This window comes from Tursiops truncatus, chromosome 6, assembly GCF_011762595.2.
Source record: "Tursiops truncatus isolate mTurTru1 chromosome 6, mTurTru1.mat.Y, whole genome shotgun sequence".
Classification (NCBI taxonomy): Eukaryota; Metazoa; Chordata; class Mammalia; order Artiodactyla; family Delphinidae; genus Tursiops; species Tursiops truncatus.
In genome coordinates, this window is record NC_047039.1 from 51,153,703 (window position 1) to 51,385,215 (window position 231,513).

Genomic DNA, 231,513 nt, shown 5'->3' on the forward strand with positions numbered 1-231,513 from the left:
GTGAGATAATAAATATTTAAGCTGCCACATTTTGGGGTAACCTGTTACACAGCAATAGATAACTAATGGAGTGAGGTGAATACAGCCATGTATTAAGAGGTTAAATCGGGGCTTCCCTGGTGGCGCAGTGGTTGAGAGTCCGCCTGCCGATGCAGGGGACATGGGATCGTGACCCGGTCCGGGAAGATCCCACATGCCGCGGAGCGGCTGGGCCCGTGAGCCATGGCCGCTGCGCGTCCGGAGCCTGTGCTCCGCAACGGGAGAGGCCACAGCAGTGAGAGGCCCGCGAACCGCAAAAAAAAAAAAAAAAAATAGGTTAAATCTATACAAGGGACCTTGCCAGAGAGGCAAGAAGTAGGGAAATAATTAAGGAAACATTTGCAATAATCCAGTTAAGAGGCAATGGAGGGTCTATGAAAAGAGACAAGGATGGGCTCATCCAGCCCTGGAGAAACAACCTGAGTTTGTACATTAATGATGATATCCTATAATAGCAATTTTAGTACATTAATGATGTTATCGACAACAGCAATTTTAGTCATCTGACTCTGGTTGATTAGAGTTCAGTTGGCACAGAATTGAGGTCAGAGGGGACAAGAAAGGGAATAAAGTTTTGGATAGAGAGATTAATCACAAACTCAGTAAGGGAACTTGGTTTTAGGGGGACTTGGTTTCGATAATAAAAATGCATGAAGATTCATCTACTTGAACAGCAATATTTCTAAAAATGACTGATTCTGAGAGTATTAAATGCTATTGCACCCACTGAAATCACCTTTCAACTGTGACCTTGGTCAGGCTCCTCGTATTGAATGGTGACTTCCTTCTCCTAGTCATCTTCTTTTGACTCTCTGTTGATCCTATCTTGTTGAATAGCATTTCCAATTGTGGGACACCATTTGGGGAACATTCTTGCCTTGAGGTGCTGACATCTTGTTTGGGAAAAATCTGGATAATGAAGATTATGTCCTGTTTTGTCTGTTCTTTCCTTTGCTTTTACCGCTGTGAAATACACACACACAGACACATACACATATAAAGGATTCTTTTGGTTAAGCGTTGTTTGTGTTTCAAAGCACTGATGAGTTTTATCTAAAAATAGAAATGATGCCTCTAAATTTACAAATACTCTTTTGCAATCCAACCGTCATCTTGACTAAGCATAAATCTCTACTGATCAATTACCAAAGCTACACTGCTGTGGCCATATTCTAAACCAACTGATTTTTCAATTGGGCTGGGCTCAGTCATTTACATTTGACCCATGATTAGCAGGGAGCATACCTAAATTTAAGTGGCAATTATAGCGTGCTGGATCTTTCTTAGTTTCGGGTTCTGTGGGGCAGGCATTCCCAAAAGGTTCAAAGAAAGGCCCTGCAAGAGCAACTGTGGAACAGCTTCGGCTACAGCCACGTCTTCTTCGGTACTTCTACTGAGAGGGGTAGGGCCAAATGCCCAATTCTCATTCACCCCTTAGGCACCGAGAGGCTTTAGGAAAATAAGAACTAGCCAGCTCTTTCCACAACACAGTTGAGGACACCTTGAAGATACCAAAAGGAGAAAATCTTTTGCTTTGTGCTGTTCCTGGATTCTCTGCTTCAACAGATTACATGTTCATGTGGAGGATTGCTTTCCTGAAGCCAGGGGACCATGTGGGAGTTTCTCTCTGCCAAAGAAAGGAGTAGCAGAAGGACGGAAAGGGAATGTGTGACGGGAAAGACAGCTGAAGTACCCTTAGTCGTAAAGGCAGTTGGTAGAATAATAACAACAATTTAGTGAGAAGTAAGATTTATAACCTTTCAGAGGCCTGATATGAATTATAAGGAATTTTAACAACCGAGGTGGAAAACCTGAATTGAGTGTCCTCTTCAATTCTAAGCAATGATCCTTTTCAAAGCTGAATGACTGTTAATAGATATATATTTGCATAATGAATTTTTAAAAATAATCATTGTTTTTTTTTGGCTGCGTTGGGTCTTTGGTGCTGCGCGCGGGTTTTCTCTAGCTGCGGTAAGCAGGGGCTACTCTTCGTTGCGGTGCACGGGCTTCTCATTGTGGTGGCTTCTCTTGTTGCGGAGCACAGGCTCTAGGGGCGCAGGCTTCAGTAGTTGTGGCACGAGGGCTCAGTAGTTGTGGCTCATGGGCCCTAGAGCACAGGCTCAGTAGTTGTGGCGCACAAGCTTAGTTGCTCCGAGGCATGTGGGATCTTCCCGGACCAGGGACTGAACCCGTGTCCCCTGCACTGGCAGGCGGATTCTTAACCACTGAGCCACTAGGGAAATCCTGCATAATGGTTTTTTTTTAATTCTCTAAATTGTCTCCAACTAATTGTTTTAAGATACCTCTATTGTTTGCTGTTCTCCCACCATCCCCACCTCTGTTCCACTGATAAGTACAAATTAGGCAATTAGCTTTTTCCAAGAACAATGCCAAATTTATTGGAAGGTATTTAAAATCTTGGATTAACAAAGAGAGTGAGAGGGTCTACTGGTAGAAAATAATAGAATCAGAGAAAAGAAGTATCAGAAAACATTTTAGTCCCTTTTGATGATAGGGACTGTGGACATGGAGAGATGTGGAAGAAGCTGTCATTTTTTGGAGGGAGGCTTGAACCAGGACATTGTCTGACTCCCATGATGTGAGGCTGGTATCATCCTAAGATTCTGCAACCAAGCATACTTTTTAAAAATCTGTTGAAGTTCACCTATTACCTCTATGAGACACATTCACTGATGTAAGAGGAAAAGATCCTGGAAATGGTATAAAATGATTGAAGGTTAGAAGCTGTGGGACCAGGTAATGAAATACTCTCTGATATTAGATTTTGCCCTTATCTCAGAAGGAAAGCATCTTTCCACTGTAAAGTTTCTTTCTTTCCATACTCCTTGGAAGCAAGTCACTAAGCACAGTTCATACTCATGGGGGTGTGGAGTGGGGAAGGAGTGGGAATTAAGTTTCATCTTCTGGAGCAGGGAGTAGTTACATATTGATAAGTTATTTGAAATCCTATAAGGGAGATTTGTCTCTTCTCCTTCACTTATTTAATTATTCAATCTTTTATTTATATCAGTGTGGACTCATGGATATTTATTTTATGTTTTGGACTATCATCCATCACTATGTATTAATCACGTGCTTCAGATGCTTTGACATTGGGGTCGTGCTGAGCCTGGAGGGACTGCCCCTCCCAGGGATAGCCAATTTCTAGAGATAGTAAAGGATTCTCCTTTGAGTGTGCCTTTCAAATGCAAACCAATCTACCCAGAATGGGCACCCCGCCCCGCCCCCCCACCTCCTCTATCAGGTTCTCACTCTCAAGGTTACTATTCCTCTGCCCTAATTAGCCAGGTCCAGGTACCAGCCAACTACAGGCAGGCCCTATGCCCCAGAACCACTGAAATTATTTAAATCAGCCAATCCTAAACCTGCTTACCTTGCCTCACCTGTTTCTTCCTGCAGAAACTACAATAAGGGCTCTTGCCCACATTTCCCTCTTGCTCCCTCTGCCTCCTGATCAATCCTGGTGCTTCCTCCTGTGGCCCCCTGCTGTGTGGCATGCCCCCTCTTAGGAACCGTGAGTAACAAACCATCTTTACACCGGCAGTCATCTCTTGATCTGCTAGCCTTCACCATAGATGAATAATAATAAAACCTACATTTTAAAGCTACTTATTTATTTTATTGCTCACATTGTTCCAGCTTTGGTTATTGAGAGCTATTTCAGATCGGCTCCTGTGTCCCTTTCACATCCACCCTGTCCTCTTGTTTTTTGAGCACTTCCTTACTTTCCGGGGCAACAAGATGCTCCTGACTCATATACTCCCTGCCCAATGCCTAGAATCAGCCATTTCTCCAAGACACCATGGTTCTTTTTATTGGAGAATGGTATCACCATTGATTTTTGTAAATAAAGTTTTATTTACATGAACACAGTCATGTTTATTCAATTTCTCATTGTTTATGACTGGTTTTGCATTACAACAGCAGAGTTTAGTAGTTACAAGAGACTGAATGGCCTGAAAATCCTGAAATATTTGCTATCTGGCCCTTTACGGATGTTAACTAGACTGTGTGATCATTTCACAATACATACAAATATTGAATCATTATGTTGTACATCTGAAACTAACATAATGTTACATGTCAATTATACCTCAATAAAAAAATATGTAATTATAGTAAAAAAATGTTTGCTGACTCCTTTTTTAGATGAAGGTGACGTGCTTCTTTCTTTCTCTTTAAAATTTATTTTATTGAAGTATAGTTGTTTTACAAGGTTGTGTTAATTTCTGCTGTACAGCTAAGTGATTCAGTTATACATATGTATATTCTTTTCTCGTATTCTTTTCTATTATAGTTTATCACAGGATTTTTTTTTTTTTTTTTTTTTTTGCTGTACGCGGGCCTCTCACTGTTGTGGCCTCTCCCGTTGCAGAGCACAGGCTCCGGACCCACAGGCTCAGCGGCCATGGCTCACGGGCCCAGCTGCTCCGCGGCATGTGGGATCTTCCCGGACCAGGGCACGAACCCGTGTCCCCGCATCGGCAGGTGGACTCTCAACCACTGCGCCACCAGGGAAGCCCTATCACAGGATATTGAATATAGTTCTCTGTGCTATACAGTAGGGCCTTGTTGTTTATCCAATCTATATATAATAGTTTGCATCTGCTAATCCCAAACTCCCAATCCATCCCTCCCCTACCCCCTTGGCAACCACAAGTCTGTTCTCTATGTTGCTTATTTCTATAAGAATAGAGAGAGGTCTTATAGAAGTCCAAAAACTGAAGTGTTCATGAGATCTGACACCAGGAATCAACAGTACATTTTCTTCCACGGCTTTCTGGCTTCCATTGTGCATTTCCCCTCCATTCCTTTCCTCTCTATCAGGTAGTTCTTACTGGCCCCTTATGTAGGCTGCTAAGTTGCGGTGCGGAGAAACTCCCCTTCTAGCTAGGTTAGAAGGGAGCAGCTGGTAAAGAGGAATTTAATTAGAGTTGGCACCACCTTCTAGGATGGTAAAGAGAGCCACGTACACCTCTGGTCATGTAAGCTAGGCCCAGGGAGAAAAAGAAAAAAAGCAATTCCTTCCAACACAATTATGCTTTTGCAACTTGTCGAATTAATGCCATTTTCACACACATTTTCCTTGTATATGATTAGACACTGTAGCTGAGAAAAAAACTACTCACCTTGGAGAGTGTTCCCTGCTTTTTAGGAACATTTCTAAAGATGTCAAGCACATCAAACACTAGGGATTATCCTCGTGCTTCCAGAGTCAGCAGTGACTAAGCAAAGCAGAGCCTCTCAGGTGCTCAAGTTTGCAACTCCCTGCAAAAGACAGAGAGGAGGACTGTCCTCTTCCTCCAAGGAGGGCAGGGGTTTACTGAGCGAGTGGGCAGGCATGGGGGCACCTTGCTGGAGGCTTCAAAGAGAGGCTACATAGGTGGAGAGGGGTTGAAGAGAGGGAACATTTATATTAGACTCCCTGCTTTTGAAGACCTAGTCTGGAAGGCATTTGCTGGTGTCTAGCAGAATAAAAAATAAAGTCCAACACCATTACAAGCCTAATCCTGGGTGATGAACATCTGTAGCTCATTCATAATACAGTGTGTATCTGGTCAGGGGAGACTGAGCAGCAAAGCTTCTCGGGAAGGAGCAGTAAGTGCTCTCTGATGGCTTAGTCGTGCTCCAGCAATGAGAGGGCAGGAGACACGTCTACAGCATGGGGGCAGAGTCTCGCAGCACCAGAGACAGTCAGACTGCCTTCTCCCTTAAGGCAGAAAAGAAGAGATCTGTACTGCTTTGCCCCACATGCTTCATATTCGCGTGCTGCATAAGGACACCTGATAAGGCTGCCAGATTTAGCAAACGAAAAGTACGGGACATCCACTTACATTTGAATTTCAGATATACATAATGAATGAATAACTTTTTAGTATAAGTATATCCCCATGCACTATCTGGGATATACTTTTACGAAAAAACGTTTTGTTGTTTTTGTTGATCTGAAATTCAAATTCAACTACTCTTTATTTTATCTGGCAACCCTATGCCTGGGTCTACTTCATAACCTTTCAGATCAGCTCATGGAGCTGCCAGAAACTTCTCTCTAGATCTTTTGAGGGAGAGAGCAAAAGCTAGAGGCAGAAAGAGGACAGGACTGGCCCAGTTTTTCCTGTTTTGGAAAAGCCCTGCGTACCAGGCCGTGCTAGGCCATTGGTCAGCATTCAAATGGCCCTGTCCTGTGTCCACTTCCAGTCTAACCAGTGTGGCCATGGTCATGGCTGTTGGGAGGTGTGGCGGCCCATACAGAGTTTGTTTACATAGGTAGAAGGCAGTTAGGCATGTCATTATGTCCAGGGCATTTATGTCTGCCAGCAGGTTCCTTCACTCCAGCCCCCCTCTTCCCCCACTTCTCTACCTCACGCCAGAAGAGGCTCCTTTTCTAGAACCCGTAACCTGAACTCAGTGCTGGCCCCTCTCCTCCCTTAGTTTGAAGACTCTCACATATGACTCCGATGTTTTTTGACCTGCTTAACTGCCTCCTGACACTCACTCACTCTTGCCCCCATCAGGTTGACCTTCTAGCCTGCTTCTTTTCCTGCACTATTTTCCTCTGTTCATCCAGATCATTTAAGGCTCAACTAAAATCACTCAGTTCTGTGAAGGCTTTCCCACTCCAATCTGTACTGTTCTGTCCAAACTTTATACCTTGTCCTGGATCACCTCAGAAGTTTAATTGGCCTGTTTGTTTCCTTTCTTTTAAATTGAAAATCAAAATCATAGAACTAAAAACTTTTTAAGCACTCATAATGCCAACAATCCCAACCTAAAATGACTTTTTAAAAATTTTGTAATATGCATATATCATTTATATGGCTGCCTGCTGTCCCATATTTATATCTTTCAGCTTTTGTGATCTGAGAGTTAAGACTCCTTGTCACGCAGTTCCAAATAGCAACAACCCAAGAGGATGATTAATCCACCTTAGAGCACATGCCCACCACATAGTATCCCATTCCTTTCAACCAGTGGCTGTGGCTAGAGAAATGACCTGTTACGTTTGGCTAGATCTAGATCACCCTGTGGCCACGGGATTAGGTACTATGATTGACAGAGTTCGCAAGTAGATGGGAGAACAGTACTCCAAAGGAAGGAACGTAATCATGGGTAGACAGAAATAAGAGCTGTCTACAAAAACCAAGATTCTTCTAAGTTTTGGTAGAATGACCCAATCCCCTCAAATCTGGTCATCCTTTGGTGAATTGAAAACAAAAATTTTGCAACTCTTACATTGAGGACTGAACTCTCAGGCAATGGTATGGGTCAGAGGACACTCTAATTTGAGAGACACTGATTTTACTTAATTATACCTTCTTTCCTTTGAGTGTCTGAATAAATTTTATAATAATCAGATGGTATGGAATGTCTAAGGAGGATTATTGTTCTCCTTCTTTAAAAGAGGAGGGCATTGAGTCTTGAAAGAAAGGAAAAAATTTAAAAGGCCTGTCTAACGACATACACTGGCCCATTGCCTGAGGTAAGTCAGAACTTTTCCGCCTTGTACCTTATACCCTCCATGAGGGAGGCTCCTAAAGTTAAAAATATCAGTGGATTTTTTTAAAACTGGAAGATGACTTTAGGGTATGCATTTTTATTTGTTTCCTCCCCCGCCAAAAGTGTTTTAAATGAAAATCCTTCACCTCCTTTCAGGAATAAGGCAGAAGGAATGTTGTTTAAATTGAACAATTACACCCACATCATAAAAGTTCTGCTTCCAAATCTATCTGGTAGGTTTTCCTGTTGACAACATTTTGGTTTCACACAAGCCAAAAATTTCCTCTAACGTCTGTGTTTTTAAAGGTGCCTGGTCTCACATTATGTAATTGCTGTGAACAGTTAGCTATTAGAATATTACTACCCACATAAGAGGGAGGTGAAGCAAAACATTCTTCCCTTATTTTCTTTTGCCAGCCAGTTGCTGACTCATAGAGCAGTTTTTAAAAACTGTGTTGTCTTCTGAGCCCTGTGTCTAACTTTGGTATTTGCTTGCAATGTATTTTTTGAAAATCTGTTTACATTGTTGAATAGATAACATTTTCACTTTGTTCAAAACTAGAAAACGTTCAGTGAAAAGTCTCACTCTCACCTCTTCCACTGCCTTTTCAGTTCTTACTGCCCCATACGCAATGGTAACCAATTTTATCAGATGTATATAACTTGTACAGCTTTTTAATATAAATGTGAACAAGTATGAATATATATATATATATATATATATATATATATATTCTCATTTTACCCCGCTTAAAACAAAGGGCAGTATTGTTCTAAACATTGCTTTTTTACTTAGCATTGTATCTTTTTTCTTTTAACATCTTTATTGGAGTATTATTGCTTTACAATGGTGTGTTAGTTTCTGCTGTATAACAAAGTGAATCAGCTATACATATACATATATCCCCATATCTCCTCCCTCTTGCAACTCCCTCTCCCACCCTTCCTATCCCACCCCTCTAGGTGGTCATAAAGCACTGAGCTGATCTCCCTGTGCTATGTGGCTGCTTCCCACCAGCTATCTATTTTACATTGGGTAGTATATATAAGTCCATGCCAATCTCTCACTTCATCTCAGCTTACCCTTCCCCCTCCCCGGGTCCTCAAATCCATTCTCTACATCTGCATCTTTATTCCTGTCCTGCCCCTAGGTTCTTCAGAATTAGCATTGTATCTTAAAGATCTTTCATATTGGTAAATAGAGAACTTTCTCAGTCTTTTTAAAGTTGCATAGTCTTCCATTAAATGGATACGCCATATTTATTTAATCAGTGCTCATTAATTTACACGTTTTTTTTTCAGTCTCTTACAAAAAATGCTGCAATGATTAATCTTATACATAAGTCATTTGTTACATGTACAAATACATCTGTAGGACAAATCTCAGAAATAAGATTGCAAGGTTGAATAGTTAACGAATTGTCATTCTTGCAGTTTTCCTAAAGCAGTCCTACCATTCTTCCCTTCATGAATTCATCCTTATTCTCCAAAACTCATTTTAAACTTTAGCTACTCTGCAAAGACTTTCTGATCCCCTTTCTAAAGATTGTCATTTGCTTCCACATCAGTGCTCTCACTGCCTCATATTTGTACTCTCATTATAGCACTTAGATTTTGTACTGAGATTATCTATTGGTATGGCAGTTACTTTCACTGGTCTATGACGTTCAAAAGCAGGGATGCTGCCTGTACATTTTTGTAACTCTAGGACCATGGACAGTGCCTAGTGTGCAGTAGATGTTCAATACAGATGGATGGATGCATATATTGATGAATAAATAAATATGACCAAAGAAATTACTATTACTGGAAAAAGTTCCAAAAATTATCCTGTAGAGAACCTAGGACAAATATCAATGTTAAATACAAGTGTGCATGATTATGCATTAAGATTTGGCTTGGCTAGGTGAGTTGACTGAAAGAGAGGTTCTGAACCAGGAGCAGGATACATTGAGCTCAGATAAGTAGTCAACAATTGAGATCTGGGGCTTCCCTGGTGGCGCAGTGGTTGAGAATCCGCCTGCTGATGCAGGGGACATGGGTTCGTGCCCCGGTCCGGGAAGATCCCACATGCTGCGGAGCGGCTGGGCCCATGAGCCATGGCTGCTGAGCCTGCGCGTCCGGAGCCTGTGCTCCGCGACGGGAGAGGCCACAATAGTGAGAGGCCCACGTACCGCCAAAAAAAAAAAAAAAAACCAACAATTGAGATCTGTACTGGGTAATGTTCCTATGGATGCAAGAACCAGAAACAGATCTTCTACCACTTAAGCAAAAATTAGATTTATTGTGGAAGTTTACAATAGAAGGCAGAGCTATTGTAAACAGCCAAGCCTCAGGAAGGGTTGGTAACAGGGTCAGTCCTTTAGAAACAAGAAGAGCTTGTGGGTTTCTCTCCTGAACATTGCCAGAGATGACTCAGCTCTCATCACTTTCTGTCTCTGTTTAAGTTCTCAAAGTTCCCAGGAAAGTACCGGAGGGGTCAGGAGTCTCTTCCCTTGGATCATTCAGGCATAACTAAAGGACAGAATGGGTAACATAGGCATAGCCTTTTGGGAAACCATTATGTGTCAGGCCGCCATTGTAATTCTTGACTACAGAGGAACCAAGATGACGAGGTGTGGGTTTCTTATCAGGTGTGTATGTCAGAATGACAAGGAAGCCAGGGAAACCTAGAAACCAGGTCAGTGGGGTAAGGAATAGGATAGGAGAGCAAACAGAAGCCTAGACATCAAGACTAGGGCAATAGGTCAGAAGGGGACTGACAGGCAGCCAAATGTGGAGTTGGAGTCATCTGAGCACATCTGGCCCCAGGTCAGGATTGGCTCTGGGAACTAGAAGAGGCCAAGCCTGCCCTTGGGAAATGAGTTGGGGAGCCAGTAGGAAGGATGTGCAGGCTGGGCCTGGCATGGACCATTCCTTGACGCAGAATTTGGAGCAGAGCTCTTCATTCATACGTACTTCCCTTCACTCATTGGCCAGCTGGCAGTGTGAAGGACTGGCCCAGCATGCCTCAATCCCAACAAAGTGTACCAATAACAATGCTCATGTAGGTCATTGTCTCTCGGTTACTGGTGTTTATTGGTTTTTTTCTAGTTGTTGCTATTTGGCCTTGAATCCAACTTATATGCTGGTGTGACTGAGAAAAGGGAGGACATTAGTGTTCATTTTGTGTCTACTATGTTCTAGACATAGCGATAGAGATCTCATATGCATTATTACATTTTAAAAGTATCCTCAAAATAGCTCTTTGAGGGAAGGATTAGGCCCCTTTTTATAGATAAATTAACTGAGGCAAGGAATGTGTCTTTGTCTGTTCAGGCTGCTATAATGAAGTACCACAGACTGGGCAGCTTATAAACCACAAATATTTATTTTTTACAGTTCTAGAGGCTTGGAAGTCCAAGATCATGGCCCTGGCAACTTTGGTGTCTGGTAAGGGCCCACTTCGTAGATAGCTATTTTTTGTTGTAATTTCACATGGCAGAAGGGCTATGAGGCTCTGAGGCTTTGAGGCTCAGGCTATGAGGCTCTGAGGCTTTCTCTCTGAGGCTTCTCTTAAAAGAGCACTAATCCCACTCCTAAGGGCTCTGTTTTCAAGACCTAGTCACCTCCCAGAGGCCCTGTCACCTCATACAATCACCTGGGAGGTTACGTTTCAACATATGAATACTGGGGGAACACAAACATTCAGACCAGAGCAGAAGGTCTAATAACTTGAACAAAGTTCTCTCAGACCCCAATGCTCATATTTCCTTCTTCACAGCACTCTCTAGACTCTTTAGGGCCTCCTCACATGCACACTGGGACCTGTTTCCTTGATAGTGACTGTATGACAGCCACACTGCCACAGGCAATGGAACGTACTTGGAATCAGGAAACCTCAACTCTGGGCTCAGCTGTGTTACCAATTAGGTGGTGGCTTAGTTTTCTCATCTGTAAAGTGAGCGGGTTGAACTAGCCGACATCAAGGCCCTTTTACTGCTCTAAAAATGCCGTGCCTCTGGTTTCATAGCCTTTGAGGCAATTAAAGATCACTTCTGCTTTAGAGAACTTTAATTTGGTCTGTAGCTATATGCCATGCTGGTGCCACGTTTTGTTAGCCTCTGCAAAGATATGTTGTATTCTTGACATTTTTCTTTATTCCTTTGCTAATTGTTTCCATGTGATTCAGGGAAGCAGACTTGTACACCACAGCAGTGTGCTCTGGCATTCCCAAGGAGTCTTTGAACTTACCTATATAGTTTCTCAGGGATAAGGTACATTGCCATTTTCACTTTCAGGATTGGCCCATAAAAGTTATTTTAAAACTTTCTCCCCCATTTTTAGTGGTGAAAATTGTTTTTCAAATGTAATTCTTATTTAGAACTCCAAACTGTAAAGCAAATGTAACTGAATGTGAAAAAAAAAGTTATTACATCAACAGCTGAGAAAAAAAAATCCTGCTGGGGGAAAAGTGGTTTTTGGATTGGAAAAGACTTCTATGTAAAGAAAGTGAGACAAACTTTTGAGCACTAGAAGTGAACGGAAATTTGGAGGTGGAAGGATTGTACAAAAGAGTAGAGAAAGGGCCCGGCCGTACAGTGGTAGGCTGGAACTCAAGGCCCCTGAAACTGATGGAAGGATCTTTTCTAGGAGTGGGGTGTGTCTAATATTCAATTTTTAATTCTTAGGTTTCTGTGATGGAAATCTGAGTGTAAGTGCCTGACATTAAGCTTTTGATTGCCGAGGCATCCATTTCGAAGATTTCCATCTTGAATAAACATACTGCCAGCATTGTGCTTTATAAGGTTGATAGATAGTCAAATCATAGAAAGTAGTAGAACATAGCAGTTAAGAGCACAGGTCTGATTTCTTAGTGTAGACACATCCTGGCTATATGAAACCAGGCTACTTATCTGTATTTTCATTGTCTCCCCTACAAAACGGAGTTTACAGGCTAGTTTTATTGCTTTATACAGCTGCACTTTCATTTTTGACCTAAACTGAATCACCCCACTTTGTCATTGATTTTTTTTTCTCCAGACTTGGATCTTAATGATTTTTAGTTTATCCCAAATACATGAAACTCTTCATAAAATAAAAGGGATAATTATAGATAAAACAACAACTAATAAACAAACTTCTGAAAGCAAGTCTATTGTAGAAATTTTAAACTACATCTAGTAATAGTATCTAATTGAACATAGAGTTTCCCATGAAGGTAATTTTTAGTGGGATGGTATAACTTTATCATTATCTCAAGTACTATAAAATAGGAGAAATCACACACACCTTCCACTTGTGGGCATGTGGATCTGCACAGGTGAGACCCCAGTGTGACACCCACAGAAAGATGGCCGAAGATGAGTCCCCTGGTAATTAGCATGGGCACAGTAGGAATAGGCCACAAAAGATTAGGGTTGACCAAGTTTAGAGATGTGGTTCTTATTTTCCCTAATAACTAAATCCTTACAGATACCCAACATTCCCAGAGGCTGGGTGTCTTTGTCCTTTTGTCACCCACCCCCACCCACCCTGTCTACTATCTATTTAGCTCTACCTGTGATGTTTCTTACTTCTTTTGGAATTTGCCAATAGGCTGCCTCTTCCCAGCTTAGATGCCCCGGACCATCTTCCTATTTGGATATTAGCCAGCAGCACTCAAGTCCTGTCTCTTGTTTCTATAATAACCAATCGCCAGATTCAGGTTTCCCTAAATTAACTGACCCCTAGCTTTGTTCCTAAGTTCATACCCAGACTTCATTGGTTTGGCTCAGTCAGATAGCATCCAGGATCCAGTTAAAACACAAAGAACCTATATTCTAGAGCCTGTAGGTAGAGCAAATTAAACAAAACGTGAATAGAAGGAAAGAACTAATAAAAGAGAAGTGAGAAAGGTAAGTCACAGAAGTAGTATATTAAATTATTAAAACAAACAGTGGATTATTTGAAAATATTAATGGAATTGAGGAGGAATGATAAAGAAAAAAACAGGAGAGGCAAAATTATAACTATCAAGAACAAAAGAGTCTCTTTAGACAGTGGTGCTGGGAAAGTTGGACAGCTGCATGTAAATTAATGAAGCTAGAACACGCTCTCACAGCATACACAAAAATAAACTCAAAATGGCTTAAAGACTTAAATGTAAGACATGACACCATAAAACTCCTAGAACAGAACATTGGCAAAACATTCTCTGACATAAATCATACCAATGTTTTCTTAGTGACCTAAAAAAAACCATCTACCAAGGCAATAGAAATAAAAGCAAAAATAAACAAATGGGACCTAATCAAACTTACAAGCTTTTACACAGCAAAGGAAACAATCAACAAAATGAAAAGACAACCTACACCCTGGGAGAAAATATTTGCAAATGATGTGACTGACAAGGGCTTAATTTCCGAAATGTACAACAGCTCATACAACTCAATAACAAAAAAACAAACAACCCAATCAAAAAATGGGCAGAAGACCTAAACAGACATTTCTCCAAAGAAGACATACAGATGGCCACTGGGCCCATGAAAAGATGTTCAACGTCACTAATTATTAGAGAAATGCAAATCAAAACTACAATGTGGTACACCTCACACTGGTCAGAATGGCCATCATTAAAAGTCTACAAATAATAAAGGCTGGAGAGGGTGTGGAGAAAAGGGAACCCTTCTACACTATTGGTGGGAATGTAAATTGGTGCAGCCACTATGGAGAACAGTATGGAGGTTCCTGAAAAAACTAAAAATAGAGTTGCCATATGATCCAGAAATTCCATTCTTGGGCATATATCTGGACAAAACTGTAATTAAAAAAGACAGAGTCAAGGGCTTCCCTGGTGGCGCAGTGGTTGAGAGTCCGCCTGCTGATGCAGGGGACACAGGTTCGTGCCCCGGTCCGGGAAGATCCCACATGCCGCGGAGTGGCTGGGCCCGTGAGCCATGGCCGCTGAGCCTGCGCTCCGCAATGGGAGAGGCCACAACAGTGAGAGGCCCGCATACCGCAAAAAAACAAAACAAAACAAAACAAACAATAGTTAAAAAATGGGCGGAAGACCTAAATAGACATTTCACCAAGGAAGACATACAGATGGCCAAGAGGCACATGAAAAGATGCTCAACATCATTAATTATTAGAGAAATGCAAATCAAAACTATAATGAGGTATCACCTCACACCAGGCAGAATGGCTAATATCAAAAAAGCTAGAAACAATAAATGCTGTAAAGGGTATAGTGAAAAGGGAACCCTCCTACACTGTTGGTGGGAATGTAAATTGATACAACCACTATGGAAAACAGTATGGAGGTTCCTCAAAAAACTAAAAATAGAACTACCATTTGACCGAGCAATCCCACTACTGGGCATATACCCTGAGAAAACCATAATTCAAAAAGAGACATGTACCACAGTGTTCACTGCAGCACTATTTACAATAGCCAGGACATGGAACCAACCTGAACGTCCATCGACAGATGCATGGATAAAGAAGATGTGGTACATATATACAATGGAGTATTACTCAGCCAGAAAAAGAAATGAAATTGAGTTATTTGTAGTGAGGTGGATGGACCTAGAGACTGTCATACAGAGTGAAGTAAGTCAGAAAGAGAAAAACAAATACTGTACGCTAACACATATATATGGAATCTAAAAAAAAAATAAACAGTACTGATGAACCTAGTTCAGGGCAGGAATAAAGAGGTAGACATATAGAATGGACTTGATGACATGGGGTGGGAGGCCGAAGTTGGGGTGAAGTGAAAGTAGCATCGACATATATACACTACCAAATGTAAAATAGTTGGCTGGTGGGAAGCAGTAGCATAGCACTGGTAGATCGGCTCGGTGCTTTGCGATGACCTAGCGGGGTGGGATAGGGAGGATGGGAGGGAGGCTCAAGAGGGAGGGGATATGGGGACATGTGTATGCGTATGGCTGATTTGCTTTGTTGTGCAACAGAAACTAACATGGTATTGTGAAGCAATTACACTCCAATAAAGATGTATTAAAAAAAAAGATACATGCACCCTTATGTTCATAGTAGCACTATTTACAATAGCCAAGACATGGAAACAACCTAAATGTCCATCGACAGAAGAATGGATAAAAATGTGGTATATATATACAATGGACTATTACTCAGCCATAAAAAGAATGAAATAATGCCATTTGCAGCAACATGAATGGACATACAGATTATCATACTAAGTGAAGTAAGTCAGAAAGAGAAAGACAAATGCCATATGACATCACTTACATGTGGAATCTAAAATATGACACAAATGAACTTATCTACAAGACAGAAATAGACTCACAGACATAGAGAACAGATTTGTGGTTGCCAAGGGGGAGGAGGGGTGGGGGAGGGATGGATTGGGAGTTTGGGATTAGCAGATGCAAACTATTGTATATAGAATGGAGAAACAACAAGGTCCTACTGCATAGCACAGGGAAATATATTCAATATCCTGTAATAAACCATAATGGAAAAGAATAGGAAAAAGATATGAATATATATAATATATTCTCTGAATCACTTTGCTGACACCAGAAACTAACACATTATAAATCAACTATATTTCAATTTTAAAAAAAGAATAAAAAATGAGGGCTATCACTATAAATCCTATAAAAAGAAGGATAATTAAGGAATATTATGATCAGCTTTATGTCAATGAATTTGACAAATTAGATAAAACATACAAATTCTTGGAAACACCTAACTTACCAAAACCAATACAAAGAAATAAAATACCTGTATAACCCTATAACTGCTAAATAAATTGTATTTGCAATTTAAAAAACCTTCTCAAGAAGAAAACTCAGGCCCAGATGATTTTACTTGTGATTCTATCAAAAATTTTAAAAAGAAATAATATCAATCATACACAAACTCAGGAAAAGGGAAGATACAACACTTCCAGATTGTTTTATGAGGCCAAAAAAACCTGACATGATTATCACAAGAAACAGAAACCACAGAGTAGTATCTCTCATGAACAGAGACACAAAAACCTTAACTAAATATTAGGAAATTGAATCAAGAAATATATATATGAGGATAATACATCATGACCATGCAGAATTTATCTACGAATGAAAGTTTGATTGGCTTAACATTCAAAAATCAATCAGTATAATTCATTGCATTAACAGAATAAAGGTAAAAAATGTTATAGCATCTCAATAGATACAGAAAAAGCATTCCACAAAACTCAACATCCATGTATGAAAAATTTCAGCAGACTACAAAAAGAAGGGAATTTCCTTAATCTGATAAAGATCACCTACAAAAAATTACAGCTAACTTTATACTTAATGATGAAAGACAATGCTTTCCCCCTAAGGCTGTGAACAAGGCAAGGATGCTGTTATGGACTGAATGTTTGTCTCCCCTCAAAATCATATGTTGAAACCTTACCCTCCAATGTGATGGTATTAGGAGGTGAGGCCTTTGGAAGGTAATTAGGATCGATGAGGTCATGAGGGTCGAGTCCCCATGAATGGGATTAGTGTCCTTATAAGAGTCATGAGAGAGCTTGCTTCCTCTTTCTTTCTGCCATGTGAGGACACAAAATGTCAGTCATCTGCCACACAAAAGTGGGCTTTCACCAGAACCCAACCATGCTGGCACCATGATCTTGGACTTCTAGCCTCCAAAACAGTGAGCAATAAGCTTCTGTTGTCGATAAGCCATCCAGCTTATGGTATTTTGGTATAGCAGCTCAAACTGACTAAGCCAGATGTCTACTCCTACCACTTTCATTTGATACTATATTGGAGGTCCAAGCTAGTTTAATAAAGCAAGAAAAAGGAATAAAAAATATAAAGAGTGGAACAGAAAAAGTAAAAATGTCACAAACAACATGACAGTCTACATAGGAATTGCTACAGAAACTGTGAAAAATCTACTAGAAATAATAAATGAGTTAGCAAGATTGTAGGACACAAGATGAATAATAAAAAATAAACTGTTTCTGTATTACAGCACAGAACAGTTGGAAGTTAAAATCAAAAATCAGTATGATTTAAAATGTCATTAAAATCTGAAACACTCAGGGATGAATTTAATGAAATAACTGTACACTGAAAACTACAAAACAATACTGAGAGAAATTTAAGAACACCTATTTAGGAGATGTATACATGTTCAGGGATTGGTAGACTCAATATTATTAAAATGTTAATCCCACCCCCTCAAATTATCTGTGGATTGAATGAAATCCTAATCAAAACCCCCCCAGTTTTTTTTTGTAGACAATAATCAGTTGATTCTCCAATTTATAGAGAAATGCAAAGGACCTAGAATAGCCAAAGTAAACCTGAAAAAGCAGGAAAAAATTGGAGGACTTGTACTTCCTGATTTAAAGGCTTACAATTCACATGCCATGTAATATTTATAAAATGGTAGCAATTGAATAGAATATCAAGTTCAGAAATAGACCCACACATATATGGCCACTGATTTTTAACAAAGGTGCCAAGGTTCAATGCAGGAAGGCATAGTCTTAAGGGTGTTGGATCAACATGAAAATATATATGTATGAAAAAAAAAACCTAGAACTTTACCTCACATCCTTTATAAGAATTATCTTGAAATTCATCATAGATATAAACATAAGAGCCCAAACTGTAACGTTTATACATGAAAATAAAGGAGAAAATCTTTGTGGTGTTGGGTTAGGCAACGGTTTCTTAGGTAGGGAACAAAAGCATAACCATAAAAGAAAAATTAATAAACTTGACTTCATCAAAATGAAAAATTTTGCTCTTCCAAAGACACTATTAAGAAAATTAATGGCAAGCCATGTAGGGAACATATTTGCAAAATTCATATCTTATTAAAAACATGTATCTAAAATATATACTTTACAATAATAAGCAATGCAGTTAAAAATGGGCAAAAGAGTGGAATTGACATTTCACTGAAGAATATTTTAAAAACTGGCAAATAAGCACATGAAAAGATGCTGAACATCATTATTCACTAGAGAAATGTAAATTAAAACCACAATAAGACAACACTACAAACCACTGGAATGATAAAATTCAATAAATGACAATTTTTGGCAAGGATATGAAGCAACTGCTACTCCGAAAAACAGTTGGACTTTAAAAAAAAAAAGTTAAAATACACTTACCATACATCCCAGCAATCTTGCTAAATATTTTCCCAAGAGATATGAAAACATTTGTCCACTCAAAACTTCTACTCAGATGTTCATAGCAGCTTTATTCACAATAGCAAAAACTGGAAATAATCCGAATGTCCAGCAACTGTGGAATGGATAAACATATCGTAATGTTACAAAATAATCACGAAAACCAATTCGATTCTATACAATGAAATATTACTCATCAATAAGATGGAATAGACTGCTGATATACACCAACACAGAGATAAATCTCAAAGGATTATGCTGAGTAAAAGAATTTCTATTTCTAAAATCACTGTGACAGAAAATTGACTGGTTTTTGCCTGGGCCTGAGAGTTGCGGGAGGGGAATGACTGCAAACTGGCATGGGTCACTTTTTGGGGCTATGGAATGTTCTGTATCTTGTTTGGGGTCATGATTATAGGACTGTCTACATTTGTCAAAACTGATCAAACTCCACTTAAAATGTGTGAATTTTATTGCATATAAGTTACATCTCAGTAAAACTCAATTTTAGGAAAAAAACATTGTCTTTACAGAAAGGAGTAATTTTATTTACTTATTAAATCAAGTAAAGCCCTTATAGCTTTTCTTAAAAGTATAGCAATTGAATAGAATATCAAGTTCAGAAGCTTCAATTTGTGTTTAATAATACTGAGAGTGGGGCTTCCCTGGTGGCGCAGTGATTGAGAGTCCGCCTGCTGATGCAGGGGACACGGGTTCGTGCCCCGGTCCGGGAAGATCCCACATGCCGCCGAGCGGCTGGGCCCGTGAGCCATGGCCGCTGAGCCTGCGCATCCGGAGCCTGTGCTCCGCAACGGGAGAGGCCACAACAGTGAGAGGCCCGCGTACCACACAGACACAAAAAAATAATAATAGTGAGAGTGAAACTCTATAAGACTTACTAGAAAAAAAGAGACAAAGCGGCTGCTTAGAGAGAATTACCTGGGAATTGATTCACTAGGTTTGACCACATCTCACAATAGATCTGTGTTCCCTGAATTTTCAATAGAGGGTTCCTTATTAACACCTGGCAGTCAAGGTAAGCCTGCCTTGCTCATGCTCAGCACACCTTGCTTAAATTCAGGTATCCGAAGAGGGTTGCCAGGTATCTTCACTCCACACTCAGAATAGACTGAAGGGAACATACTTGTAAATGCAAACACAGGCTGTGTTCTGTCCTGGGCAGGCTCTGGAGGGTTCCCGCAGGGCTGAACATAGGCCCACATTCAGCTCCTCTAAATGTCTGATCTGGAAAGAAGACAGCTTGTGATGAAAACCAATCTCTTGGCAAAAGCTACAAATTACCATTTCAGAATTTTCTAGCACGAAATAACTATACCATATGTTGTTCATACCCCTTGGGAGATGCCCTTTAAATTATGTCTTAATGCATGAAAGAACCTTTACTCAAGGGAGAACAAGAAAGGCAGTTCCTTTAAAGGACTCTGAATAAAAGAGCCAATGAGCTAAAAAGCAGGAGTCAGCAATTATGGAGGAAAAGGACACAGGATTTGGTTTCTTTAACCAGCTTGACACAAAGCAATCCCCAGCAGAAATCTCAGAGCTCAGAGCTAAGCTCAGTTGTTTGCAAAGTCTAAGCTAAATATACTGATACCAACTTCAAGGATGAGGTGGAGTGGCAGCAAAAAGCAAAACAAAGGATGATAATACCTGTTTTGCTGTTCTTAGAGGCAACTTGGTACAGAAAGATGGTTTTGTGGCTTAAGTCACTTCACCACTCTGGGTTGGCCTCTCTCCCCCATTTTCTTTAAGGTTAATAATATCTGTCTTGATGAGCAATTGTGAGGTTTAAAGAGAACGCATGCAGGGCACCTTAGCACAACGTCTGGCTCCAAGCAGTTCAGTGAGTACTAAATATTATAGGTAACAGGATGTTAAATGTCACATGTTGCAGATTAAATTGTAAATATGCTATGTGAAGGATGTATGCATTTTCTGTGGCTCTCCACATGGGGAAGTGGTAACATTGCAGGATTAAATTCCCAGATGGTTAGGAAAGAGTAAGCAACTCATCACAATAGAGATGCACTTGCCTTTATCAGGGGACGCGGAGAGATCCCCAGTGGCGGGGGTGTCTTGGTTATTTTGTGTATCCTCCTAGATCCATTATTCTCCCCAGGAGGCTAACCCCAGAGAACTCTATTACTTGAGTTCCCTTGCTGGCTAGCTACCAGGTGGGTTTGGCCAATGCAAAGCACTGGCAGGAAATCACTGAGCAAGAGGAGGGAGTTCTAGGCATTTCTTCCCGCTGCCTCCTTGCATAGGTATTGTGTCTTTGGCAATGTTTGCATCCTTCCAGGACAACACTACAGAGAGGCGTCTCCTCTTTTGCAATCTCAGCCTTCACTGGGCTCTGGTGCTACTGTTCCCTTCCCTTGCCCTCTCCTACCAGGAGTGGTAATGGCTTTCACTGTTACAAATCTGTATGTGACATCATCCCTTCTGTGTTCCATTAATCCTGTGCTCACCTCTGTAAGCAGGCCCTTCATTAGAGTCTCTTTGTTTGAACCATCTGGGGCAAATGTTATTGTCTGCTAGATCAGGGGTCTCCCCGAAACTCATAAATGCACTCTCTAGAGAAAGATAAAGCTCTGATTATCAGGCAGTTTCAAAGAGTGCCAACTAGTTAACTGTAACAGTGCAAGTAATAATTTTCCTGGAAATACAAGAAACACAGGTAGTAAAAGAGAGGCGAAGCAGTAAAAGCCCAAAGTGAGAGAAGGAAATGAGTTGATAACATCTGGCAATAAGCCAGAGCTGGGCAATGGGAGGAGAGGCCCCAGCTGAACATGAAGTTCAAAGTTTGACTATTACATGAGACTTGAAATACTGAACATTGACCAGGGGATCTTGAATTACCTGACAATAATTAGAAAAGCCATAGGATCTGCTTCCATTTTTATGCAGGGGAAGAGGAAGAACAAGCCCCAGTGAGTATATTTCAAAGGAGAGTGGGAGATAAATTTGTTTATTCTTATACACTAAGGGCATGCTAGTCAATATAATGCTTACATAATGACAGCTCTAGAAAGACTCGTTTACACAGCGCAGGTCACGGAGTTGGGGCCCAAGCTGGATTTTGCTTGCCTATCTACTTAGCTCTAGACCTGCTGCTAAATCATCAACTTTATACTGGCACGGCAACCTGTTCACTTCCTTATTTTATGAGCAGAGGACATCTCCTTCCTATTCCTTTGCCCTGGTATAATCTTTTACAAATGCCACACTGACATGCAGATGTATAATATTTACATACTTACACGGCACCATATAACAAATCACCATGGCTTGATTAGTTTAACTATTAATCTCTACTCTCTGGTTAGATGGAAAGAGAAGATGAGTGTTGTTCCTGTTTAGATTGCACGCAGAAATCCGTGGTGGACTTGCAGGAGGGCGGTGGATCACAGAAGCACGACCTAGGAAAGGACCGTCATCACCGAATCCAACTTTATATCATGGCCATATTTTGTGCTACTTTCCAAGGGATGATACTTAGCGTTTTAGCATCTGAAATGCAATTGTTAGGGCATCCTAAAGTGTTTGGGCCTGGGGGCCTGACTCCCTTTGACCCAACACACATATATAAACCTAAAATGCCTATTTGTTAATTAACTACTAGGTCTACGCTGATCACGACCAAAGAGTTATGTTGCTGATCAACATGTTCTTGTCTTATTTGCAAAATCTATGTGGGAAGCCAGAATCCAATAAGAAGATTACTCAGGGAGCACAGAATTAGCACAAAGGAAAACAACTGGATGACTTTAATGGCTAATGTCATCAAGGAATGATAAATGGCAGGAATCTAGCTGTTAGACTGTCTTGGCCCAAGGGTGGGGACAGCAGCGTGCACCCTGGCCCCATGCTAGATGCATCAAGTCCGCGTCTGTGTCTCTGACTCTCGTTCATGCTGGTTGCGTTCATTTACCAACCCAACCACAACCAGATAGACACTCTTTCTTTAGGTGTGTTAACAAAGATACTTCAAGTTATGGTTACCTTGGCTGGCCTAGAAATCTTGGCATCCTTCTCTTTACCATAAGATTGCCAACCTCTGATACAATTCTTTCTTTGCTTATGATATAATCCAGCTCACAGAGGGCATTTTTTTCCCCCTTTATCTCCAACTTCTAATCAAATCCTCATTTTGGACCATGTCTACCACCTACGGCTACCAGATGGGAATGCATGATCTCTAGAACTAGTTTTCACGGAGTGCTATGCTTCTTAATTTCAGACTTCCAAGCAGAGGGCCAGATGGTTATCTGTCTGTAGATGTTTCTCTAAATAGTTTCTGCCCTCGGGACCTCATATCAAAGGTTATTGCTTTTTTAAAAAATTTATTTATTTAATTAATTAATTTTTGGCTGCGTTGGTTCTTCTTTGCTGCACGGGCTCAGTAGTTGTGGCACGCAGGCTCAGTAGTTGTGGCTCACGTGCTCTAGGCCTGCGGGCTTCAGTAGTTGTGGTGCACGGGCTTAGTTGCTCCACAGCATGTGGGATCTTCCCAGACCAGGGCTCGAAACCGGGTCCCCTGCATTGGCAGGAGGATTCTTAACCACTGCGCCACCAGGGAAGCCCTAGGTTATTGCTTTTTAATGGGCACATCTTGGACCTGACGAGCTATCATCTCTAAAACTGAAAACTCTAAAAGTCCATGCTCTGACCACAAACTCCCATCCTTCCAGCTCTCACTCCAGCTCTAACCCCTAACCCTCAATCTCAGTGGAACTTTGAAATACCTTAATCTCTTTATCTACCCACTCCTGGCCATATTTCCCTCACCTAATCCACAGCCTGATGGATTAACACGTAACCGCTCTCTCACTAGGAGGCTCAAGACTCACATCCTAGTGCTCCTCCATACTTGCCCTGCACTTCCATGAGCCAGACCTTGGCCTTCTTTGCTTCCATACAAAGGCAGCAGTTTTGCTGAAGGAAGAATAATCATTAAGCAGACTGGAACCACTTCAGGTTCATAATCTTCAATTTTAACTGTACTCACCTTTTTTTTTTTTTTTTTTCTTTCTTGGCCCGGAGGCTTGTGGGATCTTAGTTCTTCCACCAGGGATTGAACCTGGGCCCCGGCAGTGAAAGCGCCAAACCCTAACCACTGGACTGGCAGGGAATTCCCTGTACTCATGTTTCAATAATTTCTTTACCTGATAACAACAAGCTCCTCTCTTATTTAGCAGTCAGAGAATTTCACCATTCCCCTCCAGGCTTCTAACTCACCCCCCAGCTCTGCCTCCCTCAGTTGCTCCTGCTTATTTATTTCATAGATAAAATAGGGGCCGTCCCACAGACATTTACTTACTACCTGCGCTTCCCCACATCAGCATTTATACACAGACACGTGCATCCTTACTTCTTTTCTCTCACTCACAGGAGCAGCTGTTTCTCCCTACAGCATTTTCAGGCTAATCCTTCCACCTGGGCTCTGATTAGGTTGTGGCTTTTAAAAAATCATGTTTTCTTTCTGACCTTTCTCTGCTAGCTCCTTCTTCTCAGCCTAAAAATGTGATCAAATCTCTTTTATCTTAAAAAAAATAAAACCAAAGTTCTTCATTAATTCTACATTTTCCTCTACACATGAGCCCCTCTATCCTTCCATTCACAATGAAGCTCCTTACAGGTCTACACTCTTATCTCTACGTTTTCATCTCCCATTCATTCTCCAGTTTACTACCATCTGTCTCCTGCCCGCAGTATTCCATTGAAACTGTTCTGGAAAATGTTATCAGTGGCCTTTTTGGAGAAGTCAATGAACTCTTATTTGATCTCCATACATACTGTTGCTGTTGAAAGTTGGTCGCACTTTCATTAGAGGGCTTTTCTAATTACTTCGGCTGCCCAACTTAGAACCCTCCTCTGCTGAATGATTTCTTCACTCCATGAACCTTGGGGGAGGCAGATACTACATCTCACGATGGATGCTAAAAATAGAGTCACTGCCAGCTTCCTTGATAGAGGGCACAGCTCGTGAGGTAGGCCTGGCTATTCTGATGCATCTGCTCCAGACACTTATTCCAGCTAGTGATGCAAAGAACAGAGACAGTAGAGTTCTCACTGATCATGGAGAACATGCCTGCAGTATTCAGTGTCTTTTCATTCAGGCACTGCAAGTAGTCTCGTCTGCAGAGACTGGTGGTGGCCTCACCCAACCAATTCTGTGGTGTGATTTGTGGATGTGATTCTGACTGCGTAGCCTCTGGGCCTTCCAGGGGATTTAATGTGCTACCCAATAGCCTTAGATCTTTTCCCCCTTATGTTTAAGTCAACCAGAGTTGGTTTCTGCTCTTTGCAGCTAAGAGCTCTGACCACCGCAATTTCATTTTTGAACTGAATACCACCTTTGATTGAAGAATTCTCCACTCCCACTTCCTTCTTCCTCCAATTGGCGACCAGTCTAATGTATTAACTATATCTTTGAACTTGAATGTGTTCTCATATAATGTGTAATGTTTTGTGTGCATGTTTTTTAGTTCACATAAATGGTATTTTGCTAGGAGCTTTTTCTCTTTTGTACCTTTAAAAAAAACTCAGCACCAAGTTTTAAAAATCTGTTTTGTATATCTAGTGTGTTGTATTTAACTGATGCATGGAGCTGTTTCCACACTAGGTCTCTGGCTTAAAACTTCCTTCTAACACATAAATGTTGCAATGAACCCCTTTGTACATGTGGCCCCACGCTCACCTGTGGGTGAATGGCTCTGGTATGGTTTACGAGGTTTATGGGACATACGGAATACACTGATTAAATGTAAGTACTGTCATATCGCCTCCTAGAATGGTCACAGGAGTCATCTACTACAGGGGAAGAAACAGTTTTCCTTGGCTCTCTTAGGGTCCCTGGCTGGGTCTGAGAAGTAAACAGACAAAGACAGATGAACGGGAGAGGAGCATACACATCTTATTGAATTTTCATATGTACGTGGGAAACGTCACAAGAAAATGAAGACCCGAAGAAGTGACTAGAGCAGGATACTTTTATACCTTTCAGACAAAGAAACAAAAAAATTGTGAAGAATTGACAAGATAAAGGGTTTGGGGATGGGCGTAGTACACGTTGAAGCAGTAACTGGGAAGATAAGGATTAGTTTAACAAGAATTGTTTGTACAGATTTCTTGGCCCCCGATTTCCAGTCTGGTGATAAGAATTTCTTCCTGGTGCAGGGAGGGTACCTCTCACATGGGAGTCTTATGCCTTGTTTCAGGAAAGAAGGGCAAGGGAGAATGGGGGTCAGAGTGACGTTTTTGCTTTTGCTGTTTTCTCAGATTCCTTCACCTGAAGAGATTCAATATGCCAAGGTGCCATATTTTGGGGTACTGTATCCTGAACCCCTTCACTACCAACTGTATTCCCATTCCTCACATCCTTACCAAAACTTAGTATCTATCATTCTAATTCTTAATGACCAGTTGTATGTCATAATTTTTTAAATAGCTGCCACAGAAAACTCATACAAACCGCCTGATGAGTTGTTTTTTACATTAAGTATACATCCGTGAAGCCACCTTCTCCAACATAGAGGTTGGAGGTATGTGCCTTGAAGAGGTGCAGTGGAAGCAACGCAAGTGGCCTGAGGCAGATTCCCTGACAGCAGAGGCCCTGACAGCAGACATCTTTGAAAGGAGCCAGAACAGAACATGAAGGTAGTTAACAGATGCCACCAGGGTTCCTGAAAATACCTGGGAGACTTTGCAAGGAGATGGGTGACACTGAGAACGTGACTGCCATTTGATCAACTCTGGGTTGGATGGGCTGGGAAATACATAACTACTTTCTGCCCCCTCCCCTCCTTGACTACGGAGCCTAAAAACTATATCTTACACGTGGCTTTATTTCTAGCTCCTGGAACATTTCTTGGCCTAGGGTAAGTACTCATTAAATGTCTGCTGAATGAAGAGCTACAGTCTCTTGACTCATTCTTTTCTATTTGCAAAATGGAGAGTTTTTTCCTATACTGAAATGACATTTATTTTGCCTTTTACCTCGAAGTCCCAGCTAGCACTTAATCCTAAACTTCATTTCACTGCCAGCCTTGGCTTAAAAATGTTCAGCACTGGGGCATCTCAGTTTCAATACAGCCTCCACAGCTTGGTCTCAGTCTTGTACCTCGTGATCACAGCACTTCGTAATGTGCACCTGCAGTATCCAGGCTTTAGGATGGGACCTTGAGTCACAAGCCCCTGGGCTTGGTGAATGGTTCCTACAGTGCCTCTCCCTGGATGACACCTCCTCTAGCCCTAATCAGCCCTGGGATGCCTACTTACCCTTTGAGACCCAGGTCACCTCTACGAGGTCAAGTTCTTCATCCCCTCGGGCACAATTAGTCACCTCCTTTTTGATTTACACAGCACTTTATTCTCACTCTAATAGACCTTACCGTGAGATCTAATTTCTCTCTGAACATGTTTCTTCTGCAGTTAAGAACGGCCATCTCATCGATGGGTTTATCTGAGTCCTCACTGATTAGCACAGTGCCTAGCACACAGTAGGTGCTTGTTTTCATCAGGGTTTTCCAGAGAAATAGAACCAATTACATAGATAGATAGAGGTGGATAGATAGATAGTAGATAGATAGATACATAGATACACAAATACATAGATACATAGATACACAGATACACAGAAACATAGATACACAGATACACAGATACATAGATACACAGATAACACAGATGCATAGACACATAAATACACAGATACACAGATTTATTTTAAAGAATTGGCTTACATGATTGTGGGGGCTGGCAAGTCTGAAATTTATAGAATGGGAATTCAGCTAACAGTTGGTGTTGCAGTCTTGAGTCTGAAATCCATAGGGCAGGCCTGCAGGCTAGAAACTCAAGCCAAGTTTCTCTGTAGCAGTCTTGAGGCCGAATTGCTTCTTCTCAGCAGCTGATTAGATGAGCTTTCATGCAGATAATCTACTTAAAGTCAACTGATTATAAATGTTAATCATATCCACAAATACCTTCACAGCAACATCTAGATTAGCCTTTGACCAAAGAATTGTCACCATAACCTCGCCAAGTTAGCACATAAAGTTAACCATCCCAGTGTTCAATACACATTTATTGCAAAAATTAAACAGATGTCTAATAAGTCTTCCGGAAGTCAAGAGAAGAGAGCAATGGGCTTTGGCACAGATTTCCAAACTTACAATGCTCTCAAGTGATAAAATAATCGTATTTGTTCGTTGAGCAGGTAGCCATCAGAACCCCGCAAAAGACAGGGAGAGAGGGAGAGAGAATACATACATCTGCTGTGAATCAGACCAATCTATGTATGTGGACACAGGCAATACATCCATCCACTTACTTTAATTCTACATGGTGGCAATAGGGCTTTAATAAACTTTGATCAAAATTATTTACTTTACCATTAATTGCTGTGGCACCAAAGAAAACACTCTCAGAGGCAAACAAGAATGCTTTAAAGTGGTTCTTTGTACAGACTGAAAATGATGAATTCAAGAGTGTCATCTCCAGGGTTTGTTTCTCTTTTTAACATCTTTATTGGAGTATAATTGCTTTACGATAGTGTGTTAGCTTCTGCTTTATGACAAAGTGAATCAACTATACATATGCATATATCCCCATATCCCCTCCCTCTAGCGTCTCCCTCCCACCCTCCCTATCCCACCTCTCTAGGTGGTCACAAAGCACCGAGCTGATCTCCCTGTGCTATACGGCTGCTTCCCACTAGCTATCTATTTTACACTTGGTAGTATATATAAATCCATGGCACCCTCTCACTTCCTCCCAGCTTACCCTTCCCCCTCCCTGTGCATCTCCAGGTTTTGACTAAGTTGTGAAACCAACAGGGTGCTGGAAGGAGTGGAACTGAGGGCCAGTGGTTAGGGGTCCTGCCTGAACAGAGCCTCCCTTCATAAAATGGTGTTTCCCAGGCTGGATTCTTTCCTTTAAGTAGCTCAGGAGGCAAGAGTGGAAAGATTCAGGGCTTTTACAGAAAAAAAAAGTTTCTGCATCTATAAAATGGGCATAATAATAATGACAAACATTAGGCTGAGCCATATGAAATTACTAATGTCCAACCACTTCTGGATGCCAGAAATGGAAATTTCATGTGACTCAGCCAAAGAGATAAGCTATTAAGTGAGGAGTAGAGGTCCATTATAGGTGATCAGTAACTACCGAACCTCATCTTTGTCATGAGGCTTGGGCTGGAGGCTGAGGCAGGCCCTGGTCTAGAGAAGCCAAAGTTAACTCAGCCCCCGAGGTGGGCAGGCAGCATGAGGAAGCCCAGCGCTGGGCTCCAGTGGGTGGGGCTGAGTCTTTAACAAGACCTTGGGGTCTTTCCTCCAAAATATCCTGGTTCCGTACACTGAGTAAAAAGAATCTCAGTGTTGAAAAGACTAAGAGAACATGGAAAAATGAATGGGGAACTTGTGGATAAAAGTCCTTATTTGTACAGTAGCCCTCCCCGACATGAAGTTGTGGAAGCAGAAGCAACAGTAACTGATTTTCCTACTGTTACACCCCTATGTGCACACGTAGGTGGAGAACTGAAAGGGACTGAAGTTCTCGAAAGTCACACGGAGGAAGAAAAAACAAAAACAAAAGGGTGGAGAAACATTGAAACTATTATCAGCTCCTCAACTCGTCACACTGAAATCAAATGATCACTAATTAGATAAATGCATGAGAACATATTTAATTCTTGTGATGCCTCTGTTGGTGTTACCATTCCTGCTCTATAGAGAAGGAAACCAAGGGGAGAAGAGATTAGACAATTTTTAAAAAATGATTCCAATTAAGTCAAGTGCTATTTCCCACTAGTTGTTAAGAATGCCATTTAGTACACAGACAGCTGGCTCTTGGTACATGTCTCCTCTCGATTTCAAAAATTCTCTTGTAATAAAAAAATGATCGCCTGGGCAGTCTCACAAAAACACATTCTGTTTCATGTTGTCACACACTCAGCTTCCCCAGGATACTGTGTAAGTACTCCTTTTCAGATTGACTTTCTTATGCAATTGCCAATTGTTTCTTCTGGTCCTAGAATATTTATTTTTAATTGTATGATTTCGATTATTTAGGTTATGTTCACATTCTCTAAAAAATCCTATTGAACAAGGATGCAAAATGGGGGAAAACTCTTCTGCACTACAGAGGGTAGAGTCTAATAGTCATGTTAATAGGGTTCATGAATGCACGCTGCTTGGCCCATCAATTTTTCCATCCAGGAAGGCAAAAATAGAAATGCCTAACAGTTTGAATTTTTTTTTTAAAGGTAAGTCTGGGGACTGCCCTGGTGGCACAGTGGTTAAGAATCTGCCTGCCAATGCAGGGAACACGGGTTTGAGCCCTGGTCTGGGCAGATCCCACATGCCGCGGAGCAACTAAGCCCGTGTGCCACAACTACTGAGCCTGCGCTCTAGAGCCCACGAGCCACAACTACTGATCCCGCATGCCACAACTACTGAAGCCCGCAGGCCTGGAGCCCATGCTCCGCAACAAGAGAAGCCACCACAATGAGAAGACCGCGCACCGCAATGAAGAGTAGACCCTGCTCGCAGCAACTAGAGAAAGCCCTTGTGCAGCAACAAAGACCCAACGCAGCCAAAATAAATAAATAAAATAAACTTATTAAAAAATATATATGTATATATAAGTCTGAAAGGTAAAGAGCATCTTTTTCTACATATAGCATCCATGCTGTCTCATTATGGAAACTTCGAAAATTACGGGAAAATATAAAGAAGAAATAACAATTCAAAATTCTTCCTCCGTGAAAGTGCCACTGTGAACCTTGTAGTGTGTGCTTCCCCTCAGTCTGGCAAAGAGGTTTTTTCAGCTGAAAAGAATCCTGCTGCAGAATAATCAGTGAGGTGATTGTTCAAAATTCAAGGGAGAGGGCTTCCCTGGTGGTGCAGTGGTTGAGAGTCCGCCTGCCGATGCAGGGGACACGGGTTTGTGCCCCGGTCCGGGAGGATCCCACATGCCGCGGAGCGGCTGGGCCTGTGAGCCATGGCCACTGAGGCTGCGCGTCCGGAGCCTGTGCTCCGCAACGGGAGGGGCTGCAACGGTGAGAGGCCCGCGTACGGCAAAAAAAAAAAAAAAAAAAAAAAATTCAAGGGAGAAAGGTGAACTGGTTGGGTAATCATTTAATGCTTCTACCTTTGCTCTGATATAATCATTTCTTAGTAACAGAGGACAGTGTAAACTTTGAGATTGCTGCAAAATGCTTTCAGGCTCTCACAGATACAATCTTTTCACTAGAGCGGCTACATTAATGAGCAATACCAGTCCGATGTCAACTTCATTAGATCTTTTCACAATTAGGCATACTCCTGAATATTATAGTAGAGCTCTGGAATTTGGAATTTAAGGGCTTTTGGGGGAGATCATTTTGATTTAAGTGCAACTGATTTCCATGAATGCTTCTACTGGTGCAAACATTTTGGGAAAGGAACAAGTGAATACACGATAACCTGATTTTGAAGTAACTGAAGAGAGGGACTTTAATATTGGAGGATGGTGTGTTGTGTGCTTCTAGCCGAGCTCTCTGCAAGGGTTAAGCTGGAAGTTGGAGGAGCTGATTTGTTGAGAAATTTTAGGGTCTTGGGACCCTGGTCCTTCAAGGGCTGGTGGCACATGATGGCACAGAGCCAGGGCAGATGCCAGCCTTCTTGGGCACTGGGTTTAGATGTGGGACATAGCACATTTGGGGCTGGCTCTGGAGATCTCCCAAAGATACCATTAGCAGTGGCCCTGGCGGAGATATTCCAAGTGGCATAAAAGGCAGGGGCTGTCCAAGGAAGAAGACAAGGAGAGGAAGCCAGCATATTGCCCAGAAAATTTGAGAGGAGGTGGAGGGAGGATATTGCAAGGAAGGTTAGAGAGCCTGGCTGAGTAAAAAGTGCAAAATTAGTAACCAGGTACTTTCCTTAGGAATTGCATTTGGCTGCCAACACAGAGAACCGACACAGCAGAAGCCTATACAAGGCGGGCTGGAGTGGCTCCAGAGTGTCGCCCGTGTCCTGGGTTGATTCTAACTTTCTGCTCCACACCCTTCACAAGGGGCACAAGGTCTTTCGTGGTTTCAAGACAGGAAATGCAGCGCCTCCTACCACATCCACTTTGAGGCAGAAAGATGGAGGAACGGATAGTACTGGTTTACTAGTGCTACCATAAAAAAGTACCATAGTCTGGGTGGCTTAGACAACAGAAATTTATCGTATCACAGTTCTGAAGGCTAGAAGCCAGAGATCAAGGTGTTGGCAAGGTTAGCTTCTCCTGAGGCCTGTCTCCTTGGCCTGTAGATGGCCCCCTCCTCTTGTCCTTACACGGTCTTCCCTCTGTGCGCCTCTTTGTCTGTGTCCTGATCTCTTCTCACAAAGACACCAGTCATATTGGATTAGGACCCACTTTATAGCTTAATTCCCATTTTAACTTAATTCCCTCTTTAAGGGCCCTATGTCCAAATACAATCACATTCTAGGGATTAGGACTTTCACATATGATTTTGGAAAGGAGCACAATTCAGCCCGTAACAAGGGGTGGAAAGGCAAAAGGGTGGGTCTCAGCTGGCAGCCCTCCTTTAATGGGTTTTTCATGAAGCCGCTACCCAAAACCTGTCACTCTCACCTCTCAGGTCGTTCTTCATGAAAAGGTGGGAAATGTAGTTTTTTATGACTTGACAGATGGCTGCTTCACTTACTAAACTTGGGTTTGCGTTGGTAAAGAAGAGGAAATGGATATTTGAATGCTCTGGCCAGACCAGGGTAGTGAAGCTAATTATTCTGACTCAGTGACTCGTACGGCTCTGTAACACATGGCTGTGTCTGTGAAGAATGTACATCTTTGGACTATGGATATCTAGTCACCAGGATTGTATATTGGGGCCAGTGTGGTATGGCATGGAGTTGGTGGCTGGCCATCCACAAGAGAGCTCTGCATCCCCCGTGGGGCAAAACGTGTGGCTGCCTTTGTAAGGGCGCTAAGGCTTAGGGTGCAAAGTAGGGCAGCAAAGGTAAAGCGGGAGAGAGAAAAGAGAAAGGAAGTGTGGGAGCAGGGAATGAGGACGAGGACAGGAGGAAAGGATAAACCGTGAAAACAAATGCCGGGACGAGGAATAAGCAGGACCCCTTTCCAGACACTGCAGTTCCCACCCCCAGGGACACGGTGGGAGGGGAGGGGCAGTGAGCTGGGGTGGGGGGATGTCCTGGGACCAAGTTCCCTGGCAGGATGTATGAATCACCCAGGCGAGCAGTCACTCAAAATCAAACCGGAAAGGAAACAGAAGCGAACAGAAGAGAATGAAGGCGAGAAAAGAGAGGAGAGAGGGGGGGAGTGAGGGAAGAGGGAGAGAGAGGGGGAGAGAGAGAAAGAGGTCCTGAACAAGCACTGAGGCAATGTGTTGGGGGCCAGGTCAGCTGGGAGCAGTCCTAAAAACCTGGCAGACTGGCTGGGGAAAGCTCCAGTTCTCTGTTATTTCTTTGGACAAGAGGGAATTCTCGTACTTGGTACTAACCTCTGCTCATCTACGAGCTTCCTGAGTTCTGAGTCACTGATTTCCCACGCTACTAAAGGGTGAAATGATACTAAGATGAATATTACAAACATTGGGCTAATTCTGCTCATTTCCTTCAAGGCTACTGCCCGTGATCCCTGTGCCTTGGTCCTTGTGCTTGCATTAGTCATTGAGGTTTTTACTGGAAAGTATTATTTGATTTCTAATGCAAATGCGGCAGTGCTCCTTCCCTCAGCTGAGGCAGGCAGAGCTCCCCAGAGTGGGAAGGGATGGTGTTACCGTGGTGATGAGATGACTGGCTGAGCACAAGGCTAAGCACCCTGCTGTAGAAGGGCAGGAAGAAGTCATTCCTTACTCTCTCCCCGTGAGTCATAGCTGATTTACATAACCCCTTCGTTTTTCATTAAAAGCTGATATCTACTGGGAAAGAAAGTCAGAACAATGGTCAAGGTGGGAAAGGGTTGCCTCTTCAACCAACACCATCTTAGTTTTCTGGTTTAAGCTTCTAATTAACATATTGGTGGGAATTCCCTGGCAGTCCAGTGGTTAGGACTCCGCGCTTCCACCGTAGGTAGCAGGTAACCAGGTACAATCTCTGGTCGGGGAACTAATCCCGCAAGCAACGTGACACGGCCAAAAAAAAAAAGATATTGCTTTCTGCTGAGGGCATGTATAAAGTGATTAAATTTTAAAATGTCAGCCAAAATTTGAAGGATGGGATAAACTGGCTAGTAAACTGGGTTATCAGCTATGTCACACTGAACAGCATACTCTACCTTTTAAACTTGTGTGAGAATACATGTATTTCCTCCTAAGGTTGATACTTGGAAGTAGAAAACACTCTTTTCGACGTTTGCTTACAAAGTCCTGAGGATAGTACTGACATTTTCTTTATACCCCCAGTACTTGTGGCAAATAGTATACGTGTAAGCATTGAATAAATGAATGCTTTTAATAAATCACTCACATGAACACTCATACCTTGCTGGTGGGAATACAAAAGGGTACAGCCACTTTGGAAAACAGTTCGGCAATTTGGCTAGGTAATAAGGCCCAATTATTTGGTCAAACACCAGTCTAGATGTTGCCATGAAGATATTTTTTAGATGTGATTAATATGTATAATTAGTAGACTTTGAGTAGAGGCAGTTACCCTCCATAAAGTGGGTGGGCCTCATCTGATCAGTTGAACGCCTTAGAAGCAAAGGATGGGGTTTCCTGAAGAAAAAGTAATTCTGCCTCAAGATTGCAACAACTGCCTCAAGATGCATTGGACACGTGTTCGAGCCCTGGCCCGGGAAGATCCCACATGCCGCGGAGCAACAAAGCCCGTGCACCACAACTACTGAGCCTGAGCTCTAGAGCCCGCAAGCCACAACTACTGAGCCCACGTGCCACAACTAGTGAAGCCTGCACACCTAGAGCCCGTGCTCTGCAACAAGAGAAGCCACAACAATGAGAAGCCTGCGCACTGCAACTTAGAGTAGCCCCCGCTCACCGCAACTAGAGAAAGCCCACGCAAAGCAATGAAGACCCAACGCAGCCATAAATAAATAAATTTATTTATTTAAAAAAAAAAGATTGCAACACAGAAATCCTCCCTGAGTCTCCTGTTTGCCAGTGCCTGCCCTGCAGATTTTGGACTCAGGATTGCAACATCAACTCTTATCCCTCTCTCTCTCAAAAAGTATCAGTAGGTATAGATGTAGATAGAATTTCCTATTGGTTCTGTTTCTCTGGAGAACCTAATACATCATACAATTCATCAATCCTAGGCCTAGGTATTTACCTATAAGAAATGAAAAAATATGGTAAAATAAAGACCTGTATGTGAATGTTTCTATCTGCTTCATTCATAATTGCCAAGAATGGAAACACAACCCAAATATCCTCCAACTGGTGAATGAAGAAACAAACTGTGTTTCATCCATGCAATGCAATATTACTTGGCAACAGAAAGGAAAAGACTATTGCTACACACAACAACTTGGATAAATCTCAAAGGCATCATGCTGAACAACAGAAGTAAATTTCAAAAGTCTGCATGACTCTATTTTTTTTTCTTTTTGGCATGAGTGTATTTAAATGAAATTCTGGAAAAGGCAAAACTATATGAATAGAAAACAGATCAGTGGTCGCCAGGGCCTGGAGTTGGGGGTGGGATTGCCAACAAAGAAGAATGAGGGAATTTGTTGGGGTGATGGAACTGTTCTACATCTTTTTTGTTGTTGTTGTTCTACATCTTGATTGTGGTTACATGACCATATGTACTTGTCAAAACATAAATCTATACACTAAGAAGGGTAATTTTACTGTACACAAATTATACCTTATTGAATCTGACATAAAAAAAAAAACCCTGTCCTTTTATGGTCATTCTTGTAATCTCTTATTCTGTGGGAAGACATGGTAAAAAAATTAATTCTAAAAAATCATTGCATTTTTCAGGGAGACAGAAGTATTGATACTTGATTGGTAGGTTATATTTAAGCTAACTGAAGTTATGTTTAGTAAACAGAGATTTGCTTTTCTTTTTTTTTTTTTTCCGGTACATGGGCCTCTCACTGCTGTGGCCTCTCCCATTGCGGAGCACAGGCTCCAGACGCACAGGCTCAGTGGCCATGGCTCACGGGCCCAGCCGCTCCGCGGCATGTGGGATCTTCCCGGACCGGGGCACGAACCCGTGTCCCCTGCATCGGCAGGTGGACTCTCAACCACTGCACCACCAGGGAAGCCCCAGAGATTTGCTTTTTAGATAGCTATATCCTTTGACCTAGTGATTTCCTACTTAGTATATTCTGAGAAGACAATTAGACAAGAGTATGGGACATTCATGCAGTTTTGTTTATAGCAGTGAAAAATGAGGAATAACCTAAATGATCATCAATAAAAGATTGGTGACATAAGTAATGCTGTACCCATTAAAAAGCTATAGGTCTATATTTATTAACACTGAAAGAGGTATGATATAATAAGTGAAAAAACAGGTCACAAAGAAGAATATATGCTATGATTTCATTTTTTAAAAAATGCATGTGAATGTATATTTATTTTGTGAGTGTATTTAGAAAAAAGTTTGGAAGCTTACAACAGACTATGAACAGTATTAAATTAGTTACTCATGGTAGGATTACAGAGCCAACACTTTCCATATTGTTTGCATTTAAACAATTAAAATACTTTATAATTAGAAAAACAAATCTATTTCTACTTTGTAAAAGAAACAAAACTTGTCTACTGTTCCCCACACATCACCAAATCATTAAAAACATGAAAATAATTACATAGGCATCATGTTAATGCAAAAACAAAAGCAGTTTTATTTATGTAAACATAGCTAATCCAGGCAGTTTAGCCTTTATAAATATGAAATATATAAGACTGAAGGAAAAAATTGGAGAGGGGTACAAGTTTTCAGGGCATGCAACAAAGATATGTAAAAATAGCACAGCGGCTCAGTGACCTCAGAAAAATGCTAGCAAAAATATACCCTCTGGGGCTTCCCTGGTGGCACAGTGGTTGAGGGTCCGCCTGCCGATGCAGGGGACACGGGTTCGTGCCCCGGTCCAGGAAGATCCCACATGCTGTGGAGCAGCTGGGCCCGTGGGCTATGGCCGCTGAGCCTGCACGTCCGGAGCCTGTGCTCCGCGGCGGGAGAGGCCACACCAGTGAGAGGCCCGCGTACCACAAAAAACAAAAACAAAAACAAAATTCCCTCTGGAAGTAAATACTGCAAATAGCAAGGCCAGGAAAACTTTCCGTAATGAGTAATAACAAGAGAACTGTCATGACACCAATACCAAGATCCTAAAATATAAAAAGTGGGAAAGAGCAGCAAAACTAACCAGAGAAGATTCAGTTGAAAATAGTGGTGAAGAAAATCACCAAACATTGTGCTATGAGTTTTCAAAAATCATAAAACATTGCTTCTCTAAAGGAAGACACAAAAGCGATATATTGTTTATGGATACACAGATACAGTAAAAGAATAAGAACCTGCATGAGAAGTATAAACATCAAATTCATGATAATAGTTACATTTTTAGTGGGAGTGCACAGGGGGCCTTAACAGTATCTGTAATGTTTCATTTTTAATATCTGAAGCAAATATGACATAAGGGAAAGATCTGATAAATCTTTGAGTTGGATCCACAGATATCTCCTACATTATTCCCTATAATTTTTTCTGTATGTTTGGTAACCTCATTATAGGTAACTACATTTTTAAAACTTTGTAAAATGTCTTCCTTTGAATCTACTGTCCGCCAACACGATCATTCCTCCTCCTTTCCCAGGTTGGGAGCCTCCCAAGCATAAAATACTGCTTGAACAACAGCTATTCCCACTGATTAACGTGTCATCAGTTGAAGTCTTTTTGTCAAAAGGGTACGCCTTACCTTTGATTGTACTAAATCACATTCTTGAATCTATAAAGCATTCAATTTAGACCTTTTTTTTGCCTGATGCAGGCCTCTAGGGCCACTTTGTTTAAAACAATACTGAGAAAAACAAACATTACATTGACTGCCTTGGTTTTGCAAAAATGACAGATGGTTAAAATGACTTAAATGGTGGCACCACTGACCGATTTTTTTTCCCTCCTAAGTTAACAACTCTTCTGTTCTGTGAATGAGCTGTATCAACGCTGGCTGCCCTTGGATAGTTAAAAAGGAAAAGCCAAGTCCAGCTTCAATCCAGAAAAATTAAATCAGAATCTCGGAGATAGGGTCAATTTGGGCTTTCTTTAAAATCCTATATCAAACTCCTCCCTCTTCCTCTTCCTCCTCTTTCTTCTCATGAAGTTTAATAAATATAAGTTAATAATGCATCTAAAGCTTTTATGTAGCCCTCCTACCCCTACAGAAGTAACCACTATCCTGATTTTCTCTTTTAACTTAGGAGATTTTTATAGGCCTTTTGACTTACAAGTCTGACTTACGAGTCTTGTTCTACTCTTTGCCACCCTCTGAGCACACCTATTAAAGTTCCCAACTAAACAGCAGTTACTGGGCTTCCCTGGTGGTGCAGTGGTTGAGAATCTGCCTGCCAATGCAGGGGACACGGGTTCAAGCCCTGGCCTGGGAAGATCCCACATGCCGCGGAGCAACTAGTCCCGTGAGCCACAACTACTGAGCCTGCACATCTGGAGCCTGTGCTCTGCAACAAGAGAGGCCGCGATAGTGAGAGGCCCACGCGGCGCGAAGATGAAGAGTGGCCCCTGCTTGCCGCAACTAGAGAAAGCCCTCGCACAGAAACGAAGACCCAACATAGTCAAAAATAAATAAATAAATAAGTGGCATTAGTTGTTATTAAAAAAAAAAAAGAGCAGTTACTGTACTTCCTATTCTGAGCAATTCTGAACAATGTCCACCGACAAATGATCATTACAATCAGGAACTGTTGCTTCTACTAAAATTTGCTTACAAACTGATCTGCTATATGCAAATTTATCCCACGATAGACTTGTTATTTTATCCTTCATAGCTATTTTTGTTCCATAATGTTATTTAGTAGGAATAAAATTGAATGAAGGGCTTCCCTGGTGGCGCAGTGGTTGAGAGTCCGCCTGCCAATGCAGGAGACACGGGTTCATGCCCTGGTCTGGGAAGATCCCACATGCCACGGAGCGGCTGGGCCCGTGAGCCATGGCCGCTGAGCCTGCGCGTCCGGAGCCTGTGCTCCGCAACGGGAGAGGCCACAGCAGTGAGAGGCCCGCATATCGCAAAAAAAAAAAAAAAAAAAAATTGAATGAAGGTATTTTGAAAGTAAAGACTCTTGAAAGTTGTTGACATAGTTGGGAGTTTCTCAACTCAGGGTATATCTCTAAAGAAATAAGCTTCCTATGTGTTTTATGGAAACCAAGGAGGTGTAGTCACAGTGGGAATGTGACATATCCTGGGTGCTTAGGGTTGTTCTACTTCCTATGGTGAATGGACATGCATAACTGATACGAATAATTGAGTTCCACAAGTTACTGATATTTGAATTAAATAATATGGAACTCCATGCAAAATTAACTGCACGTGAGACACTTGACACTTTAAAGAAGATAATTAAGATGAAAAGTAAATATCTGTAACCAACATAAGTGACTGAAAGAAAACAGGGAACTTCTTTTTAAAAGGATGGTGGGAAAGATGTCTATGATATTGTAGCAAGCTCTTTTCTAGAGGTTTAATGTGTTCAAATAGATGATTAATTATGAGAGTGAAAGGGGTCAGAGTATATGCCACCTGTAATATGCCACTTTGGCATATTTATTTTGAGCTGAAGAGAGTTGAGAATCATCAGATGCAGAAAGAAGTCTTCTCAGAGCTTCCCTGTCTGACTGAAAACAGAAACTTCTGAGAAATGAGTACAGCCAGAAATCCCCTCTCCTGGGGGACTTTTCTGGCCTTGAAGAAGATGGAAAGTGAGAACCAAGATGGACCTGCACAAACAAACATTATTAAAATAATACAAAAAAACCCCCACCCCACATAGTTTGGGAATTCCCTGGCGGTCCAGTGGTTAGGACTTGGTGCTTTCACTGCCAGGGTCCTGAGCTCCATACCTGGTTGGGGAACTAAGATCCTAAAGACCATACCATGTGGCCAAAAAATAATAATAATAATACTTATCTTCCATTAGTTTCCCCATATATTTATCTTCCCACTCTTTACTACTCCTAGAAGCTAAAAACCCTTTTCCTTTGTCTTATCACTTCTCCACAAATTTATTGTCCTTTGTTAAAATGATATATAAGCCTCTGAGTCTGATTGCCTCTTTGGGGTTTTCATTTTATTTCTGTAAGCCCCCCACCATATGCATACATAATAACCTTTTTTTTCTTCTTGTTAATCTGTCTTTTGTCAGCCTAATTTGTAGGGCCCCATTCACTGAACATAAGAGGGTATAGGAAAAAGTTTTTTCCTCCCCTACAAACATGAAGACTAAAGAATTATCTTTTAAAATGAACCACAAGAGTTAAATTTAGCTAAAGAAATTTTTGTTCTGGGAAAAAAAAAAACTTGAGTGGAAAAATATTCGGTGAAGGTTTTGACCATTCAGCTAAGTGATGAACAGAAGAGCCAAGAATATCCTTCTCTTCTATTAAAGAAAACTGGGAAAAGGTTGTTTTTATTATTTTTTTAAACAGTAGGCAGTAGGCTTAGTTTTCTGCCATGACCTGGAAAAAACATATTGAAGTCTGTGGCAGAACACTGCTCCAAACCACCAAGTTGTCAAAATCATAGGCAGAATCATTTGCAGCAACATGGATACAACTAGAGATTATCACACTAAGTGAAGTAAAGTCAGAATGAGAAAGACAAATACCATATGACATCACTTATATGTGGAATCTAAAATATGGCACAGGGCTTCCCTGGTGGCGCAGTGGTTGAGAATCCACCTGCCAATGCACGGGACACGGGTTCGAGCCCTGGTCTGGGAAGATCCCACATGCTGCGGAGCAACTAAGTCCATGCACCACAACTACTAAGCCTGTGCTCTAGAGCCGGTGAACCACAACTACTGAGCCCGTGTGCTGCAACTACTGAAGCCTGCGCACCTAGAGCCCATGCTCTGCAGCAAGAGAAGCCACAGCAATAAGAAGCCCGCGCACCAAAACAAAGAGTAGCCCCCGTTCTCCACAACTAGAGAAAGCCCGTGCTCAGCAACAAAGACCCAACACAGCCAAAAAAGTAAATAAAACAAAGAAATTTAATAATAATAATAATAAATATATGGCACAAATGAACCTATCTACAAAACAGAAACCGAATCACAGACACAGAACAGACTTGTGGTTGCCAGGGGGGAGGGTGGGAGGGAGAGGGATGGACTGGGAGTCTGGGGTTAGTAGATGCAAACTATTACCTTCAGAATGGATAAACAGGTATAGCCCAGGGAACTATATCCAATCTCCTGGGATAAACCATAATGGAAAAGAATAAAAAAAGAATGTATATACATATATAACTGAGTCACTCTGCTGTACAGCAGAAATTAGCACAACATTGTAAATCAACTATACTTCAATAAAAAGCAGAGAATAAAAAAATCATAGGCAGAATCTATGTTGAAAAGCTTCTATGACAATCAAGAATACATCCTGTAAGCAAAAGTAATCAGTCAGAACATCTTAATGGTTCGACCCAATGGTTTTATGAGTAAAAGCCAGTAGTGAGGGAAAAAAAAGCCCCACAGTGGCATCCAGGCTCATAGCCTGGCTTTTCTGAAATTGTTTTGGACCCTCCCAAGCTTTTCTAAAATCAGCTGTGAGTGACTTCTGGCTTTTTCCAAAATGAATAATCCTTAGCAAATAAAATAAAAGACAAAATTTGAAGGGGGTTATTTTGATGAGGAATTATTAAAATTATACGTGGAGTAGTGATAAGGTTATGAGAAGTGGTGTACTGCCTCCTAAAACAAACAGGGGGCCTAACATTCACTGGACATTTTTTGAGTATCCCCTGTATGGAGCAAATTGCAAAGATCTGGAAGAGATGAACACTCATTTGGATGTCTCTTAACCACCAGTATGTAGCAAAACTGGTTGGTCTTGGGACCCATAGCCACCCTGACGTGTAAGCCAAGACTACATTCCTAACACATGTTTCAGGCACACAACCATTGCTGGATCTTTATCCCCAGTGTTTCTTGACAACCATTTCTTGTCTATGCTAGTGAGCAATACTTCTCTATCCCCATCTCATCAGTTTGTCTCTCCATGGACCACGATTCCAGGTCATATACACAGGTTCACCAGAGCAATGCTTGTCAATGTACATGTTTTAAAAGGCATTTTGAAAAACACATTAAAATGTGAATCTTTATGAAATAAAGAAGAATTCACACACATATTTAACTTCTTACAAAGATGCCAGTCACAGTGTTGCTTAAAAATAGGAAAAACTGGGTACAAATGACATGTCTAATATCTGGGGATTGTTAAATAAATATGGTAAATCAAAACAAAGGAATACAATGCAGCTGTTTAAAATGATGTTATAGAAGGAAACATCTTGATGTGGGAAAGCTGTTCATGAGTTATAATATTGTGAAATGAAACCAGATGATAAAAATGCATACTTCCTATGAACCTCATTTTATAAATACATATGAATATCTTTCGTTGGAAGAAGGTCTGGAATGATAAATTCCAATGGACTTTAAACTTTGCTCTGAAGAACTCTAAGGTGCCAAGAGGTGCTTCAGGGCTCAACTTGGGGGCTGTTTGAGGGCCAACCCCTTGGGCTTTCAGGCCACCACCCTCTATTTTTTAATCTGTTTTACATACTGATCTCCTACATAAGATTCATTTGAAGAAAAGGTTTTGGAAATTTTAAAAATGTGCTAATCACTAGTATATACTGTGCGATTAAGTAGTAGTTATAAAGCATCACTAGGTGTTTTTCTCTATTTTTTATTTAAACCCTCAAGTCCCAATTGACCTATTAGTAGGAAGTCCAGTTACCTCAGGGGTAACTTTCTTATCTTCTCTTTCCTTATATGCATTTTCAGATTTTTTTTTATAATGCAGAGCATTGCTTTTGTAATAAGAAAAAAGGTTATTTTAATTTTTAAAAAGCTAATGACATAAAGCTGACTGCTGATTTAATATCTTCAAATGTCACTGTCAAGTGGATTAAAGGCATAAGCATAATTGAAATGCTCTATTAAAAATAAAACATACAATCATATCTTGATTTCTCAAACTCTTGATAGATTTAAGATTTTCCCTTTGAGTTTAGGCCTGCTCTTGGAATTACCATCCACTTTCTTACTTGAACCACTCTCTTAATTTCCACCAACACCAAGTTCTATTGGACAGCGCTGGCTTGTCATCCAAATACCACAATGCCATGCAAAAGCCGTAATGCTTTTCCTTCCAGCCTGACCTTCTGTTAGTCCTTCATGCTCCCTCTAGGCTGAAGTCACACTAATAGTACCACTTATATATCTAAACCCAACAGCTGTTCATATGTCACTGCATTTGCACATGCTGTTCCGTCAGTGGAGCAGGGCCTGGTGAGTTCCTTTCCACTGAATAGGGCCCTTTCCATTGAACAGGGCCTGATGAATTCCTCCTACCCAGTCCTTTGTGATCTAACACACTTGACAACTCTCCTTGTCTTTCCTGATTCTCCCAGGCATAGACAGTTGCTTTGTTCTATTTCTTCCAAAAACTCTGTTTACATTAGTGCGCTTTCCACATCCTCTCTTCTCTGGTAGACTGAATTCACGAGGGCAGGAACCACATCGTACCCATCTTCATATTGCTAGCAGCGAACCCACCTCCTGCCGCATAAGTTCTTGATCGAGGTTTATTGATAAGTACTGTCTTATGATAGCTTTTTTTTAAAAAAATAAATTTATTTTTGGCTGCATTGGGTCTTCGTTGCTGCACAAGGGCTTTCTCTAGTTGCTGCGAGTGGGGGTTACTCTTCATTGCGGTGCGCGGGCCTCTCATTGCGGTGGCTTCTCTTGGTGTGGAGCACGGGGTCTAGGTGCACTGGCTTCAGTAGTTGTGGCTCGTGGGCTCTAGAGCACAGGCTCAGTCGTTGTGGCACACGGGCTTAGTTGCTCCGCGGCATGTGGGATATTCCCAGACCAGGGCTTGAACCCACGTCCCCTGCACTGGCAGGAGGATTCTTAACCACTGCCACCAAGGAAGTCCTTATAATAGCTTTTCAAGTGTATGTATATCTTGTGCAAGACTAAGCTCCATCTCATGTGACAACCAAGATGCTCTCTTGGGAAGGGATGCAAGACTATGACTGAGTGGGGAAGAGAATTGTGACTGTGGGCACAAGGGGGCAGCTGTGTATTTACTGATCCTGGTCTAGATTGGATTTTTTTCAGTTTCCCTCTGTGGTTACTGAACAATGCTAATACACGTGGCTTTAGTCCAAATGATATCACATGCAGAGAGACAGATTTCTCACCCTAAATAGTAATTTGACTGGCTAAAATGAATTTCTCATTCATGTGCATAGGTAAGTCAGTTACTTGACACCCTGGCTACCCGTTAGAGTCATCCAAAGAACTTAAGCATTTTTAAAGTCTGGGCCTCACTTCAGACCAAATAAATCAGAATCTCTGGAGCAGAGCCAGGCATCAACATTTTTAAAGGGCTTCCCAGGCGATTTTCATGTCCAGAGTGGCAAAGCACTGAGTTACATCGTTTGCATCTTGTCATAATCAGATGTGGGTTTTTCTTAGTCAATTGTGTCTGGAACATGATGGTGGAACATGTCAAGTCGCTGTTATTACCAGTGAAGTGTAGCTGTTTCACCAGCTGTGTTTACTGCATGACTAGTGAAAGTCAGAGAAAATGACAAAGGTCAGCATGGGTTTATTTGGTATCTTTGGTGAAAGAGGAGTTAAGATCAAATTTTAGGAGACTTCCAATCTACCAAATTGACTGTTGATAATACCTACATGTCTCTGCTACATGTTCACCACTTCCACTGACTCTGGGTGGAAGCACAAGCAGTAGAGATGAGGTCTCCGTGCTCAAGGGAGAAAGGGAAGGGGAGGGGAGGAATGGTGACAAAGAGTTATGTGTGTGTTCTAGGCACTTTTTATAGCTCATCGCATGTAAGCCTCATGACAACCTGGCACATTAGATGTGACTATCATCACTTTACACATAAGAAAACTGATTCTCTTAGTTTCTTCCACAAAATGGAAATATTAATGGTTTTTACCTCTTTTTTTTTTGACAGTTCAGATAACGCTTATTTTTTTTTTCCATACTGTAAGTCCATAAGCTTTATTTTATTTTTTAAAACATCTTTATTGGAGTATAATTGCTTTACAATGGTGTGTTAGTTTCTGCTGTATAACAAAGTGAATCAGCTATACATATACGTATATCCCCATATCCCCTCCCTCTTGCGTCTCCCTCCCATTTACCTCGTTTCTTTTTTTTTTTTTTTTAGATGTTGGGGGTAGGAGTTTATTGATTTATTTATTATTTTTGGCTGTGTTGGGTCTTCGTTTCTGTGTGAGGGCTTTCTCCAGTTGTGGTGAGCGGGAGCCACTCTTCATCGTGGTGCGTGGGCCTCTCACTATCACGGCCTCTCTTGTCACGGAGCACAGGCTCCAGATGCGCAGGCTCAGTAGTTGTGGCTCACAGGCCTAGTTGCTCTGCGGCATGTGGGATCTTCCCAGACCAGGGCTCGAACCCGTGTCCCCTGCATTAGCAGGCAGATTCTCAGCCACTGCGCCACCAGGGAAGCCTTACCTCCTTTCTTGAAGAGTGAATGAATTAATGCATATTAAGCTCTCAGCATCACTGGAACATATAAGCTCTCAATGAATGTTGGAAATTATTGTCATTGCCCAAGATCTCAAAACTGGCAAGAGAGGGGATTAAAAGCCAGGCCCATCTGATTCCAGAACCATGAACTTTCCTCTCTACCTTGCAGCACTGGTGGGGATTTAAAATTAACGCCATGATACTGCAATATAAAGTTGCAATAGGTGCAAAACACAATGAAATGTCAAAGGCAGGTATAGGAAAGAGCGTGAGATCTGCACATCTGTACTCAGCGAAGGAAGGCAGTGAGTGTGAGGCACGAGACTGAGAAATAAAAAATCTGGAGGTTTGGGTGGTGGCCGCTGCTGGGCTTCAGCTTCCAGTTGTAGAGGGCAAGGTGGCAGAGACCCTGGCACCCTGTGCCCCACCGCTGATGCCCAGATGGAGGCTGTCAAGTGGGTGGTGGTGGGAGACGGAGTTGTAAGTAAAACTTGCCTACTGATGTGGGATGCCACCAATGCATTTCCTGGAGAACAGATCCCCACCGTCTTTGACAGCTATTCTTCCCATGTTATGGCAGATGGAAACCTGCTGAATCTGGGCTATGGATGCAGCTGGACAAGAAGATGATGACAGATCACATCCCTATCCTCTCCACAAGCTGACGTACTCTTGATTTGCTTTTCTCTTGTGAGTCCTGCATCTTGTGAAAATGTCCATGCGAAGTGGTATCCTGAAGTGGGACACCGTTGTCTCAACACGCCCCTCGTCCTAATGGGAGCTAAACTTGACCTTAGGGATGATAAAGACATGACTGAAACTGAAGGAAAGGCTGACTGCCGTCAGGTCTCCTCAATGTGCAGCCATGGTTGAAGAAATCTGTGCTGTGCAACACCAAGAACGCTGGGCTCCGACACAGCGAGGTTGCTACAGGGTGTTTGATGAAGCTCTTCCAGGGGTTCTCTCCCATCTCCCGTCAAGAGGAAGAGAGAACGCCTGCTGCTGAAAATGTCTGAGCACCTCCTTGCCCCATGCCCCTGAGAACTTTTGTACACTTTGCTGAAAAACGTTGGCACCTTTGCACTGAACGCCAACTTTTTGTTACAGATTAGGTTCCCCATAAAACCATTCTGAAACAAGCAGGAACTTTAAAGTTTTGTTTAAGGTCTAAGAGTTAAAACTTGCATGTTCTATTAAAATTTACCCCTAAAATGGAAAAAAAATCTGGATTCAAGCCCTACCTTCACCATGTACTAGCTAACTGACATTAGGCTAATTACATCTGTAGTGGCCTCAATTTCTTCACTTGCATAAAATAAGAATAATAATAGTACTTATTTTGTGATATCTTTTTTTACAAAAAATAAATGTGATCATCTATGTAAAAGACTTATGCTAATTAAATAGTTTGGTTTTAGTTAGGCAGAGGAAAGACTTTGAAGCTAGGACAGAAGAAACATGGGTCTGCCATGACCCAGCTCATTTTCTTTGGGCAAATTCCCTGACATCCTTACTTTCAGTTCACCCCTTGTTAACTAAGGTTGGTAAGCAGGTAGCAGTGTGGTAGGCATTCAGTAAATGTTAGCGCCATCTTTCTCCTTCCAATCTCTTATAAAATGAGATAATTGGAATGGGTTACTGCTTTACAGCCTGGCTAATTATCAGAATAATCTTCAGAGCTTAAAAAAAGAAGAAAAAAACTAATCAGTCAGAACGTGTGTGTTCAGAGCCATGGACTAGATGATCTATGAGATTCATTCATGGTCTGATGATTGGTTATTTTTAACCTCATGAGGAAAATATGATTTGTGTTTGATTTTAAACTATTTGTTTATTCTTCTTTTTCTACAAATTATTTGAGTCCATGTATAATATTACATAACAATAAAAGGGACAACATCTGAGGATCAGGGAACCTTGCAGGGTTATTGTGAGGATGAAACGTGATAGTGCAGGCAGGCATTTAACACATGACTGGTCGAGGTTGAGAATCAGTAATGGCAGCTATTGTTAAATGGGTGTATAGATCAATTATCACTCTCCCTAAACATCACTTTGAAAGATGGGTTTGGAAAACAGTGGGTGACTGATGGATATTGTGTTCTCTAGAACACAGATATTCTGTAATATTAAGGGCGATTAAAGGAAGTGTAGAAGAGTGGGGGGGATAGGACTTTCCAGAAGAAGGGGACCATTTGGGCAGAGTTCCCAGGTTCTGACTTGGTGTGTTTGGGTGATTGATGAGACAACCTGAGAGGTGGGGTGGGGTGCTGGGAAATAAGGTCAGATTACAGAGGTCTTGAAGGCTGAGTAGAGAAATGTATATCTGGTGGAACTACTGAAGCTTAGTTTGCTGAGTTTACAGCTATGGCCACCTCTCACAACGCATAAGACTATCTTGTATTTCCAAAGCAATTTTAAGGACATATGCCCGGGAGAAGGCACTAGGAGGCAAGCCCGTCTTTGTTTTCTTCTGGGGGAAAGAAAGTAAAAAGAAAATGTTCAGGACACTGTTCCCCTCAGACACAGTTTGTACCTCTAAAGGGCATGATGCAGATGGTCAGTCACACTTTCCTTCTGTGAATTCCTATTGGTGATGTGACCTAAGAATGCCACCTGCTGTATCATAAACAAAGAATGTTGCAGCCATCAAGCCACCACATTACAGCCACCCTGACAGTGAGTCCTGAGGGAACTCAGGATGGAAACAAAGAATGCCTACCATCTAGCAGTCAATGACTGCAGCCACCCCCAATGGTGCACACTGAGGAGACTAAGGATGAGAAAACACAGGATACTGCCCCCCAACCCCCTGCCAATAGCTGAGCTGCATATCAAAGGAATAATTTCAATAGGCCCAGACTTTGCATCTTCCCATACATAGAAATGTGCTAATTTCGTTAACTTGAGATGTCTGGTTTTCTTTTATTAACAATAATCTTTTGATGTTCCCAATACCTGGTCTTTTGTTGCTAAAACTCCTATATATCCTGGCTCCCTGAGCCCTCTGCCTCTTTGGAGTGGTCTCTCAGAGTTATATGAGATGCCGTCTCCTGCGCTTGAAGTCCTAAAAATGTTTGCCGAATAAAACATAACTCTCAACTTTTAGGTTGTGTATTTTTTTTCAGTTTTCAGTCGATGGTGACAAGCCCTGTGTTCTACCACCAAGTCACCCCAGAATGACAGAAGCCCATGGTCCTCTAATGGATGCCTGATCCAGGTGCCTGCCATGGGGCAAAAAATATCTGAGTAATTGTAGCTCATTTAAAGGTAGCTATTGGGAAGAATTTCACTGCTCCACCTGGGCACCCAGTATGACTTGTGACAAACTTCCATTATGGCCTGATTGTCCTTATCTTTAAAATAAAATCATTTATGTCACAATTTGTACTGATCCAACTCCAGGTATTTTCAAGTGGTTTATAGTCTGTGTCCACATCCCAAGCACATTTTTAGGGGAGGGGCCACTGGGCTTTCCTCCTTCCCCCTTTTGCCTCTTGGATTCTCATTAGTGTTCAAGAGCCTTGAGGCTGAAACTGAGCAGGACCCTGTAGGGCCTTCCCAGGGACAGACCACCCCCCCCACCACACCCCCTATCCCCCACCTCTTGTTTGTAGAAAAGCTTTAGACTTCTAGGCCTTCCCCAAGTTCCAAAGAGCAATTTTAATCAGAGAAGTGAGAAAATGCAGAAACAGAGGAAAACAGTCAAAATAATAATAGGTTATTATTATTATCAAAACAAGACAAAATAATAATAGGTTAGCTATAAAACAAAGTCAAGGACCTTTAGTTCCTCCTCAAGGGCTACAGATAATATCCTGAGCCATATCCTTGAGCTGTTTTGCAGAAACTAAAACCCTCACCAGGTGGAAGAAGTTAACTGCATGCTGACCACAAGCATGTAGACCCCAGACCGGATGATGATGTTAATTCTCAAAATCCACCCTATTACCTCATCATCAACCAATCACAAGAATGTCTACAAGCTGATCAGGCACCATACAACCCTCACCCCTAATGTTGCCTTTAAAAACCCTTCTGTGAACTGTAAACAAGATGAAAAGACAACCCTCAGAATGGGAGAAAATATTTGCAAATGAACCAACGGACAAAGGATTAATCTCCAAAATATATAAACAGCTCATGCAGCTCAATATTAAAAAAACAAACAACCCAATCCAAAAATGGGAAGAAGACCTAAATAGACATTTCTCCAACGAAGACATATAGATGGCCAAGAGGCACATGAAAAGCTGCTCAACATCACTAATTATTAGAGAAATGCAAATCAAAACTATAATGAGGTATCACCTCACACCAGTTAGAATGGGCATCACCAGAAAATCTACAAACAATAAATGCTGGAGAGGATGTGGAGAAAAGGAACCCTCTTGCACTGTTGGTGGGAATGTAAATGGATACAGCCACTATGGAAAACAGTATGGAGGTTCCTTAAAAAACTAGAAATAGAATTACCATATGACCCAGCAATCCCACTACTGGGCATATACCCAAAGAAAACCATAATTCAAAAAGACACATACTGGGCTTCCCTGGTGGCGCAGTGGTTGAGAGTCCGCCTGCCGATGCAGGGGACACGGGTTCGTGCCCTGGTCTGCGAAGATCCCACATGCCGCGGAGCAGCTGGGCCCGTGAGCCATGGCCACTGAGCCTGTGCGTCCGGAGCCTGTGCTCTGCAACGGGAGGGGCCACAACAGTGAGAGGCCCGTGTACCGAAAAAAAAAAAAAAAAAGACACATACACCCCAATGTTCATTGCAGCACTATTTACAATAGCCAGGTCATGGAAGCAACCTAAATGCCCATCGACAGACTAATGGATAAAGAAGATGTGGTATATATATACAATGGAGTATTACTCAGCCATAAAAAGGAAGGAAATTAGGTCATTTATAGAGATGTGGGTGGGCCTAGAGACTGTCATACAGAGTGAAGTAAGTCAGAAAGAGAAAAACAAATATTGTATATTAAAACATATATGTGGAATCTAGAAAAATGGTACAGATGAACCGGCTTGCAAGGCAGAAATAGAGACACAGATGTAGAGAACAAACGTATGGACACCAAGGGGGGAAAGGGGGAGGCGGGGTGGTGGTGGGATGAATTGGGAGACTGGGATTGACATATATACACTAATATGTATAAAACAGATAACTAATAAGAACCTGCTGTATAAAAATAAATAAATTAAATTAAATTAAAAATAAAATAAAATAAATAAATAAAAATAAAAACCCTTCCGTGAAAGCCATCAGGGAGTTCATGTCTTTTCAGCACAAACTCCCCATTCTCCTTGCTTGGCCCCTCGTTGGGTGCCTTGTAATAAATGCAGTACCCTTCTTTACCACAACCCATTGTCAGTAGATTGGCTTTACTATGCATTGGGTGAGAGGACCCAAGTTTGGTTCAGTAACAAGGTCAGGGACTGAGCTTCACTCTCTTTTCACCTGCCACCGCATCTGCCACCATGCTGGCCCAGACCGTGCGCATGAGACCGATAGCTGCTTCCACTGGGATTTTCACAGGGGTCTCCAGCTTACTCAGCACAGAAAATACATATTGCCTTGTCATTTATATGAGCAAGAAGCACTTTTAGAGAGGATGACTAAATTTCAGTTAGCAGCCAAACTTCTACTCCTGCACAGTGATGGTTGTTATTTTTCTTTTTCTCAGATCAATGCTTTTTTCCACTACCATTCCAAACTCCACTCACAGAGCTGTGTGGAAATTTTAGAACAGCAAAATGAATGGTGAGTGTATAAATGCTTGTGGGTGGTATGTGCACGTGTATGACATTCTATGTTTCCTGGCTAAAAGTTTACGAATGTGTTGGTATTTTGTGAGTGTGTTGGTCAGAGGGACGATCAAAAGAGTAGGTGTAACTACTCTTCCAGTCATACCTTCTTCCTTCCAAACCTCAGAGGTATAAATCGGACTGGCACTAAACATTATAAATAATGTTCACGGATTTTTTTTCTTCTAAAGCCAGGTCGATTTGCTTCTTACATTTTCAGGGATGGTTCCTCCTGACAAACAAACACAATGTGTCCGTTATGTTACTCTTGGTCAGTTGTTGTCATTTCTAGTACAGGCTGCCTCTACTTTCGTACATCACATGTTCTTGGAAATGTGTTTCTAAGTTGAGTACCTGAAAGCAAAGTGTCAGACTCACTTGCTATAAAGAGCGTTCTATTCCCAGAGGCTCAAAACATGTCACGTTTATGCAGGGGCACCTTGCCCTGGGGTGAGGGGAGGGACGGCAGAAGGTGGAAGGGAGACACTGGGCTCTGTCAGGTGATTCTAGATGGACTCCCCAGAGCACGGCGGGGTAGGGGTGGGGAGAGTAAGCGCCAGGGTTCCAGATGTCAGGGTGTGCAGGTCCCTTCAGGTAAGGGAGGGACAGGAATGTTAGAGCAAGTTTGTGTGCCTGACACACAGTGAGGCCAAACAAACCGTAAAGTCAGAGTTTGGCGCAGAGAAAGGTTTATTGCAGGGCCATGCAAGGACGCGGGTGGCTCCTGCCCTAAAAAGCCCCGAGCTCTCCGAAGGTTTTGGCAAAGCATTTTTAAAAGCCAGGTGAGGGAGGGGGGTCGCCAGGTAAGTGATCAGCTCATGCCCAGTTCTCTGATTGGCTGATGGTGAGGTAACAAGGTGGTGTCACAGGGGTTAACATTATTAGTCCTTAAGCTCCAGGAGGCCTGGGGTGATGTGCTCACGGTCATCAAGTAGTTAACATCTTCCACTTGGTGGGGGTTTTTCACATCAGTAAAACAACTCAGGAAATGTGCATCAAATACTGTTATCCAGGTACTTCAGAGAGGAGCTAAAGCAGAGGATGTGCCGGAAGGCCCCACAGGGTCCTGTTCGGTTACGGGAACGTGATCATGATAAGACCCGAAGAAGGGGTGCCTATGCTGACCTGAATGATCACAAGTGAAGGCAATTTTCCCTGATATCTTCCCTAAGACTGACGCTCCACAGTGAAAGTAGCTTATAGATGATGGTCAGTTATCACTGGCCAGCTGAAGTAGGAAGACTAAATCCAGAGAGATGCTTTTCTAGGATGAATGTACTAAGTCAAAAACACTCGAAGGCTGCTGTCTTGGTCCCTTCAGGCTGCTATAACAAAATACCTCAGACAGGTGGATTATAAACAACAGAAATTTGTTTCTCACATATCTGGAGGCTGGAAGTCTGAGATCAGGATGCCATCAGGGATACGTTCCTGGGTTGCAGATTTCTCACATGGTAGAAGGAGCATGGGAGCTCTGTGGGATCCCTTTTATAAGAGCGCTAGTCCCAGTCATGAGGGCTCCACCCTCGTGACCAAACACCTCCCGAAGACCCTACCTCCTAACACCTTCACATTGGGCACCAGGATTTTGAGATGACACATTCAGACCACAATGCTTAGAGTGGAGTTCCTTCACATAACTGAACATCAGTCTTGCTATATGTAACCCATGGTCAGTTACAGGTGTGCTCTGCTTGAAGCTTTCCAAGTTAGTCAGATACTGAATTTAACAAATTGAATCATGTTTAAAACAAAGTTTCCTTGTTATTTTCAGGAAACTTTTAGTGAGTGCTTGTATTATAATAATTTTTATGCTTTACCTTTCCGGTAATTTTAATTTTTTAAAATATTGAGTCCAGTAGCCAACTCTAAGATGGCTCCTAGTGACCTTTGCCTTCTGGTATTCACATCTTATATTGTCTCCCCTCGCACTGAATTAGGGCTGGCCCTGTGTGACTTCTGAGGCTGGGTAATAAAAGGCATTGTAGCTTTTGCCTTACTCTCCTGGACCACTTGCTCAGCAGAAAGCCAGCCATCATGCCACGAGGACACTCAAGCAGCCCTGTGGAGAGGAACCGATGCTCCTGAACAACAGTCAGTACCGACTTGCCAGTCACATGAGTGAGTCCCAGTCAGGTCTTCTGGGAACTGCTCCAGCTCTCATCTGACTACAACCACCTGGGAGACTGAACCAGAACTGCTGAGGGAGATACTTCTGAATTCCTGACTCATAGAAATTGTGAGAGAAAATAAATAATTATTATTGTTTTAAGCCATGAAGTTTGGGGATGATTTGTTAATTAGCAATAAGTAATGAACATATTAAGTTTCTCAAAGTAGGGGATACCTGTATTATTTAGTCACACCATGAGAAGTTTCTTATTATTTTTGTGATTTGTTTAACCTAAGAAGTTTAACCTTCTTAGACATGTGGGTTTATAGTTTTCTCCAAATTTGTAAAAATTTTGGCCATTTCTTCAAGTATTTTCTCTATTTCCCCTCTCCTTTCTCTCCTCCTGTGACTCCAATTACACATATATTAGGGTGCTTGACATTGTCCTACCGCTCACTATTGCTGTATTTACTATTTTTTTTTTTCTTTTTGTTGTGTATCATCTTTTTTTTTTTTTTTTTGCGGTACACAGGCCTCTCACTGCTGTGGCCTCTCCCGTTGCGGAGTACAGGCTCCGGACGCGCAAGCCCAGTGGCCATGGCTCACGGGCCCAGCCGCTCCGCGGCATGTGGGATCCTCCCAGACCGGGGCACGAACCCATGTCCCCTGCATCGGCAGGCAGACTCTCAACCACTGCGCCACCAGGGAAGCCCTGTTGTGTATCATCTTTAATGCTGTGTCTTAAAGTTCACTAATATTGCCTTCTGCAGTATCTAATCTGCTGTTACGATCATCTAGAGTAGTTTTCATCTGAAACATTACATTTTTCATCTTTAGAATCTCATTCAGGTGTTTTGTTACGTCTTCTATGTGTCTATTTAACATGCTTGATCTTTCCTCTACCGTCTTAGATATATGGAATATCATAATAACTGTTTTAATGTTCTTGTCTATGAATTCTGTCATATCTATCATTTCTGGATCTGTTTCTAGTGATTGATTTTTATTTTCCTCTGCATTATGGGTTATTTTTTTCCTACTTCTTTGCATGCCTGGTAATTTTCCACAGTAACATGACAGACAATTTTCCCTTCTAGTTTTATTGAGATATAATTGACATACGGTACTGTGTAAGTTTAAGGTGTACAGCATCATGATTTGACTTACACCACAAGCATTTCGTATTTAATCTGTTGAATGCTGTATATATTAGTATTCCTATAAATATTGTTGAGTTTTGTTCTGGGACACAGTTAAGCTACTTGGAAACACTGGTATACTTCTGGGTCTTGCTTTTAAGCTTTGTTAAGCAGGACCAGAGCAGCATTTGATCAAGGGCTAATTCTGCCCCACAACTGAGCCAATTCCCTTCTAAGTACTCTACTTGATGTCCTATGAATTATGAGATATGCTACTCTGTCTAGTGGAACATGAACAATTACTGGCACTGTATGATCTCCCAGGATTGCTCCTTCTAATCACTAATATAGTGATGATTAGTTAGCTGCGGACTCAAGCAGGTGCTTCTGCAGATTTCCAGAATTCTCTCTCTCTGCAACTCTCTTCTCTCCAACCCTCTGCTCTGTGAACTTAAACTACTTTGGCCTCCCTGTGCTTTCATATGTCTCCTCAATTCAGGGAGGCTATTGGGCTTCCTCCAGTTTCCCTCACCCTAAGCTGCAGCCTGGAAACGCTTTCCGGATAGTAAGATTGGCCAATTATAGGGCTTATTTGGTTTGTTTCCTATCTTTCAGGGACCACTGTCTTGCACTGCCTGATGTACAATGTCTGAAAACCATTGTTTTCACACATAATTGTTATACACACTATTTTTCAGTCATTTCAGACAAATGGATAAATCTAAGCCTCTTACTCTATCTTGTTGAGAAGCAGAAATCATTTTCTTACTATTTTTGAGGCTGGACTATATAATAGAACTGCTCCATTTGAGCTGCAATGTGTATATGTTTTTATGTTTGTTGATGAAAGTGTGTGATAAGGAGGAGGGATGGGAAAGGTCATAGAAATCAAGGTCATCTATTTCTTTAAAAAAATAATTTTCCAATGCATTTTTAAAAAGTAGTAAAAAAGATATGAAAATAATACAAACTTAAGTAAATAATATAAATACAACACAGATAATAATGTGGAAGTTAAGTCTCTTGACTGACTCACAACTCTATCATTCAATCCCACCTTAATCCTCAGAAAAGACTGCAGTTAACAGTTTTTTGGTGTATTCTTACAAAAGTGTTTCTGAGTGGGAATGTAGTGCTATGCTTTCATGACATATAATCAAGCATAGTATAGTATTTTTGACACAAATAATCATTAGAGGTATAATTTAAATTCTTTATATTCTATCAATTCTTTAAGAACTGATATATTTAAAATAAAATTTTTACTTTTATCTTTTGAAATCTGTTTGGATTACATATTTTGAGGAAAGCTGAATAAAGCTACAGCATTTTCCATTAAATTTCCACTGCTCTATTCATTAATACGTTAATGAGTTAAAGTCTTTACAGTAATGTATTAAAATAGTAATACATGTTCATGTGCTCATTTGAAAAAGATCAGAGAAATATAAAAAAGAAAAACTATTTTGAATCCTACCACTCAGAGATGATTTGGCCACTATAGCTGTTTGATAATTTTTTATCAATTAAATTAGCAGAAGACACACTCATCCCTTATTAATTACATGACATAGCACATAAGGATTATTTTGGCTATATGTGATATGTACCTAATAAGCATCTCTCTCTCTCTCTCTCTCTCGCCCTCCCTCATTCTCTTAAATGAATGTTCTCCTGATAACATGTGATGTTCAGTAAACGTACGCTGATAAAGTAATTAAAGTAGGTCAGTTGATTTCATTTATTAATTCAAACTACATTTGTTGAGTTAAATAGTTATAGTCCCCGCTTTCATGAAGCTTTTACAGTCTCAGGAGGGACTAATATTAATCAAATAATTATACAAATAAATATATACTCACAAACTGAGATAAATGCTATAAAGGAAAAGAAGGCTATAAAAGAGTATAACAGGGACCTGACCAAGCTAGAGGAGCCAGGAAGGTTTTCCTTGAAAAGTGATTTGTCAGTTGAAAAGTCATCCTGACAAAAAGTCATCCTGACAAAGGATGAAGGAAGGAGTATATGGGCATAACATATGTAAAGGCCCCAAGGTGAGTGGCAGTTGAATCTGGGGGAAATAGAGAAGGCTCATATGCTGAGGCACAGAGAGTTAGATGTAGTATGTCTGAGTTAGAGAGGGGCTTCCCTGGTGGCTCAGTGGTTAAGAATCCACCTGCCAATGCAGGAGACACGGGTCCGAGCCCTGGTCCAGGAAGATCCCACATGCCGCAGAGCAACTAAGCCTGTGCACCACAACTACTGAGCCTGCTCTCTAGAGCCTGTGAGCCACATCTACTGGGCCTGCACGCTGCAACTACTGCAGCCCATGTGCCTAGAGCCCATGCTCCGCAACAAGAGAAGCCACCGCAGTGACAAGCCCGCACGCTGCAACTAAAGAAAAGCCCATGCGCCGCAACGAAGACCCAATGCAGCCAAAAATAAATTAAAAAAAAAAAAAAAAAGAGTTAGAGAAAGACCACATCACAATGGGCCTTGTAGGCTACGTTAAGGATGTGTCTTTAGCCTACGGGTGGCGGGAAGCCAATGACGGATTTTAAAAAGAGAAGCGCCAATATTAGATTTTTGGTATGAAAATATCCTTGACTGCTGTGTAGAAAATAGTTGGAAGGAAGCAAAATTAATATAGGGTGGGACTGCCCTGGTGGTCCAGTGGGTAAGACTCCGTGCTCCCAATGCAGGGGGCCTGGGTTCGATCCCTGGTCAGTGAACTAGATCCTGCATGCATGCTGCAACTAAGAGTTCGCATGCCGCAACTAAGACCCGGTGCGGCCAAAATGAATAAATAAATAATAATAAAATCTTAAAAAAAATTAATGTAGGGAGACCCATTAGGAGGCTGTTGAAGTGTAACAAGTGAGAGAATAGGGGCTTTGACTAGAAGGGCAGTGGTAGAAATGGAGGTAAAAATCATGATAATGAGACGATGTGTAGGCGAGGGAAGTGTTAAGGATGACACCTAAGTTTCTGGATTTCAAAAGTGTGTGGACCAAAAATGTATAAGAGAAATTATACACCATGACCAAGTGGAATTGATTCCAGGCTTGCAAAGCTGGTTCAACGTTCAAAATCAGTCAATATAATCTATCATATCAACAAGCTAAAGAGGAAAAATCATATGATCATATGAATTGATGCAGGAAAAGCATTTAATATAATTGAAAATCAATTCATGATGAAAAGTCTCAGCAAGTTAGGAATGAAGGGAAATTACCTCAACTTGATAAAGGGCATCTATAAACAGCCCACAACTAAGATCATATTTCCTGATGAAAGACTGAATGCTTTCCCTCTAGGATCAGGCACAAAGCAAGACGTCAGCTCTCACCTCTCTTGTTCAACATAGTACTGGAAGTTCTAACCACAGCAATAAGAAGAAAAGTAAATAAAAGAGATATAGTTTAGAAAAACAGAAATCTGTCTTTAATTACAGATGACATGATAGTCTATGCAGAAAATTCCAAGGGTTCTACAAGAAAACCTCCTAGAACTAATAAGTGAGTTCAGCAAAGTCACAGGATCAATATACAAGTAAGTAACATTTCTATATACTAACAATGAACATGCAGCAACTGAAATTTAAAAATGCAAAATCATTTACTGTTGCCCCAAAGAAAATGAAATAATGAAGTATACACTTAAAACATGTACAAGATCTATATGCTGAAAATTACAAAGTACTGATTTAAAAAATCAAAGACATAAATAAATGGAGACACGTACTGTACTATGGATTGGAAGAGTCAACATGGTAAAGATGTCAATTCTCCCCAAATTGATCTGTAGTTTTATTGCAAATCCTATCAAAATCCTAGCAAGCTTTTTTGAGATAGAGATGAAGTTATTCCAAAATTTTGGCATGGGTCCTCAAATAGCTAAAACACTCTTGACAATGAAGAATAAAATAGGAGGAATCACTCTACCTGATATTAAGGCTGACTGTATATCTGTAGTAATTAAGACAATGTGGGGAATTCCCTGGCGGTCCAGTGGTTAGGACTTGGCCTTCTCACTGCCAGAGCCACGGGTTCCATCCCTGGTCGGGGAACTAAAATCCCATAAGCCACCCAGTGTGGCCAAAAAAAAAAAAAAAAAAGACAATGTGGTATTGGTAGAGGGTTAGACACACAGATCAATGGAACAAAACAGAGATCCCAGAAGCAGACCCACACAAAGATGCCCAACTGATTTTTGACAAAGGTGCAAAAGCAATTCAATGGAGGAAGGATAGACTTTTCAAAAACGGGTTTGCAGTTATGGGACACCTATAGTCAAAAAATGAAACTCCATCTGAACAAAATTCAATCTAACACCAAAATTAACTCAAAATGAGTCATGAACTTACATGTAAAATGTAAAACTGTGAAACTCTTTGGAAAAAAGATAGAAAACAAATTCTTTAGGATCTAGGCAGAGTTTTCTTAGATGATCTATGAAATGAAAAATTAATCCATTTGAACTCAACAAAATTAAAAATTTTGTTCTGTGAAAGCCCATGAGAAGAGAGTGAAAAGACAAGCTACAGAATGGGAAAAATTATTTGCAAACCACATATCCAACAAAGGAAAAATATCTAGAATACCCTCAGAACCCAAGAGTAAAGACACAACCCAATTAGAAAATGGGCAAAGGCATGAACAGACGTTTCGCCAAATAGGATACATAGGGGGCAAACAGGCCCATGAAAAGATGCTCAACCTCGGTATCCACCATGGGAACGCAAATAAAAACTACAATGAGTTATGACTAAACACCTTTCAGAATGGCTAAAATAAAAAATGACGATAACCTCATCCACTGGAGAAGGTGTGGAGAGACTGAATACTCATTGCTAACGGAAATGTAAAATTGCCATTTCTTATAAAATTAAACATCCAATTCCCATACAACCCAGAGATTGCACTCTTGGGCATTTAACCCAGAGAAATGATAACTTACGTTCACACAAAACCCTGTACATGAATGGTCATAACACCTTTATCTGTAATAGCCAAAGCTGGAAACAACCTAGAAGTCCTTCAACAGACGACCGGTTAAACACACTGTGGTACAGGTCTTTCCTGGAATACTATTTAGCAACAAAAAAATAATCGATTGACACATGTAAGAACTTGGATGAATCATGAGGAAATCACGTGTAGTGGAAAAAGTTAATCCTCCAAAATTACATACTGTATAATCCCACCTATGGAACGTTTTGAAATGACAAAATTTTAAAAGTGGAGGACAGATTAGCAGTTGTCAGGGGTTAGGGATGAGGGTTGAGGGTGATGTGAGATGGCAGGGAGGCGGGTATAGTTACAAAAGGATGATACGAGGTATCTCTGAAATGCTAACACTCCTCAATTTCTTGACTGTGGTTGGTGGTGGATCCACAAACCTACACGTGATAAAATCGTATAGGACAAAATACACACACACATACAAATGAGTACAAATAAAACTAGGAAAATCTGAATAGGTTGGTAAATCGTATCAATGTTAATATCCTGGATGCCATTTTATACGAGTTTTTTTTTTTGGCCGCACTGCACGGCTTGCAGGATTTCAGTTCCCCAGCAAGGGACTGAACCTGGGCCACGGTAGTGAAAGCCCGGAATCCTAACCATTAGGCCACCAGGGAACTCCCCGTATGAGTTTTACAAAATGTTACCATTGAAGGAAACTGGGTAAAGTGTATACAGGATCTCTCTTAAGAAAAAAAAAGAGGGACAGTGGGGACATTACTGAAAAGAGCCGTAGCCTAAGACGATTGGTATCAGGATAAACTCCAAATTCCATAATCAGCATTTTGTACTTTATGCTATGGCCCCAACTTATATTTTCAGGCTGTCATCCATGACACACTTAAGCAACCCAAGCATTGCAGGCCCTCTGAGCTCCTTGCCATTTCCCCAAATGCTTAGCGCATTCCATATGGGAGAGTGTATGGCTCAGGGCATCGGTCCCCCAATCTAGCTGTGTGTCAGTCTTTCCTTTGCCTCACCCAGTACAGGGTGGGGATTGGGATATTTGCTTGAAGCAAGTAGTCACCCATGAGCTTGAAGTTCTCACCCTTAGTTTAGTAGCTTACCAAAGAATTTTCCAAACAAAGAATGTTCTCTCCTATTCTGGTGCTAGTGATTAAGATAAAAAAGTCATCTTTTTTGTCTTCTTTTCTAGCAGTTCTTTTGCCTGGCATTTCTTGCCCCAGCTCTGCCCCTCCCTCTGCTACCACTCTTAAAGCTACCTCCTTAGTAAAAAAAAAAAATTCTTGTCCGTTCGGCCAGAGAAAAGTGCTTCCTTCTTTGAAATTCCAAAGGCCTTTCGTCAGTAGTTTACACTTGTGCTATATTTTTGGTTATTCATACACCAGTTTAATGTTTCCACTAGACTATGAATGACTTGGGGGCAGAGTCCATTCATCCTGTAGTCCCTCATACTGGGTGCTGTGGAGACAGACATCGGTAAAACAATTCTAAGGCCTTGAGGCTCTTACAACCCAGTGGGGGAGATGGTTTTATCAATAAATCCCTCTATCTTTCACAAGGTGCAGAGGAGCCAGAGATCAGTGCCCCATTTCAATGTTTTCTGAAGCCCCGTCACAGTAAGAGGCAGAGTAAATCGGCAATAGTTGATTCTCTCTACATATTACTTTGTGCTGACTGCTTCACTCAAGCTGCTGAAGCCAGAAACTCTTGGGAAACAGGAAGGGATCACTTGGGAAAAGAGATGTGGAGGGTAAAATGGCTGATGGGGGAGTTTCACCCCATCTTGGAAGATAGCAAGTCTCCAAGGCTTTGATACACGAGGCAAAGAAACAAAACAACATATAAACATGCTTATTCACGTGTGTCTATACACACACGTATGCACGTACACACACACACCACCCAACAACAGGAAAGAAAACCATTTATACTGTTACACCTTTTTCCTTTTAGATTTCACATTTGATAACATGAATAATGTAAATGTAATCTAAAGTCACAAAGCTCTGACTAATTTTATAAGCCTACTACACATGGGCCTGGTGGGTAATGGGAGTGGTATGTAGCTGAAAGCTTACTATTTTGAACCTTACAATGCACTCAGAGGAAAGATGGTCCTTTCATGGTAAGGCAAATATGGTAGGTTTTTATCTTATCGTTGGGACTTCTTCATAAAGTTCCTTATCTGGTCACATATTCTGTGAACCTGTTATTTTTACCTATCCTGTGTTCATTCACCCTGCTTTTGGCAGCAGTACCTTGATGTTTCCCAGGGAACCTCTACTCCCCTGTTGCAGTCCATGTGTCTCCCCAGAACCAGCACACAACTTGGAGCAGCTAATCAGAATACTGTATTCCTCTGGTCACCGTAACTGGTTCTGTGGGTGGGTATGTGACTCAGTTTGGTCCACTTAGCGTGAATGCCAGGACCTTTGCCAGAACCACTGGGAGAAAATAACTCTTTGAGCTGAAGTTGCTGTGAGAGAAAATAGGGTGATCCTGGAAGTACTGGCAGCCATTTTTTTCAATAAAAGAGACTTTGCCAGAAAACATTGTTGTCTCTCTCTCACACACACACACACACACACACACACACACACACACATATACACACAAACAAAAAACAGAGCTGAATCATGGAACGAGCAATACTAAGTCCTTGATATCTAGCCTAAGCCTCTGTATTCAGCATGCCCAGTGCTCACTCTAGTCTTGGACTTTTAATTTATGTAGGTTAATAAATTTCGTATTTTGCTTAATAAATTTCCGATTTTACTTAAGCCAGCCTCATTTGTGCGTGTTTTTTTTAAAAAAGTCACTTTCAAGTAAACGTATACAGAGATAATAACTTTGAAAAATAAACTAAAACTACAGACATTTTTTTGTCTCTACTTAACTAGAACTTTTGGTGTTTGCTGGTCCATCTATTTTAGGAGATCTTACATGTGTTAGGGCAAATCACTAGGTTTGAGCAGTGAGAAATGAGATGTCCTGTATTAGTCAGGATAGAGCAGCTAGGCTCTGCTGTGATAATAACTTCAAAAATGCCCTAAGTCTGAGTTGCTCACACTATGTGTCCATTGCAACATTCTGTGGGGCTCTGCTCTGTGGTCACTTAGATGGACACGGGCTGATGGAGCCTCCACCACCTTGTAGAAGCACCATCTGGAACATACGGCTTCCTTGGTCATCAAATGGGAGAAGAAAGCACATCAAAATCTCATACCTAGGGGCTTCCCTGGTGGCACAGTAGTTAAGAATCTGCCTGCCAATGCAGGGGACACGGGTTCAATCGCTGGTCTGCGAAGATCCCACATGCCGCGGAGCAACTAAGCCCATGCGCCACAACTACTGAGCCTGCGCTCTAGAGCCCGCGAGCCACAACTACTGAGCCCATGTGCCACAACTACTGAAGCCCACGTGCCTAGAGCCTGTGCTCCTCAACAAGAGAAGCCACTGCAATGAGAAGTCCATGCACCGCAACGAAGAATAGCTCCCGCTGGATGCAACTAGAGAAAGCCCGTGCACGGCAACAAAGACCCAACACGGCCATAAATAAATAAATAAATAAAAAATAATTTTAAAAATCTCATACCTAATCTTCTATATTTAGAGTCCATCTGTTAGAACTAGTCACATGGCCCCATTATTTGGAAAGTGACTAGGAAGCAGTCTTCCATGTACCTCAAAGGAGAAGAAGCCAGGATATAGTGTGTTCTAATAATGTCTAACACATGACCAAGTTTATATTTTTAGATCATGTAACTCTGATAAGAATTATAATAATAACAGGTAAAATGTATTAAGCATTTCTATATACTAGACATTTCATATACATCATGGTATGTACTCCTTACAGCATCTTTATGACTTATAACTGCCTCCATTTCCTATATGAGGAAATTGAGGTTTAGTTTAATTAAGTCACTTGCTGGCAGTCACAAATCAAGGGAGCTGAGGTTCTGCTGGAACCCATGTTAGAACCTGGCCGCTTACACTGTGCCCTAGTGCCTCCCTGATGTGAAGGATCCATTGATGAGCCAAGGGATTGGACTCAGTGAGATCAGCTGAAAATTCAATTAAGAAATGATGAGATGCTGCTACTCAGAACCTGGGTGGATGGAGAGAAGAGGCATTACCATGGTGAAATGATAAGACTTGATGATAGATTAACTGTGGGAATGTGGGGCAGCAACGAGTCAACAGTGACTGAGTTTTCAAGCAGTTTGACTGGGAGGGGTTCCACATGCTATGAGAAATGTGGGTGGGGATGTCAGGCTGGCAGGCAAAACACAGATTTGCAGCTGAGGTGGAGATGCTGATTTGGGAATCCCACACTTAGATGATGGTTTACCTGGGTGGTGAATAAGATCATCCAGGGTGAAAACGGCATGGAATGAGAAAAGGGTCAAGACAGCTTGTGGGGTGGGGTCAGGGGAAGTAAAGGGTCCTAGAGTTTCCAAGGAGGAAAGAGAATGAAGAGTAAGGAATAATAAGGAGCAAAGTGCATCTATCATTGAGTCTCAGACCTCTGTCTCCATGACAACAAGGACTTCACCAATAACAAATACCCTTTTATGAGACAGTGTTCATCTCTGTTGGTTAGAGCATGTCCTAACTAGGATTTTTCCATTAGACATAATTTTTTCCCCTAACCTGGGTATTAATAAGCTCTGGTGTTCAGTTTTAATCTCTTGGATTTTAAGAATGGGTATTCAACTGAAAGGATTTGAAACCAGTGAATCTAAAACATAAGAGAAAAAGAATGTGACATCTTTAACATCACAGGTAAGACAAAGGTGGGAGATCAATACTACAAAGCTACAGTAATCAAGACAGTATGGTACTAGCACAAAAACAGAATATAAATCAATGGAACAGGATAGAAAGTCCAGAGATAAATTCACACATCTACTGTCAACTAGTCTATGACAAAGGAGGCAAGAATATACAATGGAGAAAAGACAGCCTCTTCAATAAGTGGTGCTGGGAAAACTGGACAGCTACATGTAAAAGAATGAAATTAGAACACTCCCTAACACCATATACAAAAATAAATTCAAAATGGATTAAAGACCTCAATGTAAGGCTGGATACTATAAAACTCTTAGAGGAAGCCATAGAGAGAACACTCTTTGACATAAACCACAGCAAGATCTTTTTTGATCCACCTCCTAGAGTAATGAAAATAAAAACAAAAATAAACAAATGGGACCTAATTAAACTTAAAAGCTTTTGCACAGCAAAGGATACCATTAACAAAAAGACAACCCACAGGATGGGAGAAAATATTTGCAAACAAGGCAACTGACAAGGGATTAATCTCCAAAATATACAAACATCTCATGCACCTCAAAATCCAAAAAACAAATAACCCAATCAAAAAATGTGCAGAAGATCTAAATAAACATTACTCCAAAGAATACATACAGATGGCTTAATTTTGTACCCCCAAATGCTCTTTTGCTTAAAGAGGGCTCCCCAGTCTTTACAAGTTTCAGGTCCACCAGACATGGATCTGCTGTGTATGTGCCGTTTTTATTACCAGTCATTAGTGAGTAAATTGTCCCAATCCAAGACCCTTATCTTAGCCATCTTTACATCTACAGATCCAGCATGCTGCCTTACTCATACTAAACTACAATAAATGTTTGCTGAATGAATAAATGTGGAGGAGCAAATTATGAATTAAGAAAAACCCAGAGTTTGGGAGAGGCAGTATGGTCGTGGGTCCTAAGATGCATGACAGGATGTTCATGATCACATGAACAGCTCTGTGATGGGGAAGAGTGATCAGAAGAGCAAAAATTTCTGGGGTTTTCAATTTTGTCTGGGGAAGCTAGACTTGGTAGATATGGCAGTTTTCATTTTTTAAAAAATGTCTAGGGCTTCCCTGGTGGCGCAGTGGTTGAGAGTCCGCCTGCCGATGCAGGGGACACGGGTTCGTGCCCCGGTCCGGGAAGATCCCTCATGTCGCGCAGCGGCTGGGCCCGTGAGCCATGGCCGCTGAGCCTGCGCGTCTGGAGCCCGTGCTCCGCAACGGGAGAGGCCACGACAGTGAGAGGCCCGCGTACCACAAAAAAAAAAAAAAAAAAAGAAAAAGATTCATATGACCCTCCCTCTGCTGGCTGCAAAATGCACTAAAAATTCATAGAAAGGAGGCTACAGTAGAGCGTCTCTCTGGTATAAAGTTTTATATTCTTCCATTCAAGATCAGGTGAGAGATACTTGCTGTAATAATTTTATGTGATAAGAGCCTTGCTCAAGTTTTCTGTTTAAGGAAGCAGGACAAAGGTCAGGTGTTTTTAGTTCTATTTTATACTACAGGAATCTGAAAGCTGGGGTCTATCCATTTTATGGGGTACAAAAAGCAGATAAAATTTCACTAAAACCTGTTTTCTGCTTTTATAAAATCCTCCAGTTTTAGTTTATATAACTGATCATCACGATTCTTGTCTTCTAATTTTGTTTTGTTTTTATGTAGAATTTTTAAATGACCAGGAAGCTAAAGTGAGAACCACTGGGAAACATTAAGTTTGACTCCACTGTAGGTTGAACTCATTTCAGGTCTAGGTATTACCTGAGTTAGAAACAAAACTTTGTCGAAGACAACAGAATAAAAGAAGAGTAGAAAAAAATTAGCCTAAATATATATTCTTCATTGCTTCATCAACTTTTCACTGTTCATAGTTAATTAACTAATAAATAAGTGTCTCTAAGTGAATCCTTGCTGGCTCTGGAGTGAAAAGCAGCCCGTCGATTTAGAGTCTGGATATTCAAAAAGTGCATGATAATGTTATTTTTATTTTATTTTAGGTGAAGAAAAAGGGAATGAAGAAAATCATAGAGGGTGGAAGTTTAGGAAAGTAGGAGGAGAAAAGATCAATCCTCTCCTCTTCTCTGCCCTGAGAAAAACAAGATTTCTAGAGCCTAAATGGAGAAAACACTATTATTACCAAATTCTGAGAGTGGTGTGGTCTTATTCCAGATCTTTCTGGATCTAATATATGGTGGCACTGAGGCACCATGGCTCAGTAGAGAGAGTGCAGTGGCCAAGGACTCTGGCACTATGCTTCATTTCCTGTCTCATCACTAGCTGAGTGATTTGGAGCATATTACCTCTTAAATTTGTTAGCATTCACCTCTAAACAACAGAAAATCCTAAACTAACAGTGGTTTAAACAAGATAGAGATTTATTTATTTATTTTTAACATAAAGGAAATTCAGACATAGGCAGTAGAGAGCTGATATGGTGGCTACATGGTCATCAAGGACCTAGTTTCTCTCTATTTTGCTAGATCAACATTCTGATTGTGTATCCTCATAGTACAAGAGAGTCACTTGAATTCCAGCCATTACATCTACATCCCAGCAAATTGAAAGAATAAAAAGGCAAAGGTGAAGGCCAACTAATCTTTTAAGTAAGTTTCAAGGAGTAGCCATACAATGCTTATGTTTACATGTCATTGGCTCTTTTTTAAGGTTGTCACAGTTGGAAAAAAAAGAGTCTGAGAAATGTAAATCTCTGTTTTGGTTACTTGTGTCCAGCTAAAAATTGGATTTTCTATTGCTGAGGAAGAAGAGAAGAATGGATATAGGGGTGGTAACCTCATCCTCTACCATACACTTTTAAGCTTCAGTTTCCTTTTCTGTATAGTGAGAATCAAAACAGTAACCACCATGTAAGGTTTTATATAGAGAATGGATAAACAACAAGGTCCTACTGTATAGCACAGAGAACTATATTCGATATCATATGATAAACCATATGGAAAAAAAATTAAAGAATGTATATATATATATATGTATAACTGAATCACTTCGCTGTACAGCAATTAACACAACATTGTGAATCACTATACTTCCATAAAAAAATACTGAAAACAGTATCTACCAGATAAGATAAATCAGATAATATAAGTAAAGTGCCTGGTACATTGTGCATGCTCAACACATGTTATTATTTAATCTGTTGTAATTCTGCTCTTTGTTAAAGCTGTCAAATTGAGACCAAATTGTTATCTAGGAGGATAATTCCATATATGTATGTATATATGTATCAGTCAGGATTCTTAGCGCAGGCAACAGAAACCATTTCTTGCTTCTTTTCTTTTTCATTTTTTGGCCACGCTGCGTGGCATGCAGGATCTTAGTTCCCCGACCAGGGATCGAACCCACGCACCTTAGAGTGAGCACGGAGTCTTAACCACTGGACCACCAGGGAAGTACCCCAACAGAAACCATTTTTTGCTAACTGAGGCAGAAAAGGAATTAATTAAAAGGATATCTTGCTTGTTTTCCAGAGGGCTCATAGAACCAACTTAGAGACGTCACAACCAGAAATAATGTCCATTATCATGCCACAATGTGGGTCCCACTGTACAGACTCCGCAGTTCATGTTGCCAGTGCTAGTGACACTACTGGACACCGACCACCTTCACTAGGACTGTTCCTCTAGCTGCTTTTGGAAATGGCTTGTAGCAGTTTCCACTGTCACTACCCACATTGATATGGATTCTGCAGGATACCTGCTGGTTCACGTACAAGCCTTGAATTCAGCACCTGAGTTGGGCTCCTGTGATCGGTGGACCCTAGGTCATAACTTGCATTCTAGCTACAAAGGAGGCTGTGGAAGAAAGTCTGGCATTTTCAGCTTTTCAAGAGGGAGGTAAACTTTGCCTTAGGTGGGAGTTCTCTCACCACAGAGTTTTAGATGCTGGGTGGCTAAAAACAATGACAGATCATTTCTAAACAGCAGAACTTCTTTACAGAACTGAGAATAAATTTTTGTGTGTGCTCTGTAGTTTGTCATTCAGAGAAGTGGGTGGTGGTGAGAAAAGGACATTTATTAAGCACTTAGCTAGCTGTTTAGTATTTTGTTATGAATGAGAAATCATCCCTGTCTTCTAGAGCTCAGAGTCTAGCAGCTGAGGCAAAACTTACATAGGCGATTTAAAAAATTCTTTTGTATTATAGTTTCAAATGGTAAAAAATAGCTATATAGTCTATCTTCATTATTTGTGGATTCAGTATTTTGAATTCACCAACTAGCTAAAATTTATTTGTAACCCTCAAGTCAATACTTGTGGCACTTTCAAGGTCTTTCCTATGCTCCCTTGAACCAGCATTACTATTGTGCTGGTTCACTTACTAATGAATTAAATAGATTTTTAGTGTGTGCTCATGATATGTATTAGAGTCATGTTTTAGCTTTTTGACATTCTAAAATTATAATTTATAGAACTTTAACATTTTATGTTCTAAATTATAATGTACAAAGCAGTGGAAAATGAGTCATCCAATGCTCACGTTCCCAACTGAGGTTAAATGAGGCAATACTCTGCTTTCTCATTTCACTGTCATGCTGAAAACCAATGTCCTTTTTGTAGTCTATTTAGTGCCATTTTTTTTTTTTTTTTGCATTTTTGTGCTTCTTGTTGTTTGTTGGTAAATCTGTTGCTTAAACTGGCCCTGAAGCACAGTGCTCATGTGTCTAAGTGTATAGATAAGCTTTGCTCAGGCTAAGTTATAGTGCTGTTGTCTGTGAATTCAATGTTAGTGAGTCAACAATATATATTATATAAATGTCTTTAAACAGAAACACACATAAAACAAGGGTACGTACACTGATCAGCTGACAAAAATGTTGTGACCAGAAGCTTGCAGGAAACTAACCCTGTATTTCCCCTATTAGCAAGGGCTCAGTATTTGCTAATTCAGTATTTGCGGCAACTTTATACAACATTATTACCATTAACAATGAGAATAAACTGCATTATTTTCCCCCTAATTTTTTTTTTTTTTTTTTTCGCGGTACGCGGGCCTCTCACTGCTGTGGCCTCTCCCATTGCGGAGCACAGGCTCCGGACGCGCAGGCTCAGAGGCCATAGCTCACGGGCCCAGCCGCTCCGCGGCACGTGGGATCCTCCCGGACCAGAGCACGAACCCTGCCGCCTGCATCGGCAGGCGGACTCTCAACCGCTGCGCCACCAGGTAAGCCCTTCCCCCTAATTTTAAAAGTGATGCAAGTCCACTGTAAAGTAATGTAAACAGTAAAGGAATGTATTTAGAAGAAAGTGAAAAACACTCTACCCATCTCTCAGAGAAAAACGTTGTTGAATCCAGGTCTGTTTTTCCTGATGCGCAGCAAGCCAAACGCTGAGATGCCGACGTTTGCCGCCGAGAAAGGGTTTATTCTCCAGGCAACCAGGCGACGAGATAGGAGCACAATTCTCAGATCCATCTCTCCTAAGGCAAGGGGCTCGGGATATTTTTAGGATAGAGAAGCAGGGCTCTCTGAGGCGTGGGGAGCCTGCGGTAAAGTGATTGGAAATAAAAAGTTCCGGTAATTGTCGTTCTGCGCAGGCGTAGCAGCTACAGGCTTCCTCACTGGACCCGTGATCAGAAAATGGTGGGTTCGCACTTTCTGAGGGTGACGTTTTTGGCACTCAGATGTCAAAAGGTCACTGGTATACACCTAGTTGGAGGGTCGGTGGTCCTAAGCATTCTTAACTGGCTTGAGCTTGAACTGGACACAGCTGACTCGAAATTCCTAAAAAAAAAAAAACTCAGGCAAACACCTTATAGTCTAGGCTACATGCTGCTTGGCGGACATGAAAGTTTTTGTAGCAACAGTTAAAGCAAGCGTGATCAGTGAAGGCAGGTTCCAGATTTAATGGGTCTAACTGATGATTACCCTTGGTTTCAAAACCACTAACGTTAACTATCTTGGTAAAAATTACTTCAAATATTTCCTTCTTTTTCATATACATGTACACATTCATATAAATGGAATGATATGATCGTGGTTCTAAAATTTCTTCATTCAACATTTGAATTATCATTTTAGAATTTTCGGAAAGCTAAAAACATGACTCTAATACAAACATACTGTGAGCACATGTTTAAAAAGTATTTAATTCATTAATAATGAAACCAGTAGGATCCTAACATTGGTTCAAAGGAGCATAGGAGAAACATATGTATCTATAGTCATTGAAAGAAAGAATATAAAATGAGGTTGATAAGTGGATGCAAAACTGGTTAATGTAATTCAGGGCAATAAAACTTTGGGGAAAACTTTTCTGCTGGACAGAAATTGTTTGCAGTTATCAGTCATTTACAAGCAGATGTCTAACTGGGACCAGCCATTAGTAAATTGGGTCAAAGAAAAATTACAGAGAGCCTTGTGCTCTTTAGGCAGGATTATGAAACATTGCTCTAGTAAGTAAAATATTAAATAAGAAAAATTATAACGCATTAAATATCGACCCTAAGCTCCCTAAATTTCCTAAAATATAATCAAAACACTGTTAAACTGTTGGGTAGGATAAAAAATGCTCCGTGTCACCAAACAACTCGTATGGTTATAAACAATATTTGTTTTGCAGGCGGTCGTGTCTCTGTATCAGCACCATCTTTGAGGCAGAAACCTGGTGCTGACACTCAGTACACTTTTCAAAACCATTTAGGTGAGATTCTAATATTCTACCAATTGTTTTTGGACTATAACATAAGAGTTTTCCTGAAGAGTATTTCGGGAATGTTAATATAATTTTTTCTTATGTAAATGTTGGCTGAAAAACGTCTTGAGAAGTATATATTCTAGGACCTTTGGGTATTTAAAACGAAGAGGCAGTCTACGAGAAAAACGGCAGAGACATTTTTTGCAGCATATCTCTTTAGTGTATCCTGAAAGTTCTTCTGTCCACTCCTGTGTTCGCCAACAGACAGTTTCTCTCCCTGGAGGCAAACAGTATTATCTGTTTGAAGACCCAAAGGCCTAAAAATAAAACAAAGTGTGCCAAGGACCCTCACCTTCACCCTTACAGGCAAGGTAGGCACTAGGCCATCTGTTGTAGCACATGCAAAGAGAGTGAGTTCCCGAACCTGCTTTGTGACCTTGGATTATTATCCACTTCAAGGTGATGCGAGAGAACGCTAAGAATTCTTGAGAGGTCATTGGAATAAAAAGAGTCAAGCTGATTCTAGGAGAGAGAACGGTGGTGTCCTCTGCAAGTTCTCCTTCTACTCCACTCTGGGGGGAAGAGGAGAGTGGGGTGGGGGCTGTTCCTTCCCTTCTATTCAAGCAAAGGAGCTTTCAGTAAAACCACTCAGAAAACTTGATAGGCATCCACCAGAGCTTTAGGGCAGAGGGATTGGTGTCTGCCTATGCTGGGGGAGGTGTATGTAAAGCCTGGCTGGGGACTTAGCCGGAAAGAAGGGCTTCCTTAGAGGCAAGCTGCACGTCCTCTGATGTCCGGGACAAGTGTGTGTTTCTTGTACACCATTAGATGAGATGCTCACAGATAGAGCTGACTGTACGTTATCTTTCACAGGATCTTCAGACATTCTCCGGGAACACATGGTGGGAGTGAAGGGTCCCCCCCTTGCCAGAGAAGCATTTTTCTCTGGGAAGCACTGGGGACGAGGGAGGCTAAAATCCATACCTGCAGAAATCTCCAAACAACCCTCAAAAGTCCTTTGTGACAGGAGGAATCAACGTTTGTCATCTGTCCCACGAAGAGGGCACCAGTAGCAGTCAAGTGAGAGCTCTTGTGCCCTTTATCTCTGTCATTCCAGCCTTGGAGAGTCACCACATTTAAAATATTTATTTATTTTTATTTTGACTTGAAACGTATTTGACATAAAACACTGTGTAAATTTAAGGTGTACAACAGGTTAATTTGATATATTTATATATTGCAATATGATTGCCATTGTAGCAATTGATAATTAGCACCTTTATCATGTTACATAATTGTCACTCCTTTTTAGTGGTTGGAATAATTCATTAGTTCTAGTCTCTTAGCAAGTCTGATGATTATAATATAGTATGACTGTCAGTATTCATTATACTGTGCATTAGATCTCTGGGACCTACTACTCATTACAGGTATGTACCCTCCAACATCTCTGTCCTATGAGGATCCCAAAATTGTAGCTAGTGATGGAGCTAAGGAGGAAGAGTGAGAAAGAGGAAAGAAAGAGTCTGTCTTCTCTTTTCCCTCTACAGAAGCTTGAAATGGGGTGGGGGAATTTTTAATTGAATGATGTTTGGGTTTTTATGATTTTTAGGCTGGGCTAGACTCTAGAATATCCCCGAGTGATGTCAAAAACTATGGTACCTACCTAAGATTCTACCCAGGATCAGAAAATAGCATGACCAGAAGGGACAGTGGGAAAGAGAATTAAATTGCTTCCTGGTCATATCTTCTTATTTCCTGCTTGTTTGATATATCAGTCAGGGCTATGCATCAACACACCCCACTCTGCTGGCCGGTGCCACATTCAGCAGGCAGGAGACGCGGACACTGGATGAAGCCTACTGCTCTTTCTTTCTCTATTTGAGGGGCAGGCATCCAAATTCTTGGTTTCCCACCAGGAAATAGGTCTGGGACTGGTATTGGAGGGGACTCAGAATAGAAGAGAACAAAGCTCTAGAACCTGAAGAAAGTGAGAAGAACAAGAGAGGCCGGTTAGTTGAAACCAGTGTCAGTAAGGGAAGCTTCAATTTCTGAAGTTCCTTCTTGTTGGCATTGGTACCTCTGCCTGTCCTGGTTGGACACCAGGACACATTTATGGGTCCTTTCTACCTGTCTCTGGATCCATTAGGCAGCCGGCAGCTGGCATCCGGCATCTGGTGTCTGGGAGGCAACGCAGTGCAGCAGAAAGAGCTCTCTACCCATTCCTATAGTACTCGTTGCAGTGCAAATTGGCACAGTCTTTCTGGAGGGCAAATTAGCCAGATCTGGCAAAATCCTTGCAGTGTTAGGAATAGATTCAACTTCAAATAACTCAAGACCCAAAATAACTGTGATTTTTAACAAGATGGAAGTTTATTTCTCTCTCATGTAAAATTCCAAGTGTATGTGATCCAGAGTTGGTACTTGCCGGATCTCCAAGAAGCATTCAGGTTTCTTCCAGCTCAATCATGAACCAAGATGAGAGAATCCATGTTCTAGACAGCAGGATGGAGTGTATCCAATGAAGGATGTGTCCAATGAAGACAAAGGGCAAAGGTCGCAGAATACCTGTGTCTAAGGAAGGGTCCTGGGAGCTGCCACATAAGAGTTTTGCTCAAACCTCATTGAGGAGACCTCAATCCCATGGCACACCCAGCTGCAAGGGACACTGGAAAAGGCAGTCGATTCCAGATGAGGAAGTATCTGGCTAAAAATTTTGGAAGAAGTGTGAAAGGATATTGGAGAACAATGAATACTGCTTTGTGCCTTGTTTATTTCACTTAATAATATATGTCGGAGATGATTCAATATCAGCCCTTAAAGGGGTTCCTCATTTTTATGTATTTTATTTTTTAAGGCTGAAGAATACTCCATTATTTGGAAGTATCACAAGATATTTAGCCAATTCTCTGCTGATGGATAGATAGATGTCAAGCTTATATTATTACAGGTATTGCCACAGTGAGTAACCTTGTGCGTTAGCAGTTTTACATGTATGTGAGTATATCTATAGGATAAATTTCCAGCTGTGGGGTTTTAAACTCTGGATCGTCATTGCCAAACTTTTCAAGGAAGACGTGCTAATTTTCCTATTCCCACCTACAATGCTTGCAAGGAGATTACTTAAATAGCTACGAAGCAGCTACAAAGATAACTTTGGAATCAAATACACCGGAGTTTGAGCTGGATTCTTTTAGATCCTCTGAACAGTATTGACTGATTATTTTTTAAATCAGTGAATTTGGATAAACACAAACAATAAACACTCTTTCCCCTAGTGTGAGTGGCTGCTGAGATTTCAGCTCAGTTCTTTTAACCTTATCTGGGCTGCTTGGAGTTGGCCTCACAGGTGTATGGGTCAGGGGTCAGCCAGAGATTTGGACAGGAGTTTATAGTCCCAGGAGTTAAACCCTATCCCCACTTCCCTTTCCTGGATATCTCCTCTCAATGTCCAGCTGCTGTGTTTGCCCTGAACTCTGTCCTCAGGTTCTTTGAACCAATTAAATCACAGAGGCTCTCCTCAGGCTAATGCCATAAAAAACAAGTAAGCCACAGAGTAAGTTCTTTCTCGAGTATGAGACCCCAGCAGCCTTCAGAATCTACCTTTTCTGGGTCTCTCTTCAGTGCCCTCAGGTAGATTTTTTGTGGTTGAAGGTTTTTACCTGCAGGAGGTACTTCTCTGGACTTGTGCCGGCATTCTTCACAGTTTGACATTTATGATTTTTATAGATCCCTTCTGCATGAAATGCAGATTTTGAGTTCACCGAGTGTCTATGTCTCCAAAGGCTTTGGAATTGTCTGATAATGACAAAATAAACAGCCGGCAGTGTCAGGGGTGGGTTGTGGGGTGTGGGTGAGTGGTAGGTGGGCTCACCAGTTTCTCGGGTATGTTTGTTGTACTGAGGCAGATTTGGGGGTATTTAAGGCTTTCCTAGCCTCTCCAAAAAACAGCCTCCAGGCCACAGTTATATCCTTTATAAAGGATATAAACAGAAAAGGGCCTTAACATGTGGTTGATCCCCACTCAGTAATGACTGTGGGCAGGTCCTCTAACATCTCAGAGCCTCAGTTTTCTCATCTGTTGAGATGTAGGCCCTGCCCACCTCACGGTGAAGGTGCTTAGGAGGCAATAAAACAGTTCAGATGTGCAGAAATAATACTATGCTGCCTCTGAGCCCAGACTTAACTGCTGAGCGGTGTCAGAGGCTCTCAAACTGCACCTGAGGCCCATCACCCTGCAGCCTAGTTTTCAAAGTTTATATATGTTTCTAGAAATCAATGGGAAATTCCAAGTCAGCTAGAAACATCAAAAAGCCATGAAAGTATATAGATAGTATAAAGTATAGAGAATAGTGTAAATTATTTCCCCTTAAAAATCTTTTTTCCTCCCCAGCATATTAGCTAGTATGGCATTTTTGGGGAAATTACTTGAGATACCTGGTAACTTGGGAACATGTGAAATCACCTCCATGGCTGCTTCCAGTCACCACATTCCACTCTCTGTCGTAACTGTGAGTCAAGGAGAGCTTCCTTCACTCCAACTAAACCCCAGGGTTGTAGTCTTGTGGATATGGAAAGTCATGTACTTTTATCCCTCATTCTATATTTGACACCCACAAAAGAAGCTGAAAGAATTGAAGCGGATTGTTCAAAGATCGCAAATCAGGGTCTCAAGGAGCTAAGAGATGAGGCTTAATTACTGATGGCCCAGTATCTGCGTGGGAATCAGGCTCACTTGGAGCAGTGAGGACCCACCTCTTTTTCACGTCGGTCAATTGAACAAAAGGAAAAATTGATGAAAATGAAATGAATGTTGTTTTATCGAATCACATGAAAATAAAGCTATATTTTCACCACTTAGATTGTTTTCCTCATTGTTGGAAGAATATCAAGGAGAAAAGGGTCACAGCGTTTCGTTTAGATGGAATGTTAATGTTAGTCTTTGTGTGCTAAGTAGCAGCACAAAAGCACTTTTCTAGTTTTTCATCTTGATCCCTTAGAGGGTGGGCTATATCTGCCAGGTAGGCTGCTTGTGCCCGGGGAGCTCAAGTTGCTCACCACGGTTTAGAGCAGCGATTCTTAAGGCCTGGTTCTTGAATTAGCAGTAGCAGCTGCAGCAACAAGTGGACCCCACCCCAGACCTGTCTAATCAGAAACGCTGGGGATTGGAGCCAGCAATCTGTGTTTCAACAAGCCCTCTGAGTGATTCTGTTGCATGCTCAACTTTGAGAGCCATTGCTTTAGAGACACGTAGAGCTACATTGCAGTGCTGAGTCAAAACTGATTTTAGAATATAGATGTTACTATGTGTAGGTCTTAGGGAGGAGGTTTGTATCTGACTCTTCTCGGTGAGTGTAGGAATTGCCTAATATAAATCCAAAGTGCTCAGTCAGAAGTGTTGTAAGTACTAGGCCTATAAGTGGCTATGAGAATAGAATTGCCAAAGATGGCCAAAGATAATTATTGGTTTACTAAAACTGTGCATGAAATACAATTTTCTTATCATAAAAAAGATGCTAGTATTATTCAGAATGTGAAGAATATTTGGATTGTAGGACAATAATGGATTCTAGCAATGTAAGGGGAAACATGCCAGAAAAGAAGGCACAACAGAACCCCGAGAAAGAGGAGTTGAAGGAGGTGTCTTCATGAAAGAAGGTGTGCATGGGGTGCAAAACTACTCTAAGTAGGCTACTCCAATCCAACACTGGGTTAGAAGTTCCAAATGCTTCAGCTGAAATCAGTGGGAAGGCATATGGGAACCCAGAACATCTAATAACACTTTGAATTAGATACTTACACATATACATTTAAGATTGTTTGCATCTAACAGAAAACTCAGTATAATGGTGACTTAAACAAGATAGTAATAGAAATTAATATAATTAATAGTAATTGAGAATAATAGAAATTTGGAGGCTGCTGGTCAAGTACTTGTGTGGTAGCTCCAAAGTCATCAGGAATCTGGACTCTTTCTGTCTTTTTGTCCCACTATTCTAGTTTATGGCTTCCATTCTCAAGGTATTACTTCATGGTCCAAAAGGGCAGCAGGAGCTCCAGCCATCATGTCTGTTCCAGGTTGTTGGAAGGATGAGAGGTAGAAGGGTAAAAGTGCCACATGCCTTTGTTCAGTCCTTTCCCTTTAAATAGCCTTCCTGGAAGTCAAATATAATATATTTCACTGACTGGAATTCAGTTACATTGGCTATTCCTAGTTGTAAAGGAGTTCTTGAAAATGCCATCTTTTAGCTGGACACCATGCTGCCTTATATAAAATCAGGTTCTCTTACCAATAGAACAAGGGGAGAACAAATAGCAGGTGGCAAAGAGCGCCTCTGCCACAGATTCCTTATTTATTCTTGTTTTTAAGTCCTCAACGCTGCACTCTGAGGTTTCATATTGCCGCAGTTAGTCTCTGTTCCGCTTTTCTCTTCTGTGGGTCTCTCCTCATCTGAAAAAAATGAGATTAATCTAATTTAAAGAGATAGAGTGAAAATAAATAGGAAGGTGATTGGAAAGATTATAGGTATATGTGTATGTGAAAAAGTGAACAACTGATAAACAGGGCAAAATGAGTGTTTACCCAGCTCCAAATGCCTAGAGCTGGAATATTCTTAAAGGAGAATTTCAGCCTCCACTAAATGATGAGGTTTTTTCCCCTAGCATTTAAGCCTCTCTCAGGGACCTGAATTAATCTCCTTTAGGTCACTGAGGGACCTCTAAGTACTTAGCTCTTGTATAATTTTGAAAACAATGAGTAGGCATTAAAGATAGTCATCATGCCTGCCACATCACCCTATGAAAAACATTATTTACTTTTCAGATTTCAAGTAATTTGCATTCTTTAATCTCCCTCATTATTACTGGTTCTCTCTGTTTTTTAAAAAATCATCATGCTAAAGCATTGGCATTTCAAGGTCTAAACAAAATGCTCTGTGTACTATGAACTTTATATACTTTCATTCATTCACTCAATAACCACTTATGACATATCCCTTTAGTGTTGGGCACTGGGGTTTTGCTGTATACACAAAACACAAGGTTCCTTCCCTCATGGAGCTTACACTACAGTGTATGTGAGGTTGTTGTTGAGGGAGATAGACCATAAGCAAGTAAACAGATAAATGAACAAGATATTTTCAGATAGTGATAAATGCTAAGAGGTAGTAGGAAGACACGATAGTAGGTGATGGAGAGGGAGGGGTAATTTAGAAGGGGAAGTTCCCATGTTGAGCTAAGATATGAATGTGAGACAAAGCCATTGACAAATACATGACTTACAATGATACAAGCACCTGAAAATTTTAATTTCTAAGTGCAAAATCATTCTCTCTCCTATGACACAAATGATAAAGAGGCAATTTTTATTTGAATCAAGTATCAACAAAAAAACCCTTACATCTGCTAAGGGTAACAGGTTTAAGAATACTAACGGTTAGATTGTCTGCAATATTAGATTTAATCTGAAACCTAAACAGCTACCAGTAGATGTATCTTCAAAATGAAACAAATTCAGACACTGCTGTTGCTGAACCCCTATGCTAGGTTTTTTTGGGAAATGGAATACTTGACTAATCTCATTTGACTGATAGAGTACGTCATTATCAGCAAACTGGCAAGGGGAATTCTGTTACAAAAATGAATTCATTCTAATTATTATTTGAAAAAATCTGTTTTATATTTGTGATTCATAATCTTGAGGAATCACACATGTGCAGGAAGGGGAAGTTGGCATCTGCCATGAGCACAGCAAATTTGATTGGATGTTCCAGTGGCTAGAGCACACTTATTCATTCAGTGTTCATAATTGGCTCCCTCAGAAACAGGAATGGTACTTATCTAGTGGGGTGAATTTAAAGTATACAGGGCGGCACCTCCTAGAAAAATGGAAATAAAAACAAAAATAAACAAATGGGACCTAATGAACCTTAAAAGCTTTTGCACAGCAAAGGAAGCCATAAACAAGACGAAAAGACAACCCGCAGGATGGGAGAAAATATTTGCAGATGAAGCAACTGACAAAGGATTAATCTCCAAAATTTACAGGCCCCTCATGCAGCTCAATATCAAAAAAACAAAAAACCCAATCCAAAAATGGGCAGAAGACCTAAACAGACATTTCTCCAAAGAAGATATAGAGATTGCCAACAAACACATGAAAGGATGCTCAACATTACTAATCATTAGAGAAATGCAAATCAAAACTGCAATGGGGTATCACCTCACACCAGTCAGAATGGCCATCATCAAAAAATCTACAAACAATAAATGCTAGAGAGGGTGTGGAGAAAAGGGAACCCTCTTGCACTGTTGGTGGGAATGTAAGTTGATACAGCTACTATGGAGAACAGTATGGAGGTTCCTTAAAAAACTAAAAATAGAGCTACCATACGACCCAGCAATCCCACTACTGGGCATATACCCAGAGAAAACCATAATTCAAAAAGAGTCATGTACCAGAATGTTCATTGCAGCTCTATTTACAATAGCCAGGTTATGGAAGCAACCTAAACGCCCATCGATAGACGAATGGATAAAGAAGATGTGGTACATATATACAATGGAATATTACTCAGCCATAAAAAGAAACGAAATTGAGTTATTTGTAGTGAGGTGGATGGACCTAGAGACTGTCATACAGAGTGAAGTAGGTCAGAAAGAGAAAAACAAATACCATATGCTAACACATATACATGGAATCTAAAAAAACAAAAAAATGTCTGAAGAACTTAGGGGCAGGACAGGAATAAAGATGCAGATGTAGAGGATGAACTTGAGGATACGGGCAGGGGGAAGGGTAAGCTGGGATGAAGTGAGAGAATGGCATGGACATATATACACTACCAAATGTAAAATAGATAGCTAGTGGGAAGCAGCCGCATAGCACAGGGAGTTCAGCTGGGTGCTTTGTGACCACCTAGAAGGGTGGGATAAGGTGGGTGGGAAGGAGATGCAAGAGGGAGGAGATATGGGGGTATATGTATAGCTGATTCACTTTGTTTTAAAGCAGAAACTAATACACTATTGTAAAGCAATTATACTCCAATAAAGATGTTAAAAAAAAAAGTACACAGGGCAGGACTTCCCTGGTGGCACAGTGGTTAAGAACCCGCCTGCGAATGCAGGGGACTAGGGTTCGAGCCCTGGTCTGGGAAGATCCTACATGCCATGGAGCAACTAAGGCTGTGAGCCACAACAACTGAGCCCGCGCACCACAGCTACTGAAGCCTGCGTGCCTAGAGCCTGTGCTCCGCAGCAAGAGAAGCCACCGCAATGAGAAGCCTGTGCACTGCAACGGAGAGTAGCCCTTGCTCACCGCAACTAGAGAAAGACTGTGTGCAGCAATGAAGACCCAATGCAGCCCAAAATAAATAAGGTTAATCGTTATTAAAGTATACGGGGCTTCAGATTTGATCTCTCATTTAAAAAAAATTACCAGCTTTTATCTATAAGAATGATTTCTGGGGGCTTCCCTCGTAGCACAGTGGTTGAGAGTCCGCCTGCCGATGCAGGGGACACGGGTTCGTGCCCCGGTCCGGGAAGATCCCACATGCCGCGGAGCGGCTGGGCCCGTGAGCCATGGCCGCTGGGCCTGCGCATCCGGAGGCTGTGCTCCACAACGGGAGAAGCCACAGGAGTGAGAGGCCCGCATACCGCAAAAAAAAAAAAAAAGAATGATTTCTGAAAAATTAAACTTGATTCTCACTATAACATAGTCATGCCACTAATTAGTGCCAAGTTCTTTTGTACCTCTTCAAAATTTGAGGAGTTGAAATTTGAAAGACAATAATAAAGCATACAAGAGAGGAAGAAGCCACCACAGGATGGTTTAATGTCAAATAATGTGATATTAATTTAGGAGCCAACTAAATTTTAGATCTTCAAAAAACAGAATCATGCATGAGCAATACAGAGTGGAATCTGGATCCAGACAGGAAATCCAGCCTCAGAAAGCTAAGCATAAACAGGAGGTTGGGGGAGGAATGGAAACTTTCAGGTGTATTGGAATTAAATGACCCCTAGGTCCTTTCTAGCTCCACATATCTGATTCTAAAAGTGCTGAAAAAATGTGTTAACCTGTTTTTAAAAGTGGCATTATTGAAATATAAGGTACATGACCATAAAACTCACCCATTATAATTATACACTTCAAGGATTTGTAGTAAATCATAGAGTTGTGCAATCGTCACCATAATCTAATCCATTTTTTTCCATGTTGTTTGTGGGGTAGAAGCCATTTTATTTTTCTAGTATAAAGGTACATAGTGACGCATTAAAATTGTAGAGCAAGTTTCAAGGATGCTAAGGTGACTCACTGAAAGTATGTGTAATAGACATGTGCAGGCAGCTGATCTACTGAAACAAATAGGGAGAAAGAAAGGGAAGGTGGTGGCTGGAGGCAGTGCAGAACAATGGTTACCACCACGCCTTAAGGTCAGATTGCTGAAGTTCAGATTCTGGCATCCCTACTTCCTTAATAGCTGTCTGACCTCAAACAAGTTACTTAAACTCTCTGACCCTCATTTCACTCATCTGTAAGTTAACAGCACCTACTTCATGGGGTTATGAAGGGTAAAGGAGATAATTTATGCAAGGGGCCCAGCATAATCCTGGCACATAATAAGTACTCAATAAATGTTAGCAATTTTTTTAATTGTCACTGGATGACCATTAAATAGCCCTTCATGAGCCAGACACAAAAGATCATGTGCTCTGTGATACAATTTATATGAAATTCTAGAAAAGGCAAAATGAGAGTGACAGGGCTTCCCTGGTGGCGCAGTGGTTGAGAGTCCGCCTGTTGATGCAGGGAACATGGGTTCGTGCCCCGGTCCGGTCCGGGAAGATCCCACATGCCCCGGAGCGGCTGGGCACAACAGTGAGAGGCCCGTGTACCGCAAAAAAAAAAAAAAAAAAAATGAGAGTGACAGAAAGCAGATCAGGCAGATCAGTGGTTGCCAGAGGCCAGGGAGTGGGGGAAGGAAATTGACAGCAAAAAGGCACAGGGAACTTTTTGGGTGTGTTTTCATGATTGGAATGGTGTTTTGTAAACATCTGTTATCAAATTACAACCTTAAACTTGGTGAATTTTATCGTATGTAAAATAAAGCTGACCACCCCCCCCCACCAAATACCCTTATAATTTTTCAGTTGGATAGTTCAGTTACCATACATGTTATACGCAGGAATCAATTTCTAAACGAAGCCAACAAATATTTGTTGAGCATCTACCACGTGTAAGGCACTGTTCTAGGTGCTGGGGATACAGTTTTGAAGAAGACAAACAGCATCCGTACCGTCATGGATCTTATAGTTCAAGCACGAATTATGCACATATGTTTGGGGTTACAAAATGGGTCATCGTGACAGGATATTGGGAGGAGGGGTAGAGGAGCTCTAAGTTGTATAAATATATGTCCTGTGGTTTTTCTGTTATTTTTCAACCATACACAGAAGCAAACACAGCATTCCTGTATCTGAAGATGATGTCCCTGACTTAGTGTCTGGACAGGTGGAATGACAGAGACCTTTGGGTGACTTGTGACCTTGACTCAAGGCTGCTCTCTGGCCTCACCATCTGCGAGATGCAGTGCGCACCTGGCGAGGGAAGGGGACTGGCACTGGCCCAGAGACCAGGTGGACGGTTCAAAGGGGCATCAGGGTTAGGTGGGTTTGACCTTGGTTGGCCTCGTTAACCCAGCGCTCTCTTGGCTCCAGGCCTCCCCACAGAGTACTGGTAGCTGGTACTCTCAGGTGCCTTTCCAGAGAGTGGGCCAGACCAGCGAACTTCGCCAGTGACTCCGCCCACGAGGTGACTCCGCCCACGAGGTGACTCCGCCCACGCAATGACCCCTCCCATGTGGATCCTAAGTGGATGCCGTCTGGAGGCGGAAAAGCGTTGGGGAATCTGATTGGCTGCTCTAGTCAGAGCCGCGTAGAGGGCGGGGCGAGGCCTGCAGGGGGCGGAGCTTGTGTAGAGGCCCGCCACCCGGCGCCGGCTCGGGGAATGGATGCTCTTCTGGTGTGCGGGCGCCGGGGGCGGGGAAAGCACACGCCCAACGGCGCGCTGGCCCCGCCCGGGACCCGGCGGGAGCGCGGAGGCACCTTCTTCCTCCTTTGCTGGCGCTGGGCTGAGCCCGGAGCCGAGAAACTGAGTTGGCTCTGAGCTCCCTGTTTGGTTTCTGGGCGGCGGCAGCCGGAGGAGGAACATGGCGCTCGTAGGCAACGGAGCAGAGTTGGAAGCGGACGAGGTACTGGCTGGTGGGGAGTGTGGGAACTGCCCCTGGAGCCCGGGAGGAATGAGCGAGCTCGGCAGGGTTGAGCGAATCCGGCAGGGACGGTCAAGGTGCCGCCCCCTTGGTTCCCTGTCTGGGACCTGCAGCCTCTCGCCCGGGGGAAGGGACAGGGATTGCGGCTGGGGACACGAGGCCTTGGGAGGTCTGTCCTCGCTGGAGCGAGGAGTGTCTCTGCGGCTCTCGGAGCGGAGGCGCTGCTGAAGTTGCGGGCGCCGGCATCGTGGGCTCTTGCGGATCGGAGGACACCACGTCCGGCCAGCGGGTGGATGGGTGCGAACGCGCGGGAGCGCAGGACCCGCAGTACAGAGCAGTACTGAGCCTCACCAGGGACGCCTAGGCTTTATGAGGTCTGACTCTGAAGTCCCGACATTGGCCCTTTAGAGTTTGTAGAATCGTCTCTTGACCTGGGAATTTCACCTTCTCTGGAAGTTTCCAGTGGCAGAACAGAAAGGCTTGCAATCGATGAGAGGAGGGGGACAGCCGGAGGAAAAAGGAGCCCTCGGGGTGTCTGCACCCGCGGGCAGTGCAGGGCTGCCCAGGGGCTGGAAGGCTAGGGACCTGGAGCAGCAGCCCAGGAATTGGTGCTTTCCCCTCCGTGTACGGGGCCCGGGCCTTTTCCCAGCAGGTTCCCAGTGTGGGTGGTGGACGGAGGGAAGGCGCTTGGAGAGCCGACTCCGGCCTCTAGTGGTCTCGACTGTCTTTAAATAATTAGCCACTTCCTTCTGTGGCTGGCGCGCCCGGGTCTGAGCACCCTCGGGCCGGCGAGCAGGACCTGTTGATTTATCGACTGTTCCTTTGAGCAGTCGGCAGCTCCGGAGAGACGCGCTCTCCGGCGCTTGAAGTTGAGGCCAGCGGCGGCGGCCGCAGGAGCAGCACCCACAGCGACTGCTGCTGCCATTTTACCTGACTTGAATTTTACAAGTCGCTGCCTGAGGAGGCTTAGTTTCAAATGATGCAATAGTGGAAGGTCTGGAGTTGGCGGGTTAAGCTTCCTGTCCATCTCTTTCAGTGTCGGGAAACTCTTCTGACAACGAATACTGTGTTTGAAATGTAGCACTTAAAATAAAACAAAAACCGAGCTTCAGCTCCTTTACACGACTGGCCGACAGGAGGGCAAGCCTGACTGTCCAGAAGCTTCCTTACAACATGTGCCTTCCAAGGAGGGTATCAGGACCACAGATCAATGAACTAGAGCTTGCATAGCTGCATCTATTGTTGAAACTTTAAAATTACACATAAAGGCAAATGATGAAATAGCATATTTGTTGCCGTTTTCATCTGTGACAGCCTTTCTTTATTTACAGCTTTAGGCTGTCTTTTTGGTATGACCTGGAGCCGGCTTTTTTCATTCCTCCTGTCTTAGATCTTTTCTGTAACCAACATCATAACACTCATAGTGCTTTGACTATACATTCACTTTATCCCTTAAAGGTTTTTATCGCTCCCTGCTGTATATTAAATTATGTATCCATGTTCTTGGCATGCAAGGCTCTCTACAGTGTAGTCTCAATCTGATGTCCCAGCCTTGTCCCCAGCCACTTTTCTATTTATAACCATTTAGTTTAATGTGTTATGCCTGGATTAGAAATAAGGAAACAAGACTGGGAGTAGGGAATTCCCTGGCAGTCCAGTGGTTAGAACTCTGCCCTTCCACTTCAGGGGGCATGCGTTCGATCCCTGGTTGGGGAACTAAGATCCCACGTGCTGCATGGCACAGCCAAAAAAAAGGGACTGCGAGTAGCTAGTAAATGTGGAGTGAAATTTTTGAATCCCTGGGCTTCTTGTTGAAAAAGATTTGCTACACTTAGGGTGATATAATTGTCTAGACCAGGGCATTGTTGGGAGAGAACACTTGGACAGTAGGTGTAAACTGGGACTGTCTTGGGCATATTGAGACATGGCTACCCTAGCTGTGCCCACAGCCTGCAAGGTGAACCTAATGCCACGCGTTTGCTAGGGAGGAGGGCTCTGGCTCTGTGGGGGAAATTAGGTTTTAGAGCAGCAGAGAGCCTGGCACACAGATACTTGGTAATACGTATTTATTGAATGAATAAATTCAATGAATTTATTGAATGAATGAAGACTGTGCTTAATAACGTCTCAGTTTTTGCCATATCTTTCATTTGTGTTTTAAAATTCAGTAACTGTTAGGCTCCCATTACATGTTAGGTACTCTACTGGTCCTAGGAAATGAGCGAAGTACAATCAGAATTTTTTTGTTCATGCCAAATCCACTTTTGTTCCTCATGGTGCACCATTTCCATTGGAATAAATTTTGCAAACATTTATTGAACATTTGCTTCGTGCTTAAACTTAGTAGGTGTCTTAGAAACGGAAGGCAGTTTTGGCTCTCTACGGTTCTCAGTCTGGGTAAGGAGATATGGCACGTGAACAAGAACTCTAGAAAAGAGATCAAGGCAGGGTAAGCAAGTAAGAAGTGATGCATTGTCAACCGGGTACCCTTGACTTATTTGTGGAAAGTCCTTCACTTTCAGTGGGCTGAAGCACTCTACCACAAGCACACAAGACCCTGCTCTTCAACTTTCTGGATGTGTGAAACTAAAAGAGCTGGGAAGTTTTTCAAACAATATAAATTTGATAGTCTTTGAGGCCACTATTTGATACGCTAGGAGAGTAAAAAGGGACAAATTGGTGTAGTTGGAAAAGTGGTAGGTTAGGAATTAGGTGAACTGGGCTCTCAGCTCAGTCACTAATTTGCCCAATAGCCATTCATTCATTAAGTGTGCAAACATCTGACTGTGTTATGTGCCAAGCCTGGTCCTAGCTTGGAGATACAACAGTGACCCAGGCTGACAAGGTCTCTGTCTATAACAATATAGTGACCTTGATTGAGCCAGTCTCTCTACCTCTTAGGGCTCTTTTAAGTTTCCTCATCTGAAGATGGAGGGGCTCTATGAGCCCCGAGTGTTCTTCCAGCTCCAAAAGTCTACACTTTTAGAGGTGGGGGGCTCCTTTGTTTGGGAGAAAGGCTAATAGTATGGGAATCCCTTTTCTTTAAAAGTACCCAAGGAGATGATGGAGGTAGAGGGGCTCTTATTATCGTTGTGGGATGGGGTGTTTTCTTAGGTAAACTGGTGTTTTTTGTTTTTTTCTCTAGGTGCTAGGAGGATAAACGTGGGAACACAGAGGTTAGGGCTTGCAGCCTCAGGGGTGGCAAAAATTGGTTCTGGAGGGAGGCAGAAACTTCTCAGATGTTCCAGTGGTTTGTGGCCCTTCAAAGCTTGGTGGGCAAAATCTTACTTCTTAACGTTTAAATTTCTCTCATTGGTTTTTCTTGGGTATTACACAAGCAACATTGACATTGAGTTCATGGAAGATATACAGAATGTATGCAGGGTCATTACTACAAACCTATGGCAACTAGATGGCTATGACTGGAGAACTTTCTGTCCATCAATAGCTTGATCCTGAAGCCATATCTCTGTTGGTGACTTCCTTATCCATTAGGGCTGCCTTTGGCTGCCTTGTGGCTGTTAAGTGCTTATGTTTGGCCCACACTACTTTGTGTGTGACTTGGGATTTGAAAATTAAATAAAAGTACTTTATATTTTATTCTTTAATCCTATTAGAATTATTCAACCCACTAATAACTATGCCAAGTATTGAAAAGAGAAACTATTGATGATATCTGAATGAATATGTAGCAGCTGGATAAGTTAAAAATTATTTTCTCATATAAAACAAGAGTTAAGTTCATGAAAAATAACTTTTAAGAAGATTTTGTTTTCAATTGTTTTACCTTTCTGGAAAAATAGCAGTTTTGAAAGTTTGAAAAATTTGGTTACATTGCTATTATTATGTAGAAATTGGCAATTTTTATGTATAATTTGATACATCACATTTTTACATTAAAATTACATTAAAAGTTACTCAGCAAATACAAAGTTTAATGTTAATAGCTTTAAAATTTAAAACATGACTTAACATTTTTATTGCCATTCTGAACCCATTATTATATAAGAAGAATAAACTTTATACTTGCTCTTTTATGTATAAAGTACAGGTATATCTCTGTGCTATTAACATTTCATGGGGGATGTGGTTAGGAAAAAAAATGTCTAAAAAGGCTCCTGGGGCAGGAGGACAATATTGAAAAAAAGTTGAGAAACACTGGATTACGGAAAGAAATGGTTTATGTGACAAATGCTTTCATGGCCTGAATTTTTGGCCCAGGACTTTTTGGATCTAATTCTGATTTAGAAATTTTCCCCACTGGCGCTTTAGATGAAGTTTAGATAAAACTGATTGCTACAGTTTTCTTCGTATCAGATTCATTCTTTCATTCCATCAGTGTTCATTGAGCACCTCCCCAGGTGCAGCAGTCTTCAGGTGCTGGAAGTCCATACTGAGATAAGATGGCTTGATTGCTCTTGAGGAACACACGCTCTAGCAAAAGACACAGTTACACAAGTAACGAGTGCTGTCTTTGGGTCAGGGTAGATTTTAGGTAGGAGGGTCATATAATTTATCATCCACAGCAGGGCCCTGGGGAAGTCAGTGTGCTGCTTTCAGTAATTACTCCAGGACAACAGGTGCAAACAGAAATGGTTGGTTGCCCTCGTTTAGCGGCTGGCAAAGACTTTAAAGAAGAGGTGGTATTTGAACTGGGTCTTTAAAAAAATTTTTTTAATTAAAATATAGTTGATTTACAATGTTGTGTTAGTTTCAGGTGTATAGCAAAGTGATTCAGATGTATGTGTGTATATATATATATATATATATTTTTTTCTTTTTTAGATTCTTTTCCATTTTAGGTTATTGCAAGATTTTGAGTATAGATCCCAGTGCTATACAGGAGGCCCTTGTTGGTCATCTATTTTATATATAGTAGTATGTATATAAAGGAAACAATCCCATTTACCATCGCATGAAAAAGAATAAAATACCTAGGAATAAACCTACCTAAGACGGCAAAAGACCTGTACTCTGAAAGCTATAAGATGCTGATGAAAGAAATCCAAGATTACACAAACAGATAGAAATGCATACTGTGTTCTTGGATTGGAAGAATCAATATTATTAAAATGACCATACTACCCAAGGCCATCTACAGATTCCATGCAATCTCTATCAAGTTACCAATGGCATGTTTCACAGAACTAGAGCAAAAACTTTTAAAATTCGTATGGAAACACAAAAGAGCCCGAATTGGCAAAGCAATTTTGAGGAAGAAGAATGGAGCTGGAAGAATCCGGCTCCCTGAACTGGATCTTGAAGGGTGTGCTAGGTGGAGCAAGTGCAATAAGGCAGAGGCGTGGGTGGAAGTTGAGATGGGGCGGGGATGAGAGCACGCCCTGCGGTCAGCAGGGTGCTCAGCATATGGGGAGGAGTGCCTTGGAGGGCTGCGATGTCCTAAAAAATGGGGACCCAGAGGGCTTTTTAACTAGGCAAGAGTGATACAATTATTTATTTTAGGAAGCTAAGTCTGGTGAAGTTGGTGCAGCCAGACTGGGGGTGGTGGCAGGAAAGGCAAGAGGCTGTTGCGACAGTTCAGAATGGGAGGTGGTGAGGACTGGAGTGGAGCAGAGGTCTTGGGGTTGGAGAGAGGAGGCCAGAAAGGAGGGACTTCTCAGGGAGGACTCGGAGGAGGAATTGGCCTGGTGGCCTGTTCCCTAGTTGGAGGGGCAGTGGAATGGGCGGAAGGGAAGAGCCGGTAAGAGATGATTCTTGGCTGGCTGGCGGTGCTGTTACCTAAGAAGACAACTGGGTAGGATTCAGCCTTCCGGTGGGTGTGGAGGGTGGGGAAGGACCTCATGCAGAATTGACTCACCTGCTTGGCTCACTGTGACTTTCCTTACTGAGGGAGCACGGCCATTTGCTTATGAGTGGATGAATCTGGGCAAGGTTAGGAAAGGATGTTTGTAAATTGGTCCTGCAGGTGAGCGAGAGGAAAAAAATAGCATCAGCTTACCGTCGTCAGCCTGGATGCCAGCTCAGGTTAACAAACAGGCAATTTTCCTGAAATGTTCAATTTTTTTTTTTTTTTTTGCGGTACGCGGGCCTCTTACTGTTGTGGCCTCTCCCGTTGTGGAGCACAGGCTCCGGACGCGCAGGCTCAGCGGCCATGGCTCATGGCCCAGCCGCCCCGCGGCATGTGGGATCTTCCCGGACTGGGGCACGAACCCGTGTCCGCTGCATCGGCAGGCGGACTCTCAACCACTGCGCCACCATGTGCGCCACACGGTGGACATGCCACTGTGTCCCCTGAATGTTCAGTTTTGAATCATTTGAAAGACCATCTGTTCTGGGAATGCTACTTTCTCAGTGAAACTTGCCCTCATTTTCTGCTCACGTCCCCTTTGCCCCACACCTCCTACCTCCCCCTCAAGTCCAGAGGTGCAGGCGTGCTTCTTAGACAGGAATCAGTTCTTCCTTGGGTTAGCTGTTTGCTTTCCTTCCTATCTTAGCTCCCTGCGCACGGGTGCTGTTACTAATTATGCACCGTGTGAACTGGATACTGTGACTTCTGAGAGGCTAGTGGTTTCCGTCTGGCTGTCTGTTGACAGTCCCCCGGCCCCCAGTCTCAGGTGCCCCGGTGGCCAGCTCAGGCAGGTCTCCTGAAGTTACTGTGTGCTCACTTCCCAGGAGAGGAGTGCCCGGGGATTCGCCTGGGCGCTGAGAGGCTTCCTGGGGAGAGCTTCCCTTTGTCAAACCTCCCCTCGGTCACTGTGTCAGAACGTTCCTCTTCCATCCCTGTGCTTCGTGGGAGTCGGTCACATCCCCAGACTCTGGCCAGTCGGCCGTACTGGCTAGGTCACCACACCTCTCTAAAGGGACTCTTGACGTGTTGACTTCCTGGCAGTTCATAATGCCATTATGCATCTTGAGCTCTTTACTGAAAGACTGGGTGTGTAGTAAGAGCTTTTTTGGCTGAGATCTGTGGACCTGTATTTTAAAATATTTTAGTGAAATGATGCACTATGTATATTTGTTGGGTCTGATTGTAACTAGTGAAGGAGAAGATTATTCAGTCTAAGTTCATGTATCGGGTTTTATGCCAGGTGCTCCTGCCCTAAGTGATGGTCTAGTGGGAGGTGGGGGTGTAAACAAATAGATGCAGTTATCTGTGCTGAGAACTACACAGGAGGGATGCCGAGGTGCTTTGGCAGCACGGAGGAGGGCATCTCACCTGGAGTGGGAAGAGGGAATGGGTAATCAGGGATGGTTTCCTCAAGGAGGCCATTTCTTAGACATTCTGGGTCTTGCGGGATGAGTAGGGGTTAGCCATGTAGAAGAGAGCTGGGGACAAAGGGGACTCTTGCAGTGCGTCCCGGGGAGAGGGAACAGCAGGCATAGGGTTCGGAGGTGAGGAAGAGCTTGTGGTGCTCTGGGTGGCAGGAAATGAGGCTCAAGGGCAGGAAGGGCTCTTCTAAGTTTTTCATGCTGAATCGTGGATATCATGATGTGCAATGGTGTGCATTTAAGGGTTTCAGCTGAGCAGAGGTGTGGTGAGATCCGAGCTGTAGGTTGGTCCCTCTGGCAGTGCATGGAGGCCGATTGATTGGAGGAAGACAGGATCGGAGGTGGGGAGGGAGGTTGTTTTCTGGTGTTTTTGTTTTGTTGAATGACTGTTACAGCCCCCTGAAGGCCCACTCTGTGCAGCGCTAGCTAGGTACTGGGATAACATGATGGGAAAGACATGGCTTTGATCCCTCTGGAGCAGCCAAGCAGGAATATGGACACACAAAACCACTCTCACCTGGAATGGAGGGGCGAGTTCGGCGAGCTTGTAAGCAGGCCTGGGGCTTCAAGAAGGAGGAGGAAGAGAGGGCTTTCCTGGGGTTGTCACTCATCCTGAAGGTGCTGGTGAGGCGTGCCTCCCTGCCCCTCCGCCCCCAAGTCAGATCAGCTAACTTGGTTTCCAGACCAAGTCTTTACTGCCCAGCTGTGTGACTTAACCCCTTTGGGCCTTGGTTTCCTCTTATGTAACCTGAAGGAATTGACCTTGATGATCTGTTTCTGAAGTTCTCGGCTTTGACGTTTGTGATCTAGAAGGTGACATGGGATCTGGACTTTGAGGGGTGGAGTTTTAGCAGGCAGCCATGGAGAGCAGATCACGGCTTCATTCCTTCAGGCAGAGGGACCAGTGGGGAAACATGCCCGGGCATGGGTGAAGCTTGGTGGAGGCTGAAGTGCAGACTGTGCGAGGGCTCTGTGGTCGAGGCTGGAAGACAGTGCTGTGTGTGTTCCAGCAGATTTTGGTAGGTCTTGAACGCTCAGCTAAGCAGTTTGGCTTTTTTGTTTTCGTTTGTTTTTTCAATTTTCTTCCTTGACATATGTATCCTCCCACATTTGGGAAATGTGTTTCTTTTTTTTGTTTGTTTTTTGATAAAGGAAGCAATGATGATCCCATTTCTTTTCCTTTCCCAGCCCCATTTCCAAAGTACTTAGTTTTAAACTGATGACTGTAACCTGCAATGCACTAGTTAAGGAGGCAGACAAGTCAGGCACGACTGAGTACTTCCATAGGTTGTGTTTTGTCACATAGACTCTTACCCTCAGCTAAGTTCTCAGACGCAGAAGCCCTGGACCCACGACTCTGGTGCCGTCAGCAGGACCAGTCAGGGGTTCTCTGAGGGTGTCCCTCTGTCCTCCTTTTCTCTTGCCCTGCTTCTTTAGGCTGCTTTGCCCCAGAGTTCTGGGCTTCCTGGTCTATTTTCCATGCATGAATCACAGTCCTTCCACTCAGAGCTAAAGGCAACAAACCTCAGAGTCTCACCTCGTTTTTTCAGACAAAATGGGGTAGGATCTTTTTGAGAGGAGGCGGGCAACACAGATGACAGAGTGGGAGAGTCCGGAAGAGAGGGGAATGAGGCCTGGCTCCAGGACCCTCTGCCGGAAGCACTCAGATGTCATCACCTGTGCAAAATCATCACCCGAGTGCTTGTTGTTCGAGAATAGCTACCCCTGGCTTGGATTCCGGTCTAGGCTTCTCGTCTCATTTGCTGTGTGACCTGGAGCTCGTTATTTAACTTGTCTGATGCTTTTCATTTATAAAACAGGAATAATGACAACTACCCCATAAGGTTGGCAAACAGGATGAAATACGAGTCTGTTTTACAAAGCACCTGGCACATAGAAGTACCCTTAACGTGCTAGTTTTCTCTTCCCTTCAGCTTTACCTTAAGGTATTGCTGCCACGGTTTATTATTTATGGGTTTGATGGAGAATCTGTTTCAGTGTGTCCGAATGTAGTTTCACCTTATCTTTGCAGCCTATAGGGAAGAAACTAATGCAGAAGTTCACAGCCTAGACACAGGCAGTGACTGGCTGAAGGCCATCCAGCTCACTTAGGCATGGAATGAGGGTTAGAAGCCAAGTGCTGTAACTCTACATTCATGGCCCTTTCCACTAGGTCAGGGAGTGGCAGACTGTGCTGCAAGAACAATGTAGCCTCCCTCCTGCCTGTTCTTGTAAATAACATTTTATTGGAATACAGACATGCCCGTTTGTTTAGGTGTTCCCTGTTGCTGTTTACACTCAATGTCAGAGGTAGTGGTTAGGACACACCGTATGGCCCACGTGGCCTAAATATTTATAGGGTCTTTGTGGAAACATTTTGCTGACCCCTGTACTAGGTGATTTCTAGGGCTATACGTGAGTTTGTTTATAAAGCGTCGTAAGCTTTATGAATTAAATTTGCTTGTTTCCTTAATACTCCTATTATAGGCATCAAAAACTCGGAAAACATAGAAATCTATTTGACACACCCCATGAAGTGCTATGGCAGAAGTTCTGGAGTCAGACGGGTTTGAATCCCTGCTCCTCCGTGTACAGACTTAGATAAGTTAATCTCTCTAAGCTTCAGTTTCTTCATCAGTCAAATGGGGATAATGTTGTAGAACCTGCTTCAGAGAGTTATTTATTTATTTACTTACTTTTGGCTGCGTTGGGTCTTCGTTGCTGCATGCGGGCTTTCTCTAGTCGTGGAGAGCCGTGGCTACTTTTCGTTGCGGTGCATGGGCTTCTCATTGCCGCAGCTTCTCCTGTTGCGGAGCATGGGCTCTAGGCGTGTGGGCTTCAGTAGTTGTGGCACGTGGGCTCAGTAGTTGTGGCTCGCGGGCTCTAGAGCGCAGGCTCGGTAGTTGTGGCGCACGGACTTAGTTGCTCCGCGGCATGAGGGATCCTCCTGGGCCGGGGCTCAAACCGGTGTCCCCTGCATTGGCAGGCGGATTCTTAACCACTGCACCACCAGGAGAGTCCTCAGAGGGTTATTGAGAGGATTGACACCCTATAAAGTGCTTAGCATATGGGGTGCAAATGTTGGCCCTTAGTACTATTATTATTAAGGCTGCATGATGCGGATACTTGACATTGATTTCCCAATCCAATAAGGAACTGACCTTGCATAAACGTCGGCCCATGCAGAGTCCTGCAAGACTCCTCTTCCACTTGGATTCCTTTAGGTTGATGCAGATACCTCTAAGGCTAATCTCAGGACTCCAGCTAGGTCAATTCTGCAAGTTTATAATCCTCACACCTCTCCCTCCCTGAGCGGAGAGGGGAAACCACTTACAGCAAAAGAGAGTATAAACATGGGCTCAAAGGGCCATCTGTTTCAGCAGAACAGTGTTTATAATAGTCAGCAAGGGACTTGGCCATATCCGTAATATTTTGAAACTGACATTTGCCCCCTGACACCTAAGTGGTACGTGTGGTAACCTCTAGTTTCTCCAAATGTGTGGTTGTGCAGGATGGTCCCCTCTTTAACATTGGTGAATGTCATAACATTCTTACGACATTTCCATAAGATCGTAAAGCACCTAGATGTTAATAGGAGACTGTAGGAAGTATGTTTGTGTTCGGCTACTTAGTCTAAGAGGTTAAAAGGTAAAGGAGGTGACAGTGTGTGTGCACTCCTGGGCCCTGGAGGGAGCTCTAGGGTTCTTTCTCTGCCTCAAAATCATGTGCCATGCCAGACTGCTGTGTTTAAAGTTCAAGTCCATCCTCACCTTGCTGCTTAAAATCTGTCCACAGTGTTTCTTTTGCTTTTGAGGTATTATGCAAACACTTGAGCATGGTGTATGAGGCCTTACTTGGGACCTATCTTGGTGGTCTCACAAGGTGCATAGGTAACCTGGTTAGGGGAGTGGGTGGCTTGTTAAGATGCATGTTCCTAGGTCCTCCCACAAGCCATTCTTCTTCAGTGGGTCTGGGGTGGTTCCTAGGAGTTTGCCCTCCTAACAGGACCTTTAATATCAGCTGTGGTGAAGTGCTTGTAGCTCCCCTTACGGGCGCCATCTCCCAAAGGGGCAGCCTTTCTCACTTCTCAGCTTTTTCATACACTGTTTCCTCACTTGGATGATTCCTCTTCATCCTTGAAGACCTCCCTCAGGTACCGTTTCTCCTCCAGCCTTTCCAGATATTCCCTTATTTTCTCCCCTCCAGGTACTCAATGACCATTTAGCATTCCCGCTGCTTCCAAGGAGAAATATTCCTCTTTCACCATACAGGCTATGACACCCAGCAGGGATAGGATGTAGGTGCCTTGGTGTTCCAAAAGGAAAGGGTGGGACTTTTCCCCCCCAGAAAGCAGCAAAGGAACTCCCTTCAGTGCTTTCTAACAACGTGATATTTTTAGCCTTTCAACCAGAAAGGAGAATTTACCTCCATAATCTATTAGCTTTATCTCAGTATTCTTAAAAAAAAAGCTTTATTGAGGTGTAATTTACATGCCATTCATTCACTCCTTTTACGTGTACAATTCAATGATCTTTAGTAAATTTACATTGTGCAGCTATCACCACAATCCAATTTAAGAACATTTCCATGACCCCATAACGATTTCCTTTATCTGCTGCTCTCACCTCAATATACTTTTCACCTTTAACTTGATTGAAAAATTAAAAATCATTAGGATAAAATAGAATTTCCCAGGCAGAAGTAAAAATGAGCAGCCATTATATATGATGAGGACAAAGCAGACATGTTAGGCATCAAAAAGCAAGACTGTAGAGCAGAGTGCATTTGGGTCAGCGCTGACTTGGCTCTTAACACTGTGACGTCATCAGAAGACAGGCTCGAGGGCTGAGTGAATTACCCTTGTCGAGATGAATAATTTGTCCCATTTGCAATAAAGCAGAAGATGTGTAGTATATACAGATGATGGTTTTTCCTGATTTTCTGGTTCATTCCCCAAGGCAGATGCTACTTATCCAACATGGTTAGCTTGCTGCCAAAGCACAAACAAGCAATTGCATTTCTGAGCCATTAACAGTTGATTGAAAGGGACTGTCACCCTAGCACAAGTCTCAAATGGGGCAAAGAGTCAAAAAATTTCTGCCTCGGGCTTCCCTGGTGGCGGAGTGGTTGAGAGTCCGCCTGCTGGTGCAGGGGACACGGGTTCGTGCCCCGGTCCGGGAAGATCCCACATGCCGCGGAGTGGCTGGGCCCGTGAGCCATGGCCGCTGAGCCTGCGCGTCCGGAGCCTGTGCTCCGCAACGGGAGAGGCCACAACAGTGAGAGGCCCGCGTACCGCAAAAAAAAAAAATTTCTGCCTCTTTTCAGGCATCCCATCTGAATTTCAGATTTGTCATATCTGTTCCTAGGAAGGCATGTGGGAGAGAGAAAAGAATGTGGATGGGCTTACAGGTTAGTGGACGTGGATTGGGTTCTGTCACTTGCAGAGGCACTGTGACCTTGGGCAAGTTACTTAATCTCTCTGAGCTTCAGTCTCCTCATAAGTCAGTGGGGGATTCTAATGGCCACCTCAGAGAGTTGCTACTAGCAGCCTTGGCAACTCATCCAGAGCCATTCATTTGAATAGCAATGATGTATACATTTTGCTTTTTATCAGTACATAAGAATGGCTAGAATTTTCCAGAGCAGGAAAGAATCCTAGTAAGATTGTTATCAAATATTACAACTAGCCATATTGAACATCTTGGTATTCAATATGCATTTGCTGGTATTCATTTTAAGATCTAGTTTTCAGAGAGAAGGGTTTTTTTTGTTTTCATTTTAAAATACAAACAATGGTAAATGCCCTTGCAGACACTGGCCCAAGCTAGGTAACCAAGGGCAAGACACTGGGAGCCATAGCTTCCTCCCTCCTACAGTGGGATGAAGTGAAATAACGCATGTAATCTAGCTGGACTAAATAGGGAGCATTCAGAAAATGAGGATGAGTATAATTTATTCATACACTTAATGCTTTTAGAAGCCTGAGGTGTTCACATTTCTAACAGTTTTCTATTTAGTAATATTAGCATACGTGCATAGGTGGTATTTCTCCCAACTTTTCAAAATGGAAAACATTGAGATTCGTGGACTTTTTCATCAGACGTCAAGCAAATTTACTCCGATTTCATAAATGGTAGTGATGACTTTATAAGGTGTTAGGTTCCACGAGTCCAACTGTAATGCTAATTATATTGGAAATTTAAAAAGTAAAGCTACTAGCTTAGAAAGAATCTTTTTTTTTTTTTTTTTAATCTTCTAAAGGCTTACCTGCTTTTACCTCCCTTTATAGTTTATGGTGGAGGAGGTTACATTTTAACCTAGATAAGAGTTCCCCTTTTTGATGTACACAGTCAGAACTTTAAGTCTGCATGCCTCAGGGAGCAGGTTTCACTTGAAAATAGATTAGGTTCAACGTGGTGGGGGGGGGGTGGACACAACATGTGACATGCTAAAATGAACTCCTGTCTCTTTGTTAAAGACCAAAAAGCATTCCATTTCAATTGTGGCAATTTGGTGACAATCACCCCTTCCATAATTATTTTAGGAGGAAACACAAGACTTTGGGGAAACAATTTAAAGCAGCATTACTCAACCAAAAAAGCCCTCCCCGTGCCTCATCCTTGATCTTCCCTGGCTGTTCCCCTCAATTTACGCTTCTTTTGCCTCCCACATCTCTGTCATCAGCTAGTCCTGTCGGATCTACCTCCAAAACATGGCTCCTTACTGCATACTGGCCACTGCTCTCCATCACTGCTATGTCCCCAGGCCACACCACTGTCTTCTCCCCCCTGCGTCTCTGGAAGAGCATCCTCACTGGTCTCCCTGCTTCCTCTCTGGCTCTGCAACCCACTCTCACTCTGCAGCCCAAGGGCACTTTTACAAATAGTAATCACATTGCGCCCCTGCTTCAAACTGTTTATTTAGGATGAAATCCACACTTCTTTTCTTTGGCTTTCCTCTTCCAGCTCATCTCCTGCCCCTCTCCCCGTCGTTCCTCTGCTGTAGCCACCCTGGCTTCCGTTAGGTTTCTTGAACATGCCCAGTTCTTTTCCACCATCGTGCTCCTGCGTGAGTGTTTCCCCAGCCTGGCGGACTGCACCAGTTCTTCATGTGACCAGCTCCTTCTCGGCTTTCCATCCTCACTTTAAAGATCAGGTTCCAAGTGCAGTTTTCCTTGGGTTTCATCTTCAGAGCAGCCTTTCTCTTTCCTCTATTACGCATCCTGTCTATTTCCTCATAGATATAATCACCGTCTGTATTATCTTGTTTGCTTATTTTCTTCTCTGTCATCTGTCTCCATCAGGTTTCAGCACAGGAAGCAGAAACTGGTGTCGGTAGTTTACATAAGAAAGAGTTTAAGAAGGGAATCCCCAGATGTTTACAAAGGGGACGGAGGGGATGTAGGTGTGGTTCTAGGCTGGGCCTCTGTGAAAGACCCTCAGTGCTGTCCAGAACCGACTCACTAGGGCAGGTGCTGGTATTCTGTGGCTGATGGTTCTAGAGCTAAGAGTTCCCAGCGCTTTGCAGTAGCTGTGGTTCAGGGATCAGGAAGCCAGAATGGAGACACGTCTGCTGCCACTGTCTTATATATGCTAGAAGGTGGAGAAAGGATGCTGAGCCCAGCTGTTGAGACCACGTAAGTTCCCTCACCCTTGCTTGATGGCAGAAAAAGTCAGAAAGGGGCAGGAAAATGACCTCAGCCTTTTGGATCTTGTACGGGTATATCTTAATGGGTGTAACCTAATTCTCACCCAGAATCAGCTTACTTCCTCTACAGCCACAAATCTATCAGGCTCTCAGGAGCTCCTGTCTCTGTAAATTGTACTGCAGTTCCTCAAATTTCTCTTGTGATTGATCAAAACTCCATTGATTGTTCTGACTTGTTCTGTTGTCTCCAGATGTTTCTCAGCTTCCTTTTTTTTTGCGGTATGCGGGCCTCTCACTGTTGTGGCCTCTTCCGTTGCGGAGCACAGGCTCCGGATGCGCAGGCTTAGCGGCCATGGCTCACGGGCCCAGCCTCGCCACGGCATGTGGGATCTTCCCGGACTGGGGCATGAACCCGTGTCCCCTGCATCGGCAGGCGGACTCTCAACCACTGCGCCACCAGGGAAGACCCTCTCAGCTTCTTAATTTTGGCAGTTCTTTATTTTCAGGTTGGCTGCACACTCTTGCCAGTTTTCACTGTAGGTAGCGCTTTCTCTTACTTAAAAAGAAACAATTAAAGAGACTGAGTTTTAGAGGTCTGCACCATTATTCTGATACAAACGCCGACGAGCCTTTAGATTCTCCCAGTATTTATTAGATCAGCTAAGAATTGGTAAGGAAACTCAGCTTCAGATGGCAGCAAATCAAGCAGACCCTTAATGTTCTCTTTCTTAACAAAGTCCATTTTGTAATGTATATCGGTGTGTCAAGTGTGTAGGTCAGTGGCTACATACCTCAGTTTTCATTAGGGGACTCGGAAAAATAATTGAGTCTTATTGCAAAAGTTTAGATGTGCCTAACCTTATAAGATTCCTTGGCAAAACAGAATTCTCATAATAAGCAAGTTCTAGGTATTAGAATTTGCTCCGAGGGGGTAAAGAGTGAGAGATGTAAAAGTTGCCTAGACCAAATTTGGGACAATCTGAGCACCGAAATAAGTAAGGACAGTAATGTATTATAGACCACTGAAAATAGGTCTCCTTGAGTCCATATGGATGATGACCAACTAGATAGACACATGGAGGAGACGGGAGGGATTTACTTTCAGCAGAATGCCAAAGACCAACTGGTAGAAGTGGAGGGAGTGCTAGAGGTGGGAAAGCAGTGTTCAGCTCTCCTAGTAAAGATGGAGTCAGGTAGCCATCATCACAGGTGATATAGACAAGTTTGGGGGAGGAGCGTGATATTGATCTGCTCTTACCCTATCTCACCACAGATTCCTTATGACTTGCAAGACAAAAATGGTAACTATGCAGTGGAGAAATCAGACACCACTTTGACCAGGTGACCAAAATTAATATCACCAGTGGGGGCAGACAGCATCTGTGCCTCCAGATAGAAGTGACCTGACAAGGACACAGGGTCCCTTCTGTACTAGTCTAACCTGAATCTGATCACAGAGAAACTTTAAATAAGGAAGGTTCTATTAAAAAAAAAAAGAAGAAGAAGAAGAGGGCTGTACTCTCCAAAAATGTCAGTGTCATAAAAGACAAAGGCTGTGAAAATGTCCCAGATTAGAGGAGGCAAAGGAGATGGAACAGATAAATGCAATAGTTGACCTAAGACTAGCTCCTGTATTGAAGGGAAAAATGCTACAAAGGAACATTGTTGGATCAATTGACAAAATTGGAAAATGGACGGGAGTTTAAAGTAGTTAAATTTACTGATGTGGATAACTGTACTGTGGTTATGTAAGAGAATATCTATATTTTTAAAAAATACAAACTGGAGTATTTAGAGGTATAGGGCCGCAATATATGTAATTTACTCTCAAATGGTTTAGAAAAAATTTTTTATCTAGATAGAGAGGAAGGGAAATGGAGTTGAAGAGGGAGAGGGAAGAACAGATTATAAGGCAAATGGGGCAAAATGTTAACACTAGATGAATCTGAATAAATGGCATACAAGCTTTCTTTGTACCATTCTATAAATTTGAAGTTATTTCTAAATAAAAAGTTTTAGGGACTTCCCTGGTGGTCCAGCGGTTAATTAAGACTCTGTGCTCCCAATGCAGGGGGCCCAGGTTCGATCCCTGGTCAGGGAACTAGATCCCACAAGCCACAACTAAAGATCCCGCATGCTGCAGGGAAGGTCCTGCATACCGCAACTAAGACGTGGTGCAGCCAAATAAATAAATTTTTTTTTGTGGTACGCGGGCCTCTCGCTATTGTGGCCTCTCCTGTTGTGGAGCACAGGCTCCGGACGCGCAGGCTCAGCGGCCATGGCTCACGGGCCCAGCCGCTCTGCGGTCTTCCTGGACCGGGGCACGAACCCGTGTTCCCTGCATCGGCAGGCGAACTCTCAACCACTGCGCCACCAGGGAAGCCCAATAAATATTTTTTTAAAAAGTTAAAAAAAAATTTTTTTGGGGGGTGTTCCTTGGTGGTTTAGCAGTTAGGATTTGATACCCATGGCCCAAGTTCAGTCCCTGGTCGGGGTACTGAGATCCTGCAAGCCACGTGGTGTGACCAAAAACAAAAAAAATAAACAGTTTTCTAGAAACAGAAAGTGCTTTTCACTTATACTGGGCACAAAAGGATCTGGGTTATGAAGCAATTTAGCTGAAATGTCATCTGACCTTATTGTGCTTGAATTTTTCTCTAGGTATTTTGGATCTACTTATTGCAAAATAAATAACTTTTTTTATATTGTTCAAATTGTTCATTCTTTTTTACATTACTCAAGCAATACATCAAAGCATTCCTGTTGTAAAAGATTTAAGTCATTCAGAAGCCACAACATGATCTTTCACTTTACCATTCCTTCCCTGCCCATGCTTAGCAGAAATCAGCATTGAGTTTTGACTAATGTAAATGGGATCTTATACCATACACCTTTCCCAGGAACAGGCTTTCCATTTAATATATCTGGGAGGTATTTCTACTGTTTGCTTTACTTTTTATCTAATGACGGAAGAGAGTTAGATAGTATAATTGTACCATAATTTATTTAACTAGTTCCCTGTTGAAGAGCATTTAGGTCGTTTCAATACAGTGTGTACCATAATAGATGGACCCTTGTGCATGTGTATATTTTAATAGTATAGAGTCCTGGAAGTAATATTGCTGTGTATGCATTAAAATTTTTAAATAAATACAGCTAGGGCTTCCCTGGTGGTGCAGTGTTTGAGAGTCCGCCTGCCGATGCAGGGGACACGGGTTCGTGCCCTGGTCCGGGAAGATCCCACATGCTGTGAGAGGCTGGGCCCGTGAGCCATGGCCGCTGAGCCTGCGCGTCCGGAGCTTGTGCTCTGCAATGGGAGAGGCCGCAACAGTGAGAGGCCCGCAAAAAAAAAAAAAAAAAAAAAAAAAAAATACAGCTAGACTGACTTCTAAATAGATTGTAGCAACAGTATACGTTCTATTTTCCAACATCTCTGCCAACTGTGGATATTATTAATTTAAAAAATGTTTGCCAGTCTTATGGACAAAGTAATACTACTTTTTAGGTGCACATTTCCAAGTTTATTGGCTATTGGTTTTCTTTTCCGGTGCACAGTTTCTTCATACCCTTTATCTATGATTCTTTTGGTTGTTTATCTCTTTCTTATTGATCTGTAAGAGTTCTTTATATATTATGGATAATAATTTTTTTGCTTGTTTATGGTACCTTAAATATTTTCTCCTAGCCATTTTCTTGTCTTGGAAGTTTTAAATTTTTATGTAGCCAAACCTTTTACTCTTTTCTTTATGGCTTCTCGGTTTTGTGTCTTATTTAGAAAGATTGTCCCTGTTTTCAAGATTTTGAAAAATATTCTGCATACATTCACCTTTTGTTTTTTATTTATCTCTTTAATGCACCTAGAAATTTGAATATGGGTTTATTTTCACTTTGGTCCCAATAGATAACTAATTTATTCAGCATCATTTATTAAATAATTCATTATTCTTTCTCCAATTTAAATTTTAACAGAATCATAAAATAAATTCCTATGTGTACAGGAGTCCATGTCTGCATCGTTTTTTTTTTTAAATTTTATTTATTTATTTTTTTGGCTGCATTGGGTCTTCATTGCTGCCCGTGGGCTTTCTCTAGTTGTAGCGAGCAGGGGCTACTCTTCGTTGTGGTGCGTGGGCTTCTCATTGTGGTGGCTTCTCTTGTTATGGAGCGTGGGCTTCAGTAGTTGCAGCATGTGGGCTCAGTAGTTGTGGCACGTGGGCCCTAGAGCACACTGGCTTCAGTAGTTGTGGCAGGTGGACTCAGTAGTTGCAGTGTGTGGGCTCTAGGGCACATGGGCTTCAGTAGTTGTGGCTTGCAGGCTCTAGAGCGCAGGCTCAGTAGTTGTGGTGCACGGGCTTAGTTGCTCTGTGGCATGTGGGATCTTCCTGGACCAGGGATTGAACCCATGTCCCCTGCATTGGCAGGTGGATTCTTAACCACTGCGCCACGAGGGAAGCCCCCCTTCTGCTATTTTGGAATAAGTTTCTATATTTAATTGCTTCTTGTTAGAAGCAAACTGTCAGCATTTCACATATGAAGGGATTGATTTAGTCATTTTGTCTTACAGTATAAAGTTTATTTCTCTACATAATACAAATGTGTAGGTATGCATTTAGCTTCTTGCTGAAATTTTCTTGATGTTGAGGGGGGAGTGCTGGTGGGAGAGAAGGAGAATTTAGTCTTGACAGAAATGAATATATCAGAGTTTTAGCCTTTTGTCTCTTAGACTCCGCCAAAAGAACAGATTAGAGTTCTCAGCATCTCTGCTTTGCTAGCACCTATAGTTCTCATGAGAGTATGTACCCTGGGAGGGAAAGTACTGTCTGAGTGGTCCAGTATTTGGACATAAAACTTTCTCCTGCAGTAATAACAATGAAATTAATCATTTAATGAGAGCTGACATTATCAAATACTTACTATGGACCAGACACCTACATACAGCTCACTTAATTCTTTCAATCCCACAAATTTGGTATTATTGTTATTCCCATTTTACAGTGTTGAATATGAATCTTAGAGAAGCTAAGTAACTTGCCCAAAGCCACACACAGTTAAGAAGTGATGGAGCTGTTGGTGGGACTCTAAACCCATGTTACTAGCATTATTTATTTCCCCCTTGAATTTGAAGCTTGAAGGCTGTGAGTTTTTTGGGTAAATAATTCCTACTATTTTCTAGATTTTTCACATCTGTTTCTTACTCTATTCTCAAAATATCTAATGGGGTAGGGAAGGAAATTCGATGGTTTATCCATTTATGCAAAGGTGGGCAAACTTTTTCTGTAAAAGACCAGATAGTAAATATTTTGAGCTTTGTAGACCATATCGTCTCACTTGCAACTACTCAGCTCTGTGGGTGTAACAGGAAATATATAAATAGACAATATGTAAATGATTGAGAATGGCAGTGTTCCAATAAAACTTTATTTACAAAAACAGGCAGCAGTTTGGATTTGGCTCATGAGTTACAGTTGGCTGACCTCTGTGGTGGTGGACTGATCGGATCTCTTTGGGGACACCTGGACATGTCAGCCGGGGGTGGGGCAGAATCAGAATTCCTAGTGCAAAGTGTTGTGCCCTGCCCACTCCCCAAGCTTCTCCAGGCTGCATCACTTAGTACCACTCACTAGTGCCTTTAGGAGAGTCAAGTCCCAACAATAATAGTGATAGTGAGTGTTTTGTCCTGGGTGCTTTGTACTGTGTGCTTTGCACATGTGTCATTTAATCAGTGAATAACCCAGTGAGATGGGAAACTGAGGTACAAGAAAGGAGAAGGCTTGCCCAAGGTCATAGGGTAGTAGGTGGTGAAATGGATTTGAACCCAGGGAGGTTGATTCTGAGCATGTGAGCTCAAGTCTTACCTTATCTCTCCCACATTATGGGCTTTATCAGCTTGAGGTTGCCTTTGAAGCCTTATTCTTCAGGAACTGCCTCTTCCCAGCACTCATATTAAGAGATAAGATTCTCTTTTTAAGACATTTACTTTGGAACCGAGCTACAAGTAAGGGAATGCTAATTCTGCCATTTTTCTGTTATAGTTGGAAAGTTTGAGGGTGAAATAAGATGATGCAAGAGGTTTCTTTTTGCTTGTCCTTAGGCTGCACTGAAGACTATCAGCTGTAGAACTACTTTAATGATAACAAAAGAAATTATTTGTTAGTGTTGTGTCAACACGGAGCCGGGTGCATTAAATACGTTATCTCAGTTAAACCTGAAAACAGTGCTGTAAATTAAGTGGCATTATTCCGATTTCACAGATGAAAAAACTGAGGCTCATCTATGAGATGTTGATAAGTTAATTAAATCTCCACGAGTCTTAGTTTCCTTATTTGGATATAATAATAGCCCTATGTCGTAGGGTCATTATGAAGATTAAATGAGTTAAGGCACTTTAAGAATTTAGAGCAGTGTTTGGCACTGAATGGTATTACCTTTTATTATTGTTTTTATTATTATTATCAGAATATAGTAGTAGTAGTAGTAATAGTAGAGGTGAAATTTTTTTTTTTATGATTGTTTGTGAATTGGAAATAAGCATCTAAGTGTCTAACATAGTGCCTGGGTGTTAATAAATGGAATTTATGGTTATTTGTTCATAGGAAGAAGCATAAGCTCTGTTCATTTTAATTTAAAAATACCTCTACTCATGATGGTTTCAAAATTAAGCAGTTTAAAATGTTAAAACTCAGTCTCTTGGTTCTCTTTGTTGCTGTTTGTTTTGTGTAAAATTATTCTCCTGCAAAAATAGTATGCCCTCGATATTCCTCTGTTTACTATAGATTAGGTAGGGCTGGTACTAGAGGACAGGAGTGTGTGACATATTAAGTGATTGCCAAGGTTCATTTTACAGTCATAAAAATAGTAACTGAGGACTATGTACAGGCAAGTAAAGTAATTTGCTCATCTATGTTAAACAAATTCAATAATACACCATTGTAAAAAGACTTGTTTTGCATATATACTCTTTATTACACACCATACATTGCTGTACACATTTTGTGTTTGTACATGCCCATTCCTCTCTGAGGTTATATACAAAACCATGTGAACTCTATAATAATGGCAATTGAAAGTATTTGTTCAATGTCAATTTTGACTCTGCGTGATTTTCCTTTTAAGTACTGGCCTTAGAACTGAACCCCTACTTTAAGCTGCAACTCAACTCCATATTTATAATGAGGTGCAGAAAGGAAAATATTTCCCCCTTCATAAAGTTAACTGTTTCATTTTTTAAAAACATGCTTCTCTATATGTTAGCAGAAACTAAAGTCATGCTGTCCAGTTCATTTGTTATTTGTGAGGGTGACATCTGGTGGTTCTTTTTAATTCTCACGTTTTCTCTGTGCTTGGCTAGAAGTTGTTAGAAATTCCAAAGAATCATTGTGTGAACTGCTTTGCCTGGTACTTAACATACTAGCTGGCTATTAAGGATTGAGTTAGTACAACTGATAGGGCTTTGAAAGCCCAGCACTGCATTTAGATGCAGTCCCTCTGGATGTCAGCCTTCCCTGAAGGACTTTATTTTAGCATGTGTGATGGACCAACAGCCACCTTATTGGGGAGGATTTAATTCAGAGAATTTAGGGTTTTGAGTAAGGGATGGCATTTATACCAACCTCTTTGCTTTACTCATGAGGCGGCTAGAGCCCCAAGAGTTTGAATATATTAACCAAGGTCACACTGTGTTGGCCAAAGTCACTGTTCCCCAGTGAGCTGAGGTCCTGGGCTCTGTGCCCATAAGTTATGTTTATTGTGCTGAGTAACCCACTGAGTTGGAAGAGTCCGGGCATTAAAGGATAGGAGACAAAGGCATTTTAAGATGGGAGAAGTAAAGGCGGTTAACATTTTTGAGTATTTATTGCAATAAATATTCCCACATTCAGCCTTTTTTCTCTCTTCCAAAAGAGGGTGCAGAATCTTTAGTGGGAAGGAGTTATTGAGGAAGTACAGTGAGGGATCCCAGCTCTGTCTCTGTGAGTTTACTGATTCATCCCATATCTGAGAAGTTAGTATCCTCAGGAATTGTATTTTGTATTTATTGAGCCTGTTTTGTGTTGGATCTTTATATGCTATTAACTCACTAGCATCCTTCCAACAATCTGGGGAGGCGGTTGGAATCCCCATTGTTAAGAGTTTGCAAAGTGCAAAAGTACTGTGCTGGGTTACAAAGTGGATTCAAAAGGAGGGTCACGGCCCTTGATTTCAGCCATGGCGTTAAGATAGGCTCTTGAAAGTCAGTGGAGGAGGATTCAGAAGGCTAGGCCTTCCCGGGGTTGGGGTAGAGCTGAGATTCAGATCCAGACAGGTTTAACTTCCTGGCCTATATTTATGTTTTCCACTGTCCTATGTTGGAAATGCACTTAAGCGAATTTTTGAATAAAACCGAACTCAATAACACGTAATAGTGGCTTAGTAAAAATATGCTCAGTTTATTTCTGTGTTCAATGTAATCCTTCCTAATGAAGTGACTACTACTGTATGTATATCTCCTATTTTCACTATCAGACCTGCGATTTTTGGTAAATATGAAGCTTTGAAAAAAAAGACAGGACTTATGCGGTAATACTGGAGTACTTCCCTGGCATGAGAGAAACTAGAGAACTATGTTAATACTGTACTTGGAGAATGTGTGAAATCATTTTCAATCTCAAGTGACGAATGTTTAAAATAAAAATTTCTCAGGCACACATTTTTTTCTTCTGGCAAGTGATTTTTACTATTTGTATTATCTGAAATTTAAAAACTATTTTTGAATAATGTTGGAAAACTTCCAGTTTTTTTGTAAGCATATCCAAAAAATTAGATTTTATAAACCTTCTGGGCAGATTTGGAAGATGAACTCTGTGTCATGTTCTTTTTTTTTTTGTCTGCTACTTTTGAGAATTCTGTTCATGACTTTGGAAAGGTCACATTTTGTTCACTGCAAGGGCCAGGTGGGGACGAGGGGTGTGAGGGGTCTCTAGTGTATGGGCCCTCGTCGCTTTCCTTCTCTTTCATTAAGAGCTCTGTGGGTCAGTTAAGTTTTGATGTTAATCCTTCAAGGGGAGGTATAAGTGGTGTTTGCACCCTTTAGATGCAGTAATGGGGATACTGAAGCTGAGGTTTACATTTGGCTCCAGAGAGCCTCAAGGCACTGCTGTTCCCTCCTATAATACGAACTTCTAAAAAATGCAGGCTGTAAAATGCAACTAGGAAGTTTAAAGGCCATGGATGGAAGATGTGAGCAGATGAAAAATTCTCCCTGACACATGAGCTCAGGGTGCATATATTAAAAAGTGCTTTGCCCCAATTTTGCTCTAAGGGTCACTTCATGGATATATAATAAAGGTGTATTTTAAATTAATTAATCCTGATTTAGAAAAATCACTTTATTCAAGTTATAGTAGGGAATGATGTCACTTAAGTTTATGCATTTCCCATATGATTCCTTTAACTAGCAATGTGCTTTTTCCTTTTATGTGTGAAAAGATTTACATCCAATATTTGAGGAGGACTCCTGGTGTGTCACTAAGATAATGGTAAAGTGTAACAACTGGTGTCAGTCTTGTTTTCCATTTTGGATGTATTGATTGACTAGGGGAGAATACCATGCAGAGAAGTGTTTGCAGTTCTTAGGGCCACAATACCCATGGCTCTTAATCCCTGCCCTAGTCCTGCAGGAGGCTGGGGCACCCTCTTCATGTCTCATCTCCCTGGGAATAGTCCAGATGTGCCCCAGAGCCAGGCGTGGAATCTGTGACTTCTCAGAGTTCTCAGCAGCTCTGGGCTTCTTTGAGTCCATGGTACCAAACACACAGCTTCCTTAGTCATAGAATGGAATGTTGCGTAAAAGCCGACAGAGCCCCATCAGACTTTGTCATCCCTCCCTAAAGAACAACAGTTAAATGAGAACATGGGGGCTTCAGCTCTCAGACCCATTGAAGTCATCCATATGAGAGAGGGAAAAATAGAGGAAGAGGCAGAGGAGGAAGATGATGATGAGGAGAATAAGGAGGTAAGGGGAGAAAGGTAGAAGCCGTAGAGAAGTGATGCGACTTTTTGGATTTGCAGTATCTCGTTTTAATTTTTATCACGTTCCTTCCTACTCCCCCTTCCTTCTTGGAGTAATATTTGCCACATAAATATTCCTTTTCACTCCACAAAGTGAATTAAAATTCAGATGGGGAGGCCTGAAAAGTTTGTAAATCTATTTGGTCTCTTTGGAAATTAGTACAGAGTATTTAAATTATTGCTGTTAATTGCATATTTGTTGTCTTTATTTGCCTTTCCCCCTTAGGGATAAAAATAATGTAAACATCTTCATCATTAGTATCTCCATTATTTAAGATTCTTAAAGAAATAAACATTTATTAAGAACCTGCTGTCACTTAAAGGCACTTGCATGCATTTTTGCTACTCAGAATGATACAAAGTTAACAAATTAAGATCAACATTGTTTAGAAAAGCCTTAGCAGTTGATGCAGCACCCCTCTTCCCTTTCCTCACTTCTGTGTCTGTTTCTGTGTGTGCAGAATCCTCCATCCCTCTGGGGGCAGGGGGTAGGTTTCAGGCTCCCCACCCAGCAGGGAGCAAGCCCTGGAATGCTAGCTGGCATCTGGAAGGTGTCCCCCTCCGCCCCACCCAGGAATCTCTCACCTAACAGGGTTAGCCCACTTGCTGAATTGCAAAATGAAACTGTCACAGTAAGGACCTCCCATCTCAAGACAAGGGTTCTCAGTCCGCCAGTCAGCCAGCAATCATCTGCTAAGAGTCTTTGAAGTGCCGAGTACTGTGTTAGGTTATAAAGTGGATTCAAAAGGAGTCAGATGGCCCTTGACTGCAGCCAGGAGTCAAGATAGGCTCTTGAGAAAGTCAGGTACCATCTGAGGCAAGGTATGCTTGGGAGCCAGGTGTGGCACAAATAAATATTTATTACATTTATGCCCAAGGGTAGTAGCTCCTCAAGGTTGGCCTCGGCATGGGAGTTGGTGGGGGGGGGGCAGTGCAGCAGCTTCGAGGACAGAACTAAACACTGAGGCTTTCCCATGAACACATCTTCTTTGTCAGCAGCGTGAGCTTTCCTGTGTTACTGTCCTTAAACCGGAAGGACTCTGGATGCCTCTCTGACTATATGTGTGGTAAGCCTATCCAGTACTGGGAGGTTTAAGGGAAACCAGCTGTGGTGAAGCTTTGGGAAGTTGATGGTGAGTTGGAGAAGCAAACAGACCAGAGGTAGAAAAATCTTGTTATGCTCTGTGAGGAATGTATGTGGGGATATCTAAAGTTGGGTGGGAGACTGTTGACTAGCAGTCCCCTGTAGATCAGGTACCCAACCTAGTGGTGCTGATAGGAATCCACAGAGGAAATTTTCTCCCCAAAGCAGCAGCAGGAAAGGGATAGAATTTGAGCTGAGGGTTGGGACTTAGAGAGACAGGTGTATGGTGTGGGAGGTATGAACAGTCCCTTTGACTTCTGGCAATCCATGCCTCGGGTGGAACCCATAGCAGTTTTCCCAAGGAGCTGGGAAACTGTATCTGCAGGTACCCAGGGAGAGAGTGTGTTGTCAGTATTAATGTCAAAGTATAATTTCCAAACTCTGGTCTGAAGGGCTGCTGTGAGGCCTCTGCACATGGTACCCTCTGAGCAAGTGACACTAGACAAAGCAAAAAGGAGAAAGAAAAAGGTGACCTAATTTTAAGAAAACCTATGTGAGGAGTATTGACTTCATTGGCTATGAATTTTTAAAGAGTTTTTGTTTTATTTTATTTTGTTTTCTGTGCCTCGTGGAGATTTGGGGACTAGATTAAGCTCTAACTACTACAGCATTTAAATGCCATGCATAGCTCCTCTGGGATCAAAATGCACCTGAAATGTGGGAAGACGTTGAGCCATGGGTTCTCACTGCAGATGATGAAATTCACCTGAGACCACATAGCCAGAGAAGGCCGAATGGAGCTCTGAATCTAGGCAGTCTTGACCTCAGAGCCCTCTGGCCTAAAGCTGTATGGCTGACAGGGTCTTGGTGCTCTGGCCAGGTGTCAGGCCTGAGCCTCTGAGGTGGAAGAGCCGAGTTCGGGACATTGGACCACCAGAGACCTCCTGACCTCACCTAATATCAATCGGCGAGAGCTCTCTCAGAGATCTCTGTCTCAACACTAAGACCCAGCTCCACGCAACGGCCAGCAAGCTCCAGTGCTGGACGCTCCATGGCAAACAACTTGCAAGGCAGAAACACAGCCCCACCCATAAGCAGAGAGGCTGCCTAAAATCATACTAACTTCACAGACACCCCAAAACACACCACTGTCGCCCTGCCCACCAGAAAGACAAGATCCAGCCCCACCCACCAGAACAGGCACCAGTCCCCTCCATCAGGAAGCCTACAGAAGCCACTGAACAAACCTTACCCACTGGGGGCAGACACCAAAAACAGTGGGAACTACGAACATGCAGCCTGCGAAAAGGAGACCCCAAACACAGTAAGTTAAGCAAAATGAGAAGACAGAGAAACACACAGCAGATGAAGGAGCAAGGTAAAAAGCCACCAGACCAAACAAATGAAGAGGAAATAGGCAGTCTACCTGAAAAATAATTCAGAGTAATGCTAGTAAAGATGATCCAAAATCTTGGAAATAGATTGGAGAAAATACAAGAAACGTTTAACAAGGAATTAGAACTAAAGAGCAAACAAACAATGATGAACAACACAGTAAATGAAAGTAAAAATTCTCTAGAAGGATTCAGCAGAATAACTGAGGCAGAAGAATGGATAAGTGACCTGGAAGATAAAATAGTGGAAATAACTACTGCAGAGCAGAATAAAGAAAAAAGAATGAAAAGAATTGAGGACAGTCTCAGAGACCTCTGGGACAACATTAAACGCACCAACATTCGAATTATAGGGGTCCCAGAAGAAGAAGAGAAAAAGAAAGGGTTTGAGAAAATATTTGAAGGGATTATAATTGAAAACTTCCCTAACATGGGAAAGGAAATACTCAGTCAAGTCCAGGAAGCCTGGAGAGTCCCATACAGGATAAATCCGAGGAGAAACACTCCAAGACACATTTAATCAAGCTATCGAAAAGTAAATACAAAGAAAAAATGTTAAAAGCAGCAAGGGAAAAGCAACTGATAACATACAAGGGAATCCCCTTAAGGTTAACAGCTGATCTTTAAGCAGAAACTCTGCAAGCCAGAAGGGAGTGGCAGGACATATTTAAAGTGATAAAAGGAAAAAACTTACAACCAAGATTACTCTATCCAGCAAGGATCTCATTCAGATTCGATGGAGAAATTAAAACCTTTACAGACAAGCAAAAGTTAAGAGAATTCGGCACCACCAAATCAGCTTTACAACAAATGCTAAAGGGACTTCTCTAGGCAGGAAACACAAGAGGAGGAAAAGACCAACAATAACAAACTGAAAACAATTAAGAAAATGGTAATAGGAATATATATATTGATAATTGTCTTAAATGTAAAGGGATTAAATGTGCCAACCAAAAGACATAGACTGGCTGAATGGATACAAAAATAAGACCCGTACATATGCTGTCTACAAGAGACCCACTTCAGACCTACGGACTGAAAGTGAGGGGATGGAAAAAGATATTCCATGCAAATGAAAATCAGAAGAAAGCTGGAGTAGCAATTCTCATATCAGACAAAATAGACTTTAAAATAAAAACTATTACAAGAGACAAAGAAGGACACTACACAATGATCAAGGAGTCAATCCAAAAAGAAGATATAACAATTGTAAATGTTTATGCCCCCAACATAGGAGCACCTCAATACATAAGGCAAATGCTAACAGTCATAAGAGGGGAAATTGGCAGTTACACAATAATAGTAGGAAACTTTAACACCCCACTTTCAGCAGTGGACAGATCATCCAAAATGAAAATAAATAAGGAAACACAAGCTTTAAATGACACATTTCACAAGATGGACTTAATTGATATTTATAGTACATTCCATCCAAAAACAACAGAATACACTTCTCAAGTGCTCATGGAACATTCTCCAGGGTAGATCATATCTTGGGTCACAAATGAAGCCTTGGTAAATTTAAGAAAATTGAAATTGTATCAAGTATCTTTTTTGACCACAACACTATGAGACTAGATATCAATCACAGGAAACAAACTGTAAAAAATACAAACACATGGAGGCTAAACAATAAGCTACTAAATAACCAAGAGATCACTGCAGAAATCATAGAGGAAATCAAAAAATACCTAGAAACAAATGACAATGAAAACACGATGACCCAAAACCTATGGGATGCAGCAAAAGCAGTTCTAAGAGGGAAGTCTATAGCAATACAATCCTACCTCAAGAAATAAGAAACATCTCAAATAAACAACCTCACCTTACATCTAAAGCAATTAGAGAAAGAAGAACAAAACAACCCCAGAGTTAGCAGAAGGAAAGAAATCATAAAGACCAGATCAGAAATAAATGAAAAAGAAATGAAGGAAACAATAGCAAATAAAACTGAAAGCTGGTTCTTTGAAAAGATAAACAAAATTGATAAACCATTAACCACACTCATCAAGAAAAAAAGGGAGAATACTCAAATCAATAAATTTATAAATGAATATGGAGAAGTAACAATTGACACTAGAAATACAAAGGATCACGAGAGATTACTACAAGCCAATAAAATGGACAACCTGCAACATATAGACAAATTCTTAGAAAAGCACAACCTTCTGAGACTGAACCAGCAAGAAACAGAAAATATAAACAGCCCAATCACAAGCAGTGAAATTGAAACTGTGATTAAAAATCTTCCAAGAAACAAAAGCCCAGGACCAGATGGCTTCACAGTGAATTCTATCACACATTTAGAGAAGAGCTAACACCCATCCTTCTCAAACTCTTCCAAAATATAGCAGAGGAACAGTCCCAAACTCATTGTACAAGGCCACCATCACCCTGATACCAAAACCAGACAAAGATGTTACAAAAAAAGAAAACTACAGGCCAATATCACTGATGAATATGGATGCAAAAATCTTCAACAAAATAGTAGCAAACAGGATCCAACAGCACATTAAAAGGATCATACACCATGATCAAGTGGGATTTATCCCAGGGATGCAAGGATTCTTCAATATACGCAAATCAATCAATGTGATACACCATATTAACAAATTGAAGGAGAAAAACCATATGATCATCTCAATAGGTGCAGAAAAAGCTTTTGATAAGATTCAACACCTATTTATGATAAAAACCCTCCAGAAAGTAGGTACAGAGGGAACTTACCTCAACATAATAAAGGCCATATATGAGAAACCCACAGCCAACATCGTTGTCAATGGTGAAAAACTGAAACCATTTCCTCTAAGATCAGGAAGAAGACAAGGTTGCCCACTCCTCACCACTATTATTCAACATAGTTTTGGAAGTTTTAGCCATAGCAATCAGAGAAGAAAAAGAAATAAAAGGAATCCAAATTGGAAAAGAAGAAGTAAAACTGTCACTTTTGTAGATGATATGATACTATACGTAAAGAATCGTAAAGATGCTACCAGAAAACTGCTAGAGCTAATCAGTGAATTTGGTAAAGTAGCAGGATACAAAATTAATGCACAGGAATCTCTTGCATTCCTATACACTAATGATGAAAAATCTGAAAGAGAAATCAAGGAAACACTCCCATTTACCATTGCAACAAAAAGAATAAAATACCTAGGAAGAAACCTACCTAGGGAGACAAAAGACCTGTATGCAGAAACTATAAGACACTGATGAAAGAAATTAAAGATGGTACAAACAGATGGAGAGAGATATACCATTTTCTTGGATTGGAAGAATCAACATTGTTAATAGACTGTACTGCCCAAAGCAATGCACAGATTCAATGCAATCCCTATCAAACTACCAATGGCATTTTTCACAGAACTAGAACAAAAAATTTCACAATTTGTATGAAAACACAAAAGACCCCGAATAGCCAAAGCAATCTTAAGAAAGAAAAACGGAGCTGGAGGATTCAGGCTCCCTGACTTCAGACTATACTACAAAGGTACAGTAATCAAGACAATATGGTGCTGGCACAAAAACAGAAATATGGATCAGTGGAACAGGATAGAAAGCCCAGAGATAAACCCATGTACATATGGTCACCTTATCTTTGATGAAGGAGGCAAGAATATACAATGGAGAATAGACAGCCTCTTGAATAAGTGGTGCTGGGAAAACTGAACAGCTACATGTAAAAGAGTGAAATTAGAACACTTCCTAACACCATACACAAAAATAAACTCAAAATGGATTAAAGCCTAAATGTAAAGCCAGACAGTATAAAACCTCTAGAGGAAAGCATAGGGAGAACACTCTTTGATATAAATCACAGCAAGATCTTTTTTGACCCACCTCCTAGAGAAATGGAAATAAAACCAAAAATAAACAAATGGGACCTAATGAAACTTCAAAGCTTTTGCACAGCAAAGAAACCGTAAAGAGGAGAAAAAGACAACCCTCAGAATGGGAGAAAATATTTGCAAATGACGCAACTGACAAAGGATTAATCTGTGAAATATACAAGCAGCTCATGCAGCTTAAATATCAAAAAAACAAACAACCCAATCCAAAAATGGGCTGCAGACTTAAATAGACATTTCTCCAAAGAAGATATACAGATTGCCCACAAACACATGAAAGGATGCTCAACATCACTAATCATTAGAGAAATGCAAATCAAAACTGCAATGAGGTATCACCTCACATCGATCAGAACGGCCATCATCAAAAAGTCTACAAACAATAAATTCTGGAGAGGGTGTGGAGAAAAGGGAACCCTCTTGCACTGTTGGTGGGAATGTAAATTGATACAGCCACTATGGAGAACAGAATGGAGGGTCATTAAAAAATGAAAACTAGAAGTACCATACGACCCAGTGATCCCACTACTGGGCATGTACCCTGAGAAAACCATAATTCAAAAAGAGTCATGTACCACAATGTTCATTGCAGCACTATTTACTATAGCCAGGGCATGGAAGCAACCTAAGTGTCCATCGACAGATGAATGGATAAACAAGATGTGGCACATATATACAATGGAATATTATTCAGCTGTAAAAAAGAAATGAGGGCTTCCCTGGTGGCGCAGTGATTGAGAGTCCGCCTGCCGATGCAGGGGACACGGGTTCGTGACCCGGTCTGGGAGGATCCCACATGCCGTGGAGCGGCTGGGCTCGTGAGCCATGGCCACTGAGCCTGCGCATCCGGAGCCTGTGCTCCGCAACGGGAGAGGCCACAACAGTGTGAGGCCCACATACCGCAAAAAAACAAAGCAAAACAAAACAAAACAAAAAAAAAAGAAATGAAACTGAGTTATTTGTAGTGAGGTGGATGGACCTAGAATCTGTCATACCGAGTTAAGTAAGAAGGAGAAAAACAAATACCATGTGCTAACACATATGTGTGGAATCTTAAAAAAGAATGGTTCTGATGAACCTAGGGCAGGACAGGAATAAAGACTCAGATGTAGAGAATGGACTTGAGGACACGAGAAAGGGGAAGGGTAAGCTGGGATGAAGTGAGAGAGTGGCATGGACGTATATACACTACCAAATGTAAAATAGATAGCTAGTGGGAAGCTGCTGCATAGCACAGGGAGATCAGCTTGGTGCTTTATGTCCACCTAGAGGGGTGGGATAGGGAGGGTGGGATGTATGTATATGTATAGCTGATTCACTTTGTTATACAGAAGAAACCAACACAACATTGTAAAGCAATTAAACTCCAATAAAGATGTTTTAAAAATATAATTTCCAAAAAATTAGAAATATGACTTTCATAAAGATATAAAGTGAACGTGTAGAAATTTTATTTAGCCTATCAACGAGGAAAACAGTGAGGTGGTAAACTGATTCTCCGGGTATTTGTGGAACTGGGTATTTATAGGCTTAAAACAAAAACAGTGTTAGATTAAGATTGCTAGGCTACAGGTAAAACTGGATAGTGTCCTACAGGGCTATAAAACTAATCATTGAGGTTTTCTCACCATTCCGAAATCTGCAAGCTAACATGTCATCTCACAGTATCTGGTTTCTAATCTCATAGTAAATAGAAAAGTCTCAAACACAAGGAAGTTCTCCTAGAGAATTCAGGAATCCTTGGGAGGATTTGTGTAACAACATGCAGTATGACCTGCAGAGATATGCCGCCACCTCCTCACCCACCCACTCTCCACTTCTGCCCAACTGCCTTAGCTCCAAGTTTTGGATGTGTTTTATTAACATTGAAAAAAAGACTTCGGCGTTAAAGAAATCTGAGGGTGAATCTCACTTCCGTCACTTGCCAGCTGTGTAATATTGGGCAGGCAGTTACCTGCGACTGGATTTGCTTGCTGCCAATTGGGAGGAGCTTTTGTAAAGTGCCTGACACATGATAGGCACTTGTTAAGTCTTAGTTCTTCTCTTTACCTTTCCTTTTTCTTAAGTGAAAAAAGTTTACCCTTTGTCTGGCCTTCAGAGACAAAGTTTTCTTCCCCTTGATAAGTGGAATATTTATAAATGGAATGGAATATTTGTAAATGGAGTATTTCCTGCCTTATCAATAAACAAAGGATGTCACGGTCATCAACGATTGCAGCCCTCCAATGTGAGCGGGTGAGCCCTGAGGAAACTCAGGGCTGAAAAGAATACCTGCCATCTAGCAGCCATCAGAATGAAGCCACTCCCTGCGGTGAGCCCTGAGGAAACTCAGGATGTGAAAATACAGGATACTGGCCACAGATATCTGAGGTGCACATCAAAGGAATGATTTCAGGGAGCCCAGACTCTTGCATTTTCCCATATATACAAAAGCGCTAAATTCTTTAACTTGAGATATCTGGTTTTCTTTAATTAACAATAATCTTTTGCCATTCCAGACTACCTGCCCTTTGTTGCAAAACTCCTATATATCATGGCTCCTCCCCTCGCCTCCTTGGAGCAGTTTCTCAGTTATCTGAAATGCTGTCTCCTGGGCTGCAGTCCTCATTTTGCCCCAAATCAAACTTAACTCGCCACTCTTACGTTGTGCATTTTTTTAAGTCAATACCCTCCCTCCCTTCCTCCCTCCCTCCCTCCCTTCCTCTCTCCCTCCCTCTCTCCCTCCCTCCCTTCCTTCCTTCCTCTCTCACTCTCTCTTTCTCATCTCTAGTTTATTAGAATAATATCCTAGAACTCTGGTGGATTTTTTCCATTACTAAGAGAGGCATTCTCTTAAATTTTTATTATTCATCTAAGTGGAAAAAAATAGATTTTTAAATTAAAAATTAAAAGATTCTTTTTTAATTAAAAAATTCCACCAGCTTTATTGAGATGTAGTTAACCTATAACATTGTGTGAGTTTCAGGTGTATAACTTGGCGATTTGATATATGCATATATTGTGAAATGATTACCATAGTAAGGTTAGTTAACACATCCATCACCTCACATAGTTATAACTTTTTGTGTGTGTGATGAGAACTTTGAAGATATACTCTCTTAACTACTTTCAAATATGTAATGTAGTATTGTTAACTCTGGTTACCACGTTGTACAGAATGCTTTATTTAGAGAACCCTCTGCATATGACAAAATGGAGAGATGTTCCTCAAGTGAAGATGATTTCTTACTGGATATAACTTAGTGTTTCTTGTTTTGAGGTGGGGATGGGGGTATTACTTGTTTAAGTGTAAATATTATCCTTGTCTCCTTTTAAAAGGAGAACTGGCTTTCCGAGTTATCCTTTCTGAAGCCCACTCAGTATCTCAGTGTCTGCTGTGAGCTGCTCTGGGTTGAGGTTTGTGAGGAAGGGGTTGGATGCACAGAAGCTCCGAGGGGCATGCTCTCTGCATTTCCCCTTCCTGGTACAGGTCAGCCCAGGTGGGGTTAAGGGATGGCAGAGGGACCATGAGCTGGTGTCTGGCACAGGTAACAGGTCATCACTACCAGAGCTGTATTCCTGGAGAGTATTCGTCTCTCCCCTTCTCCACAACCCCTCACATGTGGGACACTGAGCTGTGATTCAAAATGACAAAGTCTTCTGATATTGTTCCAATCACTAGTTTCTGGAGAGTGAGGAGTAAGAAAGAATTGCCCTTGACTGTGCCTCCCTCACAGAGTATGGTATTAATATAGATCAATAGGTCAGGGATCCCACATTCTAAACTCACTTCTGCCACTACTTATAATGTTGTTTCTTCTTTTTCGTATTTACATTTTTTTTCCTTTCCTGCCTAAATGCAGAATCAGTATGTTGTATACATTGTTCAGTATTAATGGTCACATGAGGGAAAAGGTCTGTAACCCTCCTTCCTCATTTCTGTGTCCTATCTGTAAATGAGGTGATGTGATCAGTGCTTTGATGGTCCAAGCTCAGTTCATTCATTCATTAGGCAACATGTAGCTGTTGAGCAACAGCTCTGTGCCAAGCCCTGGCGGTTTCTCTGTAAACATGATAAATGAGAACCTGCCCTAATGGAGATAGATTGTAACCAAGAAAACAAATAAGATGATTAGAGGCTATGATAAGTATTATGAATGAAAGAAATCAGATGATGGGAAACTATAAGTAAGCTGCTATTAGTACTTTTAATTAGCATTATCAGAGGTGGTCTCTTTGAGGAGGTGGCTTTCTGAACTGCAAATGGAAGGATGAGAATGAGTCAGTCATAGGAAGAGTTGAGTGAAGAACATTCTAGGAAAGAGAGACAATGCAGAGAGGTGTGGGATGAATTTGGCTTGTGCACGGACCAGAAGGACAGACCTTTGGCTGAAGTGGAGTGAGTCTGGTGGGTGGAGAGGTGGACAGAGGCTGGCAGGGTCATTTAGGGCTTTGTAGATCATGGGAAGGAATTTGGGTTTATTCTAAGTGCAATGGAAAGCTTTTAAAGCGGTCTAAAGCAGTGGAATGGTATGAGCTTATTAAAAGAAGGGAAAGGAAAGAATAACTGCGGCTGTTGTGTGAAGAGCTGAATGGCAGATGTCAGGCTTGGGAGTAGGGAGACCAGTGAGGTCCTGGTGCTTGGCTGTGGCGAAGGTGGTAGGGATGTGAGAGAAGGAGGCCTTGAAGGTTTGACTAGGTTATGGTGGGTCCCAAATCCCTGGATGAGGAGCTTGGATTTGATTTTTGCAGCTGTGAGGGAGCTTCGAGTGTGAGTGTGAGTTTGTGAGTGAGTGAGTGTATGTGTGTTTGTGTATGACTGTGAGTTTAGGGGTGAGACTGAGTGTATGAGCCAGTGTGTATGAGCGTGGGGTGCATGTGTGGATTTGTGAGCAGATGTGAGTGTGTGTGTTATGTGTGTATGTGTGTGTGTTTGGGTTTTTCTCCTGTTGCAGATTTTGAACAGGCCAGTGGCATGAAGGAAAGGGCTGCCCTGTACGCTACAGATAAAGGCTGCTGACAGGGAGACTTGCTGGGCGGGTAGTGGAGTTAGACGTGACACGAAGGCCCAGACGTGCTAACGTGGCCAGCCATGGAGAAAGAGACGACTGAATCGGGCAGGTCCTGTTCTTTGTTTTATTCTGCTCTGGGTTGGATGAGACTGAGGAGTGAAGACCCCACTGAAGGAGTCACATTCTCTTCAGATTCGCCCAGTCTGATTGCTGGCTGAGTAGCTTACTCGTCTTATTAGTGACAAAACCAACCCTAAATTAAACCTCACTTAAATTCACGTGTTGGTTTCTCTGAAAGGAATGCCATTAGTAAGAGTTAAGTGGAATGGTTCTACTGCAGCCCACCCAAACTGTCCCCACTCTGCCTTGAGAGGTGCGCGCGCACACACACACACACACGCACGCACACACACATATGGGGAGTACACACACATGGGGAGTACACACACATGGGGAGTACACACACACACAGACACATTGGGAGTACACACACACACATTGGGAGTACACACACGGGGAGTACACACACACACACACGGGGAGTACACACACACACAGGGAGTACACACACACAGGGAGTACACACACGGGGAGTACACACACACACACACACATGGGGAGTACACACACACGGGGAGTACACACACACACAGGGAGTACACACACACACAAGGGGAGTACATACACACGGAGTACACGCACACATGGGGAGTACACACACACACACGGGGAGTACACACACACACACGGGGAATACACACACACGGGGAGTACACACACACACACACACACACACACACACACTCTCTCTCTTTTATATTTAAATTTCTTGATTCTTGAGAAACTCATTGTGTTTTTTGTTCCCCCCCAGGATATCTTTGAAGATGCCTTGGAAACCCTCTCTGTGTAAGTAGTAACATAATGAAAAAGTATGTAGTAGAGAAAAATTGACGGTTTTCTTAAAAGAAATGTAAATATTTCTTCTCATTTTTTTTGAATTTTTTGAGTGTAGTGGCTATTGTTGGAAAAATTCACTTCTTCATAATTTAACAGTTAGGATGTGATTAAGCTTAAGAAAGGATCTGTCTAAAGTTACTATCAAATATATTTTTGAGTCTTATTTCTTGTAACCTTAATTAAACTAAAATGAAAGAAAAAATGTTTTCCAACAAATTAAATTTTATTTGTTTATAGCTAACCCTTTTACATCTTGCCCATATTTATTTACATGGTTAGCCTCATATTGTAGATTTTTGCTTTTGGTTTGCACTTAGTTTTATTATAAGCATTTCCTATAAGCCTACATAATTTTTGTAATGATTTTAAATGACATCATATGAGATCAAATGGAACATCGCAATTTATTCATTTCTCCTTTGTTAGACATTTAGTTTTTCACTGGTTTAAAAACTTAAAACTAAGTAGTGAACATTTTGATGTGTATAGCTTTATCATATTTTTGAATATCTCCAAAAGGTTAAATTCACCCATGTAGAATTATTGGATTAAAAGGGATGAATATTTTTATTCTTAATGTGATATTTCTCAAGTTGCCGTTCTGTGTTAGTTAGCTCAGGCTGCCATAATAAAATACCATAGACTGGGTGGCTTTAACAACAGAGATTTATTTTCTCACAGTTCTGGAGTCAGAGATCAGGGTGCCAGTGTGGTCAGGTTCTGGTGAGAGTTCTCTTCCTGATTTACAGATGGTCACCTTCTCGTCATGTCTTCACATGGCAGAGGGAGAGAGAGCGAGAGAGCAAGCTTTCTGGGGTCTCCTCCTATAAGGGCATTAGTCATGAGGGCCCCCCTCTCAAGACCTGATCTAAACCTGATTATCTCCCAAAGTCCTCATCTCCAAACACCATCACACTGGGGATCAGGGCTTCAACATGTGAAATATGGGGGGACGCTATTCAGTCCACAGCACTTTCAAACGAGTTTCACCAGTTTGCACGGCTGTGAACTGCGTATAAGTGAAGTGGTTTAAAATGTAGCATTATCATCCCTAGGTATTATTTGAAACCATTTTGCTGCTTAAATGATACCTAATTGTTTTGTCTTAAAATTTTTTTCTGGGAGTTCCCTAGTGGCCTAGTGGTTAGGATTCTAGGCTTTCATTGACGTGGCCTGGGTTCAATCCCTGGTCAGGGAACTGAGATCCTACAAGCCATGTGGTGCACACAACCCCCCAATTTTTTTTCTTATAATCATTGTTTAGTCCATTGCATTTCCTTTTGTATGAATTCTAGTCTTCTTTTGCCTATTTAACTTTTTTCTCAATTTTTTTTTACATACTTATGAACTTTAAAATTTATATACACCTTCATACTTTGTCCTATTTGCTACAGATACTTTCCCTTAATTGCTATTTTTATGTTAGAGTTGCAAATTTTTATATTGTCCAAAAGTTTTAGTGTTTATGTCATTGAATGTGTATGTGAATAAAAAACTTAATTGTGATTAGGATTTTAAAAAATAACCTTTCTACCGTGCAATAGTTTCAGATTTACAGAATTATTATGAAGATAGTGTGGAGAGTCCTGTATATCCCACACTTGTTTTCCCTATGATTAATTTCTTACATTAGAATGATACATTTGTCACAATTAATAATCTAATACAGATACATTGTTATAACTAAAGTCCATACTTGATTCAGATTTCTTTAGTTTTTATGGAATATCCTTTTTCTGTCCCAGGGTCCCATTCAGGACACCACAGTACAATCATTCATTCTGTCTTCTTAGGCTGTGCTTGATTGTGACGGTTTCTCAGAGTTTCCTTGGTTTTGAGTACTGGTCATTTGTTTTGTGGAATGTCCCTCAGCTGGGATTTGTCTGGTTCTTTTTCCTCATAATTAGACTGAGGTCATGTGTTTTTGGGAGGAAGATCACAGACCTAAAGTATCATTCTCATCACATTATATCAAAGATACATGTTATCAACCTGGTTTACTCCTGTTGATGCTAAACTTCATCACTTGGCTTGAGATAGGGTTTGTCAGATCTTGCCACTGTAAAGTTTTACTCTTTTCCCCTCCTTCCCTTTTCATACTGTACTCTCTGAAAGATAATCTACTTGTGTAATTTAAAAAATGACTTTTAAGGTGAGTGCATTATTTGCCATCCAGAAATCTTACTCAGCTCTGCTGTGGCTTCTCCGCCCTGAGCGTTGGCAGGAATTGAGCTTGGGCGGCCTGGTAGACTGAAATCTAGGAGGTAGAAAAGGATCTGACTGTGGGGCGGGTGACTGGAATTCACCAGTGGAAGCGCTGCTGTTCCCAGTGAGAAGCTAGAACACTCGACACACACCAGAGAGGGGTTCAGGTCTTGGAGATGAAGACAGGTCAGACTGATGTAATTGACATGACCGATGGGTGGCACACATTAAAACTTGTGTTTCTTTGAGCTTTCAGTGGCTGCATTAGACTGGCAGTGGCTTTACCTTTGGGTCTGAAAGGCGTTGTCAGCAATTTCTAACACCTATTAGTTTTTATTTTATTTATTTTTTTTATAGCAGGTTCTTATTAGTTATCTATTTTATACATATTAGTGTATATATGTCAATCCCAATCGACACCTCTTAGTTTAAAAAAAAAATCAAATTATAGGGAAACAAAAACCGTCTGAACTTGACTTGTGATTTCTGGTTTTCCAAGTAAGGAGCTTGAAGTTGCCACTTTGTCCTAACAACAAGTAAAGAGGTAAACAGACTTGGAAATTCTACAACTCATTTTGCATCCATAAGAAAGGAGAGGTACACAGAAAATCACTGCTCCCAAGCCTGGAGGGACAGAAGGGCAAATACAGGGAGTCATGGTGTACAGAGTTGAAGCCAGAGCAGGGGTGGGAAAATGTCACCTATGATCGACGAATTGCTCGGGGTTCAGTGTGAATAACTCTGGGAGTTGAGAACCATAAGGAGACCCACTCATATGGAGCCCCTCCACCCCCAATGTGAAATTTGCCTCCAGAAGCTGTACCAGATTTATACAGTAAATGGAGGAGGAAAATCCCTTTGGGCTTCCAGTAGGGTGAGAAGAAAAAGAACCATTCTGAAATACATCAGAGTTTACTGTTCTTAACAAGGCCTGCCCTCAGGGGAGAGTAGTTAACCAGAACTTAACTGACCCTGGGGAGCTCTAGCCCACTCTGGCCATCCTGTCCCATCTAAGAGAGAAGAAAAACTGAGAAATACTTGAGAAGTTCCCAGTCCAGAGGCACAGGCTCCCTAAAAGACTGAGACCTCATCACAGGTCGATAGAATGCTTCCCCTCCCCTATGCCTCACCACCACATGACCACAGGCCTATTTATAACAGTTCCTTTTATCATGTACATCATGTTTAACTATCAAGAGATTACAAGGCAGACCAGTAGGCAAAAAACACAGGTTGAAGAGACAGAGTAAGCGTCAGAACCAGACGTGGCAGGGATGTGGGAATTTAAAAGAACTATGGTTAATATGCAATGGGCTCTATGGAAGAAGTAGAGGGACTGTAGGAATAGATGGGTAATGTAAGCAGAAAGATGGAAACCATAAGAAAGAACCAAAAAGAAATGCTAGAGATCAAAACACTCTAACAGAAATGAAAAATGCCTTTGATGGACTTATTAGACTGGACATGGCTGAGGAAAGACTCTCTGAGCTAGAGCCTGTAGAAATAGAATCCTGAATAGAGTGGAATAGAATCCTCAAAAACTGAAAAGCAAAGAGAACAAAGAGTGAATAAAACAGAACAGAATATCCAAGGACTGTGGGGCAACTACAGCAGGTGTAACATATGCATAATCGGAACATCAGAAGGAGAAGAAAGAAAAGAACAGAAGAAATATTTGAAACAATAATGTCTGAGAATTTCCACAATTAATGTTAGACACCAAACCACAGATCCAGGAAGCTCAGAGAACACCAAATAGGATGATTGTCAAAAAATGACCTCTAGGTACGTTATTTGTAAACTACAGAGAATCAAAGATAAAGAAAAAATCTTGAAAGAAAAAATACACCTTACCTATAGAGGAGCAAAGGTAAGTATTACATCCAGCTTCTCCTCAGAAACCAGGCCAGCAGAAGAAAGTAGAGTGAAATGTTTGTATTGAGAGAATAAAACCATCAACTTAGAATTCTGTACTCTCTGAAATTATCTTCAAAAGTAAAGGAGAAATAAAGACTTTCTCAGGTGAACGAAAACTGAAGCAATTTGTTGCCCATAGATCTGCCTTGTAAGAAATATTAAAAGAAATTCTATAGAGAGAGGAAAAATAAATATGGGTCAGAACCTGAGATCTACTTAAGGAAAAGAAGAACATCAAAGAAGGAATAAGTCAAAGTAAAATAAACATTCTTTCATATTCTTAATTGATCTAATAGATAACAGTTTGTTGAAAATGATACCAACAGTGTATTTGGTTATATATGTTTATATCTTATGTATATATACATGCTTATGTATGTTTACATATAAGTGAGATGAATGACAACAATGATACAGGGGTGGGAGGGAGGAATTAGGATTATTTTGTTATTATAAGGTACTCATACTACCTGTGAAATGGTATAGTGTACTTTAATGTAGACTTGGATTAGTTGTAAATCTGTACTGCAAACTCTAGGGCAACCACCAAAAAAAAGTAAAAAAAGAAGTAAAGCTGATGTGCTAAGAAAGGAGAGAAAATGGAGCATATAAAATGCTCAATTAAAACAACGTAAGGCAGAAAAAGGGTAGAAGACAAGAATAGGAACAAAGAACAAGGGCAACAAATAAAAAACAGTAATGAATATGGTAGATATTAATCCAGCTATATCAATAATCACTTTGAATGTCAGTGGTGTAAATTTACCAATTAAAAGACATTGTCAGAGTAGATCAAAAAACATGGTCCAACTATATGTTGTCTACAAGAAACCCACTTTAAATAAAAGACACATGTAGAGTAAAAGTAAATGGACGGAGAAAAATATACCATGCTAACACTAATCAGAAGAAAGCAGGAATAGCTATACTAATTTTGGACAGAGCAGACTTCAAAGTAAGGAAAGTTATCAGGGATAAAGAAAGGCATTACATAATTGACAGAGGGGCCAGTTCTCCAAGAAAACATAACAGTTCTTAATGTGTAGGTACCTAACAATAGAGCATCAAACTACGAGAGGCACAAACTATATACAAGGAGAAATAGATGATTTTGTTATCATAGTTGGTGACTTCGACTGCCTTCTCTCAGAAATAGATCCAGCCGGGAGAAAATCAGTAAGGTCATAGCTGAACTAAAAAAAAGAAAATCCTGAACTTAACCCAACTGAAGTTAATTTAGATCCCTATCTCATGCCAATGCTAAAATTGCTAGCCCAGTAGTCCAACGCCATTTGCTAAGTCTGTGAGTAAAAGAAAATTTATGTTTGATGCCTACTTTATCAAATAATACACTCATTAAAATAATAATGCTGTGTTTCTGGGCTTTCTGTTTTGTTCCTTTGACCTTTATGTCTGTGTTTGCACAAAAACTGCTCTATTTATCTGCTTTAGATGTTTCGATATTAGTATGACTGGTTGTCAGAAGAATAGCATCCAAAAGTGACCCATGTGATCGAGATGTTTTTGATTCATGACTATCAGAAACCCATTGTGAACTCTTAAAATGTGGAATTCTTGGAGGCTTTGTATGTCTTAGCTTCTTTTTTTTTTTCTTTTTTTTTGCATTACGCGGGCCTCTCACTGTTGTGGCCTCTCCCGTTGTGGAGCACAGGCTCCAGATGCACAGGCTCAGCGGCCATGGCTCACGGGCCCAGCCGCTCCGCGGCATGTGGGATCTTCCCGGACCGGGGCACGAACCCGTGTCCCCTGCATCGGCAGGCGGACTCTCAACCACTGCGCCACCAGGGAAGCCCTGTCTTAGCTTCTTTTATCCTATTGTCAACCATATTACAGTTTTCTTCTCATCTTGAAAACAATAGTTTTTTAATGCTATCTCACTTTCTTGTTATCTAACATTTTCTTTTCCATTCATTGCCTCTTTCAGCCTGTCTTCAGCTGCATTTATCTGCTGTTGCCAGCATTTTTTTTACTTCCAAATTTAACTTCCCTGTCCTGCTCAGTTTACCAAACCCAAAGGTTTACCCATTCTAGAACTTGCCTTGTTCTTTTAGTTTTCTGATGTGCATTATTTCTTGTGACACCTAAGACTGTTTTCTTAAACAGTTTTGTGTTTCCTTTTCAATGTTGCCAAAATGTCCCTGGTACTTGCTTCTCTCACCTTAGTTGTAGCAACACATAATAGTAATGCTTTACCTAACTGAGAACCTTACCTCTTTGAGATAGAGCCCAAAGCTGGGAAAGGGTAGCCAAAGTGGGTATTAGAGCCCATGCTCTAAAAATCTTGCCCTTTACTTGTAGTAGAGGATTCCATCCAGAGTCTATTTACAATGAATGTAAGTAGACTTATGCTTTTTGGCATAATTTTGCCAGAGTTCTAAGAGGTATGCTGAGAGGATGGTTTTATTTATTTATTTTTATTTTTAAATTTTTTATATCTTTATTGGAGTATAATTGCTTTACAATGTTGTGTTAGTTTCTGCTGTACAACAAAGTGAATTAGCTATACGTATACATATATCCCCATATCCCCTCCCTCTTGAGCCTCCCTCCCACCCTCCCTATCCCATCCCTCTAGGTAGTCACAAAGCACTGAGCTGATCTCTCTGTGCTATGCAGCAACTTCCCACTAGCCATCCATTTTACATTTGGTAGAGTATATATGTCAATGCTACTCTCTCACTTCGTCCCAGCTTCCCCTTCCCGAGGAGGTGGTTTTAGAAGCCAGTTTGTTGATAGTAGCAAAAAATGGCAGGGAAAGAAGAAAGTAAATATGACATACAGTCATAGAACTCCAAAGCACAGCAGTATGGTTTTACCTAGCTTAGGTGCACACAGCAAGATGTACCTTTCTGGTGAGTCAAGCCCTTGGACTTGACAGGTGAACTTGAGCACCAGTCTCAGTTGCCATTTACTGCCTGGGAGATCTGGGACAGTTTCTTTCTTTTTCTTTCTTAAAAAAAATTGTTTTTGGCTGCTTTTGGGTCTTCATTGCTGTGCGCGGGCTTTCTCTAGTTGCAGCGAGCAGGGGCTACTCTTTGTTGCGGTGCGCGGGCTTCTTGTTGCAGTGGCTTCTCTTGTTGCAGAGCACGGGCTCTAGGCATGCGGGCTTCAGTAGTTGCAGCATGCAGGCTCAGTAGTTGCGGCACGTGGGGTTCAGTAGTTGCAGCGCGCAGGATCAGTAGTTGTGGTTTGTGGGCTCTAGAGCACAGGCTCAGTAGTTGTGGCACACGGGCTTAGTTGCTCCACGTCATGTTGGATCTTCCCAGACCAGGTATCGAACCCGTGTCCCCTGCATTGGCAGGAGGATTGTTTTTTTTTAAATTAAAAAAAAAATTATTTTTAATTTTTTTAAACATCTTTATTGGAGTATAATTGCTGTACAGTGTTGTGTTAGTTTCTGCTGTATAACAAAGTGAATCAGCTATATGCATACGTATATCCCCATATCCCTTCCCTCTTGCGTCTCCCTCCCACCCTCCTCATCCCACCTCTCTAGGTGGTCGAAAAGCACCGAGCTGATCTCCCTGTGCTATGTAGCTGCTTCCCACTAGCTATCTATTTTACATTTGGTAGTGCATATATGTCCATGCCACTCTCGCACTTTGTCCCAGCTTACCCTTCCCCCTCCCCGTGTCCTCAAGTCCATTCTCTACGTCTGCATCTTTATTCCTGTCCGGCAGGAGGCTTGTTAACCACTGTGCCAGGGAAGTCCCTCTGGGACAGTTTCTAAGTCTCAGTTTCTTCATCCTCTCACAGATTTATTGGGAAGATAAAATGAAATTTAATTTAAATGTGATAATGGGTATAAACACGTAGTAGGTGCCCAGTAAATATCGGTAGTATACTACTCCCCCACCTTGGATGCTGTTAATCTCCACTGAGAAAGGCATGTTCATATTGCTGTCTCTGAGACATTGGAAAAAGTTTAAATTATATCTAGTATATTCTATTTAAGAGGGTAGAGACTTGTGTCACATATGTTAAGAAAATTCCAAAATGACTAAAAATGTTTTCAAACAGCATTTGAAAGTTAGTAGGATGTGCTTCATTCACAGGGAAAGCTCTCTTGGATGTTTCTCTTTATTCCATAACATAGAGTGTGATGTTACTGTACTATGTCTCCTGTATTACTGACCCTTTCTGAAATTAAAAATATTACTGAAGTAATCTGTTATTCAAGATTTTTCTTTTAAAATATTATGTATGTTTTCTCTCTGATTACAAGTATATGTTAATTGTAAAAAAAAATTCTTCAGTTGTTTTTTATGTGAACTTTTATTTTGTCCTAATTTCAGGGTTTGCCAAAATTTCTCTCGTTCCCTCTTATTAAATTTACGATGCCACGACATTCCTCTTGTGATACATTAGCTGCTGAAATCAGTAGAGTTCTTTTTCCATATGCTGATTGAACCGCATATTTTGGTTTTATATTTTGGTTTTATGTGCAGGTAGCAACGCTTCCACCTCTCTGTAGCAGGATGTGGTCCTCTTGCCAACCTGGTGATTAATTTCTTCCTGTGAATACTTTCTCCTGAATTTCTAATGAAAAGATGCAAGTGAACAGATGAGGGAGACCTTAAAGTATTTCCACAAAAGAAAATTATCTCCTACTCTCCTTTTCTGCTTAATGAATTCACCACCACAGATGTAGGTTTTCGTAGTTCTGGATCTTTGTGGTAACAATTGTGTTATTTTAAGTGATTAACTATTTGGGGAAGTTGCTAGATTTACAAGCTGGTAGATCGTACTGGAGGGAAAATTAGAGATTTTTTTTTTTATAAAACAGTTAGTGGGACATTGAACATGTCCTTTCTAAAAATTAAAAAATTGTTTATGAAGTTTCTGACTTGTTTAGCATAGGAGGTAATCTCTCAGGGAGGAACCGTACATTAGACCCATCTCATGGCCTATAGAAATTTGCTAGAAGATTAGCTCTGCCTTAGTCTCTGGCTCCCTGATTTAACAATTCCATACTGGTATGTGCTTCTTGGTGCTTTGATGACTGGGTATCCTTCTTGCCCACTGTTTGTACACAACTACCATATCTGAAAATGTAGTGGTGGGTATGAAGTCTGTTCATGAATTAAGTGATATGACATGTGAAGAATAAATAAAATATTCCAGGGTTTCCAAAGAGCTGTTTCTGGTTGGGAGATTGGAGTGGCTGACATTGGTTTTGGGTTTTGAGAGATACCAGGGTTACTTGGGACACCTGTGGACACAAGAGATTTCGGGTCACCATGGATTCCTGGCTTCCGTTTAGTGAGGAGAGTAGACTCACTGCTTGGAATCAAGTGAATTGGTAGTGTTTTCAATTAAGCTCTTTCTCATCAAAACCACAGTGGGCCATGGCACAAAAATCTAATTAACTGGGGGGCCTGGTCGGGTACTACTTAATCAAGATTTTCTTTTTATGATAGTTTAGAGAAGTCAGAGGAGACATCAAATTTATGTGCAAAGACTGTTAGAGCAGATTCAGGTTTAATATGTTTTCACCAGTGATCTCTTAAGATTCCATAGTACCTCATTAAAATTTTGAATTTATCCTTATATAGAAATTCATAGGTGTTTAATCAAGTCCCGAGGCAATGGGATGTGTGTGTTCACGTACAGGAACTACAGTGAATTTGTTCTTACGTCTAGAAGTTGAAAGAGGCAGACGTTTTTAGTCAGGTGATAAGAAGCTTACAGTAGAATTAAAAATATTTTGTAGTGTAGCTTTTCTCATGGATTTCGTCCTTCTTCACACCTTCTCTTTTGAACTACAAACTGTAGATTAGAATGAGGTAAAGCTTTTAAGGCAACTCCCCCCCCCCCCGCCCCCCATCAGTTTAGATCAGTTAATTATGGTGTAATAATTTTGTCTGTTTTAAGGTTATCTAGGGTGATATTCGGTGAATGACAGTTGAAAAACATCCAGTTAATATTTTTCTTCATAGTAGTTAAATTATAACTAGCAACTACAGGCAGAGTTAGATTAATTTTCATATTTCTGTGATCTTTTCCTTGACCCAGCTTCTCTGTCTAGGTAATCCAAATGTTCCTCAGGTCTGGAGGGGCACCTCTCTGCCCCGACCTCAACCTGATTTTTCTTAACCAGGTTGGCATTTAATTATTTCATTGGATCTAAGATGCCGCTGACATTGTATATACCACTGAGGAAGGAGAAAAACACAATGGAGAATTTTACAGGTGACTTTGCCGAAGGGAAGGGAAAAATAAAACTGTCATGCAGGAAGACACAGTAAGGAAATGTGTGTATTTCAATCTTGGTACTAGGTAGGGAGGGGAAAAAAACTTCTCTTGAGATTCTCTGCCCTGGGAACTTTAAAAAAATAGCTCTATCACATTATGAAACTATATCCCATAAAATCCCTGTTTTAAATTTACAATTCATTGGAGTTTATTATATTTACAGAATTGTACAACCATCATTACAATCTAATTTTAAAAAATTGATCACCCAAAAAAGAAACCCTGCACCCCTTTACAGTCATTCTCCTTTCCCACTCCTACTCCTAGGCAACCACTAATCTAATTTCTGCTTCTAGATTTGTCTGTATAGACATTTCATAAACATAGGATTATTCAATATATGTTCTTTTGTGTCTGGCTTTTGAGGTTTCTCCATGTTGCGGTATGTGTCAGTATTTCATTCTTTTTTAGGGCTGAATAATACTCAACTGTGTGGATGTACCACATTTTGTTTATCCATTCATAAGTTGATAGACAATCAGGTTTTTTCCAGTTTTTGACTGTTGTGAATAATGCTGCTATAAACAGCTGTGCACAATTCTGTGTGTGGACACATGTTTGTAATTCTCTGGTGTATATACCTAGGAGTGGAACTGATGGGCTGTATGGGAATCCTGTGTTTAACTTGTTAGCACTCTCAGAATTTCAATCACAAGCTACTTTGTGGTCTGAATATTAGGTACCAGTGTGGCCCAAACAGCTTCAAGCAGGTACTTTAATTTTAAGTGGATCAGCTTGGTTTTGCCTTCAGGTAACTGGCAGAAGCAAATGTGGATCCTTTCCCTAAGAATTTAACTTTGATCTAGGGCAATCAAAGTTGCTCTTGATTTTAAGATACATCTGGGTTTTGGGGATATTACATGATGAAAAATCTGTGTTACAGAGTCCATGGAATACAGTGAATGGAAATACATTTCGCTAAAAAGCCCAGAGTGAGCAGCATCCCAAGCGTCTTTTCCCTGTATTGAATTGCTTTTCTCTGTATTTTCTTTTGTACTGTTAGGTCTTCTTTAATCGTCCGCTATTGTATTGGAATCTTCCACAATAAGTAGTTCTTTATATAAGCTTATGGGGGGGGGGAGCGTATGCACATTTTAAGTTAAGGTATGTATATTCTATGAATGCTTCCTTTCACTCTAAGGAGGAGTGACAGTATTTCCTAAGCTCAAAGGAAAGCTTCTTGGTGACCCTTTGGTCCAATTGTCTCATTTGACCAAGGAGGCCCAGGGGAGGTGGAAGACTTGGTGGTGTTGGTGGCAAAATGAATGGAAAATGACTCGTAAACCCTTATGGACAGGGCCTTTGTCATTGTGGTTCCCTTTTCTGCAGGCTCAGGAGCCTCTCTGACCATCACTCAACCCCAGGCAGCAACACCCAAGTTGTGCCTGTAAGTCAGAGAAGCCCTGTTCCCAGTACTGACTTCCTTACCTCCTCCAAGAGCAGCCTTCTGGGCATGACTACTACTCTGTCCGGGACTACCTTAACAGTTGTAATGGGAAATAGGTCCAATCCTTGTCTATTTGATCACTCACTTGGACATTTCACAAATGCCTTAATTAAAAAAAAAGATAATTAATTATTTATTTTGGCTGCACTGGGTTTTAGTTGTGGCATGAAGGATCTTTGTTGCGGCATGCATGCGGGACCTAATTCCCCAACCAGGGATCGAATCCAGGCCCCTGCATTGGAGTGGAGTCTTACCCACTGGACCACCAGGGAAGTCCCCGCCCCCACATGCCTTAATTTCTGTGTTTCAAAGTGAACTTTTGGTGGCCGCCTCCCTCATCCCTCCGAAACCTTTTCCTCTCCCAGGCTTCTCCATCTTTGTAAATGTCTCCACCCACTTGCTCAAGCCAGGTGCCTGGTGGACATCTTTGATTCCTTCCCTTTTCTTTAACTTCCCTACTACCAAGTCTGATGATTTCTACCTCCAACATTTATTTCCCATCTGTTTACTTCTCTCTCTCTCCTCTCTATTACATTAGCTCGAGGTACTGTCAGGTTTTGCCTGGATTACTTTAAGAGCCCCCAATGTGTTTTCGTGCTTCCTTTGTTCTCTATTCTTCCACCCTCCCAACTGCATCCTACTTTTTCTCCACACAACAGCCGAAGTTACCTTATTTTAAAATTTTAATATGAAAAATTTCAAACATATATAAAAAATAAAGAGGATAGTAAACTGAGCTCTTGTATACTCACCACTTACCTTCAACAGCTGTTAACTCAAGGCCGATTGTTTTTCATCTATAATCCACCCCAAGGTTATTTGGAATCATATCCTAGACAGTATACTTTATTTCTACCTCTAAAGATTTCAGTATGTGCTTCCTGAAAACAAAGACGTGCTCTTATGGGTAATTACTGTTCAGATAACAAGGCCAGGAAATTGCATTGAAACAGAACTATTATCTAATCTATAAGCCTTTTATGGCATCACTGTATCTGTATTTTAGTATGCATATAAAAGATAGGTCTCTTTTTAAAAACATCACAAGGCTGTTGTCACACCTAAAAAAATTAACAACATTCATCAAATCCTGTCAGTATTCAAATTTCCCAGTTGTCTCATAATTTATTAACAGCAGGTTTGTTTGATTCAGGACAGAGTGATCCTTTTAGAAATTCAGTTGGATGATGTCACTGTCTTGCTTAGAATCTGTGCATGAGTTTGCATGTCTCTGAGGATGAAGAGTCCAATCTACCTCAGCCCGCAAGGCTTGAGGTCAAGGTCAGGTCCCCACATACTGCTTCCACTCACCCTCAATCTCTGCCCTCGGCCGGAAGCCTCTTCCAGGGTTTTGACTGAGCTAGACCTTTGCTGCCCTAGATTTGTGCATCTGGCTTCTCTGACCAGAGCAACTTCCTTCCATTCCTCCCAGAGCTTCTTCCTGGTCATCCTCAGCTCTCAGGTGCTATGTCCTCCCACTTTGCTTAATGACTCCACCTGAATAGGTTACTCCTTCCTCATTCCTCTATCTTGGCATCCTGTTTGTTCCTCTCATATCCTTTCTCATTTTGTAGTTATTTTTTACTTGTTTTTTGACCGTCTGTTCCTTTGGACTCTTGAAGTTCCAGGAGGATGGGACTGTTCTCTTCTTTTTTTTTTGCGGTACGCGGGCCTCTCACTGTTGTGGCCTCTCCCGTTGCGGAGGGCAGGCTCCGGACGCGCAGGCTCAGCGGGCATGGCTCACGGGCCCAGCCGCTCCGCGGCATGTGGGATCTTCCCGCACCGGGGCACGAACCCGTGTCCCCTGCATCGGCAGGCGGACTCTGAACCACTGCGCCACCAGCGAAGCCCCGGGACTGTTCTCTTCTGCTCATCGTGGTGCACCCTGTACCCAAGCACGATGCTTGGCATATAGTAGATGCTCAATATGTATTTGTCGAATTAATAAATTTGTTGAATTAATGTACTAATCGGAAACTATAGATGAATATTCAGAGTAAACTGCAAGGATTTGCAGTGCATTAAAAAAAATCCAGCCATCATTTACTGAGAACTTAGCAAGTATAGGGCACAATGATATTGCTGTGATTGTTCAAAGAGAGAGTGAGTTAAAGGATGTTTTGGGATGTGTTTTTTTCTTCTTCTTTTTAATGATGACAGCTGGTTGTGTTAATCAACCCGTACATACATAATTAGGTAATGTCCAATTGTTTGGGCGTACTAAGCACTGTGCAGATTGTCAGTGACTCCTTTGCCTTTACTCACCTCTGGGCTGACTCACTTTCCATCTGAAGTTTATGTAAATGAGCTGTCATACTCTTAGGGGTTGTAGTGAGCTTCACTACCTTTTGTTAACTTTCTACCATTTTTTATCTGCCTTGTTTTCTGATATGTTTATCCATCCGGATAAAAATAGCAACCTGAAATGGGTAATAAAACACCACAAAAGCAGATACTTGGGAGCTTTGCCTTTTGAAATGTGTCAAACTTCTCCATTGGCTATGTTTTGAAAATTAATCAGTATCTCTGGTTCTCCCTTTCTCCCCTTCTTCCTACCTTTCCCCTTTGTGTCATCATGCTTGTAGAACATTGTAGCTAGAACTCCTCAGAGACGAAGTGATGTTTGCATTAGGTACATTATTTATGAATAATGTATATAGTTCAGTATCATGTATCATACACATTTAATAGTCTGAAGACTTAGCCACTAACAAATTTAAAGGACTCTGAAATTGCTTAACACTGAAGAGGTATTTGGAGATTTATACGTGATTTTTATTTTTGTGTAATTTCTGTGTTATTTATTTTATGTTTATTGTCCAGAGTGAAAGTATTCAAGCCAGCAAGGAGTATTTTTTTTATTACCTGTGAGCAGAATGATCTCAAAATGTGTTAAAGCTCCGTGTAGCTCTGATAAAGTAGCATGTTTAAAGGTATAGGCATAGTTTTGGTCTCCCCTGTAGACAATGCAATTATAAGCTTTTAATTTCTATTTGTTTTATCAGCAAAGAAAGTTTTCTGTGAGGGCACCTTGACTTTGCTTTTATGCAAACTTCAAAGCGAGCAGCGTAGTCTTTTCAAATCACTCTGGTTCCATGGTCACATCACCTTGTGCCTTTTGTGTCACATACCCTGCTGCTTCCCTCTTATAAGGATACTTGTGATTGCATTTAGGGCCCAAACCAAATAATCTAGGATAATCTTCCCATTTTAAGATTATTAACTTAATTACACTTGCAAGCCTCTTTTCTCATATAAGGTAACATTCATAGGTTCCAGGGGTTGAGACTTGGATATCTTTGGGGCCATTGGTTAGCCTAACTACAGGTAAAAATAACATGCATGGTGGATACATGTACAGTTTTAATTTCCTTCTTTGTTTCCAGTTCTCTGTAAGGACTTTATTATTTTAAAATCAGGAGATATCAGAGTACATTACCTGATACTTTTATAATCAGATTAAATTGTGAGCCACATCACAGAAACAGTCCAGTTCTAATATGTGTAAGAGCCCTTAAGGCAAGACAAGAAAGTTGTCAAGTCACTGACCATGTCTAAGCCTACTTTATTTTTTTGAGTTTCATCAAAATCAATTCAAATATTCTTTATCTAATATTAATTTTAAATTGCAGTTTCCATCTACAATGGAGTGACTTTATATGTATATTTCATTCACTTCACTAATTTAACTTTTGTGCATTTAACCCATTTGACCGAAAACTTCACAGAACTTGACTTTCCCTTATTTAGTGTTTTTAAAATGTCAGTAAGATATAAAATCCAATTCTAACTTGGGAGCATCAGACTGCTCTTACGTTTTCCTTAAAACAAAAGAGGTAATTCATTTTATTCCTCATTTAACCCTCTTTGATAGTGGTGAATCCCTGGATTAGATGAAAAATCATTAAAAGGCCCTGTGGATTTTATAAATCCAGGCTATTTGTATTTTTCTTGCTTGCTTCCCTAGGATAACCAAACAGTGATGGATTAGAATTAGGCTGCAGCAGAGATTGGGGAAAAAAAAAAAAATCTCCCGGCATCCCTTCCTGCAGGAGCATAAGCTTCGGCAGTGAGTGTAGCTGCCACTTTAACTGACATGTCTTAAATTCTGCCCTGGGAAGCTCTGGGATGCTGTCAGCTGCCGGGCAACTTCTTTTCTTAAGCTCAGTAATTGAGAGTCTCACCAGAGACCAAGAAATAAAACAGAAATTGAGGATTTTTTTGCCTTTTAAATTGAGGATTGTCCCTTCTTTTCATTGGCTTTTAAAAAATCTGGTAGAAGAGAGGGCATCTTCACAGTGGGGCTATATTAATTCCTTCAAAGTTACAGCTGCTCTAAACCTGTGAGTATGTCGCATTTATTTAGCTGTTCCTGGGGGTGTGATTGCAGCATTCTCTTTGGATCTGTGAGGATTTAATTTAAGGAAAGCTATGCTGATTAAAAAAATTGGAGTGAAATTTCACTGGAGACCTGCAGTTTTTGTTAATTGACATTGACTTCATTAAAGCCTTCATGTCAAGCCTGCCAGGGTTCCCCCTGCCCCCCATATCTTTTTTTCTTAAGTTCCTGAGAGTGAGTGCTGAAATTGGAGAAAATAGTGAATCTTGCTGAGAAGGATTCAGTCTTCCCGGGATGCTATGGCAGGTTTACTGCTGCTGCAAGGTGTGCATGGGGCTGCAGAACAATGGAAGGATGATGACGGCTCACTTTGTATTCACTGTGTTTGTCTTATGTCCTTTGTTGGCGTCGTTATGGCGTTTTGTTTTGTTAGGGTGATTAAAACCTTAAAAATTAAGTACCGTGGCATGCTGGCAGAATAGCGTCAGTAGTCATAGACTTCACCGCTGTCTGTGCTGTGTTGGGTTCAGCCAGTCTCTTTGTAGCAGATCACAGTAAATGGGAGTTACCCAAGAGTGACCTTTGCATGACCACCCTTTTCTAATTGTGCATTTGAGTCGGTGCCATTTTTTTCTGGTGACGCAGACCCTTTAGTCTAAACATCTGTCCTTAGTCATTGTGTCCCCTTCGGAATACACTGGAGGCTAGAACTGTATCCTTGCTGAATTTTTATTGAATCAATTTTGAACCGTTTGTAAAGAGAGAGGTTAGATTTTGGTTCCCTTGATAACCCCCCCTTCGGAATACACTGGAGGCTAGAACTGTATCCTTGCTGAATTTTTATTGAATCAATTTTGAACCGTTTGTAAAGAGAGAGGTTAGATTTTGGTTCCCTTGATAACCCCCATTGGTCTTTGTTACATGAAAGTCTTATTATTTTAGTGATCTGATCCAGATCATTTGGTTCCTGATCTCATTCCTTTATCTTAAAATCACATTGGCTAAAACGATTTCTAAAAGTTAAGTTCAGAGATCAGTAATCAAAATACTTTTAAATACCAACTGTTAACAGTTGTCTTTGTAGATGCAGAATATATTATGTGAGTTTTTTTGGGTGTTAGTATTTTGATTGATTTCCTGCAGCATAAAAAATAAATCAAGGATTTTAAAAAAGAAACTCTCTACCACCCAGAGATCAAACATCTGCTGTTTTTATTTTTAAACATTTTGTCATTCCTAAATGCAGCAACTTTGAATTCAATGAGGAAAGAGTCCTAAAAATAGGAAATTCTGCCTTACCTAGACTGGTAAAGAACTTATATTCATTCATTCATTCATTAACAAACGAACGTTTACATTTGTCACAAAGCTCTTGCCAGACTTTGGGGACATGATGCTGAACGAGATATTATATCTGCCCTCGTGGAGCAGATACTATTAGCAGGTGAGGGGAACATTCAGAAACTACCTAATTATTTCATTATATGTGTTGTAATTTTTCAACTGTAGAAGTATTGGTACTTTGCAGCCAAATATTTATATTAAAGACATACAAATACTTGCATGTAATTCTGCCCCAGATCTTCTGGAGCCACAGATCCTTGGTATGCTTGACCTGGAAAGAGATTTTGAAAGTAATTGAATTAGTTCAACAAGCATGTGATAGGCACTCTATTAAGTGCTGGTTTTTAGATCAGTAAATAAGGAACAAGCCCTGCTTTGGAGGAGGTCACAGTCTAGTCTATTGAGAGAGGGAGGGAAATTGGTTATGTTAGTATATTCTAGTATGTTATTCAGTAAATACTGAGTGTGTGCTGTAATGTTGGGCACTGCCATAGGCACTGTGCTGGGCACTGGGGGTGGGGTGGAGAGTAAGACAGAGATACCGTGCCCTCTGGAAGCTCTTAGGGGCCGTGGCAGAGAAATGATAGGCGGCCATGAGAATACACCTGAGGGGGAAGGGGCCTCAGTACCATTTACTGATCATCTGCGGTGGGCCAGCCATCAATTGGTACTCTCTGTGTGCATCAATCTTCCCTTCAATCCTATAAAGTAGTTACTATCTCTGCCGTAACAAGCAAGTAAATGGAGTTGCAGAGAGGTTAAGTAATTTGCTGAAGGTCACACAGGAAGTGAGTGGAGGAATTAGAACTCGATCCCAGATGTGACTTGACTTCCCATCTCTGCCCCTTCCAGTGGTCCCCAAACCTGGCTGCTTATTAGAGTTATCTGAGCTCTGGAGGGAGAACTGTGTTTATTACAGGCGTCCCTGAGGACTATGGGCAGTGAGATTTAGGGGCCATTCTTAGACTACCCCCTCAATTTACAGATTGGGGAGAGCGAAGATAGAGATCATACAGTAGTTAAAATGGGGCCAGTAGCTAGATTTCCTAGTCACCATTCACTCCATTGCAGTATCTGGAAAGATATAGACTAAGAAATCAAAACCAGAATCAAGAGCAAACAACAGACCCAAACCAACCAACCAAATTAACAAAGCAAAACAAAATAAAACAAAAACAAGATAGTAGCAATAAGAACCTGAACCTGTAAAGTGTTTGTCTGGTCTTGGCTCTGAAGAACCACCCCTGGTAGCCCAGACAGCCCCGATTCAGGGGTCTCCCTGTGCTGCCAGATGGTTACTACTTGAGAGTGAACTAGGTAGGACTTCTTTTTTTTTTTTTTATTTAAAGAAAACAGAGCAGATATCTTGGGTTATTAATATTCATTCAGGCACTTCAGTTTATTCAAGAAACTGTTACTGGGATGTAATGGGATAAACTCTGTAGTATGGAGAAGGTCAGGGTTCTGTGGGAGCAAAGATGAGGGATGACCAACCTACACCTGGGTGATGGCAGGAGTTCAGAGAGATGCTGACCTTGTGGGGCTTTCTGGAGGAGGGGATGTCTGAATTGAGGCTGATATTGCTAGATACTAGTGGCAATCAGGTGTAGCAGCAGAGTTTATTAGGGCAAAGACCCTGAGATATGAGAGACCATTGTAAAAGAGGAAAACTTTCTCCTCTGTTCTCTTAGGTTCATGCTTGGGGCCCTGCAAATTAAATGGATAAAAGACAGATTAGCAAGGGAAGAGAAAAACAAGTTTAATTGCATATGCACATGTGAAAGTTCACAAAGAAATGTGCCTCAAGGAGGTGGTTAAAATTGGGGGCTTATTTACCATCTAAACAAAGAATGATGAAGTGTGGAGAAGAAGCTAAATAAAAGAGTTTGGGGGGCTTCTGGATGAGGGTAAGTTATGGGAAGATGATTAGAAAATGTATGTTAGAGAAGAATTGTTTAGTAAGTTTTTTATGCAGCTAAGAGTCCTCTCAGGTGATAAGAGTTATCTTTGGACTAGTTTTCTTCCTGGTGTGGGAGAGGGAGACATCATTACAAAAGGAAATTGATACCCTGATTTTAGATAGAAAGGAAGAGAGCAGAGAGCTAATTGCCTTCACCTCAAAATAATCTTTACGTGAAAATGATATATTTTGGGGTGACATACTCTGATCCCCTTCACTATGGTCTCTTCAGGGTTTGCCAAGAAGCTTGAGAGGCCTGCAGTTCTAGCGAGGATAGTCTGGTTAGAGAAAGACAGGTACCAAGGGTACCTTGCCAAGAAACTGTGGCAAGGGCCATGATGAGCCACTGAAGTGTCACTAAAGTATGAGTGGTGAAGTCGTCTCGCTCCTGACTCTTAAGACTCTGGCCAGTTATTTATAATTTAGGGCTTAAATAGGCTTTGATGGCTTAGGTAGAGAATGTAACATATTTGTGTGCATATACATATGAATGTACATAGAGATATATGCATGTGTGTATATATATATATATATACACACACACAACGCATGCATAGAGATATATATTGGTATAGATATATATCAATCGTTGTTTTTATGGAAAATACGTTTTGATTTCCAACCCAGTACATCATAAACAAATTTATAAGATTATAACCCACTTGTGACTTTGTATGGTTTTTAATCTCCCATTTTTTGCATCAAATCTCTCATTTGATTAGCAGAAGTCTCTGAGGCCTGTCATGAGATAAGGGATTTTGAGGCTCTGTGTGGTTTCCTGAACAAAGCAGTGAGGGAGGTTTAGCAGCTTTTTGCTGTGTCATCGTTTTCATATCTTACTGGAGAAGAAATGGATTAGATCCTTTTTAAAATGTCTTCTGTGTCAGGTCCGGTACCCACAGAAAGTCTGTCTTTGTATCTTAAATAACAACCGTGTTAATTGATCTCCCCTTTTACAGAGAAGGAAAACGAGGTGGGAAAATGTTAAATCAGTTGCCCAAAGTAATTCAGAGTGCTGACTGTGACTCCATGGTGCTAAAAGTTGGCCGATCTGTGCTCCTACAGGCTGTTGTAGTGTGTCTCTTAGCCATGGGTTGATTGGGGGAATGTAGGCAGACCCCTCCCTTTTTTTTTTTTTTTTTTGCGGTATGCGGGCCTCTCACTGTTGTGGCCTCTCCCGTTGCGGAGCACAGGCTCCGGATGCGCAGGCTCAGCGGCCATGGCTCACGGGCCTAGCCGCTCCGCGGCATGTGGGATCCTCCCGGACCGGGGCACGAACCTGTGTGCCCTGCATCGGCAGGCGGACTCTCAACCACTGCGCCACCAGGGAAGCCCCCTCTCTTTTTTAATAAAGTCGCAGTGCCCTCTGCATATGAAAAATGCTTATAGGTTTTTTGACCTCATGCTCAGACATCTTCCTATCGTTTTGACTTGCTTTCTACTTTTCAACACAAAATTTACACTTATATCTTTGGAAAGACAGAAGGGGCAGGACTGCATCTATAGGGAGATTATACGAACAAGAGTTTGACATGAGTTTCATTCATAGCTTGTTTTTCTTTTGATAGTTCATCAGTTCACAGGTGTGGAAAGTCTTTTCTTTAAAAAATTATTTATTTTAGGCTGCCTTGGGTCTTTGTTGCTGCGCGAGGCTTTCTGTAGTTGCCCCAAGCAGGGGCTACTCTTTGGTGCGGTGCGTGGGCTTCTCATTGCAGTGGCTTTTCTTGTTGCCGAGCACGGGCTCTAGGCACGTGGGCTCAGTAGTTGTGGCTCACGGGCTCTAGAGCGCAGGCTCAGTAGTTGTGGTGCATGGGCTTTGTTGCTCCATGGCTTGTGGGATCTTCCCCGACCAGGGCTCGAACCTATGCCCCTTGCATTGGCAGGCAGATTCTTAACCACTGTGCTACCAGGGAATACCCGGTGTGGAAAGTCTTTAGTGACCATTCAAGTGGTATGAATGGATTTCTTTGGTGATCATTTTAGATTAGTGGGTTATAGAATATCTTATTTCAGGTCGTTACAGGTGACTATATTTTAGAAACCAGGGAAGTGTGGGACCCAGACTTGACTTTCTCTTGTGGTTTGGGGCTGTAGTCATTATCTTCTTAGCTTACTGGGTGGGTCAGAATTTGAGCCTTGCCATGAGCTAGCAAACTGGGCCTTAATATACAGCATTATGTGCCATCACCCATCTTTAATATTAGCTATTTTTAAAGGCAATATCATCCCTGTATAACAAAACCATTTTATGTGCCCACTTGGTACTACAGGCTGAATATGAATATATACAGTACACCACTGTGAAAACAGCCACACATTGAAGAGCTAAAGAAAATTAAACTTTGGTGCTTAATTACCTGAGTATTTGTATGTTTCCCCTTGTGTTTTGCTTGTCTCCTCTAATAGATGTTTGTGGGGGAAGCCGTAATATTTACTGATAGCTGCTTGCTTGTGAATGAGGACTCCATGATATTCATGGATACTTTCCATGATCTACATAAATGACATAAAATGCCAGGTATTGATATTGTGTTTGGCACAAGGGTGCTAACAGATATAGAATAAATACAAATGTCATTCATTCAACCAAAACTTTATTGAGCTTCTCTGGGCTAAGAGAGTCCCTGTCCTTAAAAAGCTTGTAAGCTACTCACAGCAACTGAAAAGTAGACCATTCATCATACTATGATGAGTTTTTGTTTTTTTTTTGCGGTATGCGGGCCTCTCACTGTTGTGGCCTCTCCCGTTGCGGAGCACAGGCTCCGGACGCGCAGGCTTAGCGGCCATGGCTCACGGGCCCAGCCGCTCCGCGGCATGTGGGATCTTCCCGGACCGGGGCACGAACCCGTGTCCCCTGCATCGGCAGGCGGACTCTCAACCACTGCGCCACCAGGGAAGCCCACTATGATGAGTTTTAAATTCTGACCATGGAACCCAGAGGAAAGACACATTATCTAGCCTGGAAAACTTTTGGGTGGCCTTAATTTTTCTTTCCTTCATGGATCATGAGACAAATGAAAGGAAAGCTTGTTTTCACCATTGCTTTTTAGAAATTTCTTATTTTGCTAATCTTTGTTTTAGGTGGTGTTTTAAAAGAAATGATAAACAGTTACCCCCATTCAGTGTTATGCTGAAAACCTCCATTTGCTCTGCATCCTGAAAAGGGTCTGCATCCCTCCTTTGAGGGACTAAGGAAAGTGGCGAAGTGCCACCAAGTGGCCTCTGGCTGTGACTGAGGGAAACTTGAACTGCTGAGTAGCAGGAGTGCAGTGGTCTGTCTAATGGGAAGTTCTTGGCCCCAATCACTTAACTCTTCTAACAACATCAGCACCACATTTATGTCATGTTCCAGTTTAAAAAGTGATTTTACAAAATGGAATGCATTGCTTCTGCAGAGCATCCCTGTGAGGTAGACAGGACAAATGTATTGTTAGCCCTCTTCTGGCTTTTGTGTGTGTGCTGCTTTCCCCCCCCCCCTTTTTTTAAAAATAAATTTATTTATTTATTTATTTATGGCTGCGTTGGGTCTTCGTTGCTGTGCACAGACTTTCTCTAGTTGTGGTGAATGGGGGCTACTCTTCGCTGGGCTTCTCATTGCGGTGGCTTCTCTTGCTGTGGAGCACAGGCTCTAGGCACACGGGCTACAGTAGTTGTGGCACACAGGCTCAGTAGTTGTGGCACACGGGCTTAGTTGCTCCGCGGCATGCGGGATCTTCCCGGACCACGGCTCGAACCCATGTCCCCTGCATTAGCAGGTGGATTCTTAACCACTGTGCCACCAGGGAAGTCCCCCATTTTTGTTGTTTTTGTTTTTATCGTTGTAAAATACATGTAACATAAACTTTAACCGTCATAACCACCACTGCAGTAGTATTAATAAATACATTCATAATGTGGTGCAACCATCACCACCATTCACCTCTGTAAGTCTTTTCATGTTGTAAAATGGAAGCTCTACACACGTTAAACAGTAGCCTCCCTGCTTCCTACTCACCCCACCCCCAGCCCCTGGCAGAGGTGAATGATTGGTCCATAGTCACACTGCTTGCACAGCTAGGGTAGAATCCAGCATTCTGCCTGTGTTGCAGCATGCTTTCTCCTAATTCGCACTACAGTAGGGAACTGAAGAAGGATAGTTAAAAGATTAGGTAGAAATTTTCCACTAGAAATAAGAGAACCTTCCAGTAGGGAAGGGATTTTCTTTTAAATTTAGAAAAATGAGTAAAAAAAAAACCCCAGCAAAATGAAACAGGTGCCGTGTGTATCTCTTGCCAACTAACATTCTATTGTTACTTGTTTTAAATAACGTGGAGTACAGTTTGCTTTGCCTAAGGAAAGAAGCTGAAAAGATACAGGCTCTGATTTTAGTTTCCAACTCTGTCAGTGATTTGCTGTGGCTCTGGGCAAGAAAAACAGCATCTATTGGGGTACTTTATTTTTTCTAAAAAGACAGTAAGTCCCACCCTCCATTTTCTTAGTAAGTAGGGTCTGGGCATGCTTTCTCTTTTATCCAGAAATGAACTTTTATTCTTTTCACCTGTCCTCACTTTGCCCTGGAACTCTCATCTCCCTTGAGGATGGGGAAAAAACCATTAAGTTGTCAATTAAAGATGACATCATCTGTTCAAAATTCAGAAAGCCTCTTTCGGAGGGACTCAGATTTTCTTGGGGGAGTAGGAGAGGTAAATGCCCAGACAAGTAAAAACTTAAACTCTGCATCGGGCTGACATCTCCCTTCTCAAAGGTTCCCCCTCCCTCTCCTCCTTCCCGGATGGCCTCTGGAGGCAGGAGGAAGTGACACAGGGATGGAGCCCTGGTCTGGGTGTTGCTCTCTGGTTGAAGTCTCATCGGCTATTTTTGCAGTGAGCTCTGTCCTTGCTGCCTCTGCTCCCGAAGCACCTCTGATGGCTGGACCTGTTGGTGTGCCCATGACCCCAAGGGCTTGGCATTCTCCACTGGTGTTGGCTGGTCCACAGGTGCCAGAGGCCTAGTGGCCACTCCTATTTAATCTCTGTTCTCTGCCTTTTGCTACAGGAGCTGTCTTTTAGAAACATCTTATTTTGCAGTAACTCCATACTTAAGAGTAAAGGTATGAGAATAATACAGAGAACTTCTCTATACCCTGAATCCCTTTTTAACATTTTGCTACATTTGTGTATTATTCTCTGTCTGTATACTCACTATTATGTATTTTTCTGAATCATTTGGGAGTAGGATACAGCTCCAGAGAAGCTGATCTAGAAGGATGAATTGGAACCTTCCAAGTGAACAAGGGAGGGAAGTGTCTGGAAATAGCTCTCATATTCTTTCTTTTTCTCTGCTTTCCTCTAACCCTTCTTTCTTCCAAGTTAAGTTTCTCCACCTCCTTGAGCTCTTCCTTTTATGGAAAAGCACAAAGAATGTAAAAACCACCCAAGTCCTTCAGATAATATGAAGGTTTATAATTTTGATCGAGGAAGCCTTTTTTAATAAGTCTAAGCACGAATTTTTTAGGGGTAGTTTATAAATTCACTAGTATCTCACCTAATAGAATAATTATATCCTGTGTTGGTGCTTGCCCTTTGGCATTTTTCAGCTTTTTAGATCTTCCCTCTAAAGGATAGGACTAGTATGGCAAAAAAAAAAAAAAATGTTGAAATTTCTTTCCTTTGATTCTTTTTTAAAATTTATTTATTTTTAATTAATTTATTTTTGGCTGCATTGGGTCTTCGTTGCTGCACATGGGCTTTCTCTAGTTGTGGCGAGCGGGGGCTACTCTTTGTTGCGGTGCAAGGGCTTCTCATTGCGGTGGCATCTCTTGTTGCGAAGCATGGGCTCTAGGCACACGGGCTTCAGTAGTTGTGGCCCGCAGGCTCAGTAGTTGTGGCTCGCAGGCTCAGCAGTTGTGGCGCATGGGCTCAGTAGTTGTGGCTTGCAGGCTCAGTAGTTGCGGCGCACGGGCTTAGTTGCTCTGTGGCATGTGGGATCTTCCCGGACCAGGGCTCGAACCCGTGTCCCCAGTGTTGGCAGGCGGATTCTTAACCACTGCGCCACCGGGAAGCCCCTTTCCTTTGATTCTTATAGCATAGCAGGCGAGGGGGTGAAGTTGACAGTAACATGTATTTGGGGAGTGCCTGGTAATTTCTGGGCTGTTCTGCTCTCCCAGCAGTAGGAGTAGCACCTCCCTTTTTCCTCTGATCGTTGGCCATGAGAATGGCTATTTGAAAACATCATCCATGGGACAGAATTTGGTCTGATGAGCAGTTTTCTTTGGTAAGAAAGACAGGTTGGTCATATGGGCAATAATATGAAGCAGTAGGTTTCCTGGAAATCTGTTGGTGGTGCCGCTGGAGTCCTGTGTCGTAGCTCCAGTGAGCGCCATTCCAACTGTAGGTTTCATAATGGTGCCTCCTGGAGCACACCCACTGGTCTTTCTTCATGCATTTCTCTCGTCCCCTAAAGAGAGATTTTAACTTTGATGAAAAAGCCTCAAAGATATTAAGTGTCTTTTTATTAATTTTTGAAATTTTATTTTATTTCTTTTTTAAATGGGCTAGCTTATATTTCATCGTGCAGGAACATAGCTCATTGTATCGGATTTATTGGGGGAAATTAAATTTGAATTGATTATGCTAACTATGATTTGAATGAGAGAAAAAGTATAAAAAATGAAGCTGTAAGCTTTTCATCTGAGAATAGTTCTACCTAGTGATTAAAAATTAGAGCAGTATGAAACTCGATAATAAAAAGGCAAGTAACCCAATTAAAAAATGGCCAAAGAACCTGAACAGGCATTTTTCCAAAGAAGACGTACAAATGGTTAATATGTAGCTAAGCAGATACTCAGTACCAGTCATTAGACAAATGCAAATCAAAACCACAGTAAGATACCATCACACCCCCGAAGATGGACAGTAACACGTGTTGTCCGAGATGTGGAGAAACTGAAACTTTCATACATGACTGGCGGGAATGTAAAATCACACAGTCACTTTGGAAAATGGTCTGGCAGCTCTTCAAAATGTCAAACATAGAGTGACCATAGGATTCGGCAATTCCACCCCTGGTTATATACCAAGAGAAATGAAGTATATGTCCACACAAGAACTCGTACATGAATATTAATAGCAGCATTATTCATAATAGCCAAAAAGTGGAAATAACCCTTATACCCATAAACTAATGAAATGACAAAGGAAGTGTGTTATATCTATGCAATGGATTACTATTTGGCAGTAAAAAGGAATGAAGTATTGATACATGCAACAGCTCAAATGACTCTTGAAAACATTATGCTAAGTGAAAAAAACCAGTCATGAAAGACCACATATTATATAATTTCATTAATATAAAACATCCAGAATAGGCAAATGTGTACATACAGGAAGTAAATTAGTGGTTTCTTAGGGCTAGGGGTGGAGGGACATGGGAAGCGATTGCTGGTGGATGGATATAGAGTATCTTTTGGGTGACAAGATGTAAAATTAGATTGTGGTGAAAGTGACATACTATCTATGAATATTAAAAAACATTGTATAATTTAAGTGAGTGAATTGTATGGTCTGTGAATAATGTATCAGTAAAGCTGTTTAAAAACGTACAGAAATTAAAGAAGTAAAATCAGGGCAAAATAAGGACACATTTTCTAGCATACCTATACCTGTAAATGAAATACGAGGTACTGTTTTTCTTAGCCTCTATAAACCCAATAACAATAGTTTTCTCTAGCTAAAAATACATTTTTTTTCCTGACATTTGAGTTTAACGTCTAGGTTATGCTCAGAAGTGGAACAGACAAGTCATTTTTTTCAGTTAAAATTTTACTAACTGTGCTTGCTTTGGTGGTACACATTCTAAAACTAAAGCAATATAAGGAACATCTAGCATGGCGTCTTTGCAAGGGTACACGTACCTCAGTGCAGTGTGTTATGTATATTTCCTTCCTTTATTGAAGGAAGTAAGAGAAGACCTGAATAAATGTGTATAGATGTGGAAAATATAATATTGTAAAGTTTACAGTTCTCTGCAAAATCTCTGAAAATATAATGAAGTCCCACTCAAAACCTCAGCAGGACTTTTCTTGGAACTTTACAATAACTGATTCTAAAACTTGTAAATAAGAATGAAGTTGCAATAGTAGTCCCAGACACCCCTCCTCCCCCAAAGAGCATTTAATAAAGTAGAGGGCTTGCCCATTGTCATATAGGATCTAATAAAGCCAAGCTAATGAAAGTTGTGTGAATGGTGCAGACAGAGGCAAATAAGTGAATGGATCCAAAGAGTGCCTGAAACTGCCCTGTACATGTATGAAAACCTGCCCTGGGTTAGAGATAACAGCGTCATTCATTATGTTGGAGTGTGATAATTTTAGCGTGAACGCATGTCAAACATTTACTTATCAATGAGGAAATCATCAAGATGGTGAAACTGTTCCAAGAGCATTTGGGGAATTGAAGGAAAAATGTTTGAATAAGATTTGTTATATACAAAACTGGTTAATCTCCTACAAGGCAATAAAACCATAACCATACCAAATTATTTGCATATGTACCAGACCAAAAAAATCTGCAAGTTAACATATTATTTTATAGAATATAGACCTTAATCAATAGAAAATAGCAAGTCAAACAAGGATATATCCCTTATAGAATGAAATATTCCTTGGGTGGGCCTGTTAGACAGTGCTCCAAGATGGCATTGAGTGGGCATGCAATCTTTTTTTTTAAATCTTATTTCAAAGCTACTGAGTAACTGAAGGATGAGTTATTCATTGCTGTTGAGATAATTGCCTATCCATAGGGGAAACAATTAAATGTAGATCACACTGTACACAAAAGTGGATTCTAGATATACTTGTGTGTTAAATTATTTCCTCTATGTATTTAAGCATTTCTCATAAAAAAGGGGAAAATAGGTTCTTGATAAAATACTAGATAGTAGTTTACTATCTAGTAAGTGAATGAATTAGGTCTATAAAAAAAAACTGAATAAAAAAATCAGTTTGCAGCATGATGTACTTATTGTGATACTAATATGAATTTTAAAATACTGTAGAATTTCTGGGACTTAATGTACATGTATAGAAAAGCATAAAAAACTAAACTTTTGTACCCCAGAAAAATGAAAAAATATCTAGTATTGTTTTATTAATAATTATTAAGTTCTGCTAAATTTAAGTGTTTTCTGCCTGGTAAAGATGCTATAATTGTAGCTTTGAGACATGCAACAGTTACCTGACACAACAGACTTGATTTTAGTAGAACTTAATTAATTTAGTGTTTTATATATATGGTATGTCAAATCATTGGGGTAAAGATACAGGTTTTTAAAAATTATCTTGGGAAAAATAGCAAAAGATTAAGAAAAATGCACAGCACTATCTTGTACCATATACTCAAATTATAAATGGATCAACATTAAATATTAAAAAAATAAGCAGCATGGTAAAATTATGTTATATAATCTTTGTGGAGGGGAGGTTTTCCTAAGTATGCCCTCAAAATCAGAAATATTAAAGGGAAATATTAATTTTGATTATATAAAAATTTCAATATTGGGGAGAATTTTAAAATTAAAGATAAGGCAAATGAGAAATGGGGACATTTTTATATACATTTCAGAGAACATATTTTTCTAGCCCTTATAAATGAATCTGTAAGGGAACAGATAGGCAAGAATGGTCCGAAAGGCTAGACAGCCCTTTGAATCTATCTTATTCCTCTTTCCCTGCTTGTAAACTGAGATGTCAGTCAGTACCCTGGAGTCTTGTTTACCTAAGTGCTTAGGGCTTCCTCCATTCTCCTGGTAAGAAGTTCTTGTGATAGAAAATAACATGCCTTCAAGCTACATTTCCACTTAACCGTGGCGTTTTCTTTTCTCCCATCACCCACACCCAACCACCCTTGTGAAAAGAACCTTGATTTTCCCCTAAGCTGATATATGACATTTAGGAAACTTGACGTGTTCAAGAAAAGATGAATGTTGAATATAAAATATTACCGGGTATTGGGAAGTCTGAAGGTAGAATATAATCATACTCCACTTAATGTACAATAAGGGCATTGACATCTTAGAATTTTAAAAAAAAGAAGCTTTCCTAAAGGGATGGTCAATAACCCTTTCCTCTCTTCTCTATGGCTGTGGACAGTTAAGGTGAATCGTCAGTGGGAGGTTGACGATTCTGTTATATACAGGGCAGAGCTTATTCTTAAGCTCTATGGAAGTTTCCTTCTCTCCAGTAGGCTTGCCTCTGCGTGTGTCTCTGCGATAGATCTAGGTCAAAATGTGGCCTAAGATTCTGCAAACCAGATTGGTCTCCAGCTCCTCTATGTTACCTCAGCATTCTGTGGTATGAATATATAATGGGAAACAAGGCAGTTTTTAAAACATAAGATATTTTACAAAATACTTGCCCTTTCACTCCAGAATTTATCCTTAGGAAATAATCAGGCAAGTGAGTAAAGGGGCTTATTGCAGTATTATTTGTATTGATAATTGCCAAACATTGGGAGCAACTAGCATGCCTCAAAATGAGGGATAGGTAACAAATTATGTTACCTCTATTCAGTAGACTGCTATGTGGACACTAGCTATGAAAGAGCAACTCTGTATTTGTTGAGAAGAAAAGATTCAGGATAAAGTAAGCAAATAATAAAGGAAACCAGAATATGTTATCCCAAAATATGTATGCCTCTTTGACATAAAAATCATTTTGAGCTGAAGGCAATCAAGAAGCAGTAAACACTGAAAAAGTTCCCTCTTTCTATCTAAAGGTGGGACATAAATTCTGTTTTTACTGGAGACAGACTCGTGTACAGCTCAGAGTCTGCAGACAAATCTTGTTAAATTAACCCTTATTTATTCCAAGCTATTCCTTCACCATTTACCCCTAGGCCTTCACCATTTGTTTTTCCAATTCTTGACAAATGTATTGTTTCTTTGTCAGAAAGGTATAAAAGATTTCTGCTCTGCTCACTTCTTTGGGTCTTTATTGTCCTATGAAGGTTCTCACGTACATGTAACCATTCAATTAACTTTGTGTGCTTTTCTCTTGTTGATCTGTCTTTGTCAGTTTAATTTCCAGACCCAGCCAGTGACCCTAAGAGGGTTGACAAAAACTTTTTCCTCCCCTACAGTAATATTCCATTTCAATCAAGAAAAATATAGACAGATAGATAGGGAAAAGATTTGGAAGGATATATACAAGCTACAATGTTATCTTTGGGTGGAGAGTTTTGGGGGGTGATTTCATTAATTTCTTTTTTGTGTACTGGAATATAAAGAAAAATAAGTTTATTTTATTGGGGCTGTATTTCAGGAATATTCACCATGTAACTGAGTGGATTCTGCTATTTGATTTTCAAAACTGATAAGAAATGGAAGTGAGATAATATAAATAATTGAAGGACTTGTGTTGTATACTTTAATCTATGTAGACTTTTCCTGTAAGACAAAGAAGTAACAACCTCACTGCCTTTTTATTAACAGGCCTTCTCGTGTAGATATGGCAACAAGCAGCCAACACTTCTCATCGTTTGATACAAAACAGGCATCCGGACAGCACCGAACATCTAATGTGAAAAGGTCAGGAAAGGGGGGGGTGCGGGTGTTCCTGGGGGACTGGGGAGAGCAGTCCAACCCTTGGGTAAATTGCAGTGTTGATGTTAGATAGAGCTTTGTGTTTTACTAATGGGTAGGGTGGAGAGAGGCCTGGGCAGGTATAAGTGCCCATTTTACAAATTAGGGAAGGAGTCTCAGAGCTCCTAAGGGATTTAGTGAGTAGGTCACCCTGTTACATAAAAGCAGAAACAAAACCAAATTCAACTCTTGGGGTACAACTCCCTCTTGAGCCTTTTTTTATCTTTTAAAATTTTAACCATTTATTTTATTATGAAATAATGTAACCATATCGCCAAGCATCGGGCAAGATGGAGGAAAGAAGAATTATGAGCACTGTTAGAATTTTGGTATATTTCATTCCAGTCTTTTCTCTAGGCATGTGCTCCTTGATATAGATGTAGCCATACCTTTTTCATTGAACATTGTATTGTGATTGTTTTTCCAATTGTATTCTTCTTGTAACTTTGGCTGAAAAGTGCATTTAAGAAGCATTTGTCATAGAAAATTCAGGAAATATACAAAAGCACAAAGGAGAGATAAAATATGTATTACCATCACCATAACTGTTTTTTGGGTGTGTATTCTTTCTTTTTCTCTTCATATATAGAGATATTAATTTTTTTTCTAAATTGGGATCATATTAATTTTACTGTTTGGTAACCCACTTCAAAGCATAATACATCGTGACATTTTTCCTTTCCACTGAATGTGTTTTATAATATCATATTTGATTGCTAAGTACTGTTCCTTTACGCCCATTTTAGAATTATTTTAGCCAGTTGTCACTTTTTGAATATGTAAGTTGTTCCTTTCTCGGTTATTAAGGCAACTTTGTTAAAGCTTTATTTTATACCATGAAAAAGTGCTTTCCATTTATCCTTACGGGTTTATTAAACTTTATACAGCACGTCTTCGGCCTTTTAGATTTTGCATTTGAAATTTCAGCTACTTTTGAGTATGTTCACAATACTCATGGGCTTGGCGGTTTGTCTTAGGACTCAACCCTCACAATATAAGGAAGCGGTGCAATATTTATAAGGATTGAGGAATGGAGATGAAGTTGAAAATAACTTCTCAGGATCTGAAGGCGTTTATTTTCCACACTACTTTTTGATTTCATATGTCTCTGCTCATGGAAATCTGAGCTATCTTCAGAAATATGTATTCCTCCCTCATAGTTGTCCTCTAACTGATCTGATAGTTTCCTAGGTAACCACTGCATCAACATTTATATAATGCTGAGTTTGAAAGCTGGGATAAAATAAATTTAAAAAATATTACTGAAAGCAGTGATAAATTAAGGGCATAGCATTCAGAGAGAGCTCTGGGTTGTATCGGTAGACTGGGAATTTTCAGCATATGTGTAGTTCTGAAGGCATGAACTGTACGTGCTCTTTCCAAGAGAGAGCAAAACAAATGAGAAGAGAGTGAAGGAAGGAAGCCCCATGAACACAGACATTGAAGGAGCAGCTAATGGAATGATTTCATGCAGAGCTATGGAGGTTTGAGGGACAGGACGATTAAATGAGATGGTAGCTGCAAGGTGGGCAAGGGGTTGGGGAGGGGTGAGTTCTGGAATGAGGTCAGCAGAGCCAGGTGTTGCAAAGAGGTCTACGTGGATAAAGGCTGGAAAGCATCCTTTGTATTTTGTAGTTAGGTCATCATAGACCTTTAGCTTAGAGGGTTCCTTGCCAGGCTGCAGTGGAAGATGAATGGGAGGAGGGGAAGTAGGGAAAGTGAGAGTCAACTCTTTTTTGAAGCTTTTGCCTATGAAGAGAAGGAGTGGGAGAAGTTCAGGAGAGAAAACAAAATCGAAAGTTATCTTTTTGGCTGGTTTTACTTTAAGTAGAAATGAGTGAGATTTGTGCGTTTTCTGAGTTGGAAAGAGGGCAGAGAGGAAAAGGTTTAAAGACATATAAAGGAAGAAACAGGAGGGAAACGTAAGAAGTATAGTATTAGCATTTGTAGGTTTCGTTTTAAAATTAAATTATTAAAATTAAGATTTTTCTTTAAAAAAATGAAACAATAAAAATTCCTACTCTGCCTTTCAATCAACAGGTCTTCTAATGCATTTGTAAAAACAAGCACTTGTAAATTTATTGTGAAGCAGCCCAGAAGGACATCTGCAAAGTTGAGCAATGCTTCTAACCTGAGCAAGTCTGTGGGTAGTTAGACCGCATAGAGCATAATGGCGCCCTAGCTAATGTATACTCCCCATGTGACTGCTCCACTGACACCCGGTGTATTGCTCCTCCACACAAAGCTGTGAGGCAGTCAAGGAGGGAGTTTAGTCACTATTTCACAAACGAGCAATCCTGGATGGCAGGTGACATACCCAAGGTGCCTCAGCCAGGCAGTGGTTGATCTGCATCTTGATGCTCCATCTCCTCATTTCCTGGCCAGAGCATCTTTAATGATGAACCCATTTGCTTCCCTGGTTGTAATCCCTCTCATCTGTTTAGTCTTACAAAGTGCTTTGACAACCATGGGTTCTTTTTTTTTTTCTTTCTTTCTTTTTTTTTTTTTGCGGTACGCGGGCCTCTCACTGCTGTGGCCTCTCCCGTTGCGGAGCACAGGCTCCGGACGCGCAGGCTCAGCGGCCATGGCTCACGGGCCCAGCCGCTCCGCGGCATGTGGGATCTTCCTGGACCGGGGCACGAACTCGTGTCCCCTACATCGGCAGGCGGACTCTCAACCACTGCTCCACCAGGGAAACCCATTTACAAACATTTTAATACTTCACTTATCAAGCCTAGATCATAGCTCAGCATGGGCACAGACCATTGGTAGCTTTAATTATTACCTGACGAAAGCTGGCATATGCGAATCCCAGAGTTATGCAAGGAGTTCTGGTCACCCGGAAGCCTGAGTTCTAAAGACTGTTTAGTAGGATGAGATTTTCAAATGGCTAAATCATTAAGGTTATGGGCAAAATTTGACTAGAGGCTTGTGAGAGAAAGGAGGGACCCTCTCTTGGATTGTTTAGTCAAGAATACCGCATAGAGGGAGTTGCTGTTTAAAGGGTATAGGGTTTCAGTTTTGCAGGATGAAAACGTTCCGGGGGTTAGTTGCACAACAACGTACAGATACTTAACACTACTAAACTGTACACTTAAAAATGGTTAAGATGGTAAATTTTTAATTATGTGTGTGCTACCATAGTGAAAGAAAAAAGAAATGCAGGATAGTTAACCCAGACATTATTATATAGAGTTCATCCTAGTTTTCTTTGACCTCCTTTTTGTCTTAGGTACTAGGTACATTTCCCATGCTATTAAGACATGTGTATCATCTCGTCTTGGAAAAATCCTTCCTAGCTTGAGAAGGAAACCTCTGGACTGAGTTCAGGAAAGCTGAGACAGGGTTTTTGTGTGCATCTCACCTTCTTGCTGTACTTTCTTGCTTCTTTCTGACTCACTAGGCATTACCCTAAGGAGCTTCTTCTTCGTTGTTTATGGTTGACCAGCACATTCACTAGTAAGAAAAACCAGGGGGAGTTAGCAATCTTTGCTAAAAAGAAGCCACTTCAAAATAAGTTTTATTAGAGATGATTGGGCAAAGGTTAAATTATTACCATACCAATGGGCTATTAAAGAGCAGCTTATTATAATTGTATTTATTAATAAATCAGGATAGGAGGAAAAGGCAATAAGCACAGGTAATTTAAAGGAATTTGATGTATCATGTTCTGGTTTTGAAGACTAAGTGCTTTTTAGGAACAATTGATTAAAAACTCCACTCTTGGGCTTCCCTGGTGGCGCAGTGGTTAAGAATCCGCCTGCCAATGCAGGGGACACGGGTTTGAGCCCTGGTCCGGGAAGATCCCACATGCCGTGGAGCAACTTAAGCCCGTGTGCCACAACTACTGAGCCTGTGCTCTAGAGCCCGTGAGCCTCACTACTGAAGCCCGCACGCCTAGAGCCCATGCTCCGCAACAAGAGAAGCCACCGCAATGAGAAGCCCATGCACCGCAACGAAGAGTAGCCCCCGCTCGCCACAACTAGAGAAAGCCCGCGCACAGCAACGAAGACCCAACTCAGCCAAAGATAAATACACAAATAATTCATAAAAAAAAACTAAAACAAAAAACACCACCCTTGCTGTTAGTTAACAGATCTACTAAAATAGACATGACATGAAGCACTGTGGCACATAGGGGTGGCTCCTGATCAGAGCTCTGCTGTCCTGTTTGGTTCTGAATGATGAGCATGTGATTCAGGAGGAAAGATTAGGCACGTTTATTCTTTTAAAAAATAATAGTATTTCCCTATTCCTTTAAATGCATTATTTAGGAGCATTTTGACCTTATATCTTCTTTGTTGCTCTTCCTAACAGCAATGTTAATACCTGTTGAGTAGATATTGTCATATCCTCATACCCCTTTTCTAGATGAGGGAACAGAGTTGGAGAGATTAAGTGACTTGCCTAAAAGTCTACACAGCCTACCACAGATTGTGAACTTACTGGGTCCCTTCTCTCCCTTGGGTAGTTAATGAGTTGTACTGGGGGTCTCTGTAGTCTGGTTGTCCAGCTGTGCGTGCTCCTTGAACCTCTGGGCTCCACACAGCTGAATCAATAGGCCTGACGCATGTTGGCCAGGAGTTCTTGAGTACAGATGCGATCTTGGATTTGCCTGGGAAAGAACCCTGAGTACTCCCACACACGTTGGTAAAGGTCTCTGAAGAGTAAACCCTGACCCTGCTACCATTCTGTGCCTATAAATCTTAAGTGTTTAGTTCTTTCTTTGAAAGAACTGTCTCTTTTTGGCCTAAGTCTAGAGCCAGCTGAGATATCGGTAAAGGGGTCAGATCAATAGAGATCAGACTCTCAGCTTTATTATTCTTAAAGACTGTATTGGAGGATGTAGATTAGATGCCTGGAGAAATGGGCTTTTGACACACCTCTGAATGAACTTCAGGTGCTATACTGCAAGCTTCCCTGGTGAGGATGGTGAGGGTTGTGGGGTAGAACCTGCCCTTCTTAGCTCACCGCACTGGGGAAAGTATAGATTATAATGTACCCACTCTCCCTATAGGAAGGGGGCCAGGTCACTTATGCCCAGTCAGGTAACTCCCCTCCTAGAAGAGGAATGCAGAGGTGCGAGTGTTATGCAGAGGAGTGTTATCCAGCCAAGGCCCGCCTCAGGGAAATCTGAGGCGTGGGAGGAACTATTCCTCCCTCACAGCTGTTAACTTTCTAACTCATCTGTGAATTTCCTAGATAGCTCCATCAACATTCATAATGCTTACCTATTACTATTGATCCTTTATTACATAGAAGTGGATTTAAAATTAAGTTCGTATTAGAGATGCATTTGGACAGTTTAAAAGTGTTAACTATTCGATTGGGTGTGCACTTATTTTAAATAATTGATTTATCAAGTAAAAGAGGCAAGGAACTTAGAAGTACAGCATTATTATATATTGGTTTTTTAGACTTCTATTCATTTTAACACAAATCATAAAAATCCCCTCTCTGCCTTTAAGCAACAGTTCTCATGAAGCAGATAGGGTTAATATTGGGTCATTAGATTATGTGCAAAGTGTGGAGAAGCTTCGCCAGGTCATAAAGTATGAGTGTGTATGTGGTTCTTATCAGGCAAGGTTGGGCAGTTTGACACTCTTAGATAATTATACTAATGCCTCAGTATATATAAGTGCTTATATTTTTATTTCCATGAGCATACCTGATTTTTATAACTACCTTATAAAGTAGTAACAGCAGGCTTGACTATCCCCATCATACAGATAAGGAAACGGAAACTTAGGGAGGTAAGGTGGGCTGTTCAAGGCTTCAGAGCTGGGAATTGGTGGAGATGAGACTTTTTTCTTTATAACACTACTTTTATGTTTTAAAATCTTTATAAATCAAAATTTCATCATAAAAGTGACATGAACAGAGTTTAAATAATATAGAAAGAAGAGAAAAAAAGTCACCAGTTACCTCTCTACCCAACATAGCATCAGTATAAATTGTGAGTTCTCAGAGGACAGAAACAACATCTCCAGGTAAATAACTGAAAATGGCATTGCGAGTCTGAGCTCAGGTTATCTGGGACCACAGTTTTAGTGGAATTAGTACACAATAAGAAATTTTTGATGGAGGGTCTTGAAGCAAAGGGGCTCCTGGGCTCTTGAATGCAGTAGAAACTTTTTCTGGATGCACTTAGCAAAGAACCCAGAATTCCTGTCTGCCTGCTGCTGGCTTGATCCATAATGGCCCTCTTCTCCCTGCGCTCCTGCCCCCATCCTCAAATCTTCATAAATAATAAAATTCTGGCATGTTGATTATCTTATAGGGAATATAACCTTTATGTTTCAAAGGGCTAAGTTTTCACTTCTGTTTGCCCTTATAGCCAGTAAGGTTTTTTTTGTTTTGTTTTGTTTTTTGTTCTTTTTGCGTTACGCGGGCCTCTCACTGTTGTGGCCTCTTCCGTTGCGGAGCACAGGCTCTGGACGCGCAGGCTCAGCGGCCACGGCTCACGGGCCCAGCCGCTCCGCAGCATGTGGGATCTTCCCGGGCCGGGGCACGAACCTGCGTCCCCTGCATCGGCAGGCGGACTCTCAACCACTGCGCCACCAGAGAAGCCCCCTTGGCTGTTTTTAAATAGTCAGACTCATCACTCTAGGCTGGTTGGACCGGTGTTATGAGGCTGAGCAGAAGGGTTTATGTAGTAAGTGTGGCTGCCATTTTAGGTCCTTGATTGAAGGGGGCAGTGTGATTGAACATCTGTTTTAGGCAGAATAGACTGAGGGTGGTGCCCAGAAAAATTAGTATTATCTGGGAGCTTGCTGAGCCCATCCCAGGCCTACGGAGTCAGAAACTCTGGTGGTGTGGCCTAGTGGTATTGTTTTAACAAGCCCTCTGGTGAGTTGAGTGCACGCTAAAGTTTGAGAGCCGCTTAAGCACAGCTGGTACTACGAAGACATTCTTGGAGACTGTTTCAGAATTCAGGCTTGAAGTGGTGATCGTCTCAGTTAATGTGGCGGCAGCGGGAATGGAGAGAACAGCTGACCCCCAGACATGTGTGAGAAGTCCTAGCTGAGATTCCACTTGCTCTCTTGGTCATTCTTTGTGGAACACATGGTAGCACTGGTATTCTGGAGAGGAGGGGGTCTTAATTTCATGTGAACAGGTTAGTAAAACGCTTAGAAGGGTTGAGTTCACTGTGTTTGGAGGTGCCGAGCGCCCACTTCTGTTTCTCCCTCTGAGCTGGGCTTGCAAGTGCATCCACCCAGGTGCCAGTGTGGCCAGCTGAGATGCAGAGGTGGCTGTTTCTGTGGCAAGGGGACTGGTATCTGTTGTCAGCCCATTTCTTGGTAACAAAAGATGAGCTCTACTCTGAGAGAACTGGTGGGAGTGGAAATTAAGAGAACAGGTGAGAGGTAACACTGAAACACCTAATGGTTGAAGGGACGGGGTGATGAGGGAGGGAGTGGGCATTGGTGAGCTAAAAATTTCCTTTTGTTCTTAGAATAGAGTCCATCTTCTCGGGTGGGAGGGAGGGAGATGCAAGAGGGTGGGGATATGGGGATATATGTATACGTATAGCTGAGTCACTTTGTTATAAAGCAGAAACTAACACACCATTGTAAAGCAATTATACTGCAATAAAGATGTTTAAAAAAGTAAATTAATTAATTAAAAAAATAAAATAGCATTGCTATTTAAAACAAAAACAACAAAACAAAGTCCATCTTCTCCGCCACCATGGTGTCTGTTCTGTGCCTGCTTTCTGTCCTCATTCCTCCCGCTCTCGGCCTTGCTCTCACCGCATTCCCAGCTTAGAACCTCCCTTCTCCCCTCAACCCAGGTATTCTCGTGGCGGCCTCCATTCTGCAGCACTTGGATGTCACCCTCTTCAAGAACTTTCTATGAGCATCCTCATTAATGTTGGGCCTCACCCCACCCCCTTCCCCAACCAGTTTCTTCCCCAGACCACTTATCCCAGTATGAGATGATCTTAGTTACTGGTCTCCTTGTTTTAAGTCAGCCCTCCCTCCGCAGCACTTCCACAGCCGGGAACCCTACGGGTCTGCTCAGTGTGTATTCCCAACACCTAGAAGAGTGTCTGGTGTGTAGTTAGAGCTCCATAAATATTAGCTGAGTGAATTCTAGGTAGAGATTTGCTTGCGGGGGGGCAGGTAGGGGGAGGAAGTAGGGGGAGAAATGTGTCTGTAGACACCAGGCAGCACATGACAGCTAACTTGGCAGGCAGTGGAGGTGAAACAGGATAAATCCAAGAGATGCTCAGGAACTAACACTGACAAAATTTGGAGCTGGACTGATATGGAAGGTATTAAGCAATTTACTTGTGAAAAATTTTCATGAGAGAGGTTTGTGAACTCCTAGCATTCGTATTTGACCTCTTCATTCACTAGAAACTTAAGGGCAGAGCAATTCTGTGTTAGTATTAGGGTTCTTCAGAGAAAGAAGATAGAAAGAGATATATCGAGATGGGGGAGAGAGAGAGAGAGAGAGAGAGAGAGAAGAGAGATTGATTTGTCATGGGAATTGGCTCACGTGATTATCAAAGCCGAGATGTTCCATGGTCTGCTGTCTGCAAGCTGCAGAACCAGGAAAGCCGGTGGCGCAGTTCAGTTGAAACCCGACAGCCCGGTAACCAGAAGCACAAGAGAGGAGAAGATAGATGTCCCAGCTCAGATAGAGAAGAGATCGCGCGTTCCCCCTTCCTCTGCCTTTTTGTTCTATCCTGGCCCCCAACGGATTGGCTGATGCCCACCTACATTGGGGAAGGCCATCTGCTTTACTCAGTTCACCAATTCAAAGCCTAATCTCTTCCAGAAACACCCTCACAGACCCAAAAATAATGTTGTACCAGCTATGTAGACATCGCTTAGCCCATTCAAGTTGCCTTAGAAAATTAACCATCACAAAATGAGCTCTCCAGCTAACCCCTTTTCCAAGAGCTTGTCTCCTTTCTGCACCACCCTGGAGGAGAGATGCTTTCAGGTCCCAGGCATAAGGAATTCTGTTTCTGAGCGTCTCACAGAGCAGCGCTCTATCCCCCCAACGCATCCGGCCACTCAACAATACTTATGGGGTTGTAGTATGTTCTAGATACAACCAAAGGCCCTGGGGGCATAACAGTGACTAAAACAACCTCCTTGCATTTATATCCTAGAGAGGGAAGATGCCAAAGACAAACAGGTCCACAAATATAGGCACAAGATATTTTGGATGGTAATAAGTGGTATAGAGCAGACAAAACAATGAGAGAAGTTGGGCTGAGGTCAGCGAGGCAGGTCTTGAGTTGGTGCTTTTTGAGCTGATACCTGAATAACAAGAAGGAACCAGCCATGAGAAGACCTGGGGGCAGAGGGTGGGTGGTTCCCTGCAGCACCTTCAGAACCCACTTCTGGAAGATGAGTAACTGAAGTGGGATTTTTGTTTTCCTGCTTAAAAAATGAATATGGAGAGGATGGTGGCACAGAAATTCAACTTTCAGCACTTTGAAATGAATCATTGTACTGCTTATTTCCTTACTGACATACTTTCTTGTTAAATGTTGTTACACAAAACATTTTACAGATGGCTGTCATTTTAAAGGGCAGAATTTCTATCAATCATAAATAATTAACATGAGTTTCAAAAAAGGGTAAAATCATGACTCATACAGATGTAAAAATGAACAGATGTTAAAAATTTTACTTGACTCATTAATCAGGGAGAGAACTAGGCAGATGTTAAAACAGATTTGAAGGAGATATCAAAACAGCACAAATTTATGTGGAGTAAAGGAATGTTGAAATGAATGTGCAAATTCAGGCGAAACTAGCTTCTTCCACAGTGGAGGAGGGAAGTCGATTGAAGGCCAGGACAGAATTTACTTGTGTTAAGTAACAAGTTCAACTGACTAAATTTGAAGATCTAATTGTCTTTATTAAACTCTTTGTGAATTGGGCAGCATCCCATCTAGCAATAGAAAGGAGCTCCTTCAGGCTGCAGGAAAGGAAAGGTTTTTCAAGGCAGAGAAGAAGCAGGGGAAAGAGGAAATTAATAGCAAAGAATGCATTGTTTTAGGCTAGGTTGCCCTCCTAAGGGGAGTGGAAGGGGTCTATCAGTGGATTTCCAAGTGCTGTTCAGGAAATTCCAGGTTGGCTGGTTATAGGTCACATTCTTGGAGAAGGTTGGAACTGTAATTAGGTTAGCTTTAAGTCCTGGTGGGGTTTAGCATAAATGACTCCATTTTGCGCCTGTTGTCTCTTTTCTCTTAACATCTTTATTGGAGTATAATTGCTTTACAATGGTGTGTTACTTTCTGCTGTATAACAAAGTGAATCAGCTATACATATACATATATCGCCATATCTCTTCGCTCTTGCGTCTCCCTCCCACCCTCCCTATCCCACCCTTCTAGGTGGTAACAAAGCCCTGAGCTAATCTCCCTGTGCTATGCGGCTGCTTCCCACTAGCTATCTGTTTTACGTTTGGTAGTGTATATATGTCCATGCCACTCACTCGGTCCCAGCTTACCCTTCCCCCTGCCTGTATCCTCAAGTCCATTCTCTAGTAGGTCTGTGTCTTCCCTGTATCCTCAAGTCCATTCTCTAGTAGGTCTGTGTCTTTATTCCTGTCTTGCCCCTAGGTTCTTCATGACCCTTTTTTTTTTTTTTTTTAGATTCCATATATATGTGTTAGCATATGGTATTTGTTTTTCTCTTTCTGACTTACTTCACTCTGTATGACAGACTCTAGGTCCATCCGCCTCACTACAAATAACTCAATTTTGTTTCTTTTTATGGCTGAGTAATATTCCGTTGTATATATGTGCCACATCTTCTTTATCCATTCATCTGTCGATGGACACTTAGGTTGCTTTCCTGGCTATTGTAAACAGAACTGCAATGAACATTGTGGTACATGACTCTTTGAATTATGGTTTTCTCAGGGTATATGGCCAGTAGTGGGATTGCTGGGTCATATGGTAGTTCTATTTTTAGTTTTCTAAGGAACCTCCATACTGTTCTCCATAGTGGCTGTATCAATTTACATTCCCACCAACAGTGCAAGAGGGTTCCCTTTTCTCCACACCCTCTCCAGCATTTATTGTTTGTAGATTTTTTTGATGACTGGGCCTGTTGTCTCTTTTTTAACACGTGTCTATAGATAACAGTTATTTTGTATTGATATCAGTTACGTATAATTTACAGAGCTGTAAGATAATTCCTGTGGAATCAAAAACAAACAACCTGGCAGCGTCTGCTTTAGATTTTAGACAATGCAGTTTTCCACGGACATACATTCTTACCCCTACATAATCAAAGTAAAACAAAATAACCTCTGCTCCCACTCATGAATAGATGTAGTTCCTACACTTGTGATCTTTGGAGTGATGGGGGGACTGTCATTTACTAAGTGCCTGCTATGAGCATTATTTGTCAGTTTGTTCCATCTTCAAAACAGGCCCATGAAGTAGTTGGTGGTGTTCCCATTTTACAGATGAGAAAGTCAAGTTCCCAGAGGTTAGAGACACAGCTAGTAAGTGACAGAGTTAGAATTCCAGCCTGTCCTTCTGTCTCCAAAGTGTACACGTGCGCGTGCGCACGCACACGCGCACACACACGCACACACACTCCCTGTGACAACTTGCTAAAAGTAAAAACTGTAGAAATTCTGTGTATTTTTTTCTTGATCTTTAGGTCACTGTCAACCAAGGTGGATCTCAGGAGTGGCCTGGAAGAATGTGCAATGGCCCTGAACTTATTTCTAAGTAACAAATTTACAGATGCCTTAGAATTGCTTCGACCATGGTAATTAACTTTATTTCTTTTAGATAAAATATATTTTTTTGGATGCTTTTGATGATTCTGTCTCTGATGTCATTCTTGTCAGTTAATTTTTCTGCACTTCCTCCTGAATATTTATAAACTAATTTGGTTGAGACCCCTAAATGTTGATTAGTTTTAATATCCAGTTAAGAAATCTGTCTTTTCAACTTTAATTAGTAGAGCATTTCTGATTCTTTCTCCTATCTTAAATTTCTATACTTGTTCAAATAGTGTCATCTTATTAGTTTCATAGCGCTTCATTTGGCTTCATTCAGTGAAATATTTTTATGGATATTCCTCTGAAACTTAAATATCATTGAGAAAAGTTTCTTTTGAAATGGGCATGGGTGGACGTCCCTGGTGGTGCAGTGGTTAAGAATCCACCTGCCAATGTAGGGGACACGGGTTTGATCGCTTGTCTGGGAAGATCCCACATGCCGCGGAGCAAATAAGCCTGTGAGCCACAACTACTGAGCCTGCGCTCTAGAGCCCGGGAGCCACAACTACTGAGTCTGTGCGCCTAGAGCCTGTGCCCTGCAACAAGAGAAGCCACTATAATGAGAGGCATGCGCACCACAACAAGGAGTAGCCCCTGCTTAACCACAACTAGAAAAAAGCCTGTGCCCAGCAACGAAGACCCAATGCAGCCAAAAATAAATAAATAAGATAAATAAATTAAAAAAAAAAAAGAAATGGGTGTGGGAAGAACTAAAATATGGTAATCTCAGATGCTAAAAAGAAATTTAAGATAATAAAAATCTTACTGGGACTCCCTATTTATGTGATAAATCACTTAGGCAGTTTCATTTCAATTAATAGTACCTGTTAATTCTGATGATGTGGCAGCAAAACCTATGCTTCGCCTTCTTACTAGGCCTCACTTTGACTCCATGTACAGTGTGACTAGAGCTCGGCAGAAATAATCTTGCCTTGTGCCTCCAAACACAGTGTCTTACTTGGATGAAGCTTAGACCTCAGATAATAATTTCAAGACAGTTACGTGGGTACAGAGTGGGACTCTCATTCCTTTGAGGAGTCTGTAGGGTGAGCAGGGTGATGTGACTCTGGTCATTGCCTTTGAATCTTAGAAATTAATGTGCCTACTGAGGCTGTGGTAATTCTCAGACTTAGAAGAGCTGCGATCAGTTAGCATTTCAGAGGTTAAGAACAGATGATAAAATAGATGGTGAAGTCCCCGGCCTACGGAAATTGCCCAGGGCTGTCCCCACCCAGTGCTTGTCTCACATCCTCTACCTCAGGGGTTCCCAGCTCCCGGGCCACAGACAGGTACTGGTCCCTGGCGTGTTAGGAACTGGGCCGCACAGCAGGAGGTGAGTGGCGGGTGAGAAAGTGAAGCTTCATCTGCATTTACAGCCGCTCCCCATTGCTTGCATTACCGCCTGAGCTCTGCTTCCTGTCAGGTCAGTGGTGGCATTAGATTCTCATAGGAGCGCGAACACTACTGTGAACTGCGCATGTGAGGGGTCTAGGTTGCGTGCTCCTTCTGAGAATCTAATGCCTCATGATCTGAGGTAGAGCTCAGGGGTGATGCTAGCACTGGGGAGCGGCTGCAAATACAGATTGTCATTAGCAGAGAGGTTTGACTGCACAGAGACCATAATAAATCCATGTGCCTGAATCATCCAGAAACCCCTCCACCCCAACCCCTTTTGTTCGTGGAAAAATTGTCTTCCACGAAACTGGTCCCTGGTGCCAAAAAGGTTGGGGACCGCTGCTCTACCTTGCCTGTATCTGCCTTTTTCCTTCTGTCCTTCTTAGTCCTTCAGACCTCTCTGTCTGTCTGTCTCTTCATCTTCTGTCTCTATATTCCTCTGTCTTCCTCTCTCCCTCCCTCTCTTTCTCTCTCCTGTTGTTCTCTCCTCTCTCAATCTGCCTGCCTGTCTCCTTTGTTTTTTATTCAAAAAGTCTCCATTTTTTCTCCTTCAGTGACACCCAGCTGGTCATAATATGGAATGAAAATAAATGACAGTCTTACACTTAGTCAAGTTTTATATTCTCTGATCTTTATGCATGTTTCACTGTTAAACATACGTTTTTCCCACTTGAATACTTTTTTTTCCCCTTGGAGAAGCTTTTGGTTTAAAATGTGGGGTTTATATAACATTGTATCAACTACACTTCAATAAAAAAATTTTTTTAAATGTGAGGTTTAAAACCACAATTGCTGATTCTCTTTGGGCTCCTCTTATTCCTTTTTTTTTCTTTCTTTTTTCTTTTTTTGAATAGCCAGTGCCCTCACTGTTTGGGACTAACTGCAAATTACCAAAGGTTGTTTAGACTGTTTCCTGGGGGGAAGTATATTGTGGCTTGTATTTGTTTTGCAGAGCAGCAAAAAAAAAGTATTTTAAAAATGTATTTGATTAAAAAATAAAACCATGCATTAATATTGTAGATCTTATAAATAACTAATTAACATAGCTTAAGAAGTTTTGAGGAAAGAGATGGTGAGGTTTTCATAGCCTGAGAGTCTGGGATGTGCCATCCATTCAGACTGAATGTCCTTAAGAATCGAACGCATAACTTGATAATTTGAATTATCCAGAACTTTAATCAGGATTCCCAGATAATGGGATTAGATTCGGTAAGAGATCTACCATGAATTTTTGTCTGGGCCCTTTGTGGCTGACCTAACTTATTGCAAAAGTCTTGCTTCCTCGTGGCCTCTGGCTGGGAGAAGGGAGGGGATGATTTTAAACAAGACTTACCTTTCAAAAACCATATCAGAATTTCTCTGTCACAAACTATGTTTCCAGTGGCCTTTATTTTAGCACTTATTTCAGAGCAAAAGACGGTACACTGCTTCTTGTACAACTGGGAAAAATTGGGTTTGCTTTGAAACATTTTCTAGGAAATGAGTCAGCAGGCTGCCCCCTTGTGCTCAAACAGGGAACAGCATATGCCGCTCTCTGCTTCAACCTGGAAAGTTTTGTGCTGCCTGCGTGGGCTTGAATTGGAAAGTCCTCAGAGTTTGAGTTCTTTAGGGCATGTCTTTCATAGTCCATATTATTTCAGTGATCATGGTGAAGGAGTAAAAGTCGTTACTGTGAAAGTCACGTCATGGGTTTACTAGAATTTCTTGTGATTAGTTTCAGATGAGACCTGAATGCTTTTCAGTTGAATTGAAATGTAGTAATTTCCGTGTTCTCCCCAGGGCTAAGGACAGCATGTACCATGCCTTGGGCTACAGTACCATTGTGGTGCTGCAGGCCGTCATGACCTTCGAGCAACAGGACATCCAAAATGGCATTTCTGCCATGAAGGACGCCTTACAAACTTGCCAAAAGTATGAGCTGAGTAATTAAATACTTGAGACACGCCTACAAGCCTTTCTGTCTGTGTGACAAAATGGATGCACTTAGCCTGACAGAGAGCTCTGTTGGAAGTTGGCCACGGTTATAGAAAAGGACTTGAGCATCACAGGTTCCTGGTCTCATGTAGTTTTATGTACGGGAGATAAAAATATTTCCACTAAAGAATTATAGTAGGATGCTGGGATGGCGGAACACGTGGCATCTGTATCTTCCACTTTTCTCGTTGGTACTTGAACTACCGAGAAGGGCTGAGGATTTCAGTGGGATTAGCAGCAAGCATCTCTCGGGGTCCCCCTGGTGGAGCGTTTAGGTACCACATGCCAAGCCAGGCCAAGCAAGGAGCATTCTTCTTTTATGTGGGAAATGCTGCGAAGTCAGAAGGGAGTCTTTTATTTGTCCAAATAGACATATTTAAACACTTCTGCTTGGTGTAAATGACATGGAATTTCAGTTTTATTTTAATCTTTGTGTGTATAGGAAGCTCCTAGCAAAAGCTGTTAACTAGCATTGGTGAATTTTAACATTGCTGAAATTATGTCCTCTTGTAATTATGTTTCCAGCCCCTCAAGGGAAGAGAGTTTCCAAACACTGCACTCTAACTCCATTCTTAACCCGTGACGAGGTGACCCTTAACAACAGAAATACTGATTTTAGCCATAGAGATCAGGGAAGGTGCATGACAGGGTTAGTATTGACTGTTACGTGTATGTTTGTCCATGCACTTGTTCAGTAAGCTTGGGTTAAATGCCCACAGGATGCCAGTGCTGGGAGCCGGGTGTGCAGGGTTCAAAAGGGTGGTCTCTGCCCCAGAGATTTTAGGGTTTAGAGTTCTCTTTTGGTGACTCTTTGGTGTGATTGTGACTGAAATGAATGTCAAATGAAAATGAGCTTGATTATTGTTATTTTTTCCTTTCTACTTCCCATCTCCCCTTCTACTTATTCTCTGCAGATACAGGAAAAAATGCACAGTCGTAGAATCTTTCTCAAGTCTTCTTTCTAGAGGATCATTGGAACAGCTGACTGAAGGTAAGAGGCCTTTAAAAGGTTTTTTTCCTTTCTTTGAAAAACTAAAATGTGGTCATGCTCATAAAATTCAACACTTAAGTGTATAATATAAAGTAAATGGAATGTCTTTTTCTCTTCCCCATAATACTCACCCTCTAGAAGTAACCACTGTTAATAGTTGGTTTTCAAGCCTTGCAGACTTTTCTGTGTACATGTACAAATATATACAGAAGGTACACATAGGATTTTTGTAGTTTTTCATTTTTTGCTAATGTAGAATCATGTGATACATGTTAGGCTACAATGTAATTTTTGGCAATTGACTTTTTCCATGTCAAGACATATAAATTGTACGTCATTCTATTTAATAGCTATTTAGTATTCCTTAGGACAGGTGCCACCAGTTACTTACTTTGTCTCTATTGAAGGGCAGTTACATTGTTTTTTTCGCTATTACAAATAATGCCTTCATGCATTTTTGTAAGTATTTCATAGGATAGATTGCTAGAAGTGGAATTACTGGGACTATTTGAAAATAGAAAACATTTATAGATATTGACAGTTTTTTCTACAAAAAATTAGGTCAGTTTATATTCTTACCACCCGTGTACAAAAGTTTCTATTTTTCCGCAAGCTATTAATTTTTTCCTCAAGGTCAAAGTAATTTTGATACCTTTAAAATAATGATGATGTTTCACAGTATGGAAGATGTTTGGTTTGTGGACATTTAGGAATATTCAAGAATCCAGGAATCTCTGCAGCATTTGATCAGATGGCTGGGAGGAAATGACTCCTTTTGCTGTCAGTTGCTTGATATTCCACAGAGATTAGGACAGAAGTTCTATGATCAGCCTGTTTTATTAGTGTTATTCTCTAGTCAGGATGGTTTATAAGAAAGGAGCATCCCAGTACACCTGTAGAAGAGAAAATAACATCTTTCAAATGAGGCCATTGTAGAGTAAAGCTTCTGCCGTCCAAGGAGCATTTGTGCCTGTGTTGTCATTGTCAAATTTGTTCTCTGGAAGAGGTAACACAAAATCGTTACAGTAGCTGTAGCCGATTAAGGCAGGAGCAATTCTGGATACATCTGTCTGTCATTCCTAGTGGTCAAGTGTGTGCCAGACACATTTTTGAGTGTGTTTCATTATGAAGTTTTGTTTGCTTTGTTAGAAGAGTATTATCAACTTGTTATGGACATTGGAGAACTTGGGCTCACTAGAGTGTTGATAACAGAGGATTACAAGACTTGTTCCAAAAGGTATGATGCTGGCCCTGCAGCTGTCATACAGCAGAGTAGATTTCACTGGTTCCTCCAGGCAGCTGAAGCCGATCATCTTTTTCTCCAGAAACTGACCTCCAAGGACCCTTAAGAGTTTATTTATCCCCTTGATTTCAGATAGACTATGTTTTCATATTTTTCATCTTAGGGCCATTTATATAAATTGGCCCCAGGAGACCTAAAGTCCACTAAAGTAGGTCAGTGGGAAATTAAATGGGCCCCAAAGAAATCTGACTCATTTATATTCTTCTGTTTTCCTCTATATGGCTTCTCTCCAGTGGCCCATTTCCCCCTGCCTCCCTTTTTCTTTGCAATATAAAGCCTGGCATTTGACATTCTTTTTTAACCTTAGTTTACAAAAGAATGGCATGGTATTATTGGTATAAATATGAATAATAATAATAACTTAAAACATAATAATGCCCTATTTTTTTTTTTTTTTTTTTTTTTTTTGCGGTACACGGGCCTCTCACTGTTGTGGCCTCTCCCGTTGTGGAGCACAGGCTCCGGACGTGCAGGCTCAGCAGCCATGGCTCACGGGCCAGCCGCTCTGTGGCATGTGGGATCTTCCCGGACCGGGGCACGAACCCGTGTCCCCTGCATCGGCAGGCGGACTCTCAACCACTGCGCCACCAGAGAAGCCCAATGCCCTATTTTTTAAAGGCACTCTCTATGTGTGAGACACTGTCGTTGATGCTTTCCTTAGCATTGTCCAATCTAACCTGTGTAACCTCCTTTTTATAGACTAGAAAGTGATGTTCAGAGAGATTAGACAAATGGTCCCAGATTACCTGCTTAGCAGAGCAGAGTTCAAACCCGATCTGCCTTTCCCTAAGCCACATACCCCACACCTTCTCCTGTAGTTGGGTAGAAAAGGGCACGAAATGTGTCACATATGGATGAAGGAAATGTTGAATTATTTCTGTGTCAGACATCTTGAAAATAGATGGTACTGTTCTTATCTTTTTATTCTGTCTTTGGGTGTGGCATATTTAGAAGTATTGAAAAATAAACAGCAATGAGATACCACTACACACCTATGAGAGTGTCCAAAATCTGGAACACTGACACCACCAAATGTTGGTGAGGTTGTGGAGGAACAGGAACTCTCATTCATGGCTGGTGGGAATGCAAATGGTACAGCCGCTTTGGAAGATAGTATGGTAGTTTCTTATAAAACTAGGAGCTGAAAACTTGTGTTAACCCCAAAATCTGCAAATGAATGTTTATGGCAGCTTTATTCAGAACTTGTCCTTCAATAGGTGAATGGATAAATAATAAAGTGTGGTACATCCAGACAGTGGAATATTATTCAGTGCTAAAAAGAAATGAGCTATCAAGCCATGAAAAGACGTGTAGGAGCCTTAAATGCATATTCCTAAGTGAAAGACACCAATCTGAAAAGGCAACCTACTGTATGATTCCAAGCATATAAGATTCTGGAAAAGGCAAAACTATGGAGACAGTAAAAAGGTCAATGGTTGCCAGGGGATGAATAGGTGGAACACAGAATTTTTAGGGCAGTGAAAAATACTGATACCATAATGATAGATACATGTCATTATACATTTGTCCAAACCCATAGAATGTGCAACACCAAGAGTGAAGGCTAATGTAAACTGCGGACTTTGCGTAATTATGATGTGTCAGTGGAGGTTTGTCACTTGTAACAAATGTACCACTTTGGAGGGCATGTTGATAATGGGAGAGGTTATGTGTGTTTTGGGGGGAAAGGGATATATGGGAAATCTCTGTACCTTCCCCTCAATTTTTCTGTGAACCTAAAACTACTCTTAAAAAATAAGGTCTTAATTTAAAATTTATGAAAATAAATCAGGCTGTGACTTGAACCTATTCTGAAATAAGGTTTATTTAGACTTTTATGTCTGAAGGCATGCTTAGCTGACAGTTCAGTGCATAATGAAGATATTTCCTTCCGTGAACTGAGGAATTTGTAATTAAAAGATGTTCTGGTAGGTACCTATTTGTAAATGCCAAATGTCTAATTTTGAGAGCTAAGGGCTGCCCAATATAAATCAATCAGAGTGAAGAAATAAGACTTTTATAAATTAAATTGCATTTATTCCTAATGAGTTTGGCTGTTGCTGCAACCCAAACAGACTTTGTGTTCAAGGGAGCATGTCAAAACATTGTGGATTTAGGGTGCACTTTGTTTTTCCTCTTGGTAATTTCCATTTCCATCCTTGAATGGCTGGTTTTCTGCAGGAGCGAGGATATTTAATTAAACTTTTTGTGGGTTTAACATGGGACACACCCATTCTTCCTTCCTCATGGCTGGCATATTGCCCTAAATGGCTTTCAAATTGCCTTTAAAAACCGACGTTTATATACAGTGCTTAGGATGTGCAAGGAATTTCATATGAAGATTCCTTACGTGCAGAATACAGAGTTCAAACTTTCTTCCCTTTTATCTCTGGCTTCTTGTTACGTCGTTTGTGCTGCTCTTTGCCTTGTCCATCTTTAGCTTAACTCTGATGCATCTGCCCTTCTGCTCAGATGTCTGCAAGGACTCACCATTGTCTACCAAATGAAGCCCAGACTCTGATATTCAAGGTCGTCCATAATTCAGCCCCGGCTTACGTTTCCAGGCCCATTGCCCACTCGTCCCTGTACACACCTCGTGCTTCAGCCAAAGGTGCACCGCTGGACTTGCCACGCAGGGCTCCGTGCTCCTTGCCTTTGCTCGTGTTGCTTCTCTCCCAGCAGCCGCTTCCCTGCCTTCTTGGCACACGCCCCAAGCCAGCCATCTGGGTTACTGAGCAGGCTTTCAAAGTGAATAATTACTAACAATTCCCACTTTGTTACAAGTCTCCCTGGAAGGAGGATATTCAAGTGAGTCTGTAAAAATAAAAGTTACCAGTTTTTCTCCCACTGAACACACGGAGAAAATTCAGGGGCACACTTGGAGGTGAGGTGTTCCGAAGGACGGAGACTGTGGCTGCTGATGCTGCCAGACTGCGCGGGGGCCACAGCTCCTCGACTTTGGCCTATTGTGCGTCTGGCCCCATCTTATGTGTGCTGTTGGAAGATCTTAGCTGCATTGTTGCTTCTTTGTAAATCAGCCTTTGGAGTATGAGCGTGGCAGGAAGGTGAACCTGTTTGTGAGAACTAGTAGTGTGTGTGTGTGTGTGTGTGTGTGACTGTGTGTGTGTGACTGTGTGTGTGAGACTGTGTGTGTGTGTGTGTAAGTGAGTGTGTGTGTGTGTGGTCGGGAGGGGTCCTGTATGTGTAAGTGAAAGCAATAAAGCACTAGTTCTTATCCAGTTAGATTCAACAATGTTCCCATTAACACAGAGATACCCCGTTTTTCAGTTACTTACATCACATAAAGATGTTCTACTTTCTGAACTTTTGGCAAAAAGCATGACATGGACCAAGGGCAGTAATCTTAGTGAAAGTAGCTGATGCATATTGAGGGCTTACTCTGCCCAGTGAGCTTCACAGGCAGCACCTGGTTGAATTCTTCTGCTCTGAAGTAGAGATGTCATTAGCTGGACTTTAGGAACAAGGAAACCAGCAGAGAGAGGGAGGGTAGCTTGCTCGAGGTTCTACAACTAGTAGCTCATTTCCTTAAATAACACACCAGTTTGCATCCCATGGATAAAACGGGAATCTGCTGATTTTGTTTATGCAAAAAAAAAAAAAAAAAGAAAATGCAAAGATTTCTCCCTCCCCAATCTCTGCAGGTATCATGGATAGGCCACGTGTTTTGGGGCACTCCACGTGTCCCAGGGATACATACGTAGTTTTATGTAGCCCTTTTGTGAGTGTCTTGTTCCTGCACTAGATATCTCAGTGATCCAAATAGCCCCAAACTGTGCTAGTGTGAACTTTTTTACATCAAGTCTTTCCTGAATGAGGAGTCATGAGTTGGGCATGCAGGCCAGTTCTTTTTCCTAGAACCCTAGGGAATTACTGCTTTCTCTTCAAGTTAATAGCATGCCTAACCATTGTCATGACTATCATGCCTTCATGTTTTAGAAGGTAGAATTAGTATATTTAAGTTAGATTTCCAATCTATAACGGTGTTAAACTTGCCTGTTCCCGTTAAGTTAAAAGATAAGTTGTTTCCTTTTTTCCAAGAAGTGCTTTTACTTTTGCTTTTTACATTTTGGTGAGCTGAGTTTGGGTCTTTGACACCAGGGGCCCGACTCTTGGCAGTTATATGTGAATGGAGCCAAAGATAACTTCCCCGAAGCATTTCATGCATTCTGGAAAATTCTTGCTGAGGGCCTGAGAACTGAGGTCAGCATTCCACTTTTATGGAAGCACCAAAGCAACCTAGGTTTTTATTGTCTCCCTTGGGCTCATTTATCTACCCGTCTTTTCTGAACATCTCAGAGCAATTACTGTGGATATGGGATTTTCCTTAATATATTTTTATTTGTCTTTAATAGAGGAAATGCATGCCGAAATCTGTTATGCCGAGTGCCTCCTACAGAAAGCAGCCCTCACGTTTGTGCAGGTAATGAACATTTGGCTTAGAATCAGCGTCGCCCGGGAAGCCTGCCAAGTACGACATAGAAGAAATGTGGCTCATTCTATGTCAGTGCTTCGGTTCTTCTGACTTAGAGTCGTAGTGGAAGATATTTGTCATTACTGATAAACTTTGGCTGAAAGAAGACCCTGGGTTTTTTTTTTTTTCCTACTCAAATGCACTTAAAATTCTGTTTTGAACTTCGCTTTATTGGCAACCACTGCCTTTTGAAGAAGCTGCCTTGCAACTACCTCACCTGATTTCAGGCTGCTGCTCCGTATGAGAACTGTGAGGGTATCCCTCTTCATGCTTGCTAATGGTGGAGGGCTGCACACGGGAGTGACCGGCTGCAGGAGGCTTCAGCATCCTTGGCTGTTCCCTTCTTGCATCAGATGCTTCAGCAAAGCTTAGTTATGCATGCGTCGAGAGCCAACCTTCCCGTGTATACCTCAGATTTTATTTCCCCGCTCTTTGTATTTTCATTCCCCTTTCTTTTATTTCTTATTTTGGAAGGGCAGTTAAAAAAAGTCACTAAACAAAACAATGACTCCTTTTCTCATGGGGCATTTAAATTTCACCTCCAGGAACTGTTACCATCAGTACCTTGCCTGTCATTGTAGCTTCCAGTTCTTCTAACAAATATGGATTTTAACATGGTGGCCACACAGGTGGCGGTGATGGATACAAGTGGGGTAGAAGTGGGGTGGAGATTGTAAGGGGGCAGAAATTCAACTGTAAGATGGAAAATCTTCCTCAATCTCAATGATTTACATTGAACTGAGAGTTGCTTTTCTCTTTTTCTGGAGGGTGACCCCTTAGGTTGGATTCTGGTTAAGTAAAATTAAGTCAATCTGGTGTAGGGCCCTGTTTCCTAAAACCCCACCTATTATGACGGCTGGTTGAAAACAAGTCTTACTGCCTCAGTAAACATAAGGCTGGTCACGGAGGCCCCCAGTTTTTTCTGATGTGTTTTTCAAATGATAATTTGATAATAAAATCATTGATTTGAAAGTTTTTTGTTTTTTATGTCTGGGGGGCTTGTAGTTCAGCATCTGGGAGCTATCCACGGCTCCCCTCTTCCTCATGCCTCTGTGTCCAGCCAGGCTCGTGGTCGTGCTGCTTTTACCTTTTCAAGGTTTATCAGCTCCGTCTCTTCCTCTTTATTCTGACTGTAATTGTTCTAGTGGGGGGCTTGTCAGCTCTTCCCTAGACTGCATGGCAACCCCGGGACCTTCGGTCTGTAGTTTCTCTTCCCTCCAGCTCACTCTCCATTGTGCAAATGTGCACCCTCTCAAAGATGAGAATTTCACCTGGGCATGTCTCTGCTTCAGCATTTAGTAGCCCTCATTGACTATGGCAGTGGTTCTGTATCTGAATATCACACATGGGGAAGGCTTTTTCTAACCAAACTGGTACCTCCCCGCCAGTTCCCTACTCCCCTCTTACCAATGTCCTCAACTGCTACTGGCAGGTATGTTGCATACTTGAGTGGCACAGGTACAGCACAGGTAGCTTTCTTATTCCTTAGTCATTCCCTTTTTTGCAGTAGGTTTCTGCAGCAGTGCTGAGTTATATACACACAGATGGCCAAGCCAAGCACACCAGGGTCTTGAATTCTTCCCTGAGCGTTTTTTTTTTTTTTTTTTGCTTGCAAAGTTCATACCTACCTTGCCTTCCTTCCTTCAGCTGGTTACTTCCCAATCTTTTTTTTGTGTGTGTGTATGTGTGTGCTTTAAGCATTGATGCTTCCAGGAGGCTTTTGTGGACCTCTTCACATCCCCGCCCACCTTTGTGCTGTCATGACATCCCCCACATGTCTCCATCCATGCATGTCTTCATCCCTTAGCGAGTTGTGTTGCTTTTGTCTGATTTTGTGTTTGGGTGCCTGCTGTAAAATAGACATTCAGCAAATGTTTGGTGAATCCTGAAATGAAATATTCTTATTTGAGGCAGATTTGAATCCAATTGAAGAAATTCTTTCCTGGCCAGTATTGGAACTTGTGTAACCATAAGATTCCTTAAAATCAGAACATAAATATTTAAATTGCATAGTGAATTTTACATTTATTAATTCTTTTAATAATTTAAAGATTAAGTATTTAAGTAACTGATGACATTAACAAACTAAAATTAGTTCTTGTTTTGTTTCGGAAGGACGCTCAAGTGCACAGGAAATCAATACCAGAGCATCTTTCTGATATTAACGGACTAGAAAAGCATGGGACTATCTCCATTAGCACCTTCTATTAGAGTAACATCTTCCAAGCAGTTATTATTTTTTAATTTTTATTATTATTTTTTTTTGCGGTACGTGGGCCTCTCACTGCTGTGGCCTCTCCCGTTGCGGAGCATAGGCTCCGGACGCGCAGGCTCAGTGGCCATGGCTCACGGGCCCAGCCGCTCCGCGGCATGTGGGATCCTCCCGGACCGGGGCACGAACCCGTGACCCCTGCATCGGCAGGTGGACTCTCAACCACTGCCCCACCAGGGAAGCCCTCGATAGGAGGGCTCTTGGAATCCTAGAATGCTCACCCTAAAAAGGTCATTCATTTAGGCCAGCTGACCCAGTTTTATGGCTGATGACCATCAGGCCAAGAGAAGTAATCTCTTTTCCCCTAAACAGTATTTCATATAAGTGACAACAACTTTAGAATCCAGATCAGTTATCTGTGGTCTGGAAATGTATATGAATGAAATTCACAATGTTAAATAGACTGCCTGCTAAAGTCCCCCCTAAAGAAGAACCATAATCCCATTACTTGGAGTAAGACAGACCGGAAAGTCCTTGGAGCATATCCTTAAAGTCAGCCATTTTGAATACCATTGAACCCAGAAGAAAGTTGCTCAGTAGTTGATGATGTTTATTGAAGTACGTTTGGACTAACCTTTATGGCCCCAACTTGATGAGGATTACTTCCTTACTTCCTTAAAGTAATGCAAGGATTTAAGAAATGTTTCCTTTTTGTTGTCCTCTAACTTGGAAGAAAAATGACAAAAAAGCATTTCAGATGTAAAGCAAGAAGAATGGTTTAATTTAAAAATCATATCCTCAAAAGATAGTGTTTTGTTCTAATCACGCAGCTACACAGCTATGGGGACAGTTTAAGAATCTTTTGCTAAATGATCTAATTATTTAATTGTTTTCAGGATGAAAATATGATCAACTTCATCAAAGGTGGACTCAAAATTAGAACAAGTTACCAAATATATAAGTAAGTTAAAAATTAAGATTTATAAAAAATATTTTAACAGGGTTTGTACCTTTTTGACCACGTTCTTGTGGTTTCTAAGTGATTCTTGTACTATGTACCATTTTGTACTTCAAAGTTCTCAGTCAGTATGACTATGTTTTTTAAAATTTCGTGTTGGTAAAAGTGCACTTGATTTTTGGCTTACTGAGGTGTATTCAATGCCATAGGACAACACAATTTAAGTTTAAATGCAGTTTTAAAAGAAAAATAGCTGTAAAGAAAAGTACTTACATAATTTCTGATTAGATAATCTTAGTTTCTCTCTCCTAAAAACAATTTATAAATTTAAAATGACAGGTATGTACAGGTATGTCTTTGGTCCAGACTCTAGAACATCACTGCTCCAATGAAGTTCTGCAATGATTCAGATGTTCAATTAAACTGGACCATAGTGTCATTCACATCTTCTATATCCTTACTGATTTTTATCTAGTTGTCCTATCCTTTACTCACAGAGTTAAAAATCTTCAGCTTTGATTCTGGAGTCATCCATTTCTCCCTTTAGTTCTGTCAGTATTTGCTTTGTATATTTAGAACCTCTATTATTGGGCTTATATATATTTTAATTGTTTTATCTTCCTAATGAATTAATCTTTCAGCATTATAAAATGTTCCTATGTAACTCCTTATAATATTCCTTGTCTTGAAATCTGTTTTGTCTGATATTAGTAAAGCTACTCATGCTTTTTTATAATTAGTATTTGCATGGCATGTATTCCTTTACTTTAAACCTATCTTTGTTTTTGTATGTAATTTGCATTTTTTGTAAACATGCTTAATTTGGTCTTGCTTCTTTACTCAGTGTGACAGTTAATATGTTTGCACTTGTGAGTACCATTTTGCTTTTTTCCTTTGCCTTATTTGTCCCCCCCCCTTATTTTTCTGCCTTCTTTTGCTTTAAATAAAAAAAAAATATATGTATATGTATTCCAGTGGAATCCTTCCATTGTTTTCTTAGCTATAGCCCTCTTTAATTTTTTTAAGTGTTTGCTCTAGTGATTATAATAGCCTTCTTAACTTATCATAGTCAACTTAGAGTTAATATTGTGCCATTGCACAAGTATAAGAACTTTGCAAAAGTATAGTTTCATTTACCACCTGTTGTCTTTTATACTATTCTTACAATAGTACACGTATGTATATTACACACCCCACAGTGGTACCCACCTTTTGCTTTAAACAATTTTATGTCATGGTCTTCACTATTAACCCATATATTTACCATTTTTGGTGTTCATTCATTCCTGTCTAATTTCAGACTGAAGCATTTCTTTTAAGATTTCTTACAGTGTGTGTCTACTTTCATCAATTCTCACTGTTTCATTTACCTGAAAACACCTTTATTATTTATTTATTTATTTTTTGCGGTACACAGGCCTCTCACTGTTGTGGCCTCTCCCGTTGAGGAGCACAGGCTCTGGACTCGCAGGCTCAGCAGCCATGGCTCACGGGCCCAGCCGCTCCGCGGCATGTGGGATCTTCCCGGACCGGGGCACGAACCCGCGTCCCCTGCATCGGCAGGCGGACTCTCAACCACTGTGCCACCAAGGAAGCCCCATCTTTATTTTTTATTTATTTATTTTTTTGCGGTACGCAAGCCTCTCACTCTTGTGGCCTCTCCCGTTGCAGAGCACAGGCTCAGCAGCCATGGCTCACGGGCCTAGCTGCTCCACGGCATGTGGGATCTTCCTGGACCGGGGCACGAACCCGTGTCCCCTGCATCGGCAGGTGGACACTCAACCACTGCGCCACCAGGGAAGCCCACATCTTTATTTTTGAAGGCTGTTTTTGCTCAGTATAGTATTCTCGAGTTACAAGGTGTTCTTTTTCTTTTCTTCTTTTGCCCCTTTAAAACTGTCAATCCGTTGTATTATAACCTCTATTGTTTCTGATCATAAGTCAGCTGTTATTTTAATTATTTTTCCCTTGTCTGTAATTTGTCATTTCTTCTGGCTGCTTTGAAGACTTGTATTTTTTATTCTTAGCACATTGACTGATGTGCTTAAGTATGGCTTTGAGAAATGTGTAGCTATTATTTCTTCAAGTATTTTTTTCTGCTCCATTCTCACTTTTCTCCTTCTGAGACCCCAATTACATGTTAGTCACCTGATTTTGTTCAATAGGTCACTGAGCTGCTGTTCATTTAAAAAAATTGTTTTCTTCAGATTAGACATTATCTCAACATCTGGGCCGTCTTGGGGTCAGTTTCTATTGCCTGCTTTTTCTCCTGACTATATGTCATGTTTTTCTGTTATCAAGTCAATAATTTTTTGATTGTACACTAGATAGTGATACATTGTAGAGACTCTAGGTTCGGTTTTCTTTCTCAGAATAGTGCTGATTCTTGCTCTGGGAAGCATTTGACTTGACTAGACTTGGAGCCTATACTCTTAACTCTTTGGTAGTGGGCAGCATCTGAAATCTTGGTTCCATTACTTCTTCTGTCTTGTCTCTGCTTTTCTTTGGAGTTTCCCCAGTGCTCACATAGATCATGAATTAGCCAAGAATTTGAGAGGAGTTCTAACACTGATTTTGGTGTTTCCCTCCTATGTGGTTCTCTCCTATCTGAAAATTCCCCCATTACCTTATAGGTAATCTGGCAGATTTGAACTCTGTGCTCCTTTTGAAGCCAATAAGACTGGCTTTCTGTGTGAGTTCTAGGCGTCCTGCACCAAGTGTACTAGGGAGTACTTCCAGGTGACTAGCCATATAAACTTAAGGTCCCTTCAAGAGTTGTTCTCTTTTTTCAAATTTCAACCCTTCTCCAGTTTCCCATTACTTTTTTCTTCAGTTTCCAATGCCTACCAATATATTTTAAATATGCATTTTGCATTTTGTCCAGAGTTTATAATTGTTATCTGTGGGAGGGTTAATCTAATATAAGCCACCCTGCTATTACTGGAAGCAGAATGAAGATTTAGTATTTTAAGAGATGCTTTTACCCAACATGATTTCATAAAATTATATTCCATTCAAAATCCTGGAAGGGAGTGGATTTGGGGAACCTGATACATTGTTTTTACTTTTCCTCTTGAAATATTTTTTAGAAGATATAAAAGAATGTTAAAGAGTTGATTGCTTTTTCAGTCATCAAAACTTAAAAACCAAAGGAATTAAAATAGTCTTGTAATGGCACAGAAATATATATCAGTGGAATGGAACATAGGGCTTAGAAACGTGTGTGTGTGTGTGTGTGTGCGCGCGCGCGTGTGTGCATACATGCGTGTGCATGCATGTGTGCGTGCACATCATGCATGCACTTCTGTGTACACACACGTACATTTACCAGCGAATTCAAAGCATACTAAAAACCTAACTAAACTAAACTAAAATCAGTGGGAAAATATGGGTACTTTAATAAATGGTTTTGGGAAAATTGGCTCTTCGTTTTGGAAAAAAGACTGTATAAAAGATACATTCCAGAGAGAAACAGTCAGCTCTACCCACCACCAGTCCCTCCCATCAGGAAACTTGCACAAGCCTCTTAGATAGCCTCATCCATCAGAGGGCAGACAGCAGAATCAAGAAGAACTACAATCCTGCAGCCTGTGGAACAAAAACTACATTCACAGAAAGATAGACAAGATGAAAAGGCAGAGGGCTATGTACCAGATGAAGGAACAAGATAAAACCCCAGAAAAACAACTAAATGAAGTGGAGATAGGCAACCTTCCAGAAAAAGAATTCAGAATAATGATAGTGAAGATGATCCAGGACCTTGGAAAAAGAATGGAGGCAAAGATCGAGAAGATGCAAGAAATGTTTAACAAAGACGTAGAAGATTTAAAGAACAAACAAACAGAGATGAATAATACAGTAACTAAAATGAAAACTACACTAGAAGGAATCAATAGCAGAATAACTGAGGCAGAAGAACGGATAAGTGACCTAGAAGACAGAATGGTGGAATTCACTGCTGCGGAACAGAATAAAGAAAAAAGAATGAAAAGAAATGAAGACAGCCTAAGAGACCTCTGGGACAACATTAAATGCAACAACATTCTCATTATAGGAGTCCCAGAAGGAGAAGAGAGAGAGAAAGGACCAGAGAAAATATTTGAAGAGATTATAGTCGAAACTTCCCTAATGTGGAAAAGGAAATAGCCACCCAAGTCCAGGAAGCACAGAGAGTCCCATACAGGATAAACCCAAGGAGAAACACGCCGAGACACATAATAATCAAATTGGCAAAAATTAAAGACAAAGAAAAATTATTGAAAGCAGCAAGGGAAAAACGACAAATAACATACAAGGGAATTCCCACAAAGTTAACAGCTGATTTCTCAGCAGAAACTCTACAAGCCAGAAGGGAGTGGCATGATATACTTAAAGTGATGAAAGGGAAGAACCTACAACCAAGATTACTCTACCCGGAAAGGATCTCATTCAGATTCGATGGAGAAATGAAAAGCTTTACAGACAAGCAAAAGCTAAGAGAATTCAGCACCACCAAACCAGCTCTACAACAAATGTTAAAGGAACTTCTCTAAGTGGGAAACACAAGAGAAGAAAAGCACCTACAAAAACAAACCCAAAACACTTAAGAAAATGGTCATAGGAAAATACATATCAATAATTACCTTAAACGTGAATGGATTAAATGCTCCAACCAAACGACACAGGCTTGCTGAATGGATACAAAAACAAGACCCATATATATGCTGTCTACGAGAGACCCACTTCAGACCTAGGGACACATACAGACTGAAAGTGAGGGGATGGAAAAAGATATTCCATGCAAATGGAAATCAAAAGAAACCTGGAGTAGCAATACTCATACCAGATAAAACAGACTTTAAAATAAAGAATGTTACAAGAGACAAGGAAGGACACTACATAATGATCAAGGGATCAATCCAAGAAGAAGATATAACAATTATAAATATATATGCACCCAACATAGGAGCACCTCAATACATAAGGCAATTGCTAACAGCTCTAAAAGAGGATATTGACAGTGACACAATAATAGTGGTGGACTTTAATACCTCACTTACACTAATGGACAGATCATCCAAACAGAAAATTAATAAGGAAACACAAGCTTTAAATGACACAGTAGACCAGATAGATTTAATTGATATTTATAGGACATTCCATCCCAAAACAGCAGATTACACTTTCTTCTCAAGTGCACATGGAACATTCTCTAGGATAGATCACATCTTGGGTCACAAATCAAGCCTCAGTAAATTTAAGAAAATGGCAATCATATCAAGTATCTTTTCTGACCACAACACTATGAGATTAGAAATGAATAACAGCAAAAAAGAAGAAAAAACCACAAACACATGGAGGCTAAATAATACGTTGCTAAACAACCAAGAGATCACTGAAGAAATGAAAGAGGAAATCAAAAAATACCTAGAGACAAATGACAATGAAAACACGACAATCCAAAACCTATGGGATGCAGCAAAAGCATTTCTAAGAGGGATGTTTATAGCTATACAGGCCTACCTCAAGAAACAAGAAAAATCTCAAATAAACAATCTAACCTTACACCTAAAGGAAGTAGAGAAAGAAGAACAAAAAAGTCCCAAAGTTAGCAGAAGGAAAGAAATCATAAAGATCAGAGCAGAAATAAATGAAATAGAAACAAAGAAAGCAATAGCAAAGATCAATAAAAGTGAAAGCTGGCTCTTCAAGAAGATAAACAAAATTGATAAACCGTTAGCCAGACTCATCAAGAAAAGAGGGAGAGGACTCAAATCAATAAAATTAGCAATGAAAAAGGATAAGTTACAACAGACACCACAGAAATACAAAGCATCCTAAGAGACTGCTACAAGCAACTCTATGCCAATAAAATGGACAACCTGGAAGAAATGGACAAATTCTTAGAAAGGTATAAGCTTCCAAGACTGAATCAGGAAGAAATAGAAAATATGAACAGACCAATCACAAATAATGAAATTGAAACTGTGATTAAAAATCTTCCAACAAACAAAAGTCCAGGACCAGATGGCTTCACAGGTGAATTCTATCAAACATTTAGAGAAGAGCTAACACCCATCCTTCTCAAACTCTTCCAAAAAATTACAGAGGAAGGAACACTCCCAAACTCATTCTATGAGTCCACCATCACCCTGATACCAAAACCAACCAAAGGTACTACAAAAAAAATTACAGACCAATATCACTGATGAATATAAATGCAAAAATCCTCAACAGAATACTAGCAAACTGTTCCTTCAGTAAGTCCGAAAGAGAAAAACAAATATCATATGTTAACGCATATATGTGGAACCTAGAAAAATGGTACAATTGAACCAGTTTGCAGGGCAGAAATTGAGACACAGATGTAGAGAACACACTTATGGACACCAAGGGGGTAAAGTGGCGGGGGCTTGGGGGTGGTGGTGTGATGAATTGGGCGATTGGGATTGACATATATACACTGATGTGTATAAAATTGATGACTAATAAGAACCTGCTGTATAAAAAAATAAAATAAAATTCAAAAAATAAAAAAATGATACATTCCATATAGATTTGATATTAAAATATTTTTAGAAGAGTACAACCAAAACATAGGAAAGTCTTTTTATAGTCCTAAAGCACAAAGGCCTTTAAACTTCTGATTTATTTAAAAATTTTTCACTTTGAAATGATTCCAGAATTTTTACAAAGAATTATCATATATTCTTCCAATATACAAATGTTAACATCTTATGGAACCACAGTATAATTATTAAAACCAGGAAACGAACATTGATATACTATTATTAACTACTTCATTGACTTTACTCAAGTTTTTCTAATTGTCCCACCAGTGTCCTTATTCTGGTCCAGGATTCACTCCAGGATCCTGGATGTCACATTTAGTTGTTACGTCTCCTTAGTCAGTTTTAATCTGGAAGAGTCCCTCAGTCTTTCTTTGTCTTTCAGGACCTTGACATTTTTGAAGAATACTGGGCAGGTATTTTTTAGACCATTGCTCAAGGTGGACTTATCTAATGTTGCTTAATGATTAAATTCAGATTTTTCTATGGCAAGAATACTATAGAAGTGATGTGGTGTCCTTCTCAGTGTGTCATATCTGTAGATATATGATGTCAATTTCAGAAGCCTTTTAAAGTGTGACATAAAATCAGAAACCATAGAAGACTAACTTGACCAAATAAACATATAAATTTTCATCATGGCAAAAATATCCCGTAATAAAAAATACAAATAGAAATGTGATATAAATGACTCAGGGCAAATGACAGTGTGAGAAACTCATAAGTTGGTGGGGGTCTAAACTGATAGAGTTTTTATGAAGGATGTTCTGGCAGTATATACCAAAATTAAGAATATGCATTACCTTCCATCTCAGAAGTTCTTTTTCTAAGAATTTATCCTATGAACAGTTAGGATGGTATAAATATAGTTATAGTACTTGATATAGGAAAGTACTTGATGAAGGTATAAGAACACTTTAGCAGCATTGTTTGTAATATGGAATATTTTGAAACAACTTGAAAATTTAAGAATAGGAATTTGGTTAAATAAATTATTCCATAGAATGGAATAATATGCACTTGTTAAAGAATAAAGTAGCTTTCATGCATTTTCATGGAAAATTGTCAATATAATCTATTGAAGAATATATACTGTGTGATCCCATTTGTGTTTTCTAAAGATTGCATTCTTTGTAAAGCATAAAAACAACTAGAAAATTATGTACCAGGCTGTTAACAGTGACCGTCTCTCTGTGGGATGATTGTGTAGGGACACTTAGGGTTTCTCCATATTATTTGAGCATTTTGTAATAATCATCTATTATCAGCAAATAGAACATTTACACAGAAAATAACTCTGAACATAATATGCATATCCTGCCATCCTGTTGATATTTTGACATTTGAAGTTTTGTGCATGTATATAAGCATATATAATTATCTTTTTATACAGTGAGATTATATGCTTTGTGTCATTTTGAAATTTCTTTTTTCACTTCATGTCAGAAAATTTTAGATCATTAAGTATTTTTAATTCATCATGGCTTTTAATGGCTCCACAGTATTCCACTATTTGGATATACTACATGTGTATGTATAAATGTATGCATGCATGCAACTATCTTCGTAACCAGTTTCCAGTTGTTGCCTATTTAGTTTGTTTATAAATTTTTATTTTAGGTAGTAATACAGTATCTTTCCTTATAGGTTAAGTTTTGTGTGTATCCATGCTATTTCCTTAGAATAAAATTAGATTTGTTGGTTCAAAGGTATGCACATGTGTAAGATTTCTGATATATATTGCAAAATTATTCTGAAGAATAATTGGATTGGCAAACTTTTTCTTAAAATACCAGACAGTAAGTGTTTAGGCTTGTGGGTTGTAAGATCTGTGTCCCAACTACTCAACTCTATGACCGCAAGTTGTAAGCAGCCATAGACTATAAGTAAATGGGTGTGGCTATGTTCCAATAGGTTGCCAACCTCTTTACTGTAACTACCATTTTACCATAAATAAATGAATGTGTCTATTTGTTCTTACCTTTGCCAGCACTGGTTTTCTATTTAAAAAATTAAAATAATGGTTTTTATCACAAAAGTGGCATATATATTTTGGAAAATAGGAAAATGTGGATGAGCAAATATTAAAATACACACACACACCATATACTTATCACCCAGTAATTATGGCTGTTAACATCTTAGTATATATTCTTTCAGAATATTTTCTACATGTATCTAAAGATATATATATTTTTTAAACGAAAATGAGATCACACTATATGTACTATTTTTTAACCTGCTTTTTTCAGTTAATGATGTTTACTTTTTCATGTCAACAAGTCTTCATTTCATGTAATACTCAATCCATCTTCAAATTTTGCCTGTTGGCCCCAAATCTCTTTTACTGCTGGAATGTCAGCACCAGGATCCAACCCAAGACTGCCTTGAACATCCAGTGTTTATGTTCATTAAATACATCTTATTCTAGAAGAGTCTCTATATTCATGAGAGTTGTTGAAAAGCGCAACCCATTTGTCCTGCAGGATATGCACAGATTTGTTTGGTGGCTTCCTTGAGTTTTCATTTAGCTTGTTCCTTGTCATAGTCAGCTCAGGCTGCCATAACAAAATATCATACACTGGATGGCATAAGCAACAGAAATTTATTTCTTCACAGTTCTGGAGGATGAAAGTCCAAGATCTGGGTACCAGCATGATCAGGTTCTGGTGAGGACTCTCTTCTTGGCTTGCAGACAGCCACCTTCTCACTGTGTCCTCACATGGCAATGAGAGACCTTCCTCTTATAAGGCCACCAATCTTATCAGAGGAGGACCCCACCCTTATGACCTCATTTATCCTTAATTACTTCCTAAAATCTCTGTCTTCAAATACAGTCACACTGGGTGGGGGGATTAGAGCTTCAACATATGAATTTGGGGGAAATATAGTTCAGTCCATAGCATTCCTGTAGCCCTTTATATTTCCTGTAAACTGGAAATTAGATTCAGGTTAGTTGCATTTGGCTAGAATACATCATAAGTGAAGTTGCATGATTTATAAGTGCATCACACCAGGTGATACATAATATCTGGCTATTTCTTACTACCTTTAAAAAATATATCTGTCGGTTTGATAAGCAATTTCTGGTTATTGCCAATTTTTACATCTTTGTCATTGTTTTCATCTGCATTTCTCTGATTAAGTATTTGCCTTTTGAAGATGTGAAGGGAAAGGGAAAAATGCATAGAAAATTAATTAAAGTGAGAAATCAGAAAGATTGGCTTGGATGGAAGAGGGAAAAATAAGAGGACAGTTGCAGACAATTGTTATCGAGCTTGCTTTCCTCTTTCAATCTTTCCTAGTTGTGAGTTTTATTTTGGTCTATTTGAGACCATGGTGATCATGCTGAAATTCAAGTCTTTTTGTCAGTAGCACCTCAGTTACTCAGTGGAAGGTAGGTTGCTGAAGTGTGCACAACGGCTGAGAGACTGAGCATTCCTAGGAAGTCTCCTCTAACACATTGCTGGGAAACTGTGAGATCACAGTCCTGCGGTCCTTTGGCTCCTGAGTCATGCTTGCTGATATTTGAACCCTCTTTTGCTTTAAGCCCAGAAAGATTGGTGCTGATAAACAGTGTAGAAATGAGTGTGTCGTTATTCCTTAATGATGATTACCCAGTAGAGGGGTGGGATAGGGAGGATGGGAGGGAGGCTTAAGAGGAAGGGGATATGGGGATATATGTATGCATATGGCTGACTCACTTTGTTGTACAACAGAAACTAGCACAGCATTGTGAAGCAATTATACTCCAATAAAGATGTATTAAAAAATAAAATAAAATATCGGCAAACTGAAAAAAGAAAAAAAGTAAACGCAGCACAGCTTCATCCACTTAAAAATTCTCTAGTATTTTGGCTAATGACATTTATCTTATGGTATGTAAATGCAAAATTTGACTTAAAATTAGTTTTCAGTGTCATAGTAAACTTACAGTATAACTGTTTTCTTCAATCCAGAGAATGTCTTTCTATCCTGCACGTAATTCAGAAGAACAAAGTTGAGCAGCAGTTCTTCTATGAGTTTGAAGGTGGCGTCAAGCTTGGAATAGGGGCCTTTAATTTGGTAAGTGATCAGAAAGCAACCAGAATCTTTTGTACAAGAACCTTAGGTTTTCAGTGCCTCTGCTACTGCATTTGAACCTCACCCTGAACCACTACCTGGGTTTGGTTGGCAAGTGGCTACAGTGGGATCAGTTTTCTTGTGCTGTGAACCAGTGGGGGCTTTGGCCAGAATGTGCTGTAAAGTTCTGCACATGCTCAGAATAGTTTTCGATTGTATAATAAGGGAAGCATGCAGCTCTCTGAATGGACTAGTAACATTTTTTGGTAATAAGGAGCTTGAAATTCAGTTCTATTTCCACATCAGAAATATTATTGCTATAGCAATGGTGGCTCTGAAATTGAAAATAGGTGAGGGAACAATATAGTTTGAGGGATGATGAAGCTCTGGGGTAGATGAAGGGTTTGAGTGGATATCTGTCCAATTGCTATATTATTTAGATATTTTGATATTAAGGTTTGACTGGAATTGGTGAGAAAATTAAGTGGTAAAGGGAATCCCACACATAAGTGTATACACTACCGTGGCCGCTTTGTTCATGAGCCCATTGGTTGATGACAGAGGTGGCTGAGGAGAGAGGCTGGCTAGTGTCCACAAAATGAATCACCCTATCCACTTGATTATTAAAATCTTCCTCTGCTGAGGTCAGCCTTTGGTGAACATTCACATGGGACACAAATATCTTCACATTTTTTGCCCATTCTGAGATGTCTGTCCGTATACCTGTTTCCCAGAGCTCCTTGTCATCAGTTTTCCCATCATGTTCTTTCTAAAGCCCTGACCATCCAACCAAACCACTGGCAACCACCCATGAATCAGTAAATAATTGCATATATGGCCATTTCTCCTTCCAGGCAAAGTGAACAAACAGGGCACTGCTCAAAGTTCTGCCCTGGGAGGACTTCCCTTTATCCTACTCTTTAGGGATGTCCCAGAGAGGGGCTGTAGTGCTGTAGGTGTCTACTTCTGGGTCATGCCTGCATATCTGAAGAATACAACAGACTTTTGCTTTTGGAAAAGGATGCTAAAAGAAACACTTTGGAGGTGGACACTGGGGATTATCTTCTCATCACTTTATCAACCCACATGAAAGGAGCAAGTGTTCTTTAGAGCATTCTGAAAAAGCCAGGTTTTTTGTTTTGTTTTGTTTTTAACTTTTTAGGTGTATTGTCTTAACTAAATGAAATTAAGTCACAAGTAATGATTATACTAGGTGCAGTATGTGGTGATTGAGACGTGTCCAGTGGTTTAAACTTGGTTCTAATTTTTCATATTACTGAATCATTAAAACTTGAAGTTGGTTAGAGTTTAACATTTATCTACAGTTAGATGTACTAACAGTAAGTACACTTGTATTTTTTTCTTACAGATGCTGTCCCTTTTACCAGCACGGATTATCAGACTACTAGAATTTATAGGATTTTCTGGAAATAGGGTACAAAATTAATTTTTTCTTAATTTTGACAAGGAAAATAAAAGTTATTTATTGAATATGAGGGAAATACAACATGTCCTCATAGCTAGCAATTTGTTTTCAGAACAATGAAGAGGCATTGGGTCTTGATTATATTTTTCAGGAGTTAGAGATGGTTTTTCTATTGAAAGTCAAAAATTTTCATCTTTGTTATTTAAATTCTGGGATTAAAATTTATGTTTTACTAATATTGCTGCTTGCTGGATCTTTAGTACTCATGTGAGGTTAAAATATGCTTCCCTAACATTTTTGCAACCCCAGAGTTTCCTGCAAAACCAAGAAATTAGGCTAGATTTCCCTGTCTAACATTTTATGATTCGTATGGATCAAGCATAGTTGCAGTTCTTTTGGTTTTCCTTGTTTTTACACGTTTCACTACAAAACTAAGCAAGGAAATTTGTTTTCCATGAGTTTTGTTTGTTATAGTTCTGTGTGGTTGTTTTTGTAGTGTATAACATTTATTAATCATAGCACTCAATATGCTATTACCAGAGTTGCTTTATTGCAAAAGTTGTCCCTGTTAGTCCAGAGAGCAGGTTTTGAGAAATAGATGAGAACAGGTACAAGAAGCTGTAATTTTTTTCCCTATTTATTCCACTGTCCAGGTTCTCCATAAGTATTATGTATTTATGGTGATCCCTTCCTGATATGGTCTATCTATTCAGACTCTGTATTTTATCGTTACCCTTCCCCTCTACTATTCATCTTCCACCTTATTTCTTTAGTAGCTCCAACTTGCCCCTTGAATAAAGTCCAAACTATAGCATGGATTCAAGGGCCCTAGGATCTGAGTCTAGCCAATGCTTCTAGCCTACTACCCATCCTTTTTGCTTCCCTAGTGTTCCTGCTAAACTGGGCAAATGGTTGTTCACCAGATAGACCCTGTGCTTTTCTGTTGCCATGCTTCTGCTGGTGTCTGTTTTGGATGTCCTCCCCAACTGGCATCCTCCCAAATAATGTCTCTTGAGAGCCTCTCCATCCATTAGGATTGAGATAAATGTCACCTATTCCACAAAGCTTTCTCTTATCTTCTCCCAACAAAGCTCAAGTATTCCTAACTTTCAGAATCATTTACTTATCTCTCTTATGGCCCTTGCCATATTCCAGTAAAATTATGTGTTCATGTACTACCTTCGCTATTTGATGGAAAGATCTTTGAAGACATAGAACTGTATATATTCATACCCACCGTAGCATTTTGTACTTAGATCCTCAATATGTTTTAATAAATTAATATTTATATAAGAGAAATACAGCATTTTCTATGAAATGAGCTCTACCTTTTTCTCTCCCTAAGATCACATGATATAAGAATTTGGGAGATTGTCTTATGCCAGTTTAAAATGTAAAATTTGCTTCTAGTTAGATACTACTGCTATTCTAAGCTCTTGAAAAATAAACCCCACCTTCCTGGAGAGTGGGGATCCATGAGCTAGCATTTTAAAGTCTCTGAATATGATGTTTCAATCATGCTCTTCTCATTCTAAAATGCCTCTAATTCCCATAGGAGTTGGGCATCCTGCAGTTACGGGAAGGTGCCTTAGGAAGAAGCATGAGGTCTCCACTATGCTGCTTAACTATGCTAGCTTTTCATACTTATATCTCCCTGATACTTGGTAAGGACTGGATTATATTTCACATCATTGAAAGTTGATTATCTTTCATCTGAGTAAGTAAAAATTTAGAAAAATCAGTAAGAGGTCGTAGTCTGTATTTACCTTTTTTTTGAGCAAAAGTGAAAAATTGTGACATTTCTCATAGTAACATTTGGCAGAGGGGGTGGAGGGTTTCTTTCATCAAATTCGTTGTAATCAGTTCTCAGCTAAAAAATTCTATAAAGCTTGTTTAAGGTGATCTATTTTTAGCATATTACATTTCTTTTTTTAGCAGAAAATTAAATTTTTGGTTAAAATAAGTTCAATATTGCTATTAAAACCAGAAATTTCAATTAGGAACTGAAGGCAACCACCTCTGCTCCTAAGAATTTGCCCTAGAGCTTTCTTAAACTAAAGTCATAGATGAGACTTGTCTTCTTTTATTTCCCAAATATTAAAATGACAAATTAACAGTTTTCATGTTTTCCACGAATAGGTCTTTGCTATATTATAATGAAATTTGGAGAAATAGTTATACATGTCAACCACATTTCTTGAAGACTGAGGCTTTTCCTGTTAAATTTCTAGGTACAGGAGAAGTGAATGTTGTGGAAGCAGAGCGTCTCCTTGAACCCTACCTCCAGCAGTTTCCAAATGTACGCTTAGAATTTCAAGTGTCTTTTTCAACCATAATCAATCAACCAGGGTTGACCATTGAACAGTCTGTTTCTCCCTCCGCAGGGCTCCCTCATGTTGTTTTATCATGGCCGGATAGAGCTGCTGAAAGGAAATGTGGAAGAGGTAACTTATTTGAAGGGGTCATTTGGGGGGCTGTCTATATGGTGGAGTTGCGTAGTGCACCCATTCCAAATGAGCAAGTCCAGCTCTATGCACTAGACAGAAATAAAGGGAAAATATGTAATTAAAAAGCCAAAAGTTAATTGTGTGGATGCACTCTATGATATATAGTAAACTACTGAATATACTCTACATTTGCACATAAAGTACCTGAGGCAATTCAGGGTAGGATATAGAAATACAGTTGGGCAGTTTAAGGGGCTTTCAAAAATCTTTGACTACTATCCATCTCGGTATTACATATTGGCTTTGGAATCTTGCCCCTGCATAAAGGTCACTCCACTGTACTACATGTGTGCTCCCCATCAAAGGAAATTATTCACTAATTCCCTTGAAGAAGAAGAGTGAATAGCCTTTTATATAAATATACTCATGAACAATTTTCTTCTACACAAATGGAGTCAAACATGTATTTTTCCTTGATTTGATTTTTTTCTACTTACAATACATCTTGGATTTCTTTCCAGGTTAGTATTTCTAAATCTTCCTCATTCTTTTTGATGGCTGGGTTTCATTCAATGAGATGGATATACTGTACTTACTAAAGCAGCCCACTATTGATAGACATTTGGCTACTATACATAATGCTGTTGTAAACATTATTATGTGTATATTTCTGTGCAAAAGTGTATTTATATAAGATCGATTCTGATAATGAGGATTTCTAGGTCAAAGATGTTTGCATTTTGATAAATTCAGACAACTTGCCCTCCTAATAAGGCTAGTCCATTTAAACTCCTGTAAAGATATGAGAATACTTGTTTTCAGTGCTCTTTGGCAACTCTGGTCATTATTTATCTGTTTTATTTTTGCCAATGTGATGGCTGAAAAATGATAATCTAATCTTTTAATTTATCTTTTCCAGTGTAAAAATTTCTTCATATGTATATTTGCCACTCATTATCTTTTTCTCTAATTTCCTGTTTATATCTTTAAACAATTTTCCCACTGAGTTGTTTGTCTTTTTTTAAGGATTTTATAAAATTGCTGTATAAGGGTTGATCCTTTGCCCGTTACGCATATAGCGATATCTTCTCCCAGTCTGTCCATTGCCTTTAACTTTGTTTAAGGTATATTTTACTCTCTGGAAGTTCTAAATTTATTGTCAAATCTTTTCTTAAAGGACTTCTGCATTTTACGTCTGTCTTAAGAAAGGAACTTTGCTACTCCCACATTATAAAGTTCCATGGCCCTCTCACAAAGTTACATAAAGAGGCGAAATTTAACTGTATTGTTGCATGTAAGGAAAGGAATGTGTTGTCGTATTGAGTGGTTTCATGAGTGATGATTTTGCTCTTTTTGTACAAAGTGTTTTATGTATTTTTCCATTAGGTTATTATCTCCTTGTCTAATATCTGGATGATCAGCTTTATGCAATTGACTTATAGGCACAAGAGATATTTCGAAAATGCATTTCAGTTCAAGAAGAATGGAAACAGTTTCACCATCTCTGTTATTGGGAGCTGATGTGGATTTTTGTATTCCAACAAAACTGGAGGGAGGCGTATTACTATTCAGATCTGCTTTGCAAAGAGAGTAAATGGTCCAAGGTAAAGTACAGTTTCATTAATGTCATCTGTTTGCTCATAAGTGTACAGGATGATTTTCATCTAGGACTGTTTCTTCCATAGTATGATATTGACACTGTTTTCTCAACTTAGAGATCCATCAGAGGACGAAGTGGACATTAAGTACCTGCTGTTTGTAACCACTGTCCTCAGCACTACGTGCTTTAAAAGCCATCCAAATAGTCTTTTTCAACAGAGAGGCTTTATCTGTGAAGATGAACTGTACTTATATATAAAAAGTATTAGATATCAAGTATTGATAATTGTTTGTAGACTTTTTGATACCCTGATAACAAGGCTTTTCATAATAATCAAAATTAATTCTTTATCCATTCATCCGTTGCTGCACACTTAGGTTGCTTCCATGTCTTGGCTTTTGTAAATAATGCTGCTATTAACGTTATGATGTACATATCTTTTTGAATTAGTGTTTTCGTTTCTCTTTGGATATATACCCAGGAATGGAAATGCTGGATCATATGGTAGTTCTATTTTAATTTTTTGAAGAACTTCATTCTGTTTTCCATAGTGGCTGTACCAATTTACATTCCTACCAACAGTATATAGGGTTCCCTTTTCTCCACAATCTCATCAACGTTTATTATTTGTTGTCTTTTTGATGATAGCCATTCCAACAGGTGTGGCAAGTTAGGGGAAGGAGATTAAGAGGTACAAACTGCTAGCTATAAAATAAATAAAATACAGGGCTTCCCTGGTGGCGCAGTGGTTGAGAGTCCGCCTGCCGATGCAGGGGACATGGGTTCGTGCCCCAGTCCGGAAAGATCCCACATGCCGCAGAGCGGCTGGGCCCGTGAGCCATGGCCGCTGAGCCTGCGCGTCCGGAGCCTGTGCTCCCCAACGGGAGAGGCCACAACAGTGAGAGGCCCACGTACTGCAAATAAATAAATTAATTAATTAAAAAGAGTTCTAAAAAAATTCTGATCCATTTGTGAAAAGTTGGGAGGAATGAGATAATGATCTCTTTTTCATTTTGTCCATTTTCTTATCCATGAACGTTACAGTTGTATAATAGGAAAATGGCCAAAATTAGGTGAAAAGTTTTGATCTCATTTGGAACAGGTGATATAAGACTTCATTTCCTTTTTTTTAATATATTTGATACCTCTTAAATATTATATCTGGAAGATTTGTAGGTCTTTCCTGATTTGCAAGATAGCAATGTCATGTACCCAGGATGCTCTCTGACTAGCTGCTTTTCTTTTCCTCAAGGCAACATATGTGTTCTTAAAAGCTGCAATTTTGAGTATGCTTCCAGAGGAAGATGTAGTAGCAACTAAAGAGGATGTGGTAACTTTATTTAGGTAAGCAAGACACTATTTCTATAACAAAGATCCTGAATGAATAGAGGAACACACAAATACTTTCTTTTTCCCTTAGTGCTCTTCCATGCTTCACCTTCATATTTCTTTAATTTATCTGATTTGATACAGAAACTCTTAAAAAATATATTTAGGGCTTCCCTGGTGGTGCAGTGGTTGAGAGTCCGCCTGCCGATGCAGGGGACATGGGTTCGTGCCCCGGTCCGGGAAGATCCCACATGCCGCGGAGCGGCTGGGCCCGTGAGCCATGGCCGCTGGGCCTGCGAGTCCGGAGCCTGTGCTCCGCAACGGGAAAAGCCACAGCAGTGAGAGGCCCGCGTACCGTAAAAAAAAAAAAAAAAAAAAATACATATATATATATATATATATATATATATATTTAACTAAGGGTCAAAATGTCATCCTTTTAGCAAGACTTTGCAGATATGCCAGTGTAATTGGGAATCTTGAGAACACATGTGTTTTTGTTTTGTAATTGGGGCTTTGCTACTGCATTTTGAACACAGTTTCCTAAAATGGTATTGTTAGCTAAAGATGTTTACTGTTATAAATCAAAGGTATTTTGTGATCAGAAAAACTTAAGAATATAACACAATATAATATACCCTTAGTTTTCATTAGTGTGCCAAAGATTCTGAGAAGCTCTGCTGTGAAGTAATCTGTTTAACTTTGTTTAGACCAGTGTCCGTCCATCCATCCATCCATCCATCCATTCATCTGTAACCTTTATGTTGAGCACCTACTGTATGAAGACGACTGTGTTAAGTGCTGAATTAACAGGCATGGATCCTGTCCTTGTGCAGTTCATAATCTTGTAGTGGAACTAGATATCAGTGAAATAATCACCCAGTAAATGCAAAATTATAACACATGACTGATTTTTCTCCTCCTGCTTGTCTCACCATTCCTTCTTGGTATCTTTGTAAGCTCATCCTACTTCCATCTATTAAAAGTTGATGCTTTTGATTTCAAAGGTCAGTCTTAGAACCTCAACCTTAGGAAATCTGATTCAAGCCAAATTGAAATCCCTAGTACACACCTTGTGACTGAGCTCCAGACCCATATATCTAGCTCCCGTTTACCACCTTCACTTAGATATGTCAAAGCATTTAAAACTCACCACATCCAGTCTTCCCTAGCAAACCTGGTGTTCTTTCCTCTCTCAGTGACTGGGACTACCAGTTAGCAAGGCAGAAACCTATAACACTTGCATCGCCAACACGACCGACTGTCCCTCCATTCCCCGGTGGGAGGAGAGGTATGGATAAGAGCACGGAGGGAATGATAGTTGAGATGAGGTCTGAAGGTGGCTTGGGAGCTGCTGAGGCAGTGGGGAGTTGTAGTGATAACAGTTTCAGACCAAGGGAACAGCATTTGAGAGGATGCTGTTTCAGGAACAGCATACGAGAGGATGCTGTTTCAGGAACAGCATACGAGAGGATGCTGTTTCAGGAACAGCATACGAGAGGATGCTGTTTCAGGAACAGCATACGAGAGGATGCTGTTTCAGGAACAGCATACGAGAGGATGCTGTTTCAGGAACAGCATACGAGAGGATGCTGTTTCAGGAACAGCATATGAGAGGATGCTGTTGCAGGAAGGAGCACTGCACATTAAAAGAACTAAGACAAAGCTGATATTGGTCAGGACGTGATGCTACATTTTATATATAGGTCTAAGGAAAATGAACGTCCAGGATTGCTCAAAATATGTCTCATAGAACACAGAATTCCTTTAAAAAATAAGACAGAGTCTCCAGCCGTACCACCCTGAGTGCGCCCGATCTTGTCTGATTTTGGAAGCTAAGCAGGCTCGGTGCTGGTTCATACCTGGATGGGAGAGCGCCTGGGACTACCGTGTGCTGTAGGCTTAAAAAAAAAATAAGATAAAATGTGTTTTAAGGACACAGAGCTCATTGGTATCCCGAGTGGGAGTTGGTAAGTTAATAGAACAGAGGTAGAAACCAGACTGAGATTGGCTAAAGAGTGAATGAGATACAAAGAAATGAAGAGAGTTGAGCATAAATAACATCCCTGGATAACTTTGACTATGAAGTGGAAGAAACAGAGAGAGAGTTGGAGGGAGATGTATTATCAAAGAATATCTTAATGGGAGAGATCTGATCATTCTCAAAAACCACTGGGAAGGATCCTTTGGAGAAAGAGAAGTTAGACATATAAGCGAGAAATGGTATAAGCGAGAAATGGGATAACTGATATTTGCAAGGCTCTTGAGAATGCAAGAGGAGATAGAATACAAAGCACTGATGGCTTTATCTAGAGGGAGGACCAGGTCCTTTATTGTATGGGAGGGAAGAAGTCCAGAACAGGTGCGGAGGCATGCAAGCTCATGGGTGGTAGTGTGAGATGGAGGGCTTCCTCCCTCACAGCTTCTGTTTTTCTTTATGAAGTAGGAGACAGGGCTGTCTGTTGAGAGTGAAAGAGAAAGGAGTGGGATGAAGGTGTGAGGAGGATGAAGAATATTGGAAATCATTGCTGTAGAGGGTGGGACAGTGAGGTGATGAGAGAAACACAGGAGGGGGAACGGCAGGCGGTGCCAGGGCTCGTTCGAGGTTGGTGTTGATGAATTTACAGTGATACCAACTTGTTCTCAGTGCCGGTGCAGGGAGGATGGATACTGAGCTTCATCCGGATGAGTGCAACGACTAGGCATTAGCAAGGGAGTATGCAGTAAAGATTGCCTGCCTGGCCGTCTAAGCAGGAGGATGGAGGGACGGGGAAAGAAAGAGACTGCTGAGCTGGGAGAAAGTTGAAAGGCAAGAGGACTGAAAGTCTTAGTAGAACAGCCAAGGTAGAATGAGGAGAGTGGTGTTCAAAGGGTGGTGTGCTTGAATTTGTACTTTGAGGTCGAAAAGCCACAGGTGATGAAGTGGTCTAAGGTGTGACTGTAGGGGTGGGTGGCTGTGGTGGAAAGGAGGAGGTGACCGCTGGAGATGAGGAAGTTAAGGAACGGAGAAGCCCAGCTGCGTTCTTCAAACATAACTGATGACAAACACTTTTTAAAAAATATTTATTTATTTATTTTTGGCTGCGTTGGGTCTTCGTTGCTGCTCACGGGCTTTCTCTAGTTGCGGCGAGCGGGGGCTACTCTTCGTTGCGGTGCGCGGGCTTCTCATTGCGGTGGCTTCTCTTGTTGCGGAGCACGAGTTCTAGGCGCACGGGCTTCAGTAGTTGTGGCACATGGGCTCAGTAGTTGTGGCTCACGGGCTCTAGAGCGCAGGCTCAGTAGTTGTGGCGTACGGGCTTAGTTGCTCCGCGGCATGTTGGATCTTCCTGGACCAGAGCTCGAACCCGTGTCCCCTGCACTGGCAGGCAGATGCTTAACCACTGCGCCACCAGGGAAGCCCAGTGACAAACACTTTTGAGTGGAATACTATAGTGTGTGACCACATTGTGAGAAATAATGGCCTGGCTGAACCCTCTGACAAATTTGTCAGAACAAATTTGAAGGTATGACCAGGACTACTTTTTCATGCTTTTAGAGAAGCTCTTTTTAGCAATAGGACCATGTATACTAATAGAATCAACATTAGTGGAAGCCATGTAGATTAATGCCACCTCTTACTGGTAGAATGCATTGCCTCATTTCACACAAGCAACAAATGGAATATGGAATATTAAGGTACATTGGGACCTTTTACATCCATACTTCCTGTACTTCAAAGTAAATTTTCTCCATATCAAAATAATTTCTTTGAAATATGTAACAAATGTTATTTTCAGGAGAAAGCTTGAGGTCTGCTGCATGTGTGATAGCATCTAATTTGTTGGGATAATGAGAGGAGAGTCCCCAAAATGAATGTTCTCTTCATACAGACTCTGTGATCCTTAAATGACAAGGTTTCATGTCCACTGCATGCTTCTGACCCCTTCCCTCAACTCCCACCTCGCATTTCCACTGCCTCTTCCACTGATGTTAATTCACAGTAATGATGGGCATTCTGGTTTAAAAGCCATAGCCCTTCGTACACCTGAAAATAACATAATGTCATATGTCTCTTACACCTCAATTAAAAAAATCCATATTCCCAAATTGTGCCCAGAAAGAATGTAACACAAGCTTGTCTTCATACTGGAATGTTTTTTCCTCTTATTGCATCTTTTTCTTTCAGTATAGCTGGATATTTCCCTAAATTTCTTCTTGGCAACGTGTTTGGTGCATTCGCCAAGTTATGTATAAGAAAAGTGCCCTAGGAACATGTAGTCTCATCATCCTATTCTCAATTTTATGTGCTTGTGAATTTTATAATTGGAATTTCTTAGAATTTTGAGAGAAAGGTTGTAAACATGGTATATGTTCTTAGTTGATTATTTTCAAAATCACCTATGCTTTGGAAACATTTTCTCAAATTATACGTGAATTGATGGCTATCTTTTGAGCCACATTACTTTACAGATCTGTGTCATACTTGCAGAAAGGAATAGGAGATGTACCAGTATACGCTATTGCCTCTCTCACAAGTATCCACAATGTAAATACTTTGGACTTTTTCCTGCTTACTTATGGAAATTGCCAATTTTATATCTAGATTTCCTTGACTTTGTTTGATAGGCTAAGACACTTGCTAAGTTAACTAGAAAGAAATACGTGTCAATCAGTTGTTCTCAAACTTGTGCGTGCATCAGAATCCTCTGGAGGACTCACTGAAATCCAGATTGCTGGGCCCCGGCTCTGGAGCTGCTGATTTAATAGGTCTGGGGTGGAGCCTGCAAATTTGCATTTCCAACAGGTTTCCAGGTGATGCTGATGCTACTGGTCTGGGGAGCACAGCGTGACAAGGACAGGTGTAAATAATGTATGTGTTCTTAATGACCTTTTGCTGGGGCTGGGGCTTTTCACAGACAGGTGGATGGCTTGAAGCAGAGAATTGCTGGGAAATCGATCCCTACGGAGAAGTTTGCTGTGAGGAAGGCTCGACGTTACTCTCCCTCGTTGCCCGCACCCGTGAAGCTCGTCTTGCCTGCCCTGGTATCTGCCTTTATTTTATTTACTGTTTGCATCCTAGAAATAAATTATTCACAGTGGCAAGGAGAACATCTAACTTTTGTTGTGAAGTTTGCTCAATTAAAAAACATTGTGTTTGTAAGGTGAACATTTATAAATAAATTATTAATGAATAATAAAAAGTATAGCAGATGTTTTTTGACTGATTGGTATGTTCTAGGAATTTTGATAAAGGCTATTTATAAAATATATCATTTAATTCTTATAGTAACTGTATGAGGGGAGTTTCTCTTTGTAGCCTCATTTGACAAGTAAGGAAATTCAGGCAGAGACAGGGTGAGTTGACTTAATTGAAATTGAGTTGAATTATAATGCAAGCCACATATGTAACTGTACCTTTTCTAGTAGCCACACTAAAAATCAAACGGTAAAAAATTGAAAAATAAAAGGACACATGATAATCATTTTAAGAGTATTGGTTTAACCCAGTTTATGCAACATTTTGTCATTTGAGCATGTAATCTCTAAAAACTTATTAATGAGATTTCTCATTCTTTCATATTGTACTCATCCATTGAAATCTGGTGTGTGTTCTATGCTTAGTTTGAACTAAGTTTGAACCAGTCGCATTGCTCCAGAGCCATAAGTGGCTGGTGGCTGCTGTGCTCTAGCCCAGCGCTAGAGCTCACATTCTTGATCGGTATGCCATTTAGGCTAGACTTTGTGAAAAGCATAATTTCAACTTAAATTGTCTTAATGAAGACTTTTTTTAAAGTACTAAATATATCAAATTATGATGACTCTTTGGGGCTTTAGTTCTGCGTAGGTAGTCACATAGCACAGGAGAGCTGTTTAGTGCAAGCTGACACCTGCTATCCTCCTTTGGGGGTTCATGATTTTCTTTTTTTGATTCCAGAGTTTATTCAGTTATCCCCCTTTAACAGTTATGTAGTTTCCAGTTTTTACTACTACAAACAAGCTACAATTAATATTCTTTCATATCTCTCTTTTTTTTATACATGGGCATAAAATTGTCTTGGAGAGATGTCTAGAAATGGAATTCTGAGTTGAAGGGCATATGCATTTAATACTTTGACATTGCCAGTTTGCCCTCCAGAAAGGCTGTACCAATTTAAATTCCTACCAACAGTGTTTTACTGTTTAAATGTGCAGTTGAGCATCTTTTCACATGCTTGTTCATTTTTATTTCTTGTTTTGTGAATTGTTGTTCGTATACTTCCCTATTTTCATCGGTTTTTTATAATTTTATCATTGATATAGAAGCTCTTTAAATATTCTGTGAGAAAGAAAACTGCAGCCCCTCACAGGCATCAGTTGGGAGCTAGCCTGCACCTAGTACCTTGACTGAGGTTTTCCCAACTTAGTCTCGGAGAACACCACCCTCAGACTGGGTTGTTCTGTGCCTGTGATGGAATGAGATAAAAATATGACCACTCTGGGGACTTCCCTGGTGGCGCAGTCGTTAAGAATCTGCCTGCCAATGCAGAGGACACGGGTTCGAGCCCTGTTCCGGGAAGATCCCACATGCTGTGGAGCAACTAAGCCCGTGCACCACAACTACTGAAGCCCGCAGGCCTAGAGCCCGTGAGCCAGAACTACTGAAGCCCGTGCGCCTAGAACCTGTGCTCCACAACAAGAGAAGCCACCGCACTGAGAAGCCCGCGCACCGCAATGAAGAGTAGCCCCCGCTCGCCACAACTAGAGAAAGCCTGCCTGCAGCAACGAAGACCCAATGCAGCCATAAATAAATAAATGCATAGATAAATAGATAAATTTAATAAAAAAATATATGATCACTCTGTAATCATATCTGAGCTGATGATGTATAGCTTGCTCTGATCACTAAGGGTCTTAAGGAAGGTTAACTCAGAGCACTTATTTCTCCACGGCTAAGGGTGTAGAATTGGCTTGAATTTGTGGTGACTAGGAATTTTACCAAAATCCTATATGTCATAAAATGGCAAGGGTCAGGTATAAGCATTCCTTCTTCTGACAAAATATTCCTTCGATAAAAGCAAAATTTAAAAACATCATCATCAGTTAAAATAAATGTTCAGTTAGTTATTGAATTGAACTCTTACTCTATTAGCAATAAGAAGCTAGATGTAAAACAAAAGGTGGTGTTGTTATCTTAGTTTTCAGTACCATAATGTAAAGATGACTGCTGCCACTCCAATGGATTTTCCTCATTTCTACTGCTTCCCTGTAAGAGGCTGTTCAAACAATATCTCTATAATATTTTAACATTCATTTATTTCCAAGAAGATTCTAATTACCCTGGTTATTTCATACCTTTCAAAATATGAACTGCACTACCAGGAAGATTAGAAAAATATTTTCAAGCAAGAGCACATTTGCTTTTGGTCCAAAAAAAAAAAAATTCTCATCTGTTTGCCTATTAAGTATAATTTGCAATGAGAAATCATTAGTTTACATTTTTAGGGGCTGTCATTCTGCCGTATGGCCTTTAAATGAATGCATTTTCTGCATATTGGATTGCATTACCGGACTGTCACATGTTTTTAATGGTATAAAAGAACCTGAGCCAGGTAAAATATTTCCTATGTTCATTTTCAGTGATGTCCTTGGAGACATTTTATATAAACAATTGGCAGATATTGAAAAATGTTTCCCTTTACTTAAGAGTAACAGCAAAAATCTATATTAAATAGAATTGTTCATAGTATCATTTTAAAATATTATATGTATTTCTGTATCTGTAATCCATTATCTTCCAAAAGGATTGGATACCAGTAGGTGCTTAATAAATACTTGTTAAATGAACGAGTAAATTAATTTTTCAGTAAAAACACAATATACTATATATATATATATATATAGAATACTTCGCAGTATAAAAGGCAAAAAGCATTAAATAAAGTGAGAAAAGTGGAAATTTAATCACTAAATTCCAAATGAGGAAAGCTAAGGAAAATGATCTCTAAATGTTGTCTTGAGATCACTAGCAACTGAGGCAAAACACACATATGTAGTTTTGTTGTTGTAAAGAACATTGAATAACCTCACATAATTGCGAATGGTTTCTCATTTTTCCTCGTTAGGAAATGATGTATGTTTGGAATGGTTTTCCACTATTGAGCAGAAGAAAAGATCTTTCTGAAAGTCTGTTGGTGACTGTTGAAAAGGCTGAGGCGGATCTACAAAGTGAAAGTAAGTATGAAACGTAAGAGCCTGGAAATCTTTACCGTTGCCCCTCTCCCGTCCTTTCCCAGTGCACACATGCCTGCGTTAATCTGTGTGCATGATGAGGACAACAGAGCTTGAGCCGAGGTGTCTGGGCGATTGCAATCAAGATGGAGAAAAGATACCTGATACAACATGGATGAGCCTTGGGGACGTTAGGCTCAGTGAAAGAAGCCGGCTGCAAAAGAAAACCGAGTGACAGAGATAATTTACATAAAATATGGAGGATGGATCAGTCTGTAAAGACAGAAAGCAGATGAGTGGTTGCCTAGGGGTGGAGAACTGGGGGTGTGTGAAAGCTAAAGGTTATGGCATTTGTTTTTGGGGTGATGCAAATATTTTAAAATTGATTCTGGTGATGGTTCACACCTCCGTAATATACTCACAGCCAGTGAATTGCATACTTTAAAGGGGTGAATTGTATGCTATGGGAGTTTTATCTTAAGGCTGTTATAAAATAAAAAGATGAAGAAGAGAGTTGAGTTTTAGAGCAGCTCGAGGGAAACGTATACTGGTTTAGTTGGTTGTGTTTCTTTCCGTGCCTCATTTTTGCTCTCTAATGACTACTGTGTTTTTACAGACACAGAGAATTGTTTGTTTTCAAGTTGAAATCTTGTCACAATTTGATTTTCTTACTCATTACTTGGGTTGTACTGGAGGTCCCTTTCCAGTGTACTGGAAGCTCTATTTACTGGAAGCAGCTGGCATAGTAGGAGGAAAAGCAGCTGGCCTGGTCTTATAGTTCCAATCCTGCAGCTGTGAGGCTCTGGGAAGCATACCTCATCCCATACCCAGGAGGGCCTCCGATTTCTTTTAAAATGGGTGTGGTGTTGGACCAGATGATACCCAGGGTTTTCTTGCTCTGACATTTTCTAGTTCTCTGTCATAAATAGAGGCTTTAACTTTTGCTAAACAATACCATAAGTGATAGCTTTTGTTGTATTCCTTATCAACACCCAAATCATTTAGGTATTATTCCAAGATAATGGTCTTATCCTCTGGAATGTTCTAATCACAGAAGTAAGGCAAAAATTGCTGGGAGGATAAACATTGTAAAGGGCATAAAAATTCAAGAATAGCTAGGAAAAATTCTAACAGGTAACTAATTTTTCTTAGCTGGAAGAAAATGGGCACCGAAGGAGTACCAGCTCCATATGCAGTATACTCCCCACATGGGTGATGAAATGATTGACTGACTCCAGGGATGAGCACCTCATTTGGATTATTTATTTATTTAATTTTTGGGGGTAGTATAATTGCTTTACAATGTTGTGTTAGTTTGTGCTGCTCTACAGCAAAGTGAATCAGCTATACATATACATATATCCCCTCTTTTTTGGTTTTCCTTCCCATTTTGGTTACCACAGAGCACTGAGCAGAGTTCCCTGTGCTACACAGTGGATCATTTTTTACTTCAACCACAGTATGGGGCTGAAATGTTTAATGACATTTCTCTTTACAATTACTTTTAAAAAATTAAACACGTAATTACATTTGATAGATGTGTTACTGAGTCCAAGCTCACTCTGCTCGCCACACGACAGGCCAATGAATCAGAGACGAGGTGCTGAGGCAAGGAATATGACTTCATTCAGAAAGCCAGCAGACCGAGAAGATGGCAGACTAGTGTCTCTGAAAAACCATCTTATCGGGGTCTGGATGCCGGTTTCTTTTATAGAATCAGAGAGGGAGAGGTGGTGAGGAAGTCAAGTAAAAGGGCCACCAGTTTTGCAAAACTCCTGGAATGACCAGCCTGGGGATGTGTTAGTTTCTTTTTTCTTGCAGCCAGTCACAGGTGGGCAGGGTTCCCTGAGGCAGGCCATTATGTATGATTATAATAACAAAAGCAACGAAAAGCAAAGGTTAAAGTCAAAGAAACAGATCCAACGGGGAGTCCGTTTTAGCTCTTCCCTGTTACACATGTAGGTGAAAAAAGTCACCCATGTTTTTCCTGCTATGCACAATTAATTTAGAATTTCTGTGTATACCATCCTAGCTTTATTTTTTTTTAATTTATTTTATTTTTGGCTGCATTGGGTCTTCGTTGCTGCGCTCAGGCTTTCTCTAGTTACGGTGGTGGATTCTTAACCACTATGCCGCCAGGGAAGCCCCATCCTAGCTTTCTTTTTATAGTTACAATCATAGTGTACCTGGACATACTCTAGCCTAGTTTTTTTCAATTATTATATCGTAAACTTTTTTTTCCCATTGAGATATAATTGACATATAACACTATTAATTTCAGGTGTACAGCATAATGATTTGATATTTGTATACATTGTAAAATGATCACCACAGTAAGTCTAGTTAATATCTGTCACCGTACATCGTTACAAAATTTTTTTTCTTGTCTTCAGCACTTTTAAGATCTACTCTCTCAGCAACTTTCAGATATGCAATACAGTATTAACTACAGTCACCATGCTATATACTACATCTCCATGACTTAACTTATTTTATAACTGGGAGTTTGTACCTTTTGACCTCTTCATATATTTCACCCACCCCTCAACCCCTCGCCCCTGGCAACCAATCTGTTACCTGTATCTATGAGGTTTTTTCCTTTTTTTTTTGGATTTCACATAGAAGTGAGATCATATGGTGATTGTCTTTCTCTGTCTGACTTTTGTTCACTTAGCATAATATCCTCAAGGTCCTTCCTGTTGTTGCAAATGGCAAAATTTGATTCTTTCTTATGGCCGAATGTTCTATTATATATATATATATATATAACACATTTTCTTTATCCATTCATCCATTGATGGACACTTAGGTTGTTTCCATGCTTGGCTGTTGTAATAATGCTGCAATGAACATGAGCGTGTATATATCTTTTCAAGTTAGTATTTGTTTTTCAGATAAATATGCAGAAGTGGGATTGCTGGATCATATGGTAGTTTATCATAAATGTTTTAACTGTTGCTAAGTAACGCTTATAATAATTTCAAAAGCTTCATGGCATTCCATGGAGATAATATATCATAATTTAATCAACTCTTTCAGAATTGTTGGGCATTTAGGCTGCCTTCCATATTTAAAATAATTGTAGCTTTAGATTCCCACCAATAAGGAGAAGAAATAGAAAAGAATGAAAGCTGAATCAGTGGGCTTATCTGCTAACAAGCTCAAGGTTTCAGGCTGGATAGATAAAGAATGAAATGGAACTAAGAGCAATGCTGTTCTGAGGCCACAGACCACCGCCCTCCCCACCTCCCCATTAGCCTTCTTGCAAATACAAGCAGGTGATCACAGGGATACCAGGTGAGTGGAATATTCTACTCCACTCTTGAAAAACAGTAGTACGAAAAGCTCATCTGTTGATGAAGGGCGAGTATGTCACCTTCCCATATTAAAGGCATCATTTTAAATAACAGAATGATGGTTTCCTTTCCCTTCTTTTTCCTTCCCCTTTTACAGAAAAGTTATAATACTTCAGCTCATTTTGATCTGGAGGTTAGGTAGAGTAGCCAAAATATTGAGGTATTCATCTTCATGGACTGATAATTCCCTTTGATTTCTGGGTACCAGGGAAACAAGTGGATGAGAAGGCTCAAGAAACTGGGACCCAAAGGAGGAACTCAAAGTTTGTACTATTTAACAAAGAACCAAAACAACGTATGTATAAGTACAGACTATATGGACATTTCAGACTTTCTTTGTCTGTGTCCTAGATGTTCCATCACTAACATTTTCTGCATAGTTTCTACTAATATAGAATTATGATAAGCCTCCTTACATTTTTTACAATTCTTTAAAATTTTTAATTGTAGAAAAATGCACATAATATAAAATTTACCATATTAACCATTTTTTAAACTGTATGGTACAGTAGTGCTAAGTATATTCACTTGGTTGTGCAACCAGTTTTGAGAACTTTTTCATACCCATTAAACAATAACTCCCCATTTCCCCCTCCCCACAGCTGTGGGCAATCACCATTCTACTTTTTGTTACTATGAATTTGACTATTCTAGAGACTTCGTGTAAGTGGAATCACACAGTATTTTTCTTTTTGTGGCTGCCTTATTTCCCTTATCCTAATGTCCTCCAGGTACATCCATGTTGTAGCACATGTCCGAATTGCCTTCCTTTTTAAGGCTGCATAATATTCCCTTGAATGTTTATACCACAGTTTGTTTATCTATTCATCCATCAATGTATATTTGGTTGCTTCCACTTTTGACAACTGTGAATAATAAATACTTCTATGAATAAGAGTATGCAAATATTGTTTTGAGACCCTGCTTTCAGTTCCTTTAGATATATGCCCTAAAGTGCAATTGCTGGATCATACAGCATTTCTATTTTTAATTTTTTGAGGAATTGTCATCCTCTTTTCTCTAGTGCCTGCACCATTGTACATTCCTACCAACAATGCACAGGGTTTCATTTTCTCTACATCCTTGCCAATGCTTGTAATTTTCTATTTTTTTAAAAATTTGTTTTGTTTGTTGGTTGGTTGGTTGGTAATAGCCATCCTAATGGGTGTGAGGTGATTTTATTTTTACTCCTTTTAATATGGAATAATTTCAAAAAGGAAAAATACTTTGATTTGAGTGGAAACTCAACATAGAGCCCCATCATTTTGAAATGTAATTTAGATGAAACTCCATAAATGTTTACTTCAAAAAATGAGATTTCACAAAATGTACTTCAGTAAACTGTATTTGGGCTTTTGAACAAATTTACTAGTGTTTATTTTTGTTGAATCAATTTGGCCACTCTTCATTAATTTGTTCCTTTGAACACTCTTAGATTTTCCATACTAGGTATAGCATTGTGACAGGCAGAGAAAGCATTGTTCCTGTCATTAAGGGAATTATCTGTGATTAAACCCCACATATTCACAAATCAGATGGAAAAATGAATATGTTTTAAAATAAGTGGGTATGTGAAAACTGGGAGGTAAAGAAAAACCTCTTTTTATTAAGTTAAAACATTTGTAGGGTATTTTTCCCCCAGAAAAGCAGGCTAGCTTGCTTCTTCTGTTTTACTACAAAGATAAGGATTTTGGTGCAGTAGAATAAATTCTATTGTTTGAATGTCTATCCTTTGTAGTATAGACTATTATGTACCACCAGGGAGTAAGGGCTTTGTATACAGTCGTACCTCAGTTTCTGCGTGGAATCGGTTCCAGGACCCACCGTGGGTACCAAAATCCTTGGATGCTCAGGTTCCATAGTCCACCCTCTGTATCTGCAGTTTCCGCATCTGTGGATTCCATCAACCGTGGGTCCTAAATGTAGCTCTAACCTGGTTGGTTGAATTTGCGGATGTGAAGCCCTCGGATACAGAGCACCCACACTGTCAAGAAGTCCTGAGGGACTGTTGAGTTTTCCTCTGTTTAAGCAGGCTCTTCACCCTTTCCCTCTAAATTTATTTTGCCCCTACATTGGTGGGGGAAAAAAAATAAAGGAGTAATATTTGTATCAGACTACGCATGTAAAATGCAATAGAGGTTTAGAAAATCAGGCTGTTGTCTCCATCCATTCCTTTCTCTTTTAATGACATATTGAGATGATAGACTTTGAGAGATATTTAAGCAGGACTGGTGGGGGAGAAGAGCTCAGACAGACAGACACATTGTATTTTGTACAAACTTGTCTTTGTGTGTCTTCCTGCTGGGTAAAAAAAAAAACCAAACAAAAAACTGGTTTCTTTTCTGAACATCACTTTTGCTAGATGTTGCACATGAAATTTATGATGATCTCTTCTAGGTCCACGGTTTTACGCAAGATGATTACCTGATTCTATACCCCTACCCCCTTAGGATCTTTTAGTAATTAAGCTCTTATCCTTCAGAGTGAGGGAAAAAATCCACAGTTGGAGAATGGAGTGAAGTGGTAAAGCTGAGGTGACTTCAGCCTCCACTAAACACCTCCTTCCCCCCTACCCACCCTCGCCACACACACATTATTAGGAAATGAATGTATTTTGGCTTCTCATACCTTTGTTAAGTGTCTCTAAAGTAAAAGATGGTAGAGGATATAATTGGTGTTCTCCTCTGACGATGCCACAGTTATGAAAGGCTGGTCAGAGATACAAAAGGAGGAATACTGTTTAAAGACAGAAAAGAACTTGGTAGTGTGCCTGGAGTCAGTATTTGCTACTAATTCCAATAGTGCTTCACTCGAAATCTGACTAACTTCCACATGTAGCCAGAAGTTGATTCAGTAGTTCTACTTTAACTATTTGTTATAACTAATTTGCTTGGTGAACTTATGTAGCAAGCATAATAAGAGTTACATAAAAGGGAAAGTGTTACTTTCTGGCTCTTCACCTCTAAATCCATTTTCACATTTTTCCTTTGGTGCATATCAACTAGCTTCTGAAAAGTTCAATGTACATATTTTGTAGCTTGGGCTTCAGATTTCCTTTTCCCTAAGCCTACCCTCTGTTTTAAGTTCAGCAGATCTTTTGTGATGCAAGTGTGCTTTGGCAGCATTATTGTGTAATTTTCTTGGGGTGTAAAATGGAAACCATGTGTTGAAATGTTCACCCATGAACTCTCCCATGAGTCTCCCATGAGGTTGATAGTCATGATAAAGCCTTCATATTTTAAGGGAAAATAATCATCTGACAGGTAGTGGTCTGAGGAAATAATGGTTTTACTTTCTAAGGTTTTTGGAGGAACATGGTATTTTTGAATCCATTTTCCATATCCCTAAGTCATGATCTAAATAAAAGTTGTGTGTTTTAATGGTACTTCAACTTTCCATGGTGTTCCTCAGCAAAATTGTCCTTCACTGAGCACCAAAACGGTGAGATAAGACAAACTGTCATAAAATGTGACATAGAACTCAATAGAATGCACAAAAGTGATACTAAAACTTAGCATCCAGTATGGACCATAAGGGTTTGGTTCTAGGCCTGGAAAGATATTACTTCTTGAATGGATATTTCAATGAGCATCCATGATTAGAAGCATGAATAGATTTTTTTGAGGCAGAGGGGGAATGGATTTTAATAGGGAAGGTAATGTGGCATTGACGTTTGTAATTTTCTTAGTGAATAACCTGTCAGATCTTGGAAGTGAGAGGTGAATATCAGCTATTTTCAGCACCTAGAAGTAAAGTGACCTCCTCTGAGTTGGTTAAGCAGCATCCTTAACCTCCCATAGACAAGCAGCTTACTGATTAAAACACCAGCATGTGTTAATGGTGATTTCTGACGTTTATACTGAAAGCAAGAGTATTTCAGTATGAGGGACTCTTAGAGCCTCATTAGTTTGGTTTACTGCCCCTTCCCACCTGTGTTGTCACAGCGTGAAATGTATAAATTATCGGTCTGTCTTGGAGTGATTTGTTAGCTGCACTTAACTTGCAAAAAAAAAAAAAAATACCCCAAATTCAAAAGTGATAGATGTGAAATGGCAACCTTTGTCAGATAGATGTCACACATGATACGGTTCCTTCTGTTAATATATGTTAGCCTTGGGCTGTAGAAGGTAACGAGTCATTTTCAAAAGGAAAAAAGTCCTGAAAGAAAATCTTCCTCATTAGCCTCACGCAGTTAGAAGTTTGTGGGGATTTTAGGAGCCTTGCACACCTCAGAACCATTTTGTCTAATTTTATGACATAATTTCTTCCCCAAAAGCACATAACCTGGGAGAACTGATAAGTTGTAAACATAATGATCTGGAGAGGGTGTGCTCCTTCCTGAATTTTTAATGGGGAGAAGGCCATCTGCTTCTCCATATGGAAGCATTACCCTCTTCTACACGAAGCCAGCACAGCTAGGGACCAGAACCACAGGAAGAGGCAGCGTGCGACCTCCTCACCGCTTTACCTTTCACAGAACTAATAAAGCTCTTGCTTTATTTACAGTTCAAACTTCCTATAATTATACGTAAGGTCACATAACTCAGAGTATGAGCACCCCAAAACAATTTTAAGTGGCTAGGGTGAACCCCTTAATAAAATGGTGTATTAATGTAGTTAGTATTCTTTTCATTTGAAATATTTTCATTGTATTTTATTTAGTGAGGCATAACAAATGCTAAACATATTCTCCTTATTTTTAAATGGTCCCTCTGAAACCTAAGAGCTGTTAGTGCTACCTCTTAAATAGGATTTTTACAAGTATTTTTCTTTCCGTGTGTGAATTGTATGTTTGTTTTGCTTTAAGAGTCCAGCGACTACTCTGTAGATGATGAATGCTTAGTGAAGTTGCTGAAAGGATGCTGCCTGAAGAACTTACAGCGGCCTTTGCAAGCGGAATTGTGTTTCAATCACGTTGTCCAAAGGTAAAAGCGGACAATGAAACCAACTTGAGTGCAGATTGTGGTTTCTGGGGAATCGCTGTGAGAAAGTGATGCTTTTATCTCCCGTTGCTAACCTTTTACTTGGTGTTGCCAGAAAGAGAATCCAGTAATGTTTTCTTTATTCTTTGAGAAAAAAATTATAACCTAAGTGGAACGTGGCGTTATGCCTTTCTACCTGGTGTTCAGAGGTGACTTACAAAAGCTAAATTTACAGCCAGGCTGACATGTGTCTGTCTGAATTCTGGCAGCAATGTACAGAACATCTGATACTTCTTTGATTCGTGCATTTGTCTGTCATCCATTTATTCCACAGATATTTGAGTACCCACTATGTGCCAGAGACTGTGATCCTGAATCCTAGGGATTCAAAGTTCAGTAGAAAGACTCGCCATCATTGTAATGATAATGTGACAGGAAAGAACGACTGTGATGAATACTAACACTGCTTCTCTTTTGGCAAGGGGTATTTTTCTGTAGATGAATGAGTTTTAACCCCCCAAGAGCATTGATCATGATGTCCTGCTCTTTCACTAATTAGAGAGTTGAGTCAAGGTTCTGGTGCCTGACCCTCTTCTCTACATCTGGAGTCACAAATGCAATTACAGGGGCCAGACAAGTAACCTTACTGAACGATGGCAGAAATAGGGATTAGTGGGCACTGCAGATTAGGGAGATAGTGTGTTCTCTTTAAAGAATGCAGCCACTCCTGAGCTCTAATTGATTATTGCTCTGGACAGTGTGGGCCCAGTAGCAATAATCCCTACATTTTTTTTTTTTTTTTTTTTTTTTTGGCTGCGTTGGGTCTTTGGAGGCTTTCTCTAGTTGCAGCGAGTGGGGGCTACTCTTCGTGGCGGTCCACGAGCTTCTCACTGTGGTGGCTTCTCTTGTTGCGGAGCACAGGCTCTAGGTGTGAGGGCTTCAGTAGTTGTAGCGTGTGGGCTCAGTAGTTGTGACACACGGGCTTAGTTGCTCCGCGGCATATGGGATCTACCCGGACCAGGGATCGAACCTGTGTCCCCTGCATTGGCAGGCGGATTCTTAATGACTGTGCCACCAGGGAAGTCCCTACAATTTTTCTTTGAAAGCCTGGAATCTGAATTTTGTATAACATCTCCAGATTTTTAAATCTTGGCTCAATTTTTTGGAAACCATTGTGTAAGCCAAATAGATCACAGCCATAGACTGCCGGTTGACGTTTTTTGTTCCATATCATATGCCTTTCCATCCGTAGCTACCGATCTGCCTCTTTCTGACTATATATTATGAGAATGTAGGAGGACCGGTGTCCTTCTAAGAAGCTGAAAGAGACAATATCTGTTTCCCAAATAAGTAATATACAGGCTTTAGTAAACATGTTAAAGAAGTATCCGTTGAGTTCTCTTTTATTGGTGTTTTTATTAGGATCAAAAGGATGACCCATTTGTTGTATTTTTTGAATCTCATAGTGAATTGCTTGCCGGTGTATTTTATAGTTTTGGATTGTGAGTTCACCTTCAGAGGGGTTTTATCTTGAGGCTCCTATGAGGCTAGGATTGAGGAATAGTCTCTCTCTAAAGTGATTTTGCTTTTATTTCTGCCAGATGCCCAAAAGGCTTTTCCAGGCCAGGGCCACCTTCATGTTAATTTCATTGCTTAGAAGTTCTTGGATCATTTGGGCCACATAAATTTGAATTGCAGATTCATGTGAGGGCAGGCCTATTGGTTATTAATTTCCTAAGGGATGTGTTTTTTTCCACTCCCCCTCACCTAGACCTCAGGCCAGGGAGCCAACTGCCCCTGTCTTCCTCCTATGCTGCAAGTGGGTTTTTCTCATCTGCCCTTTCTCTGGTGGAGCAGAGCCCCAGCTTTATGTAGAGTCTCAGCCCAGGCTCTATATACTATGTGGACCCAAGGCCTCCCCTCCTGTGTGGACATTGAGACACAAAGCCCTGGCGGATTCAGACTGAAACAGACCTAGGGGTGCTTTGGCATCATGCACACACTCAGAGTTCTGGTTTTGTTTTGCTTTCAGTTTGAGATTTTTCCTTATGTCCTTGTGAGCTGAGCTCTGCATTTTAAAGGGTGTTGCTCTTATTTTTTTGAGTGCTTCTAGATGTTTTGTAGTCAGAGAATTTTCATAATACTGCTGAAAACCGAAGTGTTGACCACTTCTTTCTTGACATTTTGAAGCATTATAAGACAGCAGTGCAAAGAGAGTTGAACCTCAGTGAGAAATAAGTGGCATCATTTTCTGAGTGGAGTCATTTCCTGAACACATTCATGTTCAGGAGGGATGATCTTATCCTTTCTAGGGTTAATCTTTGAAGATCTGCATGCATTTGTATACCTGAAGGTCAGTAACCAATCCTCAGTGCTGGATTTATATTAAGGAATAAAATAAAAGAGTAATATAAGGAATTCCCTGGCGGTCCAGTGGTTAGGACTCCGTGCTTCCACTGCAGGGGGCACGGGTTCAATCCCTGGTCGGGGAACTAAGATCCTGCATGCCAGAGCTTGGCCAAAAAAAAAAAGAAAGAAAAAAAGAAAAAAAAGAGTAATATATTAAAAGCATACTATTTATTGCCATGGTTTATTAGGTTCTTTAACTGTATAATGACAGCTTTTCTCTGATAATAGTCTTAGTGCTGTAGCTGTTTTCTTAAGAATGGGGAAAAATACATGTATGTTGGAAAAGAATGATATGTTCCTTGTTCTGTTAAGACTTAATTGCTTTTCATTTGCTCTTTTAGTGAAAAGCTACTGAAGTATGACCACTACCTAGTGCCATTTACTCTGTTTGAGTTGGCATTTTTGTATAAAAACCAAGGGGAAGTTGACAAGGCCATAAAGGGTCTAGAAACTGCAAGGTAAGTGATAACCGCAGCTTCTCTTGCTGTGGAGTCAGGAATGTCAATACAATTTTAACAACAGCAGTAACTTGATACACTTAAAATGAACACATTAATGAAAAATTAGTCACAATTTTACACTTGCTAATTTATGCTTAGTTTCTGCCTGTGGCTTTTGCTGGAATTGTGCTGTTTCCAACCCTTTTTTTTTTTTTTGCGGTACACGTGCCTCTCACTGTTGCGGCCTCTCCCGTTGCGGAGCACAGGCTCAGCGGCCATGGCTCACGGGCCCAGCCGCTCCGCGGCGTGTGGGATCTTCCCGGACTGGAGCACGAACCCATATCCCCTGCATTGGCAGGCGGACTCTCAACCACTGCGCCACCAGGGAAGCCCTCCAGTCCTCTTAATGCCTGACCCTGTGGCTGTTTACAAATGTTGTGATTTTGGGGACCTACATGACAGATTTCTGGCCTATTCTCTTCTATATCGGGGTCAGCAAACTTTTTCTGTAAAGGGCCAGTTAGTATTTTTGGCTTTACAGTATAAGGTTTCCATTGCAACTACTCAATTGTATTAAAAGCAGCCATAGAAGACAATATGTAAATAAATGGGTGTGCCCAGATTTGGCCATAATTCTGGTCATAGTTTGCCGATCCTTGGTGTGTTCTACCATCTCTCTCATTTCCTTAAAGAGCCATTGATTTGAAGAAGCCCTTTGAATCTTCTCCTCTTTCTTCTTTCTGACTACTGTGGCAGTTTCAAAGCACTTTATCAATTCTGCTGTCCAGTGGCTCTCCGACCTCCTGTGATCATGGCTCACTTACTGGGGGCACAAACCCTGTGGTCTGCTTGCTTTGAACACTACTTGCCATGGAGAAAGAATGCCATGATAGCTGTAGGCCATAAATAGCTTGCTGATCCACTAGTTTGTTCATTTACTCACATTCAGCAGAGCATTCACTGAGTACCTATTATGTGCTAGACACTAGAAAAGGTTCTAGATAGACACCTGTGCATAAACAGGCAATGTTTCTACCTTCTAAGTTGAGGGGTATTGGTAAATAAACAAATAAGAAGAGTAGCAATGGTATGTGCTTTGCTGAGATTTACGATATGATACAGGGTACTCGAGTGCTACTTTAGATTGAGTTGATTCTGGAAGGTTTCCTTGAGGGGGTATGTAGTTGAGATTAGCATAATTAAAGCCAGTCCTGAGAAGACCAGTCACCAGCGGACTGTGTGGGGAGCATTCTTGGCTGGGCGGTGGAGCGGGGAGGGTGTTGAGCCACGAGGTTGATGATGCTTCTTGAATGAAATGGGGAATACTTAGAGGATAAGGATTGAGGAGAGAGAGAGAGAAAAAAAAACTTACTCCTGTTCGAACTGTGATATTTTGAGGTGCCTATAGGTATTCACGTGGAGATGGTGAGTTGGCAGTCATATATACCAGCATGGAGTTCAGTGTAAAGGTCAAGGCCAAATGTAGATATTTCAAAGTCACCAGAACAGAGACAGTGATATTTAAAGCTGTGGTGCTTGATGAGGTCATTTGGGGAAAGTTATACAGCTAGAGAAGGAGATCCAGCATAGCCCTGGGATATGCCATCATTTTAGAGATTAAACAAGAAGATTAAGAAGTGGCCAGTGAGTTAGGAGGACATCCGGGAAAGCCAAGTGAACAAAATGTTTCAAAAGAAGAGAGTGGTCAGTTGTGAAGATGGCTGCCAAGAGGTCAATCAAGGTGAGACCAGAGAACTGGCTGCTGAACTTGGCAGCATGATCATCGGTGACTTTGACAAGCAAGGTGAGAAAGTGGAGTTTGCTACTCCAGGCAACTCCTTCAGGATATTTGGCTGTGAATAAAGCATAGTAATGGGGCAGAAGCTTTGGAGGCACAGTGGAGCCAAGAGAGGTTTCATTATCTTTTTTTTTTTTTAAAGCCAAGGATATGAGAGAAAGTCACTTTTAAAGTTAATTTGTTGAGAGTGAGTATGACTCTTATGTCAACTGACATTCGTGTATCTTCAAATCTATTGAAAATTTTTAGTCCCATTGGAAAATTTGGGACTGAAAATACGGTTTCTAAGTATTCATATCATTTGGACATATTTGGTGTTATCTAAGCAATGCACAATAAGACAACTTTATAACAATGAAAATAAAAGACTAGTAATTCACTATGAAAAAGCAAGACCAGCAGTGATCAAAAGTCACCACTAACTCAAGACAGTCCCAGTGATGTCAACATAAACAGATGTCCCATAATTTCAAGACTGTTGATTATCTGTAGTTTTCTTTGTGCAGTAGGAGCTTTGCAAAGCTTCCAAAGTTAATTAGGGAAATACTCAATTACGTCCTTCGGTAAACTCTAGTAAGATGTTGGCTTAGCTTATGAATAATAACCCTCATTATGAATAATAACCCTGATTATCAAGGTTACCAGTAAGTAACCCTTAGACCTGTATAAAGTAAAGGGTTATAGAAAGGAATGAATGCCACTGCAAAGAAAGTACAGCTCTCCCATGGGCCACGGTGGTGTGTGAAAGCAGAGCCCAAGGTCCAAAGCATTCCATTTTGCTGATTCGGAACAATTCTAGCAAAGAGAAGTCAACATGGATGATCTAAGTGAAGTTTTTAAATAATCTGTGGATTTCTAATGCCCCTCCTGACATTGCCACATAATAATTATTGATCAAACCATTGATATTTGCCCATCAGAATTGCAGTAAGTAATTTTGGTGTCACCAAGTAATCCTGCTATCTTTGTTGTAATTGTCGTTTTGTGCGAGTTTCTATATCTATATCTAAATCTATCTATATATATAAATTTGTGTGTGTGTGTGTGGTGGGGGTGAATGATTATGTTCACCTTGTTTTTACAGGCTGCCAGAAATTTCCAGTTTAGAAAAGGAGGTCAACTCTTTAAAAATAGTTCACAAAATTTGTTAAGCCTTCCATGTAACCTTCTTGCTGTTTGTGAATGGTTTGGTAATTACATATAAACCTTGCTAGTCAAAGCATGCTTTTTAGACCACCACCAGGAAGCTTCTAGAAATACAGAATATTGCAGTCCTCATCTCCTCCCAGGACCAGAATCTGCATTTTAACAAAATCCACCGTTATGCATATTAACGTTTGAAAGCAAATAAGGAATGAAGATGAGAGGAGGGGAGGAGGGTGGTGGTGCCCTGGTGTATAAACGAATTTTGACATTACAATATTATTGTTATTTATCTTTAGAAATAACTACAAAGATTACTCACTGGAGTCCAGACTACACTTCAGAATTCAGGCAGCTCTTCACCTCTGGAAAAAACCGTCCTCAGATTGATCAGAACATGAAGGATGGAATTTCCTTTCAATTAGTACCGGCATCTGCTATAGATTAGACCTTGTATTAAAGTGGAAAAATGATCTTGTGAATGTGAGACAAAAAACTAATTTTACTGTCAATATTTTCTATCATCTGTGTGGTTTACTATTGGTCTACATAAATGGGTTTTTTTTCCTATGGAATGATGTTCAATAATATCTAGAAAACTCTTATATTCTGCATCTCCAAAAAGAATTTCATATCCGATTTGAATTGGAGAGTGAAAAGTCTTTTAAAGGACTCACAGGTACAGTAAAGTATAATTAGATTATTTATTTTTTTAATGTGGAAATGAATATTGTGTAAGTAGCAAATGGCTTACAACCTAAGCATTTTTAGCATGTCGGTCAGTTAAACTTCAGAGATATTTTGTTGCCTAGCATTTAAGTTTCAGAGGGGAAATAAGAATCACCTACATTCAAAATAGCTCAATAACTTTCCGAAAACTCCTGAAAAAGACAGGCAATGGTGTGAACCGGACAGGTAATGTAGGTAATAGGTTGAAAGACCTGTATCTAGAAAAGGTGATGAAATGTTATTGTTTCTTATTCTTCATGTAAGTTACAGGTGGTGACAGTTTTGAGAGACTATCCTGTGTTTTGTTTTGTTTTTTTTTTTTGCGGTACGCGGGCCTCTCACTGTTGTGGCCTCTCCTGTTGCGGAGCACAGGCTCCGGAGGCACAGGCTCAGCGGCCATGGCTCACGGGCCCAGCCGCTCCGCGGCATGTGGGATCTTCCCACACCGGGGCACAAACCCACATCCCCTGCATCGGCAGGCGGACTCTCAACTACTGTGCCACCAGGGAAGCCCTATCCTGTTTTTGAATGTACTTAAGTCTGTTATTATTATAACAAAATTCAAAAAAATTCCATATATCTAAAGGGAAAAAAAGTTATATTTTAGAAAATTTCCTTAATCTTAACAATGAGCACCTAAAATATATACGTTGACTATTTTTCCTATAAAGTTCCTGCTGCTTTCAATGATATGTAAAATAATAATTTTTACACTTGTAATGTTGGTGTGTAAGGTCTAATCTGCTCATTTCTCTAGCACTGTGATGGTTCCTTGTAAATATCTGGACTGTACTTAGTCCTTTAATTTGCAAACACAATCAGGGCATGGAGTGGAAGAGAGCCAGCTCTGTGTGGTCCTGGCTCTGCTGTCGGCAGTTACCGGGGTGACCTTTAGGGAGTTCTGTGCTCTCTCCATCACCATATTTTCCTCACCTGTGAAATGGAAAAAGAACAGATGAATTTCAAGGTCTCTTTTAGTTTTATAACTGTGGGTCTGAGGCTGAGATATTTATTTTCAGCAAACAATGTTAAAATGTTTAATCTAGATCATTCCCACTTAGTGTGTGTTTTATTTTACAATCATCACTGCCCTCCCCAGCCCCTCAGCTCTCCAATATGTATGTGCAGTGGCTGAGGACAAGACTGCATCCAGAGTGACAAAAAACAGTTCATGAATTGATGAATCAGGGTTTTGTCTTATTTCTATTTTGAAGAATAACTTGTCATGGAAGCCTCTGCAGTTTAACAAAAACAGTCCAGATTGGCAGTCAGGAGCCGAGTTCTATTAGTTAATAATATTTCCTCTACGTGGAGCAAGTCATTGACCCTCTCTGGCACTCAGTTTCCCTGGTGGGGATAGCAACACAGAGCTTGGTGCTCGTGAGGGCTCTATTAGATACTGCATATGATAGCTTTTTGTAAACTGAAAGGCTGCATGAATATGAGTTGTTGTAACAGTTACGGTTTTTATGTATGTATTACAGTATCAAAACAAAAGTATTGGCTTGAGTCTGTGGTCTCTGATATAAAATGAAAGTGTGGAGATTCAGACAAGTTTAAATTTATTTGAAGTGTTTGGCACTGACATGAGCTCACATTGTGAATTTGCTCCTTGCTGTTTATTCCCTGCTATATGAGCCTGTATGCAGCAGGTATTTGGTCTTGTTTTCTTTAAGGTACTAATTCTTGGCCAATACTGAGGATGTTTTTCCAGTGGAAAATGATGAATACAATTCAACTCGGAGTTCCACCCCTTCAGATAATATTGGTGGTAGATTCATCATGTGTTATTAATAGGAATTATATAATTTTACATTAGGACCAAATAAAAGAGAAAATAACTGTCATTACAGCTAGTAAGGGAAAATCTGCTCAAAAATTTCTTTGAATATTACTTGGGAAAAAAAGTCTCCAAAGTTCTTAGAAGAGTTTTGGTAGCATTATTATTATTTTTTTTAATAATTTAAAAAACGGTCATATTGCTTTTGTGAGAAGCTACAAGTCAGAGCAAAAGTGAGTAAAAAATGCACTTTCTGGTATGAAATGGAAACGATTTAAGGTAATGGTAGTTATTTTTGTTTTATTTTGACTCTGCATTACCAAAACAAATATAAAAATTCATATCTCCCATTAAGATTTTTCCTTTATTTGTTCTTATTTCGTTTGTATTTTCATTTTCTTTTCTTTTATAGTTACCTGATAATCTATCCAATGGATTTTTAAATGTTGTAATGTCATTTATTTATTTACTGTTAAACATCTTTATTGGAATATAATTGCTTTACAATGGTATGTTAGTTTCTGCTTTATAAGAAAGTGAATCAGCTATACATATAAATATATCCCCATATCTCCTCCCGCTTGCGTCTCCTTCCCACCCTCCCTATCTTACCCCTCTAGGTGGTCACAAAGCATCTCCCTGTGCTACGCGGCTGCTTCCCACTAGCTAGCTATTTTACATTTGGTAGTGTATATATGTCCATGCCACTCTCTCACTTTGTCCCAGCTAACCCTTCCCCCTCCCCGTGTCCTCAAGTCCATTCTCTATGTCTTTATTCCTGTCCTACCCCTAGGTTCTTCAGAACCATTTTTTTTAGATTCCATATATATGTGTTAGCATACGGTATTTGTTTTTCTGCTTCTGACTTACTTTACTCTATATGACAGACTCTAGGTCCATCCACCTCACTACAAATAACTCAACTTCATTTCTTTTTATGGCTGAGTAATATTCCATTGTATATATGTGTCACATCTTCTTTATCCATTCATCTGTTGATGGACACTTAGGTTGCATCCACGTCCTGGCTATTGTAAATAGAGCTGCCATGAACACTGTGGTACATGTCTCTTATTGAATTATGGTTTTCTCAGGGTATATGGCCAGTAGTGGGATTGCTGGGTCGTATGCTAGTTCTATTTTTAGTTTTTTAAAGAAACCTCCATACAGTTCTACATAGTGGCTATATCAATTTACCTTCCCACCAAGAGTGCAAGAGGGTTCACTTTTCTCCACACCCTCTTCAGCATTTATTGTTAGTAGTTTTTTTGTACGCGGGCCTCTCACTACTGTGGCTTCTCCCGCTGCGGAGCACAGGCTCCGGGGGCCCAGCCGCTCCGCGGCACGTGGGATCCCCCCGAACGGGGCATGAACCTGTGTCCCCTGCATCGGCAGGTGGACTCCCAACCACTGTGCCACCAGGGAAGCCCGTTAGTAGTTTTTTTTTTTTTTTAGTAGTTTTTTTGATGATAGCCATTCTGACTGGTGTGAGTTGATACCTCATTGTAGGTTTTTTTTTTTTTTTTTTTTTTTTTTTTTTTTTTTTTTTGCAGTATGCGAGCCTCTCACTGTTGTGGTCTCTCCCGTTGTGGAGCACAGGCTCCGGAGGCACAGGCTCAGCGGCCATGGCTCATGGGCCCAGCCGCTCCGCGGCATGTGGGATCTTCCCGGACCGGGGCACGAACCCGTGTCCCCTGCATCAGCAGGCAGACTCTCAACCACTGCGCCACCAGGGAAGCCCCCCCTCGTTGTAGTTTTGATTTGCATTTCTCTAATGATTAGTGATGCTGAGCATTCTTTCATGTGTCTGTTGGCTATCTGTATATCTTCTTTGGAGAAATGTCTATTTAGGTCTTCTGCCCATTTTTGGATTGGGTTGTTTGTTTTTTTGATATTGAGCTGCATGAGCTGCTTGTAAATTTTGGAGATTAATCCTTTGTCAGTTGCTTCATTTGCAAATATTTTCTTCCATTCTGAGGGTTGTCTTTTCATCTTGTTTATGGTTTCCTTTGCTGTGCAAAAGCTTTAAAGTTTCATTATGTTCCATTTGTTGATTTTTGTTTTTCCATTTCTCTAGGAGGTGGGTCTTGCTGTGATTTATGTCATAGAGTGTTCTGCCTATGTTTTCCTCTACGAGTTTGATACTGACTGGCCTTACATTTAGGTCTTTAATCCATTTTGACTTTATTTTTGTGTATGGTCTTAGGGAGTGTTCTAATTTCATTCTTTTACATGTAGCTGTCTAGTTTTCCCAGCACCACTTATTGAAGAGGCTGTCTTTTCTCCATTGTATATTCTTGCCTCCTTTATCAAAAATAAGGTGACCATATGTGCGTGGGTTTATCTCTGGGCTTTCTATCCTGTTCCATTGATTTATATTTCTGTTTTAGCACCAGTACCATACTATCTTGATTACTGTAGCTTTGTAGTATAGTCTGAAGTCAGGGAGCCTGATTCCTCCAGCTCAGTTTTCTTTCTCAAGATTGCTTTGGCTATTAAGGGTCTTTTGTGTTTCCATACATACTGTGAAATATTTTGTTCTAGTTCTGTGAAAAATGCCATTGGTAATTTGATAGGGATTGCATTGAATCTGTAGATTGCTTTGAGTCGTTTAGTCATTTTCACAATGTTGATTCTTCCAATCCAAGAACATGGTATATCTCTCCATCTGTTTGTATCATCTTTAATTTCTTTCATCAGTGTCTTATAGTTTTCGGCATGCAGGTCTTTTGTCTCCTTAAGTAGGTTTATTCCTAGGTATTTTATTCTTTTTGTTGCAGTGGTAAATGGGAGTGTTTTCTTAATTTCACTTTCAGATTTTTCATCATTAGTGTGTAGGAATGAAAGAGATTTCTGAGCATTAATTTTGTATCCTGCTACTTTACCAAATTCATTGATTAGCTCATGTAGTTTTCTGGTAGCGTCCTTAGGATTCTCTATGTACAGTGTCATGTCATCTGCAAACAGTGACAACTTTACTTCTTTGTTTCCAATTTGGATTCCTTTTACTTCTTTTTCTTCTCTGATTGCTGTGGCTAAAACTTCCATACTATGTTGAATAATAGTGGTGAGAGTGGGCAACCTTGTCTTGTTCCTGATCTTAGTGGAAATGGTTTCAGTTTTTCACCATTGAGAACAATGTTGGCTGTGGGTTTGTCATATATGGCCTTTATTATGTTGAGGTAAGTTCCCTCTATGCCTACTTTCTGGAGGGTTTTTTTATCACAAATGGGTGTTGAATTTTGTCAAAAGCTTTTTCTGCATCTACTGAGTTGATCATATGGTTTTTATCCTTCAGTTTGTTAATATGGTGTATCACATTGATTGACTCACATATATTGAAGAATCCTTGCATTCCTGGGATAAACCCCACTTGATCATGGTGTATGATCCTTTTAATGTGCTGTTGGATTCTGTTTGCTAGTATTTTGTTGAAGATTTTTGCATCTTTGTTCATCAGTGATATTGGCCTGTAGTTTTCTTTCTTTGTGACATCTTTGTCTTGTGTTGGTATCAGGGTGATGGTCGCTTCATAGAATGAATTTGGGAGTATTTCTCCCTCTGCAGTTTTTTGGATGAGTTTGAGAAGGACAGGTGTTAGCTCTTCTCTAAATGTTTGATAGAATTTGCCTGTGAAGCCACCTGGTCCTGGACTTTTGTTTGTTGGAAGATTTTTAATTACAGTTTCAATTTCATTACTTGTGATAGGTCTGTTTATATTTTCTAATTCTTCCTGGTTCACTCTTGGAAAATTGTACCTTTCCAAGAATTTGTCCATTTCTTCATGGTTGTCCATTTTATTGGCATATAGTTGCTCGTAGTAATCTCTCATGATCCTTTGTATTTCTGCAGTGTCAGTTGTTACCTCTCCTTTTTCATTTCTAATTCTATTGATTTGAGTCTTCCGTTTTTTTTCTTGATGAGTCTAGCTAATGGTTTATCAATTTTGTTTATTTCCTCAAGGAACCAGGTTTTAGTTTTATTGATCTTTGCTATTGTTTCCTTCATTTCTTTTTCATTTATTTCTGATCTGATCTTTATGAGTTCTTTCCTGTGGCTAACTTTGGGGTTTTTTTGTTCTTATTTCTCTAATTGCTTTAGGTGTAAGGTTAGGTTGTTTATTTGAGATGTTTCTTGTTTCTTGAGGTAGGACTGTATTGCTATAGACTTCCCTCTAAGAACTGCTTTTACTGCATCCCATAGGTTTTGGGTTGTTGTATTTTCATTGTCATTTGTTTCTAGGTATTTTTTGATTTCCTCTTTGGTTTCTTCAGTGATCTCTTGGTTATTTACTAGTGTATTGTTTAGCCTCCATGTGTTTGTATTTTTTACAGACTTTTTCTTGCTCTTGATATCTAGTCTCATAGTGTTGTGGTCGGAAAAGATACTTGATACGATTTCAATTTTCTTAAATGTACCAAAGCTTGATGTGTGACCCAAGATATGATCTATCCTGGAGAATGTTCCATGAGCACTTGAGAAGAACGTGTATTCTGTTCTTTTGGGATGGAATGTCCTATAAATATCAGTTAAGTCCATCTTGTGTAACGTATCATTTAAAGCTTGTGTTTCCTTATTTATTTTCATTTTGGTTGATCTGTCCATGGGTGAAAATGGGGTGTTAAAATCCCCTACTATGATTGTGTTACTGTTAATTTCCCCTTTTGTGGCTGTTAGCATTTGCCTTATGTATTGAGATGCTCCTACGTTGGGTGCATAAATATTTACAATTGTTATATCTTCTTCTTGGATTGATCCCTTGATCATTATGTATTGTCCTTCTTTGTCTCTTGTAGTAGTCTTTATTTTAAAGTCTATTTTGTCTGGTATGAGAATTGCTACTCCAGCTTTCTTTTGATTTCCATTTGCATGGAATATCTTTTCCCATGCCTAGGTCTGAAATGGGTCTTATGTAGACCACATATATACGGGTCTTGTTTTTGTATCCATTCAGCCAGGCTATATCTTTTGGTTGCAGCATTTAATCCATTTAAGGTAATTATCGATATGTATGTTCCTATTACCATTTTCTCAATTGTTTTGGGTTTGTTATTGTTGGTCTTTTCCTTCTCTTGTGTTTCCTGCCTAGAGAAGTTCCTTTAGCATTTGTTGTAAAGCTGGCTTGGTCGTGCTGATTTCTCGTAGCTTTTGCTTGTCTGTAAAGGTTTTAATTTCTCTGTTGAATCTGAATGAGATCCTTGCTGGGTAGAGTAATCTTGGTTGTAGGTTTTTGCCTTTCATCACTTTAAATATGTCCTGCCACTCCCTTCTGGCTTGCAGAGTTTCTGCTGAAAGATCAGCTGTTGACCTTATGGGGATTCCCTTGTATGTTATTTGTTGTTTTTCCCTTGCTGCTTTTAATATTTTTTTTTGTATTTGATTTTTGATAGTTTGATTAATATGTCTCTTGGTGTGTTTCTCCTTGGATTTATCCTGAATGGGACTCTCTGTGCTTCCTGGACTTGATTAACTATTTCCTTTCCCATATTGGGGAAGTTTTCAACTATAATCTCTTCATATATTTTCTCAGTCCCTTTCTTTTTCTCTTCTTCTTCTGGGACCCCTATAATTCGAATGCTGGTGCATTTAATCTTGTCCCAGCGGTCTATGAAACTGTCCTCAATTCTTTTCATTCTTTTTTCTTTATTCTGCTCTGCAGTAGTTATTTCTACTATTTTATCTTGCAGTTCACTTATCCATTCTTCTGCCTCAGTTATTCTGCTATTGTTTCCTTCTAGAGAATTTTTAATTTCATTTATTGTGTTGTTCATCATTGTTTGTTTCATCTTTAGTTCTTCTAGGTCCTTGTTAAATGTTTCTTGCATTTTGTCTATTCTATTTCCAAGACTTTGGATCATCTTTACTATCATTATGCTGAATTCTTTTTCAGGTAGACTATTTCCTCTTCATTTGTTAGGTCTGGTGGGTTTTTCCCTTGTTCCTTCATCTGCTGTGTGTTTCTCTGTCTTCTCATTTTGCTTCACTTACTGTGTTTGGGGTCTCCTTTTCACAGCCTGCATGTTTGTACTTCCCGTTGTGTTTGGTGTCTGCCCCCAGTGGCTATGTTTGGTTCAGTGGGTTGTGTATGCTTCCTGGTGGAGGGGACTGGTGCCTGTGTTCTGGAGGATGAGTCTGTATCTTGTCTTTCTTGTGGGCAGGACCGCGTCTGGTGGTGTGTTTTGGGGTGTCTGTGACCTTATTATGATTTTAGGCAGCCTCTCTGCCAATGGGTGGGGTTGTTTTCCTGTCTTGCTAGTTGTTTTGGCATAGGGTGTCCAGCACTGTAGCTTGCTGGTCGTTGAGTGGAGCTGGGTCTTAGTGTTGAGATGGAGATCTCTGGGAGGGCTTTCGCCTTTAATATTACATGGAGCCGGTATGTCTCTGGTGAACCAATGTCCAGAATTCTGCTCTTCTACCTCAGAGGCAGAGGCCTGACTCACGGCCGGAGCACCAAGACCCTGTCAGCCACATGGCTTAGAACTAGGAAAGGCAGAAAAAAAGAAAGAAAGAGGGCTTCCCTGGTGGCGCAGTGGTTGAGAGTCCGCCTGCCGATGCAGGGGACACGGGTTTGTGCCCTGGTCTGGGAGGATCCCACGTGCCGCGGAGCGGCTGGGCCTGTGGGCCATGGCCGCTGAGCCTGCGCGTCCGGAGCCTGTGCTCCGCAACGGGAGAGGCCGCAACAGTGAGAGGCCCACATACCAAAAAAATAAAAAAATTAAAAAAAAAATAAAGTAAAAAATAAAGTAAAATAAGGTTATTAAAAAAATGATTATTAAAAAATTAAAAAGTAATAACAAAGAAAGAATGAAGAGAGCAACCAAAAAATAAATAAGTAAATAAAACACGGATAGGCAGAACCCTTGGACAAATGGTAAAAGTAAAGGTATACAGAGAAAATCACACAAAGAAGCATACACATACACACTCACAAAAAGAGAAAAAGGAATAAAATATATCGTTGCTCTGAAAGCCCACCGCCTCAATTTTGGGATGATTCATTGTCTATTCAGGTATTCCACAGGTGCAGGGTTCATCAGGTTGATTGTGGAGATTTAATCTGCTGCTCCTGAGGCTGCTGGGAGAGATTTCCCTTTCTCTTCTTTGTTCGCACAGCTCCTGGGGTTCAGCTGTGGATTTGGCCCCACCTCTGCATGTAGGTCGCCTGAGGACATCTGTACCCGCTCAAACAGGACAGGGTTAAAGGAGCAGCTGATTCGGGGGCTCTGGCTCACTCAGGCCAGGGGTGGGAGGGGTACGGAGTGTGGGGCGGGCCTGCGGCAGCAGAGGCCACCATGATGTTGCAACAGCCTGAGGCGCGCCTTGTGTTCTCCCGGGGAAGTTGTCCCTGGATCCCAGGACCCTGGCAGTGGCAGGCTGTACAGGCTCCCAGGAGGGAGGTGTGGATAGTGACCTGTGTTCGCACACAGGCTTCTAGGTGGCTGCAAAAAAACCTTAGCGTCTCCTGCCCGTCTCTGGGGTCCACGGTGATAGCCGCGGCTCGCGCCGTCTCTGGAGCTCGTTTAGGCGGCGCTCTTAATCCCCTCTCCTCACGCACCAGGAAACAAAGAGGCAAGAAAAAGTCTCTTGCCTCTTCAGCAGGTCCAGACTTTTTCCCGGACTCCCTCCCGGCTAGCTGTGGCGCGCTAGCCCCTTCAGGCTGTGTTCACGCCGCCAACCCCAGTCCTCTCCCTGCGCTCCAACCGAAGCCCGAGCCTCAGCTCCCACCCCCGCCCGCCCCGGCAGGTGAGCAGACAAGCCTCTCGGGCTGGTGAGTGCCGGTCGGCCCCGATCCTCTGTGCGGGAATCTCTGCGCTTTGCCCTCCGCACCCCTGTTGCTGCGCTCTCCTCAGCGGCTCCGAAGCTTCCGCCACGCCACCCGCAGTTTCCGCCCGCGACGCGGCTTCCTGGTGTGTAGAAACCTTTCCTCCTTCACGGCTCCCTCCCACTAGTGCAGGTCCCGTCCCTGTTCTTTTGTCTCTGTTTTTCCTTTTGCCCTACCCAGGTACGTGGGGAGTTTCTTGCCTTTTGGGAGGTCTGAGGTCTTCTGCCAGCGTTCAGTAGGTGTTCTGTAGGCGTTGTTTTACATGTAGTTGTATTTCTGATGTATTTGTGGAGAGGAAGGTGATCTCCACGTCTCCTTCCTCCGCCATCTTGAAGGTCTCCTCCTAAATGTTGTAATATCATTAATGCTACAAATATTCATCTGTTTCCTGCCATGTTCAAGATACCATGGCAGCACTAGTTTATTGTGACATCAGCTAATATTGCATTTTTAGAGTTATTTTGTGATTCAGGGTGTTCTGTGAAGAATGAGTACTGAAGTGACAATGTTTTATCTGCTGTTTTGAGGGGCATATGTGAAGGGGTTGGTCTGCCAATATATCTGACAGTTTGTGCAATTTGTGTAGTTCTTGGTATAATTACCTTTCTTTTTTTGCGGTACGCAGGCCTCTCACTGTTGTGGCCTCTCCCGTTGCGGAGCACAGGCTCCGGACGCGCAGGCTTGGCGGCCATGGCTCACGGGCCCAGCTGCTCCGCGGCATGTGGGATCCTCCCGGACCGGGGCACGAGCCCGTGTCCCCTGCATCGGCAGGCGGACTCTAAACCACTGCGCCACCAGGGAAGCCCTAATTACCTTTTTTTTAAATGAAGAGCCAGAGTTCTGATTGGTTCTGTGTAAACTTAAGACTCAAGTAGAGGTTAAGCTTTGTGGTATTGGTGACAAAGAAGGCATGATTTCCACTTGACAGTTAATGGAAGATTAGCTATATCAGCTCTTATATGAACTTATATCTTAATATTTCTGTGCTTCTCCTGGATATAAGAACATCCCACGTTATATAGGAAAAGAAAGTTCATTGATGTTATGTCTTTACTACAAGTGAGTAGAAGCTATAGGGAGGTAAATTGCAGATTAATCAGCATCAAAGATTTTTAATCATTGAAACAATATAAGAGTATAACCATTTCTTTTGCAAAGGAGTAAGTTTAGCAGAGCTATGTGACTATCATTCTTACCTGGCCTGGAAACGTTACAGTTGAACTTTGAGGTCACTGTGAGTCTTTGATCAGGTTTCCAAATCAGTGGGATGTGTGTAAAGAAGAAAGTTACCACCTTTCAAAGAAAAGTGAGCTTTTCTTCTTTTGAAACTGCTTTTAGAGGTAGTTACATTGTGTTAGCCACTAATAGCCCCTTTTATTAATACTCATTATGATTTCACTTCTCATCCATTCCTTTAAAGTGAATCTATCGACGTTTTCGAATAGAGATTTTTCTTCCTTTGGACGTTAAAACTAATTATTTTGAAAAGGTCTTTGTGATCAACGGGAAAAATTTCTGGCATTATTCTGATTAATTCTTCATTATTTTTTTCATATTACTCTTTTTTCCCTAGTTATTTAATCCACATTTATAAGTCATAAATTCTAATGCCTTTAATTAAAATGAGTCAATGAAGACTCCAGTGGTTGTTCTGATGCCCTAAGATTTTGTGATTCATAGGGCATGGAATGGATCTTGGAAATCTTTTTTTTTTTTTTTTTGGCTGTACCACATGGCCTGTGGGATCTAAGTTCCCGGATCAGGGATTGAACCCACGCCCCTGCATTGGAAGGTGGAGTCTTAACCACTGGACAGCCGGGTAAGTCCTTGGAAAATTATGTCATCCTCCCCAACTGCTAAACAGTGTTGTTTCTCCTTCAGTCCTGCTCTGTCCAGTATGATAGCCACTGGCCACATGTGGCTATAGAGAACTTGAAACATGGCTAGTGGCACATGTTGGAATGATGCCGAGAGTCAGGGAACATTCATTTCTATATGCCTCCCAATGTCATGCTTCCTGGAGTTCTGGCTTTTACTTGCTGCCTACTGTGATCACCTAATCACCACAGTTGCATTGTCAATCATGGTTCAAATATATATCTCTGAGGTTTGCTTTTTCTGTTTAAGTTCCCATAAACTTTTGTTTGATCATGTTTATTCTGCAGATATCATTGATCATTGGCATGTTTGAACATTATTATTCTCCCCCCACAGCTCCTTATATACTAGACTTGAGAGATCTTATTTTTAAGATTATTATTTAAATCTGATTTTACAGACATTCCTCACTTTTTGAGATGTAACAGCACAAACTCTTAGAGTTGTAGAGGAAGTGACTCTCACCTTTGAGATGTTAGTAGATTTTATGATTAAAATATTTTTTAAGATGAACATTATTCTGAAAATGTGGGTGACCTTTTCAATCCCTGTATATTATCAATGTTTCACCATTGACTCAGCTAGGCCAGTATCGTCTTTAAAGATCTTTAGGCACTAGTTACCCACTTAGAGAATAATTTGGCAGATGGTTTATTTGAAGTTATATATTTATCTTTTGCTGCCTATTATTGATATTTTAATGTATATGATACCTAAGTGATATGCATACATATAATTGACATATTTTAAACGTCTAGACATTTCTTGATCTGACACATAGATAGGTCAATAGGTAGGTAGATAGAAAACAGCTTACAAATATTAAATAGACAATGCTTTATATTGTTCTCTCAGAAGGAGCGCAGGGTTTTCTCACATTTCCCATCCCCCAGACCAATTATTTACATATTTTTTCTTTATGTTATTAAATTGCTTGTTGTGAAACCCTGTTTCTGCTTCTCACTGTTGGTAGTTTTGTCCTTACATCCCTTAGATTTAGTTACCTCAGAATGTAGAACTTGAAATGTAATGAAAGGTACACACCAGAATTTAGCATGGGGGAAATATCTTCTATGTTGAGCAATTGCTGTCTGACCGTGAAGATGTTAAAGTCCATTCCAGTCTGTTTATAACTTCATAACCACAAAAAGAAGTGATGCAGGGACTGTTTAGTAGATTGAGAAGGCTGAGTGGATTCTTGGCCTGGTCCATCTCTGAAGGACTATGTGGATCTAGCTTCAAAGGAAGTTCAACCCTCATTCTGTCCAGTTTACAGATGTGTAAATTACACTGTAGTAATACTATAACACGACTCTGCATGGGCAAATCAAAGCAGCCACCTCACTGTTATTTGCTAATAAAAAATGCATACCAGTGCCTACAGATTGGATATTTAATAGGAAAACTCAAGGTACTTTAATACCTTCATTAAGTAAAACTTTGTTGCATATTAGTATACAATATACCTTGTATGTTAATCCAATAGTTCTTAGACACACATAATTTAAATGACTAATATAAGGGATGCTAGTCTATCTCAGTGGGAGCTTTTGTTTTATTGCTACTTAATATATTTTAGTAAATTAGTTTTAATTATTGGTAGTCTGTGTAGTATCATTTGGGGAAAAAAAGTTGGTCTCAGTGTAACAGAACTGAACGCCAGAGAAATTGGATAAAATGAACGTGTTAAAGAATATTGCTTATTTCAGTTTTAAAGGAATTCTATTATTTTGAAATGCCGGAAGGTCTTCCGCATTTTGAAGGGATGACACTTCCTGCTTTGGAGACGTACAGATGTTTTAATTCATTCTTATCTTTATTGGAGCTAAGTGTCCAGGTGGCAAGTTTGGGTATAGTAAATGAGTTTAAAATTTTTTCATTAGTTACTCCATTTTTTTCCGGAAGTGATTTTATTCTTCATAGTAGACAACCGCTTTCTATATAGTGCTTTAAGAAAATAATTTACATGAAAAGAGAGATTATGGCAAGCATTATAAATCTTAGGCTATTAATTTAATGGCTTAAGAAAACAGTACCATTGGGTTCTGTGTAACTAAGATTTGCAGAAGGAGAACACATGTATTTCACTGATGTGTGCTGTTCAGAAAAATTGCTTAATTCTCAACAATATGTTGCATTCTCATGCTATGTTAGGGGAAAATTTTATAACTAAGTAGTTTATTATTTTTTTCCTTTGCTAACTGCTGCCATCCAAACACCTGAATGAATACCAGCTGATTCATTTATATACTTGTGTTTTAAAATATTTATTTGCAGATGTTCATAGAACTCTCGAATTTTTGATGTAAGTTGCTAAATCATATGTAAAGGCAAAATATATATTTAATAAGTGAGAAGTATTATTTTATTACTGAGATTTATTTCCAAAGCAAATTTATTTTGTAGGTACTTCACTTGGTAAATTTTTCTTTGCCTTAAAACACACAAACCTGTCTAGTGATCTGGTCACCTAAAAACCCTTCATGTTACCTTAACATGTAGAGGGATTTTAGTTACAGGCCATAGCGTTTTGCAAATTAATGTGTAGTTTCCTGTTGAATCATAAAAGCTACCTGTATATAGTTTATAATTTATTGTTTTATTAGTAAACATTTTCAGCATTTTATCTCACTTTTTCTCTTCTCATTACATTTGATCTTCCCTGTTCCCAGCGGTCACAGTTTTAAAGAGCAAAATGTTTTTAGAAATTGAAGACGTGTGAGTTCTAAGTAAGATAAACGTGTTTAGTAGCATCCATCTGCTGATCAAGTAGGCATTGGATCTGGTACTAGAAAGTGAAATAGATTGTAGCTATAAAAGCATTTTATCAATATAAGTCTAGAAGGAAGAAGAAAACTGTGAACTTCTGATATTTTTAATATCAAAACTGTGTTCCCAAATGAGTATTCGTTTGCTGATTTTGTGTTAAAATGTTATCATCTATGATGTGTAAGCTCATGCTGATATGAGATCT

At 40.8% G+C, this 231,513-nt stretch overlaps 1 protein-coding gene and 1 pseudogene across 1 annotated transcript; both read left to right on the plus strand.

Annotated features, from left to right (window-relative positions):
* Positions 1–45,915: 45,915 nt before the first annotated feature.
* Positions 45,916–46,480, plus strand: LOC101319559 (ras-related C3 botulinum toxin substrate 1 pseudogene; annotated as a pseudogene).
* Positions 46,481–83,025: 36,545 nt separating this feature from the next.
* TTC39B (tetratricopeptide repeat domain 39B) lies at positions 83,026–219,193 on the plus strand. Its single transcript, XM_019934851.3, has 21 exons — positions 83,026–83,249; positions 120,377–120,411; positions 151,417–151,512; positions 163,212–163,322; positions 166,513–166,644; positions 167,622–167,698; positions 173,375–173,442; positions 176,602–176,666; positions 187,171–187,276; positions 188,643–188,708; positions 190,255–190,363; positions 190,931–190,998; positions 191,084–191,143; positions 192,589–192,750; positions 193,999–194,090; positions 198,971–199,097; positions 202,157–202,265; positions 205,827–205,913; positions 210,426–210,543; positions 213,291–213,407; positions 216,630–219,193. Exons 1-21 carry the CDS (start codon positions 83,208–83,210, stop codon positions 216,718–216,720), a joined length of 1,938 nt encoding a protein of 645 aa, XP_019790410.1. The 5' UTR covers positions 83,026–83,207; the 3' UTR covers positions 216,721–219,193.
* Positions 219,194–231,513: the final 12,320 nt, after the last annotated feature.

Coding starts and splice junctions, on each gene's coding strand:
- TTC39B (XM_019934851.3), top strand. CDS start 83,208: ATGGCGCTCGTAGGCAACGGAGCAGAGTTGGAAGCGGACGAG. Junction 176,667..187,170: donor ACAAGTTACCAAATATATAA/GTAAGTTAAAAA, acceptor TCTTCAATCCAG/AGAATGTCTTTCTATCCTGC. Junction 190,364..190,930: donor TTATATCTCCCTGATACTTG/GTAAGGACTGGA, acceptor TTAAATTTCTAG/GTACAGGAGAAGTGAATGTT.